Source organism: Falco rusticolus, chromosome 4 (genome assembly GCF_015220075.1).
Source record: "Falco rusticolus isolate bFalRus1 chromosome 4, bFalRus1.pri, whole genome shotgun sequence".
NCBI lineage: Eukaryota > Metazoa > Chordata > Aves > Falconiformes > Falconidae > Falco > Falco rusticolus.
In genome coordinates this window covers 33,868,935-34,120,186 of record NC_051190.1, presented here as the reverse complement: position 1 = coordinate 34,120,186, position 251,252 = coordinate 33,868,935, and the positions used below count along the sequence as shown (strand labels likewise).

General features: G+C 41.5%; 10 protein-coding genes across 31 annotated transcripts; 4 read left to right on the top strand and 6 right to left on the bottom strand.

Annotated features, from left to right (window-relative positions):
• Nucleotides 1-12,268: 12,268 nt before the first annotated feature.
• On the bottom strand, nt 12,269-17,511 carry ITPRIPL2 (ITPRIP like 2; the record flags this gene model as incomplete). The annotated part of the gene is made up of 1 exon (XM_037382429.1): nt 12,269-17,511. A coding segment is annotated over one exon (1,533 nt), but the record flags the coding sequence as incomplete, so codon positions are not given.
• Nucleotides 17,512-37,927: 20,416 nt separating this feature from the next.
• On the bottom strand, nt 37,928-44,008 carry COQ7 (coenzyme Q7, hydroxylase). The gene is made up of 6 exons (XM_037383738.1): nt 43,886-44,008; nt 43,525-43,724; nt 42,989-43,103; nt 42,749-42,888; nt 39,544-39,612; nt 37,928-38,886 (listed from the first exon to the last, which is right to left on the bottom strand). Exons 1-6 carry the CDS (start codon nt 43,944-43,946, stop codon nt 38,809-38,811), a joined length of 663 nt encoding a protein of 220 aa, XP_037239635.1. The 5' UTR covers nt 43,947-44,008; the 3' UTR covers nt 37,928-38,808.
• A 252-nt stretch (nt 44,009-44,260) lies between these two features.
• On the bottom strand, nt 44,261-60,396 carry TMC7 (transmembrane channel like 7). 2 transcript variants are annotated; one of them, XM_037383733.1, is made up of 16 exons: nt 60,247-60,396; nt 59,795-60,041; nt 57,048-57,196; nt 56,536-56,703; nt 56,272-56,357; nt 55,602-55,747; nt 54,851-54,998; nt 53,230-53,400; nt 51,665-51,822; nt 50,643-50,760; nt 49,996-50,093; nt 49,497-49,680; nt 48,543-48,673; nt 48,116-48,271; nt 46,599-46,677; nt 44,261-45,407 (listed from the first exon to the last, which is right to left on the bottom strand). In XM_037383733.1, exons 1-16 carry the CDS (start codon nt 60,296-60,298, stop codon nt 45,348-45,350), a joined length of 2,151 nt encoding a protein of 716 aa, XP_037239630.1. In that variant the 5' UTR covers nt 60,299-60,396; the 3' UTR covers nt 44,261-45,347. The 2 variants fall into 2 exon arrangements, with proteins under 2 accessions (XP_037239630.1, XP_037239632.1); XM_037383735.1 differs by lacking the exons at nt 59,795-60,041; nt 60,247-60,396 and adding an exon at nt 57,520-57,652.
• On the top strand, nt 58,245-91,706 carry TMC5 (transmembrane channel like 5). Of its 8 annotated transcripts, none has more exons than XM_037383726.1 (23): nt 58,245-59,519; nt 62,721-62,841; nt 72,484-72,645; nt 73,206-73,405; nt 73,826-73,930; nt 75,590-75,679; nt 76,469-76,568; nt 77,170-77,260; nt 77,586-77,834; nt 79,088-79,239; nt 79,842-79,986; nt 80,562-80,717; nt 81,299-81,465; nt 82,117-82,195; nt 82,585-82,682; nt 84,382-84,477; nt 85,044-85,119; nt 85,956-86,089; nt 87,246-87,419; nt 88,792-88,870; nt 89,213-89,305; nt 90,428-90,526; nt 90,824-91,532. In XM_037383726.1, the coding sequence occupies exons 3-23, from the start codon at nt 72,572-72,574 to the stop codon at nt 91,091-91,093; spliced, it is 2,727 nt and encodes a 908-aa protein (XP_037239623.1). In that variant the 5' UTR covers nt 58,245-59,519; nt 62,721-62,841; nt 72,484-72,571; the 3' UTR covers nt 91,094-91,532. The 8 variants fall into 8 exon arrangements, with proteins under 8 accessions (XP_037239623.1, XP_037239625.1, XP_037239629.1 ...); XM_037383730.1 differs by lacking the exons at nt 58,245-59,519; nt 62,721-62,841 and adding an exon at nt 64,353-64,746 and having other exon boundaries at nt 90,824-90,869; nt 91,442-91,706; XM_037383728.1 differs by lacking the exon at nt 62,721-62,841.
• Nucleotides 91,707-92,521: 815 nt separating this feature from the next.
• On the bottom strand, nt 92,522-99,715 carry GDE1 (glycerophosphodiester phosphodiesterase 1). 2 transcript variants are annotated; one of them, XM_037383736.1, is made up of 6 exons: nt 99,342-99,715; nt 97,528-97,703; nt 96,121-96,226; nt 95,264-95,356; nt 94,423-94,634; nt 92,522-93,985 (listed from the first exon to the last, which is right to left on the bottom strand). In XM_037383736.1, exons 1-6 carry the CDS (start codon nt 99,594-99,596, stop codon nt 93,838-93,840), a joined length of 990 nt encoding a protein of 329 aa, XP_037239633.1. In that variant the 5' UTR covers nt 99,597-99,715; the 3' UTR covers nt 92,522-93,837. The 2 variants fall into 2 exon arrangements, with proteins under 2 accessions (XP_037239633.1, XP_037239634.1); XM_037383737.1 differs by lacking the exon at nt 99,342-99,715 and adding an exon at nt 99,110-99,254.
• Nucleotides 99,716-99,902: 187 nt separating this feature from the next.
• On the top strand, nt 99,903-120,359 carry CCP110 (centriolar coiled-coil protein 110). Of its 6 annotated transcripts, XM_037383720.1 has the most exons (17): nt 99,910-100,024; nt 101,096-101,203; nt 102,428-102,579; nt 103,932-104,060; nt 105,499-107,143; nt 108,066-108,190; nt 108,334-108,517; nt 109,210-109,349; nt 109,728-109,844; nt 110,121-110,222; nt 110,502-110,618; nt 111,115-111,194; nt 111,780-111,842; nt 112,772-112,831; nt 113,406-113,488; nt 115,017-115,085; nt 118,050-120,359. In XM_037383720.1, the coding sequence occupies exons 3-17, from the start codon at nt 102,433-102,435 to the stop codon at nt 118,100-118,102; spliced, it is 3,114 nt and encodes a 1,037-aa protein (XP_037239617.1). In that variant the 5' UTR covers nt 99,910-100,024; nt 101,096-101,203; nt 102,428-102,432; the 3' UTR covers nt 118,103-120,359. The 6 variants fall into 6 exon arrangements, with proteins under 6 accessions (XP_037239616.1, XP_037239617.1, XP_037239615.1 ...); XM_037383719.1 differs by lacking the exon at nt 101,096-101,203 and having other exon boundaries at nt 99,903-100,024; XM_037383718.1 differs by lacking the exons at nt 99,910-100,024; nt 101,096-101,203 and adding an exon at nt 101,531-101,594.
• A 50-nt stretch (nt 120,360-120,409) lies between these two features.
• Nucleotides 120,410-177,036, top strand: VPS35L (VPS35 endosomal protein sorting factor like). 3 transcript variants are annotated; one of them, XM_037382889.1, is made up of 31 exons: nt 120,410-120,485; nt 123,973-124,072; nt 125,022-125,189; nt 125,524-125,646; nt 126,001-126,025; nt 127,075-127,151; nt 128,181-128,309; nt 132,191-132,275; nt 133,271-133,330; nt 135,264-135,360; nt 135,776-135,823; nt 136,868-136,961; nt 139,695-139,772; nt 140,147-140,269; nt 140,985-141,031; nt 143,201-143,312; nt 143,519-143,635; nt 143,967-144,020; nt 144,446-144,526; nt 145,393-145,455; nt 146,508-146,593; nt 147,633-147,713; nt 150,159-150,222; nt 152,277-152,375; nt 153,222-153,299; nt 154,442-154,556; nt 164,592-164,731; nt 166,607-166,772; nt 168,572-168,690; nt 175,649-175,795; nt 176,319-177,036. In XM_037382889.1, exons 1-31 carry the CDS (start codon nt 120,469-120,471, stop codon nt 176,415-176,417), a joined length of 2,892 nt encoding a protein of 963 aa, XP_037238786.1. In that variant the 5' UTR covers nt 120,410-120,468; the 3' UTR covers nt 176,418-177,036. The 3 variants fall into 3 exon arrangements, with proteins under 3 accessions (XP_037238786.1, XP_037238787.1, XP_037238788.1); XM_037382890.1 differs by lacking the exons at nt 175,649-175,795; nt 176,319-177,036 and adding an exon at nt 169,684-173,781; XM_037382891.1 differs by lacking the exons at nt 120,410-120,485; nt 123,973-124,072; nt 125,022-125,189; ... (4 more) ...; nt 135,776-135,823; nt 136,868-136,961 and having other exon boundaries at nt 128,292-128,309.
• Nucleotides 177,037-178,011: 975 nt separating this feature from the next.
• KNOP1 (lysine rich nucleolar protein 1) lies at nt 178,012-187,835 on the bottom strand. Of its 4 annotated transcripts, none has more exons than XM_037382892.1 (5): nt 187,733-187,835; nt 185,058-186,444; nt 181,404-181,499; nt 180,832-180,909; nt 178,012-178,597 (listed from the first exon to the last, which is right to left on the bottom strand). In XM_037382892.1, the coding sequence occupies exons 2-5, from the start codon at nt 186,441-186,443 to the stop codon at nt 178,286-178,288; spliced, it is 1,872 nt and encodes a 623-aa protein (XP_037238789.1). In that variant the 5' UTR covers nt 186,444; nt 187,733-187,835; the 3' UTR covers nt 178,012-178,285. The 4 variants fall into 4 exon arrangements, with proteins under 4 accessions (XP_037238789.1, XP_037238791.1, XP_037238792.1 ...); XM_037382894.1 differs by having other exon boundaries at nt 181,404-181,481; XM_037382895.1 differs by lacking the exon at nt 180,832-180,909.
• Nucleotides 187,770-238,255, top strand: IQCK (IQ motif containing K). Its single transcript, XM_037382901.1, has 9 exons — nt 187,770-187,863; nt 189,064-189,119; nt 190,867-191,005; nt 193,054-193,151; nt 198,247-198,299; nt 198,417-198,494; nt 208,015-208,099; nt 210,995-211,106; nt 237,084-238,255. Exons 1-9 carry the CDS (start codon nt 187,818-187,820, stop codon nt 237,107-237,109), a joined length of 693 nt encoding a protein of 230 aa, XP_037238798.1. The 5' UTR covers nt 187,770-187,817; the 3' UTR covers nt 237,110-238,255.
• On the bottom strand, nt 228,498-245,412 carry GPRC5B (G protein-coupled receptor class C group 5 member B). 3 transcript variants are annotated; one of them, XM_037382900.1, is made up of 5 exons: nt 245,194-245,412; nt 240,756-240,889; nt 238,275-239,288; nt 233,526-233,638; nt 228,498-232,101 (listed from the first exon to the last, which is right to left on the bottom strand). In XM_037382900.1, the coding sequence occupies exons 3-5, from the start codon at nt 239,278-239,280 to the stop codon at nt 232,057-232,059; spliced, it is 1,164 nt and encodes a 387-aa protein (XP_037238797.1). In that variant the 5' UTR covers nt 239,281-239,288; nt 240,756-240,889; nt 245,194-245,412; the 3' UTR covers nt 228,498-232,056. The 3 variants fall into 3 exon arrangements, with proteins under 3 accessions (XP_037238797.1, XP_037238796.1, XP_037238794.1); XM_037382899.1 differs by lacking the exon at nt 240,756-240,889 and having other exon boundaries at nt 245,194-245,411; XM_037382897.1 differs by lacking the exons at nt 240,756-240,889; nt 245,194-245,412 and adding an exon at nt 243,134-243,711.
• Between the last annotated feature and the right edge of the window lie 5,840 nt (nt 245,413-251,252).

Below are 251,252 nucleotides of genomic sequence, written 5' to 3'. Positions count from 1 at the left end.
ACCGCTGGGGGGGGGCGGCCCCGCGGAGCCGCCGGCAGCGCGCAAGGGGCCGCGGCAGCCGGGACACGTAGGCGCGGAGCGGCAGCAGCCGGCAGAGCGCGGTGGCCAGGGCTTACGGACCAGTTTGTGTAGCAGCGTTTTCCAACCGAGAGTTCGCGGTGTGAGGAGATGTTATAAACACGCCCGAGTTCCAGCCAGGGGGCAGTTCTTGAGGAGCTTGGACCAAAAAAGTTAAGACACAGACTCGCACCTTCCCACGCAACAGCACGGAGCAGGAGCCAGGGGCCAGGGGCCAGCTTTTAACCCCCAGAGCCCATCCAGCACAGCCTTGCTTGGCTTCGCGTCCCGGTGCTGGCACACCAGGTCCTAGCCAGGGATGGGTGTGAATGTGGTCCAGCCACACGCAAATCCCACCCCGGGGGTGCTTGCACCCGGGGAACTCAAGTAGGAAAGCGCCTTTGGAGGTCACACTCTTGGAAAGCGTGTGAAAAGTGGAGATTTGGGGCAGTTCCCCTTGAGCATCGCCTTGGGACCACACAAATGAGAGGCTTCCCAAGGTGCTGCTGTAAACCAAGGCTTCTGCCCTCACCTTGGAGCACGCTCTTCCGCTACACTTCTGGCTCCTTCCTGGCTCCTGGATTTACACTAAAGCCTGGACAGAAGCAGAGAGGCCAGAGGCAGCATCTCACAGCTCAGCCCAGCTGGGTACTCAGCAGCTGCATGCTATATGGCACCACCCTCACTTACAAGCCCATTACATTTCAGTTTTACTGTGACGAATGGTAAGAAAACTGGAACCATAAAAACATCTCCTGCTCTGGAGAAAGTGGTATGTACAGTTCCAGACGTTGGTCAGCACAAAAACACTGGTCACTGCTGCTCCTTGTGGTGAGGAGGGAGCTGCTGGGGCAGGATGGCTTTGGAAATGTCTTGCATTGCTGATCTTGTTTAATGGCCCGTTTAAGTTCTCACCGAATTCCATGAAAAACTCCCGTTGACTTCTGTGGGAAGGGCCATACTCTGAATTCAAAAAATAAATTCTCTCTTTTTCCCCAGGGAAAGCAGCTACTGCTTTAGAAGAATAATTACCACAGTGGAGATAAGCAAGAAAAAAAACCTGTAGTACTTATTCAGGCAGTTTTGAGCATATGATTAAACTGTGCTAGAAGTTGTTTGTCAATTTTTGCTCTGCTATTTTTTTTAATTCCACTTCTTTCCAAGTGCCAGTGTTTAAAATGTCAGCCTTTACTTCGAATATCGTTGCTCTTTTCATCTTGACTCACCACTGCCTTGATGCAGCTTGCAATAAGTGAACACATGGATCTTTTTTTTTTTTTTTCCCATGTTGCAACATAGTGGAGAGAGGTTTAAACTTTTCAGCCAGATTTTTTTTGACTCCTTAAAGGCAGAATGCTGTGAGTCACAGAAACTATGGCATGCCTCACTATATAAACAGTATGTGCATGTTTTGTGCTTACTGTTTTTAAAACGTTTAGGGCAGAGAAAGATCAAATGCTGCATCAATTGTCACCAACATTTTTTTGGCTGGAGCATATAAGCATTATGAACCCAAAAAAGAGTAAAGGAAGTTTAATAGGGGGGTTCATGATTGATTTTTACATAGGAAAATGCCTCTTTCTTTCTTTTCCCCCACATGCTTTAGTAGCAGATGGTAGCACAAAGCCGTAAAATAAATGTGCTTCCCTTGCACACTCCTACATATACAGGCATTTAAGTGCCTTTTACACTGTTGTATGAAGCCTTTTAGATTACATTCTCCCAGCACTTATATTCACTAAGCAAACACAGCTCTAACCCAAAGAATATGATGGATTTGAAACAGCGGACAGGTGGTTATTGTAAAATCTAATTTCAAATCTGCATATGGCTGATGCTCTGATTAAGCTCTGCTTCTACAGCACTCAGAATAAACAGACCCATTTGACATGATGACAACATAACCTTTGGATGTCCTTTGCTGTGCACGCTCTGTGTCTGATAAGACACATTCCATACTTCCCACATGTAATGGCTGCAATGCAGATGGCGAGGCTTGCAAATGCAAAATTTCTATGCAGAAACCAAGGAAATTAACACTGCTTTTTCAGAATATGATTTTATGATAGACTTCCATTCTTACCGATATTAACACGCATTGCGAATAACATCAGCTACATCCAGAGCATGCGCTTGACTCGTTACAAGCAGCCCAGCAAGTGGCAAAATCTACCTCCAGCACAGCAAATCAGTTCAGCAGCTCCTCAGACAGATCAGAACCAGGGCTGCTGCTATTCAAAATGCCATGCCCGCATGTGTTTTCCAAACCCTGGTCAAAGACCTTCAGCTTCTTCATGCCTTAAAGTTAAGAGAGAAGAGCATCACTCTGAAAAAGTGGAGAAATAAAGGAAAGGAAAGGAATCTGATGGCTATTTCAAAGGATTTTCATTTGGATCTTCCTAAAGCAATCGGCAGTGCTTTCTGCTGCAAGGGGCAAAGCAAGAAAATTGGCAGTGCAAGATGAGATGTCTTACTCTGCTGCTCATACGCCAAATCCTTATCATCATCACTTAAGCCTGCTGGAATAGCCGGCCACCACTGCCTAAAAATAGGCTTCTTATCTCCAGATGTTTTTATAAATGGCAAGCCATTGTGGCCAGTGCTTCCCCACTGCCACTGGCAACCTGTAAAGGTCCAGCTTCTCTCATCATTACAGGATTAGCTTCGTTCGCCCACAGCACCAGCCATCCAAAAAAGGCACCTTTGATTCCCCCTTCCAGAGCCACCTCTAGCAACACGTTTGTCCTCTTGTGGGTTTCACAGTAACGCAGTTTCCCTCTGTGGCTTTTCAGGCCTTTTCCTGCCTTGGGTTTTCACCCTGAAGAGGCGAGTCCATGAGGGTTTAGTCAAGAAGTTCTGGGCACTCGGGACAGACAAAGTGCCGGCGGGCACTGACACAGCAACCCCGAGCAGTGGAGCAGCACAAGGTGGGGCGAGCTGGGTAAGCACCTCCTGCCTGGAAGCGCAAGCCAGGCTCTGAGAAGCACATCTACCCCAGCTGCCGAAGCTGGGAGCAGCAAACGCTGCTCACCTGCCTCTACCCCTGGCTGCATCCCAGCAGACACGACGTGCCATGCGGGTGAGGGGGGTGGTTGCTCTGGGGCAAGCAAGGCTGGCCCCACACCTCACGGTCTTTTGGCAGCAAGGATTAGCTTCGACTTTGCTGTCAGAACCTGCATTTATTCTAGCTCTAGGACTAGTCCTGTGGGGTCTGCGTCATGCTCTGTTACAAGTGCCGAAAATGCCTGAAGTGACGAAGGTGCAAGCAAAACCCCACCAGCCACTGCCCAAGCTCGTGTGCTGATCCCTTCAGTCCCTTATCCCAAAATCTCACATACCAGCGTGCCCAGACAGCTTTGTTTGGAGTAGGGAAAGGTTATCCCCTTCTCCCAGATCATTCCTGGTGCGCTCCAGGGTTCAACCAGCAGCCTGGGCCCCCAGCGCCTCGGCCCCAAGCTTCTGAGGCAATGCCTTGAGGCATGCGAGGGTCACAAGCAGCAGGTCTTGTGCCAGCAGTGATGCAGTTTCCAGCAGGAACTGGGCTGACATCAGCGTGACAGACAGAGACTCCAGCTAGTGACAGAAGGAGAAGGTGCTACAACCCATTTCCATGACTCATCCAGTCCCAATTACCTCTAAATTAGCCCATCACCCCCACGGACACCTGTGAATCTGCCTGATGTGAAGCCAAGGTACCATTTCCCAGGCTTCTGCACTTTCATTAGCCAACTGTTCTTTAGATTTCATGGTGTTCCCCTCCTCCTCCTCTGCCATTTCCCTACGCTCTTATTGCTTTCTGGTTTGGCATCACCTACCCCAGGACCTCCCTCTTGTCACACCTCCCGCAGCCAACCCATGCCCGTAGCCAGGAGGAAACCACCGGCACTCCCCTGCCTTGTCGCTGTGCCCTGGAAATCACTCCTCTGCTTCACTTCAGGAACGGCCTTTGCTGATGCTGCATCTTCTGCAGCGCATCTGGGTTATTAACCAGCCACCTGGCAGCTCCCTAATTGGCAATATCAGTAAAAGCACATTTTTCTCTTTTCTTAAGTCTCCAGATAAAGTGGCTAAATTTGATCTAAAATCCTCAGATCCTCATTGCCTCATATAATTTATAATGGCCTTGCTTCTGCCGTAAAAATTACAGCTACTCTCTTGCATTCACACACTTTCTACTTCATCTTTAACATACATTCTGGCAGGGAACTGAATGACGCAGCATAATCTACCAAAGCTATTCCTATAGTAAACAGAGATTAAAAACCACAGCCAAAGGGCACGCAGCCTCTGAGGAAGCAGGCACCGTGTATTATTGTGTCAAGCGCTCAAATGCAAGTTCCTGCTCAAAGGAAACCCGTCCCTGGAGGGAGCCGGCACCGCCCCGTTGAGTCGTGCTCCATTCCATTCCAACACACCGACCGCATCTGTGCATCGCTCCCATCGGAGCAGAGCCCTCAGCAGCTTCACACGGTGCCCCTGTGTGTAAGCCTGGTCTCACCAGCTGACAGCGTTGGAGGCGAGCGGTGACTGCTGGGTCACGTGTGTAAATATGAATTTGAGGTCATGTTCTTTTGACGACCTCATTTTGCAATAAAGACAGGACCTCTGTGGCCTGTGACTCCCTGGCTTGCACGGTCCCCCCGACTCAGTGCAATTTCAGCAGCGGGAGAGTCCCCTGGAGAAGGCACAGTGCTGCCAGGATTCTTCTGCTTTGGAACTCACTCCCTGCATCAAGGCCAAAAAAAGCTTGGATACAGAACACTTTGGGTCATGCTAAAAAGCCCAGAGTATTTTCAGACTTCCGAGGAAACATTTATATTTATAAATACCCTGTATTTATAGAGAAGTTCAGGTTTTCAGTTGCTTTTGTAATTCATTTTGGTTTTGACTGGTTTATTCAAGCTGTAGGGCTGAGGAGTTAGCTGCTAGATTTCTTTTCCAGGCTCACGTTTCTGTTTGCAGACATAGCACAGAGCTATTTTTGTAATATAAATCGTTACAGAGAGAATATCTCACAATTCCCACTGAAGCAAATTCCTAAGGAAGTGAGGTCTATTTTTAAAGAAAATTTCTACTTAGTATTTGTTTTAATCTAATGGCTGAGAAATGAGAAACATCAGCCTTCCTGAAGCAGAAAGGTAGTATCCCCATTCCTCGGGAAGACAGATTCAGCAGAATGAGAGTCCTTCCTACCAAGAGGAGCTGGATGGGAGCTGCAGACGCGGCTTCCCAAGCCCCAGGGATTGCAGCATGTCCCCGGTGAGGGGGGCTGAGCAAACAGGGCACAGAACCCAGGTCTCCAAAGTAACACGACTTTAGACATAAAGATACTCAAAATACTTCCAGTGCACACCTTAAAACATAAGATGGTATCTTCTAAAAAGGTCGGCGTGTGGGATTTTATCGAACAAGGCAAACTGAGTCTCACACTCACTCAAGGTCATGACTTTCGGACTCAAGGATAAAATTGTAAGATAAATGCTAAGAGCTTTGGTTGTGTTACAAACTCTCAGATGACTTACTTTACAGGAACACTCTCATCCCCTGGAAGTTGTTTGAATAACTGTGCTATGACTCTTCCCATTTGATTCATACTAATTTAATAAGTCACAGTTTAAAATACTACCTTCCTATTCATGTGAACATTAAGAACTGTATCAAACCTAGAAAGAGGACAGGAGGAATCGGCATTTACGGTTTTCTCCTTTCCAGCAGTGGCCTAAAGATGTAAGTTAGCACAGAAACAGATGTGGTCAGGCACCCTTTCTTCAACTAAATCAGCGAGGCTCTCCAACTGAGCCCCTGGGCTGTGCAGCTGTAAAATGTAACAAAAGTTATCCAAAACCAGCTAAATATGGCTGGTAGAGAAAAGCTTTTAAATTGTGAAACAAATGACCAAACCAGAAAAATAGAGATTGCTTGAAGCTTTGGGGGAAAAAAAAACCCAGTACGAACAGCAATAAAACGCACTTCTGAGCTGTGAAGGAAAGATACAGGAACAAGTTCAGGACCATTCAGCCGCAAATACCAAATCATCATTTGCTGAAACATGCCCATCTCGACTTCAGAATTCAACAGGTTCAAAAGGGCAGGGCTATTTTTATTGCAAAAGGCTCATTTCCAACCGTCCCCTCGCAGCAGCAGAGACCGTTACATCTGGCTTTCCCATCTCATTAAGCAGATGTGCAAAATACTGTACCACACAGTAGAGCTAAACTTGGTGGGTTAAAGGGGTAATTTGCATTCTAAAGCACTGCAGTACTGCAGCTGAGAAATAAATGGAATTACTGAACATTTCTGCCTCATAGGGACCTCAGTTTCACCCATCTGTTTCTGTTGTTCGGTTCTTTTTCCCTCCTCCACATTCCTATGTGTTTACCCTGTGGTGTTTTCACTAGGATGAAGCTCCGGGGAAGCGGGAGGCTGCAAATCCAGCTAAACGCAACCCATTTACATGAATCCAGTCCTTTCCAAATTAAAATCTCCTTCTCACAAGGAATCTCTTTCTGGACACTAATGGAAACCAAGATCACTACACACAGCAACACACACTGTGCTCTCTGCTGTGCAGATTCCGACCTGCACTTGGAAGGCAAACCTGTCTTCATCACAGACCAAACCACCCTCACATGCAAAAGTCTGCTCAAATCCAGGTGATAAAATCCATCCTGGCCACTGGGCATTCCCCTGGACGTCTGACTGAAGAAACTTGTTCTTACAGGTTAGACAGTAACACGTTTGATCTTGGGTTTGCTCCCTGTATTACACAGGTAGCACCAGCACGTCATGCTCCTGCCCCCATATTGTGCTCAGTAACTTGCAGGTGATGAAGTGATGCTGTCAGGGGAGATGTCTCTGTTCCCGAGCCGTGTCCTGGTGTGGGTCCAGCCCTACCTGCCACCTTGTCCCACTGGGCCAATAGCTCAACCCGTATCACTGCCATCATGGGTGACAAAATGCATGTCTACCTCAGCAAAGCAGCTTATAGGAGTCAAGGACGGCGTTAGCCCTTTCCCAGAGGAGGAAGCTGACTTCTCCTCCTCCCTGGAACATCCCTTTTACGACCTTGAACCAGGGACCTCATTAGCAATGCAAATAAGTTTCCATGCAGAAAAGGGAAAAAAGTCAATCTGATCTCATCCTGGCTTCCTCCACCCCTGGAAGAAGCAGAGCAGCTGTGGCCAGCGTGCGATGGCCATCTTGTCCCCATTCCACCAGGATGCCATTAAAAGGTTATGAAAATACTGTGCAGGAGGGAAAAGGGAGTTATCCGTTTGCTCCCTGTGCTGCAAGGACCTGCCTCCTTCAGAAGCCTGGACCCATCGCAGAGGGGGAAAATCTGCTGAAAGCAAACCCTGCTTGCTCTCAAGGGGCAAAGATGTGCCGGAGCAGCCAGGCCAGCATATCCCAGTATGCACAGGCTCCTGTGTTCAGTCAGAGCAGCGCATTATCCACCCAAAATTAACTTTCTGCTCTGCAACTCACAAGTTTCCAGGGTAGCTGTGTTTGCTAACCACCCAGAGCAAGAATTTTTATTCAAACAAAATACCTGCCCACTTCACATGCCACTACTCCAATGGCAGTCAGGCAAACAGATACTCAAACTGTTGCACTGCTGGGGCCCTTTGATACGAAAGTCTTATTAGAAAGGTCTTTATTGGCCAAAGAGATGAATTTCACCACTGAAACAGCCATTTTTCAGGTAGACATTGTTCCCCTCCAGCTGCCAGGGGTGGGTGAACAGTGCTTTCACCAGCCAGCATCCCAGGAGGCAGAAAGCAGTGCTCACATCACACCTTCTACCGTAAAGCTACAGGCTCTGAAAGCTCTGGCTGAAGCTGGTGCAAACCGCAGAGTAGCCCTCAGAAAAGCTGCCATGTTTTCCACTGATGACCATCCAGTCAGTCGCCATCTCCCAGGTGATGATGCCCCTGCTCCTCCTTGCAGCATAGCTGCTGCACTCCCCACTTCCACCTCTCTCCCACCACCTCCCCTCCAGCTCATCTATGTGGATGTTTCTGTTGCCGCTCTAAGTTGGATACTAATTTCATCCCACAGCATCTCATTATAATTACCTCTTAATTGCCACTTAACACAGGGATCGTTTTAGAAGACCATAATGATTCTTCCTTGAGGAATTATTTGAGTGTTGAAAGCTCATTATGTGCCCCTATAAACGTTTTGGGTAATGAGAATGACTTCAAAAGGCAAATTTAAAACACCGCCGCTCACACAAGCTCCGCACACATTTGTATGGTCTCTTGGAGCACTAGTAGCATTTCCAAGGAGCAAACCACCAAGGTCAGTGTGTTTTGCTACCAGCCTCCCTCCCTAGGCACCCACCATGCCTTTCTACTGAAGGTGGGAACACTTTAGGGAGCACCTGTAAATTGCGAGGGTTAAATGCCATGGCAAAGCTGCACTGCTGGAATTGGTGCACTCAGCCAGGTGCAGGACATCACAAAGACTCTGAACTTCAAGGTAGACAGCCACTCAAGGAGCCAAGACAGAAGCAGGCTGTTAGAAGAAACACATCCTTAGGCACACACAAAACTTTGGCCAAGACTCGCTTTGTTCCTGAACAAGTTAGACTGCTGTGAGATTTGAAAACGGACAATTTTGCAAATTCCTACCAAGGTCTCCTGCGTTCTCGGAGCAGAAGTTCCAACTGAGTGCCAGTCCACTTTACGTAGCCATCTGTCTGCCAGGGCAGCAGTGAGGAGGGAGACAGGAGCGATGCTCTCTCACCAGGTAACGCCTCACACGCACCATGCCTCTGAAACCTGCCATCCTGCCCACAGGCAGTGCAATGCCCGTTTGCAGTCTTCAGGAAAACACCACACTGAAGTAAAAGTAGAGAAATACTTTTATTGGTTTGTCAGAGTCTACTGCTGCTCTTCTCTTCCACCCTTCCCCCCTCCTTTTTCTTTTTTTTTTTTTGTAAATATTCAGGAGATGTCATTAGTTTTGGTAGGGCCTGAATGGCTGCTGAGCACAAGTAGCTTTTGGGAAAACAGAGGATCTGTACAGAAATACTTTTTTTTTTTTTTTTGGAGAAGTGCCCATGATTCACAATCCTTATGACTAGCAAGTTTCCCCTTTTTGAAACTCACTTAAGCCAGCCTCCACGGTGTATGACAAAGGAGATGCTCAGAAGGCACATGAATACCCCCCTACAACCACCTCTTTGGCAGCAGCCCCTCCACCAGCAGGCAGACCCGGAGCCGAGACCTGCATGGAATACCAGCTCGAGGCAGACCCTGAACAACACCTCCCCGCAGAAGCCAAGGCTGCACAACCTATTTAAAATGAAGTCAAAGTCTGTAACATGCCTGATAATTTGCCAATATCTGTATGCCTAAACGTGGTCCTAGGAGGAGAACTTCCAAGAAGCAGTAAGGGTATATTCCTAAATTCATTGCACAGCATAGAGAAGTCTTTTGCAACAGAAATAGAGGAATGACTCATTTCCTCTGTAGCTGCTGCTCCGGCACTCACTTGCACAGGCAGCGGAGCGGCTCCCAGTGCCATGCCAGCAGGAACTGGGAAACTCAGGAGCAGTTTCCAGCGTGCATAAACCTAACTGAATTTTGACCAGGACTTGCCTTTAAAACCACCGATCCCGGATAGCACAGGAGACAGATTTGCACACTGTTTCCCAAACACTCCCTCCCTCGATGGGAGTATTGTATTTCAGAATTTTAATTTTGCACAGCCTAAAACACTGGAAGAACGAGCCAAGAGCTGCCCGCCCCCTTGCCCTCCCCTGACGCATCGCTAGTAAGCACACTGATTTGCCAGTGAACTCAGCTCCAAGTTTCTCTTCTCCCCTATCTGAAACTGGAAAGGAACAGACCGAAATAGCCGTGGAGAAGTGGGCTATCTTGCTGGATTTTGCTACTGTTCGTTCTCCCTGTTTCTACAGCTAGCAGGTTTCTATCAGTACAGTGAGACTCTTCAAAGCAAGTCTTCCACTCTCTCCATTACAGGTCCATCATAAGGGTATTTTTTTCTTCTTTAATTTGATAGCCAGTAACCTTCACAGTATAATCCCCGTCACTCCTGGCTTCTTGATTCCTTACCTCCCCTTTTTTTTCTCCCCACCCAGATTACCGTATGGACTCTGTGGCATGGATAGAAGCCAATAGAGGATCACAAGTATCATGCAAACACTAGCAAACCATTACTACATCCAGTCCAGCCCAGAGAACTGAGTATTCTCTATGCAGCTTTGGTCCTGGTCTGACAGGGGGGAGGGAAATTCCCAGGGGTCCCAGAAATGCAGCCTGTAACTTGAGTACACAGAAATTTTCTGAGTCTCTGGATCAGCATTGCTATCTTTTAAGAGGAAAAAAATAAGGCTTCCTTAACACAGAAGACTGGTACATGATGACATTTGATGCATACGTGTTTATAACAAACTTTAAGAGCTTTTTGTGTAAATCGTTACTTAAACCCTAACAGACTGTCGCACAGATACAGAACACAACATGATCTATAGCTCTGTTGCTAAGCGGGTGCCACAGTGCTTTGAGTCTCTCATAAAGCAGTTGCAAATACGCCACTTTTTGGCTATATATTTAAAATAGGACACACAAGGCAGGCACACACAAGAGCACAGGTAGTCTCTTCATTAGGCATACCGTATGTTTGAGAAACCCACAGTGGTAATATGATGTACAGGCAGATCTATCTACAGTCAGCCCTCCATATCCTGCTTATTTTAGGGTTGTGAGCTACTCAGACCCCTCAAGCAAGCAGAGCGCTGTGCTCTGAAGCACCAGCAAGCACTGAAGGCAAATTCACATGCTTAAAGGGATGCAGCTCTTTGCCACTACGTCGACCGTCAACTTCCCAGTGCTATCAGCCCAGCAAAAGTGGGGCTGGCTGCTTTTCTGCCAGCTACTCAAATTAATTATCATCGGTCAGAATGTCACTTACCTCAGGGAAGACTCACCAGGCAGACATTTAAGGAGGAGCCTTGGGAAAGTGGGATGCACAAATGTGAGTCCCTTTCCCCTCCAGGCAGCTTTAATTCGCAGTAGCCAAACATAATCGGCAATTCACTACTGACCTTGGCTGCGTTACAAGGGAGGTACTTGCACAGGGATGGAAAGATTTTAAACAATTTATCGAATGAGTTGGATGCAAACAGGCTTTTCTTTAAACACCAAGCATGCAAGTCCTTAGGCCAGTTAATTTGTTGTTAACAGATTTATCGTGAAAGGAAAGTCCTGTTTCTTTAATGTTTTTCTGCTGAAGAGAAACTCAGGCTTCAAACAGAGAAGTATTTCAGAGCAAGGAATTAATAGACCAGAGGATGGTTATTGCTTCTAAGGAAACCATTAATAAGAGATAACGTTATTAAAGAGGTAAAGATCTAAATACACTTCCTCCACACTGACCTGGGTTGTTGACACTGAAGGAATGACATTTTTTCAGTCTTTGCCAGCAAGAAGCCCATTAGCCAGCTGGGCTGCCTCTGCACCGTACCGACTGCTGCCCCTTACAGAAGCTACTCCCTGCAAGGTAAGAGGCAGGCACACAAAGATCTGGAGATAGTTATTTTCAGCCTAGCTTTGATTTAATGGTTAAAAAGCTAGGGGTCTTGCTGCTATTTCTTTCTTTTAATAGGGAACATCAGTACACTAGTGTATAGTTCTGGCATCTTACCAAAGACTAATAAAGGACAGGTAACTTGCTGGCCCATCCACAAAACTCCTGCTGAGTCCTGCCTTCAGCAGGACTTTTTCCGCATTTAATAAAGCGTGACCTACGCTGTTTTGAACGGAGACGTGTCTGTACATGCCACGCTGAAAAGCTCACATGGATACTGTGAAATGAAGACAAAGTCCTAGCTCTTCATTAAGCACCAGAAAAAGCAGATTTTATGCAGCGACCTGAAACTGGAGCCAGGGAAATAAGAACTGACTTCTTAACCTCCGAGCAAGACAGCCACAAACCCCCCAACATGCTTCATTTCAAAAGTCAGCAACACCACAGACGGTGCCAGCCATGCTCTAGTCTCTCTCCTGGCTTTCCTCCCGTATCTCTCTGCACAACTCCCAAGGCGTGGACTTCCTGCTTTCCCATGGTTTTGCCACTTTAGTAGTCTCCTCCTAAAGACCACATAAACCTGCTGATCGGTTTTGTGGCTGCAGGCAGCTTTTACTGAAAAAAAAGATAAGGAATTTAAATCTTGAGGCACAGATGCTTTAAAACAGCTGTTTATTACTACAGTGAAATATTAAAACAAAACCACCAACTTTTTATGAAAACAATAAAAGTGCAAATGTATTTTGATATTAAATAGGAAATGAATGTATAAACGTTTCACTAAAATGGGCTGACACTTTGAGCCGATAAACACTTTTTTTTTTATTAAAACAATAGCAGCTGAACTTTAGTTTAATCTTTGGTCTGATTATTAACCAGCAAAAAATAGTTGTACCAAAAATGTCCATTGCAAACAGACACTTAAAATTTACATTACTCTGCAGAGATTCAAAATCAAGAGGAATGTTTTCAAGATACTTGGTCAGATAAGAAATAATGACGTCTTTGAGAAATACACAGCATTTTTCAGTACAAAATTGTCACATATAAGCATGTTGGTACTGTAAATAAACAACTTGATTCTCTTGCAGGTGTGACTCCTCTTCCCAACCAGTGTTCAGTAAAAACAACTTCATTTGCAAAGAGTCTTTGAGAAATTAGGTTGCAGATAAAGAGAACTATGATGGTGTTATTTAGCATACTCTTTCTTCTGTTTGTGTTTCAGTATACACACACAGAGGCAACCATGCTGCATCTATGATACCTTAGCTACAACCCTAACAAACACTTATTCATAACCTTGTTCTGTGTACAGTATCCATAGCTTGGGAAGAAGGTAAAAGGCCCACGGGATTACTTAGGTAGGTCAAGTTCTCTGTACACCTCCTTGCAGATTAAGCCCTATAATAGCTCCAGCACACTTCAAGTACCAGTGCTGTCACGTTTGCTGTGGAATAAGATGAATACCATAACAGAACTCAACTTTTACCAGCTCCTTTTGTCAATAGTATTCCTGAATGCATGCTTTATAACAGATAAAGAAAATATACTTAACATCTCAGTTGTACAACGAAGCCACAGGCTAGTCCAAGAGATTTTCTCAGACCTCCCACCAACTGCATGCACATTGCCTCATGGGCAGAAAGCCCCCCTCTCCTCAAGAAAGCTTGCCCAAGCCTAAGGTTAAAGCACACGTGTGTATTTTCTCCCATCACCAGCCATCATGAACTCAGAAATGCCTTGCTGAGCAAAAACTCACACTGAAGCTCTGCCCAAATGACTAACAAACCGAGGCTTTGCCTCACCGTTCAGCCCTGATGCATTCAACCACTTTGGATATACTGGCAAAGCAAAACCCACTTAAATCTCTCTTCCCTACCCTCCAATCCACCTTGCTTTCAACAGCTCTCCTCCAATTTTACCCCCATGTCTTTTGGCTTGTTTGCAGTGCATCTTCACTGAGAGTTTACCATCATTCTCACTCACCCCTCAGCCCAACCTTTGTTTTCTAAACTATTTATATTCTCCATCATCTCTCCTTGTCATCCATTTCCTGATAGTACTACATTTAAGTGAGAAAGTCCTTAAAAAGTCCATTACAGATTTCCATGTATTGCAGCAATACTAAATATACAACGAATGTGCATCCCTTTTCAGATACAAGATCACTTTTCAGAGACAGGGATGCAGTGAAGTAAACAAACCAACAGCTGACTGAAGTGGTTACGATGCCAGAATTAACAGCTAAAGGATTTTTAGGTCATAAGTTCAGGCAGCCACAATACCCTGGGCCGGTCACCTGCTCTTTCTTTGGGCAAAAGATTCAATGGCACCAACTGCAGAACGGCATCTTACTGCAAACACCAAGTAACATGAGTCTGCAAAACCAGTATGTATCATGGTCTACTACCAAAAAAACCCACCCCAAATCACCAAGGTAGCTCGCTTAGCCTTAAATACCATGTGCAAAGAACATTTGATCGATACTACCTATAAATACACTATTTATATTTGTAGAAAGAAGCACAGCGCTTCATCTATAAAAATAACCCAACTTGCGGGTGTGACCTAGGCTATAATTACCTGAAAATAAAACTGCAAGAGCAGTTGAAAAAATAGAAGTAGGCAAACATCTGCCTAAGGAGTGTTTCCATTTAGAAAAATAGATTTTTATAAAGCTTCATAGATTTCGCAAATGTTTGTTTTGTGCTCTGATGCCTAGTACTCTGAATAAAGCACACAGGTATCTCTATGTACGTCAGGGAGAGGAGGAGTACATTAGCAACTTCAAGTTATCCTAAGGCTTACCAGAAGTTACAGTTGGTCATTTTTAATTCATTTCAGACTGCTCACCTAGGACACAGTATAGTGGCTAATAAGGCACACACTCAGCTTCCTCAGTGCCAGCAATTCAGCAACGCATTTTGGGTCCTAGTAGGTCAAACACTTGAGCAGGAGACCCAATAACGCAAGGATTTGAAATTCTGAATTTGCTGGCACCCTGGGACACACATCAGGTTCCCGTACACCAGGTACCTGCATTGGGACCTAAGGACACTTGAAGAGCTGGATGCGTTGCACCTTGCCAGGTTATTCCAGCAACTGGGACACAACCAGGCAAGAAGCAGAAATTATCTGGCTGATGAATCCATACTGTAAGACTGCCACTGTACCATGAATCAGTGCTAAATAATTTTGAAGTACCTTGAAATGTTCCACTTCCTCCTCCCCACGATAAGATAACCATTTGCTATAGCACAGCACTAGAAAATCCCATCAGGTTATTTGGTCAAAACACTGCCACGATCAGACAACTGGTTAGGTAGTCATCCAAAACCCCGTTGAACTCCTACCAGAGAGCAAGAGGGTGCAGCAGTCAGCTTACAGCACTGAGAACTGAACTGGCTTCAGGTTTGTTCAAAAAAATAATACAGAACTTCTTAGTTTTGTTGTCGGTCCTTGAGGTAAAGCAAGTTCTAACCAAATAGTACTTGGAGACGGAAAAAAATAAGTCAACAAGAACCCGCAAACAAAACTCAAAGTATTTCCTTAAAAAACTGTTTTCCTTGGGATGATTTAAACATCTTTCATTTTAATAAAATACTAATGCCTCCTCCGTAGCAATATTTAGTGCAGCCAATTATCCTAAAAAGAAGGTCTTTGTGAAAATAAAGTGCTATTTGTTTCCTTTTATCTGTATTTCAAACCTTCAGTATAACCTTAACTTGAACACAGAATCGTGCAATTAAGATTCTTCATACTGTTATTGGAGAGGCTTTGCCTTTTCCCTCAAGCTTACATTAACATACACGTATTTCTATTCAGCACAATGTATTTGATTACACAGGAAATTTAAAGAACGTCATTGAGCATTTCAAACTGTGATCCACACCCATGCTCTAGTGCTCTTCACATTTTAAGAGCATCTTGGTACGTTGCGGAGGTGTGGGGTGTGGGGGTGTTGAACTTAAAGGATTTTTAAATCACAAATTGATTTTGTATCATAAAAAGCAAATCTCAAAAAAAGGTCAATTTGGCCACTAAGACAACACATTAACGTGGATTTCCAGAGATGTCAGTTTGAGCCTGTTAAAGTTAGGTTGGCAAACAATCGGCTGAACATAATGCTTCTCAGCTAAGGCACGTGCCCAGAAACTTCACAATTTTCCCATGAACATCCAATGAGATTAAAAAAAAAACCAACCAAGAATCAGGATTTTGTTCAGTTTTCTCTGGCCAGGGACAAAACCACACAACTGTATTTAAATGGGTCCCACCTTCCTCAGGCAGACATGGCCCAGCAGGCTGGGAGCGCAGGATGCCCGGCAGGGTCTGCGGGCCACGCTGGCTCACCCGCCCAGCGGCTCACTCTGCTGCAGGCTCCTGCCTGGCCTCGGCGACGTGCCGGCACGGGGTGGGCACGGGTCGCAAGTATCGGGGGCTGCTGTACATCCTGATGATGTGCGGGGCCTGGATCCAGGTGTTGATCAGCTGGAAGGCAGCCAGGTCCAGCGTGGGTCCGTCGAAGGCAGCCAGCAAGTTCACGGGGGCAGCTTCCTTGAGGAACCTGGGCAGCGGCACAGCCTCGGGGAGGCCGGTGTTGCCCAGGAAGAAATGCATCAGCACCTGCTTGCGCAGGCAGTCCCTGAGGTACAGCACCAGGTCCTCCAGCCGCTCCACCAGGAACCGCTCATCCCAGGCCTCCAAGGGCCCCCGCAGCAGCAGAGAGAAGAGGGCTGTCTTCAGCATATAGGAGGAGAGCACCCAGCCCCACTGGGAGCAGAAGGGCTCCTCCAGGCCCTGCCCGCGGAGGTCCCGCAGGCCCTTGAGGATCTGCAGGCACTTGAGGTGGCAGGAGGTGGCCGGGGCCTGCTCCTTCAGCCAGCTCAGCAGCCGCTGCTCCTGCCGCGAGGTGTTGAGGCCCCAGAGGGCCTCCGCGGCCTGCGGGCCCTGGGGCGGCAGGGCGGTGAGGTAGAGCGCGTCGCCCAGGGGGATGGCGGGGATGAGGCGCACGGCCATGGAGATGTGGCAGCAGACGTAGTCGGAGCAGGGCACGATGTGCAGCGTGGGCGGCCGCCCGGGGCAGGCCGAGAGGCTGATGCGGCAGCGGTCCTGCAGGCGGTACCGCACCGCGCCCAGGCAGCGCTGCAGGTGGCCCTGGAACCAGCGCAGCACCAGCCCCGCGGAGAGGTGGCTGCGGCCCTGCAGCTCCACGCAAAAGCCCTCGGTGAGGGGCCGCTGGCGGTGCGGCCGGCCCGCCCGTGCCCGCAGCCCGCAGACGAAGGCGCCGCAGGGGCCGGCGCGGCGCGGCTGGGGCTCCAGGTGGGGCGGCAGCCGCAGCGGCACCAGCACGTCGAAGCAGTCGGGGCTGCGCACCTTGTGCTGCTCGTAGGCGCTGCCGACGCGCACGAAGTCCCCGCGCAGGCTGAGGGCCAGCGGGCCGGGCTGCAGCCCCTGCGCCTTGGCGGCGCGCACCAGCTCGGCCACGACGCGCCCGACGTGCGCCTTGCTGTGGCCCAGCACGTGGGGCGACAGCCGCAGCTGCCGCGCGTAGAAGCTCTCCAGGGCGCCGCGCCGCGCTCCCGCCGCCCGGGCCCCGCCGGGCCTGGCTCCGCCGCCCGCCGCGCCGCAGCAGCGGGCCAGCAGGCAGCCCAGCAGCAGCAGCGCCGAGCCCTTCAGCAGCGGGACCGAGCCGGCCTCCGCCGCGCCCTCCCCGGCCGCGCCGCCTCGCAGGGCCTGGTAGAGGCAGAGGAGCGCGGTGCAGAGCGCTGCCGCCAGCGGCCACGCCACCCGCGCGTCGAGCGCGTAGACGGGCACGGCGCGGCGGGGGCTCGGGCCGCGGGGGTGGCCGCCGCCCGGCCCCGCGGGAGGGGAGCGCCCGCCCCCGCCGCCGCCGCCCCCCCCGCCCTCCTCCGCCCCGGCCGCCCCCAGCGCGGGCCGCGCCGCCGCCCCCCGCCCCGCTGGCCGCGCGCGACCGCCTGCCGCCTGCCTGCCGCCGCTCCGCCGCGAGCCGTCCCCTTCCGAGGGAAGCGGCGCCGCGTCAGCCACCCCGTGAGCTCAGAGGAAATGCCGCAGGCGGCGGGCCCTACCGCGGCCTGAGGGGCCGGGGGCGTTATCCGCCCGGGGGCCGCCCGCCCGGCTCGGGGCCGCCCGCGGGGCGGGGAGCGGCGCCGCCCGCCCCCGCCCCCTCTCCTGCCCCTGCTCCCGCTCCGGCCCCGCCCCTGCCCCTGCCCCTGGCCCTGGCCCTGCCCTGCCCCTGCCCCGCCCTGCCCTGCCCTGCCCCTGGCCCTGCCCCTGCCCTGCCCCTGCCCTGGCCCTGCCCTGCCCTGCCCTGCCCTGCCCTGGCCCTGCCCCTGCCCTGCCCCTGCCCTGGCCCTGCCCTGCCCCTGCCCTGGCCCTGCCCTGCCCTGCCCTGCCCTGCCCCTGGCCCTGCCCTGCCCTGCCCTGCCCCTGCCCCTGCCCTGCCCCTGCCCTGGCCCTGCCCTGCCCTGCCCTGCCCCTGCCCTGCCCTGGCCCTGCCCCTGCCCCTGCTCCTGGCCCTGCCCCTGCCCTGCCCCTGCCCTGCCCCTGCCCCTGCTCCTGGCCCTGCCCTGCCCCTGGCCCTGCCCCTGCCCTGCCCCTGCCCCTGGCCCTGCCCTGCCCCTGCCCCTGCCCCTGCTCCTGCCCCTGCCCTGCCCCTGCCCCTGCCCTGCCCCTGGCCCTGCCCTGGCCCTGCCCCTGCCCTGCCCCTGCCCTGGCCCTGCCCTGCCCTGCCCTGCCCTGCCCTGCCCTGCCCTGCCCTGCCCTGCCCTGCCCCTGCCTGCCCTGCCCCTGCCCCCTGCCTGCCCCTGCCCTGCCCTGCCCCTGCCCTGCCCCTGCCCTGCCCCTGCCCCTGCCCCTGGCCCTGCCCCTGGCCCTGCCCTGCCCTGCCCCTGCCCTGCCCCTGCCCCTGCTCCCGCTCCGGCCCTGCCCCTGCCCCTGCCCCTGGCCCTGCCCTGCCCCTGCCCTGCCCCTGCCCCTGCCCTGGCCCCTGCCCTGCCCCTGCCCCTGGCCCTGCCCCTGCCCTGCCCCTGCCCCTGGCCCTGCCCTGCCCTGCCCCTGCCCCTGCCCCTGGCCCTGCCCTGCCCCTGCCCTGCCCTGGCCCCTGGCCCTGCCCCTGCCCTGCCCCTGCCCCTGGCCCTGCCCTGCCCTGCCCTGCCCTGCCCCTGCCCCTGGCCCTGCCCCGGCCCCTGCCCTGGCCCTGCCCTGCCCTGCCCCTGCCCCTGGCCCTGCCCCTGCCCTGCCCCTGGCCCTGCCCCGGCCCTGCCCCTGCCCTGGCCCTGCCCTGCCCCTGCCCTGCCCCTGCCCCTGCTCCTGGCCCTGCCCTGCCCCTGGCCCTGCCCCTGGCCCTGCCCCTGGCCCTGCCCTGCCCGGCCCCTGCCCTGCCCCTGCCCTGCCCTGCCCCTGGCCCTGCCCCTGGCCCTGCCCTGCCCTGCCCCTGCCCCTGCCCTGCCCCTGCCCTGCCCTGCCCCTGCTCCTGGCCCTGCCCTGCCCCTGGCCCTGCCCCTGCCCTGCCCTGGCCCTGCCCTGCCCTGCCCCTGCCCTGCCCCTGCCCCTGCCCCTGCCCCTGGCCCTGGCCCTGCCCCTGCCCAGCCCCTGCCCTGCCCCTGGCCCTGCCCTGCCCCTGCCCCTGGCCCTGCCCCGGCCCCTGCCCCTGGCCCTGCCCTGCCCTGCCCCTGGCCCTGCCCTGCCCTGCCCCTGCCCTGCCCCTGGCCCTGGCCCTGGCCCTGCCCTGCCCCTGCCCCTGCCCCTGGCCCTGCCCTGCCCCTGCCCCTGCCCCTGCCCTGCCCCTGCCCCTGCCCTGCCCTGGCCCTGCCCCTGCCCCTGCCCTGCCCCTGCCCCTGCCCTGCCCCTGCCCCTGCCCCTGCCCTGCCCTGCCCCTGCCCCTGGCCCTGCCCCTGCCCCTGCCCTGCCCCTGGCCCTGCCCCTGCCCTGCCCCTGGCCCTGCCCTGCCCTGCCCTGCCCTGCCCCTGCCCCTGCCCCTGCCCTGGCCCTGCCCCTGCCCCTGCCCCTGCCCTGCCCCTGGCCCTGCCCCTGGCCCTGCCCTGCCCCTGCCCTGCCCCTGCCCCTGCCCTGCCCCTGCCCTGCCCCTGCCCCTGCCCCTGCCCCTGCCCTGCCCTGCCCTGCCCCTGCCCTGCCCTGCCCCTGCCCCTGCCCTGCCCCTGCCCTGCCCCTGGCCCTGCCCTGCCCCTGCCCTGCCCCTGCCCTGCCCTGCCCTGCCCCTGCCCTGCCCTGCCCTGCCCCTGCCCCTGCCCCTGCCCCTGCCCTGCCCCTGCCCTGCCCCTGGCCCTGCCCCTGGCCCTGCCCTGCCCTGCCCCTGCCCTGCCCCTGGCCCTGGCCCTGCCCCTGCCCTGCCCCTGCCCTGCCCTGCCCTGCCCCTGCCCTGCCCTGCCCCTGCCCTGCCCCTGCCCCTGCCCTGGCCCTGCCCCTGCCCCTGCCCTGCCCTGCCCCTGCCCCTGCCCCTGCCCCTGCCCCTGGCCCTGCCCCTGGCCCTGCCCTGCCCTGCCCCTGCCCTGCCCCTGCCCTGCCCCTGCCCTGCCCTGCCCCTGCCCCTGCCCTGCCCCTGGCCCTGCCCTGCCCCTGGCCCTGCCCTGCCCCTGCCCCTGCCCCTGGCCCTGCCCTGCCCCTGGCCCTGCCCCTGCCCTGCCCCTGCCCCTGCCCTGCCCCTGCCCTGCCCTGGCCCTGCCCCTGGCCCTGGCCCTGCCCTGCCCCTGCCCCTGCCCCTGCCCCTGCCCTGGCCTGCCCCTGCCCCTGCCCCTGCCCCTGCCCCTGGCCCTGCCCTGCCCCTGGCCCTGCCCTGCCCCTGCCCCTGCCCCTGGCCCTGCCCTGCCCCTGGCCCTGCCCCTGCCCTGCCCCTGCCCCTGCCCCTGCCCCTGCCCTGGCCTGCCCCTGCCCCTGGCCCTGCCCTGCCCTGCCCCTGGCCCTGCCCCTGCCCTGCCCCTGCCCCTGCCCCTGGCCCTGCCCCTGCCCTGCCCCTGCCCCTGCCCCTGGCCCTGCCCTGCCCCTGCCCTTGCCCGCCGCGCCTGGGGCAGCGTCCGCAGAGCCCCGGGCCCCCGGACCGGGGCTCCGGTGCCACACGTGACTCGTGCCCCCGTGCCGGGCGGGGTGCGCTGCTGTCCGCCCCGCGGGCCCCGGCGCAAGCTCCGCTCACCGCCGCGCCGGAGCCTGCCCCGCCACAGGGCCGCCTCGCCCGGTCACAGCCGACGGGCGTCGGTGCCCAGGGGATGGTGCGGGCACGGCGGTTCACCCACCATGCTGCGCCGGGGCGCCTGGCCTCGTCGCCCTGCAACCAGCGGCCTGCTGCGGATAACGGCGGCTGCCACAGCATCGCCCTCGGCACGGCCCCCTGGCAGGGCTGAGGACCCACCAGCATGCGTGCAATGAGCTACCCCGGGCACCATTGCAAGCCTGCCAGCGGCAGAGCCCAACGTTTGGGTCAGAAGATGGGCACAGAAGCGTTGCTGCAGCCATGAAGCCTGTGGGCACTGCTGTGGCGCTGAGCACTGCAACACACTGAACCCTACAGAAATCACCAGGGCTCCTTTGTCACTGACCCTGCATCCAAACTGCTTCTTCAGGGCACTGCAGATACAAAGAGTATTTTAGGATCTGCAATTCCTCGTCTCATATAATACATCTCTCCCTCATGGGTTGTACCATCCTCACTGTAGCTGAGCTGTGTTTCTCTGTGCATCTTTGTCCCACCTAGCTTTATCTTGAAGAGGCCTCTACAGTGGTAGTGATGATTAAACCTAGGAAACAAGAATCCCAAGCTCCTGCTGCAGCAATTCTTCAGAGATGCCAATTACCTAAAGATGCGAAGGCAGCACTTCAGTTTTAGGGTAAGGAAAGTTGTGCCACATAGTACCACATAGATCCACTCATCAAGGCAGTCTGACACATTTGCTGTTCAGGACAAGACCTCTGTATGTAGCATTTGTCCGTCACTGTATTTCTTGACCGTAGGGCTAGATTGTGTATTGCCCTTGTCATACTTACTAGAATTTGCCCCACTGCTTTCTGCATAGATACTGGAGCTCATTTCTAAACATGCATTTTGATAGAAGTATGTTAGCTCTGTCTCAGATGTTGACGGGGACAGGATCATCATCCTCGGCTTCTGCTTGTTTAATAAATGTTTTACTGAGCTGAAGATCGCTGAAGTTTAAGGGGCATCTGTGTAAGCTTTCTGTTGTGGTTTAATTTCAGGTGGTCTGAGTTACTACTGCAACATGCTACATGTGCACAGTGTCATGGGCGGCCCCATGAAGGTGAAGGAGCAGTTCCTGAATATGAGAGACTGAAAGCTGAAAATGCTGTAACAAGGAATGGGTCAGAGAAACACGTGCAAGAGAAAAGCTGTACAAATGTTTGATTATGTAATTTGTCTTTATAGGAAGCAAAACATTACTTCAAGTACACAAAAATCATACTTCACAGAAAGAAGGTTGTGTTTTATAGCCAAGATGCTGCGCTCAAAGTCAAACCAGGTAACCAAAGTCAAGCAGCCTGAATTAATTCACAGGCAACCAAACCAGGGTGAGAGCTACAGAGATACATCCTAACCGCTCCAACACTGACCTTTGGAGTTACAATCAGGAGGGTTGGGGTTTGGGGGTTTTTTTATTTTAAATTAAAAATTTAATTTAAATTAAAAATAAAGCAGATGTAAAGGTAAGAAACTGTAGGCAATACTGTAACATCTCAACCAGCATAAGGTTCCATACCCCAGGACCAAGAGCATGTTTTCTGACAGCTGTGGGGCAGCTGAAGCCACAACCTTGCTACTCAAATATTGTTCCACAACAGCCATATTTTTGAAAACCAGGAAGAGAATAGCATCTTCCTTCCCCACTCCCTGTTCCATGTTTTCCTGTATTTCTTTACAAAGCCGAGTAAGAGGACAAAAACATTCATCATGTTGCTTATTGCCTGTGACCCATCACTGCAACACTTTGTTCTGCACCTCCAAAAATGTTCAAAAAGCACAGCTGTGCTGGTACGAAACCAATTCTTCAGGATGTTTATTGAAAAATGCTGCTGAACTCTATGAACCCATTGGCCCATACATTCAATTTTTACTAGCCTATGCCTTTTTACACCCTCAAGCCCAACATGTTTCACATGCCCTGAGGTCTTGCTACAGGCATACCCATTTTTCAAGACAGTCTGTGCTCTCTTTTCATGCAGGGTTGATTTGATTATCTGCGCGTCCATGCTCAGGAGACAGACAGCTACATCTGCAGGAGCTGGCACGGCCCTTTGTGGCTGTCGGGCAGCTGCTGCCCACGGGGTGACCTAGAGCTCAGCAGCATGGCGATTATCACTGTGGGACCTGCATACAGGGCAACGGCTGCAGCCTCCCAGCCAGCCGTGAGCCCCACAGGCTGGAGAAAATGCAGATGTCACCCCTGTCACTGGACCAAGCCCAGGGGCCGGCTGGCAGAAAGCGTGCGACCAGCCACCCCAGACCGGCCAGCGCAAACACTGGCTTGGCATTGCTTGTAAACGTGCCAGACGGTGCTGCTGCAGGCTCACTCAAGCTGCAGAATAACAGGTTGTACACTAATAACCGTGACCTCAAAAGCAGGACCAGAGTGAATCTACAACATTGATTTTTTACTACTGCTGTTCAAATTACCAGCCAGACCTTTCTCACCTCATCAGCCAGTGGCAAGATGAGATCTGTGGAGCCTGGGGCTGATAAAAGATGGTCAATGGCATCTTTTCCAGGTCCTTGGCTGCTGCTTCACAACTCCCTGAGCACAGGCTGGGGCTCTGGGCGAAATGCTGAATACGCCAGAGGTGGGAGACTTCACAGAGGTGCTCAGCTTTACTATCCAGACCTTACTTGGAAAGAGCCAATTTAAGAACCACTCCCTCTGCCTGCTCGCACAAGCTGAGGGCATTTGATGGCTGCTGTACCAGAACTGAAGTGTTCATGAACACAAAACTGCTTTGAATTACCAAATAGCAACAAGCATCATTCCTCATTACCCATCATTCCAGCCCTACTGAAATTGTGCTGCAGGGGCTGTATTTACTTTGGAATGGATGCAGTTCATCCACATTACCACAGCTTATCCATACTTTGCATTTTACAACCCATCACAGAGGAAAAGAAACCAAATCTTGTCTGAAGTACTTCGCTCCTCTTGTCACTTCTAGTAACAAAAACATGTTGACCTTGAGAACAAGTTGCCGCGATGCAACTTGCTTCTCCTGCATGGTCTTCCACCACCTCCCAGGAGCTGAGCCACATACAATACATCTGCTTCTGTGGTGGCTGTCAGATTTGTTTTCCTCCTTCTGTGTCTCCCAAAAAAGGAGCAGCTCATTTGTTGGGATTAAAATATCTATAAACTCCACTGCTGGCAATTTATAATGCTGATCCTCCTCGTTTTTCACTTAAGCAGTGGTCTTCTTGTTCCTGTGTAAAGCTTAAAAAAAAAAAGTTTATGAGGTTTTTAATAGCAACTGCGTACTCCAGAAAAATAATAGGTCGTACACTAATAACCATGACCTCAAAATCAGGACCAGAGAGAATTCACAACATCAATTTTTACTACCATTGTTTAAATCAGCCATTGTTTAAATATAGATGTTATCTAAACACTTGCTTCAGAATGTCCCATATCCAGGATATCCTGTTCACTAAATAAGGAATAACGTTATACTTATTCACATACAAGTCTGAGCTAAAAATAGATATCCCAGTATATACGATCTGCACGACATCTCTAGAGATTTGCAGAGGCAAAGGGAATTGGTTTTGGGCATACAGCATCCATTAAAGTTTCTCCACAGTTAGCAGTATTTCATACATTGGGATAACTGATCGGTTAATAATGCAGTTTGCCAGACACTGTCTGAGATGTAGGAAGAGCAGTCTGCACCAGCGAGCTCACCCTCTGAGTAGGTAGAAGAAAGTGGCAGAAAGCCCACACAGGTGATGGCATTTGTTTGGTGCTTTCACAATGAGAAATCAAATCTTAGCCTTCCTACCAGCTATCCTGGGCTAGTATCTGCCCCGGCGAGCCAAAGCTGCACACAGTCTACTGCAGGTGCGGGAGGAAATAACACGGGGAACGCTTCATGCACCAGATATGTACAGCTGCTCTTCTACAGCGAGTGGGTTATACCTACAACTTACTATAATGCACTATTGAACAGCCTATAGCAGAACAGTAGAATAATTGGTAGCAAAAAAATACAAGTCTGAAAGATTGGTCACTTGACTTCGTGCCCCAATCATTACTCTTCTCATTATTTCCTCTGGAAGCAAAGCTGCTAGTACATCTCCTCCCCCAGCCCACTGGGTGGTCCTGCAAGGGAGATGCCATGCTCAAAATAAGCATCCTTCACCTGCCATTCCTCTGACTCCCAGGTTTTACAGGACACTGTTGTTACAGATTTGCTAATAAGTTAGAATTAATTAACCACATTCGATTTTATAGAGTTATTTTAATAGGAATATAGAGTTATAAGAAATATTTTAATGAAACTTGTATTTGTACAGCAATAGCTGCTATGAAATCCTCTGTATAACCCCGTATCAAGGCCGAAGGAATTGGTCAGAATCACCTAGTAGGAATGTTTAGAACTTAGATAACAGACTTAAGATTCAAGATGATTGTTTATATGTAACCTAGGAAAACGTACTAAAATGTCAAAATGAGAATTAATGTGAACTGGGGAGGGTCGAGTGAAGCAATTCGTCGTTACCTGCCAAGAAACAGTTACCTTAAGTGAAAGGTAATTCCGGCAGGGGGAGATCATGACCACCGACTCATATACCACCTACCCAAATCGTACCCCAGAGCCATTTCTGGACCTTTCTAACCTTTACTGCACAGAATCGGATATGGGAGGAGAGTATGTTAATGATTTTCGGGAAATACTATGATTATGCATGAACACTTAATGAATATGTACGAATAAGTTCTATATAAGGTGTATGATCTTGAGCCATGGTGTGCATTGATCGTGAGAGGACTCACTCACGCATCCAGCCGTCAATAAAGAAATGTCTGCTTATCTTCATCACATTGGTGTCGATAAATTCTTCATTCCGAGATTTCGGTAACACTGTTAGTCACAACACGAACCAAGAGAGTCGGGCAGATATGAATCCACTTTGTATTGTGGACTCTGCCACTCACAGCAGCCGGGTGACCGAGTCCCCGTTTAGGGATGGGAAAACAGGAGGAGGTGTCTTGCTACCACAGCCAGCTGAGGAGACTCGGCAGCCCAGGGCTGAGGAGAGCCAGACCTCCAGAGCACATACGTGGACATGGAGGAGTTCAGGGGTAGGGCTGCTACCACACACTGTCTCTTAAAATATTTTCTATTTAGTAAGTGGGATGTTCTTGCCACCTCTGCCAGTCTGTTTGCTCACGAGCTATCAGCAGGGTGTAGCACTTCTTAATCAGAAAGCCTGCAAGCAGACCAGGTCTCTATAAGCCACCAGGTCTCTATAGGCCAATACAGGATTTCCTTGCTGTAGAAGGATGGCTTCCTGAGTAACTCATACAGCAATCTCTTGCCCAAACCTACCCTTGTCGCAGACAGAAATACCCTGACTCAATGCTGGCAAGCAGTACCAGCATCAGCTGGCTCATCTCCAGCTTGTCCCATATTGTTTGAAAACCCTCAAGGGCTCTTTTTGCATAGAAATTTGTGTGAGCAGGACATTTATACTTGCCTATTACACAGGTATTCAGGAAGCCGTGCCTGTATGTTTCTAGCTAAGCAATGAAAAGGGAACAAAAACCTCCAGCCTATCTACATTTGTGTCAGCTGGCATGCTGAGTTCTGTCTGACAAGCAGTGAGCATGGGGGGCTGCCGCCACACGTCCTCCAGAAAGCTGAAGTTGCTGGCATTGCGAAGAAAGCCAACTACCGCATCGTGGAAAGGCAGCATCTTTCAGCCAGGGGAGCACAAGTGTACAACCATCATACGGAAGGGGAATCAGCAGTAATACTCTGAGGTATTTCCATGAATGGAGCATTTCCACTGAAAATGGAAACATGAAAGCTCCCTGGGTCGAGATCGTAAGTCTTGCAGCTGCTCTTTAAGGTCAGTATTTGATGTGATCCACGTTTGAATGACAACAGTCCTGTTAATGTATAGCTTCCAGTGCTGTACCTAAAGGCTCCAGCCAACAAGCCCTGCTAACTCTCCCGGGGCAGCGGAGGAGGTTTACATGCTGTACTAGTCCTTGAGCGCACAACAGGGAACAAGTTCTGTTATCAGCTTACAGCCTCAAATAATGAGATGATCCTGGCTCAGCTGACACTCCTCCTGGTAAGCCTGGGCTGGATCACCCACCCAGGGAAAAGGAGGGAAAAAGCAGCATGGGGGGAAACCTGAGTGAGGGAGATCAGGGAAACCAGCTTATCAGCACTTGGCAATTAGGGTGCAAAAAGCTGGTGCTCTGGCTTGCAGCATACGTTCGGTGCGGATGGAAGGCAGCAGTAGCTCTGGGAAGCCTTGTCCTAGACCCTCACCTCCTCCGATCACGATAGAGAAGGGAAAGGCTAATGGCTTAAAAGGAAAGTGGCCTGTAGAGAAGGAAAAGCAATCCAAACTGATAAAAGGGCCTGAAGTAGCACTGTTTTTAACCCCTGTCTTCCCAGAAGGACTGCAGCAGAGGTCCTCAGGCTCACTTCAGGGAGGTTTCACGCCACACCTACACTGGGAGCCTGGCAGCAACCCCCAGCCAGCACCATCTCCATCGGGAAGTGCCATCCCAGCGACGCCAGCCCACACAGGGTAGCATCCCCTGCACTGCTCTGGCCCACCCAATGCGGGTGGAAAGATGCTGGGGGGATGCCGCAGGCACTGCTCATCACCAGCTGAAATGAAAGCCTTGCAGCACAGTACCTGGTACAGGAGCTGTATGCACAAGCAATTGTTAAATCATGCCTAAAAATCAGCCTCACTCATGTGACCTTCCTGCTTCAAGGGGAATTCTTTACCTGCTTGGCTGCCCTGTGAGGGGACCAGCATTACAGCGCTGGAGCCCGAAATCCTGCCAGGAAGGCTAAACCTGATCTCTTCCCAGCATCCCTCTGCACCAATTTCTCAGGCTGCGCCCCTTTAACTAAGATTAAACATTCCACAGATCGATGCAAAGCAACACAATTACTTCATTTACGAGACGGCAAGTGCAGCATATACCTGTCTTTGTTTAAGGCCAGTCAGAGGAGCTCATTAAATGACAGCTATTTTTACATCTGGTGTCATAGGTTTCCTTATTATTACAGTGCCAGCCACTTGGTACGGAGCTGGGATCATCTTTCATGTCCTACCTTATAATTTACGATACAGAAGGCATCATATTTGCTCCCTGGAGCTGTAAAATACAAGTCGTCCTTCTGATCTCACACAGGTACAAATACAAAGCAAACACACCAAAACAAGAGGAACGACACAGGCTCACCCAAGGGAGACAGAGCTCCAGCCCAAACCACTCTGATAATAAGCTGCTTCAGGGCTGCATTTTATTTCTTTCTTTAGCCCCAGGAATGCATTCTGTCTCCTGTTGCCTTTGCCGTCTCTGAAGTGGTACCTGCAAATGGGGGAGGAGAACAGTGAATGCAAAAGGTGTATTTTCCCCTATCGCAGCAGCAGTGGGGACATGTCCACGACCTGGCTGAGGTCCTGCTACTGCAAACAAGTGTAATAGCCCCCAGGGCTTTTACAGTGCTCAGAGAAGCAAGCAGGAGGTTTTGCAGATGGGACATACGAGCACTTTCCAGAAGAGCAAGCAAGATGCTGAGACATCCTTCTCAGCAGCCATTGGTATCTCCTGTGCCACTGGCACAAGGCCCCTTTGGCTCCCTGGAGGTGGCTTCTCATCAGCACTGGGATCATGCTGCAGCACCCCAAACCCCCACCCTCCCCAGCAGCAGGGTCACCAGTGCCCCTGGGATGTTTATAACCAGGTCATCTCTGAATGGAAAAGAACATGCTCAAATTAAAGAAGGACATAAATGTTGCAGAAAGCACGAGGCAGCAAAAGACCACATAGAAATTAAGTGTAACAGACACCTTTGCAGCACCACAAATCAGGGACCACAGCCGTGGCACTGCGGTGCGCAGGCATCACCAGCCACCCTCACAATAAATTACTGGTCCTCATGGTAGCAGTAAAAAAAGGCTATTCAGGGTGGCCAAAGAACGAAAAGCTTGAATTGAAAAATAAAAAGGAACCATCACTCATCCAAAACAAGACTTCTGCTCGGATCACAGCTCTTTAAATGACACCACATTGTCCTCTATGAATCCGTTATTTCCCTCCCACCTCTCTGCTCTGTCTGCTGCCACGGTGTGACAGATAACAGAGGCTTGGGGAAAGATGCCTCAGGCTGAACAAATTTCAAGCTCCCTCTGAAAGCACTTTGATATTGAAAGTTACGCATTTTATATTTCCATACCTTTTGCTCTACTGTGGTTACAGCTTTTCTGGGATCTGATCTGATGGGAGCATTAAGATCTTATCTCTGTGGGAAGATTTTTGGTTGTTTAAGAAGTATGAAATACTGAGGGTTGCATCTGAACTCTCTAAGAGATTTCAGTTCACACAATTTCGGCATATGGCTCTGGAATAAATAATACACCCTCTTTCTAGGTACTTTTTTTGTTAGGTTTATGAATTACAAGCTTAGGAAATATATTTTAAATATCACTCCTAAATGTATTAGAGTCCAATGAATTATTCATGATGATCAAATGCTTCATTGGATTTATTTCCCTTGTTTTAATGAATCATTCATGGACTCCTGGACATTTATCTTACTTGAAGCTGTTCACCAAACACTTTGAACAAGCAATTTTGAACCAGTGGGTTTCTCAGAGACCATTTGCCTCCAGTATCCTCTGCCATTTCTAGTTTATGCTGTGCATAGAGCTGCAGATGTGCTACCACACTGATTCAGCTCCCCAAGTAGATAACTAAATAAATAGCAGAAGGCAACTGAAGGCAGGTATTTGTACCAAGAACAGGTTATCTCCCAAACAGCCACCAAGTCCATTTACACCATGTCCATTGATCAAAGAAGGGGTTGGAGGGGAGAAGTAGAAACAAACATAACTTCATTTCAGTGCCCATCTTCATCCATCAGCAAAAGGCAAACCATCCTGGTCAAAACATACCTGAATTGGGCCCAGTGGTACGTGAAAGCTCAATGGCAGCCAGGTTGCCCTCTCCTGGCCTCCAGTCACGTTGTGGGTCCTCGCAACAGGGTGACACCACCTCTCCTCTGCTTCACGGAAAACCAGCTCCTGCTCTGCACTGTGAGCACACCATTTGTCACCAGCTCACCAAGAAGGGCTGGAAGGCTTTGAGTCCAGGAAAGGTGTAAATATGCCCATGCACGCTCTCCACCCCAGGACAGCCACCGGAGAGCACCCAGTGGACTTGAAGTCGTGGCTAGTGAAATGGTTTTGCCAGCCCTCCTAAACGTAAAGGGCTCCAACAGCCACCGCCTGTCCACTTGTGGCCTGTCCAGGGCATGGGCAACTCCACACCTGAGCACAGCTCATCACTGATGATTGCAAGGGGGCCATAGCAGCCCTTATCCCTGTGAACCCTCTCTCTGAAGGCACATCATCCATTCCTCAGCTCAACAGAGACACGCAGCATTAATGCAAGACACACACTGATGTGCATTTGCATAGATACTTTCACCCACCCATCAATAACCAAAATAAATTGTCATGGTAATACTTGTACTTGGTTACCTTCAGCACAAGAGTTTGATTCTTTCTGTAAACCCCTGCAGCAGAGCACTGCTGGATCAAGGGCACAACTGGACTCGCCCAATGATTTGAATCAGCAACACCTTACAAAATTATTTTAGAAGCCAAGTAAAGCAATGCTCACAGAAAAACCAGACCTGACATGCCCAGCAAAGCAAAGCAAAATGAAACACCTAAAATCCATTTAAGAAGTTCCTTGATTTAAGGCAAATACTGATGGGTGGTGGCTATGACTTCTGAAACTTCATAGCATGGAAGTCTTCTAAACAAAGGGGCAAGAAGCAGGGGCATGGGTCCAGCTACAGAGACCAAATGGACTTGATTCACTTTGGATTCTTTATCCTTAACAAAAAAAAAAACCAAAAACAAAACAAAACCAAAAAAAACCAACAAAAGAAAGCAAACAAAACCAGCTACTGAATCAAGCCCACGACCATGTGTTAGCAGTTTCAGATTGTTGACTGTTTGCATGAGAAGCAGATTAATATCTTGGTATGTGGGATAACTCAAGAACGAGTAAGTGTTACCCAAGACAAACAGGTTGAACCAAATAAGACCAGAGGGTGGTATAATTGCCAGATGCAGCAAAATTTATCATTGGTTTTACAACGTGGACAAATACTCTCTAAGAAATCTCTGTAAACTTCTTTTGGCTTTACGCTCCATTTTCATATCTAACACATGCAGTTCACATACATAATTTGTTCTCTTAGTTTCTCTTGGCTGTGACAATAAGACTTTGTAAGTGAAATGTCTGGGTTTTTTTCAGTAAATCTGAAAGACAACTGTATTAGAGTAAGTTGTTCTTAACTCACTCCAGCACAGCTTGGAATAAGTACTCGGTATGAGATGACATATGGCAGTCGTATTGTAACATAGCTTCTTAAAACAAAGGCTGTGTTAAGTATTACATGTATTTTGGTATGTGCAGGGAAGATAAAAAGGGGGGAAATATAACCACAGATTTTCTTGTTAATAGGAAAGTCACCAAAAACAAGACACAGGGCTGTCACCACTGAGTGGCGAGTTACTTCTGTTTGACAACCCAGTCAACAGAGAATAATGAGTCAGTTGGAAAGAAACAGTGAACTATCAGGTCACTCAATCGGTCACTTCAAAGCAGTCGCTTCAAGTAAGCTTCAGAAGTGTTACTCAACACTTCTGCAAACCATCCAAGCAAATATCAGGTAGGTCCAGGTGGCTTGCCATACTTTGCCTGCTCCATTTGGGATTTTTCCATGGGAAGGCTTCAGGTTAACTCATACCAGTTTACCAGGATAAATCCTCTTGCTTGTCACCAACCTGGAACATCCAGCAAGCATTAGGATTCATGCCACATCTGTTGGAGAGGAGCACACGTTCCAGCTTATGCTGTACCAGCACTTTGTGCTGCAAGTCTCTGCGTTTATGACAAATGACAAGCAAATACAGCCAGCTCTGGAGTCTGTCTATAAACACATGTACCTGTCATCTTTCTTTGCAAGGCTCAGCTGCCTGAGAACTGATCCCTCCTGCATTATCCCTTTAAACATATGCATGATGTCTTGCTACATTCTCACATTTTGTGTAAACAATAGCACTTGAGTCACTTAAAATTAAGATATAATTATTTCTCATTAGCAAGTATTGCTGTGATATTTGGGTGGGAAGAATTGAAAAGCAGACAGTTGTTACATGAAAAAAAAAAAAATCACAACATTTCAGCCACCTTAGAAGCCTTCAAGTAAAATGCATTTTTCTGCCAAAATCAGAACAGTGAGGGCTGACAAGATGAGATGTGGAAGACAGCTCCTCATCCATCACTAGCAGTTAGCTTTCCAGGTCATGGTGGAATTGAGCCATTAAGTTGTACTTGCAGAACAATCTCACCAGTGATTTTAAGTCCTGGTGCTGTTCTTTTGCTGGATAAAAACCACTTAAAAGTAGCAAAGTCTGCACATTTTCACAAGATACCAGGAGCGCTCTATGGTTAGTACAGGCATCTGAGCAGTTCAACTCCTTTAAAATTTTATTTCCAGTGTATTTCTGCCACAGACTTGTTCTGTGGCCACAGGCAAGTTGCTAAAGTCTCAGGACAAATTTAGCCTGGAGTATCAAATTATCCCTGCTGGTCTCGGACTTAAGCCTAAGCATAAACTTACACCTCTAGTAGACTTGCACCCAGTAGCCTTCTCTTAACCCAGCCCTAAAGCAAAGCCCCTTTCTCATAGGAATGCTACGGGCTAGTAGAGATAAGACGTTTGTTAAATATGACAGCATCACTCCAGAGAGGACAGCAGGGGTCTGCAGTGCCTGCCTCCGGATCCACAGCCGTTGGCATGGGGAGACTCGGGATGACAGATCCAGAGAGCAGAGGCCCTGCTGTGTTTCAGCGTTTAGGCACGAGTCCTGGGAAAGCAAGTTGCGCGTGTTCTCCTTCCCAAGAAGTGGGTGCCATCCCTGGAGCATGTCTCTTCCCCCACAGAAGGGAGAAAACAATTTATCAGCAAGATGAGACACAGTTTTAAATTAGACACAGGCTACTGTTTAAAGAGGAAATTTACTTTAATCCAGAGACAGCAACAAAGATCAACGTGATTGAGTCATCTGCCTTGGCACTGCATGTCTGTTGCTCCTATAAGCAAATGCTTTTCACTCCACTAGATGTTTTAGGCGTTTGCATACACAGTGAGCAGCCTTTGACTATACAGATGCCCTCAAACCACAAACTTGACAGAAACCCACGACAGCTTGGTAGAACACAGCGGAAGGCTGGACAAGATGACCCCCAGAGCTCCCTTCCAAGCAACACTGCATGATTCCTGGGCTTCCATCAGAACATCACTTACTTCCAGTTAAGAACAAGCACAAGTAAAGGCAGTGCCATGGCCTTAATTTGTGAAACAAAAGATATTTAGCACCAAAAAAATTATCTTTTTTACTATCAGCATAGGTGTATTAATTTGCATTTTAACACAATGAAATGATGCTGCTGCCATACGGTGTATCACTGGACACAGAAGTACCATCCCCTGACCTGCTTAGGTTTGGGTTCTGCTCTGTAAGACTGCAGTATCAGGTGGTACTTCTCAAAAACACCTGATGTGAACAGGAGGCTGCATTTGTCGAAAGCATCTAATGACAACAAATGGCATTTTCCTGCCAACACAGTCGAGTTGTTCTGGAGACCTGTTACCCACTTAACCTGTTCCAATTAACTGTTATTTCACTTTACTCAACATTAAATCAGCCCCCCAACTCTAAACAGGAGCGTAACAAGCTTTCTTCAACAGAAGTTGTACTCCCAGAGTAGCAGAACTTAACTGCAAAGCTGCTGTCTCTCTCCTAAATCTATTCAGATTTTTCATCTCAGCCACTCTGGGGAAACGGAATTAACAACAGAAAAATGGTACCTTTAAGCAGCCTCCTCCCTTATCACACATATTCCTCCTCTGAAGTGGCTAATATTGTTGACTTATCCCTTTAAGTTCCCCAAGCGTAAAATACATACAGAATTCAATGCAAGTGACATGCCACAACTCTGAAGCTAGCGACAAAAAAAAGTGACTGGCACACCATTTGAAATTATATCTTCCATAAAGTCAAGAAACGAGGCAGACAAAAGGGACTGTATAAATTAAATAACCCCTAAAACACTAAGAAAAAATACAAGCATACGGTCTGTGTCATCCCCAGCATAGGAATTGGATGGCATACGCTCAGACAATTTGTAGCAAGCCTAGCTCTATTATGCTCAAGTGAGCCACACAGATTTACTCCAGACAAAGATCAAGCCCATTAGATCTGGTATTTCTTCTATCTGCAATATTTATCATCTCAGACAATGATTTAGCTCTCTGCCAAACAACCTTATGCGTTCCATTTTACATAACTCAAGGCATAAGTCCATTCAGCTTGTGTCAGCATCACCACATTCATCACAGCCACGGGGATTAGATTTTTGCCTAGCCTAGCTGCGGCAGCAAGACGCTGAAACATGTACTGGCACAGCCAGCCCTATGCCACCTTGGCATCACAGACGTGCCTTGCTGCCCTGGCAGCTTTCTAGAGCTGTTTCTGACAGGCCACAGATCTTCAGAGCTGCATTGAATTTCCATAACCATCCTTCTTGCTTCATGAGACAAGACCTGCTGTTGCCTGTTTGCTTTGCTTTGCTAGATTTTTCTCCTCCTGAGCCAGTGCAGTTGCCTACAGACGGTGCGGAGGTCCTGCTTCAGATGCTGTCAGAGCATCAGAAAAAGCCCCACTGCTCAGAAGGACACACCATCTGGCCGTGTCACTCACCTCCAAGCACCATCGTTACCCTTAATCTCTGACTCAGAGCAGCTCTGCAGAATCAGGGCCAGAGCATCCCCAGCACTGATTGCAGGAGAAAAGCACAAAAGGTAAGATGCTGATCAAGGAGCAGATAACATCCCTGTAGGCCTACACACACAGATGGATACCCTCTGCTCCTCCTCACTGAAAGATAACACTCTCCTCTGGAGGAGAAAATCAGGATCAGGCCCTTGGTTATCACAGGAGCTAGAAGGAACCCTCGCTACTTTGAGGGGAAGGATTTCATCCCACCAGATATTACAAGACCCAGTGATGTGCTTAGCTTATGGTTCAGAAGGGAGCCCCAAAACCCGAAGGCACGGTGAAGATCCTGCCATCTTCCCCACTCCTTGTTTTGAAAATGCAGCATCTCACAGCCTCCCTGTCGGATCCAAGTTCTTTTTCCTCTGTCAACAGGACCAGAGTTCATTGAGAATCACTATGATAACAGATTTGTATAAGCTGTATACTTTGGCCTCTGCCTGCCATTAACCCCTGCCAAGATGGCTCACATTAGTCAGCTTTAATTCTGCCTCAAAATAACATCAAAAAGAAACTGTCCTCGCAGCAGCTGTACAATAGAAGTTCTGTACTGCACCTGAGCATCTCTAGTCCTCCTGTAACCTTCTACCAGCTTTTGTAGACTTTCAAAATCTGAAACATTTCTTTAAACAAAAAAAAAAAGTCCCTTTTGCATGAGGAAAATGAAAAGCAACTCCATTTTCTTTGTAAGACAACAAAAAAAGAGGAACTGCCAGTGAGCAAGGATATGCACAGCCATTGGAAGTGGCAGAAGAACAGCTCACCCACACTTCTGGATGGGCACAAATATGCTGCTCCAGTAAAAAGAAAGAACAAATCCTGCTCAGGAGCATAAAGCAGAGTTGTTCTACCGATGCATATTTTATGCTCACAGCTAGAGACAGCATTACTGTCTGACAGCCTACTCAAATGTGCAGGATGTGTTCAGCTGCTGAGGACAAAGAACTCACTGTGAGCATTCTTACAGTTACTGCAGATATGGCACTGACCTCACACAGTGACTTCCTGACATTTGATGTTCCCAGCCTTTGGCCAAACTAAATGCATTAAAAAATGAGGTTTGTCTCTTAAACGTTGTTGCCCCAAGCGAGCAGCGCGTGATGGTCTTGGAGGCCACCCACATCTTGGACAAAGAATCACATGAACACTTCTCTATGTCAGCAGCAAATCCCACAACAAAATTGTTGAACACCACTGCAGACATCTTCAGAGAATCCCCGTAAGCCCTGCTGTGGAGATCATCAGGCTTCAGCCGAGTGCCATCTATCTAGGGAAGCCCCACAGTTGCCTTGTTCAGTATGCAGTCCTGAGATGTAAGATGCTAAGAGACCAGGAAACTGTCTGGTTCGGTTTACAGTTTATATCCCAAGACCACTGTATGCATGGATGTGCAACTTCCAGCTTTGAGTCAAAACATGCTGTGCCCCTCCCTCCCCAGCTTTAACAATGGATGTATAAAAGACGCCGTCTCATGCTGCCCCTGTTATTAAAGGCTTTACAACGGACTATTCATCAAGCAATCTTTTTTCCCCTTTTTACTCAATTATGGAAGTCCACGACTTACATGACTGCACTGCATGTTCTTTCAACACCACTCATTACCCCTTTAGCCACTTCAATTAACTGTATTCCTTCTTGAACATAACTAGGAATTTTCCACAAACCAGCAGCATATCAAATGCTTTAGAGAAATTAAGGCAAGAAATCTGCTAGATGTAACTTTTGTTCAGAAAATTGGTCAAGTTAGGGAAGATACTGTGTTAGTCTGATATGATGTACCTTTAGTAAACTCAAGTTTACATGCACGCTTCTTACAACTGCCTGGGGCTGAAACAATTAAAACAAGAACCCCTTAGAGCTCTCTTCTTATTACCCAGTCCCTGAGAAATCTGTGATTTAGCTTTGAACTCCTCCAGTCCAGTTATTCCACTGGGTGTGCAAACCAGTCATAGAGAACCAAAAGCTACTTTGTTTGGACAATGTAAATAACGCTAGTGGTTTGAGCATAACCAGGCCACACCTGCAATGGTGTGATAGAAGTGATACTTAAAGAATGTCCAAAGTGTCAGTCATAATAAATTATACAGAACAGGAGTTTCTATATTGACATTTAACCTTCAGTCTAAGCTCCTTCACAAAAAAAGGGTAAATAATCCTCTTTAAGAAGTTCTTCATGTACAATTACACACCAATCAGTACCAACAAATACTAACAGAGCTACTCAAAGAGGTAGACTCAGATGTACCTGGATTAAATGCTGTCTGAAGCCTCACCAAGCTCCCTGATGCTTGAATTTGAGATGCTCTGAGATGCTGCTCCCACAGGTCTCTGATTCCTGATGGCATCCCTGTACTTCTTATCCTCCTCTGGTCTCAAAGCAGCTACAAAGTCAGTACATAGCATTTGGCCAGCACAACAGAACCAGCACACAGCAAAACTTCACCACATAACTAGCCTCAATATAACTGTAGTTTCACCATATAAGGTAAAAATCAAGATCAGCAATTTGGCCCCATTCCTCATGATAGTGAATGACTTGCTACTATTTTATTTCTTGATTTTCTAGGTTTATACCCATTACATCCCGCATCCATAGCTGACCTGTTCAATTAGTTATATCCTACTGCCTGGGCTAAGAAATACTGACTTCTAACAGATTATAGCTGTTAACCAGAAAACAAGAAGCAAGAAATTCTGCTCCCTGATCTGTCAAGCTTAGCTACTCTTATTAAGAAAAAAATGAACAAACCAAAACAAAACCCACAAAAACCTGTAGAAATGGGAAACCCTTTAAAACTGGGAAAAAAACATTAGCTTATAGTTGTTAAACGAGTTGCATCTCCTCAAAGTTTTAGAAGCATGGATATAAGGGGAAGAGCATGGATATGTGCCTTCTTTGACCCACAATTCTATTCACAGGGTTTCCCTCCCTTGCCACCTACAGTCAAAAGATCATGCTTCTCAGCTATAAAAATGGAAGTCTCTCACAGGGAATTTAAATGTTTGTATCACAATATCAGCATCTTCTATATTATCCATAGGCATTTGGAAAGACATAAAGAACAAAAGATGCATTCTTGCACAAAGTCCCTTTCATACCTACCAGTTTAAGGCATTCTAATTCCATGCTGTACCTTCATCTTCTGCAATTAGTATTTAACAGAACAGGCGTGCACAACTTTGTCTTTTTTTATTTCTACTGCTCCATGCCAGGGTACCGGCAGAAAGTCTAGAGAAATTATTCAAACATGGAGAAAGTAAAAGCATCTCTGTTTGAGAGCCACTGAAGACTAGCAGCAAAGTAAGACAAACTTGAAAGCTGTAAGAGAATATTAAGGGCAATTTCACAGGTGCTCCAGGTTACTCTCTCCACCTGCTTTATCTCAGGGATTAACTCCTTACACTCAGGACAAAAAAAACCCAAACAAACCCCAACAAAAAAACCCCACAACTACAAAAAAAAAACCCAAAGGAAGAAAAATTCTACCTAAAGAATTCAGAATTGAGCCTGAAAAAAAAACCCAGAAAACCCACAAACAAGTCTTCAAATGAAAGTTTTAATAATACCACTCTTCATTCAAGACAGACTACTTACTAGTACTTCATTTACTTATCCTGAAAATAGAACTCAAAAATATCCTTAGTTAGTATTAACCATTTTAAAGAGAGCTAATGAGCTCCAGCTTATTTCAAGTACATACAAATTTGAAGACAGAAAATGCATTTATTATTTTATGTGTGTATGTACACACACATATTATATATATAATTCATGTATATACATACATCTTTTGCTGCCACCTTGTGAACAGTCTCTGAATAAGAAGGTTTAGTTCACACAGACCCAGTTCTGCCACCTTTATTCATATCTGGCTCAACTGACTTCAGTACAGATACTTTTTGAACGGGTACTCCACGTGACAAAGGGTGGCCAAACCAGATGCTTAGTGAAGAAAGTTTTAAAAGGCCGAATAAAATAACTATTAGACTTCTGCAATTTCCATACACTTTTGTGTCACAGTTTATTACCACAAACATCATGGAATATACCACTAAATTCTTTCTGATAAAAATATTGCAGCTTTGCATCCAAGTTGTATAGCTGTCTTCAAAATTGAGTAAGCTGGTGCCTGTAAAATAAAGAATAAGAGATTAAATACAACTAATGAGGTGTTGAGCTAGATTGTGGTAAGGAATAGTAAGCATTAGCTTAAAAAAAACCAACAAAACCAGAAGAAAGCAAAAACACTAACAAAAAAACCATTAAAAAAGGCCTGTATTTGTAGTCTAATCTACCCTAGAGAAAATCAAATTAAAACCAGTCAGCTTTACAGAATCCTTCCATTTCCCCACAAATATAAGTCAAGAGAAAAAAAGGAAAGAAGTCACACATTCCTCATACGGAATTTACTTCAGTACTTCACACCTCCCAATATGGTTGTGTTTGATGATGCCTGAAGTTCCCAGTTGTACGGATAGCACTTATTAGCCTTATCTTCAAAAATATTTAATCTAAAGTTAAAATAAAATCAAAAATTGTGCAGAGGACACCTCTTGGGAAAACACAATCACTTTAACACTTGACACGAGTTCTAACAGGTTCAATTCTGTTCTAGGAAAATTAAAGCTATGTTATTACAGTGCTTTTTCATATTTATCTTTGGGAAAGAATATCAAGCACCTTTTCTATTTCTCAAAGAACTACGTCACAGTCACTAGGTAAGGAAGATAAAAGCATCACAGCTACATCCTCACTAAAAGTGTAAATCAGTTAACATTGTACTTACTGCTTCTGCATCATACTTGAGACCAATGTCATGGTGCTCCCGTTCATCATCCCGAAACTGCTTGATTACCTTTAAAAACAGCAGTTAATTAGTAAGTCTACTTTGCAGAAAAATCAAGGCAGCTAGCATAAAAAACTATACGCTGTTGACCATTGTGTGCACCAGGGCAGGCATCTGAGGTGCGGGTCTCACAAAGACCTGAATCCACAATTCAGCAAGAAAGCAATTATTTACAGCATTATTCAAACCTAAAGTTCTTTTAATAGTCTCCAAAAAAGTCTTTAAAATCAAGCTGCTGTTTAATATATCGCTATCTTTTTCACTGTTTCAAGAAAATCTGTAGTCATACTAATTTGTAATGCTAATTAGTTTCACACATACAAATTATTTGGACAATTTAAATAACAAAATTAAGGTCCCTGCCTTGCCAGGTGATCAGCAAGGGTGTTTCCCTGTAAGCCAACAGGGCTTTTGTCCATTCCAGCATGTTCTCAAGACCACTATTTTTCTCTGCTAATTTTTCAACTGGGACAAAAAGGTTGAAAGAATTTTCTCTCAAGATGCCTGCAGATAACCAGGATTGCTTAATAAAGCGCTCAGTATTTACAGACACCCAAGCACTGTCCCCACCCAACAAATTGTTATCACTTTTGGTTTTGTCGCTAGTCCTCCCCGTATTGACACTGTGAATAACCTTGCTGCTTAGCTTTTTCTCTTTATTTTGAGCCCCCTCAGTTTATAGATTTTATTTTCAGGGGTAGAATTTCCCTTATGCACGTCAGCACAACCTGGGTTACTTCAGATACTATTTCTGTAGCTAGAAGACATATTTGGAGTAACCAGATTTAGCTACATGTTAAACAATGCACAATAGAATTGGAAATGAAGAAGCAGACCCTAAAGCAAGATCCCACCCAACAGAGCACAAACAAGCTCGATGTGCTGCACGTGGAAACAGGCCAGTGTCCCACAAACTGGCTGCTCATGGCTGGGACGGGTGCACTCTGTGCTGGGTTAAAAGCCGGCGGGATGGCCAAACCCAAAGAGCAGTAGTAAACGGAGTTACATCCAGCTGGCAGCCAGTCACAGGTGGTGTTCCCCAGGGCTCAGTGCTGCCGCTGGTTCAGTCTAATATATGTACAATCTGGATGAGGAGATCAAGTGCACCCTCAGGTCGCAGATGACACCAAGCTGGGTGGGAGCCTTGATCTGCTTGAGGGCAGGAAGGCTTTGCAGAGGGATCTGGGCAGGCTGGGCCGATGGGCCAAGGCCAGCTGTATGAGGTTCAACAAGAAGTGCCAGGTCCTGCACTCTGGTCACAGCCACCCCACACAATGCTACAGGTTTGGGGCAGAGTGGCTGGGAAGCCACCTGGCAGAAAAGGACCTGCGGCTGTTCGTTGACAGCTGGCTGAACGTGAGCCAGCAGCGTGCCCAGCTGGCCAAGGAGGCCAACAGCCTCCTGGCTTGTATCCGAAACAGCGTGGCCAGCAGGACCAGGGAAATGGCTGTCCCCCTGCACTGGGCACTGGTGAGGCTGCACCTCCAAATCCTGTGTTCATTGTTGGGCCCCTCACTGCAAGAGGGATGTAGAGGGGCTGGAGCGTGTCCAGAGACAGGCAACAGAGCTGGGGAAGGGGCTGGGGCACAAGTCCTGTGAGGAGTGGCTGAGGGAATGGGGGATGTTCAGCCTGGAGAGGAGGCAGCTTGAGGGGACCTTATCGCTCTCTGCAGCTCCCTGGAAGGAGGCTGTAGGCAGGTGGGGGTCAGTCTCTTCTCCCAGATAACAAGTGACAGGACAAGAGGAAATGGCCTCAAGTTACACCACTGGAAGTTTAGACTGGATATTGGGAAGATTTTCTTCACTAGAAGGGTTGTTGAGCCCTGGAACAGGCTGCCCAGGCAAGTGGTAGAATCACCATCCCTGAAGTGTTTAAAGAACAGCAGATATGGTGCTTAGGGATCTGGTTCAGTGGTGGACTTGGCAGCCCTGGGTTCATGGTTGGACTTGATCTCGAAGGTCTTTTCCAATCTAAATGATTCTATGAAACACCCTGCAGGATTGTGTCCCAATTTGATGCCTAAAATACTGGGGGAATTTTTGATCCCCACAGAGCTAACAAACATTAGCTCCTTACACGCTCTGAACAGCGTTCAAAACCAGAACGTGAATGAGGTGCTGGCTGACAGCAGGCTTGGTACGAGTCAGCAGCGTGCCCAGCAGACAGAGAGCAAAATGCACGCTGGGATGCATCAAACACAGCATGACCAGCTGGTCAAAGAGATGATTATCCCGCTGTATTCTGCACTGGTGCAGCCTCACCTGGAGTGCTGTGTGCAGTGCTGGGCCCCACCATGTAAGAATGATGTGAAGGTGCTCGAATACACCCAGAGGAGGGTAACCAAGCTGGTGACAGGGTTGGAAGGCATGTTCTATGAGGAACAGCTAAGGACTTTGGGCTTGTCTAGTTTGGAAAAAAGGAGGCTGAGGGGCAACATCATTGCTTTCTACAGCTTCCTGAGGAGGGGATGTAGAGAGAGAGGTGCTGAGCTTTTCTTATTGGGATCCAGTGATAAGACATGTAGGAATGGTTCAAAGCTGCATCAGGGGAGGTTTAGACTAGACATTAGGCAGCATTTCTTTACTGAGAGGGTGGTCAAACACCAGAAGAGGCTTCCTAGAGAGGTGGTCAATGCCCCAAGCCTGGCAGTGTTTAGACATTCAGACAATGCCCTTAAATAACATGCTTTAACTTTTCACCCTGAATTGGTCAGGCAGTTGGACTAGATGATCACTGTGGATCCCTTCCAAATGAAATATTCTCTTCTAACTATATAATCATATCCAGTATAAGCAAAATGTTACTATGCAATCACATTTTCTCCTTTTGACTCCCCTCTAAACCCTTCCTTTCACTCAGAATGAGTCAAAATTAAAGCAGTTCTCCCAATCAAAAGGGCAATACTGAATTACTGAAAGCATGCTGTAGCTAATCCAACATACATTTTAATTTTGGTGCTTGATCAATTTAGTTGCCGCTGAAGGAAAAAATATCCTTTTAACCTAAAGTTTCTGTTGACTTCAGCATTCTAAGCGATAGAACAAAGAACTGTACATTATACGAGCCTATTATTTTAAAAGACTAAAGTAGTATTACGTAATTCAATGGATGTGTGAACTACTTTTTACATTTATAGTTTAATACCTGCAACAGTTCTTTGTACTTTTCTGGATCTTCTTCAATAAGAGTTCGGATCTGGCTATTGTAGTGATCCGATATGCTCTCTTCCACTGCCACTGTGCAAGCCATTGCACCTTTCTTTCCAAGCAAAGCACTTCCAGCCCCTGCGATTGTGGTACCAAACATATGAAAACAATTAACACAAATAATTGACACATCTGAAGACTTCACAAAACAATAATAATAGTAATAATACTAACTCACCTAAAACAAAACCTGCTACATTCCAAAAAGGCAAAAGAACAGTAGGTCGAACTCTGTATGCAACCATTAGTTCATTGAACTTTTTGAGGTGATCTTTTTCTTGATTCCACATTTGCTGCAAAAGAGCCAGATCACAGTGAAGTAAAAAAACCAGGAAAGTTATACTCTTCCAATAAAACTAATAAACCCAACGAAAAACAAGACAGCTCAGGCCACTAATGCTGCTTGCGGAGGTAACCCTATTCACATCCCAAAGAAGAAGTGGTGAAGATGGGTAGATGAGGATAGTTATTAAAAGGCAACATAGAAATATTTGCAAAGTAAGAGTCCTCATGGCAGCACTATCCTAACTGCAGTACTGGTAACCCCCTTACCACGTAATCCAGCCGCTCTTTGTAAACCCACATTTGAACGCATTCAGAAAAAGATGGCCAGCTATCTTACTAGGAAAGCTACAATTTTTCAACTTCATTCGACCACTATTAATCAAGTACAAATTAAGCAGAACAGCGATCGGTTTAGATCCACGTTCTTACCTGGATAACGGGCCCCACGCTGGACCTGCCCAAGACGGCCATCTGTCCCGCATAAATACGGTTTGCCCCGTACTCCCCGGCATGGTCCACGCGGATGATGCGGTCTATGACGGGCTTGTTGATGCCCTCCAGAGTCACCCGCGTGCTGCAGAGCCTGAGGGGAACCCCTCCGGCGGGCGAAGCCCACCGCCCCCGGAGACCTGCCGGAGAGACAAAGGTGACGCCAGCTCCACCGCCGCCCAGCCCCCGCCCGCGGCAGGCGGCCCCGGCCGGCGGTGCGAGGCCCCGGGCGGCGTGAGGCGGTGCCCCGCCAGGCTGAAGTGGGGGCAGGCGCGGGGGCCGAGCCGAGCCGAGCCCCTACCCGCCCGGCAGCGCCGCAGGGCACACCGCACAGCCGGAGCCGCGGCGGCCGCCACCTCCATCCCGCTGACCCCCACAGCTCCTCCCCGCGTCGCGCCGCCGCGCCGTCATCACCGCGGGCCGCCGCCGCGCGGCCCGCCCCCCCGCCATTCCCATTGGCTCCGCCAGCGGCGCTGCATTGGAAAGCGGAGCTGTCAGTCAGCGCCCGCGTCCCCTGGCTGCCGTGGGAACGGCGGCACGAGCCGGCCCGGGCGCGAGCGGCGGGGCGGAGCCAGCGCCGGCCACCTCCAACAGGCAGCCGGTAGAAAAACAATGAATCGGTGACCGCGCGTGGATTTCTTTACAACGAAGCCAGAAAACATTCCAAAACATTCCATAGAGAGAACAGTTTCTCACATATTAACTAACAGAGTACTGCTGCAAATTTCAAGTAACAAACACGACTCTGTACAGAAAACCCTCATGCACAATCTTTGAATGAAGAAAACAATTATCAGTCTACTCAACCAGCGCTCCGAGCCCCACGGCTCCAGCGGTTCACTCAGGCCAGAATAAACGTCAACTTGAATGATCCTGACACACACTTCTGAACGCTGTATTTCCTAACTGCAACTTAACTCTAAATATCCATACTTTAGAACAAAGAACAGTAGTCAAGATGTTTGTACAAGAATAAAACACAAGTAATAATGCCCTAACACATTTAAAAAAATAATTATTAAAAAAGAAAAAAAAAGGCTGCTTCAGAGCAGAGAGGCTGGCACCCAAGAGCAATGGCTTTCCCTGCGCCAGCCGTGTGCTGCTTGGTGACCTGATGGGTGGCCTCTTCCTATTCCCAGTGTTTATTCAGAGCTCTTTTATCAGCTTGTTTTCTCTGAACCATTTTGTGAAGTTATCCAGTGTTCAACTGCACTCGCTATTTCACAGCAAAATAAAGAAAGTCTCCTCTCTAAAAATATTTAGAAAACTGCTTTCAACCTCATGCCATCGTTTCTTCTATTTAAAAATACTGACCCACGCCTCTTTCTTGCTTTGGTTTTAAAAGATAAGTGAGTCGGGAACATGTGAAACCACACCTTTCCCCTCGCTCCTGAGTCTTAAAGCATCAAAGAGCAGTGCAGAATTCTTAAAAGTTTCAGTTCTGATCACATTTTACCCCAAACCCCTGAAAAAAAATAAGGACTTAAACCCCAACAACCCTGAAATTGTAGCAGCAATAATGTGTCCTACCATACAATTTCTGGGACAGGTCCAACACAGTATAAATGAACTAAATTTCCAGTCTTAGAAACTTTAAGGCTCACTAGCATAATCTAGACTAAGACCGTAAGTGTCCATCACACAGACCACAGTGCCAGGGTGCTGGTCAGCTGCTCAGTTTTTAGGTGCTGCAGATGCTTCTGCTCTTATTTAGTGGTTCTGGGAGTTTCAGGAAGTCAGGTTTTTCTTGGGTTTCATGGTTTTCAAAGATGCCTCTGAGCTTCCGTTATCTTTCTGATCAGGAACAGCTTGTCACGACTCTCCTGGAAAGACACAATAAAAATGTGTCTAGATGAACAGAAGTAGTACAAGTTCTCTATGAACAGCTCACTTCTTACTAGAAATAAATAGGTGCACTCACGACATTGTACCCCAATTAGTGGCTCCTGCACACTCTCAACTGCCTGAACAATTTTAAGTTTACAATAGTCTTGACTTCGATTATCTCATGTTAAATCACATACTAAGAGTTCTGCGTTGAGCCTAGTAAAACATCTCACACCCCTAAAAACTTAAAACCATGCTTCCACGTGTGGTTGAAACCTTCTGTGTGTTAGAAGCCTAACAACAGTGGAATAAAAAAAAGTGGAAACAAAAATAAAAAGCACACAAGGATTTTCAGAATTCCTAACTGATTTAGGGACCCTTGGAAAAGCCGTAAAGCTTTTGCTCCTAAATTCCTTACTCTTCAAAAATCTCTCTCCAGCACTGTCTTTTTCTGAGGACAGGTTGTTAAATGCCACATCTAAAAGAAGAACATACCAAGAAATGGACTATTTCCTAAGAAAGTAAGAAGTCTTACTAGTGAGCTAGGCTCTGACTAGAGCAGTCTGACAGGCCACAGGATATGAATGCTGTCAAACATGGCAGAGCTTCTGATGGCCACAAAGAAGCATGTCTGCACCGGCATTGTTCTCCAAAGGACCAGTGACTTGCCCCACTATGAGTACCTGCTGCAGGCAGTGCTGGGACCTGCACTGTGGAGCAAGACCAGACACGCTACAGCAGAAATACGGGCCTGGAGGGAAGAGTAGGGAGCTGGTGCGTGTTTGTGAGAGCAGAGAAGGGAACAGAGGTGGGGATTGTGTAAGATGGTGGAGGGGACAGGAAGCACGAGATTCAGGTTCTCGTTTGGTAGAAAAAAAACATGCAGATGGGTGGATTTAAGTAAGACAACAGATGAAGAATAGGGAAACCACTTCTCAGAGGTGCATCTCAGGCATGTGTGCTGCCTGATATAACCAGACCTTGCTGCAGCTGCAAGTGACAGCCAAGAAAACCAACCAGACCATACTGCTTTGGTTATCTTTCTTGTGTAATCTGTAAAACATCCTTCACTGCCTGGGCAACACCAAGTATCCAGAAGACTATGAAAACTGCTGTTCCTCTGTATGCCCGATTACTGACACAACAAATACAATTTTAGGGTCACAGAAAAGCAGGTTACATCTTACCATAACCAGCTGCTCCCTCAGCTGCTCAACCACTCGCTTGTGTGCTCCAGCCAAGGCAATAAAATAGAACATAACGAGGCTGCAAACAACAAACCAACATTACGTGTTAGTGTCGTGTAAACAGAATTAGTCAGGAAAAGGTTGTTACAGGCTAGAGGAATTGTCAGTTTGTGCATTTGCTTCAGATGAGAAGCTGCTGGAATAAAAAAAAAATAATTTAAAATTCAACATACAGTTGGGGTAGGCTGGGCACAGCTCCGCTCAAAAGCATCTGCTGAGGTTATCTGTGCTGGCAGGGAGAGTACTAGGAGAAACACAGGTATGGCCACTTTCAGACATTACAGGTTGTGTTCTCTCTCTCTCTGGTCAGTTCCTGCCCTGCAGGAAAAGTGTGTGTATGGGGGGGTTGCTCCTCAGAAATTTACTTTAATGAGGTTTCACTGGAGTAACTCTTTGCTCCCACTGGGATTTCTCACTATGGTAAACAGCCACACATCAGTATTGCAGCCATTCCTTACAGTGCATATTCTAGATGTAATCTGTGACCCTGATTATCCACAACACATTAAATGATGAAGAGCAGTAGCAAGAACAAGAATGGCACAAATGCCTATACAAATAATGTGTTTTCTTGTCCAAATAATTAGTAGTAGGGTAGCAGTGCAAGTCATCCTCCACCTCTTACACAGGCTTTATGATAAAATAAAAAAAAGAAAAAAAAACCAACCAAAAAGAGGACTTGTCATTTCCCATGTATGCAATAACAGGCTCAGTTCAGAACACATAAACATGTGTTATGGAAGACAAGGCTGGGTGGACTCTGAAATAAACTGCATGGTTTCTCAAGTGTAGAAGTTGTAGAAAGGATCATGTAACAAAGCCCCAAGATCTGAAAACAGGCAGGTTAAACCCAAATGTAAAAAAATCCATTTAAACGTTAAAAAAAAAACCCAAATTTTTACTGCAGGAGTGACCAAAGACTGGAACAGGCTGCCCAGAGAGGTTCTCTGAGAGGAGTCTCTATCTTCAGAGATATTTGAAACCTAACGGGACACAGCTCCTGAGCACCTGCTCAGGACCCTGTTTTCAACAGGAGGGTTAGATTAGATGACCTTTGCAGGTGACCGTCAATCTTAAAAAAAAATACCTGTGATCCTACATTGAATTTTATCATACAGAATTGACTGTTTTGAGGACTCTGATGCTGTTTCTGTTTTTTTAAAGGTTTGTGGATAGGATTTGTGATGACATGGCTTAAAATGCTAATTTGCAGAATGATTCACAGTTGACTTTTGAGAAGGACAAGTGTGGGATAGGGGACATGCAAGAGGAAACAGAATTAAAGCTAATGAGTGTGACAACATGAGCAAAGACATAAGAGCTAAGGATTCATATGGGCTTTGATGCTTTTGACTGCAGATGGAAGATCTGGTCTAATAGTTGTTTGGTATCAGCTCAGTAAGGAAGGAAATGAACTATGCAGCTGCATGACTGAATCAGGTCTCCACAGTACTCACCAAACGACCAGAAAAAAAGGCACTGCAAAGGCTTCTGATGCTATGCCATAAAGGATCTGCTGCAGACCTGTTGGAAACCCAAGCACTGTATCTGGAACAACTGCCCATGAAGTGTTAAAACTCCTGAATGGCCCACATGCTTTGGAGGAGGGGATACTGTCAAAGAAGCAGAACAGAAAGGAGATGCTACACCAAAATGTAAAGACAACATAATCCAGTCCAAGTTCAGCACCATTTTGCTGATGGGCTAAAAGTGTCCTTTGTCTTAAAAACTGTAATTCTTAGTTCTTATAAACAAGTTATAATTTTATTTATTATACACTGTATATTTTATTCCAATTTATCATTCCAAAATAGCGTGCCTGTTTTTAGGGAACTGACAACTTAGAACAGATGTCAACTTCATAGAAATTAAATTGTCACTTACTATGCTATGCTGATTCCCAAAGGAATAAAAGCCAAGAGGAGCCCAATCAACAGCACCACCAAGAAGAAAAAATTGGAACTTGATGCTCTGATAGGCTTAGCTGCAGGTTTACGTGTGTGTATCAAACTGATCTGAAGAGGGAAAACAAGCAAGACTGTTATGAGGACATCTGTATACATATGTCCAAGTACACTTTCTCCACCAACTCAATATTCCATTCTCAAATATGCTGACAGCTACCACCTAACCAACATTCCTTTGACATACATGGACTCAAAAAAGAGCTAAGGCAAGAACACTTTACATTCTGGTATAAGTCAATGTCTCCTATTTTGAGTAAGAATTTGATCCAGAGGGCCTCATACACTTGCACAGAGTCAACTGGCACAATCATTTGGTATACAATCCATATCGCAAGCCTTCAGCTTTGTTCTGCCACATCTTCACTGGGTACACCCCCTCTTGTAAGAACTAAAACATCAGTAAGGATTTGATGCACAGAAGTAGCTGTGTGGTCACAGAGCAAAGCTTCATATATGCAGAAACTACATCCTGAACATCCAACCCAGCTTGTATTTTCCATTTTGCTTCCAAATTTTTAGCAGCTTGGCAAAATTTTGTCAAAGTTCTAAGCTGTGTTGCTAGTAAACAGATCATTGCAGAAAAGTGATATAAACTAGCTTTATTACATAAAAAGGTTTTATTAAAAAAAACCTTGACAAGTCATTGAAGAGGTAGTTATTAAAACGTTGGTTTGCTTGATTTCAAAGCAAAATTCCACCTTCTCCTAAAACCAAGAAACCTACAGAAAATGGAATGCCACTGCCTATATTTCCAGTACACTGCATTCTGGGGTGGTTTTAGGGGTTTTTGTTTGGTTTAAATCAACTGCATACCTATATTACAAAAGCCACAGAAACATGTTCGATTTTGTTTACCACACCTCCTCATTACCTTTTTAATGTAAAATATGATGAAGTATTTTATAGTTGCTATTGCAGGGAGAAGTGGTGAAAAGAAGGTTCCAATCCAGCAGATAGTCTGCCCATAAATGATTTCCAGGACATTGTCAGGAATTCCAAATTCCGGCAATCCACACCACTGAACTGGCTTGCAAGAGCAATGAGTAACTAACAACCTAAAACCAAAGAACACAATTAGTTCTAGATTAAAGTTATAGAGCTTAGCTGAATTCTAATGCATTTGGAACACACAGATATTTAGCATTTAATCATTAAGCAATGTAACAGAAAAATACCTGAAGAACAAAAGACTCAACTATCAAAAACTACACAGCCATCTGAATAGCAAAGTACTCAAACCACCAGAAATACATTTGCATTTTACTTTAAAACTGGTAATCTGGTTAGAAATGTAGGGAATTAATAACAAAAAAAAAAATGCGTTTCATACACCATTTGCAAAACTATGCTTAAAAAGCAGAGATACTTACTTTCTAGGAAAGTCCACAAACAGGGTCATAGCAAGAATTATCATAAAATCAAATATCATCAGTTTATACATTTCTTGCCCAACTTCAGATTCCCAGCACTACGAAAACAAGCCAGGGAAAACAAAAATGGGAGTCTAAATAAATGAAAAATAAATCTATCAACCACTAAAGCAACAAATGTCCCAGTCAGTGAACACCATAAAGTTCAAATTGTATTAACTCCCATTTCGAAATTATTTAAGTGTTTCAGAGCTTCTACACCAAGCTTTTTGTTTGTTTTGTTGGGGTTCGGTTGGTTGGTTGGTTGTGGGGTTTTTTTTGAGGAAAGGCTATTTATCTTACTGGAGCAAAAGGCAGTAACACAATTGTCTCCAAAACAGAGCTACCTCAAACAAGCGTCATGGTAGTCAGAAAGTCTATGCTAAAAAATAATCTGCCACTGGACCAATTCTAATTAGTTTTAGACAAACAAAAGATATACAGAAGAACTGCACTGGTTTGCACTGAGCAGAAAGAATCAGCACCAGGTATAACATGAACAGCAACCCCAGGTCTGATTCCGAATATCTCTAGACAAGCAAGTCTCATGGAAAACAGATCTCTATTCACATGTTCAGGTGATTAAAGACCAAGATAAATCTGCTTACAGGATAAAGTTCGTAATTGTATCCACAGGCCTTACACTCATCAGTGGCACAGTAGGAGATGTGACTCCACAGCGAGAACAAGAGAACACCGATATTGGCCAACCGCACAAAGACACACCTGGAAGAAAGGCAAAACCCAATCCCAAACCAGCCAAAAAAGAGCTGTTCTAACACCTGGCTCACCTTGCACAGGAGTCCCAGGAAGGCTTGAAACACAAAAGGGTTGTACAGAGCTTTAATGGAACAGCCAGCTAAATAATAAACACATTTCTTTCCATAGTAGTAAGTTAAATTGCTTTTCACCTTCCCTGCTTGTTTCTTTTCTCAGTATGGTTCCCAGATCAGTCATTTCAATTGCAGATCTTCATGCTGCAACCGGCTGCGATTCTCCCAAGTACAGTTCGAGAGGCCAGATGACAACACTGTGTGCAGCATCTCCCTCTCATGTGGCTTCAGGCCTCCAGAATCAGTAAGCCAAATTGAAAATACAAAGCAAAGGGGCTTGCAAAGTTCAGATGCTTCAACCCAGATCTTACTGCTTTAAGGTGCCAAGCACCCATTGTTCATGCTCTCACACTGAAGTATCTTTTAGCCCCAAAATTTTAACTTCTCCCTTGAGCTACGTCATGCTTCAGTCACTGCTGTACACACACATTTGCTCATTCAAGGAACTGCTGCATGCAAAGTGGTATGAACCCACAGCTCTGCAGCCACAACTTCTCTACTAACTATTCAGGTTGTTGAAGGTGTCCAGATCACACAGCTAAATGGGACCGAGAGAAACACCTGGACGCTGAAATGACTGCTCTGTACTGTCTTCAAAACAGGGAATTGCTTCCAGATTTAAAATTAAAATTTCCAACTAAACAAGTCAAACAACGCCTGCTTGGCTTCCAGTGCCCAAGATCCTCCAGTGCAGAGTCCAACCTCTCTGCTCCTTGATATTTCAATGTTTACAATACTTATAACCTGCCAAGAACAAGCTGTTGAAACATCCAAGGCCACAATAAAAATGTCTTTACCTCATGAGTGTCAGCCTGATTTCAAAGGCTGGTGAATAATCTTCAAATCTGATCAGAAATGAGAAGATCTGGGGAGCAATGAAGTTGGCCAATGTGATCACCATGGAAGGCAAATACTGCACTAAGAGATTAGCTTGGAAGTTCATGTTGTTGATGTCCTGTACAAGAAGAGATGAGAGAAAGACAATAAAAAAACCACACTTCCCTGCCATCATGCTCTCTCCAGCTACTCACTAGCTTCTCTTGCCCAGGATTCAGGTAGCATCTTTTACCCTGTCTTCATTCTCTGCCTATATTTGGAACTACAGGCCTGACCGCTGCTGCCTACCTCTGCAGTTTGCTGCTACACACCCTTGCTTTCTCCTGCTCCCTTCACTTGCAGGTATGAGTATTTCTGTGCTTCCCCAAAGCTTCCATTTGAAGAGGTTCATCTCACCAAGGCTTGTGTCTGACTATGTTGTCTAACCCAGCACTAAGGCTACCAGCTTCTACACCTACGTCAAAGTGCAGACTTTTCAAATTATTCTCACTGGTGCCAAGCAGCTCCCCTACTTTCCTACCATCTTAACAAGCTCTTCTACCTACTCATTTAGGCAAGGTCAGGATATCAAACTTTATACATAAAGCCCACAGTAAGTGAAGCTGTTTTTCAAGTTGTTCAGTGTTGTGCTATCTTCTTTCTCTGCCCTCAAACAATACCTCTGACATGCCTCTTGGTCCCCATTTCCTGCTTCTCTCTCCGCAATCCTGTCAGGTTACAGAACAGTTAGGTCCACCATGAGCACAGCTTTCCCCATGCACAGCCAGAGCCCATCACATTGAACGGTAAACAGAGGGGACAGAAAAAGTGTGGTCCCCATTCGTATCAGGCTAATTCAATCCTGGGGTCCTACAGAGAAGTCAATTACTGTTGCAAAACTGTTGAAACTATTATCTGCTCTTGTTACGCTTCTGAATCGCTCTTTCCATCTGCTTGTCCTGCCAGGAGTGAATAACCCCCCTCAACCTGAATCTTCCCACTGCTGATGCAAAAACCTTTTCTTCTGCAAAGCACTCCATGTTCACAGCCTTCCTGTTTCCCCACACCACTGCAACTCAAGCCACAATATAGAACCTAATCTTTACTCCCCTGCTGTTCATTTTTGCACTTGAGCAGTGAACCAGACCAAGAAACTGAACATGATGAAGTTTGTTTTAACCAGATCAGTTCCGTCCACCAGTTCACTACCCAGACACAAAAGTGCTTGTACTAGCAGATCACAGTGAGGCGAGAACAGTTACAGGGGAAGGACAGTGAGGGCTCCTTTTCTGGACAACTGCATTAGCTCCAAGGCACACGACACTGAAGCCTCCACACCAAAGGGAGACATCGCTGGGGAGTTTTTGCACATGGTTCTTGACCTTTCTCACTCCCTCCTAAAAAAATTCTATGCCTGTAGAAAGTGTTTGCAGATCCCTTGCATGAAAGGTGCTATATTAAGATACGTGACTCTTTCACAATATTTCCTCTTGCTGTAATCACCAGCCCCGCTTTAATCTGCCTTAATGTCAGATCTAATACTTACATTGGAGTTTTCTTGAGAGAAGACAGTTGCTCTATAAATAGAGTAAAAACATCCTGATAAAACTGCAATGACAATTATGTTTATAAATATTCTCAGAGAGTAGATGCGTAGCTTTTCTTTCATTGTCCTGTCAGCTATTTTTTGCTTCAGTCTTTCTTCCTCCAAGTCTGTCTACAAACAAAAGAAAAAGGATGCGTAGCTTTCTGGTACAGCATAAAACATGGGGGAACATGTTTTCTACCTCTGGAATGTGTAAATCCATAGCCTGTTCTAGGAGGGTCACTCCACCACCTGCCCAAGCACACTGAACTGTGAGTGCCTCTTCATTGACACAAACAGGTCCAGGCAGCAGGGGCAGACCCTGTGTGCTCAGTCTCCTCAGGCTGAGCACCCTGCAGCCAGACAAGTGTCTCATAATCCTCTTACCTCCACTGTATCAGCAACCTATCTCCTTGAGGACAAAAAGACAACTGCTTTTTTATCGTGAGACTGATCTCAGATAGCTTGGTACTAAACTCTGAATCAGGTAAATGAGCCCACTCATCTCATTATTTCTGCAGGTGAATAACCCGTCCTCACCCCTCACCGCTATGGCTCAAACTTTGTTCTCCTACTCTTTGTGAAGAAAAACTGGGAGATGGCACAACAGCAAGAAGCAAAGTCTTGAGCAGCTTGTCATGTGAACGTGATGGATTTCACCTTAGCTGAAATACAATATTGCCTGTGAAGGCAATTTAACCTGGGCAAACCCACAGATTACCCAGATATTTTCTGAGGACTTATTTCCATCAAATAGTAATATTAAGGGGCGAGTTCTGCTAAGGTGTGAGTTCTAGAGGTAAAAGTGCGGTAAGTTAAGGAGGTTCTGCTTATATGATGAAACAAGATGACCATGAACTTGAGCAGCAAGCAGCTCACTGTAATTTATTAAATCTGAAATTACTGCTTTGTGGTTTGAAGTGGAAGTATCTTTTCAAAGGTAATCGTATCACTACACAAATCTCTGCTTCCAGTGTGCAGAGAGCAAAGAGAAGGTACGGGTTTCAACAGAAAAGCCTTTCAGGCTCTTTTCAGAGAGCTTTACAATGCGGGAAATCCATTAGCTGCATCAACATTTGTATGTGCGTATGTGTCAAAGACACCTAGCGAAAAACTTCCAGTATCTTCTTACTGCAACAGTGCTCTCAACTTGTATGAAGAGTACCATCCAAATTTTACCCCTCCCCCAAACTACTGCCTACCACACTGCAGACTTGTAACCCAGAATACTCAAACTGATTCCCGACAGTACAAGGGTTTTGCCCGCAGCTGAGATCGTTTCTACATAATCCAACAGGAAAAGCTAACACAGGAAGCGGGACTGGAGTGTAAGGAAGGGGCAGATAAGCAACAAGCTAACAGGCCCATGGGGGAAGGGCTGTCAACCTCAGTGCCAATCCTTCTCACGTTGCACCACAATTCTAACTAGCCACAAAGCATGCAAGAGGATGTGGGTTGCCCTGCTCCCAATATAAAATACTTCAATCCTTCTTATTCCATTATCTGCAAAATTATACACCTCTCTTTTTTAGCCATCTAAGCTATTTGGAACCGTAACCATAGCAAAATGAAAGTTACTCACTTGGAGCTCATATTGCAAGCTGCGATGTTTTAGCTGTGCTGCATTTGGATCCGTAATGCAGAAGTCCCAGCCTGCAAAAACTTTGTTACAGTAACTCTGAAATTGATCTTCATCATGCACCAAGTTCTGCTTAAAGCCTTCCACAGACCTAGAGAGAAAAATGCAACTTTACTTCATTCATCAAAACATGCACTTTATCCACAGAAAAAGAAACCACATCTCAAGTGACCTGGCTCATCAAAGACTAAACGACATCCCGCCCCCCATGACCAGACAGCCACATTCGCTTTACATTAGTGAGTCTCTGGGAAGCTTTCAGTGTGAAGTTCTGCAGCAACCAAAGTCAGCCAAAGCCATGACTGACACAGGTTACTTCCCTCCCCGCTTAGCTACAGTCATACCTTCTCACCTCACCCAGCGCTTCTCTGACACCACAAAAAGCCGGCTCAGAAACCTGAGATGATGAAAGAAAAACCCAAACCCAAAAGAAAATCCTCCAACAACAACATATAGTTGATGGTCTTTTATTTATATATATGCATACGTATGAAAAAATAACTTTAGATTTATTTATTTTTATTTTTTTTCCTGGGTTAGTTTCCCAAACACAGACAAAGGCTACTGTGGCGCTGCATCCTCAAGCAAAAGGTTTCCCATTTCCATATAAAAAAGTTCTAGAACGCAGCAGATTTCCTACAAGGAAGAATCCAATGTAAACTTTGCAGTAAATAAATCACACCAACATCTTTACCTTTTTATTATCCAGAGGAGACTTAATGCAAGGTAGGCAAACGTAGCCAGCAGATATGCTAGTGGCAAGTTGTACCTCAGGATACTGAGCCATGCAGCATCTATTGTGTAATAGCCATAAAATAAAGTTGTCGCTTCAAGGAATCCCTGAGAAAACACAAAGTTTAAATAGAATTTGTAACAGTACTAGCAACTGCCCAGTTAAATCCAACTGGGTATTAAGCAATCATTTTGTAAATTTAAAATTACTATCGGGCCTCCCAGCAAGCTACAACAGTCTGTAGCTTCTAAATACTGCTACTGCCTCTACCAAACTATAATGCAGACACTATGTGCTTAAAATCCCTCCCCTCTCGAATAAAAGAGCTCTGTGACAAGGCCACTGAGACTCTACACAGAGAGCACAAGCAGCAGTGTGCTCCAGAATATGTAACATTCAGCAGCTGGGGAGGAGAGGTGCAGGCTGCAGCATGTGGCCAACCAGGCCTTGGGGACACTCGGTAAGAAAACTCTTCTCATAGATAAAGGCTAATTCTACCCCATTGATGCATATGCCTTATCATTTTTCAAAATTATCAAAGCTGCATTCCCCAAGTAAAATGTTTTCACATTTTACACGTTATGCGAGACACAAACTTAACTAAAAAAAAAAAAATCATCTAATTACTTACAGTGCCACTGAGCAAATCTTTGAGGTAAGTATAGAAGTAAACAAGTCCCTTATTACCACTAGGTTTATAAACTGTGCAGTGAGGCTCTGTCAAAAGAAAGGCAGGAAAAGCCACTCAAATGGTAATGCCCATTAAAATGCAAGATCCAGTTAATTCAAACATGGTGAGTTCTTATTTAAAATGCATTTCTTTGTCCTGGGAGGTGGAGGAGAAGCTAATGGAAAGGGCGAAATCATACAAACAGCAGTACACAAAGATGTTTACCTATGTTCTTTGGAGGAATTTTAGCAAAGCTACTGTTGAATATTCCATATGTAGAAATGACGCTGGGAAGGGTAACAAAACTGAACATCAGGATAAAAATTATAAAATTCAGCAGGACCAGAAAACGCAGGAAGGAGAAGTAGGACTGGATGCCAGTACCAAATTTCCCTGGGAATAAAAGAAACATGTGCCAATAATTAAGACAATGAAATAATTAAAAATTCGTAATGAGCAGATTATCATTTCAGTTACATTGAGTTACCTGAAGAAACATTACTAAAGCTATTTTTAAGTACTGCAGGCTTTTAGCAATATAACTGAAAATATGATTTTTTATTAATTTCCTCAAATATATTTTGTTCTACTGCATCATGGATTTCGCATCAACAACAGTAAGAGAAGCAGGTAACTTAAACATATGCAGTTACATCTGAAACTGTGCTCACACATCTAAAACTATTAATAGCAGAAGCAACTTTAAAGAGAAGAAATCAACACCAGGCAATAAATACCTTCTATGCTGTGAATATCATGTCGCCAAAGCTCCAGGTAAGACGACAACTCCTTGACTTCATTGAGAACTTTTTTCAATGATTTACTGCTAGTTCTTTTCCACTTGTTCCATCCAGACTCGTATTTTATATCAGCCTGCTGGCAGTCCCTAAGAATCAAGAAATATGGTTACAAGAAAAGCACAGAAAATAGTTTTTCACTACATGCAATAGGGCCTAGCACAATGGAGCCTGGCTGCAGCCTTCAAAGGGATAGCATAGAGCTAAAAATTGGAGTAACATACACTAGCTGTCCCCATCTGTTCCTTCTGTCAAATGTGACATCAAGTTAATTCAAATTTAGCAAGTCCTCTCACAGAAAACACCTACCTCTCTTGGAGAAAAAAAAACCATCCAATTAACAATAGCACAACAGAGAAACATATTTCCAGTGAGACCTCGGGGGAGTCGTCACTAATGATTTCATACTTACAAATGGCTGGAAGACAAGATTCCTTCCTCAAAACTTCTGACCAGAGCACCTTTACCAAGAGGCTCTTAAAAGATGTCTCTAAAATATTTAGCTTTCCTCTTTCAATGTTATAAATTCAGCTGTTCAAAATAGAAAGTTACTTTTTTTTTTTTTTTGTAGAAAATTCACAGACCTCAAAATCAGAATGAAATGTCAAAATATGTTGTGGGAAAAAAGCAAGAAAAAAATATCACACTATAAAGAGGCATAAATATTTAATTTATATTTTTGTAACTTCAACTTTTATATCACATTCCAGTATGCAATAGAAGACTAATGTTATTCATTTCTAATTACTCAGGTTTTATATCATTTTGAAAAATTGGCTGGAAAGTGCCAACTCAATGAATTTGATAAAGTATCTTTCTGCCACCATGTGTGGGGGTGTACTGTTCTAATAACAAGCTGCCAACAGATACCAAGGATGTACCACAAACTGTCTACAATTTTTAATCACTTCTCACAGGTTTTCATACTACATGCATATATTTGCAATTTTAACAACTGCTGCATGGTCAGCAACAGCATCAAGGAGACTTCTGAGTTGCTCAGAGTTTGCATTTCATTTTTTAAGAAACCTTAAAAAAAAAAGACAAAACTTCGCAAGATTGACTTGTATGCAGCAAATGCTGTTCCAGCCTCTGCTGCCACTGAGGAAGAGCAGCAGCTAAGCACCCATGAGGACACCATGCTAGAATAGAAGACAAAGGTTTAAATTTAAAGGGCTTTGTACACAATCCTACTCAAGTGCATAACCGACTCACCACTACACCATGCCATTACTGTGTGTGCTGTATGTTGACAAAATTTCTATATCCTTCTCAGCTGAAAGTAAAATAAGCATTTTGGCTACATGCAACAACCCTATTTGCAACAATCAAACAGGCTGCAACGACCTCATCTGTAAGTGCAAATACAGCTACTCTCAAAAGAGTTCATTCTGTTGAAAACTACAGGCTGCAGCATGTAGGTGTTTTAAACCAGACACTTTGGAGAACTATTTGGCCTGTGTTTGGTCTGCGTTTTAAGTAGAGGCGTGGGCTGCATATTCATCTGTGTTACAGAAGTTGAGTGTTCAGCTTCCAGGACATTTGTGTCAAGCATTTTGTGCTGGCAGCTGCTGCACAATACGCACAGATTACTGACAAGTAGAAATGCCAAGAAGCCCCACCAGAATCTCTCAGTGCTGAAACGTGTAAACAAGCTTGGGACATCCCAGCTCTGCTCCTGACAGGCACAATGGCCCCAGGACTGCAGTTCTTTTCTCTTGAAGGACTGAGCTTTAGATAACCAACTTCAAATAAAAATTCAACGTATCGAGCACTTTCCTTTATGATGACCTGGATCTTCTGCTGTTCCTTGCGTACAGGCTGTAGGGTTAAACTTAACAGCGAGGTCAGGCTGTGACCTGTTCCCCACCGCCCCTGCAAGCCTGTTCTCTGTGGAGCACCAGACATTAATCGTACTTTCACCTCTCTCCTGGTTCCTAACCAGAACTACGAAGTACCTGATTTAAAGGTGTGGCTGTTCTCTGCCAATGTAAAAGTACATGCTGTCCTCTCTCTCCTCAAAGGAGCTCTCAGCCTAGCAGTAAGGGATGCGAGAGCAAGTAGGGGAATGAAGGCAGGGCGAGCGAGGCACCCCCCTCCCTCCTGGGGGCTACCACCGGAGGGGCAGGAACCGGGTGCAGCTCACTGCAAAGAGCAAATTTAGAAGGGATATGGGAAAAATAAGAACTCATCCTGGAAAGCTTCCCTTCACCTGTACTGAGCCGCACCCGAGCGAGCACAGCATATTTTGTGAGACCTGCTGATAAGGCACAAGAGCAGCACTGGCACAGCAGAAAGGGGTCTGATGTGATAACCCACAGTGACCCTGGAAAGCACGAAATGAGGCCAACAAACAAAAAAAAAAAAGAAGGAAGTTAGGAAGGCAGTGAGAAACGTGTTTGGCTGCTGCAGGTAATTCCGTTTTGACTCATTTCCTCCTGTTCAACCTATTGCCCCCCCGGGCGGCGCCCCCCCCCCAGGCCCGGCGGGAGCGGGCAGGCCCGCGCTGGGAGCCCGCCGCGTTCGGCACCGGCACCTGGGCAACTCCCGGCCAAAGCCACATGCCACAGGGTGAAGGAGACGAACCCCATCCCGCTTCAGCCTGTGCAGTGCATAGGGAAAGGGAACTGAAGAAAAAACAAAAAAAAAAGAAAGAAAGAAAGGAAAGAAAACGTGCAAAGATTAACCTTAATTTCCGCTTCTCCGCGATGCTCAGGGGGTACTCCCTCGCGGGGCGGGCGGGCAGCTCGTCTCCCTCCGGCTCCGGCCCCCGGGCTTCAGCGCTGCCGAGCCGCCCCGAGCCCCGCGGCGCCGCCCGCCGCTCCTGGGTGCCCGCGGCGGGGACGCGCCGCCTCAGCGCCGACTGGTAGCTGGGCAGCTGCTGCAGGAAGCCCGCAGGTGCGGCCCCGCGCGGCTCCTCAGGACGGGAGAGCTCTGCGAGGGGGGAAGCACAGCGGCTGCGGAGCGGGGCTCGCCACGACACCGCGCCCGCCCGGCCGCCCCCGGGACCCCGCGGCGCTGAGGGACGGAGGCGAAGGCGCGGGCAGCGCCGCTCCCCGCCCCGACCGGCCGTAGCCCGCCGGTGGGTGCCCCCTCCCCGCCTGCGCCCCGCTCGACGCCTGCCCCCCCGCGCCCTTACCGCTGCCCGCCAGCCAGCCCGGCGCCTCCGCCGCGGCCCCGCGCTCGCTCATGTCTGCGCGGGAGCAGCCACGGCTCCCCGTCGGTGCCGCCGTTTCCGGGCGTTACGGAGCCGGCGGGGTTGCGGCTGCCGCGGGGCCGCGGTTGCTGGCGGAGCGGGGGCGGGGACGAGGTTCCCAGCTCGGGCCGCCTTCCCCGGGGCGCCTCGCCCGCAGGGGGCGCCCGCAGCCGCTCACCCCGCGGTCGGGGCCGCGCTCGCCCCTCAGGCGGGGGGCTACGGTGGGGGCAGGCGCGGTGAGGCTGCCCCCGGCCCGGTGAGGGGGTCGCGCCGCGGGGCCCGCAGTGAGGGGAGCGGCGGAGGCGGAGGGAGCGGGCGTGCTAGGCCTCTCCCTGCTGCACCAGCAGCCCTGGCGTTAGTCCTGGTACACCTCCTTCTGCAGCATTGCCTGGTACCGTTGAACTTGCACGTTTAAAGAGAAAAGGTTCCAATTTGGGGACATTGGAGTCTTTTTATTTCTCTTACCTAGGGCTTGCTTTAAAAATACCGTGGCGAAGCACTGCGGGGTGTAAACATTACAGCCGCAGCCCTCCCCTCAGGCTGAGGCAAGGCCCAAGCCCCCACACTCAGGGCTGTGGGGTGTTCACATTGCTGGGCGCCTCACAGATGTTTGACTTAGAAACAGGCTTTGTTTCAATGTCTTCTGCTAGTTAAATGTCTGTGGTGGTGTTGGGTGCTGTAAAAACTTCTTACATGCTCTGATACTTGGTCAACTCCTGTTAGTTTGTGACCCCAAACCCCCTAGCTGGTTGTGAGTGACTGGGCTCGGCGGCACAGGCCATGCTGGAAATGTCACCATTTTACCCTGAATGTGAAAACGGAGCATAAACTGCAGCAAACGAAGGAGGTGCTTGGGTCTCCTTCTCCATGCGGCAGTGAGGGTGGGGTTTTTGTGTTAAGTTGTAGTAAACTTCCCTGAGAGACTTATTTCTTGGCATAATTCTTGCCTTTAGTATGAAAATAACACCATGTGTGATGAAAAAGAAAACTTGAGTAGTTTCAACAGAATTATATGTGGAGGGGGATAGGCATTTCTAGCTATTTCTTACTGTGTTCTACTGGCAAATCAATAACTTTATTTTTCTGAACATTCCTCATCCATTTTCTGCAGTACTTTAAAAAATAAGTCATTAGTTTTCTGGGTCCTGAAGGCATCCTATCAGACATAAGCATGTTTCTTGACTTCTTTCACTTGAGTGGCATCAGCTCAGGCATATGGTTTTCTAACTGCTTTATTAGCAGTAAGAATCTGTGTGGATAATCAGGTTTCGTAATAAAACCATAAAATGTTATTGATAAAAATGTAAGTATGCAAAATAATTTAATGTACATGTTTATGATCAGTAACTTGATGTATGACTGGTAGAGAAGAAAGATACATCTTAAGGGCAATTGTTGTGAAATGCAGAGATGTGGAATTAAAGCACAGGAACTTCCTTATTGCACTGAACTGCACTAAAAAAAGAAACAGACCACTTTTAAGTGTTCTTGCCTTTGCACTGGTAGATTGGTCTAGAATATAACTTTTTTAGCTATTTTCCCATAAGAATGAGCTATAATTTGCCCTCATCTTTTGATAAGTCACTCTGTAGGCTAGTACAAGAGGCAGGCATTCAAGCCTTTTGCTTTTTTCCCTTCTCCTTTTCAGAGATCTCCAGAATGATTTTTTTTTTTTTCAGGTCGGATTTTTTTGTATAGCAAAAGCTGATGTGTGGCTGGCTGCTGCCCTCCCAAAAGGCTGGGCTGTATTTCAGCTTGGAGAGCATGCAGGATTGGCTTGTTTGTAGGAGAGCTGGACACCCCAGTGAAGCCTGCTTACACCGGTGAATTTGGTTCTGGGTTGAGTGTCACATTTCCTGAGCATTGTTCGAACAACTTCCAGTTGATCATTCCTGAAAACTCAGGAGGTGGAAATTGAAACCCCTTGGCTGCATTATTCAAAAAACATTTAGTATTGTTCAGCATTTACGCTAAGTGTGCAATTCATATGCTGGATACGCATGCATATTGCACCACCAGAGCCCAAGTACCCACTTCCATTGGTTCCTTGAAGCCAAGGAAGCGTGGGTTGTCTTTGTGTTTGGCTGTGAACGTAGAGCAGGGCCAGCTGTGTCTTAAATAGGAATACTTATGGTTTAAGAATTCTCTAGGGGTGTCATCTGGGGTGTCAGTTTTGCTTTCTATTTATGTTCCTTTTCTTACTGCTAAGAATACAAAGAAGGTAGGTGAGTAATACACTTGTTTAGTAATTAAACTCTTTCCAAAACTCTGTGTGCTAGAAAAAGTATTGGGTTAATGACCCTGTGTAAATAAAGACTGGAGGAATTGAAACAAGATTGACTTCCCTAGGAATTTTGTGAGAACATTCTCTAGCCTCTCTTTTCTTTTTGTTGTTTTTTGTTGCTGTCGTCGTGCAGTTGAGAAAGCTGTTTAGACACTTGGAAATGTTTCAATGAATTTTATGGATCCCAGAAAGACAGACATGCTGAGGAGGGAGAGAATGGATGATTCTGCCAGAGCCTGACCAGTCACATGCAGGTAGGTTCATCTTGTGCAGTATTTGTCCAATGTACCTTATTCACAAAAGCGGTGTTTTTCAGTCTGTGCTGAGCATGGAAGCCAGTGCCATGTACTGTTTCCCATGATGCTGGAGATCTGTGTGTCACATTTAGTTACACCATCTGTTTCAGGACACTTTTTCTTCCTCTTGAAAATGCCACAGCTCAAAAACACTTCTGAACATTCAGGGAGATTCTGAGTGATTGTTTTAATTTTGGGGGAATGTCGTGTTTGACTACCCCCGTGCTTTGCCCTGTGGCCTCTGCAGCCTGCAGGCAGCTTCTGGATCAGTGCAAGAGATCTGCAGACAAGTCCTCTGCAGTCATGCCAGGAATGTTGCTTTGGGCAAAATGTAGTCTTAAAGTAGTACTAGAAAACTTCACTTAAGTCTATGTTGAACGTGTCTGGTATAGGATAGATGTGTTTTACTGAGTTTAGGAGCTGGGAAAGCACTAGCCATTTGGTAAAAGCAATCCTCAGCCATTACAACAGCACAGCTTCTGAACATGGTGCCAACTGGTTTATTATCAATTGCCCACTGGCTAGCAAGTTAAATTCACTTCTAATTCAGAGGCTGACAGGGGTAATTTTCATTTGTGGTTTTGTTTGGTTTTTTTAATCTCACTGACCAGAGAAGTTACTTGGGAATAATTGCTGGAAGTTTTAAGATGTGTGTTTCTCTGGGGAGGTAAGATATGCCAAAATGGTGTAACAAGCTACGTTAACACAAAAGTGGTTGAGGTTTTGTAATTCTGTACAGTATTAGCGAAAAGGAAAAAAGTAATGGGCAGACCACAGATCTGGGACAGTAGAGCCAGTCTTGTCCTCACCCTGTTTCCCTTTCCACCTGTGCCTGTCCCGGTGGTGGCTGTTGGGCCCCACGTTCAGTTTGAGGATGCCTCTCTGTTCAGAGGACAGCATAGCCCTCAGGAAGGGCACTGGGCACCAGCCTGGCAGTGACTGTTGTGTGGTGGTGGGTGTGCTGTGGTAACCCCGAGTCCAGCTGGCAGCATCCAGCTGCAGCAGAGTGAGTTAAGGTAATGCAGGCATCCCTGCTGAGCTGTTTTGGGACAGAAATTCCTGCAAGAGGCACCACCCCAGCTCTTCATTGGCTTCTCTGTGTTGTACCCTGCCTGGTGCTCAGCTGTAGCTTTGTCCAGTCTACAGTTTTGCCCGTGTCTGTTTGAAAAGGGGAGACGTAGGGAGAGGAGGAAGACAAGAAAAAACAGTACCTTTGTGTCACACTAAAGAAGTTCCTTCTGGTCCCAACAGAGTACAGGAAGACAGGACTGGTATTAAATTTCCTATCCAGGAGCCACTATTACTGCCTGTACTAGCCTGAACTAATTTTTTTTACCTCTAAATGAGCCTTCCTTTAATACAAATAAAAATATGTGAGGTCAAGATCGTTCTTTATCTCTGCTTTACAGATGACTAATACAGGGGTAAAGGTAACAACACATCACGTGTCAGGGAGAAACGTTTTTCAGTCCGTTTATTGTGGTGGTATTGCAGTCCGGGCCACAAGCAGAGCACGTTTGAATTCGCGGAGCGGAGGAGGCTGACTATCCTGGAGGTCCGGTAGAAATAAAGGAAAGTGTTCTACGGCCTGTAAGACGAAAGGAACTCGTGGCGGTGGTGTTTTCCTTTCTTTCTGAGCTGTACGAGCAGCTCTGCGCCCCCCCCCCCCCCCCCCCTTCCGGTGGGGTGCACTCGCAGCCCGCTGGCGGGGAAGCGGAGCGCAGCGGGTGGCCCCGGCGGCCCCCGGGGCGGGACCAGGGCTCGGCGGGAGGAGCCGCTGCCGGTTCCCGGGGCTCCCGCCGCGGACGCCGAGGCACCTGGCGCGGGCGAGCCGGGGCCGGGCAGCCCTCTCCCGGCAGGCAGGTAAGGGGCCGGGCGTCTCCGGGGGTCGCGCAACCCTCGCCGCAGCGGCTCTGCGGTTTCAGTAGTGGCGGGGTCGCCGGGGGCTGGAGCTTGCAGGGGTCCGAGCAGGGTCTGCACCAGCTTTCCGGCGGCGGGACTGGCAGGTGGTTTCTGCATGCACCTGACCTGGGGGAGCCACCCGAACTGCCTGACAGGCGACTGCAGTTGACTAATGCTGGCTGATGGTTTAGAGTGATAGAACCGCTAGGGCTGCACTGCATTCGTGCTTAAGGATGTACTCGGCGACAAAGAGCGTTGCCTTGACCTTCACATCAGCTCTGCTGCGTGGCGCCTCGCAGGTTTATTGCCCTGTTAGTCACACGAGCTTCCACTACCTTCAGCTGGAAGGGTTGGTTCCCATCGGGGGGTTAACAGCCACATCCTTCCCTGATATATTTAGCCAGTGTGTCATGCTTCAGTCTGTGAGGTGTTGCACCAGCCTCGCTGGGATCACCAGCTTGTGGTGTGACATCTACTTTTGCCTTGCTTTAGGTTGTGTGTTGGAGTCTGCAAGCAAGTGGATGAATGGGGTGTTGTATTTTCCAAGTAAAGTTGTGAGTTTTGTATGTTATGATAGGTAAAACAGGAAGCCAGAAGTACTTTTGTGTTAAATAGGTGAGAAAAATCTCAGATCTTTTTTGTGGTCAGTCATTCTGGCACTCCCTCAAAACACATGTGCTTACTATTTAAATACTACTGTCTTCTTGTTCAGTCTCAGCATTACTTTCCTTTATGCTCTAACTTACAAAGCTTGAAACATTTCTATGCAGAAGATCAAATGTAGATCTAAAAGCCAAGTCTTTACATCCAAGACTTTGTTGCTAAGTCTCTGTCACTTAGTAATGCTCTGTTGGCTAAGCAAACCTGCAAACAGTCCATGGTACTGCAGTCGGAGCTGTGCCAACTCCTGCTTCCACTGACCTAGTGTCACTGTGATCTCCTCTGCTGGTCCTGGGAGCGACAGCAGCCTGATCTTGCTCCGTACAGCAGAAGCAGCCAGTTGGTAGCTCTGGAGCCATGTTCAGGGTATGATTGTTCAAGCGTGGGCACCATGTCAGTCCCTGCCCATGACAGATAGCCCTGGCATGGGATGACGACGGCAGCAGGCTGGCTGTGCTAAGCAGTATAGTTGAAGTGACATCTGTTTCTGGCTCCTGTGTCAGTTCTCCACCCAAAGCAATTGATTTCAGTTTGGGTTTTGGGTTGGTTTTTGCTTTCCCCACCCCCGACTAAGCTTGTTGGGAGGACTTCTTGCCATGAAAGCGATAAAGTGGTAAGATGGTATGGTATGGCTGTATGGGCTGACATTACAGGAACCAGCAGTCTACAGTGGTGTCCTCATTCACATTTTTGTGAAAAAGCCTGCAATTGTGATTTGTATAGTTCATAGCTTCTGTATGTTCGTTGTAGAATAGAACCTTAACGTACTAACATGTTACACTGCATTTTAATGTCGCTGCTTTTTGTCTGAAAACAAAAAGTATTTAGTTTATGTGAAATGATTTGTCCAACAGTTTGAAAACTGCAGGTAAGAATTTTGAAGAGTTAGGAGAAACCTGTGACAAAACTGCTTCTTTGCAGCCATTTTCCAGCAGCTTAGTTTATTTGCCAGTATATTGTGAATAGCTTTTGTTTTCCCTCAGGGTCATCTTAAATGCTGCTTGTGCAAATAGTAATGAGATGACAATATCCTAACAGGAAGTTAAGCTAGAAATTGCAAACAGAACAATGCCCTTTTTTTAGTTCAACAACATCGTGTATCTTTAAAACCTGCCCATTAATATGACCCTATGTGCAGTTTTCATAAGCTTTTTGAATTGAACTTGTGAATGAGAGTTCTGTAACTGATATTGCTCATTAAATTATAATTTGAAGGTTGCATTTAAACTGGATAGGTATCCATTGCAAGTACAGAATAAACAAAGCTTTCTTTTAAGATAAAATGTTAAAACTGTTCTAGTAAACAGTATCTCATGCCTCTAATAGAGATGCGGTAGGTTGCCTTTCCACTGAAAGCGGAAATCTAATTCCAAACAGGTACTCAAAAACAGCTTCCTTTTTTCTTGTAACCAGTCATTTCCTTCAAATACAAGTAGCTGGTAATGTTGGTTAATAGACAGACCTAAAAAACTTGCAAAGCAAGATTTAGTCCTGCTATGTGCAAGGAACGTGATAGTCTGCAGTTTGGAAATTTAGTCATAAGACTGACTTGTACAGATATGAAGTGATTCTTGCCTTGGCCTTTTTTTCTCCTTAATGGTCAGACTATGAGATAGGTAATGTCTGTCAAGTGTTGAAGAAATAATGCAGAGTTCTGTTCATGGTTTCTTACTCTTGTTAAATCTTTCCTCTCTCTGCCAGGTATACTGTTCTTACTCTTCAGTTCCCTATTTCTAATTTTAGTAGTTATAAATCCATGATTGTTCCTCTTTACCCATTGCTCATAATTTCCCCAATGGATTAAGTTTGCAATTTGTGGACAGAGTTAAGAAAATAAAAGCAACAAAGCAGAAAACAAAAAGAGACTTGCTCTGGAAGGGGTCTCTGGGGAAAAGATTAGGTAATCACTGTGATATGTACTTCAGTCCATAAAAATTGTGATCCTGTGGGGCCTTTTGGGTGGAGAAGCAGGGATCTGTGTGGTAGATAAGGGAGAATAATATGAATTTCACAGAATTAATGAAGTATCTGAACTTTCATCCGCTGCCATCAAGCAAAAACTCTGAAGCGTGTGCCACGTCTTTATGACACTTTACTGGACACCAGAATTTAACTATGTGTTGTAACAATTTTTGTAATGTTTCAGGAACACGTTTATAACAAAGGTGTCTAAGCTCCGGTGAAAAAGTAGAATCCTGTTTGAGACACTGCAAGCACAAAGTAGTTGGTAGTCCTCTTCCAAAAGCCTTACCTAAGCAGCTGCAGGTGATAGAAGGGATATAACTTGCAAACAAAGTGAACAGGATGAAAATACTGTGGTCTTACTTTACTGGGGGGGAGAGGGAGGAAGGAAATTACAAGAGGAATGATAAATTGAAAGGACAAGGCAAACAAGTACAAAAAATAGGTAAAGAGCGAATAAAGAGCAGAGCTTGTTAGGCTGAGGCAGTAGCTGGAGGCAATGGGAGCAGCCAGCTGAGGGCAGAGATGGTCCGACAGTAGGCTGTTCCCCCATGTCAGACAGACACTCACTATTCTGCTGGCTTCTGCCAGCTTGCCTGGCTACTCTCTGCACCCTGCTCTCACCAGGAAGGGTGGGGGGACAGGGAGGATGGGATCTGAATTCTGGTAGTTAGCGTTGCACTATAGGACTAGGAAGTACCTTCCTTTGTGAGCTCAAGATCCAGCAAGCTGTTGAGGGACACGGCAGCATTGCAACTGTAGTAGGGATGCTGTGATTCTCTCCTCTCACTTCCCAGTTTGGTTGTTTGCCCTTTGCCTATGCAGTAGTAGATGAGTCTTTAGTGCTACCACATACCATCTTTCACTGGGAAGATCATTTGTAGCAGAGGCACAATTCACATTGCTGAAATTGACTGAAGGTATAAGATAGCAAAGTTGACATTGGCTCCTCTAATTGACCCTTCTGACATCAATAAAAACACAATGGAAGGATGGTAGAAGCTGGTGTTTGTCAGTGCAGACTGGGTACATTTGCAATATGCATAAAAAGTAGGTGATTTCTGTGATTCACACTCGTTTCATTGCAATATGTCAATTAAAGGTCAGGTTTTCTTGAGTGTAGCATTTGATTAGTGTCAGTTCACAGGATCTTTAGATTTTCTGAGAGGCTTTCCTGGTGTGTTGCAGTGTTGAAACTGTTGGGATTGAGATAGTGGAAGAGCAGTGGTCAGTACTGGAACCTAGTTGCTGATGCAGCATGTAATCTACTTTAATCTGGTCAAACTCACTTTTGACTTCTGGAAATCTGACTTTTCCAGTGTGAAGCTGTGTGGAACGTTGAACAGGACAGGAATTCATAAATAAAAACAATCTAGGTAATAGTGAAGCCCTGTCCAGTTGTACCCTACAAAACTAAAAGATCTTTATGGAAATAGAGCACATTCAGCCTTCTGAATCAGTTCTTCCATGAGTTTTGTTCCCTTAATTCAAAACTATTAAGTCAACTATGATGTAGTTCTGGAACTTACTGTTTCCATTCCTCTTCACGCTTTGTGTAAGTAGCATTTACTTTATGTCATCCTTTTTACTGAGGGATTATGCATAAAGGACTTGAAGGTCTACGTGGCTTTCCTGAAACACGATACCAGGACAAAATGCTATCTTAGCGAGACATTCATGTTTGATTTGTATTCTAAATGAGGATTAGTGTCTATATCAGAGAATTACCTGTACAGGAATCGATGAAACTAACCTGGAATATTTTTTCAAGGGTGTTGGTCTGTGACATGAATGCAGTTATTTTTCTGGAAAGTAATCCAGAAGCATGAGTCTGTACTGGTTGGAGTTTCCTATTCTGTATCATTACAATGTGTATTGAATGATTTAAGCAGAAAACAGCTGCTACCTACCTATCCTGTAACTTATTTACATATTGATGACTATTAAACTCACTGATCTTGAACCCTCCTATTCTCCAGAGGAGGAACACAAGATTTGTCTAGTTGTTTGCTGAGATCCAAAATGTCATCCAGCAAACGGACACCACTCTGCAAAGGGAAGATGAGTCAAGCTCCTCCTTTTTTTGCTCACAAATGACCTGTTCTACAGCTTTTTTCTTTTTTTCCCTTTCCTTCTGGAAAATAACTTTTAAAAGGGAAAGCTAAGTCTAAATGTCATAGTGTTTCCTGGAGCTATGGTTTACTGCATCCCATCATAGGTCAAAAAGGAGAAAGAGGTGGTTTAATTTGAGCGTTACCTGCTTTGTGTTCTTTCCACTGAACTATGACTGGTCAGAAATTTATAAACTACCAGTCCACCAAACCAAACCTCTAACGTAGGCCTCTGATTTGATAAGAACAGTTTCTCGTGATCATTGGGCTTGGGATGGAGGAAGTGGGTAGATTGGTGTGCTACCTGCACACCCTTGGCATGCTATCTGTACACCCTGAGCTTGCATGCTTACACATGCACCTCCATCCCACCCTACAACATTTATGTACCAGATAGCATCTTGGAGTGACCGCAGCCTCAGTCTAGAAACATATGGGTTGTCTATGGTCACGTGCCTCAAGGTTTGGGATCTAATGCTGTCAGGTACCAAGAGGAAAATACCTAAATTTTTTTTCAGGAACAAAATGCAAAGATTTAAATTTGCCTCAGTGTACATGGGGAATTTATTTTAAATCCTTAAAACTCTGGGAGTGGAGGAAAAACAGAGTAGCTTCAGATGGCTGGGTTTAGTGTTAGTCTGTAAATGTCCCTGTGGATTTTCGTGGTAATCCTGGCATGAAGCACATCTTAAGTCTGAAAGGAAATAAGGTAGATAATGATGGAACCAATAGACCGTCTGTCTTGGGCTTAATTGAGTGTCTTAGCAAGCCTTTATGGATATTCCTAGAGGTCTTTAAAAAGAGTAAAAGAAAGAAGTGATGGATGTATTTTTTAGTCAAGCTGATCTGTTTCTTCTGGTTGGTTGCGTGTTAGCAAATTGGTTGGTAGAGCTGGTTGATGCTTCTGGGTAATGCTGATTTTACACAATCCATATGTTTCCATCAAAATATCTGTTCTCTCTACAGTTTGAATGAAGACCAGGAAAGTAGATGAGCTGTTTAGATTAGCGCTCAGCTTTCCTGCTGCCTTGCTGGCAGGCCTCCCAACTTTCTGGGTTGCTAAGCCCAAGTGAATTTGGTTCCTGGAAAACCAGTTAAAAACCAGAAAAATGTAATTTTGCACACTCTTCAAAGGGAGTTGTCTGAGAATTTTCTTCCCCTAAGGAAGTAGTCTTTTCCTCTTGAGCTTTTCATTTACAGTTTCAAATGTAAAATACTGTTATGGGGGGAAATTCAGTTTTCCAAGCAACCCTTTGCAGAAGACCATGATTATCTTTTTTCAAGAATTGTTTTCCATGCTTTTTAACGGAGTATAAGGACAGAATGTACTACGTCCTCAAGAGTTTGTATAAAACTTCTGATATATTCTAAGCTAGTTCTTGAATGATCAAGAGCTAAGTGGTTTCTGTCACAGAAAACGTACCTCTCAGGAGATTTAAACTTTGCATGACTTGTGTAAGAGCCTTAGATTCCAGGGGTGTTTATTGATCTTCTTTGGAGGTAAGGGGGGGAGGCTGTCCTAGTTAACTTTTGTGAATACATGAGAATCTCACTGTGTCTCTGCAAATGTGAAACTGTTGCCTGAAGAAATGCAAGTTTCACCTAGGGAAGGCTGTGTTTAGTTTCTTGTTGGCAGTAATCACATTCCACTGTTTACAGAAGAGGTGGGCGATGCACCATGTATTCAAATTGCCTGGTATGCTTTTCTACCCAGTGTTTCCTGAAAACGTAGCCCTCATAGCATGCTTCATTGTGCTATAATGAATGTGTAGACAATGGTCTGATTAAAATGTAGGACTTTGAATTCAACCAACCACCTGTGTTTATATGCAGATCTCTTTGCAAGTCAGCATGCAAAACCTGGGCAGTGTTTTACAACTGTATGTCACACTGTAAGATTTTAGACTGTCTTCCAAGATCTTTTGGTGTGTAAATGACACAATAGTGATTTAAGAGCTTCTTCTGGCAAAATGAGGAGAAACTAGATACTGTACAGTTATCCATTTTGAAGATACTTTTCTTCATGTGGTTCTTCCTTTAATCACAAATAAAAACCACTGCAGAGAGAAAAGTTGGTTAAGGCTGTACTATTAAATGAGATTCAGCTCTGCTTTTGTAGGAGTGGAGCAGGGTCTGATGGATTTTGCCAGGTGTGTCTTTATTGTTTCTTTTTTTCTTTCCCTGTTGTTGAATAGAGTGGCAGCTGATCAAACTTGGCATGGTGCCTTTAAGAACAAACGCTGAAAATGGCTTGCTTTTAAATTTTGACTGTGACTTTTGATTAAGTGCAAGAACTGCCTGTTTAATTTGGAATCAGTTTTTCTAATACAAGGTTCTCTTTTCACTGACTTACCTGGACTTCCATTTGTTAAACTCCAACCAAGTCTGGTTTGCTTAAGACTGAAATGGAGCACTCTGTGAGAAATAAAGCTAAACCCAAACCTATTTACAGGTTCAAGATATTAAGTCATTAGAAGAGCCCTCATTATTAATATCAGCTGTACGCAACAGTGGTCCAGTGGGTCCCTTGTAAGCCAACTAAGGCTTAAAGATGCCACTGCTAGTAAGGAAGTGGGCAGAGTTTAGCTCCTCTTCAATTCTGGAAATGTAGTACTTGGGAGAAAATTTGTATATTTGGCTTTTCCTGTATGAGGAGGAAAGAGAACTTTCTTCTTCTCAGTGTTTCAACATGCTTCTGAAGCCTGGCTTCACTGTTAGTGTTGGGGAAAACTTCATGTGGCACCTCAATTCCTTAGTTTTGTAGAGAGCTTACTATACAGAAATGTTAGTTCCTGTTTTGCCTGCAACTTCTGGTGGACCCAGTTTTGTGGTAGTAATTAGCACTAAGTTTCTGATTTATATTGTTTCATGTTATTTGTTAGCAGGGTGGCAAAATCTTCTAAGATGCTAAAATGAGGTTCCTTTCTTTTCATTTTGTATGTACATGCATCTGTTTTGTAATTAGGCCTGTAATCATTCTTCCTATGAACATATTAATGAAGCAGCAGAGACAAAAATAAGGAAGGTTTCATCCTTCAAACCAAGGACTTGTCATGTCTTACCATTACAATGAAGCCTTTGAAAATCCAGACTACCACTTCTCAGAGACACTGGAAATTGATAGAAGGTGGGTTTATTTGATTTTGCTGTTGTTACTGTGCGGTAAGAAATTAAATTCTCTATTTATATGCAGGATAAACTTTTTGTCCAGAGTTTTAATTTGTAGAATTCTTTTAATCCTTCCTTTATGCTTGCATTCTCAGGCATACATTTTTAAAGTTGTTACAGGAAGACAACATTTAAGACAAATGGCATGTTTGCTTTTTATGTTTTAGATGAATTTGTCAGTTAAATGTGTTTTAGGATTTATGGCATAATGTCATGGATATTTTTAGTTGTAGTAATTTTCACAGTGTGCCGCTGTAACCTTGGATGTCCTCATTTTCCAAGCAGTTATTCTTGTTTAGGTAGGGTCCAAGCTAACTTCAGGTGGCAAAAAGTTTTAGTCTAATTCAGTTGATGACCAAATCAGAATTATGATATTGGAGTTATAAATACAAATTCCTCTCAGTATCGGTTTGTTTTTATAATGTACTCAAATTTTATGATAATAGGTAACAATTTATTAAGGATACCTATTGAGAGTGTTTGAGGTACTTGGAGTTTTCCTTTTTGTTGCTCACACAGGAGGAGTTCTCAAAAGAATCTGTCCTCTCACCAAACCTCTTATGATTCCTCACTACACGGTTCGTATGGAGAACACAGCGGAAGAGGACAGAATTACCCTGTGGCCATACCAATGACCTCCATGAGACATGGCTCTGAATACAGCAGAGATTTACCAAGAGTTAATGTCTTAAGCAGAAGTCAGTATGAAAATTCCACGGGTATGTAATTTCTTGTATGAACAGCTTACAGAAGCACTGGAATAAATAGTGGCTTACTCTGCCCCAAGGGAGTGCTGCAGCTCTGGAAGGCTCAACTCTGTATATATTTGTACATTGTGGCAGCGGTGGAGTTGTGTGGGGTTTTTTTTGGTTTTTGGAATTTTTTTCCTGGAAGTATTTCTGATGTTATATTAACAGATCCATGGATTGTCTGTTGTATTAACAGATCAGTAAATACTGACTTGTATGGACTGTGTAAGTCCTTGGGTACTAGGGTGTACACTGGAGTGAGATGTAGGAGTTTTGTTGGTGGGATGTATTGCTGTGTTTGCAGTAGAGCTGTACTTGGTCAATAGGACTGATATTCCGTGTGTGTAAGTAAGCAGTATACAACTTTATAATTCTGATTCACTTCAACAGATAATTTTTCCTTTGAGCCTGAGCCGGAACTGGCATACAGCCTACCTTCTACCTTCCATCTGCTGGACCGCCCCTATCCCCACGGGTTTTCCAATGTGTCAGAAGGTAAGACATAAGGATTGTGGTGCATGAGAATATTGCTTGTCAGTCTCACACTCCATAAAATAATAAATATTTTAAAACCTTCTGGTTCAGGTATTAAGATCTTCCCCTAATAAAAGGAAACATGAATTCTCTTTTACTGTCCTGTATCACTGTAGCTGAGTTTTTCAGTATCTTTCCGAAGGTGATGATCTTTGTTTCTTGAGCAATGAAAGATATAATGCATACCCATTTTAATCCAAACTCCCTATAAGTGCGACAACATAAAACAAACTTACACAGTTAGCTGAGAAGACTCATTGCAGGAGGAAATAAGGGGAGGATAGGACGCATTTTTGATACTGTCTAGTGAATTTTTCACTATGTTGTGTCAGTGTAAATTCTAGACTACAATAATAATTAGAGATTTATATTCACTAAAATACAGGAGGTCTGAAATAGTATAATCAGGGTTCTGTTTTAGGCTAGCATAGTAGCTTATTTTTTATGTTCTGGGTAGGAACTGTTCTTCCTATATCGTGTAATTTTTCTGTTACAATCAGTCCAGTTCCAGTCTGCTGCTTCTGGAATGTAATTAAAGAGTTCTTTTCTGGAATTGTTACATAGACGCATTGAAAGAACGATCTCTCTGTGCCCCTAAAGTGAGGGATTCTTGGGGTTTTTCCCTCTCTTTTCAATCTTTAAGAATATGGTCTTTAAGTTAAGATCTGATTTGGCAAAATCCTGTATTCGTATCAAAAAGCAATGATTTTATTGGTACCTGGAAATGCTGCACCCCATAAGTGCCCGTAAAAGTAGGACCTTTCCAAACATTAGCTATCATGCATGGTTTTTAATGCCTGATAGGAAGGAGAGGGTGCATTTCTAACACAGTCAACTAGAGAATAAATGTCTGGGTGCCGAAAGTTCAAGAAGCGCCTCCACAAGGAGGCACAGATGTTTTTCCGATTCTTTTTAGTTGCTACAAAGGAGGCTGGTTCAAAGTGGAAATGACACTAGCATATCAGGGAACCATTGGATCTGAATAGTAAATATGGTGAAGGAGCCTGCAGGCTCATCAGTCAGCTGCGGCCTTCCACACCAGAGGGTTGAGCTCAAAAGGGGGATGTAATGTTGCACAGACTGGCCATCAGCTTACTGAGAACGTGGGACAAGGAAAGCTGTGGCTAAACTCATCTGCTTCATAGCTGCAAGGCAGATGCATTTGAGGAACATAGTCACTTGTGTTTGAATAATTGGATGAAAGAAGGTTGAGAGAACAGTTGCAATTTGTCCCCAGAGAAATGGGAGTCTGGTACATATAACTTAGCATGGTTGAGTGTGATTCTGAAATCAGTGGAAGGATTTTTAAAGAAAGGACCTGTCTTCCAGGAAGAAAGTCTTGAATGATCAAGATACGTATTCATGAATGGGTTAGATGACACAGTTTTCCATGACGGCTGAAGACTGGGCTCAGTACCTCTTTTCCAGCATGGTTCTGAAAAATGGCATGCCATTATCCAGCATGACCAGGACAGAAATGAGTGGGGGACTATATGCTTGCATGCAGGTAGTGAGATTGAGTGGTATACTTTTAATTAGTTTCTGTGAAAGAGAATTTTGAATGTCTTAAGTCAGTTTGTCAGGAGTATCTGGGCTTACTAAACAGTGCACGTTATTTAGGCTTTATTCAGAGACACAACAGAAGACCATCTGATGAGATCTCCGTGACTTCTTCCAGCCTGTTTGAAATGGATCCAGTGTGCAGAGAAGGTAGGACTTTAGATAAGTGGTTTAATATTAGATAGCATCTTGCACAAGGATGGTGTGGGTGATACTGTTCTTGGTTTATCAACAGAATTGCATGTACAGTCTTTCTGTGGTTATGGGAACAACTTGGTTTTGTGTTAATGCTAGTGATTAATCTTTTATATTCAGCTAGCACACTAAAATCCCATGACAAATGAAGCACAGAGCAGTGTGAATATGTGTTAAATTATAGAAAGAAAAGCTAAACTCTCTATTAGAATTTGTTTGACCAGCTAATGGATTGTTTTCAGCCACTGTCTGGAATTAGCATCAAATTCCAACTATGCGGAAGCAGCCTGATTATCAAGTAACACAATTCTGTCGGTTTCATAGGTAGTGCTAAGTTTGGGCACTAACATGAACAAAAATTGCAGAATAAATAAGGGTTTAGCTTTCAAGTCAATGTGTAGCATGATAGAAATGTAACTATCAAACAGATCAAGCAATAGACCAGAATCTTGGAGTTTGCCAGTATTTTGTTTTCCTTTATATTGCAGCTTTTGTATGAACATTAAACAACCATCAGACAAGTGATAGTTCATTTTTTAACTTTCAGTATTGTACTACTTACTTACATCCGTATTGGAGTACTGATGGAGCTGAGGATATTCTGGGGAGTATTACTAAGTCTTGGAACTTGCCACACATTGGTAGCAGTGAAAATGCAGAATGTTGTTATATCCATTTCAAATGTTGTATAAGAATTACTGTATTATTATGCCAACATTTAGATTTTTCATGTGTTTTATGCAGAGAAAGATTTAGTTGGAAATCTTGCAAGTATGTCCACCAGTGAAAGGATTAAAGCAATTCAGAAGATGCCAGAAACCATGAAAAAAAAGAGAGAGATCAGGTAAAAATAAGATTTTATCTGTTTAGTGTTACAAACAGTATACTTTCAACATCTAGCTATCAAGTATGGGTGTTTGCCATCTGCTTGGCTTTGGTTTGTCACTTTGAAAGAACTGAAAGTACTTTTAAATATACTTTTTAAAAGTTAACATCTTGCAAGGGAAAATAATTTAAAGATGGTTCATTGTCCTTTCTCTGGATGAGAGGAATCTTCCATGGTAATATAAAACAGAATGTCAAGGCCTTGAGATTTGATTATGAATGATGACTTGCAATTTCTTTTCAAAGGAAACTTGGATGTTGGCCATTGAAAATGGAGAAGAGACCACATGGTCTCAACCACCCTTTTGTCTCCTCACAGAATATGTTTAAATTTTGTTCCCAGAGTGAGTGAGTGGAGAGGTTAGAACATGCTGTCATAGCATGGAAAACAGCCATGGTATCAGCTGATAGAAAAAGAACCAGCAGAACATCTCCATGTTTTATTAACTCTGTTCATGTGCACATGTGTGAAACTGTATTTGCAGCATCTTCTTTGGCTTCTGGTTTTAATGACAACCCATACTATAATGCTTGTCACCCCTTGCCCTGCTTTTCCGCAGAAATAAAGTTCTTAAAGAAATAACAAAAAAGACAAGGCACCACAGTACTCGGCTTTCCCGCTGTACACAGTGTCTGCAGGGAACAGCAGTGGTAAGTGTCAGAAGCTTCTGTCAGTCACAGTACAGTAAACCACTTTAGCTGTAATGTTATTGGTGTCTCCACAGGTATCTGGTATGTTGCTTTATGTTACCTACCAAAGAACTAATTAATTGCTGCAGTGTTCCTTAATAATGACTTGCATTATGGTAGCACTTAGGAATACCAGTTAAGCATCTTATGGTGCATGTAGTGGGGGAAGTCTGTTCTTACTACCAACATGGAAATGTAAAAAAATGTGAGGCTTTACTGTGTGAATTTGAGTCGTGTTTAAGACTGCTCGCTGAGATTCATGTCTCTCTCCTTTTTTGTACTTCAGTTGTTTCGGCGATTTGGAAATAGCTTGTCAGAATATTCTCACTTACTGCAGTTATGGCACAAGACTCTGAAGATCATTGGTGCCAAGTTTGGAACAAGTGTTCTTTCTTATTTTATTTTCTTGAAGTGGCTGCTAACTTTCAACATGTTCTCATTCCTCATAAACTTCAGTTTCATCACAATTCCTCAGTTTTTTGCAGCAGAACCAAATAACCTTTCCTTCACGGGTCTGGAGCTCTTCACTGGAGCTGTAAGTATGTAACAAGACATTTGTGTTAGTACTGTATGCAGCAGATCTGCTTTAGAAACTCACGATAGAGTAAAAAGTATTTATTATTAAGAGGTGGAACTAGATTTTTATGTCACTTGAAACAATATTTAGTATGTATTTGAAAAAGAAGCTGCAACAAACGTTGGCTCAGAGTGAGATGAATGGAACTCATTCCGATGCGTTTGTCTCGCTCAGTGATTGCTGTGTTCAGCAGTATTTCAAGGCTTTCATCACTTTCAGAACACAGTAGAAGAAACACAAAGGAAGCCAGGTATTCCAGAGATAGCCACAGTAGTCTTCAGCAGAACATTTTTCCCATGTTAATTTTCCTCTGAAAATACAGTGCAGATTTCCATATGTGATCCTGTGAATTTTGCTCCTTTCCAAAGCTTTATTCTTCCAAGGAGCACACAGATCTTTCTGTGGCAACCCACTGAACTCAGTGTGGCCTGGAAACAGGAGGATCTTTTTGTTGTGTGGAGATCTTTATATTCAGGGAATAAAGTCCCAGGCTGTTTTTAAACAGGAAGATTTTAACTCTACTAGTATTCAGCAACGAAGTGATCTGAGAAGATGACTTACTCATTTTTTTCACTTTTGTTTTCCGGCTTTGCTGTAAAAAAGTCTGTCAATGTTATTGTTGTTAAAGGATTTCTCTAGTTAATAAACAAAATTCTGCTCTTACTAATGCTTAGTTGAGATCTTTTTAAAGTGGAAAGGTGTCAGCCTTTTCTTTCTAAAATTGCTTTTAAAGTGCTGTGTTTTGTAGTGCTGTTTAACTTTGCAAAGTGCAGTCACCATTGCAGGGGTTCAGCTGTAATGTAGTAGCTAATGTTGAATGCCATATGCTTCCTTCCCGTTTCCTTCATAGTTGATACAATTTGCCAATACAGAACTTTGTTCCTAAGAAAGAAGCAGTTAAGCGTTTCGTTCTTCAGGAATTTTCAGACAAGATCAAATTCTGCAAAGGTGTTGAATGCTCGTGACCATCCCACATGAATCTTACCAAGAATGAAAGTAATTTATATATCTCTAGAAGCTCTCAAAACTGAAAGATTTGAGCTGATAGAAGGAAAACAAAGAGCCTGATATTTAGAAATTTAATCACACCTGTGATTTCACAGTAGGGAATGGGACAGCTCTCACTTCTATTAATTTGACTTCAGATGATGATACTTTCCACCATATACAGGTGATATGCACGTCATTCAGAATATTTGCTATCTTTTCAGGGTTATTTTCAACAAACAGTACTCTACTACGGCTTTTATACCAATTCTACAATAAGTAAAATAGAGAACGGTCCACCTTACAACATGCAGCTGGCCTATATTTTCACTGTTGGAATATATTTTGTCATCTGTTTTCTTATCTTATTGTTCAGGTAAAATAACAATATATTCTTACTTCACTTATATTGAGGGGGGGAGGGGGAACAGAACAACAACATCAAAGACCCCCACCCTGTCAATAATTGGCAGTAATAATTACCCGAGTATGTTTCTGTAAGTCCTTATTTCCCGGTTTAGAGTTTAAATAGAAGTTTCTGCTCAAAATACAGTCTTTAGAAATCAAACCTCTATTAGAAAAATGAAGAATAGCTGCAAAATAGTAGGGGACATGCAGAGAATCCCAGTTCAAACTGATGAATAACATGATCCCACTTATCTTCTGGTATTGATGTGACCTTCCAGATGTAAAGATTGGCAGCGACAAGTAGCAGAAGGAAATGTGAGAGTTGTTTCTTACAATTAAGTTTATTTTCCATGTTGTCTTATGTGATATGCTCTGACATATGGACTTGGCGGTCCTGGGTTAAAGGTTGGACTTGATCTCAAAGGTCTTTTCCAACCTAAATGGTTTTATGACATAGGTCCAGTAGCCTTGGGACATGATAGAAAAACTGACAAATCTCCCTTCTTGCCCTGCTGTATAACTTGATCTATTTCCCCATTATGCATCTCACAAATTTAATTTTCATTGCAGCATGGCAAAATCCTTCTGCAGGAACTTCATTAACCCTCAGACATACTCTGGAAATGCTAGCAAACTTCTCTGCACTTGGGACTTCAATATAACTAATGAAAAAGCTGTGAAGCTGAAACAAAAGAATCTCAGCACACAAATAAAGGTACAAAACACACTGGAGGTATGAAAAGGTATAAAGGTACAAAACTAGCATGTCTGAGTCACTCTGTCAGAGACTTATTTGTGTATGTACATACAGGTCTCTGGCAGAGTGACTCAAGGAGTTAGTTAGCTAGTCCTGTTCCTAGTAAACTCAAGGCTAACTTCTGTTAAGTTTGATTTGGTTTGAACTCCTGGAGTTGGCTTAGCTACTTGTTTTTCTTTTCTCTTTAAGCTATACGTAAATATTTGTGTGCTTCTGTTCTACTGAATGAGTGAATCTCTGTGACTATTAAATCTTTGCCAAACAGAGCATTTATGCTGTGTTTCCTTCCTACTATTTAACCATTTTATAAACCAAAGGCAGGCTTGTAATATTATCTGTGAAATAAAGTGTTACTGTCAAGAGAAAAGACTTTGAGGATAGAACGCAAAGTTGTCCATTAAATGTTCCCAGGGTATTACTCTGCCCATCTTCTAGAGAAATAATCTTCCATTCAGTCTGTCAAGTAGTTACTTGAAACAAGTTTTGCTTTATGCTGACCAAGGAATTTATCATTAAGAATTGTTTCCTTGCAGGAAGGCCTCACTGAAGTAAACCAAGAAGTTCTATATTTTTCTGTAACAGAGAGAGTTGAGCGTATTGTTATTCATCTTGTTTCTTGGGTTGCTTCCCTGGGAACAGCAGTAGCTGCTTGTGCTGGTGTTTACTTCCTTTCCATTAATAACTTAAAGGTAAGGACAGATTTTGCAGTCTCTTTTTTTGAGATCTGTTTTTCCACATGGATATCTTACAATGAGTGCAAGCAGTGATCTGTTCACTACTAGGACTGTAGGAAAGCATACCTGTTGTTTCTGCTAATGCAAACACAAATTCTGCTGTACCTAAAAAGCTGGTTTGCAAAGGCTTGCACCACGGGGGGCTGTGGCAAGAGCATAGGACCTGAGGAGTCTGAGGAAGTCTCTCCCTCTCACCCCAGCAGCTGCTTGCCTGGGCTCAAGGGTACTGCAGGGATAGTGCAGCTGGTGACCTTGAAAGAAACAGTGAGAAGAAGCCTCAGCCAGGCCTGCCCCTCCTTTGCCTGGGAGCTGCATTTAAGCTGGGGCTCCCACCCCTGATCCTGTGTAATGTGGGGGAAGGGGAAGGGGGTCACTGTGCTGCTGGACATGGGCCCATAAAACATGATGGGAACATACAGGGGAGGTGTGCCAGGTGTCTTCCTTGTGGACGCAACCTGAGGCAGCATTTTGATTAAGGTTCTGAGTTAGGGTTGTTCGGTTGATTTTTAATTTTTTCTTCCCTGCCCCACCCCAAGCTGTTTGTGAAAGGGCATAAAAATGACCTAGAGGGCCAAGCTGCCATGTTGGTGCTACCTGTTGTTGCATCTCTCCTCAACGCATTCATCCCGTTCTTCTACTCGTGGCTTGGACACCTGGAGAGATTTCAGACTCCTGGATACCAGATATACATCGCTATTACCAGGTATTTATTGCTACCCCCTCTGTGTTTTTTGCCTGGAGTTGTCTGACTCTTTGACAATAACCTGTGTCTAGGTGGTGTATCGGGCAGTAGGAAGTTATGGAGGAGAATTCACCTTCTCCAAAGGTTTCTGTACACTCTTCCCTCCATGTTTAATTTGTCTTCTGTGAGTCTTCTGGAGTGTTACATCTCTGCATGAGAATGGGGTATGGTTTCCCTCTCAATTAGGCACACTGTGCCTCTGGGATTGGTTTTGTTTGTAGCTTCCCTGCATGGCCCCAGGGGCCATTGGCCTCCCAGGGAAAGGAAGGGGAGAGAGGAGTGAGGGAGGTCTTACTTTGATACAGATGCCTGGCATTAACACCATGTAACCCCTGGTGCCCCTCAGACCTTCCTCCCCTGTAGAGCCTACCCACCCAACCCGCAGCCTGTGTAGCTGAGGCTTGTGCCAAGGTTGTCATGTCCAGCTCCCCTTCTGCCAGGACAATAGAATAATGCTGCACCCCAGCTCTGAGGAGAGTTCCTGTTAGTCTTGGCACTCTGCAGTGCTATTGTTGTTCTAAGAAGAGGTAATGAAGTGTAACCAACAGTCACCCTGCCATCATTCCCTTCAGTGAGTTTATCAGTGCAGTTACTGTTACTTTTTCTTTTTAGAAATATCATCCTGAAAATATCAATTGTTGGAATACTGTGCTACTACTGGCTTAACATTGTGGCTACATCGGAGTCACAGGTAAAGTCTCAAAAGTACAGATCTTTCACTGACAATGCCAGGTTAGGAACCACTTTGATAAGAACCTTGCTCCAGCAAAGTCAAGTCCATATAGTGTCTTGGAAAGCTGAATTTGCCACCCCAAAGTTGTGGTTTCTTTTTTTTTTTAAGTATTGCCATCTTTAAAGAAGTGAACTGTAGGAGAAAATTAATCACCCAACTTGGGTTTCAGCTGGTTTGCAGCATTGCTCAATGAGAGGTCAACTATAATTAGTCAGGCTGTTAGCAAATCCTTGATCTGTAGCCCATGTTTCTGATGCTCAGGCATTTGGGAGCAATGTTAGAATCACATGATTTTTGGTTTCTAGATACATATTCTTTTTTTTTTTTTTTCCTTCTACTTCTTAAAGTGCTGGGAAACCTTGGTTGGCCAAGATATCTATCGTCTTGTTCTAGTTGACTTTGCATTTTGTTTGCTTGGCTCTTTCTTTGGAGAGTTTTTACGAAGGTGAGTGCTACTTTTTAAATCTTGTTTTTATTCACTAAGCAAAGACACCAAAGACATGGTCTTTTTTTCCAGTGTGGGAAAAGCAGTCCAACAGAAGCATGGCTGTGGCACCACTGAAGCTTCCTTGGTTTTCTTTACCAGGCTTGGTCTAGTCTCTGGGTACATGGCTTGTGTATATTGCAGCTCCTCCTTAGGAGGTCAGAGTGTCTACCACCCTGCTCTCCCAATGTGTCCTTTTTTCCTTTGGAGATGGAAGCACAGGCAGGGGGGAAGCCACATTGTACTCCTGTGGATCTCCTGAATAGGGTAACAAAAACCCAAGTGTCTCAAGCAGAACCTTTTCTGCATCTGCAGAGGCACGCTGCTGATTTTCCTTGGTATGTCCCCCTGTAACTTTTTTCCTCTTGGTTATGTCACTCTACAGAGTGCACACAAGCTTAAAATGTTATTTTAATCAGTATTATTAAGGATGTAGTGTAGACTCTGCAGCATGGTGAGAAAGTATTTTTAACTGAATATGAATACAGCTACACATGTAAGCCAAAAGTCCTTACTTTTGACATCCGCTGTGTGTACCTTCCTATTGCCAAATGTTATTTATGACTTATGGCAGTCGAGTATTTCAGTGCTTGCCAGCTCTACAGAGCATTTAGGGTTCCTGGCTATACTTGTGCAGGAGATCCATTGTTTGCTTTTTGCCCATGATGTGAATGAGATTGGCTTACAAGGTAGGACTTCATATTCAATTAACACAAAACAACATTGAGAAGCCCTTGGAGACTTTCCCTCCACAGCTCTTTCCAGTGCACTTTAACCCTCTTTCTGTTCTGGTTCTGTTCAGATAGGAAACCGCCTCCCAGCAGTCACTACTGAAACTGCAGTGTCAGCTGTGATGAATGTCCTCTGCTAAGTTGTGCAAAAGCACCAGACTTACAGCTGTGAAAGATTAGAAATACAGTTGCTCACATTTATTTGTATATATTCAGAGAACCCCCCTGAAATGCTGTTGATGATGCAGCTGAAAAGGTGGTACCAAGACCTGTATTCAAGGCGAGATGGGATATTTTATATATTCAAGACCAAAATCTTTATTGTTCTTACTACAAGAAGCAGAAACTGTATCTCCCCAGCTCAGGAAAAATGAGGTGATAAAAAGGAATTGTTTGGCCTCCTTAGCAATCCTCTGAGTACTTGGTTACCTGTGTATGTCTCAACTACTTGCAACCTCGGTTAGTTTGAAGTGGGATATACTCTAGGATATATTAAGAGTATCAATCTACAATATTCAGTATTTTGGTCTCAGGACCCAGAAACTGAAAAGCTGTTACAGTTTTGTGCTGAGGGAGCTTGCCATTTCTACTGTTGAAGAATAAACACACTTTTTTGATATAGTTAAACATATTTATTTTTTTTTAGTTGCATTAAAAATATCTTGGGTCTTATTTCAATGCTGCTTTGTGTGCTATGGGAATCTGCTTGTGCCAAATTCTCAAATTCTGTTTCAGTTCTGATGTGCTGTCTATTCAACAAGCTGTGGCTGCTTTGCATGACGTGTGGTTAATGCAGGCCCTAAATAATTTGTCATTGATGCTTGTACTCAGGAGGTCATTTGTAAAGATTTATACAAAGGCTTTTATCACTTAAGAAATTCTAATGTGCTGTGGTTTGGTTTTGGTTGGGATTTTTTCCCCCTCCCCAGAATTATTGGAACGACGGTCTGTGTGAGCCTGGGGCTGCCAGAATTTGATATTGGACGAAATGTTTTAGATTTGATCTATGCACAGACTTTGACCTGGTAAGTGTTAAATTTACAGCCAAAACTTCGTTTGCAATTTGAAGAACCATGGGACATTCTTATTCTGACACTTCTGAGTGTTTCCTATCATGGGAAAAAGAACAGGATAAACGCCTGGGAGAGATGACACATTAAGTACTTTTGTAAGGATTGTGACTTGCCAGTTCTCTTTGTAATTATGCAGTTAATAACAATAACTTTAGTCAATAGTTTACCCTGTGGCTACCTGGTCTGGGAGAAACCTGTAAAAGGAACATCCCAGGGTTTTGTTTACTTCCCCACGGGAATGGTGTTCCTGTTGAAATAGTCTCAATATTAAACCCTGGAAAAGATACCTTATTTCTAAGAATGAGTTACTGCAATTCTAAGAGAGTTTTGCAGATGTGTACATGTATGTTTGAAGTTGCACGTTTTTAAAGGCTGACTTACTATTACAGGGTCAGTGTTAATAACCAAATACTAACTGTATACGAAGTTAGTGTGATATTTTTGGCTTTCAGTGCACTGAGAGCTGTGAGTGAATAGTGAAGCTGTAACTTACAACTCTTACAAATCCTTTCTTGTAGGATCGGTATCCTCTTCTCACCTCTGCTGCCTGGTATTCAGATGATATCATTTTCTATAGTATTTTATGTGAAAAAGGTAACAAACTTTATATGTAATCACCATAAACTAACACCGTTTGAAATCTGGGCAGAATTTTTTGTGTTAAAGTGCAGTTTTGTCTGGAGGCTTGTGGAGTTTTGCATTTAGGGGAGCAGTTTTGTTGATTGCGTTCTGGGCTGTGGAGTTTGCTTTAAAGGAACACAATTTAGATGCACACCCTTGAATTGCAAACCTGTGAAACTTGAGGGCTGGGTGTGTGTGTAGGAGTTATAGAGGGATTAAGAGGACAGATAGAGAGGGGAGAGAATAAACGAGTAAAATTAAAGGCTGGGGAATTAAAGGTGTACAAGTGCATATGTCAGCATAGTCACTCAGCTTGTGGCTGTGACTTCGGCTTCCCACGCATCCCCCAGCAACACCCCTGCCCAAGTTATCTGAGTGTAAGCAGGGTGATTCAGCTGAAGATCATGGTGGAAATTTCTTTTCAAAATTCTTTGTCTCAGTAGTATGACTGGTTGGTGGGTCATAGAACAGTTTGTAGTGTATAATGTAGAAGAACAAAGCTATAGCTAGGAAAATTGATTCAGACTTCCCTGAACTCTGGGTTTGGGTATGCTACAAAAGGAAACTACAATAAAGTCCTGAAGAACCTTTCAGAACCTCATTTTGCCTCTTACTATTTAAAGATTCTTGGAGTTTTCCAAAACTACAGTGTATCTATCAAATTAATATAAAAGAATTTCTTGGAAACTTTTGATAGATGCTATTCCAGCACTTGCCACCAGCAATTTCAGTGAGATTGACTTAAACCAAGTTGAAGTGGCACCGGTAACACCATTCCAAGAGTCCGTTTACCTTTCATCTCTGTAAAGGTCAGTCTGATGATGAATTGCCAACCCCCTCGCAAAGTCTGGAGAACTGCTCAAATGACAACATCCTTCATGTTCCTACTGTTTTTCCCTTCCTTCCTTGGAGTCCTGTCTGTCATTGGAGTCACTGTCTGGAGGTATGGAGGATCACTGGCATTCAAGCTTACTATGTTATGCTGTGTGACCTGGTACCAGGCAGAGGAATCTGCATTTTTCTATAGAAAAAGCTGTATTAATTTCTAATGGAAGGTTTCAGATGTTAATGAGATGTGCTGTGTTCTGAAAGCAAGATATGCTCAGGGAGGTTGCCAGAATGTGGTTAATGCAGTAACTTGTCCTAAGTGGGAAGAGAAACAGAGTTGCTTTCAAATTTTAGGTTCCTATTTAAATCTCACAGCAAATTTTACTTTTCCTTCTTAAAAGTCTGTGACCTAGTCCTAGTTCCTGGACTTATTTGTTATAGGGCACGCTGGATCTGCAGTGGAGAAACACCTGGAAAAACTCAGTTGAGGTCACTTCTGGATTATTTACGAATTTCAAAGGCTCTTTTTGCAGGGAGTGCTAACCTCTGCAATAATGCGTCTCTGTTGTTACCAGTATTTTAAAGCTGCTTTGTTTATGTGTGTCTTAAGTCTGGTCCCAGTAAGGAGGGCAGCATAGATACCCCTTTTCTTTTTCTTGGCAATTCTCAGCCACATGATTTCAATATTTAATGAGGCAGGTGGCTACATGTGAAACCAGGTGGATGAAAATGTCAGAGCAAACATTTCCAGGTGGCAAGTGGGAATTTCAGACTGGGGTGGTTCAGATTCAAAGCGAACACCACTTCCCTATTTCAGTCTACCTGAAAAAGTTGATTCTTGCCTTACTTCAGCACATTGTGTTGTTACTGAAATCTGTAGTCACTCGCATCCTTAAAGGCAAGGTGAAATGATGGTTCCATTAAGCACCTGTGGTGAAACTTTGAAAATTCAGATTTTTCAATTTGCTGTAGCTTGCACTACAGTGATTGACTTGTTACGTTTAGGTCAAGATGGTGTTCACAGGGCTTGGTACAGCTCCGTTGCAGCGGGGCCTCTTGCCTCTCACTGTGCAGTCTGGGGTGGGCATTTTAATGGCCGGAGAGTGACCCAAGTTAAAAATCAAACGTAGATCATGGATGTTTCCTAAGAGTCCAAAGAGAGCAGAGGGCGATAGCAAACTAACAAGCATCTTGATGTACAAAATCACAATGTCAAGTAAATGACTGGCTAATATATGAAGCTTTAAGTAGCTATTTTCTCACTATTTCAGATTAAAACCTTCAGAAGGATGTGGTCCTTTCCGAGGTTTGTCTTCTATGTATGCTGCAGTCTCTGAGTGGATAAAAATACTGGAAAATTACACTGCCTCCAAATGGGTAGTGTGGATCTACCATAACTTAATTACAAGTGAACTTTTCTTCTTCATCCTCTCTGTTATTATTCTGTAAGTACCTGCTAATGAAAAGCTCTGGAAAAGGACCTGAAGTGAAAAAAACTGGCTGTGGCACAGCAGTTTAAAAAAAAATAATAATTGCAAAGTGCATTTTAAAGCATCAGAAATGGTTAATGTATTAGAAATCTGTGTATTTGAAGTACATAAAGAATTTATAAAACCTATTCCTTTTATGTTAGGATGCTAAAGCTCTTTACAACCAGCTTCATGCTAACCCTAAGATACACTGCTTTTAATTGAATATTTCTAGTTTACTGCTGCCCAAGCTCCAGATCTTATTACCACTGGCACTCTTAGCTTTGGGAACGTCAGCACAAGGGAACATGATGTGTACAGTTGGCAGGATAGATTGCCTTTTTTTTTTTTTTTTTCTTTGGGCGTTTTTTTTTTCCTCTCCTTTGTCGGTGGTTTTTTTTTTCCCTTTTGTGTTTTTCTTTCCCAGAGGAGAACAAATCAATAGAGAAAGAGCAAGCTTTCACAAGCACAGGCAATACAGGCCAGATGTATACTAGGACCCTGAGTGATATAAAAAGCAGATGTTTGGGAGGTGGTTGCTTTCTCTTTTCTGACCATTTCTCATCAGTGGAGTCATTAGTGGAGATGATACCATGTAAAGAATAGCTGAACTACCGCAGGGGCACTGCGGTGGAAGAGCATGGTAGTGTACAAGCAGCATGTTAAATTGAGCAGATCATATGGGGAGCTGCTAATACGTAGGTTGCAGCCTGCTTCCAGCTAATCTCAGATAAATTTGCATACCGCCCCACTGGCTGAAGTAAATTATTTTGGCAAAACCAGCCTGCGCATGTTAGGCAACAAGCCCACTGGTAGGGTTTGATGTTGTAGCTGTGTGCTTGATGTTTCTGGCATGCGTCGTGCACACCTAAGAGTCCAAACCTGTTCTCATAAAACAGGATCCCATCCATTCTAGTGGGAGCAGGGTTGGCCTGGAAGCAGTAACTGTTCTGCGTTGTGATTTAAGGTCCAGGCGTGTGTCTAAGCAAATGACGCAAAGTTGGGTAAGAGCATGAGGTTCCTGTTTGTTATCAGGAACGCACCTTGTATTGTTGACTGACTTGACTTGGACCTCTCGCCTTGAATACAAGTCCATAAATCTTTGGGTCTTTTCCAAGAGAATGTTTTAAGTAATTTCATGGGTTTGCCATGCCATGTGTAATTGTATGTATACTTTTTTTTAATATGTGTGTGTATATATGTATATGCATGTATAGATATGTGTACATATAGATTTAATGGATGAAATAAACAAGATAACTTTCTGTTTACACAGTGACTAGGAAGAATACTCATGGGTACGAGCGCTCTTATGTTGGACTTTGTGTTGTGTTTTTTTTTTTTTTAGAATTATTACTTATCTTTACTGGCAAATAATAGAAGGAAGAAAGACCATGACCAAACTCTTACGTAAACAAATTATTAATGTAAGTTTGACTTTCAGCTTTATTTTATTTTTTTAATTTGGCTTCCTTGTTGATTGTCTCATCCTGCTATTGTAGAGCTGTAATCTGCTTTTTCTGTGACAATACAAGGGAGGGTGGGAGCCTTCCCCCATGGGAATTGCAGGGAAACTTAACTCACAAATCGAGTTGTTGCCAAATAATTTTATCTTCAAGCTGTGCTGCTGCAGCTCCTTCTCTAGACAGATTATTTCAGAATAAAAGGAATTTTAATGATTATTCTGGTTAATGGTTACTTATAGGCCTTGAGCTTCTCAAGAATGTTTAGTCTATTCCAGCTAATGATCAAATATGTCTTGACCTTAGGAAGGGAAAGACAAAATATTTTTACTTGAAGTACTACGGGTGCTGCAAAGGGCAAATCAAATCACATCTGTGGCAAGAGGACAAGGCCAGCAGGTCAGTTTGGTAGTTCCAGATGTTGCTGTTTCAATTATGTGCTTGGTACCATTTCGTGGGGTTCTTCCAGCCTTGCAAATAGGCTGCCATTTTGGGATATGTCTGCATTTAAAGCTTCACATAAATTGATTGACTGCTAGTTAACTCCAGATAGAAAAAGGATACCATGGAAGTTACCTATTTGTTCCAAACTGGAATTGAGCCTGGGAAAGATACAGAGAAGTCTGTACCCTCACTAGACATCATTTATGATTATGAAACTGCAAAAAAAATTCCTAATCTAGATGTGCAGTGATGGTTGCTAAAGGGTTTGGCCACACTTGAACCTTGCCTGGACTAAGGAGGAGACTGCCTTCCTCCCCTGACTCTGGATTTCCTTTGGGGTTTATGGTTTGTGCCCCCCCCCCCCCCATCTTTTCAGCTGAGCTAAAACGGGGTGCTTCGACCTAACCCCATTTTAAATCCCATACCGCTTCAATACAGACAGCTAACGTCTTAGACTTGAATTTGTTTTGTCAGTCAGTCCTGCCTGCTGAGACATCAAATTAGTGTTCAAATGTGTGCATATAGGCACTGTACTGTGTTTTTGTTTAGGTTGAGTGAAAACTCTTTGACCAACATACTGGTGAAGAAAAAGGTTTGTTAGGCTCTCCTCCCTTCTCCCCCAAAAAAGCAAACCCCCCTGTATGAATGGCCATCATTAATGTGGTAATACAAATTTAAAAAAGCAAATATTGGTATGGATATATTGAATTTATACTCATATTGATAAATATAAATACATATGTGATAATATAAGTAAATATTGACTGTGAAAAGGGGAGCTTAAAGTGACTGGGCATTTTCTGTGTGCTGGGGGGTTTTAAACACTAGAGAACTGGCCATCTTCAGGGTCACAGGTGGGACTCCTGAGGGAAAGGTTTGATAGCCCACAAAATGTGGCTACACTCGTAGTTGTTAAGTCTACATTTCAAAAGAGATGCCGGAATCATCTCATTGTGGAGCTAGTAGAGAAGTCGCCTCCCTCAGGGAGGGGCGATAGCCTTGGGTGTGAGTAGCAATGATCATGTCATGACTGGAAGCCAGGACTCAGAACTGCTAACGGCACAAACTGTCTTTCAGAGCAGCTCTTCGTTCCAGCTGCACAGGCAGCCTGGCCAGCTGGTGCCAGGCTACCCCACGAGGGCACCTGAACGACATGAAAATGCACCCTATGGCGAGGTGAGGTGGTCGAAAGAAGGAACTCTTTGCTAGGTTTCTCCATATAGAACCTGGGGCATGATAGAGACAGTGTGCATATGTTGAACAAAGAGGTCATCCCAAGTGTATAGAAATAATCTTAAAGATTAATTTGAGCAGGTACAAAGATGTAATCAGAGTAGCTGTTGGAGTACTCATGCTCACAAACCTGCCTAAGGGCTGGAGGTTTTGTTACGGGTAACTGCCATCTCTTTAAATACAAGGTAACAGGCACCAGGGAAACACCGGTCTAAATCTACTTGTGAATTTTGTTTTCAGTATCCCCGTGCTGCTGGGATCTTGAGGGGGACTGGCTTCCCGCTAGGTAAGCAACAGATGCTGAACACAGAAAGCAGCTCTGAGAAGCTCAGCTCAGCAAAAATGTTTGGCGTAGGACAGAGACAGTATGTAAGAGCTTGGTGTAAGAGGCACAGAATTTTAGCATCGTGTATAAAGACGAAACAAAAAGGCTGGGTTTCTGGGATAAACATTTTCTGTAGGATGTGCATATTGGTAGCTTGTGCTGTTGGTGGCGGTTCTGAAGGCTGATCGCAAGCTCCTGTGTACCAGTGAGTTGAGTTTCTTTGGGCAATGAGCACTTTGTCTTACGGGAGCAGCAGGCACAGGCAAGAATATTACATCACATTAGAGGGATTTTTAACATCTTAGCGTGGAGCTAAGAGGTTATTGATGATGTAGAGTGGCTAGGACATGGTGTGTCTGGAGTAAGAAAAGCTATGGAAACGGTGTGGTAGCTTGAACTATTCCTGGTTTACACAAACATGTAACTTTTCCAAATAGTTGACAAGTGGGACACTTAAGTAGCACAGGGCTTCTTACTGGGGGCAGCTGTACCAACATCAGCACCGTTAACGCCACTTCCTTTGTGGAAAACAGATGCAGAGCCATCCCAGCCCAGCAGCAGGTCAGGCATGTCTGAGGCCGTGGCACTCGCTCTGCGTGCTAGAGAAGCAGCTCAGCGGGAAGACGAAGATGGTGACAAAGATTTCTGACCGTGAGTGGGCAGAACCAATAATAAAGGTTAAGTCACGGACTGACGTTCTGCAGAAAGCAGTACTCGCTTGCACTGATAACTGCTAGAGCCATTCAAACACCTTTTGTACCCCTAAATGGAAGAAAAAATAGAACAGATGGCACAGTGCATCTCGACTGTAGTTTATTACTGTGGTAGGGAATATCCTGCGTGTTTGGTTAGGTTCTGAAGTGGTGATATTCTGGCATTAGTCAGCCTTCCCGCAGGACTGGCCCTTGCCTCGGTGCAGTCAAGGTCCCTCCACAGCTGGTCACTTGGCCTCTGCTAAATGTAAGGAAACTTGTGCCTAATTGTAAATAAAAGCTTTGGTCTAAAAATATTTTCATACCAGTTATATTGTTCAAGCTGCTTTTATCTGATCTAAACCAAAAGCAAAGTATTAGTCAAATAAAAATGGAAGGAAATCAAATGTAGTTGTTTTTAATGAGAGATGTTGTAATAGCTGCAAAGTAACTTGTGTGAAATACAGGAAGCTTCTATTCCATTTTCACTTTTCTAAGCCATTTTTAGTTTTTTACAGTCACTCAAAAGCAGCTTTGGTGTTAGAAGTTATCAAACTTTTTTTGAGTGATTAGTTAACAATACTCATCTGTGTAAAACTACTGCTTGTAACAAAAAGTTTACACATTTTTTCTAATGAAGGATAGACTGGAAGCAATACCATTGAGATTTTTATCATACATGACTTTAAGACATTTGATGCAGTTTCTTTTTATTCAGAGCCATAACTTTGCCACAATAACTTACTTTCTTTTTTTTAGCCCATTTTCTACTAACACCTGGTTTATTCCTCCCTTGTTGCTTTAGACATAAAAATGCCTCAGGAAAGAAACAGATCTTTTCCTCGTGCTCGTAATTTCAGTTAAAGACAACCCAAAATCAGCCACCAAAGGGACAGAAAAAAGGACAAACTTTATACACGATGCGAGACCACAGATTCAATTTTATTATGTTTTTCTGGGTGTATCCCTGTAGAGTCTGGCTGTGAATATTGACTGTGGGCTCAGCAACAAACACGGACTCCTGAGAGCACAGGTCATTGCCTCCTCCAGCGCTGCTCAGGGAGCAGCTGCAGAGCACAGCAGGAAAGGTGACATACATGTGCTGTGCGGTGGGCACCAGGAGGCTGAGGTTTGTCGGTTCTGCAGCAGAGGGCAGATGAGTGACATGAACGGGAGAGCCTCTTGTCATTCATCCTGACAGGAAAATCTCCCTCCTTACTCTTGTTTCTTTGTGCTTACATTTAGCTTGGGGCACAAGCAAAAAACCCAGAGCCCCTTGGAGAAAGTTTTATACCAACCTGCTGCTGCACAGCTGGTCAAGAACACCCTACTGTGAGCTATCATCTGATTCTTGAATGCAACTGCAGGCCCTCTTGATTTCAAGTTCAATCTGGATTAGTTTTCCACGTATCCTTGTGAGTGCCCTTCAGTTATGCAAACAATAAACAAAGTAAAAAGCCATTTCACCTCTATTTGTTCTACCACTGCCAGCACTCAATATACAACTTGCTTTTAAAAATAAATACATTCATGTGCTGTGTCATTAGAAGAAATAATCTTCTATCCTCCCTCGGTTCTTTTAATAAGTCTGGAAGATAAGAAGATACTCAAGTTTTATTCATTAATTCCCATAGCCTTCACGCTGAACATGGAAAGCTGGCTCTTCTCCTTGTCAAGGTGCAGCAGAGCCCTCTTTCCATGCACTAGGAGGGAAATTTACTCACCCTGTATTTTGGCACCATTATTTTCAGGTTCCATTTTAAGAACGTAATGTAGAAGTTTTTAAGGTGCCATAAGTCAACCTTAAATTATTACACAGTTGTAGAACAGACTGCTTAAACTACTAAAATTAAGGTACGATTTTAAGTTTTGCCACCAAAAATTGTTGATACGACTTCATAATCAAGATTCAAACAAAGCAAAGGAATAGTCTGAGAATTAAAAAGCAGCCATGGGGTATTGCCCCATGAGCTTGTCACATCTGCTCCTTTTATGTTACGGTGCCATTTACTCACCCTGCGAATGGCTGCACCTCAGCTTTGTCCAGTGTTGCAGCTGAGGGGTTTTCAGCATTTGAAATCCGACCATACAGAAGTAAACTACTGCTCTTCCTTTTCCCAGAACTATTGTCAGCAGCCCTGTCCACACTACTGGATACCCTCTCGATGGTGAATTCAGCCCTGCCCAAGTGAGATCGCTTGTTTAGCGAGTTGGGGGGTGTCTACAAAGCTCAAGGTTTAGTAATGGGGATCGCAGTCTTCCACCAAGCTGTCGGTGATATAGCTGGATTCAAGGATGCTTTCATAGTAGCTTTTTTCTGCAAATGTGTTCACTGTCCAGGCAACCACTTGAATTCCTTTGGAAGACCAGTGCCTCACGTAGTCCCTGCAGGGAACCAAGACACTGTGAGAGGAAGCCTGACCCTGCCCTATTTAAGGCAGACAGTGCTGAAGCTACAACTGAGTTTTAGTCTTACATTGCTATCACATAGAGAATGACAGTGCATAATCTTTTGCAACGTCATCTTTTTGTGTTTTCTTACTGTAAACTGGCAAAAGCAAGTTTTCTTTCACTTTGCAATTAAACTTAGGATTTAACATAAGATAAAAATACAGATAAAAAGAGGCTTAAAACAATAAATAGCATAGGGTGAAAAGCCTATCTAAACAGCCTACACAAGATTAAATGGAACATACTAATGCATACCAAGCTAATTCCACCGTTATATACTAATAGAATGGTGTGTGTATATATATATAAAAGGCATATATATATAATAGAATATAATACGTCCTGACGTATTAGCAAGCTTTGACACTTACTGAGAAACAAAATTCTTCTGTATGAGGAAAGCTGAAACCCCACACAGTCGCCACAAGAAACTGTGTAGGCTCCAATCCAGAACGACATCCATCATCATATACAAGTAATGTTTCCAGGAGGAATTGAAACGGGGTGTCCCATCTCCAAAATGGCTCATCTGCCAAGGCCTGTGTGTTAGTGCTGTTACAACATTTCTGTCAGCTTGTCTCATCTGGAAGATCAGCAAGGAATAAAAAATTAAAAATTACTACATCATACAAAGGCCAAGCTGCATTAAGTATGAACTGGAAGAGGTTAGATGCAAAGTGCTAGCTTGCATTTGCAGCTCTGCCAGAATCCTTCTCCCCTTCCCCTCCAGATCCTTTTGTAACTCAAGCAGTAACTGTAAAGTTTTATGCTATTTTACAGGTTTTTCCTTAAAACATAAAAAAGCAGCTCCTCTGCTCAAAAAAATCGCATAAGAGGCAATGGAATAAAATACACAGTAAATGGACTTGGCAATGAGAATTAGGAAACAAATTTAACAAAAGCCTGTATTTACATCAAAATAGGAGGTTTATTTAACAGGTACCTTGCACACATGCCTGGCTGTATGCCAACTGTAAGAGCAACACACTTTTTCTAGGTAGCTTTCACAACAGAGGGAATTCCTGAGGATTCCCATGTGCATCTAATGAGCACCAGTGCTGTAATAAGATTATGCATTGTGCTACATTTGTTTTTAAAAGTCTTGGCAATTGTAACAACCCAAAAGTACTTTGGAACTGGGAGTTTTCTCTCCTACTGGAATTCCCAGACAGAAATAAAAAAAATCCTGAAGAAACTTTTAGGAAATCCCACCTTATAAACAACATCTGGCATGAAAGAGCAGACTATGCTGCTGTTATACAAACGTGGAAATTCCAGGTAGAGTTGTTTCAGGGCGTCAACGGCCTGCCAAGTAGAGATAGACACAAATGTTACATTTATACATACATTCTTATTTACTTTACACATTTTAGAATAATCCCCTTTAAAAATACTTCCCTGTTTTGGGTAGCAAGGTTGAAATGGAAAGGGAGGAGAAGAAAAACAGCATCTTGTTTACACCATTAACACAGAAATGACATTTTGTTTTTTGCAGCAGAGGTCCTTTTCATGATTCTGTTTACAGCAACAAGTGGCATTCTCAATGTTTGAAATACCCTTAAATACACTGTGGATAAAATTCTTAAGTACTACCTAGGGTTTAGTTCAAGGGGAAAAAATAAATTTCCATATTTTGCTACACTAAAGAAAAAAATATTCTAATTTGCATAAAATGTTAATGATTACTCATCTCTATCTGCTTTCAGTAATGCCAATTATAGACCAGTGGGATCCCTAGTTGGAAGCTGAAGATAAGATACTAGCTCCCCTCAGCACAGGCAGGGAATTCATTTTTGTTGTTTCCTGGTTCTTCCACACACAAGCCACAAGCTTCCTGCTTCTTCACACAAGCCTCATGCTAATTCTAAATTGCAGCTTCCCAGGACAATGAAATGGTATGAGAGTCTTTGCTTTGGCAGCCCAGCTTTGGCTGACACAAACAGCAGACCCAGTCCCACCTATAGAAGAGAAGGGACTGTACCACACATACCAGTTTGAGACCAACAGAAAAACAGGTTAGAAACCCAAAGAAAGGGGGAAGGAAGGTGCCTTAGTACAGCAATTGGTACCTGATTTGCATGGCCTTTGACATCAAAGTAGATAATGAGATTGTGATGCATAGACTCCACAACAGCTTCTCTCAGAGTTGGCACCTTTTCACCTTGGAATTTGCTCCTGTAGAAACAGAGAACTCCTCACTGGAAAGCAATCAAAACACAAATGTGCATACACACGGGCACACATATCCCCAGCTACACAGAGCTGTTCCATAGGGATTTGTAAACATAGTTCACTGATACACTAGTATTAGAGGTGGGATCAAGCACCACTAGCAATGGCAGCAGTGGCTCTCTCACCCAGTAAAAGGCTGCACAGGTAGAGGGGTATGCACGCTTCTCTCTTTCCCCCAGAATCCCACTAGACAATTATATCCTTCCAAATCCAAGGTCCAATCTGACGCTCACTGACTCCGTGTCCCACACTGAAACACTAACCTCAGTTCATCTCCTTCCTCAACTACCACAAACAAGCATTCGGTCCCACCTGCTGCCCACCTGCCCACCCACTTCATCCTGTCTGACTGTGCTCCCTAGCCCTGAGCCAGAAATGCAGATCCTGGCAGAAGAAAAAAGATAAGCTGAGGATGCAGGAGAAGCAGCTTCACACTTCAATAAATTCTTCCTGATAAAGTGACAGCAAACAACAGCTGATCAGGAGTAACTGCCTACGTGGAAGTTCTCGCTGTGTGGTTCAGGCGATCACCTTTCCAGTAACAGATGGGGAAGACGCTACTTGTACTACAGACTCACGGGTTGTACATTTACAAGTCTGGAAAACCCTAACGCAGTGTCTCAGGAGCACATGCTACAAGTTCTTCCTCTAAAATGGATTCACTTATGATAGATACTGTAGAAGTTTCATTGTTATCAAAATTTTAGTAATGTATAAAAATATTTTCTCCTGTATACCACTGGAAAGGACCTAATCTGCCACTGGGGTCATCACTCCTACCTAAGACTACCCAGGAAATCAGTCTAGCTCCTTTTCAAAGGTATAATCCTGATGTTTAGAACCCCCAAGACCAAATCAGTCAAGAAATACATGTGAATAAAATCAATTTTTGAAGTAATTACTCAAGCCAATTTTGACATACTATCAAAGTCCCAATATTTTTTGTGTCCTGCAGTCAGTTTAGGCAAAGCTTATATAGAGATGAACCTGTTTCACATTAGATGCCCAGGAATTTTGTCCTTGAAAGCCAATTATCTTGACTCTGCTTCAGTGTTCCCATTGCAACGATGGGTAAGAAGATACAGCCTCAGACACTTCTAAATTAAAATGAGAAGTAACATATGGGACTAAGTTTTAAATTTACAAAAATTTCCTTCAGTGATAGAGCAAATTAATAATTTTCTTCAAGAATGTTTTTTTCCACTGTTGAAACAGTAGTTTCAGAATAGCAATAGTTAATTTACCGTAGCCTATGTTTTGCAGATGGATTAAGCTTCCTAATTTCATCAAAAGTCATGTCACACAATCTTCCAGACCCATCAGTTGTCCTTTCTACTGTTTCATCATGCATTAGAATGGGAACACCATCTGCAGTAAATTCAAGATCCAGCTCAACACCCGTTGCTCCATTCTCAGCTGCCTTAAAAAAAAAAAAAAAAAAAAAAAAGTCACATACACAACAGAAGAGACAGCTTTATAATTTTAATATAGGTACAGCTTAATTAGTTTGTATTCTGGTAAAAAACAGTAAGATATTAATGTTGTTTCCAGTAAGCTTGATCTGCAAAACAGAATAGGTTTTATCCAAGTTGTGAGAAGCATTCGTAGATCAATTGAAAGCATATAATCTATTTCCACAGGTGGGGACTGTTTCAGGATGAAAATGCAGAAGAGGATCCCACTCTCTCTCCTTCTGCTCTAGTAACTCCAGAGTCCTTAAGTTATTTTACTTTCTAAGAGAAGGGAAGCAAATGCCTACAGTTTAGATAATTTATAGATTAACACTTAGAAGCCAGAATCAGACGAGAACATCAGAGCATAAAGTCTTTGCTTGCACAAGGAAAAGCCATCATCCCATTTTTTATGGCACACAGGTGCAGTATTTCCTTTAAGAGTAGTGTGCAGCACAGCTGATCCACCATAAGCAGTAGGTGCAACACTTCCCAGAAGCACCACTTACCATGCTTGTGCTAAATACTATATGTAGGCAAATCCCTGCTCCTATCTGAGGAATCCCCATATCAGAGAGCAATAAGAAGCTGGGTTGCCTTAGAACGTTTCATACATCCTGCTCCTGCCCTAGCTCTTTCCCAGTAACTCCTCAGAAAAGCAACTGAGTGAACCGCAAGCAAATGAATTGTTCTGAAGGCCAAGTGCCCTTCTGTGAAAAGGGCTAACGCACCTGAAAGACAAATGCCAGGTATGCACTAGAGGTTACTCTTGAGGTATCAGCCAAGTAAAGGTCTCTATTGCGTAGCTTCAGAATTTATCAGAACAAACCTCGACCAAAGAAACCAACAAAGCAGCAAGATCCTACCATCACAAATACACTACATTTTAAATGCTGCTAATCACCATTTCAAATGATTCTCAGAAACAGATTCTGAACCCTGGCTGCACCAGATGCTCCATAGATGAGGCAGCAGTTTCATGGCAGGGCTGCACCCAGTGAAGATCTCCCTATTCCAGATTTTCCCCGTAACTGTGGATTTGCATTACAGATCTTCAAGGCTTAAAAGGCAACCCCCCCTTATTACTAGGTTGCTGACCACTCTATATTGTGTTGCAACATACATCAGCAAAATACAGTGCTTCGTTATTGCTACAGTGCTAAAATATCCATCGGCAGGGAGGGTAAAACACAGCTTCCACAAGGCTCAGATCTGATCAAACTGTCCCGAATCTGCTTGGGGATGAAGGGCTGAAGCCACACAGCCTCCTGCGGCCAGTCGGGAGCCGCTGAAGAGACTCAGGGTGACGGAGGCCTGGTACCTGCTGAAAAGGCAGATTATCAAACACAACCCACAGGCTTGTTTTACCGCCCACCGATTTCAGTCTCTCAGCCGCCAGAGGTCCGGGGGGGGGAGGCTCCCGGGGCTCGCCCGCTCCCCGCGGAGCGCCTGCCAGCTTTACTTCACAGCGCCAACCTCGCCCCTGGCCCGGCACGTCCCTCCGCGGCCGGGCGCGGCCGACGCGCTCCCAGCGCCCCCCAGAGGGCCGGCCCGGGCCGGGCCGGGGGAGGAGGGCCTCGCTCGGGGAGGGGCCCCGCCGTGCTGACCTGTCGGATGGCCGCCAGCGTGTTCTCGGGCGCGTCGTGCGCGCCGCCGCGGTGGGCGATGCGCGCGGCGGTGCCGCGGGGCCGCAGGACGCGCTGGGCGCTCTGAGGCGCGGCGGGCTCCAGGCTGAAGAGGTGAAGCACCAGGTAGAGGCCGGCCGTCAGCAGGCAGGCCAGCGCCGGGCTGCGGCTCAGCGCCAGCGCTGCTCCCAGCAGCGCCGTGAGGGAGCTCAGCAGGCCCTCCCCGTGGCACAACATGGCGACGATGGCGGCGGCGGCGGCGCCCACCGGGCCGCACTGAACGGGACCGGACCCGCGGCCGCCAGCTCTCCTCAGGGCAAGGACGACGGCACCGCCGCCTCGCCCAGCACCAACCAATCGGCGCTCGGCCGCCACCCGCCGGCAACCAATCGGCGCCCGCCGCTCGCTCGCCTTCGGCTAACCGGCGCGTGGCAGCTGCCCCGCCCGCCGGCCGGCGCTGAGGGGCGGGTGGAGGCGGCGGAGCGCGGCAGGGGCCCAAACCGCCTGGGGTGCGCTCGGGGCGGGTGCCGCAGGAAAACGGGGGTTATTGACCATAAAACATGGCGCGGGAAGAATAAGGGGTGTTAACCGAAGGAAAGGTACCGCTGCCCAGACAGTCGCGGGAGATCTGTGTGTCTGCAGAGCGCAAAGGTTTTTTTTCCCAGGTATGCCAGCAAACTAACTAGAAGTGTAATATTAGCAGTAATTTTTTCCCACGTAATTATCGCATTTCTATATACAGTGTTATATAGTGTATGCGTTATATAGCTTACTATGTGTATTATGCAGCTAATTTAGCCATTCGTGCCTGCTTACAAGCTAAACCTGAGACGAAATGCTGAGGCAGCGGGGAGGGCCGAGATGCCAAAGGCCGTGGCGGGGACCCCCGTGTCCCCTGCTTGGAGAGCGGGCACCGTGCAGGGGGTACCTTCCGTGTGTCACTGTGTGTGACAGAAGTGTGAACAACTGGGAAGAATCCAGAGGAAAGAGCAACAAGACTGGGATTTTGGTGAAGGCTGAAGAATCTGTGGTTGTTCAGTCTAGAAACAGAATAGTGAAGCAGAGGAAATAGCAGTTTGTGCTAATATAAATGAGGATTTTGAGTAATTTTTTTTGTATGTGTATAATTCTTGCCAACCAAAAGTGGAACAGGCACCAAGCAATCTTTTAAGCTTTATTTATTTATTTATTGAAATAGGTGGGGTAAATATTTGTCCCATATTGTCCCAGCTGACTGTGAGCATCTCAGATACTCTTTTCTCTCTGTAGTTTTGTGCTTCTGCCAGGTGTTTTTGAAGAAAATTCAGACATATGTGTGCAGAAACATAATAAATAATGGAATGTCTAAGGTATTTAAAAATCTTTTGATAAACGACAGCATTTGTTGAGATTAAAGATGGTTTAAAAAACCCCTCAATAATATTTAATACACTGAAGAGAAAACAGATGAAGGACTTGGGTTCTTTTGAAAGAAGAACACCAGCTTTAACGTCTCTAAATGCTCACTGGAAACTAGATGGTTCCATAAATTTAAATTTGTTTCGTCTGGGCCAAGTGCTGGTAGGCAAGCATGTGTTTTCCACCTGGCCAGCCTGGTGGGTGAGGGTGACCTAGTCCTGTGGGACCAGCAGCTGGCTGCCGCCCCAGCCAGAGGGATAGGGTGACCATGGTGACACCGTGGTGCTTTCATCAAAGAGCATATTAACAAGTTCTCATGTTTATCTTTCTCATCACAGCGTGTCCAGTGAGAGCGATACCTGCTGGCGGCACACCTGTGGCCCTGCCTACACAGGGCTGCACAGCCATATGGTATTTAATGTGATAAGGCAGAACCAGGACTTTAGGTAGACTCCACCTGTGCTAACGCCCTGGAGGCCTGGGTGGGCGTCACTGGGGAGCGAAGCACCGTGGTGGCCTTCAGCCCCACCTCGTGCCTCTGAAAACCGGCGCTACCTTTGCCCGGGAGCTCGCCCGAAAATGCCGGATTTGTCCCGCGGGGCTGAGCGCTGGGCAGCCCGACCCCTGGCCCACCCCAGCCCCACGGCCAGGGCCTTTCCTGAGCGCCCGGCCCGGGAGGGGCAGCGCCCGCCCCGCGGAGGAGGAGCGCTGGGCCCGCGGTGCGCGCTGGGCCTCGTAGTGCTGCGGCCCGGCGGGCGGGGGCCGGGAGGCGGCGGGCGGCGCCCGGGGTGCGCGGCGGCGGGCAGCGGCCGGGCCGGGGCTCCGAGCCCCGCGTAGGTACCGGGTGGCTCGGGGGGCCGTGCCCCGGCGGGGGGGACGCGGGGCCCAGGCCCCGGCCCCGCCGGGGCCGCCTGCTTGCCGGAGGCGGGGGTGGGCCGGGCGGCCGAGGGGAGAGGCGACCCGGCCTGAGGAGCGCTCGGTGCCCCGGCAGCCGGCGGGAGGAGGGCAGTGATCGGCCGAAGCGGTGTGCGAGGGGAACAAAAGCTCTTTAGCAGGCCTTGCCGGTGGCGCTTGGCTGTCGGTTTTACGCCGGTAGGGATGGGCAGTGTGAGATATGTAGGCTCTTTAAGGAAACAAGGTTGTAATGTATGTTTTGGTGGAGGTGTCCGCGTCTGCTCGTACAGGGACATGTCGAGGAGGAGGCTCACGGGAGTGCGACACAAATTCCTTCCAGCGCCCTAAATATAAAGGCTGGTATTGCTTTAATACTAGCTTAATTCTTTTATTTTTCCAATTTGCCGCAGTTTTATTTATTGGGTTTTTTACAGTTGATAGGATCTATCGTGGGAGACCTTAAAGGTTTAGTCTTTGATGGAAATCGTTAAGGTTATCTGTAGCATGCGTAGTTTTGCAAGTCCTGATCATCCTAATACTTGCTTTCTTCTGTACCTGTGGTCATCTTTTTTGCTCATGTATGCAGATTTTATTTTTATATGGGGGGAAAAAACAAAACAGTTTTGCAGCTTTTGCTAATGATAGGAAGAAGGGGAACTTGATTAAGTTTTCTAATGTATAATTTGCTTCTCAGAATATAGTCTTACAGAACCAGTTGTCATGCTATTTTTCGTTCATGGTATTGAAACTACATCTTACTATTCTTTGCTGCTTAGTTAACATGAAGATGGAGGACTATGAAGTATTCTGTAAGAAGCATCTTTCCAGAATCCAAGAAGAGGCAATAAAAAGAGAAATATCTTTCACTGTTCCACACAAAAATATCTCCCTCATTCAATTCCATGGAGTACCTGTGCTTGCCCCTCTGGTAAGGTTGGGGTTTTTGAGGGGTGATGGTGTTTGGTTTTTTTTTTCTTCTCTGCTAACTATGCTGTTGGTACTAGCTTTGATGTCCATCCACATGTAATGATTCTACTGAAGGTACAGCTCAGTGTGAGGTATCGTCTGGCCTGCTGCTTAGTGTATTCTAAGCATTCCTAGCCTTAATTTTACAAAGTAAAGTGGGAAAATGTACTTTTTTTCCACATTGACTACATTGGCTTTAATTTCTTGAAATTTATTATCTTCACAAGGAGAGTTAAAACTTCCCTTGTGTTTGTGGTATTAAACAGATGAATGTTACTGCTGGGCTTAATTTCATGTAGAATCATATTGACATTCCAAATACTGAACACATGAGTTTGTTTAACAGTGTCAAAAAAAAAAAGTGCAAATAGGAAATGCTGAGATAGTTAAAAAGCTTTCAAGTAAATGTCTCTCTTGTATGTGTGTGCAGCTTTTTCTCTAATGTATTTTGCAGGTTCATCAATTATGGTAAGTCATTCTGTGCTTAATGCAAACAGAGCCACACAGAAGTCTGTTGGTAGTTTGTGCAATAATGCAGCTGACTTGCTTCAGTGGTGGGAAGTATGAATGGAGAGACTCTCTTAACATGAATACTCAATATTATCATGATATAAATATACATTGGAGACTAAATGATATATTGTAATTTTCTTCATTTACAAATGGGTGGATATTTTAAGGTTTCATAGGAGGAATACATATTTCAACTTGAGACTATTTCATTTTGTAGAACTCTGTGAAACCAATTTTTGTAGATGTAATTTTGACTTTTATCCAAACTACATATTTTAATGTTTTAAAGTAGTAACTTGGAAGACTCTCAGATTCTGGTTCTTAACAGGATCCAGAGGACTGCTTGCATATATTTCTGTCTTGTGAAATTCACCTCTGGTTCAAGAGGGCAAGTGCGAGCTAGTCCTCCTTAAGAGCTTGATAGTTTGGGTGGGAGTAGGAGGATTGGTGACAGGGGGCTCTAAACCTCCCATTTCCATAGAGGACTGAGAAAGACGTCCTACAGAGTCTTTGTCATTTGAAGTTGGTACTGTAGCCTGTAATGTTAATGCAAATTTTTTTATAAATGACCTTTTAAATAAATGTTCATTTACACGTTTGCCAAGAAGGCATTTTGTGCATCTTCCATTTAAAAAAAAAATTGCTTAAAAAGAAGCTGGCATTTAAAATATGCATAAAGTCTTGACTTCGGTGATTGTTCTGTTTTGTTCTATTGTTTTTCTTTCTAATTTATTTATGTAATTCTGTACTGAAATTTGCATTTAGTGAAATAAACCATGTTTCTTACACTATGGGTTGCAGCTTAGCCTTGAAAAGAAAAAGGAAATACAGCAATATAAACAGAAAGCACTGGACCTAGAGACCTGGAGACAGAACTGCCGGAAAAGAGCTTTATTGGATCGTGTTCAGGAGATTCTAGAAAATGTGCAGGTAGTGTTAGTCCAAAACTGAACTGCCCTGCAGCTTTACAGAAAACCTCTACTTACACATATTTTGGGAAGGTGCTGGGGTTTATGTAAACATGGAATTAATAGCGGTTAACTCTCCAGAAGCAGTATTTTCTAGTATTTCATGTTATATGACCAGATAGTTGATGATTTGGTGGTTATATCTATATTCAGTGTAACACATGGGACCTGCTTTTCACTGCTTGTTTTGGTGTATGCAAAAGCCAGACCACACCAGATGACTGACTTGCTTTTGTAACTATGTTCAAACTATGTTTGAAACAACTAGATTGTAAAAATAAATGAACAAAACCCGCGATATTAGAGCTTGCTTTATTTGCAAGCTTATGTTTTAATCAGAAAATAACCTATATTCAACCTTATGATTACAGAATTAAAATAATCTTTGCAACAGCTTGTAGTTCTGTTGTGTGCTCTATAATTTTACTGCAACTGTTTTTTCTTTGCTGCCTCAATGATGAATTTAATAGAGGTTTAAATTGAAAGAGTATTAAATATGTCTAATCAAGTGGTATTATTTGTCGCTGAAACAATTGTAATACAGTCTTTAAATTAACCTGTTGCTTAAACAAGTGCAGTTAACACTGAATTTGTTGTGTTACTAAGGTGGCAGACCTTACTAGTTTGCATTGTTTACTGGGTGTGCATGGCAACAGTCATCTGGCTTGGGATTCGAAGAGCAGACCAGGAACATGTTCAATACAAAAAATATGTTGGCTTTTTTTTTCTTTCTAAAGGTGTCCCCTTGATAATTGATTTGCACAACACACAGGATAACCTATGGGATAGTTGTAGTGTAAAAATCCTTTTAAACAAATGCTGGCTAGAAGTAACATGTAATTCTCACTTAAATAAAGTTTGTCTTCCAAGTAGTTGACAAACAAAACTTCATATTTAATTGTCTCTGGATTAGTATAGAAGTGAACAAATTATTTTCACTATCTTTATTAGAAATTATGCTGATTTGTTCTTAGCTGTCTATAGGTTAGACAATGAAATTTTATTTACAAAATTCTATGCTGAAATTTTTCAGTTTTATATAAACAGGTTTTCATATTTTAAGGGATCTTGCAAGATAATTCGAAGCCATAAAATTAATCAACTATATTCAGACTATCTTATGAAGAAAAGAGCATCTTTGCATTCAGATACTTGGTGTCAGTAAAATTTCTGAACGGGCCATTAGTCAAATCTATATTTTAATTCCAGTAATCTCTTTCTCATTGCAGAGAGCAAGGTATTGTAAGTAATTTGTAGGAAACTGGTAACAGTTGAACTGAAAATTTTTATTGATTTTAAGGTGATAGCATTCTTTTTTTTTTTTTTTTAATTCAAGTGAGGCTTGCAAGAATCTGAGATGTCATCAAAAATATCTGATTATTTTCAATTTTTATTTGCAGATCAGGAAAGGACCTGGTGTGGGTGATGTGAAGGCACAGGAGGCTGAGAATACTTGCCCTGATTCAGATTCAAAAGCTTCAATTGACTTTGCGCCTCTATCAGATGTCAATTTTTCCTGTTCTCCTGAAAGGCACGGTTCCACAGAGCTTGAAAAGACACCAGAACTTACGCCATCAGATACTACTGGGCAGGTGACATCAAATGTGACAGAAGTAGTTAAAGCAGCAGAAGAAAATGTTTTTTCAAAGCAAAGTGACAGTTGCTTCTCAAAAGATATACCTTGTCCAAGGGCTGCATCTCCTGACCATGTGAATAATAAGCTTGCGTCACATGCTTTGCAAAAGCAACAGGGACTAGGAGGGTCGCCATCAGACGAGGAAGTCCAAGATCCATATGTAATGAGTCTTCAGAACCTGATGAAGAAATCTAGAGAGTACATAGAGAAAGAGCAAACCAAGCGTAGCTCAAAAAGTAATTCAAAGAGGAGTATGAATGAAAGTCATTCAGATAAAGAAAATGATGGTGTTAAAACATCTGACTCTGTGAAAGAAAGAACAAAGCCTACAGGCAGAGGTTGCACTGCTCTGACACTTGATAAACCCAGTCTTAATAAATCGAATGCCCTTCTCCAGGGTGCCTCTACTCATACAAATAACACAAGTATGTCCACTTTTTCCAGTTTTTCTAAAGTGGACATACCTACAAGAGTTGGAACACCCCCACTGGTGGATTCGGATTCAGATGAAGAGTTTAAAAAGACTTCTATGTTTGATCGTGACAGTAGCATTGTCAGGAGCCTCACAGGCTCTTATGCCAAATTGCCGAGCCCAGAGCCAAGCATGAGCCCTAAAATGCACCGAAGGCGCCCAAGACCTTTATCAATGGGACATATCATTATAAATAACCCTGTGAATGCCTACGAGTTAAGTCCTAAAGGCAAGGGTAGAGCGATGGATTTAATCATGCAAGATATTGCAGATAAAAATAATGTGTCTGAATCGGTGCCAAAGTTCATGGTGGACTTCACTATGATTTGCCCTAGCAGAGTTCCTGGTGTCAACAGGAATTCTTCAGGCCCTTGTGATGGGTTGGGCGTTGGCAAACCGAATCGCCATTCCTTTGGGCACTTGGAAAGCAAAGGAACGTTGTCAGCTACAGTGGAGGGACAGGTAGTGATGGACAGCAGAGGACCATATAAAGTGGAGACTAGTACTAATATTGTAGCTCCAAAGTTGAATGAGCCATTTGCCAGCAGTCAGTCCACAGTAACACAGAAGCTTCTAGCTGTGAATGAAACCAAACCGTCCACTCTGCTAGAAAATGCTAAATGTAACTCCCCAGTGGAACTCAATAAATCTTATGATGTAGAAAACCCATCCCCGCTACTGATGCAGAGCAAGACTATGCGACAGCAGATGGACACTCCAAGTGTTTCCCCAGCAAACGAGCAGTTTCTAGAAAATAATTTTGAAAAGGTAAAACGTAGACTTGATTTAGACACCGACAACTGCCAAAAAGAAAACGGTCCCTGCATTCTAACAGTTGGAATGGAAGAACAAGAGAAGCAGTGGTTGCAAGAACAGAAATACCCTGGGGGATCAGTTTACATTACCAAGAATGCAGCCTCTGATGCTATGGGAAAAGGTAAAAGATTTCCTGTAGTTGAGGGGTTTTCTTAAACTTATTTCTCAGTTAATAAATATTTTAGAAAAAACCTCAACGGTCATTGATGTTTGTAAGTATGTATATATATAAAAAGGCTAAAATTTTATTGATTGTAAATTACCTTTTTTCAGTAACTTAATTATTTATCTAATTTCCAATGACAAATTCAGAAATTCAGCTTGCTACTTGAGCCATCTTTAACTGCTACAGAATGGAGTAATTGCTATCTTAGGAGTAGCTTGGAGTCAAAACTCATTATAACGGTTTCTCGTAACTTGGTTAAACAATTTCTGAGGAAACATCAGCTAGAACATTGTGTATCAGTTTTGTGAATTCTGTACTTATTCTCAAGGGTATTGTTTGACAGTACAAATATTAATTTCCCATTTGTAGAAATTGGAATTTAGTTTTACTAAGAAAATTATGTCTTATTCTATGAGGTCTAAATAAGACTACTAAAAGAAAAGATAGCCTATGTAAGTTAAAAGAAAATACCTTTTAATGGGTTGCACATCACTATATGGATAATTTCTCTGAATTGCGAAACTGTTAGATCTGTATGTGTCTCTATCAAATCAAGCTGAAGTGGCATAAATAATTTTAATTCACTCAAGCAAGTATACGTATCCTATTCTTACAGCTAGATTTTTTGTGTCCTTATTTTAATAAAGGCTTACATGGTGTTAATGCTGTTCCATTCCCATGCTTATCTCACAAATATGAGCATGCAGATATTTTGAAGGACTGTAGTAACTGATGAGGTAGTGGAAACCTGATATCACACAATAGGTTGTACTTTTTCACTGACGATGCAAGTTATTCCTGTTAAAAGCATGTATGTCTGTGACAAAGATCATGTAAATTTATTTAATACTTGATTCTTTGTAATGTATCTTCTCAGATGATATTTTAAAAACTAAAATGTTGGCCTTTGAAGAAATGAGGAAGAGACTTGAAGAACAGCATGCACAACAACTGTCGATTCTGATAGCTGAACAAGAGAAAGAACAGGAGAAATTGCAGAAGGTAAGGTAGAAAGAGGAAAATTCTACGCAAAGGGCATGTGTGTTGTAATGCAGTTTGTTCGGAAGCAGTTGATTTTAAAATGTATATTCTGTTGCTTCACAGAGTTAGAAAAACAGTCCCATAGTTCATTCTTTCTTTTGTAGGAACTGGAAGAGCAGGAGAGAAAGCTGACAGGAAAGAAGGTTGCTACAACAGAAATAGAAATTTCCAAAGTGAATATTAACAGTAGAATGGAGTTGGAGTGGAGGAAAAAAAGTGAAAGTGGCTTGCTGGAAAGTGTGCAGTCCCAGCTGAAGACAGTCCATAATGCAAACTCAACCAGCATTGGTAAAACTGAGAGGATTGAACATAGATTAAATGTTGTGATATGTTTTGCTTTAGTGCTTAACTGTACCGGCTGCCCCACTGTATTGATAAATATTCCTGTTCTAGGGCACTTGCTGGTCAGGATATGTGGTGTGGGCAGCTGCTGCTTTCAGCTGTTGACAGCATACGTAAAACCAATTTGCATTGAGTCTTTGTCTAGCTGGCAATTAGTGTGGTTTCAGCTATCCTTTTACTGTTCCATGTATTGCATTTGTTTTATAATTATTATAGGGCATATTTGAGGAAAACAAGCTAAGAGTAAACTTATCAGAGATCAGAGGCGAGGATGTCTGCATCATGTCACAAAAGGTTCACCCTTACGCCACGAAGCTGCGCAGCAGTGGGCCAGGCATTCTCATTTGTGTAGAAGCATTAGAGGGGCTCTGCCAAGGGGTCTTGACTGCAAGGAGGTACAGCTATAGCTGATGGGACACCTCTCACCTGTTCCAGAACGCTATGAAATTTTTTGATTTGTCTTCTGTTTAGCAAAATTTGCTAGGAAATGAAGCAGAAATATTCAGGTTGCTTCTTGCATATAATTGACCTTGTGAACAAAGCTGCTTGCTACCTCTGAGCTGAGTGTATGTGCACCCATAGTCATTAATTCATGGACAGAAGTCTGTGTTGAACTGTATATTCTGCTTTCCATGCAGGTTTTGCTCATGCTACAACGCCTAACGCCTTTGCTTCCACAAGTGAAACTTCCTTCTTTCTCTGGGGTCCATCAGGTAGTGGAGTTATAAAAACTTCAGTGTCTAGGCCAAGTAACAGGATCAAAACTAGGTGGACTCAGGTAAGGAGGAAAAAAAAAAAAGATTTATTTATGGTTTAAAAAGCTGTCTAGTTCTTGTAAGAAACTAGTTGCTTTCTAATAGCTGTGCAGTAATAAATCTCACAGAAAAGTTTAGTATCCCCAATGTAGTATTCCTATATTGACTTTGATTACACAGGAGAACTGTATAGGATATTTTTCTTGCAAAATAATCATATAACAATATATTGCTTCTGCTAATTTAATACCATGGTGGGTACTTCTGGCCTAGCCAAAACTTTATCAACAGCTTGTTTCTTACTTGGAAACTTATGTCACATGATTGATGTTATTTGAGAAATAATTTGTAATTCTTGCTTTTTCAATCAAACGTTTAGAAAACTCTTCTCTTCTTTTAAGGTCTTCAGTCCAGAGATACAAATGAAGTTTGATAAGATCACTGCTGTGGCAAAAGGGTTTCTCACTCGTAGACTTTTGCAGACAGAAAAACTGAAACATCTTAAGCAAACTGTAAAAGTAAGATCAGCATTTTATATTATTCAGTTTCTACTACTGGTTGTTGTTGTTGTTCCTGTCTTCAATTGACAGATGAAATCGTGCATTTTCTGCTTTCAGAAGCATTTGGAAATGTCCTGTCATGTGAGCATGTTTGAGTGCTGCGTTGCTCTAATGTCATAAGGTCCAAGTCAAACAGAATATTATATCCTACATGTACATTTTGTAAGAATTGCTTTGTTGTGAAGGATTATGCTCCATGCTTGGTGCTTAATCTTATTTTACTGTCTTTCCCAGGATACTATGGAGTTCATTAAAAATTTTCAGTCTGAAGCTCCGTTAAAAAGAGGAAGTGTTTCAGCACAAGATGCATCCCTTCATGAAAGAGTAATGGCTCAGGTGACTCAATTTAATCTTTTTTTTCCCTCCGCCCCTTAACCATTCTGCTTTTGTAGTATAAATATCTAAAACCTTCACAGTGGCTTTTTTTAAAGTAAAAAATTTAAACTGTGGCTGTGAAGAGAAGATTCCATTTTTGTGCTGACACATTAAGAGAGATTTCAAAATTATTTTTCAGGTGTTTTGTTTAGACTGAAAGTAAGAAGAGCTTGATGATCAGAACCATGGGAATGTTAACTTGACTGGATATTTTATTAATATTTTAATTATTATTTCCAGCTGCGAGCTGCTCTGTATGACATTTATGACATCTTCTTTACGATGGAGGCATCAGAAAGAATGAATATTCTGCGTCATGATCGTGAAGGTCGTAAAGAGAAGATGCTCAGGCAAATGGTGTGTTATATTCAAGAGAATGTAAACTGTTTTAAGACTTTACTGTATCATTTTGCTTTTAAGGATTCTTCCTCACCCAGGAAAAAGTTTTTTAAATCTAAATTGTTGTTTAATTATGCTTCTGTAGGTAACTTCCTTGAAATATAAAAAAAGCGGTTGGTGCAGTAGGAGATTATTATGTTGAAACTTTGAATATGTGGATGTATAAAAATCAGAATGGAAAACATGATGAAAGAAATAATAAGTGCATAACAAGAATTTGTTACGGCACACAAACCTTTTTAGTCTGGTAATATAAGGAAGATCCTTTAGTTTTAAAAAAGAAAAAAACCCTTGAGTTTAGCCTGAATGTGAACTTAGTACTGAAAACACACTGTTGGTTTTGTTGTTTGGGGTTTTTAAAAATTTTATTTCTCTTAAGTAGAGGTAGGCCAGGTAGGGTTAAGCTCAATAAGAGGAGTAACTAGTATTATTGTTGGTTCTTTTGCTTTTTTAGGATAAAGTAAAGAGCCCAAGAGAGAGAGCAACACTTTCAACAGCTACACAGAAGTCTCTGGACAGGAAAAAGTACATGAAGTATGTTAAGTTCTCCCTTTGTGGTGATCAGGGGCAGGGTGCAAAGGATGAGTAGGGAGCATTGGAAATAGTGAAATGTGTTTGGAGTAACAGCTTTTTGCAAACTAACACCACTCCTAGGAAGAATCAATAAAAAAATTGTCTTCAGGTGTATGGTGTCTTACCAATAGCAGTTCGCTCTTTACTTAAGAGATACTGTTTGTATGGGAGAAAAACGTTTGTTCTACGTTGTGCATTTGTGCTCTATTCCAGGGGTGAGCACTTAGTTTATTGTTGATTTTATATATTGTAAAAAGTGCTCCAAGTTATTTATCAGTCTTTCTAAAGAGTGTAGCAATAGGGATACATTATTGGTAGAAAAGTTTTTTTGGGGCATGGTAGCCAGCATTATCCTGCAACACAAGTGGACTGAACGGTTGTGTCACACTTGCTTGTTGAGTACAAAGTGATAATCTGTAGTGCTGCTCTGGCAGTATTACATGTAGATGTCGATCCTGTTGTAGGTTTTCTCTTACTGTTTCTGTTTAAGACCTAGAATGATGATTTTAGAATTTAAATACGTTTCAATTCTTTTTATTTCTTTAGGGCTTCAGAAATGGGAATGCCCAGTAAAAAAATAATCATAAAACAAAAATCTCCTGAAAGCCGGTGAGTGAAGATTACTTGCATTAGGATGCCTTTGAAGAACTGCCTTATAGTAATAGATTCTTTGATCTGCACTGCTGACTTGCCATCAGTCAGCTCAATTCCTGCCCCTAATATGACAGACAGTAATTAAATTTGTTTTAGCATGATCTGAGAGATGGTTTTATTAGCTCATTAGAAATTACAAAAGATTCAGTTCTGAAATTTTATTTTCAAAAATTATTTACTGATGGCTTGAAATCTCTGTGTTCAGGTTCAAGGTTTTTCTCCGAGATACACTATTAGAATCTCTTAAGCTTCTGTTTGGCATATTACTTCTCTTAACACCCTTTACTTTGCCATGTAATAATTGATATGCTTATCTTTAGAAAGCTGTCAGACAAGAAGTGACTTTCTGTTGTGAAGTAAAGTTCTTGCTCTTAGGTTGTGTGATTGTTTGCTTAGATCACAGAAGTCAGGGTTCAGTACTTGCTGTTCAGGAAGACAGCAGCTGTTCTATGAGGCTTGTCTGCACCTCTTTCTAGTGTAAAGAGTCAGATACCTGGCAACTCTGAAAAACAGTTTTTGTGCCGTGCTTACCCAAAAGTTTTGAACAAGTGCTATCTATTAATACAGTTCAATCTTCAATGACTAAATTTAAGCAATTCAGTCCTTTTTTCCAGTATGTTCTTATCAATGACTAGAAACCCAAGGCACTGTTCAGGGAGTTTTCTCGATGTGCTTTTTTATATGTTTCAAATAGTGGAAATAGTAATCCTATTCTGGGATTTTAATTCCTGCCACTTTTGCCTACATGTCGTCTGCATTACAGAACCCATTAGCCTTTCTGAATTTTTTTAATGTGAAACAGCATGCATAATTCAGTATTCCTTATGAGATATTTGTTTCTTAAAGACAGGAAGAAGCACTAATAAAAAATTGTGTTTTAACAGTGTACTTCAACCAAATCAAGGACAGAATGCCCCAGTTCATAGACTGCTATGCCGACAAGGGTAAGAGCACAGCATGTTTATAGTCTTAAAGATGACAGTAAATGTGAAGTGCAAGAGCACAGTGATTCCTGAATAATATTTACACATACTGGTGCAACTGTTGTTCAAAGTAAAAATAATTGCTTCTCACAGTATGTTGAGAGAGTGATGAAGCTTTGTTTTACCCTATACTGCAAGAAAATATTTAGTGTTCTCATCCTCTTGTGTATTGTCTTCATGTACACTGTGTTCCAACATTTCTATTTGTAACATTCATTTCATGAAGCTTTGCTTCCACTTAATGAAATATCTGTATTTTTAAATGTAGACTGTAATGCCACAGTATCTGAACTGAATCAGTTTCTTGACTAGAATTTAAAAAATATGTTCATGGGGAGATGTCCTCCTATTTAATGTTATCTACGTAAACCATAATAACATCAGTAGGAATTGTACACGTACTCAGGAGGAGGTTCTGTGGAACACGATAAGAATGTTTCCATGCCAAACACAGTTTGATAGTGTCTTTATATTTTTAGATACAGCCTTTAAACTTTGTTGCAAGTGACTTATTAACTCTTTTATATTTAATTAGAACCCCTAAGACCTCAATGAAGGGGGTTGAGCAAAATAGAAAGAAGGCCTCAGAGAGCAGAGTGTCTAACAAAGCTGTTTCAGGTGTGTAGAAAATTGGTGTTTGGATCTTATAGTAAATAAGTTACTAGTATCTAGAAAAAGTAAACGGACAATATGTTGTTTTCCTTTTCTTGTGCACCTGCTTTGCTATGTCTTAAATCTAACCTATCTCTTTAATCAAACATGTGCTGGTAACTTAACCATCCACTTTCAAATTCTATAAACACAGGATATAGAATGTACTGCACAGCTCATTTGCTTTCACTCACCAGATGCCCAGTCATTAAACAAGCTTGCCAGATATATTCACTGTAACTGTTTGAGAAGCTAATAGTAGTCAAAATAGAATTGGATTAGAACCTTGATGTCATTTGCTTCTTAGTTCTGGACACATGTAACTTGTCTTCAACATGAAGCCTACAGAAAGGACAGGAAGGGTGGTTTCGGACTTAGCAGTGGGCGCCCAGTCATCATACTAAAATTATATGTGTTACTGTAGCATCTTACAAAATGTTTGAGTCATAATGACCCAGTTTTCAAATTGGAGTATTCCTGTGCATACATACAGAGATTACTGATTGGTTACCTGTTACTAAAAAGGTTTGATAATTGTATGAAAGCGCTCAGTTTCCAGCCTGTTCAGGTATGAAGGGAATAAAACACTATGGAGCATCTTACACAAATTTAAGTGACAAACCTTTATTTATCAAAAGGTAAAATGATTTTTAGGTTTTAAAAGTGTTTAAGATCTTAATTACACTTTGTTCTCAAATAAGAGTTCCAGAAGTCAAGTACAAAAATTGGGAGTTTTGGGGCTCAATAAGGCAAATTTATAATGTGGTAGGATTTCAACTTTTTTTCCATAGTGACCTGAATTATATTTAGCTATCAAGCATAAAACCTGTCCTATAAGGTAAATTCTTATTTATTACTGCCCTGGAGCAGTGCTGGCAGAGGGTGTCTGTAAGTTTTAGTGCAGGAGTGTTTGGGCTTTTTGTAGCACTTTGTGAAGTCAAGACAGGTGGCCATAGAAGGATGTATTGTAAATAACCATGCATACATATCTGTACCATTTAAGTTTGAAGAGAGGAAAATGAAAAAGCAAGCAATGAGATTAGAACCAAGGTTTGTTCATTTATTTTTCTGTTACCATTTCTCTCAGCAGTACTGTCACCACTGAAATGGAGCAAAGCAGTTCAGCTGCACCCAATGGCACTAAAGAAAAATGAGCAGAAGCAGTAATAATCTCTCTGAAATATAAAGAAGAAAATAAAGTAGAGCAATACCATTTTAGCAACCAGAGCTAGCCATTAAGACAAGTTTTTATTGGCAAGTTTGCAAAATTGCATCTGGTATTAACTAGTGAATGAAGGTGCTGAAGAGCAGGGACAACAAAACAGGCAAGACCTCTACCAGTGACAGTATTGCAGAGGTGGTGAAAGAGTAGGAACGTAATGGTGGTGTCAGTGTCAAGTTTAGCACTGATGTGAGATTTGGATGCCATCCCCAATCTCATATAATTCATGCTCAGCTCGTAATAATCTACAGTGTTTTTTACGTTTGCATCCAGCATCAGGCATCCAATTAAAGCATTCTTTCTCAACTCTTCTGTGTTGGCAGTCTGTGCTGCTCTTGTTAGGTAAGTCCCCGAGTTTCTCTCAGTCATAATTAAGTCATGACAGTTGATTCTTGACAAGGAAAAGAATCCTTTGAGATATCTCTAGATTTCTCTTTGCCTTTCCTTATTGCCATTTGTGGAATATTGGAAAGCTATTTAATGCCTCTGTGGTGGCTGCGTTGGAACTTAAAGCAGATGCATCTAACCAATTGTATGCTGCCTAGTTCTGGTTGCACAACATAACCTCATTTAGTGTTTGGACATTGTACGTGTTCCCATGGTGTAATACCAATAGATCCATATGCTCCTTTATAAATAAGTAGACTACTAAATGTTGTCTATTCATTTAGTTGCACTAAATGAATAGAAATGCATTCTGAAATTATTAGATGGGGAACACTTGGTGTGAAAGAAATCATCTCCATAGTTTTGTGATAATGAAAAAACCCTGAAGAATACATTTAAACAGAACATGGTTTTCTTTATATATGGATAAACTGCGAATAGTGAAAGGCTTGGCAGTATGTTGAATAGGGTTTTTTTGTTAGTTTTTTTTTAAATGTTTTTTGGAAGTGATAAAAGTGTCTTGTTCAAGAGAGATCCTTGAAAGTCATCTGCAGTGAGGCAAGAGGTTCTGTCTTGGAAAGACCATAGGCAGAGAAACTCTAATCTCAAGTCAATTTTAAAAGAAAATGTAAAAAGCCAAAGAAATGCCTATGCTTCTCTTCTTTAAGTAGAAGTTGAGTATGTCAGAAAACAAAGACTTGCAGCAGTGGCTTGGTCTAGGTAATGCAGAGATTTATTTATGTCTGCTGTACTCCTAACTCATAATATTTTGATTTGTTTGTCTTCATTCATCCCTGACTCCTAATTAAATTGTGCTTATTAGAGGGGCAAAAGGGAAAGAGGGTGAGTAGAATACTGCGATTATAAATACATTCAAATTAGACATGAGTCAGACCCTCAGAAGAAAACAATGATGTACTCATCTAGCTTCTCTTTTTTTCTTTCTGTTCCATTCTTCTGATTTGTTGTTTTAAATTCTGTCTGCAAAGTGCTTGGTAGCTTTAATACCACTCTGATTGTTGCCTTTTTCTGGCAAGAAGACATTTCATTTAGGAATCAGCTGACAGTCCTTATTTTAGTTTTTGTTCTTTTGTACTCCTTCATTCCAGAGTTCTGTGCTAAAGAGAAAAGTATGAACTAATACATCCTTAAAGAGTCTTATATGTTGATTTTTTTTAAAAAAATATTTTTTATTTAAAGTATTTTAAATAGGACCAACATGTTTAGTCAGTAGCCTGTGAGCTGTGCCAGGCAGGGCATTTAATGGGGTCTGATTGTGTTAGAAGGTGGTTGAGATCAGGCTGCTGCTACAACTAGACCTATTCATCTCCTTGGTGTCCACCCAGTCTGAGTCAGCGGTGTGGAAAAGAATGATGAGGCATGAGCCGCACACGGTGTTTGGGTGGCAGCAGCACTTGGCCAAGCATGGTCTTTCCTGCGTGCCTGTCCAGGCTGGGCAGGGAGCAGATTGCCCGTGTGAGGTGGTTTGTGCTGTGAAGTGTGTTAGCGTTCAGGCCAGCGCTTAAGGAAGACGTCAGACTTGCTGTGTATGAATAGCAGGTCAATTGTATGTCGCAGGAGAGGCCTCATGTAATTGCTCCTCTGCCACTGGAAAAGGTTGGGTGATAATTGTATTCAGAAAGTCTGTTAAGTCTTTTTAATAAAATTTGGCTTCCAATTCCTTAGTCTAGATTGCTGGGTTTTTTTACACTTCCTTTTACTGTCCTATTATGTATGTGAGGTTTTTGTAGAACTTGGAGTGCACTTGAGGAGAGTGAAGAGGTAGTGTTAAGTCACTAATAAAGCATCGTGCCTGTCAGCCTGGTTGTTTGTCCCATGAGATCACAGGTGAGCTGAAGGGTACAGCACTGGTGAGAATGCCTTTTTGTTTAGTGGGAAACGAGTGTTCACATGGGAGGGACCCTGCTGTGGTAAGGTCTCTGTGGGCATTTCCAAAGCTGCTTTGCACTGTGCTGAATGTAGCCCTTGGGCACCTGTAAGTAACCACTGCAACTCTGACAAAGAGTAACTGAAGAGTCTAAAAAGGACTGGCACTTCCTTTGTCACGTTCATTTAATTGCCTGGTAATTATTTCTTTTCCATGGCTGTCTTCCATTTCCACTGCTCTGCACCATGTGGTATGATTGTCACTGCTTTGTGTAAGTGTTTGCTCACATTGCTGGACACTTCCAATAATTGCCTGAACCTAACAAATGCTGAGTTGTGCTAGTTTTTAGCAGCCTGCAATGCTAAACCCTTATTACTGGAAGATACTTGTGCTATGCATAGCACAATATGGCTTTCAAAAATATATATATGTATGTATGTATATATTTGTTCCATGTAGAAAGACTGATCTATTTATTGGGGTTTTTTAATACTTGAGCAGCTTTCCTTTTATAAGAGCTCTGCCTCATGACTTTATTCATACTGCGCTTTTAATTCTGGTTGTGTATATCAACTTATGGAAACTTACAAATGTCTCTTGGCAGCTGGGGAAAAGGAAAGATTTATTTAAAATATCTGACTTGTATATTTTTTTTAATTGCTACTTTGTTTAAAAGTAGTACATAGCATAATTAATCTCTTGGTGATGTGACAGTCTTATCTTTTAAAAACTTTGGAGTTGTAGATGTTTTAGAGTAGCAGAAAAGATGGAATTACTTGAGGAAGGAAATACTATAAAATGCTGTTACTTTCAAACCTATGGGTAGTTCTTGTAAGGCATTTTGGATGTAAAATTATGAAAACAGTAATTTTAGAAATAGAAAGCAGTCATTTTAGAAATAGCCACTGAATATATTAAACTGCTTAAAAAATATTTGTCTTAAACTTTTCCAGCTATTTTTGTTGGATAATCCTGTTACAAAACCTGGTACTACCGATTGTGAAATGGTAATGTTTCTACTTCACTTTTAGGAGCATATGCAGGAAGAACCCAAAGAAAGAAGCCAAATGTTGTGACAATTTAAGACGACAGCACTCGCTGGGATAAAATGGCTGTTTTTTAATGATGGCATTCTCAGTACTGATTCAAATACTGCATCTTCTATACGCATATGTATATTTAGAAATTATAAACGTTGTCATTTCCAGACAATGACACAATAATACTGATAATACAATATAATACAATTATATTGAAGTAATAAAGGGCTTTGAAGCTCTAAGACTTGTGGAAAAATTGCATGTTAAAACTTACTATATATTCATACTACTGTGTATACATAAGATTCATAATCTTGTTTATTTAAAGACCACCACAGGGCACTATTAAGTTGACTTTTTCACTTGCTCTTATCCTTGTGTCTGACATATGCTTTTTGCGTTACTTAGAATTGCAACTTCTGTGTATGATTGCCACCGTAAGTTGTGTGTATATATTTTTGGTTTCATACCATAAAGTTAAAGCAGTTAAATAAGGGGGGGGGGGGGGGGAACCCACCTTAATTCAAACAAAACCAAGCTCCTACATCAGTGAAATTTGTCAGCAGCCTTTTTGAATGTACTTTCTGTATGAATGAGATTTACCTCAGTTAAAGGACTAATGGCCAAAATGTTTTGTGTTTCTGACTTGGACAGAGGTGGATCCAGATCAGCTGCTGGGCAGACAGACGAACCGAAACTGCATGTCTGTGCTGTGGTAGATCAAACCACTGTGCTGAAAGAGTCCTAGGATATTTTTTTTCCTTGCTGTTTACTACACTTTCCTAGGGAAATAACTTTTGGCCAATATGAGGAGAAGTGTACGTACTACAAAAAATTCTGAAGGCAAGATTTTAATTGTTTTACCATTTTAGACTTACAAATGATTGTCCATAATAATAATTCAGATCTTACGTTTCATTGATGGCAGTTGCAGTTTTTCTGAGCAGTTTCTTTTCTACTGTGATCTAACAGGCTCTTATACTGAAACCATGATTTTGGGGGGAATCCCTACCAAATCCCAACAAACACACTCTCGTATTTATGAAACTCATAACATTAGAAGGTCATGCTCTTATTTTACCTTAGTCTTCCTAGTGATGGATATTATCCTTCAAGTTGAGGGGAGCAGAATTCTGTAACTTACTGTAATGAACTTGGGACATGATGTTAACATTCAGAGTCCAAGAGAGAAAAGCTTGGCTGTAAGTCTTCACAGTGCTTACTCTTTTGTTCTGTAACAGTAGTAGTAGAGAACTGACAATGGGAATGTGAAATGGGTTATGTTTTATTACTTCCCCAGTATGGGTACAATGCAGCACCCTAACTTTGGAGGCTTTGTAACATGTTGACATGGTTATAAGAGAAGACTGACTGAAAATTTGGTTGTGTTAAACAGTCGGCATGGAAGAGAGACATGAATGGTGGGATGAGGAGAGTCTTCATGGGCAGTGATGCATGAGTTGGTTTGCTTGTGGCATTAGTTGGGGCTTTTATGTCCCCCCAAGTCTGTCCTCTGCAGCTAGTGACATCAGTAAGTTACCCAAATTGCATACTTGGGGAAATGGCAGAATTGCTGCCAGAACACTTTGAAGAATGACACTGCTTGGTGGCTCTTTACCATGGTGTTTCTTTGAAAGTTTAGGTGGCAGGTGTGTGTGTGTTCCTCTAACGGTGTACATTTAGGAGTTTACACCAGGTGGAGGGCCTGCCTCTCAAACAAAACACTGTGGTTCTCTGAAATTTCAGACATAATACAGAAAATGCCCGAGGCAAGCTTCCTACTCACCCAGTATGGCTTCCCGGCTTTCCTTAGGAGTAGAAAACACCTCAAGAGGAGGAAAAAATTTGGAGTAACTTCTGTCACAGGTGACACGTGCGGTTGATATACCCGTGCTAAAGATCGATGTTTTCCAAGGATGTTTTATGTGCTGTATTTATTATTAGCATAGGCAAGGTGTCGATGTCGGGATAGGTTTAGCTGAAGCGCTAGTGCAGTGGCTGCCCACCTGCGGCTGTCACGTCAACCCCTTTTGCTTTAAGCATGCCTCCACTACCTGTAATAAAACATCGTAGCACAGTTTTTTTTAACTTTCATGAGGCCTTTCTCTTGACAAGTGCCAGATTTTGGGTTTGTACTTGATGTTTTGTATTTATACCTATTTAATTTAATCTTTTTATTTCGCGTGGAGTTGTGATATCGTTATAAAAGTGTATTTATTTTTGTACTTTTATTTCATTTTCACCAGTCTTGCTTTTTACTCAAAACATACTGCATAATAAACGTTAAATCTTTAAAAAAGAGCGGCATTTCTTCTTCTTTTTCTCCGTTGGTAAATCGCGGTGTGCGATGGGGCGGGGCCGCGGGGCGGGGCCGCGGGGCGGAAGCGGTGCCGTGTGACGGGGCGGCAAGATGGCCGCCTTCCCCTGGTGAGGCGGCGGGCAGGGCCCGGGGAGGGGGCGGGGGACGCCCCTCGCTGCCGGTGGGGTGCCAGCGGGGGCCGGTCTTGCCGGGCCGGGACTGGGAGGGCCTCGCCTTCGGTGGTCGGCAGCGCTCGCCACCCGCGGGGGCGCTTCCTGCGCGGCGGCTGGGGCGGGGGCCGGGCGCTGGGGCAGCCTGGAGGCAGAGATGGGTGTAACGCGCTGTGTTTACATCGAGCTACGCGGGGTGCCGGGGCGGTGGTGCAGCGCCGCACCCAGGCTACGCGGGCGGTGCGGGGCAGCGGGCCGTGCAGGCTGAAGGCGGTGCGGGGCAGGGCGGGCCCGCTCCCCTCAGCCCGGCGGGGCGAGCCCGCTCCCCGCAGCCCGCTCCCGTCAGCCCAGCGGGGCGAGCCCGCTCCCCGCAGCCCGCTCCCCTCAGCCCGGCGGGATGAGCCCGCTCTCCGCAGCCCAGCGGGGCGGTGTGTGCGGTCCGGCCGCGGGGGGGCGCTGGCGCGGCGGGCGGCTGGCGGGGCCGCCTTTCCGCGGCAGGGCTGGGTGTGCGGAGGGGCTGCGCTGGCGCGGAGCAGCGCGGAGCGTTGCGCAGGGCGGTGTGACGGGACGGGAGGGACAGGTTCATGGTGGCGGGGGGCCTGTCGCCTGCCCGCGGGGGCTGCCCCGCCGTCGCGGTTCCTGGAGTGGACCCGGCGGGCAGCGGTGGCTGCGGGGCTGGGCGCGCTGGAAACCAAACCGGCTGCAGAACCAGAAGCAACACGCAGCAGGTGCAGCCCCTTAAAGTATGAGGATGCTAAAAAGATGTTCCGGGCCTGCACGCTGTCAGGCTGGAGACCATCCCTCTTACTCATGTGGCTAATGTGCAAGCAAACTTTGGTGTTTAATAAAGTGGGAATAATTAGTGCATTTAAAAGTCATTGCTAGTGGAACCAATCGAGGCTTTATGAAAACAACAGAACTAGGCTTTTTGAAATAAATTCACTGGGGAATGAAGTACAGCAGTCCCAGGAAAAGATTGTTTATCTGGAGGAGAGAAGGAGATTGGCAGTCAGGTGGGTGGCGAAGGCTTGGAGCGGTGGCAATACGGTGGTGCTCATGTGTGTGAGAAGGTTTAAAAAAAGGTTTAAAAAGCCCCTGTTAAAACAGCACCTGCAAGCGGGGGTGTACCCTGCAGTATGCGCTGGGGCTGGAACCCTGCCTTGGCCAGAGTCTTATTTTTATTTACCCTGGGAAGCTGGCTGCACTGCAGTGGCTGAGCAAGGGAAGCGTACTCTGCTTTCCCTGCGAGTAAGTGGGACGTAATGTCAGAGCAAGCTTGAACTTGTCCCCCATGTTACATATGTTACAAGCTGTCTTACCACTTGAATAGCCACATCGTAAATGTACTTTTTAAAGGCTTACTTGAAGGGTGAACAGCTCTTCTTTGTTCCCTTGTGTGTTAGACTTCCCCAGGGCTGCCTTACATTAATTATCGTTGGAGTACGATTGATTTTGGCCTGGGAGTGGTGTGCCAAGCTTGAGCTGTCACTGACATCTTTCTTTACTGCTAGTTTGGAAATATCTGTAAAGGAGAGCTATGGAAATACTGACAGAACTGTAACGGAGCAATAGAGATGTTACAGTCGGGCAGCCAGAAAGAGCTTGAAAGCTTTTTCACCCAGATGCTAATTAACCTGTGAAGCAAGTGAGCAAGGAGAACCATTGAATCCTGGGGCAATAACAAATTAAAGAGACTATTCATATATAAAGGAAAGGAGCTTGAGATCAAGAAAACAAAAGGAATAAGCACATGAATTTCACTGGACTCTTTTCTCTTGCTCGGCTATATCTCATTAGGTGTCAGAGCTTCTTCCTGAAGTAACACAACTGAGAATTAAACTCTTTCTTAGTGTATTTTTAAATGAATCTAATTTTTTGTGGGTACGTAGTATCTATAGAAGAGCTGGCTGCTTTGCAATGCTGAAATTCTTCAGCATTCAGTTCTTCAGTTAGGTCTCTGGGTAGGAATGGAATCCTTTGAAAGTTTGGATTAGTTTTTGTGGCAAAGATGTGTATGATATGGGGGGAATACTGTTTGTTCTCGTTAGGAGTCTGATTAAAGAAACCTTTGTGTATCCACTGGTTTTACCCATTCAGCTAAGGCCTTATAAATACAGCACATACAGCCTTAGGAACATTCTCAGGATCCTGGATGAAACAGGAAAGAACAGTTAGCTGCCCTGTGTCTTTCAAAGACTAAAAAAGAAATCAAGAACTTGTGGAGGGCAGAATGTAGAGAAAACCTTTTCAAATATATTTTTCTAGATTTTACTTGGATCTCTTTTTGCATTAGTACTTTAACTATTGCTACTGTTAAAGGGAGGTACCATGTGATAGCTATGATGGCAATTGTTTTAGGAAGCAGCTGTCCTGTGTATTTTTGTGAGTTTGAATTTTTATTTCCCAGTTTAACCATTACTACTACTCATACAATTAAAAGGAATTGCTTTCATATATTGATGTGTTGTCAGAGATACTAGGAAGCATTTGTAACTCAAGTCACTTTTGAAATTGTTATCTGTGCTAGTCAGAAAGTTTTAATCCCTCTTTTTTGCCTTCCTACATTGTCAAGTGTGCTTTAAAAGCCTTTTAAAAATAGAAATTTATATTTATATTTGAGCAATTAACACCAGGATGAATAATCTATTTTATAAAAAAGCAGCGTCCTTAAACTGTGATTGATAACTTAGTGTGTGTTACTGTTAATTCCTAGTGGCAATGTTGTTTTACTCAAATGCTTCTATTTGTGTTCTTTTCTGTAATCAAGTCTTTTTTAATTAGAGACGGAGGCCATAGTTCTCACAGTTCTCTCTTAATAGCAGATTAAAAACAAAACCTGAAATGTGTATGTTTTTTGTGATTTATTTCACTTAAAGACATACTTAATTTTTATACATTTATATAAGGACTTACCCACAGTGGAAACATATGAGTACTGATAAGGTATAATTTGACTTTTACAACTTGTACTATGAGATGAACAGATAGAAATAGATTTCTCAGGGAAGAGCTTTGCAGCTACATAAGTTAATCTGTGCAGTTCCTCATTATATTTGTGCTTGATCACTCGATTTCTTCCCTTGTGTTGTCATACTTGCATTTTCCTTTCACTCTGACTATCCAGTTGGAAAGTTGTGTTTAATAATCGCCATCACCCGGTCACACATACAAATGCTTGGTGAAACTGCCCTTTTAATGTTTAATGGAATGGAAGAGAATCCAGCTGTAGGGAAAGAATACAATTGGATGACTGAAAGTAAAGTTTCTTCAGTTTTATTTTATTTATCTCAGTAGAGAAAGACATTTTGGTCCTTCAATGACTTATTTGTCAACATGTGTTTCTTTTTGTAAACATGCCTCCATCTATGTGGACGTAGGATGTATTTCTCTGTTCATAAGTATGTGATTATTTATATGTACTTACGCTTTGCTCTTGCTTTTCAAGGCATGCGAGATCAAGAAACTATGTTTCAGAATCTGAAGTGTGCAAACTGGAGTCTGTACCCTTGGATTTTGGTGATTACCATCCACTAAAACCCATTACAGTGAGTTTCTTTTTGTGCTTTTGGAAAATGAATATGAATTAAAACTGCTTGGGTTCCTTTTATTCTCTTTCTTGAAAAGGCTTTGAAGTTGGTGGTGGTGCTAGTGAAGTTGCTTTCTATGTTAGTGGCCTGTTATTTTAGAGGCATCAAGGTTTCTTCTGTTTGTCCTTTACAGAAATTTACTAGTGCTGTTATGTGTCAAAAACAGTCTCCTCCCGACAAATATAGCATTCCAGCTTGTGGGTTTTCTTGGTTGCATTGAATGCTGAATAATGGATAAGTTTAAAATCAGATTGTTGCATTACAAATAACCTGCGTAATTGCTTGATGTAAGATTTGGGTTTGGGTTAACTTCCAGTCAGCTGTATGCTTTGAAACATTTATTATTTCTTTAATGTATGAGAGGCTTTTAAAAACGTGGATGTACAAAAAAAAAATCCTGCTTCAAAGAGATGATAGTCGTATGCTAATGAATGATAAATGGACAGCAGCTTTTACTGAGGAAGGTCAGGAGGGAGGTGAGACGGAGGCCTTAAGAATAGATTTAATGTTCCAGCTTGAGTATCATCGTACCAGAAAAGTAAAGGTGAGACTGGCAGGGGGAATCAAAGAGCAAGAAAGAGGTAGGAGGAGAGGGACAAACCCAATAAAATAAAGGAGTGGTGCTGGAAAGAAATTTAGAGTGCTTGTTCTTACGGTTCTGTAGACCCAGAATTGGAAGGGTGCGGGGGGAAAGGTAATGAAAATGCTATTGAAGAGTGCCTCCAGATTCAGGGAAAAAGCAGGTGCTTCCATTTAAATGCTGATGCTTCTTGTAAAGAGTTTGTTTGTTGGTCCTTGCTGTCATTGTAACAGCGCGATTTCTATAGCATGTATTTTGATAATTTATTGAAGAAAATAGGGGGAAGAGAAAGCCTTTTTGCTGAGTAGTTTTGAACTTTTCTTTTAGGTTACTGAATCCAAGACGAAGAAGATGAACCGGAAAGGAAGTACTTCTTCTACCTCCTCTTCTTCTTCTAGCTCTGTGATGGACCCACTGAGCAGTGTATTGGACGGTACCGACCCCTTGTCATTATTTGCAGCAGCCGCAGATCCTGTGACTACTACTGCTACCATGGTAAAACTGGGGGCAGTTAACTCCACTAAATAAAAAAAAAACAAAACCAGAAAGCAAACCCTGCATAAAATATATTTGTCTCACCAATTAGGGGGTTAATGCAAATAGGAAATACCCTGTATTAATAGAATAACGTATTCTTATTTACCGATATTTGTCTGGTTTATGTTGACATATTTTTTAAAATGTGGATTATTTCTTTTAATATTGTAACTTTGGGAAGGATCAGTTAGCACTTGAAACATTAAGTTAACCTTTAGCAGCCTTCTCTCTCTTTTTTTTTTTTTTTTTTCCAGATTTGTATTTAACATTTGCACTTCTACTCCCCTCATAGGATAGTACACGAAAGAAACGGGATAAAGATGACAGCTCAGCAGTAGGAGGTGACTTTGAACCATGGTCAAGCAAACGCGGTGAAATCCTTGCTAGATACACAACAACAGAGAAGCTCTCTATTGTAAGTGGCAGCTTCTCCAGTTTTATTTGTTTGTACTAGACCTTTAATTGATTTTGGATGTTGCTGTTTTGCAATGATTTCATGAGTAAATACTAGTCCTCTATATTTCAGTTTCATTCTTGTAGAAAGCTGTACCACAAGCTGTCACTTACAAAGGTTGTTGTGGAGCCAAGTCCAAAAGTCTGTTGATAATTAGAAGCCATCACTTTGTCTTTATGTAACAATACAAATGACTTCTGGTCTTGTGTCTAAAGGATTAGAGGCTTAATTAGCAGTGTAATTATCCTCTGCATTCTTGGAATGCTAGTGAGTGCGTGTTTTCTAAAAGTCTGCTTTTTTTCTGTTTCTTCACAGAATCTGTACATGGGATCTGAAAAAGGTAAGCAGCTTCTTTAACAGTAACAAATGTTGCTTGAGGTAGGGTGCAGTGACAGGTTTGTGGTCAGGAATAGTTGAAATGTGGTTTCCTGTCCTCCCCCATTCTGACACATGGTTGGATCTGTGTTTTTTTGTGAATAAGAATTCTGTTGGATTTTTACTTAAAACAAATATTGAAAACAAACCACCCAGCCACCTTGTCTTGTATTCCTGTAGGCTAATAAATTTTGATTATATGTTGTGGAAGGGAATGGAATTCACTCCTTCCACTGTAGCTTAAAACTTTCTTCCATTTAAAGTGAGCAGTGATGTTTTGAGGATCATGTTTATCAGCCCTTCTGCTTGCTGGAAGGGAAAGCAAACAAGTCTCTTGGGAACTTGCTCAGTTACTCTCTTTACATGAAAGTGGAATGATTTCAACTGTATGCTGAGTGTTCAAAAAAGAACCAAATGTTAAATATTTTATTATGTTTTCCAGTGAAGCAGCTCTGGGCTGAGTAGTCATAGCTGATTGCATAGTAAATCAGAGTTCTTACATATGAGCAAACATGCAGCATTTCAGCTTCTGCAAAAATATGAAATACTTTTTTGGAATGAGGACGGTTAAATACTGAAACAGGATGTCCAGGGAGAGTTGTCACAAGTATCACATCTCCACCCTTAGACATTGTTAAATTGACTGGGTGTAACCCCGTGCAACCTGTTACAACTTCACAATTGGACCTGCTTTGAGGAGGAAAGTTGGACACAGACCTCCATAGGGCTTTCTTTTAACCTAAATTATCCTACAATTCGATCCAGTGGTTCTTTCCTTACCACAGCGCAACTTGCATGAAAATCCATTTATATTCAGTTTTGCTTACTTGTCATTCCCTGTTCAAAGTGAATGAACTGTAGGTATGTTTAAATGTGACTTCAGGAATAGTCACAAAATGAATCAAATCACTTGTCTTCTGTGTCTGATTGTGTCAAGCTTCTTCAGGTTTGTTTCCTTTCAGAAGTCCCAAGTGTTTAAATGTTAAAGAAACTCAAGCATATAATTCTTTACAGGAAAAGCTACAACTACTGGCTCAGCAGTTTCTGAAAAAGTGAGGACAAGGTTAGAAGAACTGGATGATCTGGAAGAGGTGAGAAAGTTTTCTCATCCAATTACATCACCATTTTAAAAGTGAAATACATTTGTGAAATAGAAATCTTTTATGAAACCTCTCAAAAAGGTCTTGATTCTGCGTGCTTATATATTTATATATTTAGGTAAATAATATTTTCCATGGGACTTCTCTAGTAATGTCAGTCTTACTGCTATAGATTTCAGGCAGAATCATATTTTTTTATCACTAGAAATTGTAATTTGAAAATTCACCTGATTTACCGATGTTGATTTACCTTGGTACTGTGTACAGTCTGCAGCTGCTATTAAAATTTGTGGAGCCTAGTAGTCTTAATTCTTATTCTGCAATGCAGCTTAATAAACTCATCAAAACTAGTCCTGAAGTTAGTTTTTAATGTTAATTATACTTCTACTGAAGACTGTTGCAGAAATACCTTCTGATTTTTCTAAACACGTTTTTAGTCCCTTTGTTGCTGTGTTAGTTTGGTTCTAAAGCTTAAACAATTATTTCTGTTTCCAGTGTTTCACTAGTTTATTTTTGATGATCTTTTTATAAGATCTGTAAGATTTTCTGCAAAACAAGCCACAAGAGTACTCTGGTACTGAGCATGAAATGAAGATAGTTTTATTTTCTTACTGAGGGCGAACACAGCCAGGCCTTTCTTGATGTCCGTGGATTTCTTAGGACGTTGCTGGCAAAATGTTTCTTTCCTCTCTGTGTAGGTGCTAGTATGCTTATGTATAGTGTTAATGCACTAATTATACCACAAGTAGAATACCACTGAAATAGTCCAGCATTTCTGACCTCTCAGACAACTTTAAATACCAGCATGTATGCCTCTTGAAAAGCAAAGCAGTTGTGATGCACTCCGGTGCCAAACACCTGCAATACTGATGCTGCAAAGGTAAAAAGGGAAAATTGGGGATTTTGTAATAAGTTTTGTGGTCCCGCCCATGCCCCCCCTCCAGTGATTTGACTATAATACCGGCACTCTCCTTCGTTCCCTCCCTCTCTTTATTAATTAGGCTTGTGTTTTCTTGCCAGGGGTCACAGAAGGAGCTGTTGAATTTGACTCAGCAGGATTACATGAACCGAATTGAAGAACTAAACCAGTCTTTAAAGGATGCTTGGTCCTCTGATCAGAAAGTAAAAGCTCTGAAAATAGTCATCCAGGTCAGTTTTACATTTTCGTTCTGTACAGAACCAGTGAGTTTGGTGGTGTGGCTTGTCCGATTTCTTTCTTGGGGAAAGAAGAGGTTTTATTATTTTTCTGTTATTTTCTTCTGTTCTTCACTGAAACCCATCTCTTTCAGAGTCTTATGACTTCTGACAACAGCTGGATTTTCAACTTTGTTGTTATGTACTGATTTTGACTAGGGTATGTGGGGTGGAATTCTTATTAAAGAAAGTGGCTAAATGACAGATGTGGAAATTTTACCCGGTTAGGGATAATTAGAATAAATAACATGTAGTGATATTAACTCTTTCTAGGACATGTCATTTCCTCTCCTCTTCCCCTTCTAGCCCCTTGCTCCCCACCCTAAGTAATGCCAGAATGACTTCTTGAATGTCAGTGTTGTCCTTATCCAGACTTAGTAAGGCCATTGAGTAGTCTGATATAGGACTCTAGCAAGCTACAGAAAACAGCTCTAGGTTTTTAAAGTATGTGTATGTTTTTGGGGTTTTTTTATTATTATTTTTAAAACTTGTCCACAGTCTTCCCCTGGCTCATTTGGAGTGATGGGCTTTGAGGGGGACAGGGGGAAATAGGGCAGTTAAATGTGCTTTTTTTTGTTTGTTTGGCCTTTAAAAAAAGCCAGAGGCAGAGTGCATCAGAGGACAGAGGAGATAATGACATCCTTAAAAGCTGTAAAACTGATGCAATGCTAACAGTCATCAAGTGGGGTTATATAAAGTAATGATTTTTTTTTTTTGTCATGCTGGATACTCTTGTGAAAACTGTTTGCAGTAGTTTCAGCTTAAATTGTGGTAAAGACAATAAAGGAAATGAAACAGAAATGAAGTGAGATCAAAAAATTATATGTGACCTAGGGTGACTAATGCTCTATTGTAATGCTATGAAATCAGCACTATTATTCTTCAAAAGAAAAAGCACCATATATAGCATTATGAAGTGGGAATATTTTAGTGAAAGAAGATACAGTACTAAAAGTCTTGGGATGAGAAGAAAGCAGACATAGATGTAATAATGCATTTACAGTCCATTAACGTGCATTTGTGTGTATATATATGTATACACACAATGTCTGACATGCAGTGATAATCTATGCATTACTACTTTCACATGTTCTTTTACAAATGCTTTCACAAGAGATTTTGAAATAATGCAGTTTCTAGGATGGGATTCAGTGCTTCCGTTTAGGAAAGTGGTGCCAAAATTGCATGTTTCTCTCTCTTAAAGTGCTGTCTGTGTTGTTCACTTTGCACTTCAACTTCATGCTGCAGATGCTCATCATTAATTGAAAGACTGGGCCAGAATGAATTAGGTATTTGGGTAATTAACATGAATTAAAAAAAATTCATCAAGGATAATAATTATATTCTTATAATGCAGAATAGGGTAGAAACCTGGCTGAACTTTCCTTCTGGTGGTTCTTTCTAGTAAATAACACAATTTAAAGAATTTTGTATCCCCTAAAGGAAGCAAGCAGTTTTCTTGACACCAGGCTGTGATTATATGTATAGTCTATCATTATTATAATCACATACTGATTAGTATGCAGTAGGAGGAGGAAGTTTGGCCTTTTGTTCTTGTTGTTTTTCAGAAATATATACGGGGATGGAAAAAGAAGTTTTAATTTGAATGCTAGAATTATCTTGATTTAAGAACTAATGATGAAATTACACAAAATCTTTCATTTAGACTTTGGGGATGAAGCTGTTATTCTCTGTGCAAGAGTTCTACAGAGCTTCACATGCTGGAAGGGTTCTGGTTATTAAGGCAGGGCCTGAATTTATAACGTGTGAATGGTTGTGAAGGCGAGCAGCCCCAGTGCCAGCAGGATCGGCAGCCGAGCGCTCCAGCACTGTGCACGGGGGTCCCTCATCTAAACAGATCAGCAACAAAAGGCAGGCTAAGGAGAATCTCCATCCTTTATTGGATGCAGGGGGAGACATAGTGACAAAAGGTGAGGAAAAGACTGAGGTACTTAATACCTTTTTTGCCTCAGTCTTTAATGGTAAGACCAGTTGTTCTCTGGGTACCCAGCTCCCTCAGCTGGAAGACAGGGAGCAGAATGAAGCCCCCGTAATCCAGGGGGAAGTGGTCAGTGACCTCCTGCACCACTTAGACATGCACAAGTCTATGGGGCTGGATGGGATCCACCCGAGGGTGCTGAGCTCACTGAGCCACTTCAACAATTTATCACTGGTCCTGGCTCACCGGCGTGGTCCCAGTTGACTGGAGGTCAGATGATGTGATGCCCATCTACAAGAGGGGCAGGAAGGAGGATCCAGGGAACTACAGCCCTGCCAGCCTGACCTCGGTGCTGGGGAAGGTGACAGAGCAGGTCACCCTGAGTGCCATCACACGGCACGTGCAGGACAGCTGGGGATCAGGCCCAGCCAGCGTGGGGCTATGAAAGGCAGGTCCTGCTGGGCCAACCCCATCTCCTTCTATGACAAGGTGACCTGCTGACTGGATGAGGGCAAGGCTGTGGATGTCTACCCAGATGTTAGTAAAGCCTTTGACACCACCTCCCATGGCATCTCCTGGAGAAACTGGCTGCTCGTGGCTTGGATGGGCGTACTCTATGCTGGGTAAATAGCTGGCTGGACGGCCAAGGCCAAAGTGTGGTGGTGGTGGATGGAGTCACATCCCGCTGGTGGCTGGGCTGGTCACAGGTGGTGTTCCCCAGGGCTCAGTGTTCCTCCCTGATGAATAAAGCAAAAAGACTAAGCATGCCCCTCATTTAAGCATGTTCAAATGTTATTATTTCCTTGTTTAAACAAAGCAGTCTTGTCAGGTATTGGATTGCTTCCTGGATTTTTGGAATGTAGTGAAGACTTGGACTTCATTTATTCCATTGAGATTGAAGAACTCTCTTCTGATAGAGAAGGAACAGAGATCACAGGGAATACTGGACTTGTCAGTCTTAAATAGAGGCCAGAGGTCAAAGGCTGCATTTGGCTTAGGTAGGAAGGAGGTGAATTTCTCTCCCCAGGCAGTCGTTTGACTGTTTTCTTGAGGTGGAAGTTGATTTTTTTGTGAATAAACTTCTGCCAAAGTTTTTTACTCCAATTTAGTCTGCAGGTTTTGCACCATCTTGGAAAACAAACTATAGCTTAATTATTAATATCTTAAGAAATCTTCATTCCTCAGTGTGTATTTTGAATTCACATCACAAATGGACATGTTCCTACCTGGGCTGAACATTCAACAGTACTAGAACCAAACTGGTTAATATGCTTTCAGATGTGACTTTGTACCAGCCATCATGATCGTCCAACTGCTGCGATCGTGTTGGGTGCTTGTGGGTGGTGACTGGTTACACATTCCTCCCTGGGGCTGGCTGTGGATCAGCTGGCCTGTTTCCAGAATGTTTGAACTAGTTATGTGAGCCACAAAGATGTGTTGTAAAGCTCATTAGCTAAACTTCTAAAATTGTTTCTTAATTTAGTATACATCAAATCTTGTGTTTGATACAGATGCTTAGAGAGATGGTGAGAAACTGAAAAATGCTCTTTAAAAAGGTTGTTTTAGAAAAAAGTGCCTTTTTATGCTTTTTCTGGGACAGAATTTGTTTTGTCTGAACAAATGCACAGGTCTGCAGAGTCAGCTGATATTCTGCATTGTAGATCACCTTGTATAAAGGAAAAACAGGTCTGTGACTAGCTCTGCTGGAGATGAAGAATAACCTGAAAAATACAAAGAGTGCCATGATGTGTTATGTTAGAGGTTCTTGTGCTTTTTGCTGGATAGTTCATGTTGGTTCTTTCCATCTGTAGGTATTCATCTGTTCCAGCCTGCCTGGAGTAAGCACATAAACTTGCATTGGCCCCTAAGAATGTTTCTTTTTTCTTTTCTCTTCTAGTGTTCTAAGCTTCTTTCAGACACAACAGTAATCCAGTTTTATCCAAGTAAATTTGTTTTAATTACAGATATCCTTGATACTTTTGGTAAGTAATGTGTCAGACTTACTACAAAATTTTTCATGAGATGAAATTAATTTTTTTATAATATAAGAAAACATCAAAGTTATCTAAAAAGTGTTGAAAGAACTTTCAGTTTTAACATGGAATATTTCCACCACAAACATTTGGACATCAGTGGTATGTAATTGTTCAAAAACTCTTATGAGTGAAGTATTTAAAATAAAAATATTTCATTTTGTAGTCCTATGCTTTTTATACTAGTGAATATCTAGAACAAAACCTTGTGAAAAGTCATGAGCTCTACATTTTGAAATTTAAAACACACTGTCATTGTTATGACAATATTTTGGTTTTGGCAGCCTCTTGACTCCGTATTTCATTCTATTTATTTTTGAAGAATAGAAGTCAGAAAGTTTTCTTTAGCCAAATAGGGACTGTAAAGTGATCAGAATGTAGTTAATTTTTTAAATTTATTTTGATAATTTTTAAATGATCCTTTAAGTGTAATTGTCATCCACTTCATGTGATTCTCTTGTTTTTCTGCCAACTTACGGAAAAGATTTAGGACGACATTCGAAGTTGAAGGGTATTGTGATGGTTAGCAGGATGTGCTATGACGTAGATTCAGTTGTGTTTTCAGGTGTTGCTTCCTCTTTGTGCTCTTTCCTACTTACTGAAAGTTGCTGAAGATAACATAATGGCCAAACTCAGCAAAGGCAGGACACCAGCTGTCCTCCCCTGGCCTGGGAGGAATCTGATCTGCATGCTACCTCTGCACTTAAGGGAACCAGATAACATTTTTCATGGTGTGATGGTGTGCGGTGTTAAATTCAGACTTAACATTTCAGGCTCACTAGAGGGCACCATCATGTTAGTGTTCTGGGAAGATTTTTCCAGCTAATTTCAACATATGTTGGAGAGGGAACCTTTGTATCAACATATTGTGTTCTACAGTTCTTTAGTTTGTTATAAATGATCTTTCTCTTTTTTTTTTTTGTTGTTGTTGTTGTTAAAAACAGGGAAACTAGTGTATGAAAGAATTCTGTCAATGTGCATGGACAATCGTGTCTCTTTGCCAGGTAACTTCATATTTGTTCTACCGTGCTCCTTAAAAAAATAATGTCTGAACAAACTTAAAGGTTAAACAGGACCCATGCTAGTGTATCTCCTATGGAAAAAGTTCTGATCTGAATCTAGTAATTTTTAGGTTTTAGTAGAGTAAAAGTAATTGCTTATAGCTTCCAACCATTCACGGTGTTTATGCAAGTTTACATTTTAATTGTGAAGAATATACCTAAGGTACAATAAAGTGCGCTTGTGGCTTTGATGTTACTAAACACAAACTGTTTCTTCCTGGGACTTGAAATCAAAAGAATGATAGATAAGCAGAGGAAGAATTAAACATGAATGGCCAAATTAGATGAAGACTTTTTTCCTTCTTTTCTTAGTGTATGGTCTTTTCTGAAAATATTATATTTTAGTAGGTTAAAGTAGCTTAAAGTTTAAACACAATAAGTCTAATTTGACATTTACAGTACAAATGCATATGGAAGAACCTTTTTAGGAAGGCATTGAAACATTCCATGGAAATAAAGACGTTTCCTTGCAATTTGGACTGTATTAAGTGCATGTCCTTGAAATATGAAACTTTCTTACTCTGTAGTTGGCAGTGCAACAGTACCATTAGGTTGTAGTTAAATCCATAGGATCTGAGCCAGAAGCTTGGAACCAACAAATATTTGAATCTAAAATAAACTTACAGAAAACACTTAAGGTAAATTTGGTTGTTGCAGATCTGGCAAACTGTTCTTATAAACATTAATGAAGGCAGACAGTTCCCATCGCATGTCACGATTACTGGGCACAGTTACCTCTGTTCCGGAGAGCTGAGCTCATGCTGCAGCAGTACTGCTGCTGGAGGCATTGCTGGTGGGAACTTCCCAAGCAGCTATAAAAGTGGGAGGGAGAAGGAAAATCTGTGCTGTGCTTGCCATGCAGGGCAGTATGAACCCTGGAGGTTTCAGGCCCAACCTCCATCTCCATGCTTGTCCCTTGGGAGCCAAGCAAAACAAAGTTGGATGAGAACTCCTGTGGTGCTAGATGAGAAAGAACATCTTTCTGTACTCAGCCAGCATCTAGTGTGTGGCTTCTCTAGTCTTAGAAGTTGGAAACTTAGGGAGCAGGAGCTTCTCACCTTCTAGGGGCAGGGATGGGAGAGCACTGGTATTTTACAGCTTTCGCGAGGAGTTATAAGCAGACATTCACAGCAGGAGCTGCTTGTCGAGCTTTATCATTGAGAGAAGAGAGATCCAGCCTTACCAACCATCTTGCCTCAGACCTGAGCTGATCCCAAGGAGCCTGTGTTTACCTTCTGTTCCAGGCAATCTAGACAAAGAAGAAGCAGTTCGCCATGCAACTGTGCACCCCCTAACCCATCTGTTCTGCTGGGGTGTCATCTTTTTCCTGCTGGCAGCTGACACAAATAGTCCCAGGGCTCACAAGGAGAGAACTGTGCAGTGGTGTTAGATGTTTCGCGTACTAAAACAAGTGTTTGTCAGTGTTTAGTATTTCCTACTTTTTGCAATACAGTTTTAAATAATATTCTTTTAAAATTGTATTAGCCTTTTAAAGCAGAGAATTTGAGTACTTAAATTTATTTTATATGTATGCATTTGTTAGGGATTTATATACATGTATTTGTTGTATATTCCTTTTTTTTTCTTTTTTTCAGTTTCTTCTTTTGGGGGGAGGCAGAAGTTAGATTTCTGAGTAGCAGATCTGAGATTAGCTTTGGCTTAGCTTCTGATTAGCTTCTGAAGCGGTACTTAGTACGAGATGGAAGCTCAGCTCTTACTGCTGCGCAGCAGAGCTGAGAAGCAAACATACTGCTTGAGTTTATTATGGTGTGCCTAATTTCTTGTTGAAAGGAAAGAATACAGTTTTAAACCTAGAATGAAAAGTAACTTGTTTCTAGGAGTGTAACTATTTCTGGGTTGTTGTTTTTTCTCCCAGATAATTTTTCTCCAGAGATTGTTAACGATACAGCTAAAGAAACTTGCTTGAACTGGTTTTTCAAGATTGCTTCAATCAGAGAACTCATTCCGAGATTGTATCCTTGTCAAGTGAGACTCTCGGAGTGTGTCTGCAGGTTTTTCATAGACATTTCCAAAAATGAACTGTTTGTTTCAATAAACCCCACAGGATCTCATGTTTATACTAACTTTGCTTTGTTTGTTTCAGGCTGTATGTTTTTAATTTAACTTTGAGTCATGTTTCATAGTAAACTGAATGCTGAATTGTTGGCTATGACCAGCGGGGCAGCGATAAAGTAGAGTTGATGTGTGAAAACTTTTGAAACAATAAAAATCTTGTAGGTAGATGGTAAAATTCAACAAAGTGTAGTGAGATTTAATACAGAAGGCCTTGAAATAGTTTGTTCAATATGTGTTCGGTATGTAAGTTTATTTTCATGTTTTTAAATGGCATGTATCTTAGTTTTGGTCCTTAACTTGGCTTCATTTTAGTTACGTGGAAGCAGCAATACTGAAGTGCAATAAGTTCCTATCCAAAACGTAAGAGTAAATGTTAAGTATGGGAAGGAAGTGAATGACCAGACTTAAAAACTAATTTACAGAGTTAATGTGCAAGTTCTGTGGTTAATGGTGGATATGATCTCAATATATCTGAGAAGAAGCAGTACTGAGAGGTTTTGGAGTTTTTAGTGAGATGCCATGGAAAAAGTCAAGGCAGACTGTCATACAATTTGAAATGCAGTAATGCTTGCAGTTTTGGAATATATGTATAATTGTGACATCGGAATTTTGCAAATTAAAAACCAGTGGTTTCAGATGGTGGAGGTGAAAGGAAGACTGTTGAGATGAGGAGTGAGGCAAAAATACAGGATAGAAAACTGAAAGGAAAATGTTGATGTGTCTGTCAATTGCTAGAGACTGAGTTGGAGAAACAATTTATGAGCAATGAGCCATTATCTATTGAAAATCTTGGTATAAGCTTCATATGTTGCCAAACAGTGTCAGTTACTGAGCTGAAAATGTTCTTTCACGTGTATTCCTCCTTTTTCAGTTATATTTTGAAACGAGTGTTGTAAGCCAAACTGCTACTATAGTGACAACTTCATTATCCCTAAAAAGCAGTTCTTTTACTGGAATTGATGGGCCTCATCTCCAGGCACTAGTACAGCTCTGTCAAAAAGGACCTGTGGGAAAATGAGACATACAAGGAGCTCTGCCAGTTCCGCTTCAGGCGGCTGCTTTTCTCACATTGAATTACAGCCCTAAAAAGCTCCCCTGTTCCTGCAAAATAGAGGGCAGCTTTTTAGTTGTGCTCGTCTTTTACAAGTCAAGCATCCAACCTGGCTGTCTGCACTACTCCTAATGACAAATACTGCAATTTGAATATAGGGTATGTGTTGCTGTACATACAAAATTTTACTTCTGAAATAGAATTTTGTGCTAATACGCTGCTGCTTTGGTAGGAGTTTCTATAACTCGCGCTCAATTGCCCATCTACAAGGCAGCTGCTGAAGTTATCTGTAGGTGATACAATGCTGTTTTCAATTGTTAAATCTCATTTTCGTTTCTGAAAAACCTTAACAGGGGGATTTCGGAATGTCTCCCACGTTTAACGTCTATGATTAGAGGAATTGGAGATCCGCTGGTTGCAGTCTATGCAAGAGCATACCTTTGCAGGGTAGGCCATCATTTAACACTAGAGATCTATATCAAAGATTTACTGCAGCTCGCTCTGCCACTAAAGGAAATTTTATTTTAAATACTGTTTTTATCTGAAGTAGAGAGCAGCCTGTCTCTTCTTTCCAACAATAAAAAAAATAATTTCTCTTTTGTTTTAGTAATGGGGGAATCTTTCTTTAAGTGTTTATAATAAGTGAAATTAATTTTATGTGCTGCTTATGCCAGTTTTTCATCTTCAGGTAGGATAAAATGTTAGAGACCTAAGTGGAAGGAGAGTTTGGACTTTGAGACTACATGCTATTGTCTGATTGATAGGTGCTGCTTTTTGTAGTTAATGTATGCACTTTCGCTATGTTTATCTTCCTCCTTCTAGAGTATAAGCGGCAGGCAGAGGGCTGGCAAGCTCCTTGCCAGAGGAGCCACTTGGTAAAGTGTTCAGACAGTGGATTTTTGTCTGACTGCACAGCATGGCTATGTTCTTATCCTCAACTACTCCTGCAGTTACTGTGACAGCTCAGCCAAGATAAACTTACCCAAGAAGAGACCCTAACGTGATTCAAAAAGTCATCAATACTGGAAAAATACTTGTGAAATACATTTTTTTAAGTAGCGGCAAAGGTCTCAGCTATAATTGGAAAATGGTGGGGCTGCTAACGAGCAATACTTGCATGGAATCAGCTGCCATTAGGAAATGTGATGAGTTTGTTCAGTGTTGATATATCTGTTACATTTGAATGAAATGTCCAGATGCTTTTGGTATACTGTTCAGGGGTGTCCATATGAATTCCTGCATCTGAAAGTAATTGCTAACCTCTGGTTTACTCGGGTAGATGAGCTGCCTAGTTTATTTGACTCTTGAAATACATTAATGCCTGCATTTTTGTCGTAGGCTAAGCATTCCTGCTACATAGTGCAAGGTTTCTGAAGGTTTTTTAGGAAATTATTTGGATGCTGCATAGTCCACCTTTTACTGCTCCTGATACAGCTGAAGGAGATGCATAACGGTAGAGAGGTTAAGGCTAATACTCTAGTAATAGTAATGGCAGTTAATGTAGTAAGGAAATACTTAGTGTGCTCCTTTTTGTCTGCAAAGGTGATCACATAAAATAGTGAAAAATTTTTGGTATAAAATACTAGCTGTTAAAATCCTGACTTCTGTTTAAAATAAGAAAACTTACTGGAATGGAAGGCATTTAATCTGCTGTATTCCAGCTACTGACGTTATTATATTAATACTTTCACAATGAAGATAATGAAAATAGATTTTTAAAAATTACAAATTCTGGAATCAGAAACCTGTGGTATTGATATAAATGTGTAAAGAAACATGGTAATAAAATGTGGGAATAAAGACTTTTGTGAAAGCAAAGGACCAGATCTTTACACAGCAAGGTGATGCATTTCTCTGTAGTCACATGTGATAGATGACTGGCTTGGGTTGGTGCATGTTGGAAGAAGGGTTCGCTGGAGTCACGAAGACGCTCAATATGAGTTATGCATCTTGCTCAACTTTATTAGTTTCTAACACTACTTATATAAAACCGATACACATGCATATTCATAAAGCAGAAATATAATTGGTTAGTAGTCTCTAAACGCGCGTGGTTCTCACACCCCTAATTATCATGACTAAAATAAGCATTCTATCCATGTAGCTAATTGTGTTGCTGTGCTTCAGCCTTGTAGTTTGTTACTCCCTATTTTCCCATACTGGTCCCCATCTTTCTTGGCCCTGCACCTGCTTTCCCAGCAGCTGTAGCTTGTTACAGCCACGGCCTGTTGGCACAACATAATTACTTGGTCTCAGGATTCAAGAATAGCTCAAGCCTACCTTTCTTGTTAACTTCAGCGCAGCAACTTCAGTACAATTCTGATTACAGGCCTATTCTAATACCAGGCCTGCATTGTGCAGATCTTCAGAGATTCTAAGGCCACGCTTCTGCAGCCATTCTTCTACAGGTGCAAGGTACCTCTGCCTTGTGATGAAGTCAGCTAGAATTGCATAAGCTTGAAGGCTCAGACCCTTGGGTTTGTTTGAAGAGGGGAACTTTAAGCTGTTGAGATGAGTGAGTTTGTGTGTGTGTTTTGAAGCCTGATCTGTTGCTAACTTCTCATTTACTTCTGCATCTTTCTCTTTTCTTCAGTAATATGCCACTTTTTTTTTTTGATACTTTTATCTGTTATTGAAAACAGCCCTGTATGGATTCATTTGCTTTGCAGTTCCAGCTTCACTGCATAGGCCTTTCATTTGCGCATCACCTGGTATTATTCATCAATATTTTATCTATATCTGCCTGTATATTTATATTTTCCTTTGGGATGCTTGCTTCTTTCTGGCCACAGAATAAATACACATGATTTAAGGCAATTTTCTGAACTTTGACTTTTAAATGTTCTTCACTGTAGGCTCCCTGCATACAATGAGTATAGGCTGTTGCAGTGCAGGCACTGGGGTGGACACTGATTTCCCTGCTGCTTACAAGATACTTGGAGGTGATGTTAGGAGAAGCATGTTTAAACACAGCTGTGACTACCTCAGGGTAGTTGTTAGTGGACGTGACTATAATAGTAAGCAAGGAAATAATAAGTCAAAAGAATGTGATTCAGTGCTGTTTGTTGAGTTGATGTGTGTGGCTAGGTGTAGTCCTATGGAAAAAATGCATTTTTGTCTTACAGTTGAAGGAGAATTGTAGGTGATAGATGCAGATTAAGTCTTTTTCTTTTGATACAGGTTGGGATGGAAGTGGCACCACAGCTCAAAGAAAGCCTTAACAAAAATTTCTTTGACTTTCTTCTGACATTTAAACAAGTAAGCAAGTAGGGGTTTTATTTGCAAAATCACACAAATACATTCCTTAAACTACCGCATACTTTTTTAAAATCTTTGAAGTTCTTAAATATAGATTTAGGGATGTTCCTGTACCCCGATATAGTTTGGGACATTTTACATACATTCTGGTAAGCTGAAACTGTTCTATTCAGCATATTTCCATACTTCTAATGATAAATATTTTGAGCTTGACATTTTTTCCCCAGTATGCAAGGAATGTTTCAGAGTATCTGTGTATCTTTGTGATCTTTTCTGTTGTCGTTTCCATTCATACACAAACTTTGTCCAGTTTGTCATATTTCCTACTAAATAACTTTCTCACAGCAACATGTTTTTGTCCTTTACGTCAACAGATTCATGGGGATACGGTTCAGAATCAGCTGGTAGTACAATGTGTGGAGATTCCTTTGTATTTGACTCTGTATTCTCCTGCTATAGACTGGATTTTACAGTGTATTGCCTACCATGCTCCTGAAGTAAGTAAACGTCGTAATGCCTGACACTGAAGGAAGTGTTAGGGTGAAAAGTTAATTTTGCCTATTAAAAAACCCCTTCAGTCAGTACTTACGTGAGTGTGAGTGCAAGTGTAAAGAGCTTAGATACGGCTGCCTGTTTCTCTCTTCTATACAGGAAGAATGTTCATTTCCACAAAGCTCAGGTTAGACCACTTTAATTTCATAGGCAGTATTCCTGTTTGTTTCTTGCTGTCCTTTAGCTAGTTTAATCTTCATTTCCTGAATTCAGTAGTTTCTTCTGTCATACAGATATAAAAATGATTTGAGTAAACTTTAGCTTTGTAATTGCTTGACATAGTCAACAAGATCTTTTAATCTCAGTCTGTTTTGCATTCTGTGTCAGAGAGTTGGTAATCTTCACTTCTCCTGCCAGAGATAATTGATCTGGCTGGCAAAAAGTAATTACTTGGAGAAATGGCATGGCTGAAGGATTGCAAATTTGACTTCCATAAAATGGTGTGTTTGATTAAAATGCCACTGTACCTATTCCAGTGGGTGCGTTTTATGTTGTACTACACCATTGTTTTCTTGTGTTGTAAATACAGAGTAAGACAGGATTATTGGAATATGTTAGGTAGGTAATTAAACCAGCTTTTAGTAGACTTCTTTACAGTAATTAAAGCTGAATTTATTTGCAGAGTCTCTACTTACTAATTTTAATAAGTAATTCTTCCAGGTTCTGCTTACTGAGATGATGGAGAGATGCAAAAAATTGGGGAACAAGTAAGTATTGCACAATGTGGAAGACATGAGTCTGTAATAGCTGTGAGTCCCTGTAATAAAATTCTCTCTCCCTTTTGAAAACACTGTTCAGATGCATAGTATAGCTGTTGTTCTCCTAGTAGTTTACTAAATCATGGTTATGAGCATTAATTTCCAGAGGTGAAATCTAAAATATGGTAGATTACTTGGTAGAGCAAAAGTTAAATTAATTAACTTGGTTGCTGCATTTTGGCTCCTTAGCCAAGGTTTAGGATGGGTAATGTGTTCTCCATCAGCCATGTCTGTGATTCCTGGTTGTGCTTCATTTTAATCTGTTTTCCTCGCCTGCTTTCTCCCTGGTCTCCACTGGCTACATTCAGCCCATACATACATTTTGCAAGGGAAATGGTAAACAGCTGACACCTTTGGAAGATGGTAATATTTAAGCAACTGCCTTTTTCAGCATTGAAATTAGTATCCCAAATGTCTCCTAGAAGGCTGTGCAGACTGACCACCTTTAGCAAGTACTTCAGGAAGATGGTCTGAAAGTTTTGTATGTACTTTCTGAGCTGTGTGAGTGCAATCTGGCCTGCTTGTGAGCTAATCTGAATTAATTTTATTGGGTAGGTAGGCTGAGCTCTGTAAAAGGTTTTGGCTACCTATTTTTTTTGCTGATGTGCTTTGCACAGTCCAATTCTGCAGTGGCTGAGGAGCTAAAATATGTTAATCACTTAGATGAGAAGTGCCAGTATTAGCATTCTGTGACAACTAAGGAGTACAGGGAAAACGTGATTTTAAAAATGTGGTGTGAAGATGTTACTGTATCAGAGTGTATAATATGGGTAAAAGTAATCCCTGTGCTCTGCTATATTGATTGGTTTGTATAGGTATTAATTTGTTTTGTGGAACTTATTTTTAAATCACCTTTTAGCATTTCTTGTTTTAAAGGTGGAGTAGGTGCTTAGGACAAAACGTTGAGTATAATAAGGTGGGGTTTTTTTTGAAGAAATGTTTTTGGGACATGCCTTTTTTTATTGGGAAGTTGAATAATCTGTCTTAGATGCTGTATAAAGCATTGTAGTTTCCCTTTAAAGTGGAGTTCTGTGGTTTTATGTCTTCTCATGACTGTCAAAATACTACAAAGCAAGAGGCATCAGTATATAAATCTTTAAATAACCTCAGCATGTTCCATGAACTACGTTGTAGCCATCTAAGTGAGAAGTGACAGCCTGCTTCTCTGTATTGCAAAGCATATACCTAGTGAACTGGAAGTACTTGTCTAATGATAAAATGCAAATTCCAGTCAAATTGCGATGGGACCACTAATGCTCAGTCAGGAACACAGAGGATGCTGGGCTATTTTAAGCACTCCATAGAATTTCCCTCAAGGTAAAGTGCCCTATATTCAACTGTCTGTTTCAGCCTAGTGAAGGACACAGTGTTTTATGAGGCAGCTTCTGTGCTAACTCATGGCCGAGTTTGCCCAGAGGAATTGCCTTATGGATGATCCTAGATTTTGTTTCTTATGTTTGCATAATGGTATCAGTAAACTGGGTTATACACAGTAATGCAGTGAGTTCACTCTTCCATCAGTAACTTTGGTTTGATAGTAATACAGATACGGGTCTGAATGATTACTCCTAAATGTCTAAATATGTCATAGTGACTGTTTGGATTTATTTTAATCCTAACGATGCAGCTGCTAGAAATTGGACTTTTATAATGCATATATAGAATTATTTAGGTTGGAAAAGACCTTTGAGATCAATGTATTTCAATTCAGTGAGAAAAACTTCAATGAGATTTGCCCTCCCAAAGTATACTTCTGAACTGTAGTTAAAAAGAGACTAAGCTTCTAAATGTGTCAGCTGCTCCTGGTTTACTTGATCTTTCTAGTAAATACCTGATAAAATGCTGGCTTCAAAAAACCCTGTGTGGAACAAGGATTCTACAGGCTGAGTTACCTTTTCTGTATCTGATGGCTTAATATTTTCTTGGTTTGCTTATGCACTATTAATCTTCATCAATGCAAGCTCGATTTGTGAGGTTTTTTCTTCCTTATCCCCTTTTTTAAATTTAGAATAGATACTGGACAGTTGTTAGTCTGAGAAGTTCAGATTGATGTAAATGAAGGGACAACCAAATTTTTGTTATGTTGAGCTGTATTGATTTGTGTTATGTTCATTGTAGTGCTTTGCTGTTGAATTCAGTAATGTCAGCATTCAGAGCAGAGTTTATTGCTGCAAGATCTATGGACTTCATTGCCATGATTAAAGAGTGTGATGAATCTGGATTCCCAAAGGTAACTTTCTGTATGTAATTTGTAACAATTCCTGTTTGTGGTCTGACAGAGTTCTTTATACTCTTAGTTGCCTACATAACTTGCACATCATTTAAGTAAAAGGTGGTTTGAGCCAAGAGATCTTTCTGCACAGTGTACCTGCTAGAGCAGTGTTGGACAGACATGCATCTTCTCTTTTTGATTTAAAATTTCTCATTAACTTTCAGCATCTCCTCTTTCGCTCCTTGGGATTAAACTTGGCATTGGCTGATCCTCCTGAAAATGATCGCCTTCAAATATTAAATGAAGCCTGGAAGGTGATAACAAAGCTGAAGAACCCACAGGTGAGTTATTGTCCACTCTGTTTCACTACTGTTTCTGCATTTAAGGCAAAATTGTGGGCAGCTGTTCAGTTAGCATATACTTAGCATGACATGGTTTACCTTTTGTAGATGCACACAGTTGCCAAAAAATATGGTGCCTTTTTATGATCCCTGTTTTTCTACTTAAGCATAACTTAATTCTGCGTAACATAATTCTACAGAAGAACTTTTGAGATTTGTTCATACCTTATGAGCTAATTGTTTTAAGTGTAATTTTGTTTCTTATGTTTGCATAAGTCTGTTGCTCGTAACCTGCTGCAAACACTGGTAATCATAAGACACGTATTCCTAGGATTATATCAACTGTGCTGAAGTGTGGGTGGAGTATACATGCAGGCATTTTACGGTAGGTGAAAATTATTTTATTTCCTTTTGAAGGTTTTCTGATACAGACTAGTGAGTGTATTAGCAGTTTGGTATTAAAAATGGAAAAACTAGGCCTATTCAATATAAGTGTGTAGGACTTCAGTAATGAATGAAAAAAATGTACTTCCTTTCATGAAAGATGAGCAGGGACAAAAGATGTAGCTTTGAAGGAGTCTTCACCACTCCCCAGCACCGCATATTTCTTACCCTTTTTTTTTAATGGAAGGCGGACCAGTTTAAGTAAGGATTTACTGGAGCTATGGCTGAAGTTCCTGACTTAACTAGAGCACAGTAGAAACCTGATGTTTTGGTAAATGGAAGTAAATTATCCAACTGGTTTGCAGTGACTTGATTTCTGTGCTGATTTCATTACTGTCTATTGCAACCTCATTTTTTGCTACACAGAAGCGAGAGGTCAATACAGTTTTGGCTGATGTTATCAAACACATGACTCCTGATCGAGCATTTGAAGATGCTTACTCACAGGTAAGAATTTATTTTGCCAAATCTGTAAAAATCTGATGTGTGTTTTCTTAGATTAAATTAATTCTTAAACATTGCTGATGTCTCTTACCACAAAATAATTATTTTTAAACACTGGCTGTAATTGGGGAAGCCTTTTGGAACAGTGTAGTGCTGTGATTTGTTCCTCCTTTTTCCCCTGTGCATTGATCTTTCGGTTCAGAGAAATGCTAAACCAGAATGATTTACATATTTAGAAGCAGCAATAGTTAACTCCTACATTGACAGTGGTGTTCTGCTGAAGATTAGTAATCATGGCAGACTGTTTAAACAGAAGTAAACCACAAAGTAATCAATCTCTACTTGGCATTGTTGAGGCTTCAGTAAATTATCATGTCTGGTTCTTGAGACTGCATGCCAGGTGAGATATGGATCAACTAAGAGGTTCTAGAAGGTTTTTGTGGTTATTTGGAGGGTAGATAAAGTGCCTACAAAAGAAGATTTAACAAACTGGTTTGGGATTATTTTTGTTTGTTTATTTGTGGGTTGGGTTGGCATTTTTTTAGTTTAGAGAGCTGAAGGGCGTGCAGACTATAGATCAGAAAAATCTGCCTGACTATATAAAGAACAAATAACGCCTGGGCAGGCTGGTCAGCCTCTGTTCGTATGAGTTCTGAAGAGCATGTTGGAAATAAATCTGTTAAGAACAGCATATCTGTAGTCAATCATGGTTTGGGGAAAGAAATTACATCAATGAATGCTTAAAGTGTCTTCCAACCTAGTTTTCTATGAATAACTAGGGAAGAATAATTTCTGGTGTGAATAGTCTTAATTTAACTTGTGTTACAATCATTCATTTCCCCCCGCCCTGCCTTTTTTTTCCTCTTCAGCTGCAGTCAATTATTCAGAAAGTTATTACCTATATCTATGACTTCTCTCTGCTTTTTTCAGTGGTAAGTGATGCTCTGTTTAATAAATTTTTAAGAACTATTTTTCACTGTTTCTCCAAGAGAATTTACCTGACTTGAGTATTTAGATTGTTTGCAGGGTCACATAGTGAGAGGGTGTTTTGTCAAGTAGATAAGTGCAGAAATGTTTTAGAAACTCTTTGCTGCTACTACTTAAATATTCTTTATTCTAATTCCAATTTTCTATACTTTTTTTTTTTCCTTAGGCTGTTTCTAAGTTGCTTTGTTACTGTGGCATAATTGACAATGGAAGTTAAAATACCATTTATTTATGTGGGTGTTCATGTAATTACTCATAGCCATTTGTATGTTATGATATATACTTAGCATGCTCTATCATAGGGTTTGAGTTTGGTATTGAAACAAAGTGAAACTAAGAGAGGTCAGAGACTGTATATGAGGCAGAGGAAGAGGAACAAAGACAGTGGGTGTCAACGTTCTGAAACCAGTTGAAGAGTAAAATTGAAGGCTGACTCTGTGGGTTTGGAGTCAAGGCTTTTTCACAAATTGCTCAGATAATTCTGAAAAACTTACCCTCGCTATATTCTTGAGGTGATACAGAGACTAAGTATTTCAATATCTTAACAACCTAAACCCACATCTTTGAAAAAAATTTGTGTGTCTTGCACCTTCATAAGTTGCCCAGGCTACACACAAGATAGTTGCTGGTGTGTGGCCTGTTTTCATTGGTTTTAATATCCCACCTTTTCTTCCCATAGATGTCTGAATTTGTCAGGATCTTAAGCTGTTTCAAGTATATGACTGCTTTTAAAAAAATCTGCAACACTTGATCCAAACAGTTCTGTGTTTTATTCTGGATCTCTGCAATCAATAAATTGACATGCCTTTCAGCCTTTGGTGCTTTTCCATTTGTTCCACTCTTTCATCCTTCAAAATTAATTACTATCTTCAAAGATTAATTTTAACTAAACCAGCTATAATTATAAAACTTATCCAAAATACTTATTGTTTTAGTGTGTTGTTTGTAAAATACCTAATTTTACTTGTTTATGTATTTAATGTATTTATACTTTCAGGAGAAATTCCTGCCATTTCTGGATATGTTCCAGAAGGAAAGTGTGAGAGTGGAGGTTTGCAAGTGCATTATGGAATCTTTTATTAAGTAAGTGGAGAATATTGAGATTAAATGCACTCTGGAGGGTCTGGGGAATGTATTGAAAGATTGCTAGGGAAGATGAGTCAGTGTGTAGGCCATTTAGCTTGTGAAGGTGTTCCAGGTTATGGGGGGAAAAAATAATGCCTCAGTTTTGTTAATCTATTGATTGACTGTTTAACTGTTTACAAAGAAAGCTGAAACTGAAGTAAATGTATTGATGCTGGCTTGCTGTGGATTAACAGAATAGTTGTTCTCTGAGGTTTTTAAAAGTTATGTTCCCTTACTTGGTTTATGAAATTATTTCGTATTCCAGCTGGTGTGACAGCACAGAACTGTTACCTTGGTATAATGGAGGAAGAAAGAGCAGTCTCTTGTTATAAGCTCCATTATGCAGAAAAATGGGTATTTCCACAGTTGAAAATTAACTTAAAAGATGAGGGTTCATCTTCAAATATTGTTAAAGTCAGACAGTCCCTTTCTTTTCAAATAATTCACAGGTTCCTTGAAACATTTTTTAATTTTTCACCTTCCCTTCAGGTACTAAGCCCCCACCGCAGCCTTCTCTAGATTAAACAGTCCCAGCTCTCTTGGCCTTTGCTCATTTGAGAGGTGCTGCAGCCCCTTAGCGGTGCTCCACTGCACATGTGCCTCTGTACCTAAATGTGGCGTTTATCCTTTCTGCCTGTCCATCAGTAGCAGAGAAACCGTATTTCTTCTTGGTAGATCTAGAATTGCGTTGTTTTGATGTTCATAGATTGCCTCAATGTATCACTTGTTTAGCTTGTTCTGTCCCTTCAGGAGCCAGATTCTGTGGCTTGGCAGTAAAGCTCCATGTATTAAGATGTTTATTGACTAGCATTTGTTGCAATTATATGTCTGCTAACCATGTGATCTTTGGAGTTCTGTTGGCTAAAAAATTAATATAAAATTTCTGTAGTGTCATACAATGCTGATGATTGGAGTTTTGCATTAGAATAGTATTACTCATTGGTTTTCATTTTGAAAGAGCAGGATTTTTCATCACTTTTTCTAAAATATTTTATAGGCATCAACAGGAATCTACAAAGGATCCTGTTATACTCAATGCTCTTCTGCATATCTGCAAGACGATGCATGATTCTGTGAAGTAAGATTAATTTTACTCATAATATAGTAAATTAATAAAATAAAAATAAAAAATAGATTAATTTTACTCATAACTATAGTTTTTGCAAAGTTTGCTGCTAGGTGTACAGTTTCACATGCCTGAGGCTGTTTGTTTCATGGTGGATTAAGACATGGATCCAGTTAGTGCTGAGGGAAGAGCTACACAGTGAAGTGGCAGCATGTACCATTTACTCTTTAATTACTGCTTTATTTTGAATAGTGAAGCAGAATTTTAAAAGGAAAGTAGCAACAGTTTTGTAGAGTTTTCTAGTGAAGCAGAGACTAAACAATCTTTTTAAAATATTTTTGAGAGTGAAACCAATGTAATCTTTGAGTTATAGTGAATAATAAACTATTTTTGAGATTTAAGTGAAAATGTAGCTATTATAGCACAGATTGCCATACTCAATTGCATCTGGTTTTTTGGGCCTACTTTTTCAGCCATTACAAAGAGGTGTGAAGTCTTTAAAGGACACTTGGAAGGTCTCTAGGAACTTGAGTAGAGGAAGCTAGAACAGAGGAGAAGCTCTTGAACCATCTGTGTCTTTCCCCTAAATCCTTCTCGTCTCTTTTCCCCTTGACTTTGAGTGCTGAGGTTGTTGGGGATCCTGGGTGCGTTGTTGGATCCTCAGTGTTTGAACAGCAGTTGTGCAATGTGGAAAACAGTTGTGGTTGTAGGTATCTTGCAGAAATCACACAGAAATCTCTGTCTGATTGAAAATACAGCCAGAATCACAGTGCTCCAAATTTTAGATCGTAAGAGCAAAAATCTGCTTTTTTCTTCTAGTTTGGGTTGAGTAGAACTGTAGGGGCACAGTTTCTTTTGGCACTCTGAGCCTAACACCTCTTTGTATGGCAGACGCTGTAAAGGAACTTGTAACTGTTTCGGCCTTGATATGCCATGAATGCAAGATTTATTGCCAATAAAGAAATCAGATTTGGCATGTAATTGCAATTTATACTGGCTAGAGTGCTTTATTTTGGGTTAGAGCACCTTATTTGGCTGTATGTTGCACTAAAAGCCACTTCAACCTTTAAACAGAAGAATATATTGAAGCTAAAATAGCTTATTTAAAAAAATTAAGCAGTTTATGGCAATCCACATTTGGTGCTTCCTCTGACATGTCGCCAAAACAATTTGATACTTCACTGGGATCCTTAAAATCCCTTCAGTCAGCAGTTCTTTTAGCTGAGATAAGGTGGTGTACATTGTTAGCTTGGTTGTGTTGTGTCATCTCTGATTGGCAAATCATCGTAAATTCTACGTATCTTAAAGTAACTCCTGCATCTGTTTTTACACCCTGGTTCAGGAAACTCCCAAACCATTGTGTAGAGCTTGCTGACCCCCGTAACAGCTGTTGCAGGATAACAGCCTTTAGGCTGGTAGGGGTCTGATTCAGAATTGAACTGTAAACCTATAACTGACCCGGAGATCTCATTACAAGTCTTCTGAGCCTTTCAGAGCCCATCAGTTGGCTCTTTTGATTGGCAATGCACTAATGAGCTAATCATGCTGAGATTTTCTTTCCTCCTTTACTGAATTTGTATAATAAAACTATTGTTCTCTTCCCATCTGGTGTCTGAGCTCAGAAATGGGTAACTAATATACTGAAGGTCAAAGCTAGAGCCAAGTCTATAATAGTAAAAGGATTAAACTGTTAATTTAATGTTAGTTAATTGTAATTTAACTTTTTGCTTATCCATTTTCAGTGAAACAGGTTTGACTTATTGGATTTTAATGTGATGTAAATTTGTTTCAAATCAGATTTGGACCCTTGCTGTAGAATTGGTATTAGTGATAATCTTGAAACTTTTTACATATCAATTTAGTTCTGTTTGTACTAAAACATCAAAAAGGCAGCCCTGTGACAAGGTGATGCTAATTATTTTTTAAATTATGTGGCAGGGTTAGTTAAAAAAAACCCAAACCAAACAATAAGCTAATGATGTTTCTAAAATAAATACATTAACTATTACGTATTCTATTGAAAGTGTATTGTAAAAACTTTTCCCCTTAAATAGGAAAACTTTCTTCTAAGAATAGATTTACTAACTTCTTTAGGTTTTTATAATCAGTTCCTACTCAAGTTCTCATGTTGTAACACGAGACTGAAACCATTTGCGTGCTTCAGTAAAAAACATGAGCTTAGCTTCCTTCTCATGACAAAATTCTGTAAAATATAAAGACACTACTGGCAATTTATTTTTTTTTTAAATTTCAAATTCAGTTTGGTGCCTGGTTTACTTGATATTCGTATTAAAATTAGGTATTGCTTTATAATTAATAGTTTAGTGGTCTTAGTGTACAATAAACATTTTATATGGACATAACATTATATAAGTTAGCATGTGTCATTTGAACCTTTACAAATAAATAAGATAAAGCAATATTCTAAAATTTACCATATACATTTTTTTCTTCTAGTGCACTAACACTTGAAGATGAGAAAAGAATGTTAGCAGCTTTGATAAATGGATTCATTAAAATGGTGAGTGACAATTGTGTGCAACTGTTGGGGTGTACCTTATAGCTCGGATTTTCCTGAGATCCCCATGAGAAACAGGTGCCTATGTAGCTGAACAGAGACTCTGTCTGACTTGCTTAAGACTGTTGAAAACCCCAACCAGTGTATTTTAGTGAAATAAGTATGTCTGTGTTGAAATAAATATCATACAGTATTGAGGATGACATGATGCAATATGAGATTTTAAAGTGCATGTGTTGTTTATTTAATCATATTTCCTGCTAGTTTTGTAAATCTCATGTAAAACTTGTGAAGTATTTTAAAGCAAAACACTAATGTAGCAAAAAAACAAAATACCAATAAAACAGCAGTTAAAGTCTTGCCATTATAGCGTCAGAAAAAGCTCACTGATTTATGTGAATGCAGTTCCTGCTACCCAGCTCTAAATGGAACCAATACCAGCTTTAAAAAGCATAAAATAAATATAACTTTTATGTTATTCATATCTTAATTTACAAATAGGATAAATTGTATCATCAAATTAGTAGTCCCACAAAAACTCCAGTTATTTTGTCTTGAAATTAATTTTTAACCTCTTATCCCAATAAAAATCTTTTGTTCTTGTCTGTTGTGTTTGAGATGTCAGGTTGTTTTAGGGAGATGTTCTCAAGGGTTTGGTTTTTTTTGCTTTAATCAGGTACTCTCAATGCTTGGCTTTTCTTTCACATAGTCAGAGCTGACAGGCTTTGTCTCTACTTGTCCTCTTTGTTCTGTGTTGCAATTCTATGAATTCATCTCTAGATGGTTGCTTTCTCTTCAGCTGTAACAATTTGGTATTTAATATGTTTTTAATATAATTTTGTTTTATTAAGCTTTATATGCAATATAATACTGTATAATTTCCTTTAGGAGCATTTTCCACATTGAGTAATATTTGATGTGGCTTTGTAGTCTTGGTTTAGGATGAAAAAAAAATCCCATAGCAGCAAAATGACTGGTTATAAGTTTTAAACCAGCACACATGAAGATGTGGAAGGAAAAGCAGCTGTGATAGTCATTCTTGAAGTCAGGCTTTTTTGTGGAAAATTATATATTTTCAGAGAAGTTTTCTTGAGACTAGGACTCAAGAATCAGCGGTGGCACAAATAGAGGAAAGGCAAAGGCAGTTGTCTGTAATGTAAGAAGCAATCCGTTGTTTTCTGGTGCAGTTCCTTTGATCTTTTGCTGTATGGTTTAAATTTGATTTTTATTTTATTTCTGTAAAAACTTTTTCTGTGTGTGGCTTGAGAAATAATAAATAATGCAGTTTATTTCTACTAGAAAAAAATCTTATTTGAATACATAAATGTAGACTGCCTGGAGACTTTTTCTTGCTAGGCTTTTAATTGACAGCTGAGACACTCCAGCTGACAGCACTTGTTTTTTTAAAATCTAGAGGGTTAGAAGTAGGATGTTCTCACACAAGGGTTGTTTCTTGACTTCTCTTCTTTCCTGCCAGCATGCAAGGTTGCAGGCTTTTGCCATACTATATAATCATATATTTATTAACCAAGCTAGAGGAAAACCTGCTTTTCTTACTGGTATGTCTTGTTAGGAAAATTTCTCCTGGAGGCCCTTTATCAACTAGAAATTACAAGAATCTGAATACAGATTCACTGATCTGTTTCTGTTTTTCTGGGGATTTTTTGTTTTGCTTTTTAAGTATGAACTATGTCTTTGTCCCTGTGCCATAAAGAATCAAGTTATGCTAGTTTTGAAAACACTTCACAAATCTAGGAATTAAATTTTGTTTTCTTGACAAATACTTGATCTGTAAAGTAGAAGATGATGTGGAGTATGGAAAAAAAAAACCAGCAAAACTTTCAAGTTGCCCTGAAGGTTAAGTATGGGAAAGCAGACAGTTAAAAGGACAGAGATTCTCCAGGTACTGTGTTGTTGTTAATGGTGGGGGTTTTTTCTTATCAATATATGGGGATGTTGACTTTTGAGTATCTGTGGTTTATCTGCATATGTGTTTATATTTCTTAAAGTTAATGGCCTACAATGGTAAAATCCAGGGTTTTTCTTGACTTTCATAGGTTTCATTTGGCCGTGACTTTGAACAACAGCTGAGTTTCTATGTTGAAGCCAGGTCAATGTTTTGCAATCTGGAGCCTGTTCTAGTCCAGTTGATTCATGTAAGTTACAGTTGATCTACATTATCTTAATGAGTGGGGATATATTTGCCGTTCTCCCATTCCCTGCCCAGATTATTGGTCTGCATCGGAGTAAGTCTGAGGTCTTTTTATCAGGTGTTTTTAAAGTAGGCTTTGATCTTATCTCTCATTTTATCACTTTAAGCTCTCTGAAGTTCTTGCTTGACAGGCATCCGTGGTGTCATTGCAACAAAGAAAACTGGCTATCTTGCAAGAGATTTCATCTCTAATAAAATAAATGGCATTGTTGTGCATTTAGAATTTGGGTTCTCTCTTCTGTAATCCTCCATCCAGAAGAGATTAGACAGTGTCTGGCTGCAGGTATAGGCAGAGCCCTGCTGTGGTTGGGAACGTTAATCTCTTTTCTGTATTGAGTTAGGTGTCAGGTGAGAATTAGCTGCATCCAATTCCTTTGCAACATTGTATCTTCTCTTAAATCCTTTTATTATTCCTTTTATTATTTGGGGATTTTTATGGTTGGTTTTTTTTTTTAAATAAGGGTGTTAGCTAGAGATCGTGGGTTTTATGCCAGGAAGGAGGTGATGACAGCACTATAGCTGGGAAGCAAGGGATGATCAGAAGCCTTGAATAAACCAACAAGTCTACCTTCACAAACCTTCAGAATTGTATTTGCTTTAAGGAATGGTCACTAAAATTCTCCAAGTAAAGACTAAACAGTCTGAGAGCACTGTGTTTATTTATCGTGGTCCCTTTTGACAGTTTCTGTTCTGTAAATGCATGCAATAGAACATGCAGTTTGTTACTTGCCACTGACCTAATAAATCTGTGCATTTTTCTTAATGATTTGTTTTTGGGTTTTATGTGTAGTCTGTGAACCAACTAGCAATGGAAACAAGAAAGGTGATGAAAGGAAATCATTCCAGAAAGACTGCTGCATTTGTCAGGGTAGGTCTGACTAAATAAACTTTGAGCCTGCCTTCTCTTAGCAGATAATACTACCTGCTGCCACCGAAGTCTGTAATTTTTTCAAAATGATACGTTAGTATTTTTTGACACTTGATAGTCTCCTTTTCTCTTGTTACCATTGATCTTTACTCTCTAAAGCCAATGGTGTCGTTTAAGAAAGCAAGGACCGAAAGCATTTAATAGCAGCTCTGTGTTAAAAAAGAGCAGCAAGATTGACTCCCTACGCAAAGTAAGGTTCATTGGGAAAGTGCTTGTGTGAATTCTAGAAAGCTCAGCTTTTCAAATTATATTTGAAATAAAATACTTATTTTCTATATAACTCAATCACGGAGAGAATGGGAGATAGGGGGAAAAGAATAAATTTTAATTTCTGTCTCATATCAGTGTTGATGTGCTGAAATCAGTACTTGAATTTCAAAAAAAGTGCTTCTTTCTGCTTTTAGTGCCTCTGAGTCTATATAGATATGGTCAAAAGAGCTTTGAACTCTGCAGAGGCTATGCAGGTTGTTAGTGTTGCCCTCTTCTTACCTGAAACCACAGTCTTCATCTTTATGTGCTGGGGAGGTGTTTGCATATGCTACCGTTAATGAATGGCTTTTTGTTCGTGGCACCTGTGCATGGTGGCCCAGAGAAAGCATAGCTAGTGTGACACTGAGCAGCTTCTGTATGACTGGGTGCTGCTGGCTCCACCTGGGTGTTTGGGCTGTTCCAGTAGGTCTAAAGCTGGAGCACGCTGCACTGGATCTTCTTCCTCCCAAATACACATAACACACCAGCTTTGACCAGTTTGACAGATGGAATGTTCCCAAGGACCAGTAGTCCACTTTCTAGTTAGATTTTGGTCTTGAGCTGAAAGCTAGTTACCTGAGCAGAGAGGAACTCTGAGCTGGAGTCATAGAGTAAGTTTTGAGCTAATCTACTCATAATAGCAGTAATCAATAATAGTAAATATTGTTATAATTATGGAATTTGAAGTTGCTGATTTTGGACTTTGCTTTTTATTGAAAGTCTTTCCCAAAAGTGTTTTACATATTTTGTTTCCTAATTGTGTATAAAATCAGTAATGATTCCTATAACTCTGTTAGGAATTTTCTTCAGTTTCATTTTTTTATTTGCTTTAGGCTTGTGTTGCCTTCTGCTTCATCACCATTCCATCTCTGAGTGGTATCTTCACACGTCTTAATCTGTATCTACACTCTGGACAGGTTGCTCTTGCAAATCAGTGCCTTTCACAAGGTAAGGTGTGAATTTGTCTGCTTAAAGGTTCTCTTATTTCAGAAATATTTCTAGCTGTGAATAATAACTTGGTTGAAATCAGAAGTCATAGAAGTATATTTACGATGTAATTAAAATACAGCCCTGTTTCAAGAACTGTTGCAGTGAAAACTTGTCATATTGAAGCAGCTCTTCAATTCTAACACTAATCCTGTGATCTAAATAACCAAGACAGCTAGCTGACTCTAGTTGACATAAGCATGGCTATGAGGTAGGTTGTCCTAAATTACTTAGAAAGTATGGAAGATGTGGAGTGTTTTTCTCCTGCATAATTATGCAAGCACCCTGATCATAAATGATGTGCTTTATTGTAAATGTGGAAAAAGAAACTAGTTCATCTGTGTAGTAGTTCACAGGCTGACAGAATCCTGCAACGAGTGGAAAAGAATTAAAACTTACGTCTGACACCAGAAAGTTGCTATCAAAGCACACACATGATAAATGCTTAGCTAAGAAAATATGCCACTATATCAGAATGATACAATGGCATAATACTAGATAATATGAAGAATGAAAAATACATTTTCTTTTTTGATCTGAATTATTGATTGAACCATGGCCTGAATATGTTTTTTAGCCATCCTGTTAGCTCAGTTTTAAGTAATTGGAAATTCTGACAAAAAGTGATTTGGGGGGAGAAAAAAGTGATTGTGTTCCTGTTCATATCACGAAAGGAAGACAGTTACCTATTCTGGAAGTTTTCTCATACTTTTAGCTGTTTGCAGTACCTTTCTTTTCCTTTTCAAAGTGATGTCATTCTGCTTTGTTTCACAATTTTAATACTGACTTTAAATGTCTGCTTTCCAATGCTACATGCTTTTCCTTTACACCTTTTCAGTGGAGCTGTGAGAGTAATAAATTGGATTACTTTGTATCATCTTTGTTGTGGCTATTAATTCTTTGTTTTAGCTCTGGTTTCTTCACCAGAGCTTGTTTTCCAAGCTCTGCATTTACCAGTAAGTTCCAGCTGCGGAAACAAGCTGACTTAGGATGCTGATTAAGACTTTTCAGTACAGAGTGACTGTTCTATTTCTTTGTTTTGAATCTGATGCTGCCCATATAGCAAAGCAGAGGGATTTAGCATAAAGCTGGCTGTTGTGTCCAGGTATGTTGTGCAAATAAAAGATCTGCAAAGTCTGTTGTTGTGCAGTTAGTGTTATGCAGTTTCTTTTTAGATAACAGAGTTTACCAAAAATAGACTTGCTTTTTTCTTCCTATGGTGTTTTGTTTAATTGACTAGCTTACTTAATTCTTTATATCAATTTTTGTTATTGCTGCTGTGTGGCAGTGCATCTCTTGTTGGAAGCAAATCCAAAGCAGTTTTTCTGTAGTATTTGGTCTTTGAGGGCTATGCCGTGTCCATGTTGGGGGCAGCTTCTGTGATTTAATAATCTTTCAATCTATAAACTACTTTTTCAGTATTTTTGTGACCCAAGTCTTATCTGAGTGAGATTCCTGGACCCCAACAATTGTCCAGATTTTTCAGTGTGAGAGTTTATAGACATGCACAGCTGTTGTTTGACATGTGAACACTGTGCACTTGCTAAACAAGGATCCCCATTCTGAAATCTTAAGGTAGCAGGTATATGCAAAGTATTATGAATTCAGCCTCTAAAAGGCATATTTATTAACTACTCTCTCCTGAATTTTAGACCCACAAGCTAGAGAGAGCAGCATTTGGTCCATCTCAGCTTTTGTTGAAGTGAAGCATGTGCAGAACTGGTGTTTGGTAACTCACTTTGTTTACTAAGATTTTATTGTTATGTGCTCTTTTGCTTCCTTGGGAAAGCTATTTTGGGCATAATTTGTAATTCAGAGACATGTCACTTTCATGAGTGTAATCTAGCATGTGTTAACTAGTTAGGCAACAGTGACACCAGTCTTTTTTTGGGGAACCAGGCATTTTTTGTGAACTGTCTTTTTTATATTCTGATGTATTGTAGTCAGATAACATGTTCTTGGCAGTTACTTTTAACACAGTTTAATCTGTATCTCAGCTGAATGTATTTCACATGTGTAAGAAGTACTGATTAATTCATAACAGCATATTTAAATCCAGTCAGGTAACTGAGTTAACTGATGCCAACTAGACGCTGATCTAATAAAACCAATGCAGCAAGAAGTGAAGTTTTAAGAGTGAGCAATTCAATGGTAGCATTTAGGCTAGGAAGTGAAATTGTGCCTTTTGTGTAACCTTTATTTCATGCTGATTGGAATTAGCTTAATTGGTTTAAAATTGGGAAGAGAAATAAAACTGAAAAGTAATGTACCTGATCTGATAGCTCAGTTAGTAGTGGGGCATGCATGTGTGCATGTGCAGGCAGTTTCTGTTTAAAGAGACCAGCTGTTGTTCTTAGCAAGTTAAATTCTTGGATTTTTTTAAATTTTAAGTTCCTATTGGGAGCCTAGCTATTTCAGTGAGTTCAGTTTTCACTTTAACATACAACAAAACAGAATTTCACAGGATAGACTTCTGTTGGCAACAGGAAGATTTCTCTAAATTGCCAATGTATCTAACTCAAAAAAGAAGTAAAATTACCTGTTAGGGTAGATAAGGAGAATTTAAAATTTTTTTTATTATTATTTTATAAAGAGAATGGTGCAGGTCATTACAGTAAATAAAGTTTGCTAGTCTGAGGATTGCACTGACAAACTACCAACAACTGGAGAGCCACAGCTAATCTGCTTATAGCTGGAGGAGTTTGGGTTTTGCTTCATTCCCAATCTCAAGAGGCAGCAGCAGTAGGCTGTCAGTCCTAGTGTTTCACTGTTCCAATTTCCTCTATCAAATCAGAGCCTTCCCTCCTGGGATTTGCCACACTGTTAATCAAAGCAACTATATGATGCTTGTTTGAACTCACCCCAAATACTTCAGTATTAGAAAAATGTAATTTTTCTTGGAATAGATTTTCTTTAATACAATGAAATTGGGTCAGAAACATGAATTTATAGCCTTATGGAAAGTCCAGTATTAATACACTGATGGATGTCTGTCCAGGTATGCTATTCAGCATGTATTAAACATGAGTAGTCTCTTTTGTCTCCAGCTCCAAAGAGGTGCTTTAAATAAAATGAATCTGTAATTATCTTCAGAATGTTTTAAGTGTTTGTCTGGGCTGCATAGTTTGTACCTCTGGAGAGCCTATGAAGAGCCCACCTTAGAAAGGAAAATGCTAGATTTTACAGAGATGTGCTTTTTTTTTTGCTGCTTTTTTTTCCCCCCAACTGAGCCACAGAACGCTGCATGCTGCCAACATAGAATAATAAATTCTCATCAGTCATGCTTTCTGTCGTAGGGAGTGCTTGGACTAAATTGAGATTAAATGCATGCTCCATTGTGTCACCTCTGGATCTTTGAGATATAGGTATTATTTTAATTGCACATATTTCCTCCCTGTGGAAATGCCTGACAAAGAACAGACAGCATAATTTTTTAATTGTTGGTCACAGCATTCAGCAGGTGGGTGGAGATGACGTAATTTTCTGGTAATGTGTGTTGTGCAGCATTTTTATTTTAAAGGCTGTGAAATCCTTGCCTCGCTTCAGAAGTAACATGCTGAGTGAATAAAGTAATTCAACTGATTCTGTGTGACTAATTTCACTGGAATATTGTCAAATGTAAAACTTCATAAAAATGGAGAGTCTTTGTCCCCCAAAGAACTAATGCAGATTTTTATTTTGTTTAGCAAATGTAGATTTTAATTGTGAAGCATACATGAAACACAGTTTCACTTGTAGATTGTAAAAAGAATATCTTTTTCTACTTCAGAAAATGTTACTTTTCTGTGACTGTTCTCTAACTATGACAGGCTTCAGCCACACTTTGGAGAAAGTATGGTATGGAATATCTAAAAAGCAATTTTTAATCATAGTGTAATAGTTGTTTTAGTGTATTTTCTCAGTAGCATTAGATAGCAATTTTTAGTATTCTTTCCCAATCTCCTAAAATCTTTATAGATCTGAAGAATATAAATAGAGAGAATTTGACGTAAAGAATTTAGAGAGATAAGAGTTTGAAGAGATATTTTCAGTTACAGATTTTGGGACTTCTTGGCTCACGCTTCTCTGGTGACACTTCTCAGTATATGCTGTCTCTGTTATCTTTTTAAATACTGTCTTCCTTGAAAGCAGTAAAGTTGCTTTGGGAGAAACTGATGAGATAGTTTTCCTTACTAGGAATATTAAATGATGCTTTATTTAAACAAATTAGGACTTGTTCGTTTACCTGGGATTTCCACAGTTGGAAACTTCTCCCATTCACTGGGCTTTTTCTTGTTCCTCTCTTTATCCTGGCCAATAGTTTTTCCATATGATTTGAAAGAGATGGCATCTTTTTCTCTGTAAGCTTTTCAGGCTGGTATTTCATATCAGTTTGTCAGTTCTTCAAGTCTGTCTAGCCCATGACCTGTTTTTTAAAGTGTCTAGCAGCATCTCCTAAGGGAACATGCAGGAAACAATAATGTAGGATGATGCTTTCAGCTGCAGGTGGTCTAAATACATCCTTCAACAAAGGCTGCATTTGGACCATAGTATTTAATAAAATAAATGGACCAATCCTTAGGAATTCAGTTTTTTAATCAGTTTTTATTTTTTGGCCTTTGTAACTTCATGTGCCAGTGAGTTCCACAGTTACATGCTACTTTGAAATCTACTACTTAGGGACTTATTTCTGTAGGGTTTTTAAATGTTGGCCGAGTGTTTCAGTGCATGCAGCTGATCTACTAGTGATAATGTAAAATAGTCCGTCATTCTTGGTTCATTTTCTTCATGCTGCCTCTGAGATGGAATTGATACGTTCTTGAAAATTTTGTGACAGTATAGTCTTTTCTAATAAGGAACCAGTCCATGCCTTAGCACCTTTTTAATCTTCCTTTTATCCTTTTGGAAATGGAAAGATCAGGACTGTATTCCAGATGTAAATGCACAACAGCTATGTAAATGATACAATTGACACCTCAGTTTTCCATTACTTTCCTAATGATTCTTATAATTGCATTGCCATTTTGACAGTTGTTTAAGATGTAGTTTTTCAGGAAACCATCTGTAATGACTCCAGAAATCCTTTATGAGTGTAAATAGCCTATATAGAGCTTATCTTTCTACGGTTATAGCAAGGGCTGTTTCTTTCCCCGCATGCCTTACTAATATTAGGTTTCATCTGCTGCTTTATTGCTCAGAATCATGAGATCCATGTGCGATGCTTTGCAGTCACATTCCAGACCAGTCTGCAAACATTGTCACCTCCCAGCTCATCGTAAGGACATGTCTCTGCAAAACCTTAAGGAATGCAGTAGTCATTTCATTCTACTGTGAAAACTTTTTCTTCCCACTCTTTCCCCCTCCATCCTTTATTAAATTACGAATCCTCAGGAGGACTTTCCTCCTTCTCTTTTGTCAGCTTAGTTCTTTTAAGAGCCTTTTGTGTGAGGGACATTGTTGAATGTTTTTTAAAAACCTTAGTATTTGCATTGGCTAGGTCACTTTTAAACACAGACTTGCTGGTTCTTTGGAAAACTTTAGAGACTTCTGAGGAATGCTTTCTCTCTGCAGAAACCATATTGACTCTTCAGTGCTGTATCATGTTTTTCCATGTGTCTGCTTGTTTGATTTTGGTTGTGGGTTTTTTTTTTTCACCTTATAATGGCCAGGAGAAACCACAGTATTTAACTATAGTATTTATTATTTCAGAGTTTCCAGTATTAGTAATGGAGCTCTCTTTAAAGACTGCTGATACTTTACCTCACAGTCTTTAGGGATTACACAGAATTTAGAGAGGCAGGCTGAAATTTGTGGTTGTTTGGGGTTTTTTATTTAGTGGTTTTTTGGGGTTTTTTTTTGGGGGGGGCAGCAGCATGTGTTGCATTTCCTGATTACAGCGTCAGAATAAAGTACCTTGTATGCAGTGTTCTTGCTCGTACTGTGTGATCTCCCTGTACAAATCTTCCACTTATGTCTCTGTATGAAGTATTAAGGCCTTGCTAACGATCTATAATCAAGCTATTTCTCAAACTAGCACTGGCAAGCTTCATCCACATAATTACCTTTTTATCTGCAGCTATTGCATACTATGAATTAGTATGAAATAATATGAATTAACATAATACATTCCAGTTCACCAAGCAGCAGCACATTCATTTTCTTATTTCACCTTTGTTACTTCAAATAATTCTTTGTCATTTCTGGACTGGAAGTGATGTGTAGAGGATTTTAAGATAGAATGTTCATAGCTCAAGGGAAAAAAATGCATTTCAACAATATGGCAAAACTCTCACGGTGACCTCACCAACATGGGGAGGAGTTCCAAACATTTGCAATGCTCGGTTGTCAAAACAGCAATGCATTAATTTATTTAAGGGGGGGGGGGGTGGTGGTGGTGTGTTGGGGAAGGCAACAAACCCCCCCCATGCTTGCTTCCCATTAATTTTTTTCACTGGTGTACAAGGCTTCATTAAATTTCCAACATGTCAGATGTGGAAGCAAAATCTTCGGAGTATTAAAATAGACTTAACAGTGTTGTAGGACACGAAGGTGATGTGGAATGCAGAAGACTGCGTACGGTCCCTGGTTTTGTCCTTCGGGTGGACTTAGCCTTGTGTAATTGTATCCGTGACTAAAAATAGTTTGTGTAGGTATGTCAGGCTCTCTTTTGCTCTTTGAAGGTGGACTTAAGGAGCTTAATTGTTTTCCCATCTCTAATGTCTTTGTTCCTCCTTGGCTTTTTGCCTGCCCAAAATCTTAAATTGCTACAGCAAATACAATGTAAGCTTAATTTTTCTGTGTAGAGAGATAGATGTATAGAATTATATGGAGGCACATATATTTGTGTGTATAATGTGTATGTATAATGAAATGTGTGCGTGTACATCCAGTCATGAATTTGGACAATAGCAAAACATTCCACCCTAATTTCACTTGCTTTTCCTGTAGGAGAGCATTACTGAAATGCTGACATGAATTTCCAAGTTTTTGTAGCTTGAAGGTCAGCTTGTATGCTCAGGGGAAAGATTTATAGGATTACGGTTGACCAAAATGAAGGAGCTGCTGTGAAAGGATAAATTCAGCGAAGCGTGAAGTATGTCATGTTCAGAGCACTGCACAAGATATTAACAGCAGTCTGGGAAGACTTTATCATGATGATTTGTTGTAACGTGCAGCCTGCTTTGCCCTTATCCAACTTAAGAGTGGCTCACTTTAGAAGCAGTATCGTACTTTAGGCAGTTAAGAAAACCCACCCTTCACCGGAAGAAGCCTTTTTTATCTATCTTTTTTCTCTGCTCCCTCCCCCTTTTTTTTTCTTTTTTTTTTTTTTAAATCAAGAACATAACATCACTGTGGTTTTCAGTGCTTTGTAAGTGGTTCCTTATACCTTTCAGAAGCCAGGAAAAGCAGGTGTATGGTTTTCTCTTGAAACATCTCTATGCGATAGCTTTATGAATTGTCTCTTAAAAGACACAGAGAAAGCACTATTGCATAACCTCATAATTCATGTAATTCAGAATTAAATACCGATGCTCATTTCATACTTATTAAGAAAACAGCACATCTGTGACAACCTATTTAATGAACTTTTCGTCCACATCAGAGCATGTAATGCATACTCTGACACCTCTCTGCAAGTCAATAGGGTGGTAGTGTTTGGAGGGCACTTAGTTTTCTGCAAAGTCTCCAATAAAACCTTTGCATTAGTGTGAATTTATTTTTGCTTCTTACAAAGCACGTTTACCTTGGATGAATGTGCTTTTAGTGTTCCAGCATAAGAACCTTTTGTGGTTAGCATGGATTGGCTGAACTTGTAGCAAAATGAACGCGTTCTCCTTTGCTGGTACTTCTGGATGTACCAATGTGAAATACTTATCTCTCTCATAGAAAATACAACGGACTGCTTTTGTGCTCTTATTAATTTTTTTGGCTTGCCTTTCTGCGTTGGGCAGGGGGAATGAGGACAGGGAGAAGAATTTTAAATAAAGCTGTCTGCCTGTACCTCCTGTGGCTAGGGAAGAGAAAGATGAAAGCACAGAGGAGCTTGTGGCAGTGAGGGCAGGGCCCGGTGAGCAGTCCTGTCGGTGGTGTGGATGGGTCTCATGTCCTCACTGCCTGCAGAGGAAGTGGGCGTGCTGCTCTTACTAGCAGGTGTAATGAGGGAGCTCACACCTCTGAAGGTGTTCAGCCAGGTGAGAAGGCAGCTCTCATTCACAGCAACAGCGGGAGGTCAAGCAGAGTAAATCAAATCAAATTGCAGTTGTTCATAGCAAAGAGGGTTTGGGTTTATGGCAAAAGTTTAGGGGAGAGTGTCTAGGACTGTGATTGCAGGGAGGGTGGCAGTAAATAGAGGTGACATACTTTACAGCTCTTTTATTGTGGAGACACGGGATCATTTTTGTCCCATTATGAAATAATGTCGCAAGGCAGGAGTATTCTCTGCACAGACATGGGTACTTTGGAATGCAGACTGTTTTCTGAGACACATTTTCTCATTTGCCTGGTCACATGTTTTTATTATATAGTGATGTGGGGCATGCAGGTTTGTTGTTTTTTTTTCTGAGACAGCTGTGGAAGTGACAGCGATTCATTTATTTGTGCTAGGATGAACATCTGCTGCTGCTTTCCTTCCTCTCATAAAGCTCAGAGGAAGATTACTTACCTTCCTTTGGATTGGCCGTGTAAACTTACATGTTGTTGTTGAAAATCAATAAAAAACATTATTTCACTTCAAAATAAATGTGCAGAATAAAAGGAAATATGTTTGACTGAAGGGGTCTGCATTCTAAGCACTGAAAGGTTCAGAAGGGCTTGAGTGCTCGTGTGCTGAAAAGAAATAAGAGTCAGAAGAATTACAGTTTTTCCAAAGCACATGTTTCCCTGGTATTCCTCATAAGCTTAAATTAGATACCAGTTGGTACTATATTTAGCAAATTTGCTTGGAGTCTCATGTGCTCAAATTTTTCCAGAGCAAGCTACGCTCCTGGAAATGCCCATGCATGCCTGTCCGTGGTATCTCCATCCCAGCCATCTAACACCTCGTGGCTTTCACCAATAATGCTTTTTCTCTTTGCTAAAATTTGATTTCACGGCTTCAGTCTCTGTTTCTGTAAAATAAAGATACAGTATTAATTCTGAGGGATGCTTTGAAGTATATAGTTAAACAAATTGAATGGGATTTGGATACTTGGATATTTTGAAAGGTAGCCAAGAAAGTGCAAAAGAATCTTGCTGTCAGAATTTTTTTGTGTGTGTGTGTGAACTCTTAGCATATATAAGAAGCCTTCTAGAGCAAAAGGGAAAATACTGTTTTTAATTTGTGAATATTAACTTAGTAAACTGAGGAACAGATGTTCTAGTGCGGTGGGTTTTGTGCGTGTGTTTTGTAGGATTAGAGACCTAATAAAAAGAGTTGTGAAAAACCTCTTAATAACTATTTTGCGAGGCCATAATGGTGGATGGTTTCTGTAATTCCTGTATTGCGATTCTTGGAAAGAATAACTTTATCTAGGTAACCAGCAATACGTCAGCTTTTGGTACTGTATTAGTATTTTAATGACTGTAAATCCTTAGAGAAATTAAATTGTCTGTACTTCCTCATAACTTGACCAGCCTTCTGTGAATGAATTCGTGAACAAGATAGCATGATCTTTTTCCCCCCATTGGATTCCTCACTCTCACAGCATAAGCATTTCTTTAGATAAGTAAATTTTGGATCATGTGCTAATCTTTTTTTTGTTATATATGCAATATATTTGAAACAATAGTGTCCCCTTGTTAAGCAAAGGAGAAGAATTACAATTTCAGAAATCTCAAGTGATGTAGGAACTTCTTTGGAAAAAACAGCATCACTTGAATTACCAGGTTTTCACTGTTGAGTCTCGAGTTTCTTTGCAGTTAAGCAGATGTTCATTTTCTGTGGTCTACTTGAAAGAGACTCAAAGCTCTTTGGATCACAGGCATGACTGCCATCACAGTTGGAGTGATAATACAACAACTTATTTTTTTATTTTGTAGCTGATGCTTTTTTCAAAGCTGCAGTGAGCCTTGTTCCTGAAGTGCCAAAAATGATCAGTGTAGATGGAAAGATGCGACCTTCTGATGCCTTCCTCCTGGAATTCCTTTGTAATTTTTTTTCCACGTTATTAGTTGTTCCGGTAAGTTGTGTGTGTATGAATAGCACGTAGGCCTATTTTGACTTTCCTGTTAAAAAATTCAGACTGGGCTTCTTGGAGTGGGAGATAAGCAGTTAGTTTTCCATGAGCGTGCTGAACTGATTTGCTCGTTGGCCGCAAAATCACTCACCCCAATGCAAAATGAGGTGGCAGGACAGTTGTTTGGAGGTGGAGGTACAGTATTGCTGCTCTCAATAGCACCTTGCACTTAACTGGATTTGCAATAGAGTGAGATCTCACTATCATTTAATTGTGTAAACATAATTTACTGTTTTAATAAATCTTTGCAGAGAAGTGGTACCTGAGGAGGGGAAAATTACAGAGCTCTGGTTTCTATTGGTTTTGGTTACTTTGTTATAGGTTGCCTAATCTTTTGAATGAAAACAATAATTAGAAGATTCCTCTTCGTGATGAATATTTCACAAAATACTACCTTACTACACCCTTCCAATTTTTAGCCAATTGTCAATTTTAGGGAGATATATATAATATTCCTTCCTATACTTTCAGCTATAGCTAAAAGATGAGGAAAAATTACAAATTAATCTGTAAGACCCAAGATAAAACTTATATAGCCCAGGTACTTCATTGAGTGTAGAGAAGACAGGCCTTTGCCTCTCAACGTTTCACTGCAGTGGAAACCTAAGGCTTGAAGATTTTCTCTCCCTCTGTTAACAGCTCTGGCCCTCTCTGGGAAGAGTCTTCTTTCCCAGCAAGGGTTGGCTCAGTATCATGGCATATTAAAAAAAAAGGTTTGAGGTTTATTCATTTGTCCTTGGAGAAGGTAGGTTGTTCCTCCTCACTGAAACATTCCTTATGGTTTCCTCCTCCCTTTTTTCTTTGACTACATGTTTGGTGAAGCCACACACAGTATAGTGCTGTCCAAATCCTCATCATCAGAGCAGTGAATTGTCTGTTTTCAATGGAAGGGGTTTCCCAAGCCGTGCATGTTCAGCAGTGTGGAGGTGCTGGGTTGTTGGAAGGGACAGGCTGGTTGCTACTGTGGGGTGTCATTGCTGTCCACTGGCTGCAGAAGTCAGACTTTAAAGGAAGGCTGTGTCAAAACTGGATGCTGCTCAGAGAAATTATTCAGATCCTTAATAGATGACTGAAGCCAGAAGATCCAGCCTGTCATATTCAGTAATGAAGAACTTCTAATGAGTACTAGGATTCAGAAATTAGCTTCCATAATTTTCTCTCCTATTTACTTTATGGGATAGATGATCAGAAGGAAATGTTCCCAGTGGGCTGTGAGTTGTCCTGCATATGTTGGTATCCTTGCATCAAGTGCCAGCTTGAAATACCCTGGGTGCAATATTAAAACTACTTGCAAAACCTCATAGCTTATGTAAAGCAGATGTCTTTATATTCCTTTCATATTAAAACACTGTTAATTGTCTGTAACTTTGACTTTCCAGTGTAGGTGTTCTTCTGAAACTCATAATTATATAAGTAATATACTTGTTTCTCTAGCTTACTGACATTATTTTAATTTAAGAAACCTACCCATTGTGTTTAATTTTAAAGGCTTAGCTGTTAGGAAGCTGACAGTTAGTTTTGTACTACTCCCCAGTGACAAAAACAAAGCATTTCAAATTTGTCTGTGGAGGCTGCCTAGATCAAATTTATGATTATGGGTTAAATGGGCTTTTTAGAAGGAAACTGGAACAACTTTTTAAAAGGATTTGCAGGAAGCACACTTAAGAAAAGTAATTGTCAGCTTTAATTATATTATAGTCTTTGCTTTTATAGAGCTAATACTGTGACTCTAAACCCCTGAATGACCTCAAATAATCCCATTTTTGTTTTGGGGTAATTGTGGTGTTGTTTTTGACTTATCTTTTTTCTTTTCTGTAGGACCATCCAGAACAAGGAGTGTTGTTTCTTGTGCGAGGATTACTAAATGTGATCCAGGATTACACTTGGGAGGATAACAACGATGACAAAGTCAGGATTTATACTAATGTTTTGCATCTGCTGTCTGCAATGACTCAAGAAACATATATCTACCATGTAGATAAAGGTAATACATAAGGGCGGCTCTGGATCCTTGTGTTCCACCATGCAGTTTGTAGTATTGTGTTATCACTGTAACAGGTTAATGAAGATCAGTGGTAGTCAGCTGTACAGGATGGATTATTTTTTATGCAGGTCCAGATACTGTAACTTGAAATAATCACAGGAGGTGGCTCCCAAACAGATGTACGGGCTGGTCTGTTCTTTAAAGTGAATCTGTGCAGAGGGGTTTACTTGGCTTGTTCTTGGTGGTATTGGTGCAAATACTTACAATTGTGAACTTTCAAGTAAATATTAGAACTTTATGGAGGGTTTTCTTTTAGTCTGAAGTATCAACTTGGTTTATACCTCTGTGTGTTTCATTCACATTTATGCACAACTCCAGTTTTCAGAATGTAATGCGTAGTTTTCATTATTTAAGTTACGTATTTGCTGCTTTGAAGGCAGGATTTCAGTTTTGGAAATTGTGTTTGCAACATGCAAAAATCTTCAGAATGGCTAGAAAAAATTTCTAAAGGTTTTGCATTTTATAAAATGGCTGTAGTCCTTTTGTAATATTTGGATATGCTCTAAAAATTGACTGTTTGCCTTCTGATCATAGGGAGGTTACTAAATTAAGGTAGAATATTAATTGAGTCTTTTAAAGCATACTGGCAAGATTAATTAGTCTGATAGGCCAAGCTAGTTTAGCTTTTTCTTTTAGTTGTACCGGGCTTTCAGAAAGATGCAGGCTAGAATATATTCTGCAGTTCTTCTGGTGAATAATCTGTCACAGCAGCACAACCATGACAGCAGCACAGAAAATAGTTGTCAGTTGAACAGCTACTCTATAGTAGATCTGCTGTTCAAATTCTGTAAGGAAACATGGTTTAGGTGCTTTTTCTTTCACTCTCTTTTTCTATATGACCAAAATAGCTGCATAATTCCAAGATGAGAAATCTAACTAAATTAAATTTCACTTGAGAGAAGCATGGAAATAAAAGTTAGTAAATTTTCCCCTGGTTGGGTGATGGTTTTTCTTCTAGGTAGACCACGTACCTTAGCTTCTTAAATGAAGTTTACCTGGGAACAGGGGATCACTTTTAATCTTACATGCTCTCTGATTTACCCAGAACACACTTAAACTTACGAGTTTCTTGTAACCTACTTCTTAGTTAAGCCTCATAAATAAATGAGGCCAAACCCACATGTTTAAAATCAGTTATATAAGCTCTAAAACATTCAAGAGCTCTCTCCCTCTAAAAAAATGCTTCAGAATCCTTAAACATGTTTGAAATTGAAAATACACGTTCAGAATTTCTCTTCATGACTTTGAGGTAATCAAGGTTTTATTTTAGGGGAAAAAATAGAAAAAGAAAATAAAAGCAGTTTCCTTTGAAAATCTTGCTGTTTTCACTAAGTAAAACATAAACTTTTTGGCCCAGTCCTGCTGCCATTGAAGATGATGGCCATACTTTCCTAAACTAATGGGAGCAGGGAGTCTGTGTCTGTGAAAAAAGTGAATATTGACACTATATACTGCTTTGCATTTAAGTCTAGCTGATAATTTTGAACCTGGCTGCATGCAGGAATACAGGACTGACTTTAAACTGGAAGGTTCTTTTCAGTGTTGTTTTTCCTAAAATCAAGAGATCATAGTATGCAACCAAGAGGTAAGCACTGAAACAAGATTGTTCTGTTTGTGTTTCATGGACAAGGGTCATTTTATAACTTCCAAATCTGGTCTTCTATAAATGGCTGGTGTTTTCAGTAGCAAATAAATGCATGGCTCTTTAGCCAGACCTAAGCTTGAATTCATTTCTGCAGTTGATTCCAATGATACCCTGTATGGTGGAGACTCGAAGTTCCTGGCTGAAATTAATAAACTGTGTGAAACAGTGATAGCACAGATCCTGGATCATCTGAAAACCCTTGGAAAAGAAGAGGTATGTTCTTACTCAGCTTCTTTTAATACAAAACCAAAATTACTTTGGAGTTGAATAAATGGACCACCTTCTTGACCAGGAATTGGTCTTTTAGAAAGCTCCAGGAGCCTTACAACAAGAGGAAATTAGGTAACTTTACTTGTTTAGAAAGTGAGTCAGTCACGTAGGCAGGCTTGTGGTGGAGAGACCTAATGATGTGAAAGAGATCATGTAGCCATTATAATACATTTTTAAGATGCAGGCTAAAGTTACCTGCTTAGCTGTGTGCTGTAGTCTGATGGAACAGGCAAGCAGTAGAAGGTACTCTGGTATATTCTGGGATCAGTTGTGGTGGTGCACCAAAGGATGTGATCCTGCTGCAGTGCACAATGATGATTGCAGAGCAGCACATCTGGAGTTAGCTTTAAATTAACCAGCTTGAGTCCTGGTGTAGTAGTCTGGTTATGGAAACCTGATGCTCTGTGAGGTTACGGTTAGCTTTAACTGGCTTGCATCCTGGTGTAGATTGGTTATGGAAATATGATGCTCAGTGTGGGGTAACTTTTTTTCCCAATGAGAGTCTCTCTGACTATAATGAGCTCCATGATGCTGGTATTGCAATTATTGGCTTAAGACAGAGAATTGGAGACAGTGCCACAGTCACTCCTTGGATTGCAGTATAGTTAATGCTTAAAATCTGCTCCATGTCTGTCCTTCCTGTCGTTTCCTCCTGGCTGTTAACTTTCTCTCTATATAAATAAACAGTGTTTTCTTGCCAGCTGTTTACAGTAGCCTGAAAGGTCCAATTCTCTAATGGGCAAAGTAAGAAGTCTCAGTTAGCCTGTTACTGGGTAGAATACAGTGGAAACCACCTTTCATTGGTAATAGTTTTGAATCCCAGACACTAGGATGAAGTCAGGAGAGACATGCCAGGGGGAGGGAAAAGGTGTTTTGGCTTTATCTGTTTTTAGTACAGGGTTATATTTGTTCAAAGTCAAATAAAGAAAACTCTAGGCAGCTTACTGGATCTCTTGACTGGAGTTCAGAGGCTCTGAGGAACCAAATATAGCTTCATGGATTCTATGTGAAAACCAGGTGAGTAATGTTTTCAGTATTACTAATATAATGCGAACTTACAGGTTCATTAGCACAACAGTTTCTGAGGTTGAACACTTCCACAACTTCCTAATCACCCATTACTGAATTGCTATATATTGACAGAAAACTTGTGGCTTGGAGACTGGAATGGGAGGGGAGGTGATGATAAATTTGATGTAATTTTTTTATATAGCTTGTTTGCACAGTAGGCTGTAGTGTTTGCCAATACAGAATCTGTTGGGTGATACATATTTGGAGGGCGCTATGCTGTTTAGCCTTTTTTCTGCTTTTACTATCCTGTTTATCCTTCCTTGAGCAATTATAGAGATGTAAGATGAATAAATCCTTTGCTCAAATGCCTCTGCATCATTGTACACCACTGTGAACAGCAGTTCTTTTTCAGAACAGTAACAGCAGCAAACAACCGTTTTTGGACACCTAAGAATGTCCAAGTGAGTATTGGAACAAGATTTTTAACAGTTATCAGGACTGTGGGTTGTATGCAAAGGATTTTTTTGCATCTGACTCCTGTATGGAGTATGTAGGTGGGAATGTTTTTATGGCTTGAAATCTGTGGTTTCTGAGGGGCTTTTTTTTTTTTTTTCTGCTTTCAAGCTTAATACTTTGAGTAATGAGATCCTGTGTTACTTCACTGAAGCAGTTGTTGCATAGAAAACTGGATTTAAAGCTAAGCAGCATGGATATAGGTCCTTGCCCTGCTTTTGTCTCTGTGGCCTTGGATTTACTTCTCTGTCCATCCTTATTTACAAAGGGGGAACATTTATTTTGCTTTGTTGAGTAAAAGTCCTTGGGAGATTTCAATAATAATTGTTTTGTAAGAATGAATATTTTTTTGAGGAAGCCGCTGTCGCTGAGGAAATAGAGGTGACGAGAGTATTGTCAGAGACCTCCATTTGTGCTAAAGTAGAACCCATCATAAGATCACTGTGGTATTTGGATTGCTTCAGTGTTGGTGACCTTGAATTATTCATCCTCTTGGCTGCTTATTTAAATGAACAAGCCTGTGATGATTCTGCATTTTTATTGGTTCTTTTCCTTTAAAAGCTTTAAAGGCAAATAAATTTTTCTCACAGTAAAATGCTTTCACTGAAATGGCAAGTTGGAGGAGAACAATGCATCTTACGTTAATACGATGTGGTCTTTTTGCAGTATTAGAGAATGCTTCGTTTATGTGACAGTGTTGGAATGGAAATGTTCAGTTGGGGACGGTTCTGTAAAGTACAAGCTGTTTCTGGTCATGAGAGCATGTATCAGTGAATCCTCTCGGTCTTTTTGTGGGTGGAAAACTAACCTTACGCTCCAGGTTTCTTAGGAGTGTAAGTATCTTGCCTGTTGCTACTCAAGTGATAAATGTCCAGATGGAGTATGTTTTAGTCAAGCACGATTTTTGATCCAATATGTCGTGTCCTTGGCAGTACCATGTTAGGATGGCAATCTTCCCATGTACCATATGATCAATGTTGGACTCTTTATAGTATCAAAGATGGAGCAGTAGAAGGCAATTCCTGGGATGCTCTTGAGGTTTTTTCAACACCCCTGATTTTGAATTTTATATAAACTTCAGTTGATTTCACGTGTTTGAATACTGAACTAGAGGCAGAGTTGGACATAGTTCTCTGTTGTGTGTGGGTATACTTCAAACTGAGAAGATGTTCTTCATCCTGAAGAATTTTATGCCCTTGGCCAAGGTTTTCTAAAGATGGTTAAACATGATGTTCCTGTTTGGAAGGAGGGAGAAAAGAGAATAGACCTGCTGCAGTTTCAGAAGGTGTTGGAGGTGGCAGAGGTGCTGGGTTTGGCACGCTTGCTGCTTGCCTGCTGGTGGCTCAGCGAGGCGGTGGGTGCTCAGTGCTGGGTGGTGGGGAACTGTGGCTGCTGCGGGCACGTAACTCCACTTCTTTGTCTCAAGAGTTGGAGAGTCCAAACTCCCAGATTAATCCTTTTATTACATCATTGTCTCTGGCATGCTGGTGGGGTTTAAAGTCTAGAAGCAGTTTAATTTGAAACACTGGGTTTGCATGTTTGTAAGATACTTGGTAAATGGTGGAAACCAAAATAAATAAATCGGGATTCTGCTAATGGCCTACAGCAGGATTACTGAGCGTGGCTTTGGAAAGTATGGTCTGGTCCTCATGAACCACAAGTTCCACATGGAGCACATCTTTGTTGGATTAATTTTAGAAGGAAATTAAACTGATGTGAGCAACGCTATGAATATTGAAAGCTTTAAAAATACATTAAGGACTTTGAAATAGAGATGAACCTACCGTGGTGCCAGTGTAGAGAGCTTGGGAGTAAAACGTTTCAGCCTGCCTTAACTAGCGTTACTGTACCCTGCACCAGCAGACGCTGTCACTGAGACTCTGAGTATTCTGGAGAGAGGTTCTGGACTGCTCTTTCAAGGACTGTATCGAAAAAAAGCTCTCTTCTGACTGTCTCGGTGTGCTAAAGGAGTGGTGAAATAGGGGATATGCATCCTCTTGTGTGGTATGTGAGCTCTCAGCTGCAGCTTGGTTCTTGGTGTTTTCTCTTCTTAAATCTTTATTTCCTTTTATTATAAATGAACTTGTATCAGCTACTGTTGGTGCTAGGTGCTTCATTTATCCCGTGTCAGGACAGTCGTGTAATGAGAGAGTTGAGCACCTGGTGTGCCCCATGCAGCCTGTGATGTTTTCCAGCAAACTAACAGATGTTACAAGGTTCCTGAAGGGCTTCACGTAAGAGCTTCTGAGGAAGAGCAAGGCTGCTTGATTTGGATCACAAGAATATAACCACCTGTATCACAGTAGTGCTGGAATTAATTTTGAGCTAGATAGCTCAGGTGATACTAACGATGCTGTATCAGCCTAGATTGATATATTTAGTCCCTTAAAGGAGCCTTACAGGCCATGCTGAGCTCTAAGGTGCCACAGATGGACTGTTAACAAGTCACAGAGCCAGTTATTTCAAAGCTGTACATGGGAGCAGCAGCGGGTCAGATGCACCTTCAGAGAAGCAACATATCTAAATCTAAAGACAGATGTCTTTCTAACAGAAGGCTCAGGGTATTCTTATGACATAGATGTCTGGCAAAAGTCACTGAAAGGCAGGAATGAATATTTGAATTGCGAGCCAGAATTTTATGAAATACGATGTTGCATGGTCCATTGTATGAAAGATTCCATTATTTTTTTTCTGTTACACTGTGAAATTTGGACATTGCTCTGCACTTTGGTGGAGGGGCTAAGACACAGGGGTCACGTTCTGGGATGATGTAGTTTGTTCTTTGTTTCATTGTCATCAGCAGTATTTCAAAGACTATGGAAAATGCACTGCCTAGAAGGCTGGCAATTCTTTTTGGTGTGGGAATTGCTAGTCCCATGATGTATGTGGTTGCCAAATAGCTGAGCTGTTGCTTTCTCCTTGCTGCCTGTGAATACATCCTGTGAGTTGGAGTGCTACCCACAGTTCAATCTCAGTTATGTCAGCAGGCTTGGCAGCGTGCTGGCATAGATATCTCCCTCGGGTTGGAGGTTGGTGCCATGTTACGCAAACATTCCTGTTCATCATCATGTGAAGCCTTGTCTGACTCTTCTTGTTAGTTTCCAGACGTGGTGGGATTTACTGCATACCTGAGCCTGCCTCTCTTTGCTTTGCATTCTCCAACTGATGACTAGATGCCAAAATCCTGTCTGTTATGCCTACCCCAATACAATGAGGGTTAAAGTGCATCTCATTCTTCCAGCTTTTTAATGTGTTTCTAGATCCTTTTTGAAGTACATATGTTTCAAATTAGTCAAAATACTATCCTTATTTTAAAGAAGGGATTTTGTATTTGCATTGATACTGCCTGGAAGCCCTCGCTAGCTGCTATTCAGACCGGAGTACTGCTGCTTTTGCATTCAGCCCAATAGTTTAACTGTCTCACTTCTTGTGAGGAAACCTCCAAGCAATTCCCAGGAACTTCTTTGAAGTTTGTATTCAGCAGAAGGCTCACGGGCATTAGATGGTCAATGGGAAAAAAAAAAATTTAGGTCATATAGATTATTTTGTTAATCCAGGATGCATGGTGATATGGCAGGATGCCTTGGGAATAATATGGCAAAACACGGGCTAGCTGGCTGTACCCTGTATCTGTATTTCCCTGTGGGATGTTAGTCTTACAAGAGGAATACTACAGTAATGGTTAAGCATTTAAGCATAACTGCTTTCCCTTTTATTGTCTTTTTGAGTTGTATTTCTGCTGTCGGTTACTACTACCAGACTAGACTGATCAGTTGTATTTCTGTATCTGGTAGGGAGTACAGTTCAACACTCCCAAATGATGGTTGTAGTTTTAAGCTATGAACAGGTTTTGGAGCTATTGGGATGGAAATGCTACTGTAGATAACTGTTAGAGGAAAAGCTGTCATCTTGGTAGTTTCATGTAACTAATGTAGTGCTTAGGGACCTTCTCCTGTGGCCTTGAGCAGCTCTGGGCCTTGCATATGCATGCGTGCGTGGGTGAGCACACTGTTTCTGATGTGTCACGTTTTTTCTGCACATACAGATGTACTCTGTGTCACACAGGAGCAGCCTGATGCTCCTAGTTTGGGGCATGCTATGTTCTCTTTCCTAGTTAGCCAAGCCTTTAATGGCATGGCTTTCTTTGCCATATTAATCTGGAGGACTGATAGCTCAGTGTGTGCCATATCTTTGATTAATAGCATCTGACCTCCCTTCTACTGGCAGTGAGAAATCAATTTGCTTTCGGCCCCTTAGGGAAAGGGCAGAGCTGCACTGTATCAATATCATGTTAGGAGCACACAAGTCGGAGATCACTGCACTCCTCTTACCCCAGTCTCTGCCTCGTTCTTCCTGTAACTTCATATCTGAACACAGAATATTAGCTACCCCAGCGTGCATTGAACTGAGAGGGCTGAAGTGTTCAGTTTGTTAATCGAGGTGCTCAGCTGACGGTTTTGTTTTACCTGGGACTGTGCTGCTGTGGTTCCTGTGTAAGATGGAGCTATGCTTTTATCAGCGGTCTGTCTTGAACAAAAACCAAAGGGCAGCTGCTGCGAAGCAATATAAAGAAATACTGCATCTCAGATGCATCCAGTAATAATTGATCCTTTTAGCTTTTTCAAACTTCCTCTGTCGGAATAGGCAGAATCTGCAATAGCATTTTAATTACTTCTGTTCTCCAGTCAACCCAGATCAGGGTGGTAGCACCCTGTAAGCCTAGTGCGGCATTGCCTGTGCCCCAGAACTCCTCCACAGAGGCTGAAGGGCATGGTGCTCCCCCATGGCAGGGAACCGTGAAGCGGGGGTCCTCCTTAAGGTCTCTCCTCAGCAATTCTAGGGAAAGTAGCTGCAAATGTGGTGCAAGTATGTTGGTATCACCAAGGTTTCAGTGAAAGAATAGCAGGGAAAAACATCTTCAGTTAAATAAGCAGTAGAATAGACTGCTGGAAAAAGCCTGAAGCTGCGTTAATCTAGATTGATGATAGTGGTCTCTAAAAAAATACATGGCTATAGTGTTGTAAGTGCAAGTTTGCTTGGTGGGAGGGTGATTGCTGTGCAATTATAGGGAGTCTGGAGTTAAAAATACGTCAAGAGCTTCACACTGTGCTGTGCCAAGGTGGTGTGAGATGTAGGAGTCTTGTGTAATTACTTTATTTACGGCAGCGTAGGTTGATTCATGACTGCCACTACTTGTTGCATTTTGAATGGAGCTTGAAAACTGCGTCTGTATTCTTGTGTCTGTAATTATTGCTGTGTATTAAATTATTGCAGTGTACCTGCCCCTTGCATTTTAAGAGTTCAGAGAACACAGTGATGTTGGATATTTTGGGAAGACTATATGGTAACATAGGATATATTTTTTTTTCTGTTATAGACCCTAAAGCGACAGAGCCAGTTGGCACTCTATTTCTTTAACACTATTCTAGCTCATGGAGATCTACGAAACAACAAACTAAACCAGCTTTCAGTCAATCTCTGGAATCTTGCTCAGAAACACGGCTTTGCTGACACCAAGACTATGGTAAGGAAAACAGATAATGCAGGGAAATTTTAGTTCTTAGGATCTTTTTCAGCTCCTCATTTGGGAAAAGGTAACATTTTCTTGATATGAATAAACCTGATCTCTTTACAAGTTGCTCTCTTAAAAAATAAAATTAGATTAGCTTAATACCCCCCCCTTTATTTTTTAAATGTTTCTTAATGAATAAGCAACTTGTCTTATTTGAAGTGGTTTGTATCTTTCTAGCATTTTAAAATATTTCACACATGAAGGAACCTGGAAATGTTGGGTGCTATAATTTTTTTTCAGTCCAGATAATTATCTTTAAGATAAATGCAGCACTTCTATTTAGTGGAAGAACTGCACGGCATAGAGCCTTTTAAGATGCACATGATAATGAGCTCTGGAGGAAGAAATGCAAGTGCTCATGTAGCCAGTGAAATTTAGGGAAAATCATGAGTGTCTATTAAAACACCTTCACATATATTAAATGATGGGCTATGAAATGAGAAAAGACACTAAAAATCTTTCTCTTCTTACCCAGGTGAAAACGCTAGAATACATCAAGAGGCAAAGCAAACAACCTGGAATGAGTCACTTGACAGACTTGGCCCTTCGGCTTCCCCTGCAGTCCAGGACCTGATGAATGCCTTTTTTCCAAGGAGTCATCTGTACAAGAGAGCTTGTAGCCAAGGCAAAAAATCACTAATCTAGATTTTGACTGGAGGAGCTGAATGTATTTTTATTTCACTTAGTGTGACAAGATTTACTTGGGCACAGGTAAAGGTAAAACTGTTCTGAGTGCAATAATTTAACCTGAATTTCTGTTTCCGGTTTTACCGCTATATTCCTATTTTAAATGCTGATTTTTGATTCAGTAAACGGTATTTTGAACCTCTATAGTTGCAAAAGCCTTTCAAAATCTAATCTGTTGTCATTTTAGCAACAAAGGAAAAGGTAATTTGCATGATCAATTCACAGCCTCCAAACTTCACCGCACTTGCAGAATAGTCTTTCTGCTTTGGGATGCTGCCAACATTGGTTTGGTCAGTTCCAGTAGAAGAGAAAAATGGCTGAGGTGTTACTGCTCTAATTTCTACAGTACATCTTCATGGACATGTTTATGCTTTCATTTTAGTTCAGTGGTGCTTTGTGAAATGGAAGGAATCTTTAAGTGCTGTCTGCAAAGGAAAATGGAAATGTATGCAAAGTATTCTATATTTGCAAAGTACATTATCACTGAATAAAACAATTTGCAGTTAGTCTGTTTGTTCTGAGGTGGTTTCTTCATGTATACAAATTTATCACCTTACCCTTGTGGAATTTAGATGTACTGCTGTTACACCGAATAAAATGTCACTCTCGCCACTTCCGTCCCACGGTAAGGAACCATATTGCTGCTTTTGCTCAGTGGCAGTATTTTAATGACCTAAATCTTTATATGGATATTAAGATAAATTTTTGCACAAAAATGTTTTATTCTCTTAAGACTAAACAAGTAACGAGTTTTGCTAGGACCATATATTTAAGGAGTTAGCAAGCTGATAATAAATACCACCCAAATTATTTCCTTCTTGTTGCAGGTTTTTCATCTCCTCAGTGGTTACTGAAGCAGGGGTACACCCAAAATACATGTTTTTTTTGTTAAGGTTGTAAAGAACTAAACTTAGGACCCTTTGGTTCTGGTACAGACTATATATTTAAGCCATATATATGCAGGATTACAAGATACTTATGAAGTCGTATCAACTTGATACAGAACCTTTCCAGCCTTTGGTACATAGCTATTTTAAGTACACTGACTTTCCTTACATAATTCTGTATAAAGCACGCATAGGTAACGAAATGATAGTACTGCATGTTATCATGTCCCACTTGAAATTAGCTTTCCCTACTGCAGCTGGACAAAACAACTCTCAACAGCACGTAGATGATTCTTCCTGTTGGACTTGAAAACCATGATCTGGGTAAGTGGGATTAAACTCTGAACCCTCTAGACTGCCGAGTGGCTTACACTAAGCAGCTGTGGCATGGCAGAAATTGCCCTCTGGGGGCAAATGTACTGCTCTAGACCCAGTGTGGAGTTGTTCCAGATTCTGTAAAATGGAAACTCTTACAGCAGACTTACAAATGTCCCAACCATTCCCCTTCCTCGTGCAGGCACTGATTTTTCCCTGTTGTCTTTTGAGCACAGTATAACTTTGGTTTCTTTATTGATGCAAGACCACCATGAGAGATGTTTTCAAATGTTTTACTACTGGTTTTATTAGTGCAAAAATAGCTCAAAGACAGGCAAAAAGCTCTGGTTAGTTATCAGGAGCAAACATACTGTTTAGCTGAAGTGAGGACCCAGCTCCACATAATCTGGGATATGCAGTTAAAAACTTGTACTAAAAATGCCTCATAAATCAGATTTCTTAAACATCTTGTGATTGATTTCAAGTAAAAAGATGTGGAAAGTAAAAAGAAATTTGTGTGTTGAATTTTCATTCCTTTTATTACTTCAGAGTTTTAATCTTCAAATTTTATAGATCTAGATGTGTATTTGTCTATGTATACTTTTTTGTTAGCAGCAGGTTGAAATCCAAGACCAATTCTTCTGTGTTGTTTCAAGTCCATTGCTTTATCAAATTCCATCTTCAGAGCCTGCTGTAACTTCTCCTCCCCTTCCCTGTTCAGAGCCATGTTCGGTTTGTTTGTAGCTGCTGAGAGTTTCTGGACGGGCACTGGACCCTTTTTAAAGCCACCCATCAGCCTGAAAAACTTCTTTTCTTCCTCAGAACTTCGAAAAGCAGCTGTACTCCACTGGCCAAACTTTGTATCCTGTGAAGCAAAACGAAGATTAACACTAAAATTAAGTAATACCAAGAAAGACAATTTCTAGGTGTGTACCATGAGAGCAGAACCTGACAGGGCTGACAGAACTGGGTAGCAGTTTTTCCACAGGTAGTACCTCTCGAAGGAGGTGATAAAAGAACAACATAACCCTGCATGGGTGCATCCTCATTACCATTTCAGTTCATTTAACCTGGAGACAGGGTTTAATGCACTTTCAGAATCTCCTTTCCCTCTGTCTCTAGGAATCTTGGCTTTTCTGCTCTCTCGATAACGTTTACCTAGCTCAAAGAGCCAGGCATTGCACAATCATTTCTCTTATTCTAGGATAATTGTCAAACTTGATCCTTGTTCTCTCTCACTCCATCACTTTGTACAGTTACCTTTTCATTTTCCTATTGCCTAGTCAGGTAGCTGCTGTTTTCAGCAGTGTTTTGTTGTTAGTTTTGGAGACACTGTTCAATCTGGCTTACATGCTCGAAGTAATATTTGCATTCTCATCCCACTAATTACTACTAATACTGCAAGGGTGCAAAACCTGAGGGCATACCCTTATCCAACAGGACTACGTACAGTACTCTTAAAGCCTCCCCTGCCTCTCAGTCTGGTGTACTCTCCTTTCGCTGCATTCTTTAACTAGTGCACTCCTTCAGGATTTTTCTTTTTGCAGATACCGTCTCCTTTCTAAGAATACAGGCACTGTCCAAGTAAAATCAGAATTTGGCCATTTGTGGATAACCCAAGATACATCATATGATTTACAAAGTTTATGAACTTTCAGCTTACCTATGAGCAGCCTTCACTATCTAAGGATCTGTTAGCTCCTAGCTCTAGCTCAGGAGTCAATGCAGTCATTTATAACTATTTTTGCCAGGACTGCTACTCCTGAGGTTTTTCTTTAAAATTGGGGGTGATATTAAATGCAAGAATGTTTCATCATTAATTAGACTGAGCTGGCTACATCAAAAGAAAAAAAAATGTGAATTTAGCGGTGTGTTTATGTAAGCCTGAAATCCTTCCAACTGAACATTTGTGGCTTGCATGGAACAGTCATTCTCCACTAGACAGCCAACATGACACACAGCATACTGCACAGTATTGCAAGCAAGCTGTAGCAGGTTTCTTAAGTTAAAAAACCACAAGGCTGGGGTATCATTCACTATCACAGGCCAGAATACCTGCTACTGAAAGAAAGCTATCCATAATACTTCAGTCTTTTTACCTTGTTCAAAGACAAGGTGCCATATATGCCCAGGTCTGTGACACAGACACATGCACATACACACATAAATACGTGTCCTCCCTTTGGAATGGCAGACATCTGCACAGATGCAAAAATAATCATGGCTTGTCAAACCCTGTAATTTTTTTTAAGTGAATTGCTGGCAGGCACTACATACAGTTTTTGCTGCAGCAGTTCCAGCTCACTCTTTGTGAAGCTGATTAATTAGTTTTCATAGCTTCTATTCTTCTGCATACTACTACACAGAGAGAGATGAGCATCAAAGAACTGAGATCCCCTGCCAAGGATGTAATTTTTCTCAATGACTTCAGAGACTATTAGATAGCTGAGTTCCAGAGCTACTGCAGTCTGCCTCACACTATGTAAAAACCTACAGGAGTTGTTTCTGGCATTTGTTTAAGGTTTATGTCAACTTTCTAGGCATACTGGCAGTCTTGTGAAACAACAAAGACTCCTGAGTTCCTAGCAAAGCTTTCTCTTCTCCTGAATCTTACTACCCCTGCTAAACACTACTGCAACAGCTTCCACTAGCTTACTGTAAACCTGTCAGGAGGCAGGCTGAGTAGGATGCAAAAGCAAAGAATAAAGAATCATTTTTCAAAGAGGTGGAGGAAAGATGTGGAAATTAGGAGAGGAATGACTGTCACACACACACGCTATCATCCCTTTTACCTTTCCACGTGCACCCCTGCTTCTGAATGTTTGCAAAGTCCTCCTGATAACAATTCAGATAGATACAATTCAGTGACTGCTATATCCGTAGCCTAGAATTATTTACATTTCAAAGTAAGCAGAAAATGCTTCTCTAGCGATGTCATGGCTCATTCTCCAGAGGAACCAGAGAAAATGTTGCTTTTGAGGACTGATGATGGGTATTACAGCACTGTACAATGCTATCTGCTGTTGTAGTTCACTGGTTGGCTCCCAGACTCTCCTGGCATGGTACTTCCATCAGATCGAGGTCTAAGTTCATACATACCCATTCCATTTTGGGACTGAAAACCTTAGTTTTGCCAGATTCTCTACCAATTTCTTCTTGCAGAGCCTGCCGTTTCACCTAGCATGCAGAAAAAACCAGCACAAGATGCTATCTTCTGTGTGTTAAATGACAGTTAATTTAATTCACCATGAAAAGATAAGGGAAGAATAAAATAGTTATCTTCAGAAATTTGCAAGGATAATTAAAAAGTTGGATGTGATCCTTTCACGCTCTACACAAGAATGTGATTTTTCTAGTGGTATTTTAAATGAACATGTGGCTGTATCAGGTATGTTTAATCTTCTAACTGCAGGTAACAGCTAACTGAAACAGCAACACTGATGAGAGGCGAAGAAACCTGTGTTTAACCTAATAAGGTACTGGAAAGATTTTGACATTGACTAGAGCTGTACATTTTGGACTTAACCCATGGAAGGTAAAGCACATTTTAAGCTCTATTTAGGGACATCTTGGCATAGACGAGCAACAAAGCAGGTTTTTTTGTTACAAATTCTGTGCAAACATTAAATGCTGACTTGCTTTAGATCTTGCACAATTAAGACAAAGCATACCTTGTCTATGCTAACTTCATCACAGTTTCCTTTTTTTTCCTGCACAATAGTTACATCATCCACATCATCCACCTGTACCTGTAAAACAGGAAAAAGCTTGTATGAGTATTTTTATCTATTCTCATTAATTTCAAGGTACACAGCTCTGACTATGAAAGTAGTATAAAACCACTAAGCAATACAGTAGTACTATTCTGGGGCAAGAAGAAATAGTTGGATCTAAGCGGGAAATGCCAGTTAAACCTGTGTATTTCTCTGAAGAGACTTTCTCCCCAAGGAAGAGATCCTTGATTTAACAAAGAGAATAAGGGATTTTTTTTAATTTACACATTAAAATGAACCTGCCAACATCAACATTTGGAGACATGGTAATTTCAAATCAAACCATTTCATGAAAGCTTACATTTATACTTGAAATAAGGGGCAGAAAAAGTTTTTGAAAAAAAAATCTAAAATTGGTAAGATACTGGCCCCTCTGATGGCACAGGACAAGCCTGAGGCATGTTGATCCCACTAGCCACTTAAAAAACCCAAACACAAAAAAACCCAATGAAGAGGCAGCTGCATTGTGCTCCGTCTTCTACAACTACAAAGTAGATGATTGTCCCCAAGGAGTCTCCAGACTAGAAAGAGCACAGGGAAAGGTGTGACACATACACAAAGTGCCTCCAACAATGGCAGCCAACGGGACATTAGTTCCACATTTGAGAGCGAGGACCAGGGAGCTGATGTGAAGCGACAGAGCAGCCAGGGCAGGAATGGCTGGGCCGGATGGCAGGAGGTAAATCAGTGGCAGAATCCCCAAGCGCCCAGATACTAATAACACTTCACAAAGTGCAGCCCTTCAGCAGCTTTTGCTCCCATTGACTGGAGTTCCCAGATCATTGCTCTCAGCCTTTCTTTTCCAAATTTGTAATAAGGGTAAGATTTTTGGGCATCCAGTGTAACAGGATAAGTAATAAGTCAAGGATAGTGGTAAATTAGAGCCATAAGCTTCAGACCAGCCTGGAAAAGATGGCCAAAAGGAAGATCTATTGATATAGCTACCATAATAATCCAAGCATGAAATAGCCAGGGAACACTAAGACACGGAAAAGATTTGTTAACGTACTTCTGTCAGCAGAAGCTGCTGTTACTTTTTTGAGGGTTTACAGTTTCATTTAAAATGATTTACCTCATTTTCCAAAGCTACGCGAGAACACTGTCTGCAATAAGAAGAGCTCATTCCCTTGGATGAAAAGAAAAACAAAACCAAAAAAACGCCACTCCGTTTTACTTTTAGATGGCCTGGAACTGTCTTTTCAGATCTATTAAAACACAAGCAGGAAACCTGTTGTGACAGATTCTGCAAACAGCTGCAACATTGGTTGGGGTTTTTTTGCTGGAAGGTCAAGTGGCAGACACGGAAGGAGGAGGGGTGCACCCCCATGCCTACTAATTCGTAGCTGTTGCTGACCTCCTGAAGGCGATTACCCCCTCTGGAGGTGTGCCAGTCTTCCCCCAACTACATGGAAGGGGAGCACAATCACACGTGGTAGGATTATGCTATCTGTCAGCAAACAACTTCAGAGAAGCACACAACTTGAGTATACTCCTCACTCTGCTCCAGCTGACTGAAATGGCATCCAATGGGAATAGTATCAATCATTGGTATTAAGTGGGTATCACTCCACACCGTCTTAAAAACTTACTCTTCTGCTTGTTGCACAAGCCCAACAGAGGGTTTTTCCAAGGCATGCAGCAGCATGTGACACTGTAGACTAGAAAATGGTTCAGGACTATGGCACAGGTAAATGGAAGACCAACATTATCAGCTATTTATTACAGCAGTGTCTTTTGGCCTGGCAGGAACTAGATTTCTCTAGAGCTGATTTACCCAGACTTCTCAATCTCCAGTATCTGAAGTGCTTTCTATTATTAAAGAACAGAGCTGAATATGGGAAACAAAAGAGACATCACTCTACACCCTCCTCAATTGTTTACAAGGTATTTGCTGTGTTTTCCATTGTAATTGGCCATGCAAGTTTACATGTCATTGTTAAGACTTATCTTGCCTCCGCAGAATGTGAGCAGCTGCAAGAATCCAAATAATGTCTAACAATCTCAAAAGGGCAATGTCAATTTAATCAGAAAATATACTCCAGCAATAAAACCACCTTGTCCTTTGAAAGGTCAAAAGGAGAAACCGAAGTAAAAAGCCCCAAACATCTGCTCACCTAATGACTGATAAGCATACACACTCTCAACACAAACCTTTGTGGAAAAAGCCTGTATCTGGGTCTCCATGAAGGCTGAAGAATCTGCTTATACAAATCTATATTTCATTATTAGCACTAGACACCAGAAAGCTGCCAGGTTTCCACAGAACGTGAAGAAACTGTGTATATGAGTGCATAAAAAAGCAAAGCACACCATGAAGTGTGCTTGAGAGGCAGCTAGCACTATAGCTCACTCCATCCCTGTTCACAAAAATCCTCAATGATGCTTAATAGCTAGTACTCGACTTTTAAACAAGCCAAGCATTCAAAGTTCTTGATAAAAAAAAACCACAACTGGAATGCAGTTTCCCATTACCTATGAAAAAAAAACCCAAGCTCCTAATGACTTGCAATGAGCCGTTTTCAAAGTTGTTTAAGCAGCTAAAAATACAGATAGGTATCTGCTGAATTTCTGAGCATCTCACAGCTTAGTGGCTGGGCACGTAGGTACTAACTTTAGGCACTAACATAGCTTTAGAACATAACCCTAATTAAATAAAAAAAGAAGAAAGTTTTTTTTAAAAAAAGTTAAAGCAATAAACCCAGATCTTAATAGTCTTGATTTCTGGGGGAAAAAATCAAAGAAGAAACCTCTTCTTTCATCAGCTCCTTTCCATGTTGGTTTTCACCTCAGAAAAGGCAGTACTGCAAGACTCTGGGATAGGATTTCCTTTAACAGTCAGCCTGGACACAATTCCAGTTACCTTCAGTTATAATTTACATAGTTCATGTCTATCTATTTTGTTGCACAGATGTATTTTTTTAATTAAGAATTTGTTTTTAGGTTGTTCTCTAGTATTTTTCTATCAGAATTTATACATCAGTGCTTTAGGCCTAGCCTACACTTAGGATTCTTAGGATTTTCTCTAAAGTTTTGTCCAAATTAGACAACCAGCTTTGGCTAATCTCCCTCTTGCTTCTAATACTATGCAATTCCAGCACTAATGACAGCAACAGCTTGAGGAAGACTCTAACACACACAGATGCACTCATGCTGCCAGCGTTACCAATCTGCTCAAGTTAAATGACATGGTATTAAAATCCTGTTTTATAGGAGTGTTGCCGCTTTGCTAAGAGCAACTGAAGGAGGGATAGAACATTTATGACTCGGGCTAGTTTTGTGCCAGTACTTGCTGTTAGTTTTAGTATTTACATTCTCAGTTGAAACACTAGATGACTACAGCCAGGAGGCATTAAAAAACCTCCAGTGTTTCGCAGCTATTACCTGCTGAAATCAATAGAGCAGCTGATCCAGCTCCTCAAAACCCTGAGGTGGCCCCTACTGACCTAAATGTAACCTAAGGGTCTGAAGAGGCACAACAGCCTGCAAAATAGGAAAGTCTACCTAAAAAGCTTCCAATTCCTTAGCAAAGATACCCTTTTCATTATAACTTACCAATGTCTTATCTCCCATGTCTTCCCTTCTGATCTTTTTTGTATTTGCTTTTGAAACTGGGTCTTCAGTGAAGTCCTGTGGTGGTTCTTTTGTTCTTTTTTTCCTTTTTCTGTCACAGGTCATGTGATTACTATCACATAATACCTTATCTATAACATCCCCTGTAACACATTCAGCTTGCTCTTTGTTCTTTTTGCGCTCCTTCTTCTTTTTATTGTTTTCTAGTAGTGTTATTATTTGGCTTTTAGATGCGCTGTCATTGTTTAAAGAACCTTCTGGGTATGTTGTGTCCTCCTCCTTTTTCTGATTCTTCTTTTTCTTCTTGATGACTTCATTATTACCCTTGATATTCTTCCTGCTTTTTTTTCCAGAAAGCTCTTTTTCCTCAGACTCAGCCTCTTGCTGTGCTTGGAGAGGCTCATCAGGAACTCTGTGACTGTAGTCTTGATAATCTTCACATGTTAAGAAAGACACACATTTACTTCTGTTCTTCGTCCTCTTGGTCTCTTTAATACTTCCAGAATTCTCGGCAGTGTCCTCTTCCTCACTATTTGTCAATGTAATTTCCTGGGAATTCTTTCTTTGCCTTTTTCTGAAGTCACTTAATGCAATGAGGCTCTCGGGAACTCCACAAATGTCCTGATTATCTGCTAGTGGTAAAAAGGAGTTGGACTTACCTTTCTTCCTCTTCTGTCTTCTCACATAAATCTTCCCATCATTCTGGATAACATCTGTTTCATGGGGTTTGCCCATAAAAGCTGTTTGTTGTGAAATGTATTTGCGTTGTTTTTTACAAACTTTTTCAGACTGCTTATGTTCACTGTCCTGGATGTCCTCTAATGACAAAGAAAAAATGCCTTCCTTCTTTTTTTTCTTAGTTACTTTACCATCCAATTCCAAATACAAAGCAGTAATCTTTCTGCTTTTTTTAAAAGTAAATTCATTTTCCTCAGTACCATCTGCATGATGACGTGAAGGCTTCACATCACTACTCTGATTATTCTCCAGTGATAAGCGGGAATGACATTGGACTTTTTTTTTCTTCTTTTTGAGAGTTTTAATTTGTTCCTCTGATTCTTCTTGAGGTTCTGAATCCAGATGGCATTCCATATTCACAAAGCTTTCTGAATGTGCTAATTCAGAGCTAACCTTCTTTTTCATGCCTTTCTTCTTATTGTTCTTCAGTTCTAATTGGTCTAAACATTCATCTTTTAAATTTTCCTTTTTCTTTACCTTTGTTTTTGTCTCAAGCTGGTCATCCTCAGTTTTAATGACAAATTGACTATCTTTCTCAATTTGAATGATCTGGCTCCTGCTACTTTTCAATTTTTTCTTTTTCTGTACAGGTTCCTCATGAACTTCTTTCCTCTTTTTCTGTATAACCATCCTAAAAACCAAAACGAAGATGTTATGAGCACTGCTTCAACAAGATGACCCAAGTCCTAGTCTATTTGGTTTTCCTTTATTCAGAAACCATTCTGTATCTCTTATTGTCCCCAGTGCTTTTTTCCAACTTGACAGTCTGCTTTCTGTGATGGAGGGAACCAAAACCGCATGCAGCACTGCAAGTAACCGTCCACTGGAGTGGTCCAGGGGTTATTCTTTGTCTCGTTCTTTAGTGCTGTCCTAGTTAGTTGGCAACTTTGTATTTGTCTTTTTGACAGCTGCTGAGTGTGACATTTTCACAGAAATATCTACCCTCTAAAAACCTTTCCTAAATGACAAAGCATGTATTTACTGACATATATGAATAGTTAAGGTGGTCTTCCACATATGCATGACTTTTCATTTATTTAACACTGACCTTCATAGCACTTTATTGCCCAGTTAGCATTACAAGATCCTTTCAAGGCACCTTAGTCATCACCTTGACTTTGCTTCAGTTTCTGATTTTTTGTCCTTGCTGTCTGTTTCCTTTCTTGGGACATTTACGCCTATGGACAGGTTACAGCAGAGAAGCCTTTGGTACCCATCTGGTGGCACTCCCTGCCTTTGCTGAGAAACTTTATTACTACTTGGTTTCTCATTTATTAAATCAGTAACTTAGTAGTTAAGGTGGAGGCTGAGGGAGCTGGGCCTGTTCAGCCCGGAGCAGAGAAGGCTGAGGGGAGCTTCTCAAGGTCTGCAAATGCCTTAAGGGCGAGTGCCCGGGGCCGGGCTCTTTGCGGTGGTGCCCAGCGGCAGGACAAGGGCAACGGGCACAAGGTGCGGCACTGGAAGCTCCACCTGAACACGAGGCAGAACTCCTTTCCCTGGAGGGTGCCGGAGCACGGGCACAGGCTGCCCGCAGAGGCTGCGCTGTCTCCTCCTCTGGAGGCGTTCAGAACCCGCCTGGATGTGGCTCTGTGTGACCTGCCCCAGGCGACCCTGCTGTGGCGGGGGCTGGGCTGGATGATCCCCAGAGGTCCCTTCCACCCCCGACCTCCCGTGAGCCTGTGGACCAACCCACGGGGCGTCCCTGGGCGCCTCTCGCCCCGCACCCTGCCGAAACCCTGCCCGAAGCCCGCACGCGCTCGCGCAGGTCCCCGCCCGCGGCGCCCGCTCCGCGCTGAGGGGCCCGGGGCAGCCCCGCGCCCGCCGCACCCCCAGCGCCCCGCGGCGCCAGGCCCGGCGGGGCCCGCCCCGCTTGCAGCCCCCGGACAGCACGGCTCCCCGCCGGGCCCGCCGCCGCTTACCTGCCGCGGCCACGTGCAGCGCCCGCCGCCCCGGAACAGGAACCGCGGGGACCGGCGGGCGGTTGCCGCGGTAACGCGGCGCGACATGGCGGCGGGCGGTGCCCCCGGCCTCTGGGAGCGGGTGTGCGCAGGTGAGAGCGCCTCGCCGCCGCGGGCAGGGGGCGGCCCGGCCCCGCTCGGCACCCCAGGGGGGCGGGGGGCGCCGTGCCTCGCCGCCTCGGGCAGGCGGGTGTGCGGGCCCCGCCTCGCTGCTGCCTGAGCCTGGGTTCCCGCCAGTTCCCCTCAGCGCTGCGGGGCCGGGCGGGGAGCGCGGCGGCTGCTCCCGCCTCGCCGCTGCGGGCCAGCCCCGAGGCATTCCCGCTCCCCAGCGCTGCGTGACACTGTTGTCCCCCCTCCTCTGGGAGAAGCGCCCCTCTGCGCGGGGCCTTGCCCCTCAACCCCCGCAGCGGTGATGCCAGCGCCGTGGGTGCGGGGCTCGCGTTGTCAGAGCCCATTGCTGACAGGAAAAGTCTTGGGCTTCTCCCAGATCCTGAGGAGAGCGGGCTGGTGGGAAGCTGGGAGAGCGGCACCGTGCTTCTGAGGGGCCAAACGGGGCTCTCTTCGTTTAGGACTTGATAATGCCTTAAAGGAGGTATTTTGTGTTAAAACAGCCATTGTAAATGCAGGAATAAAGTTGCTTATTCTAATAGAACTCAGCTGAGGCATCTGTCGCACACGTGGAATCAGCAGTGCTGGTGAATCTCCTAATTGCAATGGTAGAACAGTAAACTTGCTGGGTTTGGCTGTGAGAGTTCTCTGTATTGTGTAATCTTATCTGTAAAGTTTTTTCATTGTCCCGCTCCATTATTTTTCTTACTCTGATTCACTCAGTAATCTGTGTGGATCATGTACTGCTTTTGCTCTTTTTTTAGTTATTTTGAAAGGGGAGCCAGTAATACTTGGCAATGGCCTGAGGATTTAAATGCTTATAGAGGAATCCAAGTTGAAAGGCACCATTATATACTAGTAAAAAGAACGGTTAGTTCCATGCAAGCGCCTGTGCTTTACTTACATTAAAATGTTTTAAATTATTATTTTGGTTAAAAATCTTTTTCCCAATAAAGGGTTCTTTCGTCACTGAGAGCCTCGGTCTAAATTCAAGCCAAGCCAAGCGGCTTTAAAGTTCTTACTTGTTTTAAAACGTTAGGTTTCATGTTAAATATTTGTTGTATACAAATTTTTATTGTTTCAAGCCAGAATAAATATCTTTAGAAAGTAATGTTTGTTTAGGAAGAAAATAAATATGTTTTTTAAGTCTTCTGGATAAATGTTATATTTCCTTTTACTTTTAGAGTATGAAGCAGAACAGCCTCAATTTCCAGATGTTCCTGAATCAAAAAAAGGATCTGTGAGTATAGCTCGAGTGAAAAAGCTGCCTAGGGCTGGTTTTAAAAGATTTTAAATAACTAAATGGGCAAATTAGGTACCCACAGAGTAGGCTCATTCTCAAAATGAAAACAAAACTGTATTTTGCAAACAACTGTGAACCAACAAAAGTAATATTCCAAGTCATTGCTTTTATTTAAAGCAACTTCAATAGCACTATCCTAAAATTAGATTACCAGCTGTGTTTCCCTTGTACATCTTTCTGTCTTTTTGCTGTGACTATCTGCTTCACAGCAGGACTCAGAAGTATGCAAGGATCTCTTTTGAGTGGTGGCAGAGGCAGACTGAGTACTGAAATATGCAGGAGAGAGGAGCAAGTGCAGTGAAGGAGTTATGCCCCAGTTTCACATATGTGATAGGCCACTTAGATGTGGACATTGAAATTAGTGGAATTAAACCTGATCAGAGTTGTTTGAAGTCTAATTCTGACCAAATAAATTCAGTCTAGGAAGACTTGTTTCGCAGACATAAAAACTTAAGAAAGACAAACCACTTTAAACCTTTGTCCCCAGCAGTTCTAGGAGCAGCAAAGTTAATTCTTTTGAGCATCACATACAGATTTAACTTTCATTTAAATTACGCTTTTTTGTAGATGTTTTAGTATTATTTTATTATTATATTTAGGTTACTTTGATATTTTAAAACTATTTTAAGATGTTGTAGTTTAAATTGTCTGACAGTTGACCTGTCTGTTTCCCCAAACTAATCTGGCTTCGTTACAGGCTATTGGTGAATTTCAATAGTGAACTCTGCTTGGGGCATTAGTCTGGGCATGATATATTGATATATTTGAGCATTGAAATGAAATAATATACATTTTTATGTTGATGCACATTAAAAAAGTTTCCAAAAGGATCATTTTTTGAATTTTGCAGATTATTAAAAAGGAGTCTCTGCTGTCGTGCTGACATGCAGTGTATTGTAGGTGTAGCGGCCTGATCCCACCACCTGCTTTTCAGTAGCTCATATATCCAATTGAACTTTAAAGTGAAACTGTTTAGGTGACATAGTTTTCATAACATGTTCTCATAGCAAACTGTAATGTGGTGCATTCTAGGGGATAAAAGGATGTAGCTGCCTTTCTATAACAGGTGTAGCTCATTGTCTGTTAAGAGTATTCTGCTGGCTCATTGTAACTGTCTCTGCACTCCTAAAAACCATATGTAAAATTGTGGCCCCTTTTTTTTCATGGTATCCATAATTGTTTCTGTACTATTGGATTTGCATCTGCTCTGAATTTGTCTGTTTGTGCTTTGTTTAGAAGGAAAATTTCTTTTTCTTAGAAGGTGAGTATCAGAACTTCTGAACACTACAGAAACATATATTTAAGCTTCTGAGTGGAAAATACTTATTCAGAAAACCTTGTCAATTTTTATTTTCAAAGAATTACTATTTCTTGCAATAGATTTAAATATTTTAAAGTACTTAAAATATTTTTTTTAAATTGTGATATCTCACCAGATGGTCTTTAAGAGCAGTCATGTACCTGCTGTTAGGTTTGTGTATTTTTATTGTGCTGGAAACAGCAGAATTTTTTAAAATGTAAATTTTTTCTTGTGAAGTACTTGGAAAATACTGAAATAATTTACTATTTCCATTATAATTCCATAATTTTTCAACTGACCTTATAATTTTCCCTGTTGAATTGGCTTCTATATTTTTTTACAGTCTGATGGGGTATTTATATAGGTTACATTTATCTTGAACAGGTGTCTTTGGAAGCAGGAATATTGGAGCCATTACATATGGAACAATTTTATTCAGCCCCTGCAGCTGATACTGTTGTCCAACAGTTGCTTCCCGTACCCGAGGCAGCCCCCTTTGCAGAACCACCTCATCCAAAAACGTGTAAGTAGGAGTATATTATCTTGAACCCTGCTGTGATTATTTTTATTGCATTGGACAGGGTTTGTAATTGGTTGAATTTAAAGTGTTAACAGCTGCAACACCTTTTCTTAAGTGGAATTTGCAGGAATTCCCCTGGTCTGTAAATGGAACTAGCATGGCCACTTGGTCAATGGCAGAAAACTCAAATGGTACATTACAAATCGCTGGCATTGTCTAGCTCAGGGGTCCTCAAACTATGGCCTGTTGGCTGGATATGGCCCCCCCCAGGGTCCTCAATCAATCCGGCCCCCGATATTTACAGAACCTCCTCTGCCAGGGGTTGGAGGGGGAAACCAAGCAGCCGCAGATGATTTCCTGCCACTTAATCCGCGTGCCGGCCCGGGTTTAAAAAGTTTGAGGACCCCTGGTCTGGCTGTTAAGGTAGTTCTGTTTTCTTCTGAATAAGTGACTTTTTATTTAGCCACTTAAATCAGAGAAAGGCAGGCATTTCTTCCTCTAATTTAATAATGCAAAACTAGGATCAAGAGTCTAAATAGACAATTGAGCTTGAAAACTGCTTTCAAAATATTATTTTTGCCTGTCTGGTTACAAATTAGAATGGAAAAAGCTCTAAAGTTTTGTTCTTCCATTCTTATCTATTTCTATACTTTATAAAAATTACCAAGTAGCAATGTATTTTTATTATGCATTTTAGCCCTCCTTTTTTTCTTATATTCTCTTCCACTCATTCCTGCTCATTAGGAATTCCTGTTGCTAGTCAGAAGTAGTGTTACCCTTGGCTTTTATATGTATAGTGTCCTTCCAGTTATGAACATTTTCTGGCAGTATGTGAACCATTAAAGGTATAAAGCAGAGAATAAATTCAGTGTTTCAGCTGTGTTGCCAGAAGAGAACACTTCTGTGACTTAATCTTTACTGACCACACCAAAACACGAATATGTAATGAATGGCAGGCAGTCTGGCTTTAAATCAAGCACAGCACTTCAGCTGATAAGGCACACCTGCTTATCTGGGATCCTAACAGGTTTGATTTTGTTTTGTTCACCTTGCTGAGGGAAATGCTCTTAGGGCTTTGTACAGGGTCATGCTCCCTGTTTCCTCTGGCCCAGTGAATGTGAGTTCCTCCATGTGCTGTGTCTTCATCAGGAGGTGTAGAAGGCTCCTCCGCTTCACCCGGTTTATAAGCTGATGGTGAAAGGTCCCATTAGGGAAGATGGAGATGTGGAGAAAAGCTGAGAAGGAAAGAGCTTGAGTCTCTCAGTTCAGCAAGCATGTAGCCATTAGGCTATATGTAGAGCATGGGCAATAGCACTGCTGGTTTTTGGTGATGCTGACTGCAGCTGCTTTCTTCTACATGAAACTCGGTGATGCCTATGTATGTGAGCACATGTATGAGTATGGTAGGTGCACCTCATGTAAGGGCAGTGCAGTCAAATGTAAGAGAGAGATGCCAACCCAGACAGCCCTCTCAAGGTGGAAAAATTGGGTATATGGAGCCACATTCAAATTTCTGAACCACCTGGCAAGTAGGAAGTAATTATGAGAAAGAAATCACAGCACCACTGAAATAAAACCTTTGGGTTTTCCTCTGCCTAGAAATTTATGACCAGCTGTGTTACTGCAGATTGTAAAGGGCATGAGGATAGCTACCAAAAGTGGTCTAGCTGTAATAGCACTGAGTTCAGCGCTGGCTAATTTACTTTTCTTTCTGTCAGGGTAAATTAGTCCACATTGCTTCTCATTTCCATGGTTAAACTGCTTCTGGTGTCTGAGTTTACTCATTTAAAACTAAGTCTGACATTTGTGAGGTGTACTGTAGTTTGCAGTGTTGATGTACATTTAGTTTGAAATTTACTCAAGTTTATGTTGTCTTGACTGAAGAGAAGCAAAGGCAGGTCTGTGGCTGTATCTGAACCGAGTGAATCTGTTTAGTTCAAGCTGTGACGGTATCGGTAAAATGACTGATACTTAGTTTGCAATATCTAATATTTGTATTTTTGTGAAACTAAGTGCTTACCTGTAAGTGAAGGCTGTACTGTTTTACTCAGGTTCTCCTCAAGAATACTTAGAGTATTACATATTTCCAGTACTCTTACCCGGAATTGCTGAACTTCTGCATCGAGCAAAGAAGGAAAAGTGTTTTGAGGTTAGTTTTTAGTTTTCAGTTCAAATCATTGGCAGGAAATTAGAGCCTTTTATTTCACAGGCAGTATTTCTTTATTTGGTCTTTTGCATGAAAACCAGCCACAGTATCATGAAATAATGTATCATGAGTTGTTTTGGATCTGGTCTTTAATGTTGTTTTCTCCAGTAATTCGGAACAGATTGTATACTACACACACTTGACCATTATGACAATCTCTAACTCACAACAAACCCTCCTTAAGTATCTAGCCTAAATAGTGTTTTATTTTAGAGAAACAGACTTTCAAATCCAAATCTGTACATTCAATAACAGTAAGTTATTACAAGTTTTGCTCGGTCTTAACAAGATTTGTGTGTGTCTATAAACTGATTGATTTGTAGATGTATTTATAGTCTGTCATTAATACAGGTGAAATAGGAAAGTGGTTTGTTTACATGTCATTATAGCTTGACATCTCTGTACATCATTCTTGCCATCACATTTACATTACCTAGCCAAGAACAGATTGAACATATATATTATTCATCATGCTTTTAATGAAATCTATATTGATTTTTTTTTTTTAAAGGAAGTGCGTATCCTTTAACAGGAAAAAGACATGTCTTACAGCTGGCTTAAAATACTGTCCTTGATAGATGTGACATATTTCTAAAAGCAATAAACCAGCACTTAATACAAAAGTATGAAAATTCTTAGAAATATTTCAGTTTCAAACTCAGGACAAACCTAAGGTTACTTTGTCTATTTTAATCTTGGAAATTTTGCAGAGCTAAAGTGGTATATAGATTAGGAAGTATCTGTTCTGGAAATGGGTTTTGTATGGGTCTGTGTGTTGCTTTTTAGTAAAGTGATAAAAATCCATTCCTAATATGCATATAAACTTAATAAAAATGAGCACATCTTATCAAAAAGACAGTGAGTGATTCTCATTGTTATATGAAGAGATGTTCTGCTATTGGGAAACCAAGTTTAGGAAAGCAAGCTTATGTCAGGTGTTCATTTTCCAGTGACATCATGTCTTCCTCCTTTTGAACAATAACCAGTAAAACAATGCGTGCTGTAAAACTGAATATTTGCGTTCTTTTCCCTTACTGTCCAGGTGCTTGTACTTGGACATTGTTTCCTTATCTGACTTAAATACGTAACTCCTGATTATACTTTTGTTTCATAAGAAATGTGTTGATCCATATGGATTTGGAGAAAAAAACCCATGCTATAATTTGTATTAAAATGGTTAGTGCAATAGCTAGAACTGATTTTTAGGGTCAAATTAGAGCCTTTAGAAACCCAGAGAAAGTTAGGGACAGGGAGAAAAAATCTTGTGATAAACACACCAGAAGATAGTTTCAAAACATAGGAGAACAAAGAGTAGAAGTATTCATGGAATTCATGACAAAACAGGAAAGGAACATGATTAATTGTGATTAAGCTAACTAAAGTAATGAAGGATGAGAACAGAATACTGGGGTTGAATTTTGGATAGACGTGAGTCATTAAAGGCTGTAAAGGGCAGCTGTATAGAATAAACCAGTGGAAGATAAATGGAAGAAATACTGGAAGGAAGGGAGAAATAACTGAACTGACTGCAGTTGACATTGAATGAGCCTGGTAGAAGAGGGAGGGAATTGTAAGGGAGAATGAAGAGTGGGTTTTTGATGAGAGGGACTAAAGGTTTTCATGTTTTGAAGGAGAATGAAGATGAATGGGAAGAGAATAAAAAATTTAAGTAGGAGAGTTGTTTAGCAATTTAAATTGTGGTAAGGGAGATCAGATCATGGGACCAACAGAGGAATTGAAGGAAGAGATCAGAAAAGATGCATCCATGTCTGGAAAGGAAGAATTGTAGAATCAGATGGGAAAGTCAGGAAAAGGAGATGTTCATGCTGAAAGTAGTCATTTGTGTAGGAAGGAATTCTGCAAGATCTTACTCAGAAGGTGGTATAGAAACATAACAACTTAAACATTTCCTTTAAAGTAGGTTCTCTTGCATTACGTAGAACATATGAAAAATTGGAAAAGCAGAAACCTAGAAAAAACACCAGCTGCTAGATACATTTGCAGACTTCAAACTGACATAAATATGAGAATGGTCTGCAGAACCTTCATTTTTAAATCAGAGATGAAAGAAACCTATTAGATTGCCCAGTGTATTCCCTTGCTGATTTTTTTTCCCCTTCTTCCTTAAGTTCTCCTGTGCTTTATTCTGTCTGCTACTGAATGTCTCCAGGGGGAAGATGATTTGCTTAAATCTTTTCTCTCATGAGAACTGACTAATGCATTCATTTTTCAGCATCAAAATTGAACAATGTTTAGGTGTTTGTTATTAGCATAACTCTGATTTTTCTTTCTGGTTCGCAATCACAGAAAGAGGATGTTGTATCAGATTCAGTAATGGATTATATTATATTTAAAAGTATGATAGTTCAAGGAAAGTGAATGGAAGAACGTTTCCTAATGACTTTGCTATCTCCTGATCACCAGTATTTTTGCATGATTATTGCCAAGCACATCTTACTTAAACTGAAAAATTGAAAATGAATTCTGAATATAAATAGTTTATAAACACATCTGCAGGTTAACAATGCACATTGTGCAGGTATTTCCTGTGTTTATCCTGATTCATGTAACATAGGATGAACGTGTCAAAGGCAGGTCAACTTATGTCATTTTTTCCCTTCTGTAAATGTTGACTGCTGTGCAACTAATGTTTTAATTCACTAGCAAAGTGGACTGTTTCCTGGCAAAAAAACCCCAAAAAACCAAAACCCTCAGCTTGACCAAATTCCTCCCTGGTAAGTTCACTGGATCTAGCAAGGATAAACCAAGAAGAATTTTATTTCTTTGGTGATGACTGTTTTGACAACACTGTTCTGATTGTTTTTTCCTGTTGCAAAGGAAAAGCAGTTTACTTAAAACAGATTAAATTACTACTTCTTGATTAAATTGAATTTTTCTGTCAAAGTATAGAAATTATTCTCTGAAACAATTCACTAAGTAATGGGACCCAGTTTCATACTGTGATTGAGAATAGCTGTACAACAATGATCAGACTCTGCTATCTGTTTTCAGTTTCTGTTCAAGTCAAAATTTGTCCACTTAACATCTAAAATGACCTGTAGGTAGCTCTCCAATGAAGGTGTTGGTCTCTTAAAGCTTAGATGTTTGGCTTCTTGGAGCAGTATCTGGCATTAGCATGACAATGTGAAAATTCCTTAAGGAGATGTATTTCTTTGCAGCGAAGCACTCTAATGGAGTGCTACGTGAACCCCAAAGCTTCTGTCGTCATGAAACAGATCATAAAGGCACATGGGGTTCAGGACTGATAATTGTTTTGTGATGTTTTCTTTTTTCCTGTTCTTCTGCTTTTCTGTTTTTTAAAAGAAGCTCTCTTTCTGTGGGAAAAGACTGTATGTCTGCCAAGGTTAAGAGTCACTTAGAAAGGTAAAAGGTTTCACTGGTATCGTCTAGGCATCCCAAGCAGTCTAGCTCTAAACTTCACATTTGACATCCCCTAGCTACATGACTACCCTGTACTCTTCACTGTGCAGTCAGCACCTCACACAGTGTTCCTCTTCCACTTCACCTGTGGCTGAAGTAGTACACTGACTGCCAAATTATGCCATGTAGAGCATTTTTTTCTGCCTGTCTGTTCATGTACCCCAGTTCTTTTTGCATCATATTCTTGTAACACAGGGAGAAATGCAGATGGTGAGTATAATGCATAGAATAAAACCATTCATCGTGCGTTGAATTTCCAGTTACATGTGTATTGTATTTTTCTTAGCAAGTGGTAGTAGTACCTTCATTTCTTACATTTCATTCAAGATTCTAGCCTCTTTCATGACGTTTAGCTGTTTTACAAATGTGTTTGACCCATGTGAATTGTCTTCCTTAAAAAGTAGTAATTGCAGTTGAATCTCCTGTTTCAGGGTAAATATTACCTTCTGGCTGGGAACTAGGCTGTTAGCTAGATGGCTGCTAATCGGTGTTTCTGTTCTGCAGAGGCTTAATGTCTTTTAGCGTTCTGGCTGTCTACATCTATAACATATCATGTAAGAGGGGTTCAGAAGGTGCTAGTCAAGCTCTTCTGTTATTCTGACCAGAAGTCTATGTTATATTCTCCATATCATGGTTACTCTGGTTTATGATAAGCAGAGTAAGCACCTGAACTCATGTATACATTCAGTCTGTAAAGATGGAATGTGGAGAGGAAATCTCTAAGAAAAGGAAGGCCCTGGTCAATTCTGTATTGACCAAAATTCAGGCTTTGAATTTTGAACTCAAGACTTATTTTACAGCATACAGTGCCATTCAGCTAAACAGGTACTGACTGCATGAGTCACCAAGGGTAACCCACTGCAAAGCATTTTGCAGAATTTTCTTTGGTGGCAGTAAAGTCTTACCTTTTTTTTTTTTTCAGAGCAAAGCACAAATGTTTTGCTCTGAAGCTCCCCGTTTTTAATTTTCTACTGGATTCTCTCTAACATCCATGGTATCCATGGTTGTGGATATACATATGCCTTGTTTCTGCCTTCCTTTCCAGAGTACCCAACAGACGGTTTTGTCTGAGCAGCCATACAATACTCTGCTCTGTGTGTGTCTCGGGTATTCACAATGCCTTCAAGCTGGTTCCGTACGCAGGAGGAAACAATATTCCATCCATGTTCCTTCTGTGCCTTGGAAGCAGTGAGGTATTTTAAGTATGGTAGTATGGTAATAGTACTTTGAACAAAATGGCAAGTCATTTTCAACATATTTTCATATATGAGTCCTGTTAATTTCTTTGCAATGAGATTGCCACTTAAAACACCCTTCAGAGGTATTTGTTATAGCTATACTGCAGCAAATACCAAGATAGTATATGTAGCATTTTCTCACTCAGTTTTTGACTTGACTTGAAAGCATTCCACAAAATTTCTAAAATTTTGGCTGAGCTACTGACTGTTGGCAGTAGCAATATTAAAGTAGACAGAGTAATGTACTCTATATTTTATTTAATAAAAGCAGTCAATTTAGCTTCTGTTCCCCTCCAGTAGTAAAAACATGTGTCCAATCCAAAGATAATAAATAATCTGAAACTATCTTCTATCTTTAGAGAAAAAGGACCAAATTTATTGCCTGTGATTTCCTAACTGAGTGGTTATACAAGTAAGTTAATCGTGGCTTTTTTACTTTTAATTACACTTAATGGTTCAAAGGCATTAATTTGCAAATAGCTGAAATTTAAATTAATATGAGTTGTTTTCTTTCTCTTTTTGTTATCAGCAAGAACCCAAAGAGGAAAGATGAGTCATTCACAGATTTCTTCTCCATTCCTTTTGTTAACGACTGGCTAAAGGATCAGTAAGTTATTGCAGTAACCTTTTCTCCTTTTATTCTTTTTCCCTTGCTATTCCAAAAAAGTAATGGAGCTTTGAAGCGTTGCAACTGTGCCCTCTAAATGCCCTTTACTGTGTGCAGCAAAGAACTGTATGATGCTTTCTAACTTGATACTGTATTGGTTACAAGGTATTTTGTACAAGGACTGTTCACAGAGCTACTAGTTTAGAATTCCTAAACATTTTAACTGTAGAATGCAGGGAATTCAAATAGTCTGGTGATATTATGAATATCTTTGTACTACGGAGCAAAGCAGTGTTTTCAGTACTGCTTCCTACTATGGAAATCTTTGAGGATATATAGTCTAGAAATTCTTCCTCTAACTGTAAGCAGCTGTTTTAAAAATACCTGTAATAATCCTTGGTGTTAGGATGCATTTCTGCAGACATTTATGACTTTGCATTTGAGAAATGAACATTTGTTTTGGCAGCTTCAATCATGTATTCCTCGTTATTCCTGTAGAACCAAGCTACACAGTAGTTTTGAAAGAAATGTTACTGTCCTCGAGAATGCATTTTGTTTTAAAACGTAGCTGATGTATGAGAAAAGAAGAGTAAAATCATAGTCCACAGTGAGAGAATAAGAAAATTACAGAGGTCAGATTTTAAAGAAAAAATTCCATTTGCAAACTTAAATAGAGGCGAGATTGGTAGTTGGTGAAAACTTAGAGATATTAGTATCTTTGGAGATGTATTTACTTCATTACGCTATATAAATGGAAATTGAGCTTTCTTGAAGTCTTGTCCTGTGAAACTTGGAACGTTGAGTCACTGATCCAGCAAGGGGAAAGCTCCTTGACATTCACAGGTCTTTGGAGACAAGCTGATAATTGTGGAATGAGCAGTTAACTTCGACTGTCTTAGAGGTACTCATGTGATCATAGTTGTGTAGGAAGTTTCTGCGGTAAGAGATGGACATTCTGGAGAGTAACCCATTGCATCCCAACTCCGATACCTTCTGGTACCTGCTACTGCATCATACTGTCCAGCCACTGTTCAAACCTACCACTGGTAGGACATTTATAATGGTTTCCCTCTGTAGCTTTCTAGGTCTTGTCAACAAGATTCCCATTAAAGGCGGTGAATTTTGTAGTTTGGAAACTTCATGAACTGTGGTGAGGTTGTCATACTCATTTCTTAAGCATGCTGAAGAGCTCTTGGGTAGTAAGGCAGTTTTGATACCACTGAATTGTGAGGATGGATATTTGTACCTAATGTAAATATCTACGATCACAGTTTAACAAACATTTCTTTTGGAAGTAAAGCTGACCTAAATGGTTCCCTGCTCTCTCCTGTTCTTCACCGCAACCTGCCTGGAGGCAACCTATCACCCTGTCTGGTAGGATGCTTGGTTATCCTGATCAGGGACCTACTCAGAGCTAGAAATCTCTCTGCCAAAATCTGTGCGGGTGGTTTGTATGGCTATTTAAAGTATAGATAATTTCTCCGATCTGGTTCACCTGGAAGCCTGACAAACTTTTGTATTGGCAGAAAAGAAGGATTAAAATGAAGGGTTCAGGGCAAGGTGAATAGAACAAATGAGCTGCTAAGATACAGAGGTGGTGGCAGGAACTGCTTGAGTCAGCTGTGCCAGCAAGAGAAATACATGGTGGAATCACAGCCTGAATGACTCATAGCTTCTGTTAGTACTTGTGCTCCTAAATAACGTAGTGACAGCTCCACAAGGACACTGAAGTGTCAAAGTCCTACGGAAACCGGTACACATTTACTCTTAAATCTGCTAAACAAGTAGACCTCTAAAATAGTAATTAAACCCCAGCTTTTTGTGAACTTATCTTAAAATTACAGATTTCTTAATGACTATTGCTTATGAAATTTAATGAACTTCATGAACTTTCTTAATGAAAATTGCTTATTAGAGCAAAATGACAGATTACAATATTAAATAAGAATAAAAATGAGATAATTTATTTTTATGTCCTGGATATGTCATGAATAGTTTATTATCTATCCTTCCAGATATCACATTTAAAATGTAATTGATTCTATGCTTTTTATTGCCATTTCCATTTTTATTTATAAAGGAGTTTTCATTTTTTAACAGGATTTATGAATATCTAAGTGACAATATGCTAAAAAGCGCTGGTCAGATTTTGAGGGGAAGCATCCTTATCCCAACTGTTTAGATGGTATAGTAAAGAAAAAGAAGTTAAAAGTGTTGCTGCAAATTTAAGGGGTAAACTCTTGTGTTGCTTTTTCAGTTACTTGTCTAAATTTGAAAAGCATTCTGAAAAGTCTGTTAAACAGGAATACATTTCTATATTGTGTTACGATAGTGTTTATCAGTGCAAAGTGGTCTTCATGCTTATAAAAAAAATAAACCCAGAGGGATAAATTTTTGTTCTGTCAGAGATCCAGCTTTTTTTAATGTATTCCATGCTTCTGTATGACTACTTTGGCTCTCCTCCAGTGCCTCCAGTTTTTACTTTGAAGCTCTTTTTTTTTTTTTTTTTTTTTTTAAGAATAGTCAAAGCCACAGTCTTATGAGCCTCACTCTGTATGATGTATTTCTAAATGAGATCTTGCAGCCTACTTTTCCTTTACAAGGAGACCCAAATGGTGCATCACTTTCCAGAATTTTAAATGCATGCATTGTACCTTTAAAAGCTGATTACTGTAGGTGAAGGAGCTTGTAAAATTTAAATTTGTTTTCAGCCTTAGTATTTACAGTAATTGCCATGACATCAGTAAATAAAAGCCTCGGTTAGCTACCTTGTCTTCTGCTGGGTTCTGTATGTTACCAGTAGCACTGACAAAATATTATATCTCTTGGTAATCCTTGATTCCTGAAACAGATTTCAAAAGCAGTAGAAGGAGCAGCCTCAACACTGACTGGTAATCTACATTTCATGTCCAGGGGAACGTTTTCCTAAAGGACAGCTGTACCTTTCAAAGGACAAGAAACTGGAGTTTTAAAAAGAAACTAACAAAAGTTTTTGGAGACTTCCTAAAATACATACCAATGTCCCTATCTTTACATTCAGGACTGCTGATATATCCAAGTAAAGTAGATAGAATTAGAACCTTGAATGTTTTGTACTCCTATAAATATGCTAATGAGCAGCACAGTTGCCTTTTGTCAGCATTTTCCAGTGGTGTTTCTGGTTGAATAGCAGTGAAGCTCATTCGCAAGTAACCAAGCTCTATGTACTGAATCAGGGACAGGGAAAGAGTGTGATCTGTGTATATGCCCTGATTCCCCTGAAATTTTAGTTTTCTGGCATAGATAGGCTGAGTTTTTATTCTGAGTATCATGGAAGTATCATACCCAACCTTCTTTAGCATATTAATGAAAGAAATATTAAGAAAACCATAAAAAATAGTTCCACTGCTTTGAAAAATACTGATATCATAAAAGTCTACTGTCACGTGAATTTAATAATATGACAGTATTGTTCAGGTTCACCTTCAACCCTTACATTCAGTGAAGGAGAATGGTATATGGATCTTGGTTAGGAATAAGCATAAGTATTTCCCTGGCTGTTCAAGATCAGTCTTTGTATGTGTATATTGCAGGGGTTACAGGAACTGGAGGTGCATTTTATAAATAAGCATTAATTCACAAGAATTTATTTATCTGCATTTTCTAATTTTCTATATGGAATTATTTACTTCATACTCAGTTCAGAAGGACACATTTCCTGGTTTAATCTATCTATGTGTACCAAAACAAATGTGCAGATACAGAAAAAATAAATTTATCGTGGCTTTAATGAAGTGGACAGCTAAGATAAATATATATATAAGTCTATAAATGATTACTAAAACTGAAGCAGTTGCTTTTTGCTGAATACCTATATATGCATATATACACATGGATTAAAAAAAAAATTTCCTCCCTGCCCCCCAATATTTTAATTAGTTGAAGTCTGCTGGTCTCAGCTGCCTTTACAGTTGACTTCATTGTCAGTTCTCAGATGGCCAATAGGGGTAATTTTGCACGGGTGACTAATTTCTTTTTTTCCATAATGTGCCCAGTTTCTACAGGCTTTGCTTTCTGCACACTGCTGTATTTCACTGGTTTGTCTCTAAACCAGCCATGTTTAGAGTATATTTGATTTGCATTGTGATTTTTCTTTCATTTTCTGTAATAATTTGAGCTTTAAATCTTGCTTTGGGGATATGATGAGCAGCACGTTTAATTGTAATAACAGAAAATTCCAACAAATATGTCTGTATGAATGTAATTCTGGGTGGATCCAAGTAAAGACTTGCCAGTCCAGTAATATGGCAGAATTCAAGGTAACAAAGGAGAATTTTTTGACTTAAAAAAACTACAACTGTGTGTTGGAAAATTGCCCGAAGTTTCTGTATAAAATACATTGTGTAATGGTGTTTTATGAGGTTGAGGTTTTATGGCTACAGATCCTGATGCAGTGTTGAAACTTGCCTGAATTTATGTAAAATTGTCAAAATGGCAATGAGAAAATTGAAATTTGAAAAAAAAAATAATTGAAAATGTATTAGTGGTTTGTGACACCTTACTAATGTTGCTGTTAGAGCACTAAGGGGAGATTATTTTTGCTGTTGTTAGGTCTTTGTGCTTACAGGATATGAAGTCTGAGCTAAAGTTACACATAGATGGAAATTTCCCGACTGGCATGAGTGGACTTTGGAATAGGTCCACGTTTGGTTTCCTTCAGTCCAGGACCACAAACATTCTTACAGAATACATAAATATTGGTTATACAAAAGAGAAAACTGAGGCAACACATTATGATTTGCAAAATATGTAGCAAGTATGCAAGCACAGGAGGAGGACTGAGTTTAATCATTAAAATGGATAAGTCCTTCACAAGTAGAGAGCATACTAAGAGGCAGGAAAGCCACTATAATGGTCAGACAGAATATTCTTGCTCTGCTATTGTTTTGGCATGTTCTCACCACTGAGACTTCTTGCTGTGCTTCCTTTCATTCCTCTGACATTCTTGTTACCATTCACCTGTTCTGCCTCATTCTCCTGTCCATTATATGACTCTGCCTCCCCACTTAACAACTTTCTCATGTTAGTTCCACACCGTCCTTTCTTTTTACCATGTCTTTTCTTCATTATAAATAGTAAATAAGTATATAAATAATTTGTATATGTTAACTGTTGTATGCATATTATCACTATGACCACTTTGATAATACTTCTAAGTGTATATTGATAGGTTTTTTATACTGTAATATTTTGCATCTTTTTTATGTGTGTGGTCTCTTGTTTTAGAATTGTGGCTGAGACAGAAATGAACCAATAAATTTAAAAGTTAAATGTTTTGTTTGTTCACAACTTAGAGCCTTTATATTTGACGATATTTGAAATACAAAAGTGTATTCAAAAGACCAGGAAAGCAGTGGAAGATGCACAGAACGAAGGGGGGCAAAGGGGTCAAAATAAATACTTTTTTTTTTTCCTTCATTTAGCTATTGGCAGTATCAAGGAGCTTTTATTTGTTGGTGGTTTTTTTCCTCCAAATACTTTTCTCTTCTTCCAGAGCACTTAGATTACTGTAAAAACCAGTAGTTAGTAATGTCTTTCTGACTTTTGAATAGTTGTATTAATACTTAAAATGTTACAAAGAAAGGTCTCAGTTCATACTTGATTTGACTTGTGAAAATGTTCCAGGGTATTTTTGTCAAGTGTCTGTGGGAATATTTCCCTGTAAACCTGCGAGACTCATACAGTGATAATGTAATACATGATTAATATATCTAATTGGTTATAAATACCAGGTCAGATAAATCAGTACTTCAGTGTCCGATTGCTTATGAATAATTGTCTTCCTGCTTTTGGGGCAAATGATCTTAATAGTATCTATAGCAGAGATTTTTTGAGACATTTATTTTGCATCAAAACTATGCTTTTTCATTGTTGCACACTTGCAGCTCTGGATAGGCATGTAAGGAGAAGAACTTAATGAAGGCAGGTGCTGCTCTAGTATTTCTAGATTCTATGAGTAGGAATAAGAAATAATGGAAATGTAAAACTACTTTGGAAAATTTCCAGAACAATTTTTTGGTTGTTCAAACCAGCATTTGAATTTCTGGAGTACTTTCCAAACCGAAGACTTTCTCAGAATCCTTTTTTTAAGAGTTAAGCAGATCACCATGGTCATTTACTTGTGTGATGTATATTTATCCCTATTCTTTGGTCTGTTCTTGTGTCTTTTAGATTATGAATTTTGCAGCGATTCTGTCGTTGCCTATGTTCATATATGATATAAATATTCAAGAACAATAACCATCAAAGTCAAATTAAAGGTGAAGTGGTTGTGGCTGTTTAATATGGCAGCGGCTGTCGCATTGAAGCTTACAGGCCTCCAGAAGGCCTGATTCCTGTTATTAGGGTCGCTTCAATATTTCCAGAGATGAGCTTTCTAAAACCAGAGGGAAGCCCTGATCATTCGTTGGTGTACCTGGATATTCCCCTGTCACCTGAACCCATCTGCTTCAGGCACTGATGCTCTCTGTGGCTAGCGCAGGGGTCCTGCAGGCAGCTAGTTGTAAGGCTGGTGGTTAAATGTGGTGGTTGTCTGTTACGGTTAGGGAACAGATTTAAATAGGAAGAGTAATTACAAAATCCTGAATTACACATAGTGAAAATTTTGCTTGATTAAATGTTTCCTTGTATTTCCTTTTCAAGGAAAGAGTCAGACATATTTGTAGGACAGAGTAGGAACTTAGTGACAGCTGGGGTTTCTGGACATTACTGTGCACAAATACTGACTGTATAGAGTGTCCCTCAGCATGACTGTGAACTCCATAGGTTAGCTTGTCTGTTTTGCGGACAAGCTAATGGAAGGCTTTCTCCCCTCTGCACCTTCTTCAGAGTTCATTGAGAAACCCAGCTTCTGTCCATGAAGAATCAGATACATGTCTTCAATAAGAACCTTTTTCATATACCTCATACGTTTATTTAATGCAAGTCTGTTTTGTATCTTCTGGGTGCCAAATTCCACCTTATAATGTAATATAATTAGTAAGCATCTCACATAATCAGGATCTGTACAAGTTTGCTCATAAAGCAAGAAATGTGTTTCTGGAATTTACCTTTCCTCTGGTCAGTGTCTGCTTTACTCAGATTTGGTAAAATATAATACTTAAAAATAATTGTACTGATGCTCTTTTACAGGTGTATCTTATGTTAAACAATATATCCTATATATATATATCTATATATATCTCAATAGGTTTAATGTGTGGGCTTTTAAGATTGTGCATAATCAAAGACTAAATAAGCAGAATGTAGTCAGTGTGCATTTTACTGTCAGTTTTAATCTTCTTGGAGGCATACAGCTGTCTTCTGCCACAAATGACATATTCCCTCTTTTCCTAGTTCACTGCTGAGGGGCGATTGCCTCTGCTCAGATTCTATTTTTATTTGACCCGAAGCCAATTGCCTGTACTCTTTCAGACAGAACCGGACCTGGCATGACTTCTCTTCTTTAAAGCTGCCCTGTTGAAATGATTGATATTTGCCAGTGACTGTTGTACTGAAAAGGAAGTCCTGTCTTGCTTGATTTTTATATTGGTTTCTCAAATTTAGTGTTGGATTATAAACTAGACATTTTTGAAAATGAAAGCAAATGAATGCTAGAGTTGGCCTTGCAGGCGAGGAGAAATCTCAGTTTGTTCTTTGGAGATGTACTCATTCTTAGAGCAAGTTCAATGTCTTTGATATAACTGGTGAAAATATGTAGGTCTTTCTGTGATTTTCCCACTGTAAGTTTTGGTGTTCAAAGAGATCAAAAATAGAACAGAGGATGAAAGCCTATCAGGCAAACCAGCACAGTCCAACTTCATATTTTTAAGACTAATTATAAGAAGCTGTTAGCTCGGGAAGCCTTGCTTGTCCAGCACTTGTGATTTCCCTTGAGCTGTAAAAATGCTAATCAATGTTCACAGAGCTAAAACTGTTTAGCTTAGTGAGAGACTCCTTTTATTTTTGTCTTATTTCTACTTTTCCAAACAGACCGAGGTTTTCTTTCGTGTTGAAATAAATGTAGGCCAAAACTCAGCTGACATGATGGTGAGACCAATTTAGCTGAGTACACAGACTAAAACGGTGTAGTCAGTGTAGGATTAGATAACAGTTAAGATTGTGCTCTAAGTTGAAATGCTCCTTTGGTGAAGACAAGCCCTAGGAGAAAGACGTCAGAGAGCTGGGAAGCTTACTAGGGCAGAGACTAATATGAATGAAATTAAGTGAAAGGAAAATGTAAGCTGTCAAGCCTCCTAGCTTGATCTGTAATATACTGTAAAATAAATTTCCAAAAGAAATGGCAGAAGTAATGTTTTAGCCAAAAAATGTAAGACTGCATAAAAAGCTTGTTAATTGATGGTCTTTACAGTATGTGTGTCTTTATAGTATAAATACCACAAATAATGTTCCTGTGTGGATTGCATGTGTTTGTAGATGATTGCTGCATCCAAATTCATAATGTTGTGGTTTTCCAAGTCAAAGCTGCGTTCAATCTGTTTCCCATGCACAGAGCGTGGCTCTTAGCAGCCATTCTAATGCTGTGCCAAGTCTGCTGTTTGTAATTGGTATTTTCATGAGTTGCAACGGTGCCCTATAGTTCATTACCTTTAAATTACATTTATTGTAAAAGAAACTATATAAATTAATTTTGTCTTGTCCTTTCTAATGGATGCCATCCGATCATTGTGTGAGACATGTAAATCGACATTCATAGAAAATGGCTTTTGGGATGGATGATTGGATATAGTGATTTTAGGTTTTGTTAGTGATGGCTGAATTGTAATTATAGTTTGGAATGTTTCCCATTAAAATTGGTAGCAACAGAATCACCAAACATGCTTTCAAATTACTTTATATTTTGGCTGAAAAGTGTTGACTTCACGTATGTATTACTTTCTTTTATCACCAAATAATGTCTATATTCTATCAGAAGTAAAATTTCAGCTTTTTAAGAACTTCTTTAGAAATTTCTAAACATGGATCCATGCTTATGCAGATATGATAATCATTACTTTGTTCAGTACATTTTAATTTTAAGTGAAATCGTGATGTAAGTTAATGAACTAAAATATATTTGTGTTTTGTGTATTTAATAATTGCTATAAACATTTACATCATAAGTCTGTTCATTGCTGCATGCACACTAAAACCTCTGCTTTATAAATGGCATGCCGACTTCTCCTGCCCCCCTCCCACTGCTGCCTCAAACCTTACCATAACAATAGGAGTTTGAAATTCATGTAGAAGAATAAGAAAGATTACTGCTCTTGGTGTGCCATTTTTATATTACTGTTTTAAAGAAGAAATTATTGTGGCGTAGATAATGCAGAATGTATTTTTAAAGGAGATTTTCTTTGCACATTTTACCTTTGGAGCAATACAAAATTGGATCTTTCAAGCTCCTGAACAACCTTTGTCTTTTTTATAAAATATACTGTTAGGGAAGAAAGCATTTTACATTTATAGGCTGTCTGTTTACAAAACAATTATTTTTTTAAAGTCCTAGGCCACCAATTCCTCTATCTCTCCTTCTATCAGAAGAAGAAGCAAGCATAGTAATTCAGTCCTTCTGGAGAGGTTATCGGGTAAGAATAATCTATAATTATTTCGCTTGATGTTGAAAACTGTAGGACTGTGAAGGCCCCAGGGAGAATCCTTACATAAATTTTAAGTAGGGGATACTATAAATAGCTGCTGAGACCCCCATGGTTCATTGGCTTTGAATGTTGCTCTGCCTTATGCCTAGTGACTACAGTCTTTTCACAGGCACTTACGCTGATGTAATCTCACTGTTTTCCTCAACAACAGAGAATCCTCAGAAATTAGATTTTCAGAAGTACAATTAACACTGAACAATTTATTTTTTGTATTTTAGTTGATCTTTGGCTAGTTGCTAAAGGATGAAGTGTTATTTTGTTTCATGCAGGGATGCGTGAAGTGAGTGTGGAGATGCACAAGGAGGATTGATGAGGTCTGTTAAGAAATAAAAACATACAGAAACAAAGGACAAAAAACTGAGACCAAGAATGAGACAGGAGATGTAGGAGAGGCATGAAAGCTGTTATTCAGAGAAAGGGAAAACAAAATGGCAAGCAGATGTTGCAAACCATACTAGTAATACCACACTAATGCAATCCCCAATTTGAGGGAAAAGCAAGGCGCATAAAATAAATACAAAGAAAATTGACTAAGACTGTTATTTTGGAGGGTGACAGCCATGCTAACCCTAGGGTATGAAATAAATTATTTTGAAAATCCATTCTGTCAAATATTTCTTCAAAAGGCTCTAACACCTTCATGCCTTAGAAAGAAATGACTTTAAATTCAGGTGACTTTAGTGGCAAAGAAATGTCTTTGACTGCCTTTATAAAAATTTAAGCTTGTACGTAGCCTCCAGATACAGCAGTAATTTTGTTGTGATGGACAGTGAGATGTCTCTGTCTGTACATCAGTTGTTCTTTAAATAACAATCAGTATAAAACGCTCCCTGTGAAGTTCTTTACTACTTTTAATAAGCATGAATATATGAGTGGCTACTGTGATGTGCCATGCAGCCAAAGATGATGAAATACCTTGAAATGATCTTCTCGATGGATAGATTTTTGTGACACTTTCTGCTTGTTCCTTTTCTTTTCTTTTTCATTTTTTTACATGGAGATGGCATTGACACTAACATTAATTAGCACTGACAGTATCTCTGTAGGCATCCTTGCAGTGGAGTATTGCAAAGGCAACCATTATCCAGTAACTCTTATGTTTACTGAACAGTGCAAGGTTGCTCAGGTACCTTGTGGTTCTTCTACCAAAGCTTCTGAAGGGCAATATCCTTCCTTGCTATATATATTAACTTCAGATTTTTCACAGTAGTATTTATGAGTAACAGTAACTTTTAAAAAAAATTTTCATATCAACCTTGTAAGAACTTCTTATAACTTTTACAAAAGGTAATATAAAACTATGTTAGTATAATGAGGCCTAAGAGGTATCTGACGTCAAGTCACTGAGTAGAAGTCATGCCTGTCTATATTGATCATGTAACCTTGTAATGTATTTCTGCTCTGCCAGTGCACTATCTGAAATATGGCAAGTTATCTTTTGCTAAGTGGATTGAAAAGTGCTGTGGGAGTTCAGCTACCATCTATTGTGTTCTTAGCTGCACCACAAAGGATAAATTCTGCCTGGAAAGAATACTTTTGATAAATAATTTATATTGTTTTCTTTAAGTCGTGTTTTTTTTTTTAAACTAGTGGAAAACTAAATGCTGCTCTTTTGCTCTGTAAATATCCCAGGAAAGTGGGAGAAACCCAGAATGTAATGCCATAGAGTAGTAGAGTTCAAATCACAGAGCAAACTTATTACCATATCATGTAAATATAAGAAATTTTCTAAAAAGCAGTCAGCTTCCTGAAAGCAAGATATGTCCAGGAGAAGCCAAGCTTATTGCTGCTTGTTTCTGTCATGCTATTCAACTTCAGCCTGAATTACTAGGATATGAAGTCCTAAAAATAATGACATTCTATATACATAACATTTAGGAAAAAAAAGAAACTGCATTTTTAATAATTTTATTATAATTTGAATATGCCTTTGAGAGAGTAATCACTCACCAATGTCTAAGCTAATGCTAGTTGTCAGAGGACAATATCTGTTCTGGATTTTTGCTTTAGCACTGGAGGTAGTAATTGTGTGAATGCTGAGGTAGACAACAGGCAACACGCTGCTAATTAATCAATTCCTGCTTAGAACAAGTTTAAGTATCAGAGTAGTAAAAGCTGTTGATGCAAATTATTAGTAGTAGCAAGATCTACACCTGTACAAAAGCAGTAATAGAATTCAACTTAAATCTTAAATGGAGTCAAGGCCTGTGACTATTGTAATTTTATGTGGAAGCAGAATTACATGCTTCATAGGGGTGATTGACTGACAAAGGAGAGATATCATGTAATGCATTCCAATTACTTTAAATAACAGATTAATGGCTCTCCTGTTCGTGAAAATTGTATGGCTGGAACTGTCAGTAAGCCTATTTGTAGCTGATAGCAGGTGTGGATCAGTTAGCTGGAATAAATTTCCTGCTGTATGACCCTTCATGCTACTCTTCTGCTCTATTATGTTGGTCAGTGGGTTGGTTTTGTAGTGTTGTGGTTTTCTATAGTCACTAACACCCTTCAACATAATGCTTTAAATTTTAATTAACTCAAAAAATAAGCATCTCACTGCAATCACATTTTCAGGAGTCCTTGGTAATCAAAATGATCCCCTAATTGGCATATTCACTGGGGTTTGTCAATTATGTGGCTTTTATTTCTGTGTAAGTTGAAAACTAAACCTGTGGGATTGTGCTTTTATATCAGGCCCAACCAAAGGAAAGAATGTCATGTGTTCACCCAGCCATAGCCTCATGAAAAAAATTTAATCATCATCTTGGGTAACATGAATGTATATAATTTTAGTGGCAGTTTCTGTTTTCCCTTTCCCAGGTCCGCTGTGATAGTGAAATACAAGAGCTGCGTCAGTGGCAAAAGCAGTTGAGAGAGCACAAAAACATTGCTGAGAGAGTGAAAGAATTCTGGGCTAAGCAGGAAGCCAAAGGTAAGTGATTTAAATAGTGTGGTGTAATATCTTAACTTTTTTTTAACAATGTCTTAAATTTTTATACTTTAATACTTTGTATTAAAAAAATAGGACACACAGTAGGACACTAATCCTGAGTGAGAAGGGATGGTAATGTCTGGTGGAAATGCCTGGCTGTTTCTTTACAGGCACTGCTTATGCTAAGTTTGTTGCCTATATAGCTGAAAGTGACAATGAAAAATACAGAGCCAAACGCCCATGATTTCAGAGGACAATGACAGTGTGCTGACACAGTATTTCTTAGGGCAGGATCAGACCTCTACCAGCTACACAACATGTAAATACTGATTTTTACCAGACGGGTTGTAGTACAGTTTTTCTGAAATGTGGGATTTCTATCTGGTAAATGTTCTGTGGTTATTTATAGCAGAAGTTGGCCTGTACAGTTCTAAAAAAAGAAAACAAACCCAAACAACCCAATATAATTGCCAAGGGAAATGAGGCCAGATTGCTTTAAGAACTGAGACTGTAATATGTTTCTTTTTTGCCTTGATTGTCGACAAGGGTTTACTGACAAGGCTAAAGTTATCATTCAGTTAGTCGGGCACAGTGTGTAATTATGACTGTTTGCCAAGCCTCTTTGTTTACTAATGCAGAAGGATTCGCTAACTCCTCAACCAGTCCAATTTTATCTGGCTCTGCAGGCTGGGACTCGGATGTGATATATGTAGGGATGTGAACTACACGCCAATAGGTGCAGAAGAGGTGGTTCAGCTATGTTGTTCATGTGTTGAAGACAGGGAAAATTATGGTGTACCAGTCAGCACTGTGTTCTTCAGTCTGATGGCAGTCTCGCAGGGGTTTTCTTAGGTGGCTGATCTTTGCCCTGAACTACGTGAAGCATTCAGGGTGCTGTTTCATGCAGTCGGTTGGATCAGACTGGGAGCTGCCAAAAGAGTAGATCTCACTCTGTAGCTCTTGCATCAATTTTAGTGATTGTGTAGCTGTACCATGAGTTGGGATCAGTGAGGGCATTTGGTGTGGGGCAGGTCAGTTTTCCTCAACAATGTTGCCACATGATTGCTGTATCTAACACAAAGGAGAAAGTGAACTGGGAAGAGAGAGTGTAATTAATTTCAGCATCCCACCACTTGGTAAAATTGAGCAGAATATGAGATAATATTCTCATACCTTGTTACTGTTGATGGCTGAGGAAGTGCCAATCTCCAGGTGATTGTCAGGAGGTAAAAGCCAGGGGCAAGTCATGGCTTAGACCTCTTCAGCTCAGTACACAAAAGCACATCTGTCAGTGCCCGCCTTCTGAGCCTGGTTTTGTGGGACTGGGAAAGGAAAAACTTACATATGAATCCCTGCAGGGTAAGAGAGTTTAGAATCAGGTTTCTGTGAAAAGTTTTAAAATTTAGAGTCCCTGTCAGTTAGATACCTACTATCCAGAAAAATCTACAGCTCTGGATTTCAAGTGACAGAAAACTGCTGATGTGCAATCTGGAATTAGGCAGCTTAATGGGGGGCATCTGTCCTCTGTGTTGCCTAATGACCTACGCAGCTTTTCACTCCACACTGAATATTTGTGGGTCACCATGTGGAAGCTCTTTCTTTGCTGCCTCTATAGACCATGCCATTGTTTCATTGTTTCGCTTTCAGGTGCCCAATTTCTACACCTTTAAAGCCTAAGCTGAGGCACTGAGTATGTCCTGCTGGGTCTTCACTCAGACTTTTTTTTTCGTTCCTTATTCTCTATGCAACTTAGCTCTTCTGTTTAATTAAATGGAGTTATTGTACTCATGCACAGATATGAAACGGTATTCTGGAATTAAGTGTCTGACATCCTCACAGTATGCTTTATTTTAGAAACCACAGTAAGAATGTCCATACATAAAAAGTACTTATTAACATCAGTGCTATAGCAATAGGAGCTTGTTGTGACTAGAGCCTTGCAATTCCGCAATAGCTCTAGTCATCAAATCTTTTGTGGCTATTGTTGATTTAAAAACCATCCTGCTTTTTAATAAGTGATACAACTAAAACTTCCCTATGAAACATTTTAATTACAAAACAGTCCATGCTCTGTAAATGTCAAAGGAATTAACTGGAGTCAGGTCATTAACCCGATGCACTGCAATTATTCTTTTACTTTCTATTATGTATCATTTCTATCTATCACTAGTTACAAGCAGATCAGGCTAAAAGGATGGCATGAAAGCTCCACACATTTCCCTTTCTGCTTGCAATCTTCTTTTGAAAGTGTTGCCTAAAGATGAAAGGATTTTCTACATTCACATAGGTGAAAGGAGAAATCTGTTAATAGTAACAATCATTATAACAACTGAGTTTACAAAATAGACCCCTTGTTTTCAGTTTTCCTTATCTTGATATTTTATTCTTACATAAAATAAATGTAATAGGTACTTGGGGCTAATAATTAAATTCTAAACAATGTGTGAAACCTCAGCACTTCCAGATGGGCTATTTTTTATAACATAAAGTTATCCATGTTTTCAAGCTCCCCCAGTGGCAAATCTTTGATCCCCTAAACTTCTTTTCTATTATTTCCTATTTATACTTGTATGTCTGTTGGATAGCATTAGTTTTTAGGCTATCTAGTCAGGGTAATGTTGCAGTTATGCTGTGTTAAGCTTGCTGTCAAGCCTTCTGATGTGTATGCTGAACACTAACTAATTCTGCAATCAGATTTGGATACATAAGGTATTTTCACTGGGCATTGTCTAATGAACACAGTGCTCAGTTATAGTATAAATGTTTCCAATAAGTATCTTGCTACATGGTGCTATTGTAGCACAATTTCTCCTCTATTGGGTGAAGCAGAAGAGTATTTAAACCCACTCTCACACAAGAGCTGTGCAGCAAACTCCAGGCAGCACTGAAGGCAAACACTTTTAAATTGTTGCTCTGGATTTCTGAAGTAATCCACATTTCGTCAGGTAAGATGAAGCGAATCAGTGGCAACTCTCATCCTTGAGGACAGTGTTGACTGTTTAAAAAGTTGCCTCTGTGTGCTGCCTCCTTTAATCCTCTGCAGCACTCACCTGCCAGTCACATGCATAAGCTGGTACCACAGGGTGATTTCATGTTCACAACTGAGAGAATCACGTTCAAGTACTGAATCCACCGTGTTCCCCAGGGCCTAGAGAACCTCAGCAACTCTTGGCTTGCTTATGCTAGGCAAAGCTCTTGCACAAAGGGAAGTCTCTCTCCAGTTTTGCTGCTTGCCCTATGATGAGGTATGGTGACTGCAGCAGCAGCTACTGGATAGTTCTGCAGTTTGCATGTTTGCAAGTGCAGTGCAAGGAAAAGTATTTTCCTGTTGGAGGTACTTTTCCTGCCCAAACAGCCATTCTTCATGATCTCCAGGGAAAATGCGTGAGCTGGGTTGAAGCTCTTGCCCTCTAGCTTCAGCTGCATTGTGCTATTTAATAGAATTTGTCCAGTAAAATCTGCTTCCATTGTAATATTGCAAGATTTATGCTATATGTATTACACTCTGAGTTCGTTAGAAAATATGCAGTGGAGAAATCTACTTTTCCAGTTCCAATTGCAAGATTAGTTGGTGTTCTGCATACGCTTCAAAATGCTTGACATTCTTCCAGTGTTCCTTCCCAGTGTTAGGAGTTCTGTCATAAGAAAGTTTGCATTGATACTGGTACTGATACCAATACAAATAGCAGTAGATTTCTTTGAGTGGATATTTAGATACGTTGAGGGGCAGGCTTATAATTAACAAAGACAGTAATGAATGACAACCTCAGATGGGTTCTGCACGTCTACACCAACAGCAGGGCTGCAATGAAAGCTGTTCCTGCGGGTGTATTTCAGCTGTGAAGGCTTAAGTGTGAGTTCAGTCTGCAGAATTCTCAGGGTAGAATTTTTTAAATCATAAATGCAGTTAGGTATCAGCTGATATCAAAGCTGTCATAAAAGAGTAATTTTTCAAAAGACATTGTGTTCAGAATCTTCCTTTGTGTATCATGGCCTCCTCAGTTGCCTTGCTATTGCAGTTATATATTGCAAGGTGTTATGAGCTGACACACTTTTCTGTGTCTGCACTGTGCTATGTGCAGGACCTTTTGATCTCTGCTTCACCTGATTATGAAATGTTCAGAACAAGAATTTTCTTCAGGGCAGTATACATTATAGTACGAATACCAAAACTGGAAGACTGTTTTTTTGGTTGGGGTTGTTTTTTGTGGTGTTTGGGGTTTTTTTTTGTGATAGCCATTTGTTACAAGGCCTAGATTTTCCCAAACATTTATTCATATTTATTTTGCAGTTTTAATCCACAAAAGCTCAGGTTTGATTTACCAACCCATGCAGTTGGTTGCCTAAGGGATAGTCTGTAGCTGAAAAGAATTCATTCTGACGAGCAAAATCACACAGCACAACAGGGGAAAACTGCGTTTCTGTATGGGGTGTTTGTATGCAGTCAGTGAATTAGAATTCTTGGCTTTAGTAGCTTACAGCTAGAAGATTAAACAACATAGTAACTAGTAACTGTGTACAAATATGTCTCATGGATTTTATTTTTTATTATAAGTTGTCTTCCAGCAGACTTGACTAATAAAGAAAACCTTGGCATCCAAGGTTTTCTTCAAGTCTGTGTGGGAATTCATAGCCTATTTACAATGGTTTATTAGGAGTTTACTTTGAAAAAAAGTAGTAGGTTCTTTTTGGGTTTGGGGCTTTTTTTTTAAAAAAAAAAGAAAAGATATAAATAGATTTTGTTTTGAAGATCTAAAAACAGTGGATTCAAATTTACTATGATAAAATTAAACTTCTAAATTTAAAAAATGAAAGACAAATTCTTTTCTTTGTAATACATGTTTAATTCTGTCAGTGTTAATTGTTGAAAAATTGCATTCCTGAAGGTGACTATAGAAGTTGATCTAGCAGGTTTGCTAATTCATTTTAAATGATTGCAGTTTAATGTTTGTGTTTTGGCCTCTTGCTTTTGATTTGTTAGCATTTACAGCATCTCATCAAGGCATGTTTTTTCACACATTCCGTTGTCTGTGATACCAGTAGAGTTACAAATGCATACATTTCCCACTTATTTCTAAGAAATAAACCTATATATTTAGAACATATCATTGTGAAAAAGGTTGTATATGATACTAGATCATATTTAGATATGCAATCATATTTTACATATTTTACGGTAGTCTTCATGCACATAAAATCTTAAAGTGAAAATTACAAATGCATTTTCAGAGGACAAGATGAAACTGTATTCAAAATGTTGCAGCTAAGAAAAGCAGAGGCCTAAGGGTGGAGTGGGCTGTGTCATTTGGCAGTTGAATAGATTATAAAAACTCCTGTCTCTGAAGAAATTGAATCTTTCCATAAACTATTATTTATGTTGTTTTGGAGACTAATGTAGTGATAACATTTCCTTTGCTGCCTTTGCCGATTGTTTCAAAAGGAAAACCAAATTTCCTTTTAATCACTGTTATAGAGGTTTCCCATCATAAAATCAATTTTAGGACTCTAGGGGACACAGCTGTTTCACCACTTCAAAGAAAGTTGTGAAATTGCCCCCTTTCATTTTTTTTACTTAAACCAGTGCAAGTTTATATTGCTTATGTCACATTAGCTTTCAATGTTATCACATTGTTTCTGTCATTCCTTAACTGAGCTCTGCTAAGTTAATTTAAGAGTATCCATACATAAAATAGCTGTGGGGCCCAGACAGATGGCTATTTGGAAACAGCTGTACTAGTTTGAGACGTTACTGTCCAGAGGTTTCATTATCAGTCTCAGCTGTGATGCCATAATTAATTTTTGTTAGTGCTCCAGCTGCTCTTATTTCATCTATTATTATTCTGCTGTTTATTAATGCCATTAAATTCTATTTCATTGTAAAGCCAGCAAGGTTAGTTAAAAGCGCTTTTACCAGTGATTCAATCTAACCCAGCTGACTTTGCTCTGAAGTGGATTGTGAGCACTCATATAAAAATGAGTTGCATAACACAACTACTTCTTATAACCTTGTCTTTCTACACATTCGGTTTAACTGCATTAATTAATTCTGTTAATTCAATTAATCCCCTTTAATTAAACCACCAAGCTCTTCACATGAAGCAGACAAAGCATTTATTGTTACTAAAAACTCAGATGTTACAAATAAAGCATTAAGATTCAGGATCAAAAGAAAAAGAAAAACATTTTTAAATAGATACGGCAATTTATTATGAAGTTAATTACATTAAGAATAACAATGAAGTATCTCTTAAATTTGTATGACTCTAACCTTGTTTATTAGATGCTGTAAACAGTGTTGAATCTAACTGTAGGGGATAAATGGTGAGCTGCCAAATAGCTTTTAGAAAATGCTGACTCGAGCAGTAATGTGATTCTATTGACACTACTAGAAAGATCAGCATACCTTCCGTGGAAATACCAGCCAAAGACTCGGTTAGTGTGAGCTAACTGTCAGATTCTGCTTTGTTGTGGCTTTCAGCACAATGCTATGTGTACCTTATTTCACGGGTGTGTTTTAGGCAAAGACATACCATTTTATGAAAGCGTGTTCGTATAATCTTCACCAGTGTGATTCTTAAAATGGATATTAAGAGGAAGTTAGAAATGTAAACTGATGGTAATTAACAAATCCAAAGGCATTCTTAATTTATTTTTCTGTGTGTTAAAACACATTGATTATTATTGAAACTAATGAAGTTTTTGTTTTCATTAAAACATAACCAGAACAAAAGACTTCTCGAGTTTTTCTTAAGTAGGGACCAAAAGTCTGATTTTTAAGGAGCAGCTGAGGTGTTCCAGCAACTTCCTCATTAACAAGGCAGTCCTGTGCTTCCTTGGCCACGGCTCTTGCCATCCTTTCCTTTCCTTGGCACTAGCAATTATGGCTTCATGGTTGGTCCAGCTGGCTGATCTGACAAAGAACTGCTCTTCAGTTCTGTTCGGCTGCCCCTTGGGTTAGTTTTCTGCTGGATCAGCCTGATAAACTGACTTGCCTGGTAATGACACAGTCCTTACATTTAACATAAGGGAAATGGTCCATCAGTAATAGAGGGAAGGAAAACGGCCCATTTGTGATGGCTGCTCACTTTCAGATCAGCTCATCTGTCCTGTGCCTGCTGTGTCATGTGAAATCATACCCTACGTGACATGACTGCTTGGTTTGGTAGGCCAAGGTATAATGCAGCCTCATATAAACCACTGATTATCCACCTGTTTCACTGCATGTTTAAAGTATATCTTTTTTTTTCTTCTTTGTTTGTAATTCTTTATTGTTCTTTCACTGTATCTTTTATACTATTTATTACTAGTTTTGAAAAGTGTTCTACTTTTCAAAGAAAAGTTTTCTACATGAAAACTTTGCATGAAAATTGTTTTATAAATTAATAGCATCTTGCAGGACTGCTGGCCTCTTTTAATGCATGTGCCTGCTAAGTTTCTTTTTGAGCGCAAAGAAAAAGGTGTATTTCTCTCAGCCTTTACTGAAAATGATAAAGCAATGGCATTCTTACCTGACATTTAATTTGCTATACTGCTCCACTGCTGTAACGTTACATTCCACAAAATGGGCTGTATTTGGGGTGTGATAGTCCTTACTCTTAGCAGTTTCTACCTTCAGACCGAAAATGTAGCATAGCACTCATGGCTCAGTTTAGTGGCTCACAGCTTTAGCCTTGTAGAAGAGAATTATCCCCAATACAGCAGAGCTGGTGGGATAAATTTGTTGCAGAATATTTTACAGAATTTTGTAAAAATATTACCTTCTACAGAAAACACAGCTAATAAGAAAGCAACCTCCAGAGGATATGAGTGAATAGCAGATGGAAGATGATGTCCCTTCTAGTTTTATTATTCCAATTTGCTGAAATTAATGTAAATGTGTTCAAATAAGTGGTTTAATAACCTGGGTGTTATTTGAGATCATGTTTGGCAGGATGTGACACAGTGGCATGCACGTAGCAAGACCTGCCTTTGGTTTCATGAGACTGATGTACTACCATGAGTGTCTGTTTAGGAGAACTTCTTTTCCCAGCGTGCATTTATCTAGGCCTGTCCCTATCGATTTTGTCAATATCTGTAGCCTAAATCATCCGTTTGAAATGGGACATAATTTGCTGCATCGTTTTGGTTTCTATCTGGTATCCCATATAGCTCCAGTCGTATTTTTGCTTTAATGTTTCCAAGAAGAAATAGGCCTTGGCTTTTTGGTTAACAGCCTGGTTAATTTGATTTGTGCCTCCATGCAGTGGAGAAGTCCTATCTAGTCATGATTCTGAGCAGTGTGTTATGCAGATGCAGTACTGATGAGACATCACTGGAAATGAAAAAGAACCTGTCCTACAATGAAAGGAATTTGAAAATACTTGATTTTTTTAATGAATATACCTAGATCTTCATTCATTACTTACGTAAATAATACTGACACTGTTACAATGGTTATTTCTCTACTGGTGTGCTTTTGGAAAGACCATTGGTTCTGTATACACTTGTCTAGTACTTTCAGCTATTTTATTTCCTAAGGGCTTTCTTTTTTTCTTTTTACCTGCATAAAATCTATAAAATTTTATTTTAAAAAAGCATTGTTCTTAAGGAAAGTAGTAAAAGAAATAAATATTCCTGGTTTAATGGCAAAAAACAATTGCGGCCCTATTAGCTAGCAGTTCTTACAGATCAACTGTAGCCTTGGCTTTGCAAGGTACTTCTGTAACAGTGAATATACACCGTGTGTGAATAATCTAGTTAAACCAAACTGAGACAGAAAGTAATCTTCACAGCAGGTAGAGGGGTTGATTTCCAGATACAGGAGGGAATATTTCTATGCATTCCATTCCATTTTCAAGCTGTTTTTCTCCTTTGGCAATAGAAGTTATTACTCATCTATACTGAGAGCTTTTAAAAAATACTTCTTTCACAGAAAGAATTTTTTCCCTTGGGAAGATGCAACCAGCAATGTGCTGAAGAACTCAGAATGTAGGTGTTCTGTCACTGGAAAAATCCTTGAATATATGAATGAGATTGCAGATGAAGAGTAGAACAGGCTGCATATTTTAGCATTGCTGGAGTAGGAACAGATGCAAATTGTCAAGAAGCAAGGAAATGCAGTCACTCACTCCTTATAAAGCTGTGATGTGTCTCTACCTGAATTATGAGGAAAGATTCAAAAGCGAAATATGCTTACTAAGTTGAACTGGGGAAGTCTAATCTGCGTACTTTTGAAGGATGGCTGTATGTAATTGTATGAAAGTAAATAATCATATCACATCAAAGCAGAATGAATTGAAGAAGGGAAAAAATGTTAAATTCAGTACCCAGGAAAAAATAGCTATAGTATGAAACTTCTTGGAATTTATTCCATAAACAAATAAACATGAGTATAGTCATGTGCTGTAATGGATCCTTATTAATAGTTCCATAAATGAAGTTACAATTGCATACGTGTCTGCAGGACTGAGTACCAAGGAAAATATTGAGAAGGGGATATATAGATATAGATATAGATACATAGATATATGGAATGACTTACACTAGGCTTTAAAAAATATTTAAAATGTACTGTAGGTAATAATGCTGGATTAGGAAAAGATATAGTCTGAATAGTTAATGGATTTCTTTAAGACTGCACCCCTGTGGTTTATTTAGAAAAAATCGGCTTGGTAAATTGTAAGGAATTCATCAGTTTTATGTGAGAAGTTTCTTGCCTTTCCCCCCCTCCAACTTTCACCAAGGGTGACTGAAATGTAGTCATGTTTTAAGAAGATTTTAAACAAAATTATTTGGTTTTAATTCCATCTGCTGTCTTTTACTGTAGCTATAATTCTTTAATTAATCTCATTATGAAGCTCTTCTAAGTGATGACCTCCCCATATTCCATGGTTTTACACTTTGAATATATGTTATATAATACATATATTAACACATATATGTTAAGATCTCAAATGTTTAATGTATTTTCTCAAATTATGTTGCTTCAAACTGAGCTATATAAAGAAGTTAAAAGTGGAAGGCTACTTGCTGTTGGTAGGACGCTGCGATTAAAAGAATTTGATTCTGTTGGTTGTTTTTTTTTCTTTAAACGTTACAGTATTTACAGGTAGTTTCTTTCTGAAAAGTGCTACAGTCCAAATAGTTTAAAATGAGTTCGTATATGTGATTGCTTTTGATTTAAAAGGACATATATAAGGTTTCGGTTACACAAAAGACCTTAAAACATCGTCTTTTTTCCTTTTTTTAAACTAAAATCCAAGAACAAAGCGGTGCCGATAGCTGAGTATGTGGTGGTTTTCATCAAGCCTAATTCAAGATGCTTGAGATGTTTCTGAAAGTTTAATCTTGGCACTAACAGCTGAGAATGTAGTGATAAAAGTCATAAGACTCATGATGCAGATTCCACTTTATTGGTCCACACCCCAGAGTCAGATGTCTTTGAAAAGTTATAAAGATTACAGTAACATTTAATTTCTGAAACCGCGTTGGGAATGTTTGGGAAAAAAAAGAAAGATGATAATTTAGATAAGCTACAAAATACGTGATCTTCTGAACTGTGCTTAGACAGGCACAGCAGTGTATCTGCTAGTGCAAGTCTGGACTAATCCTCCAGTACCAAAGCTGTATTTTTACCCATCACTCTGCAGTTTTTAATAATGATTTGTAATGGAAAAAAGACAACTGCAATCTGTTGATTTTTCTGTGATTATATAATTTGTTTGTTTGTTTTAAAGGAGATGAGAAATTCTTCATGGGTTTTCCAATCTTTTTTTTATTTTTCTTCTTTTAACCTTCTATAAGATAATAGTGAAAAAAATGGAGCATTTTTATTGAAAATTCTTGATGGTGTTTTTTGTTAGTTGGTGGTTTTTAGTTAGCAAACCCAAAATTTCTATAACTGAGAAGCATTAAAAGCCTGGAGAAAAGGCTGCCACCAGTTAAAAAGTAAAACCTCCAAGTAGTCCTGCAGAAAACCTAGACTGAAGACATTCCTAGTTAAAAAAAAAAAGGGGAGGGGGGTGTGAAGGCAGGGATAGAAAGACCATGAATTGTTAGTCTTAAAATATGATTCAGAGATTAGCAAAGTGGGTGACAGATTGCAGAACATTGCTACTTGCCCCAGAGTTCCCTTTAAACCCTTTAAACTGGTATTGGTCATTTGGATATCTTTTTTTCATGTAACTGTCTATTCTATCTCTTTTTTTCTTTTTTCTTCTTTTAACCTGATCATTTGTTTTAGTATGTGTAAGAGTTTAAATTTGGTGATTTGACAGAACGTATCATATTTTGCAAGTAGGAAACATTTCAGAAGTAAGAGGGGCTAATGGGTGTAAATAACAGTTTTCATGAAGCTGCCCAGTTTGTATCTTCCAGTATTTTTTTTCTCTTTTTATACCTTGAATTGTAAAAATGCCATCCAGATATATCCAAATGAATTCTTAAAATTTCTATCAAAATATTAGGAAAGCATGGTGGATTGCACAGACACATTCTGCTAGAGACCTTTCAGCCCTTTTTTTCTATCTCCATTACTAGATGTTGGTGTTTGGGAGTCTCCTGTACATCAGCTCTTGCTTCTCTAATCTGATCCTAAGTGAAGTTAAAAAAGCCCTGAAATCGTTTGTTCTCTGAAGTCACGGAGGCAAGACTAAGCATTTAACAAACTTTGTTCTGATTTGGAGGATTAGGTTTGTCCTGTTACTTTTATATATCCATTTTGCAGAAGCTTCTTCTGATGAGTGATCCTCTGACAGTTTCAGATTCACAAGTAGCAGGAATGTCTGGGCATAATTTCCATTTATTTGTTTAATGTACCTTTTTTCAATACATCATTCTCCTGTCACTAGTGACTGCAGATTTCCTGAAGTGAAAGGTTTCAGTAATAATTGTGTACATGCTGACTTTCAATAGTAAGAAGCTAAAATTATACACACTTTATAAAGAACTGTCTCTTTGAGTCAGGTCTTATTTCAGCAAGATTGCTGGTGGCTCCAGTTTCATGTTCAGGCTTCTTTGGCATTTCACTGGGAGGCTAGGGTGAAACTCCTTTCTCTCTATATATATTTTACTCTAAGCTCCTGCTAATAAGTTATTCCAATAGATTTTCTTTAATGGATTTTCATCTTCTTACAGTCTGAGTCTATGGTATTTTTGATTACTATTTTCAACTGTTTAAATTACTAAATGTAATTCTCATAGTTCTTATGTTTTAAACAAAATAAAGAGTGTAGGTATATAAACCTTTCATAAGCTACTGTCACAAACCAATTTTATTATACAGTAGTGTATAAAGTAGGTCATAGGTTGTTCGCTGTTATGCCGAAACAACCAAGTCTCAAACCAGAATGTCAGTCCTGTGCATTAAGATGAGGGAAAATTGTGTCTGTTACACAAAATAGATGGTAAATACGTTTGAACACTAATGCATCCATAAATAGGACAAAGGCTGGTCCTCAGATGTCTAATAGGAGTTTTGTAGATTTTTTGAGTATTCTACCCCCAGGGGCTAACTGAAACAGTAAATCCAAATACATCCAAAGCCAGTGCTGCCTTTCACCACCACCCTGCCTCAACAGTGCAACACGTGCATGATAACTGTGTCAAACGAGCTGCGTTTCCAAGGAACGTGGCAGGCAAACTAGTAGAGAACTTTATTGTAGTAGGAGTAGCAAGTCAAAAATAAGTTAACAGTTGTGCTAATCTCTTCAGAGCAACCCCCACCTCACATCCAAGTAAATCAATCACAGTCTCCACTAGTGCTTATTATTGTAGTGATGGTTGTAGCGTCCTATGATTTAGAATATGCACGCAACTAAAGCATACTTTAATCGGGTTCACTCTGTATTAAAAAATAAGAGTAATGAGACTGAAACATAGTGCTAACAAACTCAACTGTCCTGACAGTAGAAACCATGTGAGCTATATAAACTGTAATACTGGATATGAGATGTGAGATATTTTTTTTTAACTTACACTGTCATAGCACTTAAGGGCCTCAGTTGCTCTGTGTCTTAGGACTTAAAACAGGAGCAGGTGTTTTAAAACTACATGAAATACTGTGACTGTGCTGCCAGTGATGATGGTTGTGTTACTTCTGTTTAAATCTTACGTTGCACCTCCTTAGATTAGTGATTATGCATTCTCTGTAGTTAATTTTCACACATTCTGTTACAAAAACATCTTGGGAGTTAACATGTTTGTAATTTTTGTGGGAGCTGAATCCAGCCTCCTGTGAGAATGATTTTCTTGGCACTGCCCTGAGACTGGCAGCAGTGCACAGTTGCAATCACCACTGCATAACTGGCATCCTCAGGCAGTTCATTCTGCCCAGTTATGTCCATACACCTTTCCCCAGAGTGCAGGAAATCTCTGTAGAGAAAAAGAGATGATCTCCATTGCAGCAGAATCCCAGTTCTCCAGTGGTACCAATCTGCCAGTGTAACAGCACACAGTGACTAGGGACACAGAGGGATAAAATGGGAACTGTGCTGTTAAGGTTCAACTTCAGGTTTTTTTTCAATGCAACTGAAAATAGAAATGGGTCTTTCTCTTGCTCTGTTGAATGAATGATAGGATTCCTAAGGCTGAAGTGGTTAAAATTCAGCGTATGAAGGGCATGGTTGTAAGTTGGTTGTTCATATTGACATTTACACTATTCATTGCTTTTAGATATGTGTTGTCTGAAAGAAAGGTGCTGGCTTATCAGTTCAAAACTTCATGGGAGGTATGCTAATATACAAACTAAACATCTTCCTTAGGTGTTTCAAAATATTTCCAGCAAGTTTAGTTTGAGGTGTCACAGCCTGGAAAATACATTTTTCCAATGGAAATTTCTAGTGAAAAGACTCAGCCAGGCAGCTCCTTTCTCCATCTTTTCAGCTTATCTGAATCCTGAGGACATCTTACTTTTCTATCTGCATAGGAAGCAAGTATATGTCGAAAACTATTTAAATAACTGCCTGAAATGCAGAATCATGCTGACAACCTGTGCTTCTTGGTTAGTGTGATTTGATTTGGAATTGTTATGCTTAAGTAACACAGGTTATGATAAGACACGGACGCTACTGACTAAAAGCACTGCCAGCAGCTACCTAAAACCCCTGCTCATTTTAATGTGAAACTGTGTGAGAGACCTGGGGTTTTTGGCCTTATTGAAATTTTTATGAAATATTTGCAAAGGCCAGCCTCATCACATCAAGGAATATTAAATAAAATTCGACACAATAGTTAGTGTTTTGTATATGGGACATTCATAATCACGAGATATTTAATCCACTTTGATTTTTTTCTCCTTACCAGCTGTACAAACAAAAGCCTTAAAATCCAGAAGTGTCTTGTGCCAGCAAGGCACTGGGCACATATTGCCTTGATGGTTGTAGAACACAGGGCATATCCTGCCACTGTGGTCATATTTTGAGTTCCTAAGGTATTTTCTGTGTTCCTCATCATCATATGTCACTTTTCTTGTGTGTTTTCTATGAGCTGAGATCTTCCAGGTTGGTAATGCATTGAGCACTTGAAATTAGCACATGGGCCTATTGCAGCCCAGTGTTCTGGGTACTTACGACGAGGATTTTGTTTGGTGGTTTTCAGTTACATGCTTTGTAAGTGTAACTAAGCTCTCCTCAAACTGTATGTACAAAAGGGGATTTTTTGGGCTTATTTGGCCTTCTTTGCCTCTAGCATAACTTTTATATATAAATGTCCCAACAAACTTGCTTGGTATGGATGGTGTACAGTACAGATGCATCTTCTGAAGTGCAGGGAGTAGAAAAACATATTTTTATCTTTATAAGTTAAAAGACAGTTTGTAAAATATTCAAATATTAAGAACAGCGTATGGCAGCTGAAATCACAGAATTAGACTGAGGAACCTGACTGTTGTATCAGCAGAAGAAAAACATCAGGTTAATCTGTATTACAGCACTCTGAAAGAATACGGAGCTTTGAAAACAGCTTTCACAAGGGGGTGGGACATTTCACTTTTATGTAGAGCTTTTGTTCATTTAGAATTGTTTACTCCAGCAAGCAACCCTGTGCTCTTTGTTTGACTGATTTTTCCCATTTGGCAGACCCTTTGCAATCACATGGATAACATTCTTCTTTCCACTGAGACATAGAAAAACTATTCTTTATTGACCTTGCTTGTTGTCCTAAATGACAAAAATATATTTATATACTAGGTGAACTGTATGACTTCATCACTGGCTTTCAATTGAAAATTCTTCAAAGCAAAAACCTCAAAGAGCTGCTTTCATTATTTTTTTTTTTGAGCAATCCAGTAACTTCTTACTAGCAAACAATTCTGCCCTCAGCTATCCATGAACAACTCCCACAGATGGCACCGAGAACTGTGTACAAGTATCTGAGTACTGAAGCTGTGTCAGAACAAAAAAATACCATAGAAGAAACAGGTCTTTTGGGTTGGGTGAGGGATTTTTATTTATTTATTGAACAACAGCGTATTTGCTGTGGAAATAAGGATGTTTACTTTTTTGTTTCTGTGGATGTTTTGGGAAGTATTTAATGTTTTCTTTTATATGGTTGCAGTGGGAAGCAAATCAGAAGGCTCAGAAGTACACACACAAAATCATTCAACATCTCCATTTTAGTTTTCTCACCAGTATCACAAAACACAGAGCTCATGGGCTAAATTTTGTGGCACTGATATAGAAACACTCTTAGCATTAGTTTTACATGTGAGGTGGCGTAAATCAAAGGGAGATTATGTAAGGACCCAGCATGCTAAGACAAAAATCAGTCCTAGTGTAAGTAAGCACAATTCTGTTAAAACAGATGGAATTGTGCACATTTAGTCAAAAATAGTGAGTCTGTGTTTATCTTGTGTTCCTGAGTTGCAAGCTTTTCTGACAGGGACAAAGCTCTGGATGAAATAAATGGGGTTACACCCACATGTAGGCAAAGATAAAAACTAAGGCAAAAATCTTCATTTAGTATAAACTGGAGTAGCTTCACTGACTTCTGCAGAGCTGTGACAATTTATACTGAAACAGAACAAGGTCTTAAAAAGATGACTCAGGACGAGTTTGGTACAGTGCTCTGGGTGATGCTCTGTTTGCATTTAGAAAGGAATGTACTCTGAATAATTAGAAAAGATAAGGTGGACACCCAAAGGAGATAAGGAGGCCATCAAGTCAGGAAATCGTTGAACAAAGAAGATCGAAAGGTCTAGTCCACCTAGATCCCACCTATTGTGAATGGAATGATTAGGTGTTAAAATCAAATGAGTATGTGTGTCAAGATGGTGTCTAATCTCTCACAAAAACGGTATAGAATACCTAACTTTTCACAGAAAACTTCAGAGCTAATTTGTCCGGTGCGAATCGGCTAGCTCCCCAACGCTGCACAAAATAAATACCTTTGCTGCTTAAAGACAAAATTTGTCTCTGAGCAGTTACTCTGTGCCGTTTTGGCATCAATACAAGTCCAGGCTCTGTTCATAACAGCCAGAAATGCTGTGCCTCTGCAATTCCAACCGAAGGCAGTAAGAGTTAGGGTTGCGCTGCATTTCTGCAGAGGAGAAAAAAAAAGTCAAAGGCCCTTTTGTTATCACTTAGCACATGTGCTGAGAAAGTGTAAAATTAAGATCACACAGGATTGCTCAAAGTGCTATCACTGTATGTGTACATACTTACTTAAATTGCAAGCAGAATAAAAATCAGATTGGCCCCCCTGCTAAGGAGCCCTCATCTTTTTAACTCTGGCTCAAGCATAGTCCTATTTAGGCCTTTATAATTTCATAATTAGAGAAGATATTTGCAGTTCTACTACCAATTCCATGCAAGTCAAACAAAGGCCTAGTTGTTTCGAATGAAAGCCTGATAAAACACAGATACCTTCTAGCTCTTGCTGTGGTTCAACATGGATTTCTTCCATCACTTCCATAGCGCCTTTGTCTTCACTGTTACACCACTACCCACCCCTTGTGGTTTTCAGTCCTGGCTGATGATGCTGGTTGTTGCACCCAGTCAGGAAAATCAAACCAGCTGAAGAAAAATCTCTCAACCTGCATCCTTCAGCCCCAGCTGTATGATCCTATCCCCTGCCCCCCTTGTCATAAGCACTAGCAATTGAGCCAGTACAGGAAACTGCTGAACCAACTGGGGGGAAAAAAAAAATACGTGTAGTGTTAGGAGTTTGGTGGCTAAGCTCCTTGACTGGTTCATGGTGGCTTTGATAGGTGTCAGAGCTAAGGGTGAATTTGGGAATGTGGCCAAAGGTGAAAGAGTGTGCCCCATGACTCTAGGAGCTGGTTTCCTTTAGTTTAACTTAGCTTATATTGCAAAATTGCCACGATGTCACCACAGGACAATGGTGTCTGTAGCATGCCATTAGTTTACTGTAAAGGAAAAATTTTAAGTGGATTTTAACAGCAAGTTAACACAAACATTGTAAGTAAATAGTAAAGCCTTTATTCTCGTTAAGAACAGCATTTTGAAAATAAAACATTTGCCCATGCTTTACAACCTTTGTAGTTTTGTATACTTATGTACAGTCATCATGGTACACATTGATTGTCTTGAAAATCCTTTAAAGATGTACTTAATAAGATACCAGTATGCAACAATCAGCGGAAAAAAGGGTACGTTATAAAACACACATTAATACATTTAATAAATATATATTATCTATCAAAAATGAGCTTTAGCTCTCATCAATTAATAAAAAGCACCTGCTTTGTAATCCTGTAAGTTGGCAGAATAGTCTAATTGTTTTATTATAAAAGCTACAATGTTCCCTTTTGCATGGCCTTTGGTTAGACCCAAGGCATCAAGCTCAAACAAAGCCAACCAAGATGCCTGTGTTTAGACTAAAACCAGAAACATCTAGTTCTATAGTATTTCATGTACCTTGTTTATAGAAACAACTGTATGTATTGAGAGTGTTCTGAAGATGCTACATATTTTCTGGCAAGTGTCAAATGCCCTCAACTCATCTGAAAGCAGGACAGGATCTGTAAAGTATGGCTTTGAACTTTTTTCCAGCCATCGATTAAGAGACAGTTATTATAAATCTTATTTCGGTAATTTTTTTTTCAGGTGCTTTACAATTTCATTTTTATGCATGGAAACACCATGAGCACATAACCATCAAGGGACAACATAGTAGCTTTTATAGTATAAAAGCTAATTGTAATTAACTGAACTGCGAAAGGCTTGTGCTTGCTTACTTACGTTGTTCACAGATGCTCTACATTCTAGATAACTTTCATAAAAGGCAAAAGTAAATACTGTAACAAAAATATAAGTTAACATAAAGGTGCCTTTCTTCAATTACAGTTTTATTTGGGGCATGTAACATCACAGACTAGTGACTTTAAAAGAAAAAGTTGCTTATTACTAATTGTATAAAGTTGTAAAATAAAGACCCTCCTAATCTATTGCCACACCTTCACCACCACAAATTAAACCCAATCCTGCTAATCTTTAATTTTATAAATAGTCCACATGACTAACCCAGTGAGACTAGTCATGTGAGTAGCAGTTTGTAGGATCTGGCCATATCTTTGTATAAGGCCTCAAATTCCAAAAAACTTCATCAGAAGCAGGATTGGGAACTCTATCAATTCAGTCACATCTAGAAAAAGAAAAAAACCGTTTCTTAGGATAACTATATCTTATACAGATTTTGTCCAAGGTCTGTAGAATGTGTATTATAATTCATAAATCTTGGTTGTAGCATGATAAACTTTTTAAAAGAAAGCTGTCCTACCATTTATGCCATGGTCATCTTATATGTTTTTACAATAGAGTTTCATTAGTTTTTTTAAAAATTTGTTTTTTAAAAGCAAAATTCTGCAGGCAAGTGATGGTAATAGGTTTTTTATTGTTCCAAATGATGCATCTTCTGGGTAACTATCATCTTAAATACTATCTTAATTGATCAAAGCTTTGCTTAAAACAAGCAAACTGTATTTCTAAGTTGCTGGATAGCATGCAATATCCACCCCTACCCTACTTGGTTACTAAGGCCATCTAGTTAGTTACAAAATAAAATAAGCAATCTCTAAAACAAGCACATGCTTCCTTTGCCTCGAGGAGGGAAGGGCAGGGGGGACTTAACATACTCCTTTTCTCATGCAGGACAAAAACATTGCTTCTGGAAGAGAAGGGCTTTGAAATAAAACCCCATAAGATGATCATGGCAAGAATGGCAATATATATTTTTCCCATATATATATACACATATATATCTCTGTGCAACACTTAGGGACTGGTCTTGCAGCCTCTGTACCTGTATGTAGACCTACTGGTGTCGATGGGACTACTCGTGGGAGTGCAAGTCTGCAGGACTAGGTTCCTAATTCAGTAAAAATGGAGGTACATGAAGAATCAGGAAGACTCTTGAAAAATAAAAAGCTTGTCTTTCTTTTGCAGTATATAGCAAGTAACTTCTTTCTGTGAAGCTACCAAGCTATTCATTTATTAGTACATTATATTTTTTTAGTCTGAAAATATATATTTTTATTACAGCATATGCAAAGTTTAATTGTTATATGTTTCCTATGCCCTCAAGTAAAAACAATTAGCTTTTAGTATCGAGGAAAGCTTAAGGTTAACATTGGCCAAACAGTGAGGATACAATGATGTTTTCAATGGCCGATATGTATTAAATGTTAAATAAAGGAATGATTGCTTAAACATAATGAAAAACCATGGCACAAACAATGGGCAATGGGAACCTTTTAAATAACTGGGAGAAAACAAAGATAAAAAGCTTTGAGAAAGTCTGTCTTCTATCAACTCAAAAAAGGGGAGGGGAGCGGAGGAGTAGGGAAGAAACCACCTTAAACAAACAGAAACAACAACAAACCACCTCCAGCACGGAGATTCTACTCGCTAGGCACTAAAATGCACAACCACATCAAAATGCACAAACAACTGCAGTCAAGGGGACGACTCCTACGGACAGGGATTGGAAAGGGAGGTCTTGACCCTACTGCTGCTGAGTTTCTCCTGCGAGGGGGTCAGCACTTCTCGGTCGCCACCGCTCTCCTGCTTGGCAAGAGCAGCCCAACGGAGCAGGCTGGCTGGGGCAGCGCTGTGGGTTGCCTTTAATCCACCATCACAACCAACGCCTTCTGGCAAACCAGTCACCTTTTCTCCCCTGCTACATCTTTGCAAAAGTATATCCCTCCAGAGTATCACTTCATGGCTTTGGCTGTAGGAGACGTGAGAGCGCATGGCTTTTGCTTGCACCCGGGGTCAAGGCTGGAATAACGGGAATTGATCTCGCGTGGCCCAGGAGAGCTGCCTCTCCGTAGACCTACACTTTTTCTCTCTGCCTCAAGAAGCTCCATAACTTGCATGAAACCTGCACGGACCTTTCATCCCTCCAGAACTGCATTTCCTACACCAGCTTTTTAAAGAGAAGAGTATCAGCCTACAGTGTAATGGTAATTTAGTTGCCACGGAGTGACAATGCTTGACTACACATGATGCTACGTGACTGTACAGTACAGTTAGATAATGAAGCAAACAACGTACTGCTCATGACAGTTGAAATGAAGGGAAAAGGAGCAAAATGGAAAGAAATTCTGCATGTTTTCACACTGTAGTGGCAATCTCTTGTGGCAACGTGAATTAGGTTTAAGTGAGAGGAGGGTATTTTGCAAGCAACTGGCAACCAACAAAAACAGGCTTGCCTCGCACACTAGTTACAGACAAGAGGATATCTTACATTTCAGAGTACAATATCCCCCTCTTCCAATTTAAGGTATGCCTACTTCTATTTTTAAGTCAGATTCAGCTTCAGGTTTACAACTTTGTTTTTGCAATTATCAGTTCGATGGTGTTCACATTTAGACAAAATCCTCTGTAGGATTTCGAAAGCTCCTGGATGTTTTGTTGCTTTGTTCTGGTACTGTTATGGATTCCTCCCTCAAAGACACACTGCCAGAGAACAACATCTGCAACAAGGATTCTTATTCTCTACAGCCTACAGCCTTTCACCAGAGGTGTCGTCCAGTGTAACTTGGCGGAGCAGTTGGTATCTGGAAATAAGGATAATAAACCCGTAACTGAGAGATCTAGTCTGTTCAAAAATCAGAGTTATCATGCTACATGTACATGACAGCTTTCCAGACAGTAGTTCCAGAGCAAAGTGATACAAAGACACTCATCTTCCACAGATACAGTACATTTACCTCTCTGTAAAAACCATGACTGTATATACACATTAATCTGATTTTACTATCTGATGTTCTCCATTCAGCTTTCTATCTACCTCAAAACAAAGCAAAACAAACAAACAAAAAAAAACCCCAAAGCAAATTCTCTAGCTTCTTCATCCTTAAACTGCCTTTTCCCTGAGCTGCATATTCTGGTATCAGAAAACATGGGCATAGATGAATCCAAGCATCAGGCACAGATGAACCTAAACATCAGAAGGATGCTATTCATTACTGACAGCAAAGCACCAGCCTTTTCATTTTATTCAAGTTGGTTATGTTTCCCTCTGTCTTACCCACACAGGAGAATCCTTGTTATCTAGTCCCTCTTGTTCACTAAAATCAACCAAAACTTTACTTATTCAAAAACAAAAGACCTGCAATCAATTCACATTATTTGGTTTTAAATGTAGAGGTTGAGTTATGGAATCAGCTCATGATTCAAAATAAAGAAAACCCAACTCACATGAGTATAAACTGGCTAATGGGTAGATTTTTAAGAAGCATGTAGGTATGCATGAAAAACATGGGTATGAAAATTACTCTTTTTCAACAGTATGCCTGCTATATGAAATGTCTTCAAATGTAAATTACACATCACGTGAAAAACATTTAGAAAGTCTGTTTGGCATCAGATCACTAAGCCATTCTTACAACAACCAGGCTGCAGAAAAACAGGTCTATCAAAGAATGACATGCCAAACTATTGTCTAAGAAAGAAAAATCAGCGCTATTAACATTAAAATATTCTGTATTCCTCTTTTATGAATCTCTTTCCCAGAGACACACACATCTGTAACTTACAAAGAATCACATACATTTCACAGGAAAACGGAAGGTGTGTGAGAGACTACAACTGTCTGCAACAATGATTCTTAATTATAGTAACGCACTGGCCTGTAAACGTTTGTGTGACTCACATCGTCTTGAAAAAAGATCAGGTTAGAAATTGTGCCACTTCATAGTTAATTTGAAAAGGCCGCTGACTACATAGTTTCACCAAAGAAGTTGGTTCACTCCAGCTACACTGCAAAATGTGAATGGCCAAGTAAAGAAACACAAAATACTTCATAATTACGTATTTTCTAGAGGACAGTGAAGTATTACATGCATACTTGCTGCTCAAATTTTCATTTATAGCTTCCCCCCTGCTGTGAATAAGCTAAAAGCAGGTTTTTCACTTAGTAGTGGTTGTATGTATCAGTGTATATGGAAGATTTCTTAAATTGTCACATTTTGATACTTACAGTCCCACCATTTAGCACAACTGCCATCTCAGTTGGCTGATAAACATTGCTTCTAAAAGGAGCACTAGGTCGGCTTCCCAAACTGCCGTTTCGAAATCCTGCTGTTCTTAGCGCTGTGATTAGAAAAGAGAGAGAGTTTTTAGGAACACAATTAATGCTGTGCATCTCCTCTGAAAGCATAAAAGTATCTTGTTTCCAGTTTAGTTATTGTGAGCTTTGCCACTGATTTTAACTTCCATGCTGCTGTACCAGTTTTCACGTTGCTTTTGTACAGCAGTTTTTCTTACATAGTTGGGGATGGATGTCAAAAAAATCAGTTTTACATAAAATTAACAGTGCTGTGGAATGGGAAAAAAAAATACTGGAATCAAATTTTTGAAGTTTGCTTAGTCTCATTTCAATACGAGCAAAATGTGTTCAGTCACCAAACCTTTGATGTATCTTGCACAAAGTATTTTGCAAAGTGCTTACTGTATTGTTCTGGATACTGTGGGGTTAAGTAAAATGATATTACATTTTGCTTTCTATCAAATTCAGAGGACAGGGATCCAAAACATTGCTCGAGCCAGTAAGCATGCTCACACCCCCCCTGAGCATTACTTCAGCGTGACTAGCATATAAGGATTTTCCAGATGTTTCAGATTATATTTACTCTGAGAAACTAGAAATATGAAGTAAATACTGCTTTTGAATAGCTTAAACATGGCAAAGGACTGAAGCAAGAGAGAAGATACTGATTGTCCTTCTGAACGCTTATACCAGAAATACATCAGCCTCTCCATTAATTTTAGCACAGGTTTGGATTCAAGATGTATATTCTGACTGAGAGATATGCACAGTTAGGGATATGCTTCTTTCTCTCTAAACCAGTCTGGACACATACAAACTCCCTTTTTACTTTGGGGGTAAATAATGGCTTCACTGAATTCAGATGCAGCCAGGGAACAGAGCTCATTTATCCATGTGACGTGCGTAGTTACAATGGGCAATACTCATCTGTGAGCTGGTAAATAGAAACATGCCCAGTTCAGGCACCTGGGGCAAGAATTTCTCTTTGATTTAATTCAAATTGCAGTTCTACACTCTCTGGCTGAAATCGTGAATGAGCTGAAGTTTACAAGAATTTCAGCACAGACTTTAATGAAGCCAGGATTTAATATAGCTGCACCGTGTGGAACAAGATTTAAATGGATCCTACTGCCATATGCTGTCCTCTATCCACTGATACTTCTCTCTTTGGGAGTTGTGCAGAGAGATGAAGACAGTATTGATTTAGCACAGAAATTCAGAAACCCAGTCCTGCAAATGCCCAGTTGTTGACTTCAGATACACAAAGACCCTCACTTGCTCTGTATTTTAAAATCAGCAATTTTTGCAGAACACTGGGAGAACAAAAGATTAAAATGCCTAAATTTGAACTATGTATTTTTTATTTTATATTTAACTATCTCAGGGTCAGTAGTCTTTTTTCTTTGTAGTTTGGCTCCTTATTGCATATTAAACACAAATGATTGCACTGGTATTTGCTAGTACACGTAAAGAAAAAAATCTCTTTATAATGCATACTATAATTAAAATAGTTACACAAAATTTCATGGTCATTTCAAAGTTATCTTAAAGAGCTAGTAGATTTAATTTCATATTGCTGATTTTTCCTGCCCTATTATTGTTGCAATAAATCTAAAATTCTTTTAACATGTGTTGTGGACAGAATACTCATTTGGGATTTTTTTTCTCATACCAGTTTTACCATTTTTCCGTGTACTTTTTCTTACTTAGTATTAAATACATCTACTTGTGTAGAGTATGTATAGGTAAAAAAAAAAAAAAAGCACCAAGAAGATTTGAGCAAATGTGTCAAATTCTACTTTAATACATATTTTAAATGTTGTTAACTTTGTTTTTAGGCATTGGCTCTGAGGGTGACTTGTAGTACTAAGTTATTAAATCAATTTCAGCAAGTACCAGAGCTGCTTAGGCTTGGGTTTCTGGACAGCTGTAGCATTCTACATTTCACATCCAGATTTTTCATGTATGAGGCAAATTCTCTCTGCCTTACAGAAGTTGCCCTACTAACGTGCACTTCACTTCTGGAGAGCACCGAGAACTCATTCAAGTTGCCTTTTTCCAAGGTTTCTAAATATTTTACTAACATGTTTACAAGACACAGGTATGAGAATAACTTTTCAGTAGATATTTCAACTTATCTATCATATGTATATTAAAATCTCTGGTTAGTATGTTGTTTAAATAACTACTTTAAAATAGTTTTCCTTTATTAATGCTTAATGATATTGCTGGAATAGAACAGTTCTCTATATGTGTAACTTGGAGCTACATTTTGCTAAGACTGAGATTAGGAGAACATACGCTTGTTTGAACCTGTAGTTTAAAGGTTGTTCAGATCCTTAAAATGCTGATTAAAAGAAGAGCAAAATTACTAAATTACTTTATACAAGTATTAATGGAAATAACAAGAATTTATGGAAAATATGTTTATCCAAGCATGTTTTCTATTTCAAGCTAACTACTTACTAAAATACTGCAGTTAGGGAACTAAGAGGTGTTTCCTGGTTATGAAGTCTTCCAAAATTTTACAGCTAGTGGATCTTATATTCTTAACTATCATATCAGTATGCATACATATATATCCAAATAAGTATAACTGAAGAAAGTACCCTTCCTTTAATTTCTAAACTCTTAATGATGAATTCTTGAATTGAGTTTAATTAAATGAATAGAAGAACATTCTCTACATACCTGCTAATAGATTCCAGGTGCTTAGCCACTGACAACCATCAGTACAGTGATCTGACTTCAATTAACACTTCAGCAGCCATAATATGTGACTTGAGTATTATTACCTGTATTTACTTTAAGTCTTTACCATACTAGTGAGTTTTGTCTCCAAACCCTGTTGGCCTAAGCCTGTACTTAAAAGAACTGCTGCAAAGGAATAAGGAATTTGTTTTGATTTATTAAAAATGTATGTATCCTTCTCCCACATGCCACAGGAATAGAATGACATACATTTATTATGATAAATATTAATAAGAGCATCAGATAAGGAAATCTATTTTGTATTGTACTGTGTAAGATTCAGAGATTAAAAAAGAACATAAATTGCACTATAATAGACACTATAATGATTGTACAGCTATCACAGATCTATCCATTTCACTAAAAAAATTAATCACTGAACAATTGCATCAAAAGGGAGCTTCCAGTTCTTTTTTAAAATGTATGCATGAATGGGAATAATACAAAGTGAATAGATCCAATTTTGTTCTTAAATCTGCCTTAGTCAGAAATAGCTCCACCAAAGCCACTGAAGCTACCTTAGTATGAAATTAATTTAATGGGGGATGGAGGACAGTTAAAAAACAGCAACAACAACAACAAAAATTGCTTTACAGTCCACGGTAAAGCTGCCTCTCTCTGCTTGGTGCTCTGGAACATTAGTAATAAACAACCATTCTTTTATCCATGTGATTTTTTATTTGTTTTACTACTGCCCTTGGTATATACTCATGGAACTTCATTCCTTTCTGTTCAAAGCTTCCATACTAGAAGGAGACCTTTGAAGCTCCTGCTAAAACACTCAAGAGGAAAAATGCCTTCCTGACCTGACCCTGTGCCGAACAAGAGTGCTGTTTCCCTCCATGTCTCATCTATATCCAGAGGAAATATCAACCCCAGAGGAAATCAAAGATACGTAAAGATTAATAGGAAGGTGGAGTGCCTGGACAGTGTGCCCCAAGACTTCTTTTGGGGCAGCCAAAGCAATGTGGCAACTACTGGCTGGGATACCAAAGTCCACTTCTCAAATTAGAGTGAATGAAAAGCAGCGTGACTAGGAACAAAATCCTTTACTGAACTGTGGGACACCACCAGACTGCACCTGTGCTACATAACACCATCGGGCTCGTGCTTCCCATCGCTGGTCACGTAAGCATCCCTGTGTATTTTCTGAGATGGGTTAAACGTTCAGCAATGGTTTGGATCTCTTAAGCAACCAGTTGTTCCTGGCCCTTTCAGTAATCACTGAAAAATGTTTTCATTGCAAATTTTAATGATGTGTCATCACACACTGTTCTGTGTCACTAAACAGCTATGACAAGGAAGGCAACCATTAACTTGAAACCTCTGTCTGTGCATACTCTGTTCAGACGTTAAAGCCTTCAGAACAAAGACTGCCTTTGAACTTGTCTACATGCCACTTTGCACTCTTCCCCCCCAGTGTCACAAAGTGGCACTAAATCTTATTTTAATGGGACTATACTTAATAGTAATAATTTTGCTGATCAAGAGGCTGAGCATTTTCTAACATAGAGCACTTCCTTGATTTTTTTCTTGGGTTTTCAGAAAATATTTCATATTAAATGTTGTTAACTGATAACGACAAAAAATGTCATTTAAACTATTTTAAAATAGAGGCTGCTTTTTCCACAGTGAATCTTTTTGGCTTTCAGTGTTGGCTTTGCATTTGAAATTGTTAAGTTTTTCCATGAACAAACTACATGCAGAAGAATCACTTTAACCAAACACATGTATTTTCTGTACTGCATTTTTTTCACTCCGCCCTCCACTAGATGATATCTTAATGAAAACTGTAAAAGGGAACAATATGTAAGTTTGCAAAACATGGCATTTGTCATGACCCTTGTTTTGAACACCTGAAAAACAATGCATACAGATGGTTTTCTTGGCTACTACAGAAAAATACAGTTTTCTTTAGTAAATTCTTACCTGCATTATGTTCATCCATTGAAAAGGCTTTATTTTCCATGTAGCTCCGAGGAAGCTGTATATCTTCCTCAAAAGCAGTTTCACGCATCCTTGGCTGTGAAGTATCAAAATAATTGGGAGTGTTTTCCTGCTGTGATGGAAGGATGGTACAGTGGACCTCTGGGATGGCGTGAAAAATAACAAACACCCAACCACTGGACACCAGTGCAATAGCAAGAGTGGGATCACTCCATTTGTCTCTTCTCTTTAGCTCAGCATTACCAAAGAGGTACATAGTCATCCAGGCTACCCAAATCAGAATGGAAAAAAAAAGTGTTATAATGAGGCATACTCCATTTTTCTTCCATTTCTTAAACTTTCCACAGAGAGTGAAAAGAGAAAATCCCATGGTAAATACCATGAGGAACATAACGTAAATCAAAGCCATAGCAAAATCCATTGGTTCGTAGCTGCAGGCCAACTTGTTATCTCTGACAATTGTCAGTATTAACCACTCGGTTGCGATAATGACCTGAACGAGCATCAGGCAGATTGCCACACCAGCTAGATGCCAGCCAGATGGACTCTTCCCATGTCGAACTAGTCTATGAAGTCTCCAGGTTTGAGCTAGCAAGCACGAGAAGCACAAAGCAAAGATAACTCCCCACAGAAATCTTCGGGTGGAGCACACCATTTCATCTTCTTGTATGATGAAAGCAAATGTCAGCCCAAACAGTCCGAGAGTCCCAAACAGAAAGAGGAAATGTATTCCCAGGGGGCTCTTCTTCTCTTTGTCCTTGATGAAGGGCAGCCTCACCAGCAAAATCAGCATCAGCAGCAATGTGGTCAGCACACCTGCCCCCGCAACTGCCTCCACAACTATGCCCCAAATGGCATCCAAGTCACACAGGTAAACATACTGAGGGAGAAGATCCAGTCCACACCCTCTAGACGTACTGGAGTTTTCAGAAGAGCCATAGCTGATCACGAAGAGGAGGAAGAAACCAATGGCTGGATAGGTTTTCATTTTTCTGTCTGAGACAACAAAATATTCGTTTGTTTAGCGACAGTTCACTTTGGAGGACTTCACAGCAACTGCAAGCACAGCTCATTTCAATAGCCCATGTTTACTGTTTTTTTGCACTGGCTTTGCAGCTGGCATTAGCCCACCCCTAGTCCCCTTTGCTGCCCTCCCTGAAAGCTGCTTTTGCCTGCTGAACTGGGAATGAAAACTGACTCATTTCTGTGTTTGCACAGACTGAAAATATTTCCAAACACTGCGCCTGCAAATATGCTAAAACACAACCAGAAGAAATTATGTATGCTGTTGCAAAATAATACATTATCTACAGTACTTTATTGCTCAAATTCAGGTGCTTAATGTATGTGTAAATTGCACTGGGCCTGATGCAAGTGTAAGTTGTATCAAAATTAGACTGTTTCACAGCCTTGCTCCTATTACTGGGACAAAGGCAGAGTCAAAACCACTTTTTTTTTTTTTTAAGGATACAGCAGTCCCAAGAAAATAAACATTATGCTTTTTTTTTAAACAGAAGAACTTCTTTTCATGCTCAGTCAATAGGCAGTTATAATATTCACTCCTTTTATCCTCTTCCAAAGCCCAGGTATTCGATTGCATTTGCAAATGGGAACGGCTGGCTAGAGAAATCCCATATTCTGTGACAATAGTGCATACATGCAGTGTCATCAATCAGCTAATCAAAAATGAATGACTCATTGTGCTTCTTAGCAAATATAAAGCTATTCAAAGGAAACAAACAACAAAAACCAAGAGCATCACTTTCCCTGTTCCAGAGAGCGAACAATGGTAAACACTCTAGGAACACAACATGTCCCACCCAACCATGAGGACCAAAAGCCTGGACAAACCCCACTTAGTTTTAGGAAGAACATGGGTTAGGTGCTTTAAAAAGATATATGTTGTGGCATTTGCTTTTATTAAGCAAAGCTGGGCAAAGGAGATTGTTCATTTAAAGGTTACATCTTTAACAATCTGCCCCAGCGATAGCCGCCCTGGAAAGGCAGCCTGAAGCGAACACTACATGTACCAGATATGAAACCTGACGCTATTAACCTTCACTTGCATAGTTAGTGCTGCCGGTTCCAGCAGGATTATGTTCATTGATGTGAGCAAAGTGCCTAGGTGAAAATGTGGAGTAAAACATCCATTTGTATGGTATGTCCAGATGGAAGAAAAGCACCATATAAACAGGCAATAATGTTCCTCATGTAGCTCACATGCCACGTTGAAGACAGAAAGCGAGAAGCAGAGAAATGCTTGGGAGCTCTTTCGTAAGGTAGACAAACAGCCCTATCCGAAGATACTTCATAAATCAGAAATGCTTTTAATGAAAACATAAAAAACTTTAGTGAGAGTTGAAAATGCTATAAAGTGACAGTACAATGTTGTATCAACAGGATCAGTGTTAACCAATACAAAAACTATTTACATAGACTGTCCGAAATGGTAGAGTCTCTTACAGCTGAGAACGATGGGGTTTCTTCCTGTGCATTACAGTCCTGTAATGACCAAAGTTAAATCCTGAGGATCTCAATCTTCAAACTCATGTTCATTCCCCTTTCACTGCATAACGACCAATGCCCATTTTCAGCCTCTGCCGGGAGACAGATGATGGAAATTATACTGCTTCCTATTAGAGGCATCAAGACAGTAAATGTGCTAATATAAATGCATAATGACTTTATGGTCTTCATTCGTGCAACAGACAAGAAAGCTTATTACAAAACTTCATCTCAGAAGTGGAAGCTGTGACAAATAATGTGATCTGAGACTGGACAAACAGGAAAAAGGTAATCTATGATCTTTCCCTACCCATAGAAATTACAGTATCCTTGCACCGTTTTAAGGGCTACAATGTTCTAATGATGCAATGAGCTGCAGCTAATGACTAATGATTTTTTTTCCCCTACCTAGCTTTAATTTACTTTATGGTGAATTGAGGGAGTATTTACTTGTTTATGTCTGATTGGTATAACAAGTTTCTCAATGACTGTCACAACACTCATGTTAAAAACACTGACTTTACAGACATAAAACTAATCATCAGTGAAATATATTCATTTTTGTATTGAATATGGTTTCACTCAATAAGTCTCCTTGCTCTGTGAGTACATAATTAACTAGAAGGAAACATTCTGAAAGTGATTTTGCAATTCCTTCTATGCATAGGCAGTTCCTACTTCAACTAGTGCATTTACTCTACAGAATATCCAGAATATCCTAAGAAGTGTGAAATGGTCAGTGCCTGCTGACACAAAGGGAGGCAATCCACTGGGATCTACTAAGGCAATGCGGCAAACCACTGGTTCCAATTTCAAGAAGCAGGACATCATATGGAAAATTACTCAAAATTCATTCTAAATGCCACCCAAACTAGAAACAAACAGCCCTTAAGTGAGGATCATGTTAATTTTGCACTATCCTATCACTTACAAATTATAATGTGCATGTACTAAATCAGTTTCAATACTAACTTTATTTGCTATTCTCCAAAGACCTAGGGGGTAATAAATTAAGTGCAAGTATCCCCAGTTCTAAGATATTTTCCAGTTTTCTGGTTACTTTATTCATGTCATGTAACCCTCATGTGATTGAGCTATTCTAGGACAGTCTGTTTCCATGGAGATTGTGCTGCATGGGTAAGCAGTCATATTGTCAGCCCATCATTTGTTTCCTCTTCCTATTTGGAGGTGTTTGTGACGGGGGGGGGGGGAAGTAAGGGAGGGTTAATAAATTTGACTTTTTCACCCTCCATGAAGAAGTAGTGTCTTTTGAAAAGGAGGAATTAAGCTGTGACAAAATATATTGAGAATTTAGACAAAATATGTATTCAGAAATGCAGAAATGTTCAAGTCAAAAGGAGTTTTCCCAAGTTACTTCCATTTGTGAAATTACTTTTGGGAGAGCTGATGGAGATCAACAGGGGCTCTCTCAGAAAGCTCCCAGGCAGCTATAGTACTGACCAAGAAGTCCCCAGGACTGCTGACAGGTATTCTTGGTGTGACATTGTATTCCTACCAAATGTCAGTAAGTCTCACTGAACGCTAGATCTGTCCACACCAAAGCTTGCAAGCAGGGCTTAAAATCCCCAAATGGGGAATCTTTTCCTCACCACTGCTATCAATACATGGCTGTACGTTTGCAACCTGTTGAGTATGTATTTCTGCCTTACTGGGTAAAAACTGGCAACGTTAACACAAGTCACTGTGACGATACCTGCCAAAATCCTCTTTCCAACACTGGAACTCAGCACAGAACTCAAGACAGTTGCATAGACAAGGGAAAACATGGCATGTACCAGTTCGGCAAGGGAATACCGCAACTTCAGCTGAAACTATAGATTCAATAAATATAAGGGAAAACTGGAAAGCTGTTTTGGAAAAGAGAAGTATATCAATATGTTTTTTTTATTAAGATAGTGTTTCCTCAAGCCTGTGCTGTGGGCAGAATGGCAGAGTCTTGTCTCTCTCAAGACTTTGTAGTAAAATCTTCTGTATGCACATTATCACTCATAGTTAATCAGCAACTACAGAGGAATAGTATTTTTACCTCTCTATGTCTAGACTAGCTCTTAGCAAAGTTATGCAATCTCGCAGCGTAACAATAGCACTGTTTGACTGGCACTTCTCTTCTGTTACCGGAGAGCTACAGCAATTGTAATACAGAAGTGTCACAGAAACATTCCACCACAGGTACAGCAAGTGGCACCAGTACATCCCCCGCCTAGCCGAAATGGAACTGTTCATACCGAAAGAAATCAGCTTGAGGTGGTTTGTTTCTTTTTTCCCCAGATCCCCCTCCAAAATTATATTTCATTAAAACTGTTAAGCCAACATACCTGAACTCAGAGCAATCCCGAGCATGTAAAATGAATCAATAAGCCTTACACATTTCAGGCAAAAGCAGCAAACAACTAGCAGGACAGCTTCCAAATCCAGTCCTCACTTTCTGGTCCAAAATCTGCTCTCAATGACAACAGTAGTAACTCGACTGTTTTCAACAGAGTGACGTACCCAAAATTATCTGGTGTAGAATCTCTACAGAAATTGCAGACACACAGCTGCCCCAGTGGGTATGAAGTACAATTACAAGCAACTAAGCAGAAACAGAAAATCTCACAGTTGTCATCAAAAAGTTGTCACAGTTAAAAATCAATGAGGCTTTTCATAGCTAAAGTCTTCTGACCAGGGATTGCAAATATCTCTTAGCTGGTCAAATAGATACTGGTCCATGCTGCTAAGGAACGTCTAGACAGAATAAATCTGTAACCATGCGAAGATTTAAGGTTAGGCTATTCCTGGTTAGATGTATTATCTGTCCCCCTTTTTAGAGTCCTAATGTTAATCAATGGATACAGGAAGATGCATCCAATCACAGAGAAGAAAAACAATCTAGTAAATAAAAGCAAGAGTAGCCCAAATAGTAACCTGCTCTGCCACACACAGGCGGAAGACTGGTTCACTGTACCATTTCCCAAAGAAAACCGCCCCCACCACGAAGTGTTGTGGAGAGACGCTAGTGAGTGAGGAATTAATCACAACACGGGATCTCTGCCAGCTCCTTTTGATCAGATCTGAAGAATGAGCTTCAGGACTGGTAACAGAGCTGCCACAGCCAAGCCGAGACCAGATGACTCAAGAGATGTATTTTCAGAATAATAATTAATAGTGCAATTGTGCTTTGTATGCAAAAACACAGCAATGATTTAGACAACCCCTTCATTAGAATAACACGCATCCTGCTAGGTACAGCCTCACGGTTACAGAAGGCAAAACCCCACTCCAAAGAGGTCATGTAGAAAAAGTGCTGCTTTCATTTAGAAATATGTTGCAATGCTGAACGGAATATGAAATGATCTTTCTAATGTTGTAGGTGCTCAGGTCCCTTGGGTCAGATTCTGTGTATCACCTGTGCCTAGCTACTTCTGATTGTAACGGCTGACGTTCATGACGCTACTGACAGCAATCAATTATAGCAATCAATGTTTTTCTTTTCTTTGCTAATTCTCAGACTGTTTCTATTCATGTCACAGCCTCCTGACCAAGGAGTTCTCTCCACCGGATTGCTTCTCATGCAGCGAGAGAACACCTCAACACCGGCACTGGGGGCTGCTGGTAAGTGGCAAGCATAGCACCGACAGGCACTGGGTGTACGGGGATGGCAGCCAGCCGGGGTGCACAAGGAATCAATCCTGTTAGCCTCGGGATAAGCGTTAGCTCAGGTGTAAACAAAGGGCTCACATAAGTGCTAAATCCTACCGCCGTTCGGCTCGGGGAAGAGGTGACACAGACACGGGGCTTTTCATTAACTATAGCGAAAACCGCCGGGGCGGCGCAGCCCGGCCGCGGGGCTGCACTGCGCACCCACCGCCCCCGCTCTGCCCCGCGGGGCTGCACTGCGCACCCACCGCCCCGGCCCCGCGGCGCCCCCCGGCAGCGCGGGTGCAGAGCCCGGCAGGCCAGTGCGAGCTGCCTCCGCTCCGGGCTCTCCGTAATCCGCCTGCAGCCGCCTCCTCCTCCTTCTCCTCCCGGTGCCCATCCCGCTCCAGCCTTCTCTCTTTTGTCCCTTCCCTCATTTCCCTCCTCGCTTTCCTCCTCCAGGCTCTGTTTCCCCATCCTGGCTCCGAACTCCGCCGCCCGCCCCGCCAGGCTCCTTCCCCGCTGCCCGCCGCGCTGCGCAGCCCCCTGCTCCCGCCCCCCGGGCCTGCCCTATATCCTCTCTAATCCGCACCCCCCCCCAGCCAGCCTGTTGTCTGCCGGCGGCCACCGGGCCGATTCCGCGGGCAGCGCAGGGAGCGGAGCCGGGCGAGCGGCTCCACTGTGCCCCCCCGCCCGCAGCGCTGCCCCCCAGGGTCTGTCCCGGGGGCCGGTCCCCCCGCCCGCTCGCTCGGTCACTCACCCGCTGGCTGCTGCGGCCGAGGGCGGCGGGGCAGCTCTGTCCGCCAGCCCGCCGCAAGTCACATCCCGGCACCGGCGGCGCGGCGGCTCCGCGGCGGGAAGGGAGCGCAGCGCCGAGCGCCCCCGCGGCGGCGGCGGCTCATGGAGTGCCTGGCGGCGGTGCGGTGCGGTGCGGTGCGGTGCCCTGCCCGCCGCGTTCTGCGCCCGCCGCCCCGCTGCGCTACGGCCCCGCGGCCAGCCCCCTCCCACCGCCCCGCCCCGGCTCGGCGCGGCACGGCACGGCAGGGCTCGGCACGGCGCGGCAGCGTACCCCGGGGGCCAGCGCGCCCCCGGCAGCGGCGCCCCCTGCGCCCCCGGAGAGGGGCAGCCGTGCGGCACGGTGTGCGCGCACACACACGGGCACACGGACACACCGAGCGGCGTGTGCGGCGCGGCACGTATGTGCCGCTATGAGCGCAGGCTGCACAGGCGGACATACGTACCCCTATAAGCGCAGGCAGGCACAGTCGGACACAGAATGGTGGCAGCTGTACGTGCTCCTACAAGGTGACACGGTGTCCGGGCACAGGTGGCACGCACGGGCACTGCTGCGGGCTCCCGTGCGGGAGAGGTGCGGGCGAGGGGCGCCCTCCAGGCACCCTAGCTGCCCGTGCGCACCTATGGCCCGCTCGGGGGGTTTCGGAGGTGAGGGGCTTTGCAGCCCTGTGACAGCTGGGGACTTTGCGATGGGCTGGATATGTTCACTGAATCTGCTTCGAAGACGTGCTTCAGCCTGCTGCTACCTCAGACAGCCACTAAACATTTGGAAGAGAAAAATGTGAAGTGCCTCTGTGTCCTGCAAGTCCATTTTTCAGCCTGCTGCTGCAGGGAAAAGCGGGAGCAGGCCCTGGGGGTGCGGGAGGCCCTGCAGAGGCCGTGCTGGGAACCATTGGATGCCTGCTTCCCACCTCCCCACCTGCAGCTAGTCTCCTGCTTCCCAGCTCCTCCACAGTTCAGCTCTGAGGCAGCCGTAACCCTTATGGACAGGACAGGGCTTACTACAAACTCCAGGAGAAGTTACTAGTAGAAGGGAGAGACAAATCCAGGGCATGATGTCCGTGAGCAGCAGAAACTTGTTCACCTTTTCAACTGGTTAGAGGATGTTTGCATGAACGTCCATGAGTGGTAGCCGCGTTGTGTCACGCATCTGGGGGCTTATGTCTGCGCTTAAACCACTGAGGAGAAACTGGGCAGCTACAGTCGCTGTGGTTATCAGTGGGGAGCGCCTGGCGCCTGTCCTTCCCGGCCAGGTTTCTGTATCCAGAGCCTTCCAAAGGGAAATGAAATGTGCATTCATCAGCACAGAAGAACCCTAACCTTTAAACAGACCCATCCTCACATGCATGGGCTTATTTAGATGTCACTTCTTGTGCCCTGGGGGGTTACCTGAACTTCTCAGCATGGCTGATGCAGAGTAAATTGGGTGGTGTGGCTGGGCTGTAATTGCCCGTGTTTAGGCAGGGCAGCGGGGGAGGGAGGGGGAGCAGCTGAGGCAGAGGAACAATTTCACATTTCTGCTCTTTTCTCTCTCAGTTTCTCTGCCTTGCTGATTCTGGGGTTTGGGCATTGGTGTTGAGTCACACGTAAGCAATAATACCCTGCCCTTGCATCAGTCAATACCTATGTGCTATTTGAAGTAAAACAGGATAATTTTACAGAAACTGAGGTGGTGAGAGGTGAGGCAGCTGCGAGCTGCCCAAGGTCACTCAGCAGTCTGGCAGGAGAGGAGAAAATCCTGATTCACCAGATCAGCATGGACACCCCCCTCCCCTTGCCTGCCTGAGCCAAGCACCCCAATACTACAGGAACGAGCAAAGACCTTTTTGTGTATAAGTAAACACACAGAGTTCTCTGTCCCATGCTGGATACAGAGAGGTAGACCAGAGGGAGGGATGAATCACAAGAATTCATGTGCTGAAGGTCTTGGCCCGCTCACAAGGGAGCAATGTACTGAGCCCTTCAGCAAATGCAAATCTCGGTCATTGTTCCCTTCTTCCTGTGTGTCTGTGACACAACCCGTGGTACACCACGAGGGGAGGAACCGCCTCCCCTTTGCCTCTTGGTGGTACAACAGGGCAGAGAATGCCCCTCTCAGCCCTACCAGTGCGTCCTTGCTAAGGCTGGAGCAGTTTTTATTGTCAGCTGGCATGAAAACGTGTAGGACAGAACACAGAATCACCAAGGAAATGATACAAGGACTTCACAGAGTAGCTGCACTAAATTACAGCATTACTTTTCTTAGTAATTGAAAATATGTTCTGAAAATATGCTTTGATTAAGGGGAAAAGTATTTCCATTGGTCACCTGCTAGCTCACCAGCAACTTCAGCATTTCCTCACCTTGAAAGCTGGTAGAAGGATGGAGTAGGTGCTATGACCCAGGTGAACTGCATGAATTCCCTGATTTTACGAGGTGCTCCCAGCTCCTACACTGCTTCCTGGGACCCTGCAGCAGCTGCAGCCAGCGACTGTCTGCACGGGAGGACTGCTCAGAGGAGACTAGGAAGGGGCAAGGCATGCAAGGCCAAAGTCAAGGTGAAATTTAGAGAACTCTGCTTGTGCCATGCAATACTTCCCAGAGATGATGACTTCAAAAGATGTAAGGTCCATGCTTTTGTTCATCTCTGAAATAGCAAAGAATACATACATTATCTATGTCTTTATTTTAGACTGGGCATACAGTATGCTCAATTTTAAAAACACACCACTTTTCAGCAATTTTACTATTCCTGTTTCCTACAACACACATTCGGTCATTGAACAGACTCTTAGCTTTTTTTTTTCCAATATTTGGTTTCCTGCTTATGACAACAGGCAAGCAAACAGTCTGTGTGAGTCTGCATGTCCCCATTTTTTTTTCTTCTGCAGCAGGGCTCCTAGCAGGATTTGACAGCAGAGAGCAAGCGTGTTACAGCAGCACTGAGTGGATAGCACTCACCCATCAAAAAATGCCAAATCCTTATTACCACAGACTGTCATCCTCATTTCAGGATTTTGTTTGTGTCCCAACCTGAGATAAAGGCAATTTCCATCCTCTATTCTCTTTCTTTCCCTCCGGGAAGCCTGGAAGGTGTCACACTTACTGCAAGAGCAGGCAGGAAAACTGTCAGTGTTTCACCCCCAGCTCTCCTATTGTACAGCAGGTCCTGCAGAACCTTTTCACTCGGTGGAACTGTGCTTGTGCCAGTGCAATTTAAATAGAATATTTCATTAAGAGATCAGCAGTAGGCACATGGAAATGACAGCAATCGTTCAGCCTGCATTACTCCTGTTTGCACTGGGGAGCGTGTAGAGGCCCCGGGCAGAGGCCAGCCCTCCTGCAAGCAGCGCAGCCTGTAACGTGGTTTGCTTTCCAGCAGTCACTGAAAGAATACCCTGAGACAAACCGTGTGCCTTAATCCTTGGGATATCAGGCTGTGGTGTCACTGCCTGGTTGTTCAGGCACCCCACTAATGGACATGACAGAAGAGAATGAGGAGATGTCAGATGAATTTCCCCCAAGCAATGGTGTGCAGTTGATTTACACGTTTCTGACCCCCAAGCAGAGGTACTTGTCATGACACAAATCCCTGCAGCGTGATTAGTTTGCCTAATACTTGCCCTGCTTTTCCTCAGGGCAGGATACAAATCCTGATGCTCCCATTGGTTGGCAGCATCGAGGAGACGAGGAGACGGCGAGATTTGTGTGACCACTGCAAGATGGGTTCGCGGTGGCTGCAGCGGGTTTCACACGTTGCTCTCCACAGTGCTGCGAAATGGCTCTGAGTGGCCGAAGGTGGTTAGCAAGGAGAGGGGGAGAAGAAGTGAGAGAAGGAGAGACTCTTAAAGTCCATATGAAGCAGAAGATGGATGGCAGGAAGGAGATGGACACACGGAGGAGAGAGAAATAAAGAATTATTGAAACATTAAGGAGAAATGTCATCCAGAAGAACTTGGATCCATGGCACAAAAGAAAGGTGCTCTCATGATGGATACTGTGGGTAAATGGCTGTAATGTTGGATGTCATGTCTGTGTTCAGATCCAAATTGTACCTTTTTTCCAGCTTGGGTTAGACAAACCAAGGTAAGAACACACCTTTTACAGCACTGCACCTCCTAATAACTCTTTGACTGTTTGGTAATAAATACAACCCGTCCTGTGGACAGCCCCGTCACTTGTCGTGACATATGCCTTATGGAGAGGCAGTGAGTCGTCTCCACTGGTGAGTCACAGCTCTCAACACCAGGACAAGAGTAGCAGCGTGGGCAAGATTTACAATGCAGTAAACATGATATATGCTTGTTTTCTCAACACATTTCTTTATCACACTAGTAATGCATAAATGCTTACTTCAAACTGCAGAGAAACACAGACAAGTTTTAAAATCTAATGTAGCTGGTAGAATTTGATTAAAACACAATTTGTATCAGGATGGTCTGTGACACAAGGCACACGCGATTAACATTCTTATGACTGGGAACTTGCACATCTTCAAATCATCATTTCACAAGGAAAAACAGAGATAGATGTTTAAATCAACATACCTCTGGTTTATTGAGCTATTGTTATGCACCCTCTGAGGCTCTAGCTAGCTGGATGCCTCTCAAACTAGCCGAACCATTTCAATTTAAAAAGTTTATACTTGACCTTTACTCAGGCAGAGTCCCAATTGGGTTAAAATAAATTCGATCAGGCAGACGATTTGTGGCTTTCAGTTCCTGGCATGAGAACATTTCCTTAAAACTGCATGTGTCAGGGAGCCAGTGACCCGGGCCAAGGCGGGCAGCTTCTGCTGGAGAACCTGGAGCTTCTTTCTAGTGACCAGCTCTGGATGGCAGTGGGTGCAGTGAGGTTTCTTAGAGTGACAGCTCTACAGCACAGAATGACATAAAATGGTTGTGGAGTAGAAAACTGCCCTCTGCCCACTGTGAGTTCTCGTTTTTCCCTTAAATCACACATCCTGGCTCTGACTGACCCCCTCAAGCAGTTCTTGTATTCGTTTAGATTTAAAACAAGCTGCAGCCATTTCAGTAAGTAGTGTGTCTGTGTCTAGATGAACAAAGGAAATGTTTTCTTAGCTTTTGCTGCAAAGGTTGTCTTGGTCATCACAAGCAGTTGTGCTGCAACCACATGCTTGCGTTCACAGGCAGCGGCTGTGCTCCAGGCTGTGCACGCTTCCCTGTCTAGGGCTGCTGCAAGGAAAATGTTGCAATCACCTAAAACACACATAGAGATTTTCTACATCCTCTTCCCTCCTCAAAATGTTAAAGGTATCGGCCGGTGTAACTGTGCCATGCTTGAACATACTTATGTTTCAGATGGGCTTGATTTATAAGGGTTTTTATTTATATCTGCTAGTTTCACACCTCCACAAGATGTAAAGGTTTTTGTCTGAATGCTGCTAGGCATCATGCTGCTACCTCTTGAGCACAGTGTCATTAATGCCCTCATCTGTCACATCTCCTCAGGGAGGTAGGAAACTACACTCAGACTCTTTGCTGGCCTTCCTTTTTATTGGTGTGTTTGGTGAAAAATATTGCCCCGTGTTGTGGACTGTCTCTGTGTCTAAGAAGAAATAAATAACATTTATAGCCTGGCAGAATATTGAACAAACCCCCCTCTTTGTGAGCTGCCAAGGTTTTTATGTTGCTGAGACTGTCACCTACTGGCCACAGAGCCGCTCAGGGTCTGGTGAATGAAATATGCAGCTTTGCCTTTAGCATTTACACTGAGATGTTCCTGTTTGATCTAACTGTAAACAGTAATTCTGTAAGTGGAGGGAGATCAGGAATACAGGAAGCTTCCTCATTTGTAAAATGTCCAGATGTCATGGAGTTTTAATGGAAAGGAAACCAGGATCGCATCACAGCGGGCATGTGAATTGCTAGTTCCAGTAAACTTAACGAGAGCAAAATAAGCCATAACCAACACTCAAGGGAAAGGAATAACAATAACAATAATAATAATAATAACAATAATAACAGCAACAAAAACAATAACAACAACAACAACAATAATAATAATAGTGATAATAATAGGACC

What these genes read in the sequence shown, in the direction of transcription:
- COQ7 (XM_037383738.1), bottom strand. Translation starts at nt 43,946, where the DNA reads ATGGAGGTGGCGGCCGCCGCGGCTCCGGCTGTGCGGTGTGCCCTGCGG. An exon ending in CCTGCGGCGCTGCCGGGCGG is followed by an intron (nt 43,725 to 43,885) that starts GTAGGGGCTCGG and finishes TCTCTCCGGCAG; the next exon opens with GTCTCCGGGGGCGGTGGGCT. An exon ending in TCAAGTATGATGCAGAAGCA is followed by an intron (nt 38,887 to 39,543) that starts GTAAGTACAATG and finishes TTTATTTTACAG; the next exon opens with GCACCAGCTTACTCAATTTT.
- TMC7 (XM_037383733.1), bottom strand. Translation starts at nt 60,298, where the DNA reads ATGAGCGAGCGCGGGGCCGCGGCGGAGGCGCCGGGCTGGCTGGCGGGC. An exon ending in GCTTGCAATATGAGCTCCAA is followed by an intron (nt 53,401 to 54,850) that starts GTGAGTAACTTT and finishes TTTTGTTTGTAG; the next exon opens with ACAGACTTGGAGGAAGAAAG. An exon ending in TTGGGAATCAGCATAGCATA is followed by an intron (nt 48,272 to 48,542) that starts GTAAGTGACAAT and finishes CTTCTTTGACAG; the next exon opens with TATCCCCTCCTCCAAAGCAT.
- TMC5 (XM_037383728.1), top strand. Translation starts at nt 72,572, where the DNA reads ATGTCTTACCATTACAATGAAGCCTTTGAAAATCCAGACTACCACTTC. An exon ending in ATCTCAGCACACAAATAAAG is followed by an intron (nt 79,987 to 80,561) that starts GTACAAAACACA and finishes GTTTCCTTGCAG; the next exon opens with GAAGGCCTCACTGAAGTAAA. An exon ending in TTTGGAGAGTTTTTACGAAG is followed by an intron (nt 82,683 to 84,381) that starts GTGAGTGCTACT and finishes CCCCCTCCCCAG; the next exon opens with AATTATTGGAACGACGGTCT.
- GDE1 (XM_037383736.1), bottom strand. Translation starts at nt 99,596, where the DNA reads ATGTTGTGCCACGGGGAGGGCCTGCTGAGCTCCCTCACGGCGCTGCTG. An exon ending in TCTGCAAAACATAGGCTACG is followed by an intron (nt 96,227 to 97,527) that starts GTAAATTAACTA and finishes CTGTTTCTACAG; the next exon opens with GAGCAAATTCCAAGGTGAAA. An exon ending in CAGAAGAATTTTGTTTCTCA is followed by an intron (nt 93,986 to 94,422) that starts GTAAGTGTCAAA and finishes GGTTCCCTGCAG; the next exon opens with GGACTACGTGAGGCACTGGT.
- CCP110 (XM_037383719.1), top strand. Translation starts at nt 102,433, where the DNA reads ATGAAGATGGAGGACTATGAAGTATTCTGTAAGAAGCATCTTTCCAGA. An exon ending in GACAGGAAAAAGTACATGAA is followed by an intron (nt 111,195 to 111,779) that starts GTATGTTAAGTT and finishes TTATTTCTTTAG; the next exon opens with GGCTTCAGAAATGGGAATGC. An exon ending in AGACTGCTATGCCGACAAGG is followed by an intron (nt 112,832 to 113,405) that starts GTAAGAGCACAG and finishes ATATTTAATTAG; the next exon opens with AACCCCTAAGACCTCAATGA.
- VPS35L (XM_037382889.1), top strand. An exon ending in TTGCCTACCATGCTCCTGAA is followed by an intron (nt 140,270 to 140,984) that starts GTAAGTAAACGT and finishes TAATTCTTCCAG; the next exon opens with GTTCTGCTTACTGAGATGAT. An exon ending in TAAATGGATTCATTAAAATG is followed by an intron (nt 150,223 to 152,276) that starts GTGAGTGACAAT and finishes TGACTTTCATAG; the next exon opens with GTTTCATTTGGCCGTGACTT.
- KNOP1 (XM_037382892.1), bottom strand. Translation starts at nt 186,443, where the DNA reads ATGGTTATACAGAAAAAGAGGAAAGAAGTTCATGAGGAACCTGTACAG. An exon ending in ATGAAGTTAGCATAGACAAG is followed by an intron (nt 180,910 to 181,403) that starts GTATGCTTTGTC and finishes TCTGCATGCTAG; the next exon opens with GTGAAACGGCAGGCTCTGCA. An exon ending in TCAGTCCCAAAATGGAATGG is followed by an intron (nt 178,598 to 180,831) that starts GTATGTATGAAC and finishes TTTGCTTCACAG; the next exon opens with GATACAAAGTTTGGCCAGTG.
- IQCK (XM_037382901.1), top strand. Translation starts at nt 187,818, where the DNA reads ATGGCGGCGGGCGGTGCCCCCGGCCTCTGGGAGCGGGTGTGCGCAG. An exon ending in CTGGGAGCGGGTGTGCGCAG is followed by an intron (nt 187,864 to 189,063) that starts GTGAGAGCGCCT and finishes TTTTACTTTTAG; the next exon opens with AGTATGAAGCAGAACAGCCT. An exon ending in AGAAGGAAAAGTGTTTTGAG is followed by an intron (nt 193,152 to 198,246) that starts GTTAGTTTTTAG and finishes TTCTATCTTTAG; the next exon opens with AGAAAAAGGACCAAATTTAT.
- GPRC5B (XM_037382897.1), bottom strand. Translation starts at nt 243,158, where the DNA reads ATGCTCGGGATTGCTCTGAGTTCAG. An exon ending in CGGGATTGCTCTGAGTTCAG is followed by an intron (nt 239,289 to 243,133) that starts GTATGTTGGCTT and finishes TTGTTGTCTCAG; the next exon opens with ACAGAAAAATGAAAACCTAT. An exon ending in AATGGATGAACATAATGCAG is followed by an intron (nt 233,639 to 238,274) that starts GTAAGAATTTAC and finishes TTCTAATCACAG; the next exon opens with CGCTAAGAACAGCAGGATTT.